The sequence below is a fragment of the Bufo gargarizans genome, chromosome 6, assembly GCF_014858855.1.
Source record: "Bufo gargarizans isolate SCDJY-AF-19 chromosome 6, ASM1485885v1, whole genome shotgun sequence".
NCBI lineage: Eukaryota > Metazoa > Chordata > Amphibia > Anura > Bufonidae > Bufo > Bufo gargarizans.
In genome coordinates, this window is record NC_058085.1 from 148,612,321 (window position 1) to 148,900,678 (window position 288,358).

The 288,358-nt window shown below is 43.1% G+C and overlaps 2 protein-coding genes across 4 annotated transcripts; both read left to right on the forward strand.

The window, feature by feature from the left end:
• Window positions 1-40,336: 40,336 nt before the first annotated feature.
• SPOCK2 (SPARC (osteonectin), cwcv and kazal like domains proteoglycan 2) lies at window positions 40,337-208,848 on the forward strand. Of its 3 annotated transcripts, none has more exons than XM_044296495.1 (11): window positions 40,337-40,579; window positions 122,794-122,802; window positions 156,768-156,813; window positions 161,054-161,168; window positions 167,586-167,700; window positions 169,614-169,740; window positions 184,960-185,082; window positions 187,288-187,506; window positions 188,873-188,935; window positions 196,875-197,012; window positions 202,199-208,848. In XM_044296495.1, the coding sequence occupies exons 1-11, from the start codon at window positions 40,412-40,414 to the stop codon at window positions 202,342-202,344; spliced, it is 1,269 nt and encodes a 422-aa protein (XP_044152430.1). In that variant the 5' UTR covers window positions 40,337-40,411; the 3' UTR covers window positions 202,345-208,848. The 3 variants fall into 3 exon arrangements, with proteins under 3 accessions (XP_044152430.1, XP_044152431.1, XP_044152432.1); XM_044296496.1 differs by having other exon boundaries at window positions 184,963-185,082; XM_044296497.1 differs by lacking the exon at window positions 122,794-122,802.
• On the forward strand, window positions 143,809-144,285 carry LOC122940119 (60S ribosomal protein L30). The gene has a single exon (XM_044296498.1). It carries the CDS (start codon window positions 143,865-143,867, stop codon window positions 144,213-144,215), a length of 351 nt encoding a protein of 116 aa, XP_044152433.1. The 5' UTR covers window positions 143,809-143,864; the 3' UTR covers window positions 144,216-144,285.
• Window positions 208,849-288,358: the final 79,510 nt, after the last annotated feature.

Genomic DNA, 288,358 nt, shown 5'->3' on the forward strand with positions numbered 1-288,358 from the left:
TACTAAAGAACTGGCTACATTTCGGTAGCAAGCGATTATTTGTATCACTAATATTTCACACCGAATTATTACATCTATACGCCAGAGGATCGACTATAAGCCGACCAGCATAATCGACAACAAGCGATTATTCCAAGAGATTATACATTTTGTACTGGAAAAATATATATATTACTATCAGTGAACAGTACACATTTCGAAAATACTGAATATCTGAATTTTTGGTTTTAACTATTCGTATATTGGGATCTTATTCATGTTTATTTTATTCATGTCGATTTTAGTATTCTAACCTCATCACCAGCACTCTTTGCCAAATTCATATCAATGTGCAATATTATACCCTTTGTCGAATTTTAGAACATTGTCGAATTTTCAGATTTCTTATATGTATTAAATTACTTAATTTAAGGGATATTTTATACTTGCAAATTATGGGGGACACTGAGGGCACTATATATGGGGGCATTTTATACTGGTACATTATGGGGGGCACTAGGAGGAAGGGGGAGAGGAGCACTATGGGGGTATTTATTGGGGTCACTATTTAGGGGTATTTTATACTGGCAAATTATGGGGGCACTATGGGGACATTAGCTTAACTGGGGGCATTACAAGGTGGTATTTTTTGCACTGTCACATTATAATGAGAATTATTTCTTCTGGGGGGCATTATGGTGGGCTTTATTGCTTCCCCATGGTATGAACTCCCTAGCAGCAGCACCATCCTCTCCCTGCTCTGCTATCCCTCTGCCCCTTCTCCAAAATCCTTATTATTAAATCTTTCTCATTAGGATAAAACACAACATCAGCTCCACCAAGCCCCCTAGCCAAAGTGTTGAAGTGGTGTCCGAGATCCTCAAGGGCCAAGCCAAGTAATTGTAAGTTTTCACGTGAAATATGTTTGTTATACACATATAGCATACACTGTGCCACACAATATACAGTATACCGCTACACTGTAGCACCATTGTTTTGTGGCGGCGGACAGAAAATAATCTGGAAGTGCCCCTCCCGAGACTAGGATCTGCCACTGCCCGGTAAGCGATTTGACTGCTAGCACCAGCCCCCCCCCCCCCCCCCCTGTTACCGATCGGTCGGCAGGCTCAGTGAAAGGCGTGAAGGGACATCAGTGGCGCCACAGCGGAAGGGCAGAGCTTGATGGACTTACCCTACATGACTCGTCCGCATAGGTCAGAACACGATGACCACATGAAGAAGCGGTCACCAGAAGAAATTGAACAGGATTTGGTGTCTCGGTCAGCCAGCCAGCCCTAGCAACGCCACTGAACTGACCCATACTAAAGGATCAGCTGTTATAGTTCTATAGCAAATACTCCAATCTAATAGACAGGAGAAGACGGAAAAATGCAGGAAATAACCTTGTATTTGTAGGAGGTAATTCTGTATTTGGTGTTTTGTTTGAGTCTTGGCTGTTGCTCATTTTCCCTCCTTGAATTCTCGGAAGAATGTGGGGGAAGGACTGCAAGATCCTGCTACTGGAGATAAGCATAGATAAGCTGGGTTCTACCTCCCTGCTCTGTATCAGCTGAGGATGCTCAGGTCACATTTTTACTACAAAAACAAGTGGAGAAATTACAGCTGCCCTCAGGTGTCATAAATCAGTTTTTATCACATTGTCTGCAACTATTGTGTTAATTGTATTCCAGCTGGATTGTGATCGGAGCAGCCCACTGCAAATGGTCCTAAACACTGAAAAGTCGTGCTTGAAGGAGAATCCTGCCCTTGTATATAAATAGTTAAAATATACATTGGGTGCAGTATGTACCCTGTTTTATGAGGGGTACATACTCAGCTGAGCACAGACCACCCAACTTCACATATGCAATTACACTTAATGCTCAGTTTGGCCAAACATGTATTTTCTTGAGTGGGGAAAGAGGAGAAAGCAGCTGGTAGACATCTTTTATCTTTTTGGAGATGTAAGGATCATCCATTGAAATTAAAACATCTGATCCTTCTCTCACCCAACATCATCTCTTGGTGGGTTTGGCCAACAATAGTCGGATGTGTGTGTGGGCTTTTACTATCACAAACAGCACTCACCACTCATGTCAGTAAATGTGACTGTGGCCCTTCTCATCAGTGTTTTCTGAATATGTAGATACAATCAGTGGCATACTAACGGGGGGGCGGTCTGCCCCGGTTGCCTGTTCTCAAGGGGATGCCAGAAGCAATGAGCACTTCCATCAATACAGATGGAAGCGCTCATTGCTGGAGCACAGGGAGCTGTGGTCCTGTCACTCACCGCTCAGCTCCCAGCTCTCCTTCAGGCGGCCGGCGCTCTGAATGGTGAAACAGGAAGACTTCTCCCCACTCCACCATTCAGCCTGCAGACACAGATCGCGCTGCCAGCCTGTGTGGGTGGAGCCTGCAGCCCGAAAATCTGCATAATCTCTGCCCACACAGTGCTGCAGAGCGATCTGTGCCTGAAGGGAAGAGAGGTATGTGAGCTTCAGGAGCTGGACAAGGTGAGATCCGTTCAGGGCTCTCACAAGCGGTCTAAAACTGATCAATTTTGCCCTAATGCATTCTGAAGGGAAAAGGATCTGCTCAGAATGCATCAGTTTGCCTCCGCTCTGGAGGCGGACACCAAAACGCTGCTTGCAGTGTTTTGCCGTCCGCCTGATGCAGCTGAGCCAAACGGATCTGTCCTGGCACACAATATAAGTCAATGGGGATGGATCCATTCATGATGGATGCATGGGGTTGTATTATTGTAACGGAAGCGTTTTTGCAAATCCATGATGGATCCGCAAAAAACGCTAGTGTGAAAGTAGCTTTACTGTGTTTTATTTAATTTTTTTTAATACAGAAGGGGCACAGAGAACTTTGTTACTATGGAGGGGGCACAGAGGACTATATTACTATGGAGGGGGCACAGAGGGCATTACTACTATTGAGGGGGCATAGAGGGAATTACTAATGTGAAGGAGGCACAATGGGCATTTCTACTATGGAGGGGGTCACAGACCCAAAGGGCATTGCTACAATGAAGGGGGCACAGAAGGCATTATTACTGTGAAGGGGGCACAGTGGGCATTATTACTGTTAAGGGGCACAATGGAGATTTCGACTATGGAGGGGGCACAGTGGGAATTATTACTATAAAGGGGGCACAATGGGGATTTTTATGAAGGGGACACAATGGGGATTTTTACTATGAAGGGGCACAATGGGCATTACTACTATTAAGGTGGCACAATGGACATTATTACTGTGAAGGGGGCACAATGGGCATTATTACTATAAAGGGGCACAATGGGGATTATTAGTATGAAGGCGACACAATGGGGATTATTACTGTGAAGGGGGCACAATGGGTATTATTACTGTGAAGGGGGCACAAAGAGGGCATTACAACTGTTAAAGGGGCACAGAGGGTATAACGGCTGTGAGGGGGGCACAATGTGGGCAGGGCCGTCTTTAACGCGGGGAAAAAGGGGCAGCTTCCCCGGGCCCAGTTGCTCCTGGGGGGCCCAAGGCAGCTGTAGCGTGGGGGGACGATGCCCTGGGCGCAAAATTCCAGGGGGCGCTAGCAGGGTAACAAGTGGAACCATTATGGAAGCGCTCATCTCCATAGTCACCTGTATCGCCGTCCTCAGCAATACAGATAGATGTGCTGCGGCGGGGCAGAGGAGGGAGAGGCGTCTCCCTTCCCCGTTACTCTGATAGTTTGCAGCCACTAGGCCTGCAGCCTATCAGAGGCTGGTGCAGGCGGCCACGATGATGTTATCGCGCCGCCTGAGCCGTACAACGCGGGACACAGGCCGGAAGAGGCTTGCATTGCATTGCTGCCAGCCTGATGGAGGTAAGTATAAGTGTTTATTTTTTTATATGGTACTACTTACTGGCATATGATTGGGGGACATCTATGGGGGCATTTGTTACTGGCACATGATTGGAGGGCATCTATGGGACACTCTTTACTGGCACATCATTGGGGGGCATCTATGGGGGCACCTGTTACTGGCACATGATTAGGGGGCTTCTATGGGGACACCTGTTACTAGCACATGATTGGAGGGTATCTATGGGGTAATTGTTACTGGCACATGATTGGGGGGCATCTACGGGGGTATCGACTGAGGCCACAAAGAAGGTGTATTTTATATAGGGGAAGGGGGGAGAGGAACACTATGGGGGCTTCTATTGAGGCCACAAAGAAGGGGTATTTTATATGGGGGGCTTTGTATAGGGGCATTTTATACTGGGGCACATTATGGTGGGTACTATGGGGAAGGGGGGAGATGAGTACTATAGGCTCATCTATGGGGGGCACAAAGAAGGGGGTATTTTATACTTGCAAATTATGGGGGAAACTGAGGGCATCTACTGGGGCACTATATATGGGGCATTTTATACTGGTACATTATGGGGGCACTAGGAAGAAGGGGGAGAGAAGCACTATGGGGGCATTATATAGGGGTATTTTATACTGGCACATTATGGGGCACTATGGGGACAGATGGGGAAGATGAATACTAGTATGGGCACTATGGGAGCATTATTACTTCTGGGGCACAGTGGGGACATGTTGGGAACACTGTAGGAGCACTATTACTACTATGTGTGCTCTAGCAGAGAATTATTCCTATTGGTGGGTCTTCTGGGAGCATTTTTACTGTGGGGGCACCTTGGCACAGTATCAGCTTACCACAATTATTTTTGGGGGACGTTATGTTTACACTATTAGTGTCAGGAGCACTATTTGCTGGGTGCAGTTATTTTAGGGCACTGTGTGCCAATAATTATTGATGGGCACTATCTGCATGGTATTACTATTATCAGGGGGTTTATCTGTTTCTGCAGTATAGTATTGGGGAGCACAGCGGTACAGTATTGTGGGTGGTAGGATGATTTATCCAGAAGATGGGAGGATGATGGAAAAGTAGTAAACTAAGATTTTGTTTGCCAAACTGCACAAACGAGAAATGGTGGTCTGGTCTGAAGGTCTGAAAGGAGAAGATGAGGAAAGAGAACATCTACATCAAAAAGACGTCACTGGATGTAATAGGCATGTGGCGCTGCATGTAGGGGTGGATGGAGGGGTTAGTAGTTCAGTACTATCTGAAGATTGTAAAAAAAAAGTAATCTGCAAAATATTATATATTTGTGTCAGAAGTTGTGCTTTTTTCATTTTTAGAATAATGACACAGCCATTTTATTTGATACTTTTGTGCTGATTCTTTTTTCTTTTTCTCTCTATTCTTTTTTAAGTGCCAAACACCCTAGGCACGCCTCTGGATACAATTGAATTAGACAATTTCCATCCTGTGCCCCTGAAGGCATCAGTCAGAAGAACAAGACCTCTGGTTATTCAAAGACTGAAATATTAGCAAAATTTGTAAATCAAAATTTTCACTTTTCTTATAAACAATACATGCAAATGAGCCTCTAGGAGCAATGGGGTTGTTGCCATTACACCTAGAGGCAGTGGCGTACCGCCCATAGAGGCAGACCACGCCACTGCTATGGGGCCCGCGGCACTGGGGGGCCCGTAGCGCAGATGAGGCCCCGCCCACTCATGACCTGTAGCCGGCTATGCGGCTGCTTTTCTCCCCAGGGCCCCCCCGCCCCCCCACCCCCCCATGTTTAGCTGAATCGCCTCCCAGAGGCGCGGCTAAGGCCCTAGACACCCGCCCCCCTCCTCAGCGCGGTCTGCAAACACCCGATCCTCCTCTCGTCGGCGTCCCAAATCCCGCGCAGGCGCAGTGCCGGCGATTGCCTGCGCCTGCGCTCTGATAATACGGCTGAGGGCAACAGCTTCAACATCGTCACTGGGCATGCGCCGAGCCCAGTGACGATGTTGAAGCTGTTGCCCTCAGCCGTATTATCAGCGCGCAGGCGCAGGCAATCGCCGGCACTGCGCCTGCGCGGGATTTGGGACGCCGACGAGAGGAGGATCGGGTGTTTGCAGACCGCGGCGCTGAGGAGGGGGGCGGGTGTTGAGGACTTAGCCGCGCCTCTGGGAGGCGATTCAGCTAAACATGGAGGCGTTAGAGTTTTCATATTTAGGCGGGCACGGCACTTCAGAGGGGCACCGTGGAGAAAGAAAACCGCCCCTCTGGGCTCCAGTCCTTACAGCGTCATTTGCTTATCCTAAGAATCGATTTTTAGAAGAAAGGACAAGACTGACATGGAAAAGAAGAACACAGATGGAAAAAAGGTACTTTATTAAACATGGATCCATGAGTACCTTTTTTCCATCTGTCTTGTTCCTTTGATTGTGAGTCTTGTCATTTCTTCAAAAAATCGATTCTTATGATATGTAAATGACGCTGTAAGGAGCCCAGAGGGGTGTTATTCTTTCTCCACGGTGCCCAGGAACGCCCCTCTGAAGTGCCGTGCCCGGCTAAATTTGAAAACTAATAACGCCTCCAAGTTCATCTAAATCGCCTCCCAAATCCGATCCTCCTCTCGCTGGCATCCCAAATCCCGCGCAGGCGCAGTGCCGGTGATTGCCTGCGCTATGATAAGATGACTGACGGCACTACGCCTGCGCGGGATTTGGGATGCCGGCGAGAGGAGGATCGGGGTGTTTGCCGCAGAGCGGCACTTAGCCGTTCCTCTGGGAGGCGATTTAGATGAACTTGGAGGCGTTATTAGTTTTCAAACTTAGGCGGGCACGGCACTTCAGAGGGGCGTTCCTGGGCACAGTGGAGAAAGAATAACGCCCCTCTGGGCTCCTTACAGCTTCATTTGCATATCATAAGAATCGATTTTTTGAAGAAATTACAAGACTCGCAATCAAAAGAACAAGACAGATGGAAAACAGGTACTCTGTTAAACATGGATTCACGAAAAAAAAATTGGGGGTAAATTGCTAGTGACAGATTCCCTTTAAGGCCTCATGCACACGACCGTTGTGTGCATCCGTGGCCGTTGTGCCGTTTTCCGTTTTTTTTCACGGACCCATTGACTTTCAATGGGTCCGTGGAAAAATCGGAAAATGCACCGTTTGGCAGCCGCATCCGTGAGCCGTGTTTCCTGGCCGTGAAAAAAATATGACCTGTCCTATTTTTTTCACGGCCAACGGTTCACGGGCCCATTCAAGTCAATGGGTCCGTGAAAGAACACGGATGCACACAAGATTGGCATCCGTGTCCGTGATCCGTGGCCGTAGGTTTTAGTTTCATACAGACGGATCCGAAGATCCGTCTGCATAAAAGCTTTTTCTGATCTAAGTTTTCACTTCGTGAAAACTCATTTCCGACAGTATATTCTAACACAGAAGCGTTCCCATGGTGATGGGGACGCTTCTAGTTAGAATACACTGCAAACTTTGTACAAGACTGCCCCCTGCTGCCTGGCAGCACCCGATCTCTTACAGGGGGATATGATAGTACAATTAACCCCATCATATCCCCCTGTAAGAGATCAGGGCTGCCAGGCAGCAGGGGGCAGACCCCCCCCCCCCCCTCCCCAGTTTGAATATCATTGTGCGGCCCCCCCCCCCCCTCCCCTGTTGTTAACTCGTTGGTGGCCAGTGTGCGCACCCCCCTCCCTCCCTCCCTCTATTCTTTTAATACATTGGGGCCAGTGTGCGCGCCCCCCCCCAACCCCCCCCCCTCCCTCCCTCTATTGTTTTAATACATTGGGGCCAGTGTGCGCACGCCCCCCCAACCCCCCCTCCCTCCCTCCCTCTATTGTTTTAATACATTGGGGCCAGTGTGCGCACCCCCCCAACCCCCCCCCCCCCTCCCTCCCTCTATTGTAATCATCATCGGTGGCAGCGGAGTAGAAGATTTTCATACTTACCTGCTTCTTGCTGCTGCGATGTCTGCGTCCGGCCGGGAGCTCCTCCTACTGGTAAGTGACAGGTCTGTGCGGCGCATTGCTGTCACTTACCAGTAGGAGGAGCTCCCGGCCGGACGCAGACATCGCAGCAGCCAGCAGCCAGGTAAGTATGAAAATCTTCTACTCCGCTGCCACCGATGATGATTACAATGGGGGGAGGGAGGGGGGTGGGGGGGTGCGCACACTGGCCCCAATGTATTAAAACAATAGAGAGAGGGAGGGAGGGGGGCGCGCGCACACTGGCCCCAATGTATTAAAACAATAGAGGGAGGGAGGGGGGGGGGGTTGGGGGGGCGCGCGCACACTGGCCCCAATGTATTAAAATAATAGAGGGGGGGTTGGGGGGCGCGCGCACACTGGCCCCAATGTATTAAAACAATAGAGGGAGGGAGGGAGGGGGGTGCGCACACTGGCCACCAACGAGTTAACAACAGGGGAGGGGGGGCCCACTGGCCATCAATGAGTTAAAAACAGGGGGGGGGGGGTCTGCCCCCTGCTGCCTGGCAGCACCTGCCAGGCAGCAGGGGGCAGTCATGTACACAGTTTTTTTGTATATTCTAACCTGAAGCGTCTCCATCACCATGGGAACGCCTCTGTGTTAGAATATACTGTCGGAAATGAGTTTCACGATGTAGCTCATATCCGACAGTATATTCTAACATAGAGGCGTTCCCATGGTGATGGGGACGCTACAAGTTAAAATATACCATCGGATTGGAGAAAACTCCAATCCGATGGTATAACAGAACTCCAGACTTTACATTGAAAGTCAATGGGGACGGATCCGTTTGAAATGGCACCATATTGTGTCAACATCAAACGGATCCGTCCCCATTGACTTGCATTGTAATTCAGGACGGATCCGTTTGGCTCCGCACGGCCAGGCGGACACCAAAATGACTTTTTTTTCATGTCCGTGGATCCTCCAAAAATCAAGGAAGACCCACGGACGGAAAAACGGTCACGGATCACGGACCCACGGACCCCGTTTTTGCGGGCCGTGAAAAAAAACTGTCGTGTGCATGAGGCCTAAGGCTACTTTCACACTTGCGTTCAGAGCGGATCCGTCTGGTGTCTGCACAGACGGATCCGCACCTATAATGCAAACGCTTAGATCCGTTCAGAACGGATCCGTTTGCATTAACATGAACAAAAAAAAAAACATATTTTTTTTTTGTTCATGATAGTGCAAACGGATCCGTTTTGACTTTACATTGAAAGTCAATGGGGGACGGATCCGTTTGAAAATTGAGCCATACTGTGTCAACTTCAAACGGATCCGTCCCCATTGACTTACATTGTAAGTCTGGACGGATCAGTTTGCCTCCGCACGGCCAGGCGGACACCCGAACGCTGCAAGCAGCGTTCAGGTGTCCGCCTGCTGAGTGGAGCGGAGGACAGATGGAGCCATACTGATGCATTCTGAGCGGATCCGCATCCACTCAGAATGCATTAGGGCTGGACGGATCCGTTCGGTGCCGCTTGTGAGAACCTTCAAACGGAACTCACAAGCGGAGACCCGAACGCAAGTGTGAAAGTAGCCTAACATGGCACCCCAAATAAGGAGACCTGCAGGCTGCAGCAGATATCCCATGTGACAGGTCACCCCCAGGAAACCCCTAACAGTTTCTGTAGGTCATGTATAGATTTATTTAATGGGGGTGTGGCATGGGAGGAGCAAAGTCAGGAAGTGGGAGGGGCCATGGTGGGTAGTGGGCGGGGTTAAGGGGCCCAATTCAGATTTTTGCTATGGGGCCCAGTGATTCCTATGTACGCCTCTGCCTAGAGGGTCTGTTCTCTCTGCAACTGCAGAGCCCTCTGCACTTTCATTGACAGGGCCAGGCAGGGAAAACGTCATCATGCTTGGCCCTGTCAATCAAAGTGGAGATGGCGCAGCAGTTGCAGAAAAAGCCCCCGTTACTTCTAGAGGGTAATTTGCATATATTAAAACATGATTTTTCTCAGCAATGCAGGCACATATGAACATGGGACTAACACATGTCTTCAGCTGCCAAGCGCACATGTAATAGTTCAGCCAGTTTATAGGTACAAATCTGCTGACAGATGCCCTTTAATTAACAATACGCCCCCCTCACCTATACTAGGTAAAAATGATTTCCTAAATCTTTCTGTACTACATAGAAACTGCTCAGATCTATCACTAAAAGAACATCTCTGCTCAATCAAGACCCAACGATTCCTATTCTTTATAATTACATCAAACTTTTTTTTTAATATCCTATGCCGTACAACATTCTCTGCTTTACTGCTCTTATTCCAGTATTTATTACCACTGCGAAAAAAGTACACTCACCATAATAGTTTGGTAAAATATCTCCCCACAAACATTAAAGGACCTCAAGTGTCTAATAAAATTCAATCTACTCGTCCCCTTTTTACAGATCAACATGTGCCTTCCAGTTTAAAGGGAACCTGTCACCAGTTTTATGGTGTCCTAACTAAGGGCAACCTAAATAAGTGACTGATTCTCTTAGCAAAATGCTGGGTCCCTTTCTTTAATTGACCCAGTCAATCTGCCAACATCTTGTATTGAAAAGCTCAAGCTGATAATGTTGAGTCCTGAATATTCATGAGCTCTTGACTCTCCCCGCCCACCTGCTGCTGATTGACAGTTATTTTCCATATGAATCAGCAGCAGGTGGGCAGGGGAGTGGCTATAGCTCTGAATTAAATATACGCTGGACTCAATGACATCACGCTGGACTCAAATCAGCTCATTAGCATGCAGCATCTTTGTGTGTATATTATGAGATAACCATCTGTCACACCAGTAAGTGAATACATCTAAGGCACTTTTTAGTAGTTAGTGATTGTATATAATTAGTTAGATTATAATCAAATATCCACATGACAGGTTCCCTTTAACTTTTTATCCACCCCCAGATATTTATAAGTCTCCGCAACCTCCAAACTTTGACACCGTCAATCACTATGTGGATAACCTCACTTTTTTCTGTCCAAACTTAACCAACATCTCATTCATTTTGGATACATTAATAACCAATCTGTTTGTTGTGCACCATTTGACATAATCATCCACATCCCTCCTATATTCCAACTCACAACCGCCCTTTATCCTCCCAACTATAACGGAGCTGTCCGAAAACTTTTATAAATGACTGCGTTCCCATTATATTGAAAATATGCTGTGTATAGAGAAAACAAAAATAGAGACAGCACTGTTCCCTTTGGCACACCAATCCTACTCTACTGGTTATCCGACACACGCACTCCCCAGCGAACAAACCAAAGTCTGTTAACTAAATAATCTGAAGTCCATCTTCTCAACTAATGAAACCCCAAATTTCTAAAGTTTCCAATTCAATAGCTTTAGTTGAAGGCACTAGCAAAGTTAAAAATGGTAATCCTAATCAAATTTCCCCTTCCCTCCAAATAAGTTAAAATCCTATTCACCAAATATAATACTGCATTCTCCAAAGTCTGAAGGGGATCAACACAAGGGCAAATTATTTGTGATAACCTTTCCAATATGTATCGCCTTCATAAGCTGTGAAATTATAAGGCCATTGAACAATAATCATTATAGTTCACCGGTCTAGCTACCTTGGGAACAGGGACCACACATGATGCCTTCCACACCATTGGAACAGTAGACATCCTCAGACTCCAGTTATACCCCATTTAGCAGTTCCATACACAAAACTCTCGGTCAAATCCCATCCAGATCAGCGAATTTACCTACCTTAACTCCTGTCAATGGGGTTCATAGGCATGAGCAAGGTTTGAGGCACAAAACGTACACAGAATCAGTCAGTTCTCTCATAATGAATCGGCATAGATGCCAATAGTTTATGCCCTTACTCTCTTCTTTTTAAATTTTAAATAGATTTCCCTTCTATTTTCTAAAGAAATTATCATAATACACAAATGGACAGATTTACAAATCCTATTTAACTCCTAGAGTCATGGAGGATTTTTCATTTTTGCTTTTTCATTTTTGATTCCTGCCTTCGCGGAGCCATAACTTTTTTCATTTTCCATTCATACATGCATATCAGGGCTTGTTTTTGTACTTTCTAATGGTGCCACTTAATGTTGCATACGATGTAGTGGGAAACGGGAAAATTCCAAATGGGGTGGAATTGGAAAAAAATTCAATTCCACCACAGTATTATGGGTTTTGTCTCTAAGGCATTCTCTGTGTGGTAAAACCGACCTGTTACCTTCATTCTCCAGGTCAGAGTGATTACAATGATACTATATTTATATAGTTTTTCTTGTGTTTTAACACTGAAAAAAAAAACTTTGAAAAAAAAGTTTGCTTTTCTTTTCATCATCATATTCTGATCTCCACAACTTATTATATCTATAAAGCTGTGTGGGGGCTCATTTCTTGCAGGTTGATCTTTAGTTTTTATTGATACCAACTTGGGGGGGAGGGGTGATCAAATTTTAGGAATGAAGCAATGAAAATATGGTAAAATTGTCATTTAATTTTTTTTTTCCATTATGCCATTCGTCATATATTTTTATATTTTAATAGTTCAGGCATTTTAGGACGCCTATGATCTTTATGTTTTTTTATAGTTTATTTTTATATTTATTTTTATTTTAATTCTAGGGAAAAAGGGGTGATTTAAATATTTATATATATATTTTAAATTTGTAAACAAAATTTAAAACTAGGAGCAGCTCAGCCCTATTCGGGTGAATAGGACTGAGTGCGATACCGAGCACAGCCACTATACAAAGTATGGCGCTGTGCTTGGTAAGCTGTGAGAAGTTAGCAGCACACACAGGAGCGTTGGTGCCTTCTCAAAACAGCTGATCGGCGTGGGGTCAGATACTGAAGACCTATTTAAAGGATAGGTCATCAGTAAATAAAGTCTCGTAAAACCCTTTAAAATGTCTGCGATCAGCATTATCGATGGTCATGGACATTAGCCTAGGGCCTCTCCTGTTTGAAACACCAGAGTCCTGGCGGCTATAGTGCCCGCTGCGCTCACGAGCAGGTGACACATTTAAAGCCCCTCCTTCTGCCGTACATGTACAGCTCTTAGACTCAAGGGGTTAAAATGTAAACATAGGCAATCTAAAGATCACAGTGGCTGGATGATAAATTAGTGCACAACATTTTTTTTTAACTTCATACCACCTACTTACTTTACGACAGAATATTGTGACAAAAGTTTGACCCAAAATGCTACGTCTTACGCCACACCATCTTTCTCTTTAAGCAATGCCCCTTTCCCACTAAGCAATGCCCCCTAGGTATGCAAGGAACAGTAGATAATTATTTTCGCTATACTTGTTTCATAAATATGTCTAAAACAAGATACACTATGTCGTGCTCAAAATGTGCCAAATGTTTCAATTTATGCCAGAATTCAGACACGGCTACAATAGCAAATATGGGCCACAGTGTTGGTTTAGTTAGGCGTTTATTTGAAATGAAAGTTACAGTACGTAATGACCAGCCTTGAAATATTTTCTCTGTACAAACTATGATATTATGTTGGCTTCTAAGATATCTGATTCAGCATTGACCCCAGCTACCTGCTAGCTCCTTCCAGTCTGTCAGGCTATACTTTAATAAGTGATATTATACTACCATGATATTTATATTATACTGTTTTTCACTCATTCTACTGCTCAGACACATTTGTACTTCTCAGATTTTGATACTGTTGATGACTGTATACTACTTTCAGTAATGAACATCGACCCCCATCGCCAGTGTTTAAAGCCCGTGTCCATCTGTTTAACTATTTTGATTTTACTTCTCCATTGCATCTAAAATTTAAAAGAAATTAAGCAACTTATTAAATACTAGACATAAAGCCCGTTACAATAACTGGCACTAAAATAGTAGTGCATAAATATTAGTAGGAACAGTCTATATTAAATGGCAAGGGGGCTTGACCACACCGACTGGTGTCTGAGACTGGTGGCCGAGACTGACGGCTGTGGCTGAGACTGCTGGCACTGACTGGTGGCTGTGGCTGAGACTGCTGGCACTGACTGGTGGCTGAGACTGCTGGCTGTGGCTGAGATTACTGGCTGCGGCTGAGACTGCTGGCACTAAATGCTGGCTGTGGCTGAGACTGCTAACTGCGGCTGGTGGCTGAGACTGCTGGCACTGACTGGTGGCTGTGGCTGAAACTGCTGGCTGCGGATGAGACTGCTGGCACTGACTGGTGGCTGTGGCAGAGACTGCTGGCTGCGGCTTGTGGCTCAGACTGCTGGCACTGAGTGCTGGCTGTAGCTCAGAATGCTGGCACTGATTGGTGGCTGAGACTAGCGGCTGTGGCTGAGACTGCTGGCACTGACTGGTGGCTGTAGCTAGTGGCTTAGAATTGTGGCTTCGGCTGAGATTGCTGGCTGTGGCTTGTGGCTGAGATTGCTGGCACTGAGTGCTGGCAGTGGCTGAGACTGCGGCTGGTGGCTGAGACTGCTGGCAATGACTGGTGACTGTGGCTGAGACTGCTGGCTGCGACTGAGACTGCTGGCACTGATTGGTGGCTGAGACTGCTGGCTACGGCTTGTGGCTGAGACTGCTGGCACTGAGTGCTGGCTGTGGCTGAGACTGCTGGCACTGAGTGCTGGCTGTAGCTTAGACTGCTGGCACTGACTGGTGGCTGTGGCTGAGACTGGTGGCTGTGGCTGGTGGCACTGACTGATGGTTGAGATGGCTGGCACTGACTGATGTCTGACACTGCTGGCACTGTGACTGGTGGCTGTACGACTGGCACTGACTGCTGGTGCTGAGACTGCTGGTAGCGACTGGTGGGTCAGACTGCTGACAGGGGCTCCTTTCTATATGGCTGATAGTGCTGTGACTGACGAACAGAAATGGCGGCTGGGACTGACGAACAGAAATGGTGGTGCTCCGACCTGCTTGGCGGCGCGCAGGTGTGGGCGGTGCAGGCGGCATGTGGAGCGCCGCGTCCTAATTTGTCGGGGCGCTGGTGTTAGCAGTGCTGGGGGCGTGTTATTATTAGGGTTATTTCTGCAGTATAGAAATCTTTTGCTAGAGGTAGTTGTGCTTTGTGTGTGTGTGTGTGTACAGTAGTGGCCAAAAGTCTTGAGAATGACACAAATATTAGTTTTCACAAAGTTTGCTGCTAAACTGCTTTTAGATCTTTGTTTCAGTTTTTTCTGTGATGTAGTGAAATATAATTACACGCACTTCATACATTTCAAAGGCTTTTATCGACAATTACATGACATTTATGCAAAGAGTCAGTATTTGCATTTTCAGGACCTCTGCAATTCGACTGGGCATGCTCTAAATCAACTTCTGGGCCAATTCCTGACTGATAGCAACCCATTCTTTCATAATCACTTCTTGGGGTTTGTCAGAATTAATGGGTTTTTGTTTCTCCAACGGCCTCTTGAGGATTGACCACAAGTTCTCAATGGGATTAAGATCTGGGGAGTTTCCAGGCCATGGACCCAAAATGTCAACGTTTTGGTCCCCGAGCCACTTAGTTATCACTTTTGCCTTATGGCACGGTGCTCCATCGTGCTGGAAAATGCATTGTTCTTCACCAAACTGTTGTTGGATTGTTGGAAGAAGTTGCTGTTGGAGGGTGTTTTGGTACCATTCTTTATTCGTGTTTTTGGGCAAAATTGTGAGTGAGCCCACTCCCTTGGATGAGAAGCAACCCCACACATGAATGGTCTCAGGATGCTTTACTGTTGGCATGACACAGGACTGATGGTAGCGCTTTTCTCCGGACAAGCCTTTTTCCTGATGCCCCAAACAATCTGAAAGAGGCTTCATCGGAGAATATGACTTTGCCCCAGTCCTCAGCAGTCCATTCAACATATTTTCTGCATTGCACTTAGATGCCTAGAATCTCCCACTTCACTACCTCATTTTCTTGGACCAATCCCCAAAACACGCTAAATTACAAACATGTAGCATCATCACTAAGTATGCTTTGGACATGAGGAAGGACTCTACATGGAAACAGCACCTATTAACTAATTATCTCACCCTAATGCAGGTTCGAGATGTACTTTGCCACTCCTCGACCCAGTTCTGGGAAACCATATCGGACAGAGCCAAAGCTATTACCACTCCGGTTTTAGCGTTATGCCCAGATAATGATGTTCCAACTTTCGAAGATCTGGGAAAACACCCTACGGTAGCATGCCTGTCAGACTTCCAAAAAGCACATTTTATTCACTCTATGAAGTCCCACCTTAAAAGTCTTAGTGTACCTTTAGAAAAATCAGTTTTTGAAAAAATGGCTCTGCAATTAAAAGACTCAAAGGGTAAGATATCTAAATTATATAGCCTGCTATTGGCCCTATCGCGCCCGGACAAGTTTCCTTTCATAACAAAATGGGAGAGCGAGTTAAGTATTCAGTTTTCAGCAAAGGAAATACATAGTGTTTTGAAGGCTCCTCATGGGGTGTCCAGGTGTGTCAAACTACAAGAGAATAGTTATAAGGTACTTACTCAATGGTACTTTACGCCACAAAGAATTAACCGCATGTTCCCTGAATGCAGCCCAAACTGTTGGAGATGTGAACAGGAAGTAGGCACTCACAGCCATTTATGGTGGAAGTGCACTAAGATTTCTTCCTACTGGCAAAAAATATGTAAAGTCTTGTCTGAGATCTGTAGGATGCCATTTCCGGCCACTCCGAAGGTGTGTCTCTTTGGGGTGTTCGGGGATCTCAGGTGCCCTAGAGATACGCAAAAGTTGAGTCAGATTTTACTGGCAGCTTCCAGAATACTCATTGCAGTTTACTGGAAAAAGACTGAGATACCCCCAATAAAACAGTGGATCAATAGATGCGATCAACTGTACCGCCTTGAGCAGATAGCTCACTGGGAAGCCCGAACACCACACAGATTTGAGGCGATATGGAAACCTTGGAAAAACTATAGAGGTTTTTCGATCTGAATTGCATAGCTTTAGGGTTCTCGTGAACATCAAAGGTATCATTGCATTAATTATTTGGAACAAGTCCTACCTTTTGGCAACATTAGGGATGCGTCCCCCCCCCCCCATCCCTTTCCTTCCCTCGGAGCTTCCTATGTTTACCTTCCTCTTTTTGTTTGTTATTATGTGATCTGCTTTTTCTCATACGATTGTACTATTTCAGATGCATTCTTGTATTAGCGCCCTTGTAGGGCAAGTAAAGATTGTACATCCTTACTGTTGTAAAACCAATAAAAATAATTTTAAAACAAAACAACATATTTTCTGCAGAAGATCAATCTGTCCCTGATGTTTTTTTGGGAGAAAAGTAGCTTCTTTGGTGCCCTTCTTGACACCAGGCGATCTTCCAAAAGTCTTCGCCTCACTGTGCGTGCAGATGCGCTCACACCTGGCTGCTGCCATTCCTGAGCAAGCTCTGCACTAGTGGCACTCCGATCCCGCAGCTGAATCTTCTTTAGGAGACGATCCTGGCGGTTGCTGGACTTTCTTGGACGCCCTGAAGCCTTCTTAACAAGAATTGAACCTCTTTCCTTGAAGTTCTTGATGATCCTATAAATTGTTGATTGAGGTGCAATCTTAGTAGCCACAATATCCTTGCCTGTGAAGCCATTTTTATGCAATGGCTGCACGCATTTCTTTGCAGGTCACCATGGTTAACAATGGAAGAACAATGATTTCAAGCATCACCCTCCTTTTAACAGGTCAAGTCTGCCATTTTAACCCAATCAGCCTGACATAATGATCTCCAGCCTTGCTCGTCAACATTCTCACCTGAGTTAACAAGACGATTACTGAAATGATCTCAGCAGGTCCTTTAATGACAGCAATGAAATGCAGTGGAAAGTTTTTTTGGGATTAAGTTAATTTTCATGGCAAAGAAGGACTATGCAATTCATCTGATCACTCTTCATAACATTCTGGAGTATATGCAAATTGCTATTATAAAAACTTAAGCAGCAACTTTTCCAATTTATGTAATTCTCAAAACTTTTGGCCACGACTGTATATATATATATATATATACAGTACAGACCAAAAGTTTGGACACACCTTCTCCTTCAAAGAGTTTTCTTTATTTTCGTGACTATGAAAATTGTATATTCACACTGAAGGCATCAAAACTATGAATTAACACATGTGGAATTATATACATAACAAAAAAGTGTGAAACAACTGAAAATATGTAATATTCTAGGTTCTTCAAAGTATCCACCTTTTGCTTTGATTACTGCTTTGCACACTCTTGGCATTCTCTTGATGAGCTTCAAGAAGTAGTCACCTGAAATGGTTTTCACTTCACAGGTGTGCCCTGTCAGGTTTAATTAGTGGGAATTTTTTGCCTTATAAATGGGGTTGGGACCATCAGTTGCGTTGTGGAGAAGTCAGGTGGATACACAGCTGATAGTCCTACTGAATAGACTGTTAGAATTTGTATTATGGCAAGAAAAAAGCAGCTAAGTAAAGAAAAACGAGTGGTCATCATTACTTTAAGAAATGAAGGTCAGTCAGTCCGAAAAAATTGGGAAAACTTTAAAAGTGTCCCCAAGTGCAGTCACAAAAACCATCAAGCACTACAAAGAAACTGGCTCACATGTGGACCGCCCCAGGAAAGGAAGACCAAGAGTCACCTCTGCTGCAGAGGATAAGTTCATCCGAGACACCAGCCTCAGAAATCACAGGTTAACAGCAGCTCAGATTAGAGACCAGGTCAATGCCACACAGAGTTCTAGCAGCAGACACATCTCTAGAACAACTGTTATGTGCCTTCATGGTAGAATATCTGCTAGGAAACCACTGCTAAGGACAGGCAACAAGCAGAAGAGACTTGTTTGGGCTAAAGAACACAAGGAATGGACATTAGACCAGTGAAAATCTGTGCTTTGGTCTGATGAGTCCAAATTTGAGATCTTTGGTTCCAACCACCGTGTCTTTGTGCGACGCAGAAAAGGTGAACGGATGGACTCTACATGCCTGGTTCCCACCGTGAAGCATGGAGGAGGAGGTGTGATGGTGTGGGGGTGCTTTGCTGGTGACACTGTTGGGGATTTATTCAAAATTGAAGGCATACTGAACCAGCATGGCTACCACAGCATCTTGCAGCGGCATGCTATTCCATCCGGTTTGCGTTTAGTTGGACCATCATTTATTTTTCAACAGGTCAATGACCCCAAACACACCTCCAGGCTGTGTAAGGGCTATTTGACCATGAAGGAGAGTGATGGGGTGCTGCGCCAGATGACCTGGCCTCCACAGTCACCGGACATGAACCCAATCGAGATGGTTTGGGGCGAGCTGGACCGCAGAGTGAAGGCAAAAGGGCCAACAAGTGCAAAGCATCTCTGGGAACTCCTTCAAGACTGTTGGAAGACCATTTCAGGTGACTACCTCTTGAAGCTCATTAAGAGAATGCCAAGAGTGCGCAAAGCAGTAATCAAAGCAAAAGGTGGCTACTTTGAAGAACCTAGAATATGACATATTTTCAGTTGTTTCACACTTTTTTGTTATGTATATAATTCCACATGTGTTAATTCATAGTTTTGATGCCTTCAGTGTGAATGTACAATTTTTATAGTCATGAAAATAAAGAAAACTCTAAATGAGAAGGTGTGTCCAAACTTTTGGTCTGTACTGTATATACTGTATATTACTCTTTTTATGAGGCAAGGTAATAAAAAATGGCTGTTCTGACAGTTTTTATTATTATTTTTTTTTACAATGTTTACTTGACAGAGTAGATAATGTGATATTTCTAAAGAGCATTTTTGAAATTTTATTTTGGATTTACACAATAAAAATAGCTTTAAAAAAATGTTTTTGTGTTTCTATTTTCTGAAAGGCATATTTTTTTATTTTTTGGGAGATTGTCTTAGGTAGGGCCTAATTTTTTGCTGGAAGAGATGATGGTTTGATTGGTACCATTTTGGCGCACATATGAATTTTTGATCGTTTGGTATTAGGCCCTTGCACACAGGCATCACAGATTTTGCCCGGATGCGTTGCGGGTGCATTGCGGGAAACCCGTGCGAGTGCGCACACAATTTCAGTCAGTTTTGTCTCCGATTGCATTGCGTTGTTTAGTTTTTTTCTAAGCGAGTGCAAAGCGTTTTAATGCGTTTTGCACGGACGTGATAAAAACTGAATGTGGTACCCAGACCCGAACCCGGACTTCTTCACTGAAGGTGTTCTGTAGATTTTATTATTTTTCATTATAACATGGTTATAATGGAAAATAGCATTCTTTATTACAGAATGCTAATTAAAATTTCCCTTGAGGGTTGAAAAAATAATTAAAAAAATTACTCACTTCATCCACTTGATTAAGCAGCCGTTATCGTCTTCTTTCTTCTTCTTGCAGGACCTGCAAAAGGACCAGTGCTGACGTCATCGCGCTCACCATGTGATGAGCCTGGTGACGTCTGCGCAGGTCCTGCTGAATGAAGACAGTCAGCGCAGGTCCTTCCTGGGGTTCCGTTCGGTGGGACCGATGGATCGCGGACTGGCATACGGTCGGTGCCCGTGCATTGGGGACTGCAATTTGCGGTCCACAGCACGGGCAAGGAGTGGCAACAATCGTGTGAACGAGCCCTAAAGGAAATGTGTCACCAAAAATGTTATCTGCCAGTTAAAACCAGATAGTAACACATATACTTTTTTCTAATCTGTTTTTATCTGATTGTAGATTTTTGTAATTTTATTTCCTGAACATAACTATGGGGGCGGCCATCTTGCCTGAGCTGTTCTTAACAGCATTTACACAGCTTTTTAAAAAAATGCTTTACAGCAGCCACCATGGGTAATAGACACAATGGTCAGGAGGGGACCTCATTGACTTCTATGGGAGATCTGTAAAGAATAAATCAAGGCAATTGGACTTCCTGTAGATTTCTTGAAAAATGGAAGAGTCTTCTAGGCCCGCTGTGTGACCTGGGCAGAGGTCATTGTACAAGGGAAGATTAGATAAGATCTCACAGTCACCTATTGTGAATGGAGGATCCTGTCCTATCTATGCAAAGCTCTTTTGTTTCACATATATATATATGAAGCAGTATAAATTATGTTTTAGCACTTGTAAAATGTTTTTATGCTCCATGTTTCATCTATATAAGCAAACATTTATCCGAATTATGTTTTTTTTCAATATATTATCTTCTCTTCTATATACAAATATTGGGACCACATATTTATATAGATTTTCTATTTATTTTTATGTATATTATGGATGAAAACATTAATCATTTTTTCAAAATATATTCTGATTTTTTGCGGATATATTCCAAATAACTACATGCCATTTTCTACATGTAAGGCTTCATCCTCCCCCCCTTTTTTTTTTTATATGACAATTGCCTTTATACTTGAAAAAGGGGCCATACACCCCAAAACACGTCGTCAATAAATGATCAATACTTCATCTGTGCCTCAGGTCGTGTAGAGAGGTGGCACATATCATACTGCTGCTCATTCCTGTGCAATTCTTCTCCCAACTTGGCCACTGGGGTTCCAGATAGCATTGACTACACCGACCCTCCACCGCTATGAGGCCTACACTGGAGTTGTGCCCAGTCACGCATAACAAATACATGTGAGCAGACTACATACCCTACCAGGGTCCTTTCACCTGTAAATACTTACCCTATGAGCTCCTTCTCCTCTCTCTCGTTCTCTGCTGTTATCTATACACAGAGGTGATATCATTACAGGCAGGATTAGAATGAGTTATCTGCAGTAAAGTAATCTATACAGACCAAGAAGTGGGGCCAATTATTAGACATAGTGGCTAGTAGAGATGAGCAAATCGAATCCCACGAAGTGGAATTAGATCCGAATTTCTGGATAAATTCAATTCGCCTTGAAACCGAATTTCCTCGTGCTTCGTGGTAACAAATCAATTTAACCTGAAATAGAGTAAAAAACAAAAAAATTCTTACTTACCTCTTCCATTTGCTCGCGACGGGCCACAAGCCACCATCTTGATTGAAGATCTCAGCCGAAATCCTGTGCGTTGTTAAGTATGACGTCACCACACCAGTCGGCGTGATAAAGTAATCTCGCACCAAACGAGATTTCGCGCTAGATCTTAAAGCAAGATTGTGGTGCCCATTGCGAGCAAATGGAGGGGGTAGGTTTGATTTATTTATTTTTTTATGTAAATTTTACACTCAGATGCCATTATCATGTATGAACGCGGCATCTGAGGCGTACAATGACGGGAGCGGCGCTATTACAGCTCCCTCTCATTAAACCCACTAAAATGCTCTTCATGACGAAGTAAATTATCACGAAGTGAATTCTTTTATAAATTCGCTGAATCAAACTTTTCATAAATTCGCTCATCTCTAGTGGCTAGTGCAAAAACTGCAGGATTTTTTGTTTGTTTAAATAGAAAAAGTGACATGGAAAATTAAAAATAACATCAAAAATTATTTAACAATATGTTAAACATAAAAAGTGATTTTAACAGCAGGTCATTTTCTGATGACACATTCCCTATACAGTTGCAAGAAAAAGTATGTGAACCCTTTAGAATGATATGGATTTCTGCACAAATCGGTCATAAAATGTGATATGATCTTCATCTAAGTCACAACAATAGACAATCACAGTCTGCTTAACCTAATAACACACAAATACAGGGAGTGCAGAATTATTAGGCAAGTTGTATTTTTGAGGATTCATTTTATTATTGAACAACAACCATGTTCTCAATGAACCCAAAAAACTCATTAATATCAAAGCTGAATATTTTTGGAAGTAGTTTTTAGTTTGTTTTTAGTTTTAGCTATTTTAGGGGGATATCTGTGTGTGCAGGTGACTATTGCTGTACATAATTATTAGGCAACTTAACAAAAAACAAATATATACCCATTTCAATTATTTATTTTTACCAGTGAAACCAATATAACATCTCAACATTCACAAATATACATTTCTGACATTCAAAAACAAAACAAAAACAAATCAGTGACCAATATAGCCACCTTTCTTTGCAAGGACACTCAAAAGCCTGCCATCCATGGATTCTGTCAGTGTTTTGATCTGTTCACCATCAACATTGCGTGCAGCAGCAACCACAGCCTCCCAGACACTGTTCAGAGAGGTGTACTGTTTTCCCTCCTTGTAAATCTCACATTTGATGATGGATCACAGGTTCTCAATGGGGTTCAGATCAGGTGAACAAGTAGGCCATGTCATTAGATTTTCTTCTTTTATACCCTTTCTTGCCAGCCACGCTGTGGAGTACTTGGACGCGTGTGATGGAGCATTGTCCTGCATGAAAATCATGTTTTTCTTGAAGGATGCAGACTTCTTCCTGTACCACTGCTTGAAGAAGGTGTCTTCCAGAAACTGGCAGTAGGACTGGGAGTTGAGCTTGACTCCATCCTCAACCCGAAAAGGCGCCACAAGCTCATCTTTGATGATACCAGCCCAAACCAGTACTCCACCTCCACCTTGCTGGCGTCTGAGTCGGACTGGAGCTCTCTGCCCTTTACCAATCCAGCCACGGGACCATCCATCTGGCCCATCAAGACTCACTCTCATTTCATCAGTCCATAAAACCTTAGAAAAATCAGTCTTGAGATATTTCTTGGCCCAGTCTTGACGTTTCAGCTTGTGTGTCTTGTTCAGTGGTGGTCGTCTTTCAGCCTTTCTTACCTTGGCCATGTCTCTGAGTATTGCACACCTTGTGCTTTTGGGCACTCCAGTGATGTTGCAGCTCTGAAATATGGCCAAACTGGTGGCAAGTGGCATCTTGGCAGCTGCACGCTTGACTTTTCTCAGTTCATGGGTAGTTATTTTGCGCCTTGGTTTTTCCACGCACTTCTTGCGACCCTGTTGACTATTTTGAATGAAACGCTTGATTGTTCGATGATCACGCTTCAGAAGCTTTGCAATTTTAAGAGTGCTGCATCCCTCTGCAAGATATCTCACTATTTTTGACTTTTCTGAGCCTGTCAAGTCCTTCTTTTGACCCATTTTGCCAAAGGAAAGGAAGTTGCCTAATAATTATGCACACCTGATATAGGGTGTTGATGTCATTAGACCACACCCCTTCTCATTACAGAGATGCACATCACCTAATATGCTTAATTGGTAGTAGGCTTTCGAGCCTATACAGCTTGGAGTAAGACAACATGCATAAAGAGGATGATGTGGTCAAAATACTCATTTGCCTAATAATTCTGCACTCCCTGTAATTAAATGTTACCATGTTTTTATTGAAAAGAGAGCTCATATTACCAAAAATATATAAATTTTATTGTCATATGTTAAAATAACAAAAAGGAGAAAAATAGATAAATACATAAGATGCCGTAAAGCAAGGTGATGAGGGCGGAGAAAAAGCAGAGCGCCACTCTGGGAGGAAAAGTACACACGGAAAGAAACATAAAGAAATCAAAGTACAGTCATGTCTAACATGGGAAAGAAGAATCCTGGGTACAGTGCCCAACCCATGGAATGAATATATAGATGGTAAAATGCAATATCAGGTAGAGCAAGGTCAGCTCCTGCATCCCCACTGGAAACAATTGCAGAAGTAAGTGGCATAAAGGGCAAAGTGTAAGTAGACACAAATGACCACACAACCAGCGGGGGGCAGGGGGGACCAGAGCTCACCTGAAAGAACCGTGTGCAAAGAGACCCAGGGTGGCGCTACCCCAACGCGCCACCCTGACGAAGGCACGCCGAAACGCGCGTTGGGGTAGCGCCACCCTGGGTCTCTTTGCACACGGTTCTTTCAGGTGAGCTCTGGTCCCCCCTGCCCCCCGCTGGTTGTGTGGTCATTTGTGTCTACTTACACTTTGCCCTTTATGCCACTTACTTCTGCAATTGTTTCCAGTGGGGATGCAGGAGCTGACCTTGCTCTACCTGATATTGCATTTTACCATCTATATATTCATTCCATGGGTTGGGCACTGTACCCAGGATTCTTCTTTCCCATGTTAGACATGACTGTACTTTGATTTCTTTATGTTTCTTTCCGTGTGTACTTTTCCTCCCAGGGTGGCGCTCTGCTTTTTCTCCGCCCTCATCACCTTGCTTTACGGCATCTTATGTATTTATCTATTTTTCTCCTTTTTGTTATTTTAACATATGACAATAAAATTTATATATTTTTGGTAATATGAGCTCTCTTTTCATTTGTTTCTGCTATTTCACTCGGGAGCTTTTACCGAGTTATACTTTAGGTGTATCCCCTGTGGCTACCAAGGGTGGGCATTGTTCCTTACCCGCCCTGGGGATATCCTGGGTCATTTTTGTTTACATGTTTTTATTGAACACCATGTAAACATTCACAGTGCAGGTGGAAAAAGTATGTGAACCCTTGGATTTAATAACTGGTTGAACCTCCTTTGGCAGCAATAACTTCAACCAAACGTTTCCTGTAGTTGCAGATCAGACGTGCACAACGGTCAGGAGTAATTCTTGACCATTCCTCTTTACAGAACTGTTTCAGTTCAGCAATATTCTTGGGATGTCTGGTGTGAATCGCTTTCTTGAGGTCATGCCACAGCATCTCAATCTGGTTAAGGTCAGGACTCTGACTGGGCCACTCCAGAAGGCGTATTTTCTTCTGTTTAAGCCATTCTGTTGTTGATTTACTTCAATGCTTTGGGTCGTTGTCGTGTTGCAACATCCATCTTCTGTTGAGCTTCATCCTTCGATGATGGCAATCAGTCCAGGCCCTGAACCAGCAAAGCAGCCCCAAACCATGATGCCCCCACCACCATACTTCACAGTTGGGATGAGGTTTTGATGTTGGTGTGCTGTGCTTCTTTTTCTCCACACATAGTGTTGTGTGTTTCTTCCAAACAACTCAACTTTGGTTTCATCTGTTCACAGAATATTTTGCCAGTACTACTGTGGAACATCCAGGTGCTATTGTGCAAACTGTAAACGTGCAGCAATGGGGTTTTTTGGACAGCAGTGGCTTCCTCTGTGGTGTCCTCCCATGAAATCCATTCTTGTTTCGTGTTTTACGTATCATAGATTCGCTACCAGGGATGTTAGCATATGCCAGAGACTTTAGCTGACAATAGTATTCTTCTTCACCTTATTGAGCAGTCTGCGCTGTGCTCTTGCAGTCATCTTTACAGGACGGCCACTCCTAGGGAGAGTAGCAGCAGTGCTGAACTTTCTCCATTTATTGACAATTTGTCTTACAGTGGACTGATGAACAGCAAGGCTTTTGGATATACTTTTATACCCCTTTCCAGCTTTATGCAAGTCAACAATTCTTAATCATAGGTCTTCTGAGAGCTCTTTTGTGCGAGGCATCATTCACATCAGGCAATGCTTCTTGTGAAAAGCAAACCCAGAACTGGTGTGTGTTTTTTATAGGGCAGGGCAGCTGTAACCAACACCTCCAATCTCATCTCATTGATTGGACTCCAGTTGGCTGACACCTCACTCTAATTAGCTCTTGGAGATGTCATTAGTCTAGGGGTTCACATACTTTTTCCACCTGCACTGTGAATGTTTACATGGTGTGTTCAATAAAAACACGGTAACATTTAATTCTTTGTGTGTTATTTGTTTAAAGAGGACCTTTCACCGATTATGACACTGTGAACTAAGTATACAGACATGTAGAGCGGCGCCCGGGGATCTCACTGCACTTACTATTATCCCTGGGGGCCGCTCCGTTCTCCCGTTATTCTCTCCGGTATCTCCAGCCACTAAGATAGTAGGCGGAGATTTCAGTCATTAAGTTATGGTAGGCGGAGTCTGCCCTTGTTCTGCTCTAGCGCTGGCCAATCGCAGCGCAGAGCTCACAGTCTGGGAGGTTATTTTCTCCCAGGCTGTGAGCTCTGCAATGCGATTGGCCAGCGCTACAGAAGAATAAGGGCAGACTCCGCCTACTATAACTTTGTGACCGGAGATACTGGAGGGCATAGCAGGAGAACGGAGCGGCGCCCAGGGATAATAGTAAGTGCAGTGAGATCCCCGGGCGCCGCTCTCCATGTCTGTATTCTTAGTTCACAGTGTCAATCGGTGAAAGGTCCTCTTTAAGCAGACTGTGATTGTCTATTGTTGTGACTTAGATGAAGATCTGATCACATTTTATGACCAATTTGTACAGAAATCCATATCATTCCAAAGGGTTCACATACTTTTCTTGCAACTGTAAGTGATTATGAGGTCAGGAGATCAGAGTCAGGAGCTACACATGAGCTGTCAGACACATCAAAGTCTGCCGACTGATTATTAACCCTATATCTCAGAAATGGCAGAAGATTTTTAATAAAGGCTAATAGAAAAATTATTTTTTAGCCCAAAAATGTGTCAAATGCAATCATAAACAATGCCCCAAAGGTGTACATAGCCTTTAAATCACTGTCAGTGACTGGCACTTTTTTTTTTTAGCAGGCCATATAGTTAGGATTTACCATATCATTCCTCCTTGCATATGGGACTGCTTGCAATACTTTTGCATTGACCTAAAATTATTTGTATTTATTTATTTGGGAGTGGTGGGGGAATCACAATGATCTAAAACATCTTACTGCAAAATGAACGCCCTTTGTTGCAAAAATAGATACTGTTTTTACCCCCAAATACTTGAATTGGGACAATTAGCAACTAGGGATGAGCGAACCCGAACTGTATAGTTCGGGTTCGTACCGAATTTTGGGGTGTCCGTGACACGGACCCGAACCCGGACATTTTCGTAAAAGTCCGGGTTCGGGTTCGGTGTTCGTCGCTTTCTTCGCGCTTTTGTGACGCTTTCTTGGCGCTTTTTGAAAGGCTGCAAAGCAGCCAATCAACAAGCGTCATACTACTTGCCCCAAGAGGCCATCACAGCCATGCCTACTATTGGCATGGCTGTGATTGGCCAGAGCACCATGTGACCCAGCCTCTATTTAAGCTGGAGTCACATAGCGCCGCCCGTCACTCTGCTCTGATTAGCGTAGGGAGAGGTTGCGGCTGCGACAGTAGGGCGAGATTAGGCAGATTAACTCCTCCAAAGGACTTGATTAACTGATCGATCTGCAGCTGTGGATCATTGAGCTGCTGATCCTCAATTGCTCACTGTTTTTAGGCTGCACAGACCGTTTGTCAGTCTCATTTTTCTGGGGTGATCGGCGGCCATTTTGTGTCTTGTGGTGCGCCAGCACAAGCTGCGACCAAGTGCATTTAACCCTCAATGGTGTGGTTGTTTTTTGGCTAAAGCCTACATCAGGGTGAAGCTGTGACACCAAGTGCATTTAACCAGCAATAGTCTGTTCATTTTTTGGCCATATACAAAATCAGGGGCAAGCTGCGCCTGTCACCAAGTGCATTTAACCCTCAATGGTGTGGTTGTTTTTTGGCTAAAGCCTACATCAGGGTGAAGCTGTCACACCAAGTGCATTTAACCAGCAATAGTCTGTTCATTTTTTGGCCATATACAAAATCAGGGGCAAGCTGCGCCTGTCACCAAGTGCATTTAACCCTCAATGGTGTGGTTGTTTTTTGGCTAAAGCCTACATCAGGGTGAAGCTGTCACACCAAGTGCATTTAACCAGCAATAGTCTGTTCATTTTTTGGCCATATACAAAATCAGGGGCAAGCTGCGCCTGTCACCAAGTGCATTTAACCCTCAATGGTGTGGTTGTTTTTTGGCTAAAGCCTACATCAGGGTGAAGCTGTCACACCAAGTGCATTTAACCAGCAATAGTCTGTTCATTTTTTGGCCATATCCCAGTCTAATTCTGTCACTAAATCCATACCGGTCACCCAGCGCCTAAATACTAGGCCTCAAATTTATATCCAGCTAAATCTGTCCCTAGTGCTGTAGCTGGGCGAGTTATTTAGTGTCCGTTCAAGCACATTTCTTGTTCTGGGTTGAAATACAATTCCCAATTTAGCAATTTCATAATTTAGTGGTTCCTGCTATATCAGAGCTCTTTGAAATCTATCCCAAAAAGGGTATATAATATTGAAGGTGCACATAGGGTCATTCAGAGTAACTTCACACACACCCGCTACTGTGTATTTCCAAGTCTAATTCTGTCACTAAATCCATACCGGTGACCCAGCGCCTAAATACTAGGCCTCAAATTTAATTCCCTCTAAATCTCTCGTTACCCACCGCTGTACTGTTGTTGCTGGGCAAGATATTTAGTGTCCGTCAAAGCACATTTTTTGTTCTGGGTTGAAGTACAATTCCCAATTTAGCAATTTCATAATTTAGTGGTTTCTGCTATATCAGAGCTATTTGAAATCTATCCCAAAAAGGGTATATAATATTGAAGGTGCACATAGGGTCATTCAGAATAACTTCACACACACCCGCTACTGTGTATTTCCAAGTCTAATTCTGTCACTAAACCCATACCTGTCACCCAGCGCCTAAATACTAGGCCTCAAATTTAAATCCCTCTAAATCTCTCGTTACCGTTGTCCTGTTGTAGCTGGGAAAGTTATTTAGTGCCCGTCAAAGCACATTTTTTGTTCTGGGTTGAAGTACAATTCCCAATTTAGCAATTTCATAATTTAGTGGTTCCTGCTATATCAGAGCTATTTGAAATCTATCCCAAAAAGGGTATATAATATTGAAGGTGCACATAGGGTCATTCAGAATAACTTCACACACACCCGCTACTGTGTATTTCCAAGTCTAATTCTGTCACTAAATCCATACCGGTGACCCAGCGCCTAAATACTAGGCCTCAAATTTAATTCCCTCTAAATCTCTCGTTACCCACCGCTGTACTGTTGTTGCTGGGCAAGATATTTAGTGTCCGTCAAAGCACATTTTTTGTTCTGGGTTGAAGTACAATTCCCAATTTAGCAATTTCATAATTTAGTGGTTTCTGCTATATCAGAGCTATTTGAAATCTATCCCTAAAAGGGTATATAATATTGAAGGTGCACATAGGGTCATTCAGAATAACTTCACACACACCCGCTACTGTGTATTTCCAAGTCTAATTCTGTCACTAAACCCATACCTGTCACCCAGCGCCTAAATACTAGGCCTCAAATTTATATCCAGCTAAATCTGTCCCTAGTGCTGTAGCTGGGCGAGTTATTTAGTGTCCGTTCAAGCACATTTCTTGTTCTGGGTTGAAATACAATTCCCAATTTAGCAATTTCATAATTTAGTGGTTCCTGCTATATCAGAGCTCTTTGAAATCTATCCCAAAAAGGGTATATAATATTGAAGGTGCACATAGGGTCATTCAGAGTAACTTCACACACACCCGCTACTGTGTATTTCCAAGTCTAATTCTGTCACTAAATCCATACCGGTGACCCAGCGCCTAAATACTAGGCCTCAAATTTAATTCCCTCTAAATCTCTCGTTACCCACCGCTGTACTGTTGTTGCTGGGCAAGATATTTAGTGTCCGTCAAAGCACATTTTTTGTTCTGGGTTGAAGTACAATTCCCAATTTAGCAATTTCATAATTTAGTGGTTTCTGCTATATCAGAGCTATTTGAAATCTATCCCAAAAAGGGTATATAATATTGAAGGTGCACATAGGGTCATTCAGAATAACTTCACACACACCCGCTACTGTGTATTTCCAAGTCTAATTCTGTCACTAAACCCATACCTGTCACCCAGCGCCTAAATACTAGGCCTCAAATTTAAATCCCTCTAAATCTCTCGTTACCGTTGTCCTGTTGTAGCTGGGAAAGTTATTTAGTGCCCGTCAAAGCACATTTTTTGTTCTGGGTTGAAGTACAATTCCCAATTTAGCAATTTCATAATTTAGTGGTTCCTGCTATATCAGAGCTATTTGAAATCTATCCCAAAAAGGGTATATAATATTGAAGGTGCACATAGGGTCATTCAGAATAACTTCACACACACCCGCTACTGTGTATTTCCAAGTCTAATTCTGTCACTAAATCCATACCGGTGACCCAGCGCCTAAATACTAGGCCTCAAATTTAATTCCCTCTAAATCTCTCGTTACCCACCGTTGTACTGTTGTTGCTGGGCAAGATATTTAGTGTCCGTCAAAGCACATTTTTTGTTCTGGGTTGAAGTACAATTCCCAATTTAGCAATTTCATAATTTAGTGGTTTCTGCTATATCAGAGCTATTTGAAATCTATCCCTAAAAGGGTATATAATATTCAAGGTGCACATTGGGTCATTCAGAATAACTTCACACACACCCGCTACTGTGTATTTCCAAGTCTAATTCTGTCACTAAATCCATACCGGTGACCCAGCGCCTAAATACTAGGCCTCAAATTTAATTCCCTTTAAATCTCTCGTTACCCACCGCTGTACTGTTGTTGCTGGGCAAGATATTTAGTGTCCGTCAAAGCACATTTTTTGTTCTGGGTTGAAGTACAATTCCCAATTTAGCAATTTCATAATTTAGTGGTTTCTGCTATATCAGAGCTATTTGAAATCTATCCCTAAAAGGGTATATAATATTGAAGGTGCACATAGGGTCATTCAGAATAACTTCACACACACCCGCTACTGTGTATTTCCAAGTCTAATTCTGTCACTAAATCCATACCGGTGACCCAGCGCCTAAATACTAGGCCTCAAATTTAATTCCCTCTAAATCTCTCGTTACCCACCGTTGTACTGTTGTTGCTGGGCAAGATATTTAGTGTCCGTCAAAGCACATTTTTTGTTCTGGGTTGAAGTACAATTCCCAATTTAGCAATTTCATAATTTAGTGGTTTCTGCTATATCAGAGCTATTTGAAATCTATCCCTAAAAGGGTATATAATATTCAAGGTGCACATTGGGTCATTCAGAATAACTTCACACACACACGCTTCTGTGCATTTCCAAGTCTAATTCTGTCACTAAATCCATACCGGTCACCCAGCGCCTAAATACTAGGCCTCAAATTTATATCCCGCTGAATTTGAATACAATACATTGGGCCAAATAATATATTTGTTGTTGTGGTGAACCATAACAATGAGAAAAACATCTAGTAAGGGACGCGGACGTGGACATGGTCGTGGTGGTGTTAGTGGACCCTCTGGTGCTGGGAGAGGACGTGGCCGTTCTGCCACATCCACACGTCCTAGTGTACCAACTACCTCAGGTCCCAGTAGCCGCCAGAATTTACAGCGATATATGGTGGGGCCCAATGCCGTTCTAAGGATGGTAAGGCCTGAGCAGGTACAGGCATTAGTCAATTGGGTGGCCGACAGTGGATCCAGCACGTTCACATTATCTCCCACCCAGTCTTCTGCAGAAAGCGCACAGATGGCGCCTGAAAACCAACCCCATCAGTCTGTCACATCACCCCCATGCATACCAGGGAAACTGTCTCAGCCTCAAGTTATGCAGCAGTCTCTTATGCTGTTTGAAGACTCCGCTGGCAGGGTTTCCCAAGGGCATCCACCTAGCCCTTCCCCAGCGGTGAAAGACATAGAATGCACTGACGCACAACCACTTATGTTTCCTGATGATGAGGACATGGGAATACCACCTCAGCATGTCTCTGATGATGACGAAACACAGGTGCCAACTGCTGCGTCTTTCTGCAGTGTGCAGACTGAACAGGAGGTCAGGGATCAAGACTGGGTGGAAGACGATGCAGGGGACGATGAGGTCCTAGACCCCACATGGAATGAAGGTCGTGCCACTGACTTTCACAGTTCGGAGGAAGAGGCAGTGGTGAGACCGAGCCAACAGCGTAGCAAAAGAGGGAGCAGTGGGCAAAAGCAGAACACCCGCCGCCAAGAGACTCCGCCTGCTACTGACCGCCGCCATCTGGGACCGAGCACCCCAAAGGCAGCTTCAAGGAGTTCCCTGGCATGGCACTTCTTCAAACAATGTGCTGACGACAAGACCCGAGTGGTTTGCACGCTGTGCCATCAGAGCCTGAAGCGAGGCATTAACGTTCTGAACCTGAGCACAACCTGCATGACCAGGCACCTGCATGCAAAGCATGAACTGCAGTGGAGTAAACACCTTAAAACCAAGGAAGTCACTCAGGCTCCCCCTGCTACCTCTTCTGCTGCTGCCGCCTCGGCCTATTCTGCTGCTGCCGCCTCGGCCTCTTCCTCCGCCTCTGGAGGAACGTTGGCACCTGCCGCCCAGCAAACAGGGGATGTACCACCAACACCACCACCACCACCTCCGTCACCAAGCGTCTCAACCATGTCACACGCCAGCGTTCAGCTCTCCATCTCACAAACATTTGATAGAAAGCGTAAATTCCCACCTAGCCACCCTCGATCCCTGGCCCTGAATGCCAGCATTTCTAAACTACTGGCCTATGAAATGCTGTCATTTAGGCTGGTGGACACAGACAGCTTCAAACAGCTCATGTCGCTTGCTGTCCCACAGTATGTTGTTCCCAGCCGGCACTACTTCTCCAAGAGAGCCGTGCCTTCCCTGCACAACCAAGTATCCGATAAAATCAAGTGTGCACTGCGCAACGCCATCTGTAGCAAGGTCCACCTAACCACAGATACGTGGACCAGTAAGCACGGCCAGGGACGCTATATCTCCCTAACTGCACACTGGGTAAATGTAGTGGCAGCTGGGCCCCAGGCGGAGAGCTGTTTGGCGCACGTCCTTCCGCCGCCAAGGATCGCAGGGCAACATTCTTTGCCTCCTGTTGCCACCTCCTCCTTCTCGGCTTCCTCCTCCTCTTCTTCCACCTGCTCATCCAGTCAGCCACACACCTTCACCACCAACTTCAGCACAGCCCGGGGTAAACGTCAGCAGGCCATTCTGAAACTCATATGTTTGGGGGACAGGCCCCACACCGCACAGGAGTTGTGGCGGGGTATAGAACAACAGACCGACGAGTGGTTGCTGCCGGTGAGCCTCAAGCCCGGCCTGGTGGTGTGTGATAATGGGCGAAATCTCGTTGCAGCTCTGGGACTAGCCAATTTGACGCACATCCCTTGCTTGGCGCATGTGCTGAATTTGGTGGTGCAGAAGTTCATTCACAACTACCCCGACATGTCAGAGCTGCTGCATAAAGTGCGGGCCGTCTGTTCGCGCTTCCGGCGTTCACATCCTGCTGCTGCTCGCCTGTCTGCGCTACAGCGTAACTTCGGCCTTCCCGCTCACCGCCTCATATGCGACGTGCCCACCAGGTGGAACTCCACCTTGCACATGCTGGACAGACTGTGCGAGCAGCAGCAGGCCATAGTGGAGTTTCAGCTGCAGCACGCACGGGTCAGTCGCACTACAGAACAGCACCACTTCACCACCAATGACTGGGCCTCCATGCGAGACCTGTGTGCCCTGTTGCGCTGTTTCGAGTACTCCACCAACATGGCCAGTGGCGATGACACCGTTATCAGCGTTACAATACCACTTCTATGTCTCCTTGAGAAAACACTTAGGGCGATGATGGAAGAGGAGGTGGCCCAGGAGGAGGAGGAGGAGGAGGAGGAAGAGGGGTCATTTTTAGCACTTTCAGGCCAGTCTCTTCGAAGTGACTCAGAGGGAGGTTTTTGGCAACAGCAGAGGCCAGGTACAAATGTGGCCAGCCAGGGCCCACTACTGGAGGACGAGGAGGACGAGGATGAGGAGGAGGTGGAGGAGGATGAGGATGAAGCATGGTCACAGCGGGGTGGCACCCAACGCAGCTCGGGTCCATCACTGGTGCGTGGCTGGGGGGAAAGGCAGGACGATGACGATACGCCTCCCACAGAGGACAGCTTGTCCTTATCCCTGGGCAGCCTGGCACACATGAGCGACTACATGCTGCAGTGCCTGCGCAACGACAGCAGAGTTGCCCACATTTTAACCTGTGCGGACTACTGGGTTGCCACCCTGCTGGATCCACGCTACAAAGACAATGTGCCCACCTTACTTCCTGCACTGGAGCGTGATAGGAAGATGCGCGAGTACAAGCGCACGTTGGTAGACACGCTACTGAGAGCATTCCCAAATGTCACAGGGGAACAAGTGGAAGCCCAAGGCCAAGGCAGAGGAGGAGCAAGAGGTCGCCAAGGCAGCTGTGTCACGGCCAGCTCCTCTGAGGGCAGGGTTAGCATGGCAGAGATGTGGAAAACTTTTGTCAACACGCCACAGCTAACTGCACCACCACCTGATACGCAACGTGTTAGCAGGAGGCAACATTTCACTAACATGGTGGAACAGTACGTGTGCACACCCCTCCACGTACTGACTGATGGTTCGGCCCCATTCAACTTCTGGGTCTCTAAATTGTCCACGTGGCCAGAGCTAGCCTTTTATGCCTTGGAGGTGCTGGCCTGCCCGGCAGCCAGCGTTTTGTCTGAACGTGTATTCAGCACGGCAGGGGGCGTCATTACAGACAAACGCAGCCGCCTGTCTACAGCCAATGTGGACAAGCTGACGTTCATAAAAATGAACCAGGCATGGATCCCACAGGACCTGTCCGTCCCTTGTCCAGATTAGACATTAACTACCTCCCCATAACCATATATTATTGGACTCCAGGGCACTTCCTCATTCAATCCTATTTTTATTTTCATTTTACCATCATATTGCGAGGCTACCCAAAGTTGAATGAACCTCTCCTCTGCCTGTGTGCTAGGCCTAAATATATGCCAATGGACTGTTGCAGTGGTGGGTGACGTGAAGCCTCATTCTCTGCTATGACATGCAGACTGATTCTCTGCTGACATGAAGCCAGATCCTCTGTTACGGGAGCTCTCTCCTCTGCCTGGGTGCTGGGCCTAAATTTATGACAATTGACTGTTGCAGTGGTGGGTGACGTGAAGCCTGATTCTCTGCTATGATATGAAGACTGATTCTCTGCTGACATGAAGCCAGATTGTCTGTTACGGGACCTTTCTCCTCTGCCTGGGTTCTGGGCCTAAATTTATGAAAATTGACTGTTGCAGTGGTGGGTGACGTGAAGCCTGATTCTCTGCTATGATATGAAGACTGATTCTCTGCTGACATGAAGCCAGATTGTCTGTTACGGGACCTTTCTCCTCTGCCTGGGTTCTGGGCCTAAATTTATGAAAATTGACTCTTACAGTGGTGGGTGACGTGAAGCCTGATTCTCTGCTATGATATGAAGACTGATTCTCTGCTGACATGAAGCCAGATTCTCTGTTACGGGACCTCTCTCCTCTGCCTGGGTGCTGGGCCTAAATTTATGACAATGGACTGTTGCAGTGGTGGCTGACGTGAAGCCTGATTCTCTGCTATGACATGCAGACTGATTCTCTGCTGTCATGAAGCCAGATTGTCTGTTACGGGACCTCTCTGCTCTGCCTGTGTGCTAGGCCTAAATATATGCCAATGGACTGTTGCAGTGGTGGCTGACGTGAAGCCTCATTCTCTGCTATGACATGCAGACTGATTCTCTGCTGTCATGAAGCCAGATTGTCTGTTACGGGACCTCTCTGCTCTGCCTGTGTGCTAGGCCTAAATATATGCCAATGGACTGTTGCAGTGGTGGGTGACGTGAAGCCTCATTCTCTGCTATGACATGCAGACTGATTCTCTGCTGACATGAAGCCAGATTGTCTGTTACGGGACCTCTCTGCTCTGCCTGTGTGCTAGGCCTAAATATATGCCAATGGACTGTTGCAGTGGTGGGTGACGTGAAGCCTCATTCTCTGCTATGACATGCAGACTGATTCTCTGCTGACATGAAGCCAGATCCTCTGTTACGGGAGCTCTCTCCTCTGCCTGGGTGCTGGGCCTAAATTTATGACAATTGACTGTTGCAGTGGTGGGTGACGTGAAGCCTGATTCTCTGCTATGATATGAAGACTGATTCTCTGCTGACATGAAGCCAGATTGTCTGTTACGGGACCTTTCTCCTCTGCCTGGGTTCTGGGCCTAAATTTATGAAAATTGACTCTTACAGTGGTGGGTGACGTGAAGCCTGATTCTCTGCTATGATATGAAGACTGATTCTCTGCTGACATGAAGCCAGATTCTCTGTTACGGGACCTCTCTCCTCTGCCTGGGTGCTGGGTAGTGTTGAGCGCGAATATTCGAAAAGCAAATTTTTTTCGCGAATATCGCAACTTCGCGATTTCGCGAATATTTCGAATATAGTGCTATATATTCGTAAAAACGAATATTCGTTTTTTGTTTCCCCCCCCCCCCCCCACAAAATTACAGTACACATATAATTGATTGTTTCCCAAAGGTCCAACAGCTCAGATCTTACTCACATTGCCTAGAAAGTGATTGAGGCGCGAATCTTCGTAAGGCGATTTTATTAGCGCACATGCGAATATCGGCACGTCCCAGAACAGAGGCAAAGGGCTTTGCATTCATACATTAGTGAATTGAGTTGCGAATCTTCGTAAGGCGATTTTATTAGCGCACATGCGAATATCTACACTTGTCCCAGAACAGAGGCAAAGGGCTTTGCATTCATACATTAGTGATTGAATTGAGCTGCGAATCTTCGTAAGGCGATTTTATTAACGCAAATGCAAATATCTACACTTGTCCCCAGAACAGAGAGGCAAAGGCCTGTGCATTCATATAGTATAGCACCATATTCGCGAATACGTAGAACTTCGTAAAATTCGATTTACGAATATTCGTATTTTTTATTTTACTTTCCACCTTACAGATTACATTGATCTGTACTCTGTCAACTACTGTCATCACCCCCCACTGTATCTCGATTGATTCCCAAAAGTCTCACATTCCCTAGAAAGTGATTGAGGTGCGAATCTTCGTAAGGCGATTTTATTAGCGCACATGCGAATATCTACACTTGTCCCAGAACAGAGGCAAAGGGCATTGCATTCATACATTAGTGATTGAATTGAGTTGCGAATCTTCGTAAGGCGATTTCATTAGCGCACATGTGAATTTTGCATAGCATATGTATTATGCGATAATTCGAATTATCGCATATGCGAAATAATAACGAATTTGAATAATCGCGAATATTTTACGAATATTCTTTCGAATATTCACAAAATTTCGCGAATTCGAATATGGGACATGCCGCTCAACACTAGTGCTGGGCCTAAATTTATGACAATGGACTGTTGCAGTGGTGGGTGACGTGAAGCCTGATTCTCTGCTATGACATGCAGACTGATTCTCTGCTGACATGAAGCCAGATTGTCTGTTACGGGACCTCTCTCCTCTGCCTGGGTGCTGGGCCTAAATATATGCCAATGGACTGTTGCAGTGGTGGCTGACGTGAAGCCTCATTCTCTGCTATGACATGCAGACTAATTCTCTGCTGACATGAAGACAGATTCTCTGTTACGGGACCTCTCTCCTCTGCCTGGGTGCCGGGGCCTAAATATCTGAGAATGGACTGTTCCAGTGGTGGCTGACGTGAAGCCTCATTCTCTGCTATGACATGCAGACTAATTCTCTGCTGACATGAAGACAGATTCTCTGTTACGGGACCTCCCTCCTCTGCCTGGGTGCTGGGCCTAAATATATGCCAATGGACTGTTGCAGTGGTGGCTGACGTGAAGCCTCATTCTCTGCTATGACATGCAGACTAATTCTCTGCTGACATGAAGACAGATTCTCTGTTACGGGACCTCCCTCCTCTGCCTGGGTGCTGGGCCTAAATATATGCCAATGGACTGTTGCAGTGGTGGCTGACGTGAAGCCTCATTCTCTGCTATGACATGCAGACTGATTCTCTGCTGACATGAAGCCAGATTCTCTGTTACGGGACCTCTCTCCTCTGCCTGTGTGTGTGCTGGGCCTAAATATATGCCAATGGACTGTTGCAGTGGTGGCTGACGTGAAGCCTCATTCTCTGCTATGACATGCAGACTGATTCTCTGCTGACATGAAGCCAGATTCTCTGTTACGGGACCTCTCTCCTCTGCCTGTGTGTGTGCTGGGCCTAAATATATGCCAATGGACTGTTGCAGTGGTGGCTGACGTGAAGCCTCATTCTCTGCTATGACATGCAGACTAATTCTCTGCTGACATGAAGACAGATTCTCTGTTACGGGACCTCCCTCCTCTGCCTGGGTGCTGGGCCTAAATATATGCCAATGGACTGTTGCAGTGGTGGCTGACGTGAAGCCTCATTCTCTGCTATGACATGCAGACTGATTCTCTGCTGACATGAAGCCAGATTCTCTGTTACGGGACCTCTCTCCTCTGCCTGTGTGTGTGCTGGGCCTAAATATATGCCAATGGACTGTTGCAGTGGTGGCTGACGTGAAGCCTCATTCTCTGCTATGACATGCAGACTGATTCTCTGCTGACATGAAGCCAGATTCTCTGTTACGGGACCTCTCTCCTCTGCCTGTGTGTGTGCTGGGCCTAAATATATGCCAATGGACTGTTGCAGTGGTGGCTGACGTGAAGCCTCATTCTCTGCTATGACATGCAGACTAATTCTCTGCTGACATGAAGACAGATTCTCTGTTACGGGACCTCCCTCCTCTGCCTGGGTGCTGGGCCTAAATATATGCCAATGGACTGTTGCAGTGGTGGCTGACGTGAAGCCTCATTCTCTGCTATGACATGCAGACTGATTCTCTGCTGACATGAAGCCAGATTCTCTGTTACGGGACCTCTCTCCTCTGCCTGTGTGTGTGCTGGGCCTAAATATATGCCAATGGACTGTTGCAGTGGTGGCTGACGTGAAGCCTCATTCTCTGCTATGACATGCAGACTGATTCTCTGCTGACATGAAGCCAGATTCTCTGTTACGGGACCTCTCTCCTCTGCCTGTGTGTGTGCTGGGCCTAAATATATGCCAATGGACTGTTGCAGTGGTGGCTGACGTGAAGCCTCATTCTCTGCTATGACATGCAGACTAATTCTCTGCTGACATGAAGACAGATTCTCTGTTACGGGACCTCCCTCCTCTGCCTGGGTGCTGGGCCTAAATATATGCCAATGGACTGTTGCAGTGGTGGCTGACGTGAAGCCTCATTCTCTGCTATGACATGCAGACTAATTCTCTGCTGACATGAAGACAGATTCTCTGTTACGGGACCTCTCTCCTCTGCCTGGGTGCCGGGGCCTAAATATCTGAGAATGGACTGTTCCAGTGGTGGGTGACGGGAAGCCAGATTCTCTGCTATGGAACCTCTCTCCAATTGATTTTGGTTAATTTTTATTTATTTAATTTTTATTTTAATTCATTTCCCTATCCACATTTGTTTGCAGGGGATTTACCTACATGTTGCTGCCTTTTGCAGCCCTCTAGCTCTTTCCTGGGCTGTTTTACAGCCTTTTTAGTGCCGAAAAGTTCGGGTCCCCATTGACTTCAATGGGGTTCGGGTTCGGGACGAAGTTCGGATCGGGTTCGGATCCCGAACCCGAACATTTCCGGGATGTTCGGCCGAACTTCTCGAACCCGAACATCCAGGTGTTCGCTCAACTCTATTAGCAACCCAACAAATGATGTTTAGTGTGTTTCCAACTGATTCCTGGATGATGCACCTACTATACATCATTGTGTATGATTATGTGCAGGCTTATGTATGTATAGCTGGATGTGGCATACAAGTGAAGGAAAGCTGTGGGATGTGTAGATGAGGCAGTAAAGCCAGTGAGGTGGTGATCTGTAGCTGGTGTTAATAAAACAATGTCACCCAGCAGCTTTCTCTCCCATCCTGCCACTACAGAGCAGGTGTAGACCCCCGCCCATCCCCCCTCCTTCCTGTGATGCTGCTGCAGCGCAGACTCTGTGCTCCCTCCATCCATCCATCCATCTAGTACAGTTCCTCTCCAGACTGTGCCTCTGCTGTCTGCTGTGGCTCAAGTCTCCAAGCACATCTCTGCCTGCAGCCTGCCAGGATGAGAAACCCCTGCCTCTTCCTGCTGCCCCTGCTCCTGCCCTTAGTCTGCACCCAGGGAGACGGCAAGGAGCTGGAGAACCCCGGCAATTTCATGGAAGATGAGCAATGGCTGTCCTCCATCAACCAGTACAGTGGCAAGATCAAGCACTGGAACCGCTTCAGAGACGTGAGTCCTGGGGAGGGGGCAGGGGATGCTGAAAGGTTAAATGGAGGTAATTGCAGGAAGGATGGAGGGGGCAGGTGCTGCTGGGCCACTTACAGCTAGAGAGGAGCTCCACTATTCACATTGTGCAGTACTGGCTGCGATTCCCTGCATTGATTACATGTGGCTGCAGTGCTGGGCTATAGGGGGTGGCTATATGCACAAGGGGTGCACCGAATGGCTACTATCCTGGAATGATGCTGATGTAGAGAGAGGGTTAATTGGTTAAATCTGTGGGGTGTGAGACTGTGGATCAACATACCTAGGGGTAGGTACTGGTAGATAGTGTAGTAGAGAGTGTGTATGCAGTGTGCTGCTGAAGGAGATGTGGAGCAGGGGGCATTGATTACATAGCTGGAGAGCAGAAAAGGCTGAGCACAGGAGAAATCATTAGCTCTAATGGAAGAGACTGTGGTGTAAGGGTGGGGGGCCTGGGGTCAGTCTGGAGTGGGACCCCAGTTATGGGCTGGTGCTGGTAATACAAAGCTATCTATCTATCTATCTATCTATCTATCTATCTATCTATCTATCAATCTATTAATCTATGTATTATCTATCTTTCTGTCTAATCTATTATTTATCTATCTAATGCATTATCTCTCAATCAATCAATCAATCAATCAATCAATCATCTATCTATACCTGTCTTATCTATCTACCTTTCTATTATCTATCTGTCTATCTATTATCTATATAATTTACTATCTATCCATCTATCTATATCTGTTCTATCTATCTATCTATCTATCTATCTATCTATCTATCTATCATCTATCTATATCTGTCTTATCTATCTACCTTTATATTATCTATCTATCTATCCATCTATCTATATCTGTTCTATCTATCTACCTTTATATTATCTATCCATATATCTATATCTGTTCTATCTATCTATCTATCTATCTATCTATCTATCTATCTATCTATCATCTATCTATATCTGTCTTATCTATCTACCTTTATATTATCTATCTATCTATCTATCTATCTATCTATCTATCTATCTATATCTGTTCTATCTATCTATGTATCTATCTATTTATCTATCTATTTATCTATCTATGTATCTATCTATCTATCTATCTATCTATCTATCTATCTATCTATCATCTATCTATATCTATCTACCTTTATATTATCTAGCTCTCTAATCTATTTTCTATATAATTTATTAACTATCTATCTATCTTTCTATCTATCCATTATCTATTTGTCTAATCTATCTATCTATCTATCTATCTATCTATCTATCTATCTATCTATCTATCAATCATCTATCTCCATAGATAAATAGATATGTATGCCACAATATGTAAATGTTCCTTTAGATAGAGCTATGAAAAGATAAAGGTCTTTACATTTGGCAGACATACAGAGTGGATAGGTGTATGTGTAACCTCCGACTGGTGGGGGTTGTGGTAAAGCTAATATGTATAGAATAATAAACCCAATAAATAAATAAATACAATCTTATTGTTACTTATTTTTATTCTTGATTGTAAACATGAATTGTAACATAGGTAAAGCAAGTTAATGTCTGCAGCCAGAGAGAGGTAATAAATGAGTGCAGGCGGGATATGATGCCAAACTTAATAGAAAAATGGCAAAAAAATTGTTACAAGAACTTCAAAGGTTCATATTTGATGTGATGTGGATATGGGTTGTGTAAGGTAAGGGAGGGCTGAATACATCAGGCTGTGGTCTAGTGCAGATGGGTGTTGTCAACATAAACCTGATGGATGGAAGATAAGTGGTTTAGTAGCATTTGATGGAAGAGTGAGGTGGTGCAGATGAAAGGAAGTGCAGTGTTGTTAGTAGAATCTGTATAGCCGGAGGATATGAGGTAATATGACCTGCTATAGCCCTGTTCTTTAGCCAAGAGTCGGAAGTATAAGCTGAAGAAGGTGAAGGTGCAGTCTTTGAGCTCTATAATGCTGTAATATATTATAATTAGAGTGTAAAATAATGCAAGGCATTTGGGATTAAAAAAAAAATGAAAATAGGGTCTGGTGGTCATGTTTTACTAGAGATCAGCTAATTGATTCTAATGAATCGCTTCGTCTCATTATAAAGAGTTCTTTACCTGCGAGGGGCCGTCCCCACAGGTGAAGAAGCGCTCACCTGCCTGTTGATTGACAGGGCCAGGCATTTTGCCCAGGCTTTACAATCTTGCGCCTGTGCTACTGTTCCAAGTAGCGGCACAAGCGTGGAGACTCTGCTGCTCCTTAATCAGAAGCAGATCCTCTAATGCTTGTGCCGCTACTCAGAGCAGGACTGTCAGGGATGGGCACGATGTCGCCCCTATCAATCAATGGGTGGGCACTTCTTCTGCTGTGGGGACAGCCTCTCACAGGTGAAAAATCCTTGATAATAAGATGAATAGATTAAGGGACACTTATAGGGGACCTGTCACATTGGACATGATGTCTGAGCTGCAGGCAGCATGTTATAGAGCAGGAGGAGCTGAACAGATTGATATAGATTTGCTTGGAAAATGATTCAGTATAGCTTATAATTTATATATTTATATCCGTGCTCATTCTGTGCCTTGACGTCAAGGAGGCGGAGCTATCAGTGACTGACAGCTATCTCTGTATACACAGTCATAGAGGGAAGGCTGTCAGTCACTGATAGCTCCGCCTCCTGGACTTCATAGCCCAGAAGGAGCAGGAATATAAATGGTTGAAATACAATTTATACTAAATCTTTTCCCATAAAACTATACATCAATCTACACAGCTCCTCCTGCTCTATAACATGTTGCCTGCAGCTTTAACACCAGGTTCAATATGACAGGTTCCATTTAAGTTGTTTTTTTATACTTATTGTTCAGTTGAATACAAACTATTAGTCTCTGTTACCAGCCACTAACGCTAGGTGAAGTTGGCTGTAATTTTCCCCTTAAAGGGGTTGTCTTACTTCAGTAAGTGGCATTTATCATGTAGAGAAAGTTAATACAAACCACCTACTAATGTATTGTTATTACCCATATTCCTTCCTTTGCTGGCTGGATGCATTTTTCTAACACATTATACACTGCTTGTTTCCATGGTTACAGACCACCCTACAATCCATCAGTGGTGGTCATGTTTGCACACTATAGGAAAAAGCGTCAGCCTCTCTGGTGGCCGGGACCATTGGAGCACTCATAGGCTGGTGCTTTTTCCTATATTGTGCAAGCACGACCACTATTGGTGGATTGCAGGGTGGCCATAACCATGGAAGCGAGCAGTGTATAATGTGATGGAAAAATTAATCTAGCCAGCAAAGGAGGCAATATGGACAATCACAATACATTGGTAAGTGACTTGTATTAACTTTCTCTACATGATAAATGCCACTTACTGAAGTGAGACAACCCCTTTAAGGACCACGCTCAAGAATATGTTTGCCTCAGTGATCACTACTTTTTCTCACATATCTGCAGTTTTGAGATTCTCCAGAAAATGGACATACTTATACATAAATATCAGCAGCTATAGGTATAGATTTCACTTTGTACTTTGGGTTTATTGGTCCTTTTTGTACTTTAATGCTGGCACAGTAATGATAATTCATTAATTCAGTGAGTGGTCATTAGGGAGAGATTAGGACCCTTGTATGGTAGCTCTGGAACACATGAAGAATATTAAAGCGGTTTTCTGAGAATTTTTTACTGATGACCTATTCTTAGCATAGTCCACAAAGCAAAAATAAAAAAATGGAGACAGCACGTCCAATATGTGAAATTTATTCCAAGTGCTTAATAAATTCCACATATTGGACGTGCTGTCTCCATTTTTTTATTTGTGGACTAATCAATGTATATGGGGGAGCCTACCACTTCCCCCGGAGACATGCACCCCCCACTCATGCTCTAGGAGTGCTGTTCACTTGGCTTTATCTATCCTTAGGATAGGTCATCAATATGTGATTGGTGGGGGTCTGAAAGCCGTGCCCCCCGCCAATCAGCTGTTCGAGAAGGCAGCAGTGCTTTTCCTAGGCCAGTGACGTCACATTCATCATTCACATGGCCTTGGAGCAGCTCAGCCCCATTCAAGCTGAGCTGCAATAATAAGCAGAGGCACCATACAACGTACGGTGCTGTGCCTCGTAAGCTATGAGAAGGCCAAGGCGCTCACAGCTGACCTACAGGGGTCCCGGGTGATAAGTCATCAGAATCTGATCTTGAGGAGAGGTCATCAGTAAAAAAAAATCTCTGAAAATCCTTTTAATTACTGTACATTACCCCAAAAAGTGGTGTTATGTGTTGTTATTGGTCATACAAGTTGAACATTCCCTACCCAGCTACCATCACTGGCCTATAGCAAGATTCCCAAGAGTTACTTTTCAATATTCCATGTAGTCTATAAAATGTTGACTTTCACTAGTGTCGATTCCATTGCCTGAATGTTATCTCCGCATACACCTCCATATAATTAGCAGTGCTATAGAACAGCATATGCGTCTGTGAACGGATAATGAAAGGACTAACTGACTGGCCGTCTCACAACGTTGGATAAGAATGCGTTGCGGAAAGCTGCTGACCTCCTTCTCTGCAAAGGGGTTAATGAGTAAAACTAACACTCCATTCAGTAAACATCACTAATGAGAGAACAGGAAAAGAAGCAGATTTGTTAGTACAGGAATCTAAAAGAGGTCAAACAGCAGGTTGACTATGAAGCAATGCCTCCTGGAGACCATTGCACGTCTAGGCTGAATGTTGTGTCTACTCTTATTTGGCCGGTTTGTCATTTAGATCTTCTACTTCTTCGTGTAGGATCAAATGTATCACCAGAAGGTGCAGATTTCAATGTAGATCCTGTACATAGACTTCTCATTTGTGTTATTGACAGCCTCTTGGAATGTATAATGCTTGCATGTACTCTCAGGAGACATTTGATTTCAGTCTAAACAGCTGGCGCCGCATCATCACATATCATTATAATATTACATTGTTTCTCATCATTTCCTACTTTGATGTGTGCAGATTAAAATAAAATAGAGCCAGGAGTACTAGCGGTGCCATTGCTGATCATGCTGATGTCTTATCTTGCTGTGTATCAGTTAATGTAGACATTGGACCATTACTCCGAACCCTGCCCCCACACCTATTAGCCTAATGGTTTATTGGCTATCGCCTGTGTCTGCCTGGCTTTGTAAATAAGGCTACTTTCCTGGCCGTAGACTGGAGTTTCATGGATGGTGCTGTGGGGGAGTATTTGTGTCCGCAAATGATACTCCCACACATCAGCAGAGCTGGGAAGATGCTTGTTAGTGGAAAAAACCTCTGCATATTGTATGAGGGGCTTCAGCTGTTTAAATAAGCCATAAATTGGGCCTTCTGTTTCTTCCCTCTGCAATTCCAGGACTGCAGTAAAGCTGATCAGCCCCTCCCTACGATACATCTCTGCACACTTCACTGTATAATAAAGGAGATTGCCTTCTGCCTACTTTATTGAGCTGTACAATTAAAAGAATGGTCAATAAATCTGGAGGAGGAGTTTCTGCATGCTGTGCCGGTAATGCAGATCTTACTTCAGTTTTATTCCTCCTGTAATTTATACAGTAGAGTAAGGGCTCATGCAAATAAACATATTTTTTGTCCGTGTCCGTTATGGTCTTTTTGCGGCAACCATTCATTTCAATGGAGCAGCAAAAACAAAAACAGAAATGACATTCGGTATCTGTATGTCTGCAAGTTCGTTCCTCAAAGAAACTTGTCCTATTCTTGTCCGTTTTGCAAGACAGGACAGGCATTATTACCATGGATCTGCAACAAAAAAAAAAGGATGTAACACGGATGTCACGCGGATGATGTCCATTTTTTTACGCGGGTCCACGTTTTTTGCAGACCGCAAAATACAGTCGTGTGCATGAGCCCTAACACTGAATCCTCATCTCATGTATCATTTGTAACGCACTTCATGATGGAACGATATACAGTGATGAAAGGCAGAGGCTGTAAGACTGTGTTACTATTAAATCGCTGTCCATCAAAGCCGAAAAACATCCAAAAGTGCAACTTTCAAATGATATGTCATCACTATCCATGTATGTATACATTTTCAGCCAAAAACTACCACAACCCAACAAATAGCAATTAATATGTATGGGGATGGCTCTCTTGTAGTGATAGTTCATGGTACATTATCAAGTTTTCATCTTATTTATCACTATGTTAAAGTGGGAGGTCTCTGTTGCAGTAATGTGCTCAGCTTTCTTTCGGGACACTGGATGAAGCTGCTCACTTTGCCTCTACCACAGCACAGAGTAGGAAGTCACAGCTAGTTCAGAATGACTGGGAGCTGAATTATTAAACATATCCTACTTTCTGTATGTTTTTTTTTTTTCAGATTAATCTAATATTGATAATGGCAAGTTAAAGGGATTGACAAAAGTTGATTAAAAAAATTTAGACAAGGACTCCAATTGCATTAAAGAAAGCATAGATGATTTGTTCTTTTTTATTCTAAAGTTTGTATAATTGCTGTGCTTCTGTGCACAATCATAACTGTAAAGGAATAGGTATTTTTTGGGCTTCCCAAATGTCTTTTTCAGCCTAATTATTCCTCTTTATGGCTACACAGCTAGATGCATTTCTCCCACACGCAGGGGACGTCTCCCTTCTGTGGAATCTGCCAGCACTGTACTGCTGTGAGACTCTTTCCCTTACTTCCCACTATGTTTCTTTTTAACTCTGAAACTCACAGAACATATAAGGAGGGGGAAGTCACACTTACAGAAAGGCAGGAGGCTCCTGTGGATTCAGAAGCAGTGTAGAAGTAGGTTTTTTAAAACCAGGCTCAGTATCTCAGCTTTTTTGTGACATGCCCTCACTTGTAGACTGGAAATTAGTTGGAAGTGAGGCGAAGTCAGCTTTTTTTAGGTAGATGCAGGCATATTTTTTAAATGAAGTGATTTAGAAATTTTCTACTTACATAATTCTTTATTAAATAAGAACTCCCCCAAATTTTTCATTCTTTGACCTGATAAAGGGTGCATGTTGTAATCTGTAGCTCCCTTCTAATTTTTAGCGGTGTCATGTGACCATCTCTCTGATCTCCAACTGACACAGGACAGGAAGTCAATTCCTTTGCTATTTATTCCTATGAGACTGAGAGTGAGGCTCCCATAGGAATACATAGAGAAACTGACTCCCTGTCCACACATAAGCTGTGTTATTTGGAAAGTCACTGGTAAGAATATTACCTTCACTACAGATTACTGTATTTTTTACCCTATAAGACACACCGGCCCATAAGACGCACCTGTTTTAGAGTAAGACAAAAATAAGGTGTTTCATTACACCTCAGGTCAGACCACCATTCAGACCCCCAATGTTAATCAGACCTCAGCTGACAGCCCCAATTAGACCCCCAATGTTAATAAGACCCCAATAAGACCTCAGATCAGACCCCCATGCCTCATATCATTCCTCCATGCCTCATATCAGCCCCCAGCCATATATGTAATCAGCCCCCAGCCATATATGTAATCAGCCCCCAGTCATATATGTAATCAGCCCCCAGCCATATGTAATCAGCCCCCTACCATATGTAATCAGCCCCCAGCCATATGTAATCAGCCCCAGTCATATATATAATCAGCCCCCAGTCTCATATATAATCAGCCATTGTTAACCAGCCCCCAGCCATTGTTCAGCAGCCCCCAGCCATTATTCAGCAGCCCCCAGACACAGATCATAAATAAATAAACCACTTACCTCTCCTGCTCCTGGACGCCACCGCTCCTCTCCTCCAGCGCGATCCTCTTCCTCCTGCTGTCGGCTGTGCTGTGAACTGGCGCGCACAGCGTGAGGTCACAGAGCACCCTCATGCTGTGCGCAGCCACTGCACAGCCGACAGGACCAGGAAGCGGTGAGTACAGAGCCTTCACCACTTCCTGGTCCTCCGGTACTAATGAGCGCTTCCATAATGGAAGTGCTCATTAGTATTCGCCCCATAAGATGCAGGGGAATTTTTACCCCAGTTTGGGGGGGGGGGGAAAAGTGCGTCTTATGGGGCAAAAAATACGGTACAACATGTACCTTTCTAGCAGGTCAGAAAATAAAAAAATTTGCGGGAGTTCTTCTTTAAATTAAATGAAATTGTGTGAAAGTACAGTGACTATTTAAAATAACAAAATATGTAATTCTCCCCCTTCAATTTAACTTTTTGAGTGTTTTAAATTGTTAACATTTTGAGAATTGATCTGGTAAAATATAATTTTTTTGTCAGAAAAGGGGCAGAATGGATTAGAAAGTTAAAGAAGCATTACTCGCTTACCTCTAATCCCCCAACACTGCTATGTGATGCTTTTTGGGTCTCCATTGGGTTCTGCTTCTTGGTTCTGTCCTGACACACAGAACATGGCAGGGGATATCCACTTATCCAGTCACTGAGTATATTATAATTATATTACTCTGCTTAAACGGACATTAAAACAGACAGAAAATTGATGCACACATGGATGCAGAATAGGCATGAAAAATTGACAGTTATGCCCCCATTATCTTAGATGAGACAACCCCTTTAAGGGCCCTTTACACAGGCCGAGAATTCACCAGATGATCGCTAACAAGCAATTCTCTGCCGGTGTAAAGGTTCTGCCGATTACCTGATGAACGATTGAAACGCTCATCAGTCGGGTAATTGGATTGTTTGTATAGGCACCTAAATCATTATTTGCTGGTAGCAGATTGAGCTGTTTAAACTCTCTCTGTTGCCGGCAAACAATGATTCTTTATGGGGACGAGCGGTTGCATTAGCAATATCTCCTCCCCGTATTGTGGAGGGGATCTCTGCATGTAAATGCGCCAATCTCCTTCACTGACGAGAAGGCGCTGCCTGGAAGGAACGCTTCCTTCCCAACAATCAACTGCTGAATTGTCCTTTCTAAAAGGACCTTTAACCTTTTATATTCTAATTTAATGACTAATCCCTAGTTCTCTATCATTTGCATATTTTTTTTTATAGTTGTTCTAGGGGTTGTTAAAGGGGTTGTCCACGATTTGAAAAAAAGGTCTTGATTTTTCTTCCAAAACCTCCCCTCACATGTTCATATCTTGTATCTGGTTTTGCAGTTCAGCCCCATCCATTTCAAGAGGACGAGTTGCAGTAGTACACACGGTCAATGGACAGACATGGGGCTGTTGTTGAGAAAACGCAACCCCTTTTCTTCAGTCCTGGACAAACCCTTTAAATAATTTTTTCATATTTTTTCAATAATTTTCCATAGCTATGAAAAACTTTCCTCACAGTTTTTCATTCTTGAAGTGTATCCAATTTTTGTTAGCTGGTGGCTCAGTACACATTAGATTTCATTTGCACACAAGAGTTTAAAACCGTCTGCACTGCAATGCTTCAGCAATTTGTTCATAGAGCGTGAAAAGGGTGGGTAGTCAATAACACGCAAAAAGAAATGCATTATCTGGTCAATGGAATTTATATTTCTATAACTGTAGAGCTCTTCACTTGGTGTTCAGATAATGGGATATGGATTTACTGGCTAGTTGTATGGTAATATGTGCAGGTCATGCATTGATTTGGATATGCTACTTCACTTTAAATGTAGCCCGAGGTATGTTTATTCACAGGATGACATTCATGTATATGCTGCAGAATGTTGTTGGAAATGATAAAATTTCATATGGAAAGCCATGGAAATGCAATAAATTGAACAGGGCCACATTAAAGGTGTTCCACAAAAATATTGTACAGTTTTCAAACCAGCACCTGGATCTGAATACTTCTGTAATTGCATGTAGTTAAAAATGTTTCATACCCACTGAGGTATTCAATAAAATGTATCTGTATAGCGCCACCTGCTGTTTGTTCTTTTTCATCCTTCAGCTGTCTTCTGAGCTGTGATAGGGAGATCTGAGACACGCCTCCTGAGCTGCAGCAGAAAAGACACTCCCCTGAGCTTCCAGCCTGATATAACTCTAGCAGAGCAATGAATGGGGAGATCTCTGGTCCATTGTGAGGTCCAGAACTGGTTCTATCATTTAGAAAGAGACTGTTATGTACTATATGATGTTTGATTTACGTTTTTTACATTAGTCATGGCATTACCCTTGTAAGCATAGGCTGTCTATTCTGAACTTTAGCTAGACTTTCCTTCACCTGGGGTACAGATGCATTTTGTGGACAGCATAGAGACTCTGTGTTTAGTGCTAACGTTGAATCTGAAAAAGGGCAGCATCTGAATGGAGTTTGTATAGTCTCGCTGTGTTTGCATGGGCTTCCTCTTTTCACCCCAAAGACATACTGAATCATCAGTCTAATGTGTATGGAGAGCTCATGGTTCTCCCCCAACATCACTTGAAGGATTGGGCAAAGTGAATATTTTTGACTAATTGTTTTGTTGTCCCAGGAAATAAACCACCAACAGAAGAAACTAGCAGCTGCTTTCTCCTCTCTCCCTTTACAACACATACACAATCGGCGGAACTGAACATGTATGCAGTGTCAGACTGGGGATCCTTTGGCCTACCAGAGGAAATTATTCTTGGGGCCCAACCTCAGTATCATCAATAAAGTCTAATAGGTTTTGAATCAACTAAATAGACCCTAGTGGCAAGTGATTATCCCCGAAGGCAGCTCAGAATGGGCTTTTTCTCCTGGACCTTTGGGGCCAACTACTGCATCAGAGCCTGGGCCCAACGAAGGATCCTCTGGCACTCTAGTGGGCCAGTCTGACCCTGCATGTATGTTTATGTGGATGTCAGGAGACATAGCTGTCTGTGAAATGATCATTCAGATGACAGGTATTGGATGAGTATAGCCAGCTTAAGCCCCCAAGCACATACCTCACCAGCCCTCCCCTATTTAAAACCCTATGGCTATTCTTCTGAAAGGATGTGATTTGGTAATCATATTAGAGAGAACTGCAACTAGCCATTCCTTATTAAAGTAGGAAAGGAACAGAAGATATATGTATTTAAGATAAGTGTCTAATGCATGTGAAAGGACCTTTAAGCAGTCAAGAACTTAGGATAGAAAGGAAGAAAGATAAGGACCAGAGATAAACTTTTGTGTCTTCAGAAGATAAGTAATATGAGAAACTGTATACATCATGGACTTAACCAAGAATCTAAGTTCAGTAAAAGAAAATGAGTGGCCCAAAGAAAGACCCTGAAGGCACATTTGATAGCTGGGGTAGTGAGATAGTGTGTGGGATACTATTCTCTAATATTATCAAGTGATTGACAATATTGAGGATAAATCTAGGAGATGGATCATCAAGTAGTCCATTAATTTTTATCTTTTTGTTATACCACTAAAAATCCAGTTTGGCTCCCACAGTGGAACCACCAATAGTGACTACTGGCCACTACTGTGAGCAGTTTCAGAAGGGTGGTTAGGTCATAAACCAAGCCTTTTTTGTGATCAATTAGGGAGTAAGGCTAGTTTCATACATTTTTTATGTGGATCTATCTGTGATAATCAGTCAAATAAAGGAAAACCGCCTATGTGTGCACACACTCTAAGATATGTAGTTATAAATCGAATGCTATTAGTTTGAAGCTAGCTAATTTGTGAATGCATCTAAGTTTAGTTTCAAGCAAGTAGTCCAAGCAGCTGTTCAGTGACACAGTCTCCCCTCATGCTTCATTCTCAGCAGGCACTGATAATTTAATCTGCACGGATGGTGAGTCTGGGATCTTGACTTCAAATCATTTCTCTATGCCAAATTGCATGTGACACTCTTTTAAAGTTTACTGTCATTGAGATAGTCCCATATGCATGCATCAAGCATAAAGCTCTCAACCATCTCTAAGATGTAGGTCTGAGGCCTATAAATTAAAACTGCTGCATCTGCACTTTTGTGCTTCTCAATGATTTTTCTGTTGGGTCCTGTCTCATATGTTTTACTGCGTTAGTACTTTTCTTTAGTAGTTTTAATGCAGCACTTAAAACATAAAAATGTATTGTGTTTTTTATATGTTGATTTTTTATTTTTTTTACCTGTTACAGTAAGTCCAGAATTTAGTTTAAAACAGTTCTACCTGTGCTAGGCATTCACCATAAACCAGTGCTTAACTATATTTTCTCTAAAACAGCACAAAACTATCAGATAGTTTAAAGGTCTTTCTGTGAATTTAAAGGGGTTGTCTAACACCTAGAATGCCCCCCAAAATGTCCAGGCACCTTATATAGGTTATACTTACCCGACACCTGAGTTGCTCCTGATGCCCGCATGCTAAGGAGGATTGACCCTGTTGCGGCCTGCTATTGGCTGAACTCCCCCCCCCCCATGTATTGATCCACTCGATGGGGGAGATGCAGCGCCGGCCGTGCGGGCATCAGTAGTGACATAGGTGCCAGGGGGTAAGTATAACCTGTATGAGATGCCAGGGAATTATGGGGGGCATTATAGGTGTTGGATAACCCCTTTAAAGGAGTCATCCCACAAAATAATATTCTATAGTTTTCGAACCAGCACCTGGATCTGAATTTTGTAATTGCATGTAATTAAAAATTTTGTATAGCCACTGAGTTATTTACTGAACTCTATCTGCTTAGCTCCACCTGCTGTTTGCTCTTTTTCTAATTTCTCTGTCCACTTCGGTGAGGTGAATGCACATGCTCAGTTCTATCCTTTAACTGCCATCTAAGGCTGCAGTAAACGATTATTTTAGCAATCAAGTATTCTACCGATTATTTTTCTGATTAATCGAGTACTCTAATAAGAAAAAATAATTTAGTAGACTGTTTTCCTTTATAAAAACTCATCAGACCCCCTGCCATCAGTCCCCAACACCCTTCCCTCCCCCGTGTGTGATCAGCCCAAGTGCATCAGTTCCCCCCAGTGCCATCAGCTCCACTATCCCCCAGTGCCATCAGCTCACCCCCACCCCAGTGCCATCAGCTCTCCCCCACCCCAGTGCCATCAGCTCTCCCCCACCCCAGTGGCTTCAGCTCTCCCCCCCCCAGTGCCATCAGCTCCACTATCCCCCAGTGCCATCAGCTCTCCCCCACCCCAGTGCCATCAGCTCTCCCCCACCCCAGTGGCTTCAGCTCTCCCCCACCCAGTGCCATCAGCTCCACTCCCCCAGTGCTTTCAGCTCTCCCCACCCAGTGCCATCAGATCAACATATCAACAGTTTAGATTAGTGTGGGTCTGAGTGCTGAGACCCCCACGATCCCTAGAACGAGGGGAGAGAAGCACCCACATATATCGCTCTCTCTCTATTCACTGCTGAGGAAGAAATCAAGATGGGCCTATAGACTTCTATGGAGCCTGTATACTTCCAGTAAATGTAGAGTTCCCATTTAAAGTAAATTAAAAGTGTTCAGACTCTTTAAAAAAAAAAAAAAAGTGCCTTGGTTCACTGAACCCTGTTTTGGAGCACTTGTTGCAGGGATTCGGACAACCCCATTAAGCTGATAGGATCAGACTACTGTTTAGATTGCTGTACAGTCTATTTCTAGGTGTTTGTTATTAGTGAAGCTTTTGGGGTTAGATCCCGCTGATGTTGTTAGAGTCAGACTAGATCTAGACATGTCTGATCCTGTTTCCGCAGGCAGATAAGTGGCAAACCGGATGTTTGGCAGCCATTTATCCCTCTTTGTATACTGAACTAAAGAGGCATGAATGTTCTTCTGACAACCACCACTGTGCACACAGGCAGCTTGTGGGTTGCGTGAAAATCGCAGCATGCTCTATATTGTGCGTTTTTCACGCAACGCAGGCCCCATAGAAGTGAATGGGGCTGCGTGAAAATCATGCGATTTTTGCGCATGGTTGCTAGGATTAAAGTCTATTCACTGTATTATTTTCCCTTATAACATGGTTATAAGGGAAAATAATAGCATTCTTTAATACAGAATGCTTAGTACAAGGTCAATCCACCAACTGCAGAAGACAGGACATGCCTCCTGAGACAGAGCACACCTCTGGCAAAGCAATTAGAGCAATGAATAGGGAGATCTCAGGATCCATGTGAGGTACAGAGATGGTTCTGGCTTTGCTAGAAAGAGATTGCCATGTACTATATAATGTTTGATTTTCATTTTTTCCATTTATCATGGGATACCCTTTTACTATTTATGGCCTGTCCTGAGGATAGGTCCCCAACATTGGCCTGGCTGCAATACCAAGCAAAGCCGCTATACAATGTAAGATGCAGCACTCGGCACGCTGTGAGGAGGCTGCAGTGCTCATTGGAGATCTGTGACCTATTCAAACAGCTGATCCACAGGTAGAACCCATGATCGGATATTGATGACCTATCCTGAGGGTAGACCATCAATACTGAACTCCTGGAAAACCCCTTTAATTGAATGAGAGTACTAAATCATGCTACCCACAGTTAGGGAATTAAGACCATGCTGACAGGTTCCCTTTAATATAATGTATATTTCATGTTATACAATGTGATTATCAACTTCTTTCATCCAGATCTAGAAGATTCCATTTATAATGGTATTATACTCTGTTATCCAAAGCCATTTCTTTTCTGTGGTGGAGCTGGAATTTATAGCACGCTCATCATAAACTATAGAGCTGCAGAATACAGACTGCCTTCAGGCTGTTGGTCTATTGATGAGTCTAATAAGGCAGACACAGGAGTCAGAAGTGCCGCACACTTGTGGATGTAGGGAGTCATTTCAGGAATAATATATTAGAATAACTGTATAGGCTTAGCTGGAATATTCCTTAAAGTCATCAACAAACTAAATGAACTGTATATCCAGCAGCACCGCTCAATATGTAGCTTTTAGGTTAGCTTTAAAGCTGTTTGATCAGTGCTGCTCAACCAAGGTTCCCCAGACTTATTCCATTTTATGTAACTATCTCTCAGAGTTTGAATTGCAAATGATTCGACCCTGTCGTGCAGACATGCAAATAGGGTTTCCTGCCATCAAATCTCCATAAAACTATTAGCAAAATATCACAATTTCCGCTTTAAATAGAGTTTGCGGAAACTAATTGAGGTCTAATGAGTTTAGAAATCTTGAAACTGAATGCTTGAATAGATTACTCACTCAGTAAGTGAGGCTCATGCTGTTGCAGGTTGTGGACTGAAGAAGTATGGGAATTCCTTGTAGAATATTCACTTCAAGAATTAGACGTTTCCCTTTGATTTATAAAGTTACCATATTCTAGTAGGTAAAACTTTCTCTTGAAAAGGAAACTTTTCTCTGCATAAAGACCTGTTCCCTCTCTATCAATTAGACTAATTCTTATCTTTTCCTCTTCTTTTGAAAAAATATGGTAAGCATGCCTGCTAGCAGCAACCATATCTGGTACAATATAGGATGGAAGATATTTAGGTGCCATGACATCATAAGAATTTTCTTTTAGATGAATGTGATTATTGGTCAAACATGACGTTTCAGTTTAATACGAGAACTGTGTTTTTATATGTTGGGGGAGCAGACATTGTGTTTGTACCTGGGCCCTAAGGCCCGAGGTTGTCCAACAACCACTATGCACATAAGGGAATGAACATTGCTTGTGGCAACACTTTGTACTATTCCTTTTCTGTGACATCACAGTTTGTATTGTCTTTCCAATGACATCACTGGCTCGTTTTCCCTGTATTGTGACTTTACAGTGTTACTTTCCCATTGCTGTGACATCACTGTGTGCAATATATGACTTCACTGTGTGATCATCCCTGTACTGTGACATCCCTGAGTCAATTTTCCCTATATTGTAAAAAAATAAAAAATAAATAACCAGCGCTGGTCTGCACCGCTCCGCATTCCCGGATGCTTCTGGTCCCCACAGGAAGTGGCTTGGTCACATGAGCACTGTGACCTCAGCAGTCAAATTTGCTTGAATAGAACTTTACTAGAATGTGACTAGCAGTGACATACTGTTCAAGCAGATGTGACCACTGAGGCCTAAGCCACAGCGGTCATGAGACCAAGCCTCTTCCTGGTTCTATGGATACCAGAAGCTGCCAGGAACGGAGTAGTGATGTGGGAGTGGTGGGACCGCTGACAACTGAGTGCTTTTTAAAAAAAATAGGGCACAGGTTAGGACTATTGGAGTTGTCAGCTCTTAGGCAAGCCCTTTAAATTAATGTTGTACTGAATTAATACCGCCTTCAGATCACTGCTGTTCTTAGAACTTTGCAGAACTTTTAGATCCATTATTTTCCACAAAAAAGTCTAAGTTGACAGGAGAACTTACAGTTCGACTTAGTAAGTGGATATGAATAGATTCCTAAAGTGTTGCAATGTAAAGTGCATGTGCCAATTCCTTTCCCGGGGTTTGTATATACTGGTATGTATGCCTACTAAAGAGAACCTGTCATCAGAAACCTACATTTCTAAACTTGCCCCTGTTAGAGTTGCTTGTTTTACAAAGAGGGGAAAAATGAAGTTATAAAGGGGTTTTGCACTTTGTTTAAACTGATGATTTATCCTCTGGATAGATCATCAGCATCTGATCGGCGGGGGGTCCGAAGTGAACAGAGCTTAGCCCCGCCCAGGCAAGTTGATACTAGTCGTGACGTCACTGGGCCGGCGGTAAACAGTAAGAAGGCGGCGGCGGTGCTGGAGCGCCGCTGCCTTCTCAAACAGCTGATCGGTGGGGGTCCCGGGTGTCGGACCCCCGTAGATCAGATGCTGATGATCTTTCCAGAGGATAGATCATCAGTTTAAACAATGTACAGAACCCCTTTAAATCACTCTGTGCCACTCGAAAACAGTCAGCTGAGCAATGCTGCAGTGGTGACTAGTCAAGGTATCCTCACTGTTAGCATGACCAATTATGGTGTCTTGATTGACGTCCCACGTGCTCTGTGTAGTCACCACTAGCTATACTGAGTGAGACATCAATCAAGGCTGAGTGGATGTGCCCACAGCGAGGGTACTGTGATTAGTCACCACTGCAGCATCTGCCAGGTGACTGTTGGTGAGCAGCACGTGGTGGTTTTATAACTTTGCGTTTTCTGTCAGATGCTCAGCTTCAATAGGGGCATCTCTACAAAAGTACTTACAAGAACATTTGCATTATGCCAGTGGTTTAACAACCAAAACTCTGCTGACAGGTTCCCTTTAATAAGATCACCTTAAAGGCATTATTTTCCTGATCTTTTGTTATGAGATAAATTGACTATCCCATTTTTGAACCCTCACTAAGGCCACATTAACATGACACACTCAAATTTTTGCCATCTGGTTGTTATTAATGGCCGTTTTGCATCCATTTTTAAAAATGACCTTTAAAAATGGATGATTTTTATTTTATTTAAATCCCAACCCCTGCAGTATACTGATGTTACTGTTCTTAAAGGGAATGTGTCATCAGAAAATGACCTGCTGTTTAAAATCACTTTTTTATGTTTAACATATTTATAAATAATTTTTTCTGAGTTTTCATTTTTTATGTCACTTTTTATATTTAAACTAAAACAAAAAATCCTGCGGTTTTCATACTGGCCACAATGCCTAATAATTGGCGCCACTTCTTGGTCCGTACAGATCACTTTACTGCAGTTACCTGCTTATCTGTCATTCTAATCTTGCCTGTAATGGTATCACCTCTGTGTATAGATAAGTCAGGATCCACCATTCACACTAGGTGATAGTCAAAGCTTATCTAGTCTTCCCTTGTACAATGACCTCTGCACAGGTCACAGAGCCTAGAAAACTCTCCCATAGAAGTCAATGAGGTTCCCTCCTGACCATTGTGTCTATGGCCGATGGGGCTGCTATAAGGCAATTTTCTTAATGCTTTCTAAATGCTGTTAAGAACAGCTCAGGCAAGATGGCCGCCCCCTAATCATATTCAGGAAATAGAATAAAAAAGCTACAATCAGAAAATAAAGACAGATTAGTATTGAGATGTGTTACTATCTGGCAGATGAAATTCTTGGTGACCCATTTCCTCCAAATATCCTTGTACCCCATATTCAAGATAAGGCCTTCCAGAAATATTTTTTGGGACCGATTCTAATGAATCAGTTGGCATAGTCAATTTGGGTACAAATAAATTCTACCCAAATCAAAAGTGCTCGTATTTCCCTGAAAAGTCATGTATGACATTCTGGGGTCTCCTAGGACTGTATCCAACAGCCTTCAAGCGATTTAACGTCAAGACAGCGTTAGCACTGTATAGTGACAATGACATATGTGGCTATGGGTAAAAGCATAGTAGCTGGGGTGGTAACAAACAGCCTGTTTAATAACACACTGCACTCTCTGATTTTATTTTTAAATTAAAACATTGCACTCTAGTTTTCCATTTTTGATGGTCAGATGTCTTATCTGTCTTCTGACCTGTTAAATGGTGGCCGCCGTTTGAGAGATTCTTTCACATCTAATCACAAAACATTTGGATTCGGTTGGAATCGTAAAAAAAAAAAAAAAAAAAAAAGAAATATCGAGATTAATTTGATTTGTATCAAATCGACCCGCTCATCTCTATTCAATAGGTATTTCTGGGAAAAACTGTGTAGTCGTTTAATTTCATAAAAAGCTGTGATTTTTTTGTGCCTAGGTTATATCAGAAATTTGTAGTGTATCAATGGGCTTCTTGTAAAGTCTATTTGTATGTATTGAATATTACATCTGGGGATGTCAGACTGACATCATCCACATGGACTGATCTTTTTATGGTGAAATGTCTTTGTTTTATTAAGATGTTCTTATAAAATGTAATGTGTATCAATCATAGAAAGAGCAATGAAATGTTAGGTTTGGCTGTCCTCTTTATCTCCTCCAGATTTCTTATTTTATCTAAACATAGAAAGAATATCCTAAAAATGCACATATTTTTATTTATATCTTGGCAGGAACTGACTTTTCCTTATGAAAAATCCCCAAGGCAGTAGACTTTACATCAGAATGTTTGATTGAAGCTGTTACTAGATCCACCATAATGTTTACTTAAACTCCACAAATAATACTTTCCATGGATTTGTTCATTCTGTTGTCTTCTACAACTCTGCTTTAAGAATATACAGTAAAAATATCTTTACATCGCATCCGTAAATTGACATGCGTCTCATTATCAGACTTTCTGGACTATTGGACATCCCTTAAAGGTGCCATCATTTAAAGGGGACTATTCTGTGCTCTTATAGTTAAAGGTGTTCGCTAGTGTTGGTTGAGCACCAAAGTGCTCGAGTAGAACATCTCGGGTGGAAATCAATGGGAGAACCCGAGCATTAAACCACTGACTGATTAAACCTACTCTGAAGAGGGGAGGGTGTCTGGATGCATCTTGGACTCCCAGGTCGCTGCAGGGAACGATGTTGTCCGAGTAGTATGCCACTTTTACAGACTGACAATAATACATACAAAACCAAAGATGAAATCGATTTTAGAGGAAAAATTGTTAGGAAACATTCTTTCCTGTATATTTACTTGTATATAAAATGCAAGTGCTGCCAAAAATTACAAGTAAGAGGCATTCCGATACAACCTGTATATCACATAAAGGAGGGCCTCATTCACATTGTGGTACAATTGTTCAGGTAGTGGGACTCCTACACTCATGAAGCCTATGCATTAAGTGAAAGGGCTGCCAAAAATTACAAGGAACCGGCACTCCAATACACCCTTTATTACACATAAAGGAGGGCATCATACACACCCTTGAAAAATTGTTGAAAATGATTGATAGCCTGCTGGTGACCCTCAAAAACTATTTGAGCAATGGCATGCTGATCTGACCATCTAAAACATTAGGAGCGAGGGCCTGCTGCTAAGCTGACCCTCTAAAACATTAGGGACGAGAGCCTGCTGCTGATCTGACCATCTATTGAACTTCCATGGGTACTACCTTCTGTAGCGGAGGCAACCATCTCCTGCTCCTCCTCCTCATCATCCAAAGCGTCCGCCTTAATTGTGAGCAGCGAGCGTTTGAGTAGACACAGAAGTGGGATGGTTACACTGATAATAGCGTTATCGCCGATCACCATCTGTTGATTGCTCAAAGTTACATAAAACCTCACAGAGGTCCGACATCCAGGCCCACTCGTTGCTTGTGAAAAGCGGAAGCTGACTGGAAAGGCGACGACCATGTTGCAGCTGGTATTCCACTACTGCTCTCTGCTGCTCACAGAGCCTGGCCAACATGTGGAACGTGGAGTTCCAGTGTGTGCTCACGTCGCACAACAGTCGGTGAGATGGCAATTGCAAGCGCTGCTGCAGTATTGCCAGACTGGCGGAAGCTGTCGATGACTTGAGGAAATGAGCATACATGCTGCGCACCTTCACTAGTAGCTCAGGCAAATTAGGGTAGGTTTTGAGAAACCGCTGAACCACTAGGTTGAACACGTGGGCTAGGCATAGTATGTGTGTGAGCTTGCCAAGCTCCATAGCCGCCACCAAGTTGCGGCCATTATCAGACACAACCATGCCTGGTTGTAGGTTGAGTGGTGAGAGCCACAGCTCAGTCTGGTCCCTTATCCCCTGCCACAGCTCTGCGCCGGTGTGCTGTTTGTCACCTAAGCATATCAGTTTAAGCACAGCCTGTTGCCGTTTCCACACTGCAGTGCTACACTGCTTCCAGCTACTTAATGATGTCTGACTGGTGCTGCAAAATGATAATTCAGAGGTGGAAGTGGAGGAGGAGGCGGAGAAGGGGGGGTTGCAGCCACTAATGTAGGTGGTGGCGGAAACCCTGATGGTAGTAGGGCCCGCAATTCTTGGCGTTGGTAGCAACTTGCTCCCGGCCTCCACAACGTTTACCCAGTGTGCCGTCACAGAAATGTAGTGTCCCTGGCCAAAAGCACTTGTCCATGTGTCAGTCGTTAAGTGGACCTTCCCAATAACTGCGTTGGTCAGTGCACGGGTGATGTTATGGGACACATGTTGGTGTAAGGTTGGGACTGCACACCGTGAAAAATATTGGCGGCTAGGGACAGAGTAACGCGGGGCGGCCACCGCCATCAGGCTCAGTGTCCACAAGCCTAAATGGCAACATTTCCAGGGCCAGCAATTTGGAAAGGTGCGCATTTAGTGTTGTGGCCTGTGGGTGGGTGGCTGGGTATTTGCACTTTCGTTCAAATGCCTGGGGTATAGACATCTGTACGCTGTGCTGGGACACAGAAGTGGATGTGCTAGCTGATGGTGCTTGCGAAAGTCCAGGTGCATGGCAGGAGGCATCCGGGCCTGCGTCTTGGACAGGGAATTGGCCAGCATGTAACACAGGGGAAGAGGAGGCAGTGGTGTGACCCGCAGACACTGATTGTGAACCGAGGTGTTCAGACCAGCTATTAGGGTGCTTTGATGCCATGTGGTGGATCATGCTGGTGGTGGTGAGGTAGCTAGTGTTCATGCCCCTGCTCATTTGGTACAGCACAGGTTGCCAATGACAATTCTTTTATCGTCCGCACTTTCCTCAAAAAAGCACCAGACTGCGGACTGCCTACCCCTTGGCAGGGAGATTGTCGCAAGGGGGTGCTCCGGGGAACAGTTGTGGGCCTGTTTGGTGTGGCCCGCCTTCTCCCTTTTGCCACACCACTGCCTCTTCCCGCTTGTTGCAGTGCTGCGAATCCCTCCTCCTCTGTACTGCTGTCCTCGCTCAGCTTGCCACCTTCTCAGGTTGGGTCAGAGACTTCATCATCCAGCACCTGCTCTTCCACTTCCTCACTCTGGTTATCCTCCTGACTTGTTGACCTAACCACAACCTCAGTTATTGACAACTGTGTCTTGTCCTCATCATCAACCTCTTGAGACATTAATTGCGGTTGACTTATTGACAACTGTGTCTCATCATCATCATCCACCTCGTGAAACACTAATTGCCGTTCCCCGCCGTCATCTTCTTGTGAATCAGGGCACAGTATCTCTTCATGTCCCTCTTCAAGCGGGCCTGTCGAGAGGCCCAAATCAAAGAATGGTGATGAAAAGTGATGAAAAGTGCTCCTCGGAATATCCGAGTGTGGGATCACTTGTTTGCCAAGACCCTCCATGGTGGGAGAAAGAAGTATTAGGGTGAATATTCTATTGACCAGACTCTTGGCTACTGAGACTGGACTTTGTGGAAGACAGGGTGGTGCTTAACCGACTGGAAGCATTATCTGCTGCAATCCAACTGACCACCTGGTCTCACTGGTCTGACTTCGACAGTGGTGTCCTGCGCCGCCCTGCAAACTGAGACATGAAGCTAGGTATCGTGGATGAGTGTGTTTCTTGTGCTCTGGCAGCAGGCACAGTTTCACCACGCCCAGGGCCACGGCCTCTGCGTGCACCATCAGCAGCACTGCCACTTCCCCGTCCCTTACTGCTTGCCTTATTAAATGGTATATATGCTTGCATCTGGGACATTGATGACATATTGGTAGGATATGCCACCAATGTCACATAGTTGTGGGTCCTACCTCGTGAACCCGCTCCTCTGTAGAGTACAGGGCCCCAAAAGTTTTGAAAATAGCAAGCAAGGGAACTCAGCTATTTTTGCAAGTATCATAGCGATGATTGGAGCGTGCACCACACAGGCACGGCCACCTCTCTATTCACCACTATGGGACAGCAGGATATAGTCTAGCCAGTGCTGGAATATTTTTGGAACTTCCTGCTGTTTAGTTCAGGAGTGTCGTTCTATTGATGGGAGCGGGTTCCAGACATGGGATCTGCACCTATCTGACATTGTTGGCATATAGTAGGGAGATAGGAATACCCCTTTTAAAGATAACCTGTCACCACTCCTGACATGTTTGTTTTAGTAACTAAGAAACAGAGTTCTTACAGCTTACTCAATTGCTGAAAGTAGCAAAAAGATCCTCAGTGAAGTGAAAGGCAGCCTCGATCACTACTCTGACTTCAGGTATTTTAGAAATCGACCATAGATCGGATATAGATCCAGCGCCTCAAAATAAAACTTAACTTTTACTAGAAAACATTAAAACCGCATGGCATCCCTACACATACATGTTTTGTGCTTGTAGCGCTTAATCATAGCTATAATTCTGTTCCACATAAAAATTACCATTTTTAAATATTTATTGTTATAAAGTTTAAGGATAAAGGTCCAGCTGAGTGTTACCATTTGGGGTTGTGTCCCTGCACATTCTATCCAATCAGTACTGCTAGTGTTAGACTATGCAGGGACACACCCCTAACTGGTAGCACCCATCTGCACCTTTTTCCATAAATTTCTAGAAGAAATAAAGGCACAACACAGCGTCATAAGAGTAAATGCTCCAGAATTGTTATTACATGGGGAATACAAGTAGGTACTAAAGGGTGCTAAAGCAAATATTTTTTATTGCTTGGGGTCTGGTAATAAAAGGTTAGCTTTGTGCATCTACTAAATGCTCCTTTACTTAATAGAAATTTATTTTCTGGCTACTGTTGATCAATGTGTATGTAAGTTGACTATATGGCACTTACCATTATAGCTTATGAAATATAGAAAATGGTGCAGAATATTAACAAAGGCTATATGAGTAAGTGCCATACGGTCATCTTACATACACATTGATCAATAGGAACCAGAAAGTCACCACCCCTTTAAAGGAGTTGTTTGGGTTCAGAGCTGAACCCAGACATAACCCCATTTTCACGCTGGCAGCTCCCTTGATATGAGCATTAGAGCATTTCATGCTCCGGTGCTTTCCTTTTCCTTAAACTGAATCGCGCAGGGTAAAGGCTTTTTTAGGAGATCCGGTGATATACCGGGTCTTACTATGGGTATGCTAGGCGGACACTTCCACCTTGCAGTAAGCCCGGTGACGTCACCAGCACTTGTGGGCTGGCTTTAGCGCTTCCCTAGCCTGTAAAACGGCTAGGGCAGCGCTAAAGCCCGCCCATCAAAGCTGTTGATGTCACTGGCAACACTGCTAGGAGGAAGCCTCCACCTAGCTTTCCCCATGGAGAGCCTGGTACATCACTGGATCTTCTAAATAAAAAGCCATGAAATATTCCGATGCTCATATGAGGGGGTCCAGAGGGGTGAAATTGGGGATATGTCCGCATTCAGCTCTGAACCCGGACAACCCCTTTAAGTCCATTAATGTTCTTCTTTAAATAGAATACTATTATTTGTATTCATATTATGGATAGGTATATTTTTTCTATGCTGCAATGATTGGGTACTCAGAAGAGACAAGTCTAGAGGACAGTATCCATTTAATATATGAGGAGCTATTCACTGGTCATTTTCTGTACTGGAGAGATAGAGATACTAATAGAGAAAAATTGCCTGTCAGATCATATTTCCGTCTTGGAACCCTCACTGTATTGTGTCCATAGAAGGTTCTGTCCAATACAATTCCTAATGTATTGACAGTTCTTTAGAAGTTGCTTGTCAGAGAACTTAGCTAAGTGCTTTGGGATGTTTTACTGGTTCAAAATAACAGTTTTGGAAGAGCTGACGTGACATACAAATGCCTTCAGATTAAGTTTTCAGTTCCATTGTTTTGTCAGAGCCTGGGCCACCTGGAAGACAATGTGTCTATCTAATACGCTCAAAATTACATATTATTGCAATATATCTGCAATAGAAATTATAATTTTTTTTAAAATGTAGATTACATTTTTCTCTTTGGTAGCGCCCCCTGCTGTTTATTCTTCTGGTCCACCTTCTCCTCTTTTCAGTGGTGGACTAACGTGCTCACTAGCTTAGCTGATCCCTTCTCCTCCCCTCAGTACTGGTGTAGTGATCTCATAGAGAAGCAGATAAAGCAGATACCTTTCATTCATTCATCACAAATTCTAAGTTCATAGACATATATACTGTAGCTGTATCTGTCTCTAGACAGTGGAGAAGGAAGTTTTGGGGGCATTACATAACACATGTATCTTTGGAGCTATATGCAATAGGCTATTTTTCTGTGCAGGGAAGGAATGGGTTAACAAGAGTTAATAGCCGGGCATCTTAAAATATGCAGGTGCTTGATGTTTTGCTACCCACCCACACATTTTTAATTTTTGGGATACCCGTTCTAATACAGATCTGAGTATTATAAAAACATATATCATGCTCAGAGCTTCTCCATGCTGCACTGATAGTTATAAAGATACTAGTTCAAGTTGACCTGAGCTTATTGTTCCTGTCCCTAACAAGGCTGTATATACTCTGGAGAGTGGGGTGCCCCTCAAACAGTGGCTTACCTATAATGGAGGCAGACCGCACAACTGCTATTGGCAAGAGGGATCCTGGCACAAAACTCCTTCTTAAGTTTTTAAAATAAATTCACAAAAGTTTTATAAGTAGCAGCCACCACTAGGGGGAGCTCAGTACAGAGAGGTTTTTAAGGCTTACATTAAGTTCAATGGTAAGTATACACATTCCTATGCACTGCGCTCCCTGTAGAGGTGGAGGAAATGAAGGGATATATGAAGGGAACTGGAGGATATAGAACCACATGGCGGAAATTTACCAGTGTAATTCTTGCAGTGGGCTGGGATATATATATATTGTGCTATATTGTATTAAGAAAAGGAGTACTGTACAACGTATAGCATACATGAGAAAGACAGGTCCACCTTATAGACCTAGTTCCCAAATTTGATGGATCATTATCGCCTGCATTACGCTGGTGCCTTTTCTTATCCTAAAGTTTACCAATTTTTTATGGTTTGTTCTTCTTTGGCGCTTATCAAAGCCCCTCTCTAGTTTGTGGGGAGTCTTTCTCATCTGCGATATACGCTTAGGTCCTGCTAGTGTAATGTAGTACCTTATACACAAGATCTCTGTCTTTACCTTTATACAATGTTGAAGCATTGTACATCACTGGTATGCATACCATTGTCTGTAATTCGTTTACATGTTAAAAATCAATAAAAAGATTTAAAAAAGAAAAAAAAAAGAAAAGGAGATACATTTATGAGGCACCTGTTTCATATTTGTAGCCTACATCAGGTAAAGTGAGTGAGGAGGAACATGATTTCTTATTAAAAATGTCTTCCACTTAATAAAAAATAAATCATACAGGTCAATGGGGTAGGGGCATACTAAGTTTTGCTATGGGGTCCTATGAGATAGCACTGAGGTCTTCTCTCAGCTTTCCCTAGGCCATGTGATGTCACGTTCATCAGTTACATGTCCTAGGCACAGCTCAGCCCTATTGAAGTAAATGGGGCTGAGCTCAATACCAAGTACAGCCGCTATACAATGTACAGCGCTGTGCCTAGTAAGTTGAGTGAAGGCCGTGGCACTACTGTGAGCGCCGGTGCCTTCTCAAACAGCTGATCGGTGGGGGTCTCAGGTGTCAAATCCCCACCGATCAGATAATGATGACCTAGCCAGAGGTCATTAATAAAAAAGACCCCAGAAGACCCATTTAATTACTTTCTTTACTGCTATTAAATGTGATAAAAGTATTATGTTTCTGTGTGTATTGGAAGAATATTACATTGGAAAGCTTTTATGGTGACAGGTCACTAGTAGTTTATATGATGACCACAGTGTTACAAAAGCCTACTTCACCCTTATAAAACATGGTGGTATCTTTTAAAGGGGCTATCCAAGACTAACAAATGTTCCCCCATACCTGGCTACCCACTACCTTTGCCACTCCTGGTCCCTGCACCACCGCAGCTGCTTTTCCCCGTGCGCACATGAAAATATCCGGTGTCGGGGGGAGCGGGTGGTGATGGTTATAATGGAAAATAATAGCATTCTTAATATAGAATGCTTACTAAAATGTCAATTGAGGGGTTAAAAAAAAAAAACTCACCTTATTCACTTGATCGCGTAGCCGACATCGTCTTCTCTCTTCTTCTTTCAGGACCTGAAAAGGACCTGCGCTGATGTCACCACGCTCACCAAGTGGTGAGCACGATTACATCATCAAAGGTCCTTTTGCAGGTCCTGAAATAAGAAGAAAGAAGACGATGGCGGCTGCGCGATCAAGTGAATAAGGTGAGTTATTTATTTTTTAGCCCCTCAATTGACATTTTTGTAAGTATTCTGTATTAAGAATGCTATTATTTTCCCTTATAACCATGTTATAAGGGAAAATAATACAGTGAATTTACTTTAATGGGGTCCGGAGTTGCTCATCCCTATCATCTCCTAGCAACCATGCGTGAAAATTGCACCACATCTGCACTTGCTTGCGATTTTCACGCAGCCCCATTCATTTCTATGCCTGCATTGCGTGAAAAAACACAGAATATAGAACACAACGCAAGTCATGCGTGAAAACCACCGCTCATCTGCACAGCCCCATTGAAGTGAATGGGTCCAGATTCAGTGCAGGTGCAATGCGTTCACCTCACGCATGGCACCCGCGTGGAAAACTCGCCCGTGTGAAAGGGGCCTTAGTCTTGGACAACCCCTTAACATTATTTTGTTGATTAGCTGTTGAATGTTTTATAATAGGCCCTAAATTATCTGTGTAGAAAGTTCGACAAGCAGCAATTAGACATTGGCAATTTTCTCTTTCATCAACTGGGGGCTTCAGATGCTTTTTGATGGGTTACTGTCGCATGATTTGGTAAAGCAATTCAAGGAGCATTTTACAGTCTAAATAATCTAGGAAAAAAGCTGGTAATAAATGTTGTAAATTGTACTTGGCATGTGTCTATAGATTTCTTTCTCAATTATAGAGCTGATGTTTCTGGTAGATACCGAGATGTGCCTAGAAAACCAGATAACAGCATAAAGATGTCAATATATATCTTTTTATGTATTATTTCTCATGTCACTATATCTATACAAAAAAAAAAAACTGTTGCATTTTTCACATTACTTACCGACACTTCCTGTTTCGTAGAGATCACTTTTCAGCAGTCTCTTTATCATCACATGGTAGGGTAGCACCTCTTTTATAAGGGGTAGATAACCCAATAACCCACACTGACTCCTCTCTGCCTATGTCACAGAGCATGCCCACGCCATTCTTCTGTGTACCACGGTGAGTTGTTTTTTCAGCATCCCACTCAAATTGCCTACTAAAGGAATATATGACCCATGCCATGACACATAGCGCTCCTAATCACACATAACAGGAGGGTAGCGTAGCGCCCCAGTTTCTTACTTTCAAAAGAGATTGCATCTCTGTACAAATCTTCATCACATATATTCAAAAGGAGAAAAAAACCAAAATGGATTTAACACCTTCTCTCCAAAGGCCCCAGAGTAGCTGCATGGTATATACTGTACACTATTGCTCTCATCATCATTAACAATAGGATACTGCTTATCTCCTTGTCACAGAGCATGCGCCCAACGCTCTCCGACAGAGGTCAATTAGTCAGTTTTCCTTCATTTTTTTTTGTCCAGGTGCCTGTAGTAAAAATAATTGGGGTCATTTATCAGACTGGTGTAAAGCAGAACTGGCTTAGTTGCCCATAGCAACCAATCAGATTCCACTTTTCATTTCTGACAGCTCCTTTGGAAAATGAAAGGTGGAATCTGATTGGTTGCTATGGGCAACTAAGCCAGTTCTACTTTACACCAGTTTGATAAATGACCCCAAAAATCTCTACTATCTACATTAAGTGCTTTTCACAACCCAAGCAAAAGGGCTGATCCTATAATCATTTTATGGGGTTTTCCAGGAGTAGACTATTGATGACCTATCCTCAGGATTTGATTGGCAGGGGAATCGCCACCGGTCAGCTCTTTGAAGAGGCCAAGGTAATCCACTGAGCACTGTGGCCTCCTCACAGGACTGTACATTGTATAGCAGCTGTGCTTGGTATTGCATCCAGACCCATTCTGAGCTGCAAAATAGACCACGTGACTGATGAACGTGACGTCACTAACTTAGGACTGCTGCAGCCTCCTCAAACAGCTGATCGGCGGGGGTGCCGGGAGTCCGACCCCCACAGATTAGCGGCTGTGCTCGGTATTGCAGCTTAGCCCCATTCACTTCAGTGGGGCTGAGCTGCGCCTAGGCCACGTGACTGATGAACATGACGTCACTGGCCTAGAGCTGCGGCCTCTTCAAACAGCTGATCGGCGAAGGTGCTGGGAGTCCGACCCACACAGATCAGATATTGATGACCTTTCCTAAGGATAGGTTATCAATTCTCTGCGCCTTGAAAATCCCTTTAAAGAAAAACTGAATAATCAAGAAAATGAACAAATTTATCATAGTGCTTTAGTTGTAATCAGGGACTGAGAAATGGATATTGTCATTTTAATATGCTAGAAATAGGACAATCAAAAACATGAAATACAGGCAGTGTTAATAGTTTGTAATAATTAGTTTTGTATTGCTGGTGCTATTTAACTCCATTATATAGAATATAAATAACTGGTACCGAACATGGCTTGGCGGAGAAAACTGTAGGTGGATTTCTGCCATTCACAAAACAGTAATTTTGACTGTACAATAGAATGACAGCAAATACTGCGAATAGTGAAGAGAACAAAGAATAACTGAACAGATCAAAACGCATTGTACAAAAATCTATATTAGATGGTATCTACAAATCAACAAGTAGTCTATAATTATGGACAATTTGTGTGTGTACTTTGAAAGACATCACTGTCAATGGTCGCCTGGATAACTGCACTGGGGTATAGGGAACCGGCATCTCATTCTTTTCAAAATAAAAATTATTTTGAGGTGCACTTTACAAGGAAATTGCGCTTGTACTGATATTTGGTTGATAGAAATGCTATGAGGAATTATCTTGCTGTATTTGAAATAGTTTTATCTGAATGCCTAAAGTTACTTCTGGCTGTGATATTATATGGTGAGATGTTTAGTATTGAACCAACTCTAGTCTATGGACAACAAGTGCAACGCTCAAACCTGGAGGCCATCGAAATAAACTGTAGTATGTAAGTATAAAAGTGAGGGGGGGCAAAATAATATAGAAGTACAACTGTGTGTTATTTTCTAATATGAGTAATTACAATGTTTCACGCCCCCTAAGGGTGCAGGCACACAGCCAGGTTTTATGATACAGTTTTGGAAGCCAAAATCAGGAGTGGATCATAAAAGGAGAGAAAGTATAAAAGACAGATATGATTTCTCCTCTTTTTTTGAATTCACCTTTGCCTCCAAAACAACATCAGGAAACCTGAACGTGTAAGCAGTTCCCTTAGACATTGCAAAATCTTATGTATGTATTAGTTGTAGTGCAGCCAAGGGGGTTTGTGTAGCCTGCATACTTTGAGTATTTTTCTCCTCTGTGAATCTGTACCTTCTTGAGTGAGTGGGCATTCTTTCCCTGGTGATGCCAGAGATGTACAGTGTGCTGTGAGCCAATCATATACCTTTCTATCATGCAGTCTCACAGATAGGCTGATGCATAGAGACTGTAAAATGATGCCACTCCTCCCTCTTACCCTCTCATAGCATACCTTCTTTCCTCACCCTGTCCTAACGTTCTAGTAGTTACACTTTATAATCTAGACTGAACTTATGTGCATAATAGCATTAGGCACTTTATATTGCATGTCAACATTATTTAGGTAAATTCTGATTGTTTTCTTGGCTAGTGAGTGAATATGTGGACATTTAAGCTTGTCTACAATCAGGCATGTGTATGGTCCATGGTAGCAGCAAAATATGGTACTGTCATGAGTGAAAGGAAAATAAAGGGTTGCGCGATGGCCAATAATAAAGCCAGTGGATGCCTTTTGGCACATTTTTTTTATTTTTATTATTGTACTGTACTTATGGGCAAAATTTTTATTTTTCTAAGTCTGATGGACCCAGCAATATGCCACCAATATCTCTGGTGAGACAACCTTTTTAAGGAGCAATTAGGGACAAGGTAAAAAGTAATGAGAAAAAAAGTGATGCCTCATAGGGTAATACTGAACAACTGACTGCTGAATGGAAGACTTTGTGCTATGATATAGACACAACACTATACACTATGGCTATCTTAAAACGATTTTTCTGTTTTACGAGATACCCATTATGGCTGAGGAGTGTCCTTGAATCCGTATAGCACACAGGTGAGCTGGACTTAGAGTCGGACTGGCCCACCATAGTACCAGAGGATCCTCCAGTGGGTCCAGGCTCTAATACCATAGTGGGTCACAAAGGTCCAGGATAAAAAAATTATCTGTCTGCCTTTGGAGCCAGTCTCTTTCTACAAGGGTTTATTCCTTTGACTGAAAACCTATTGCACTTTATTGATTAAGTTGGGGCCTATCAGAGGCTGAAATTGTTTTTTTTCATGCTTAGAGTTGAATGAGATTAGTCCTATTTGATTTAAAGTGGGCATATGCTTGTCTTCCAATGCTGTTAGCCCTCATAATAAGTTCCTCTGGTGGTCCTAAGGTGAAGAGGTCTGTCACTATTAATCATGAAGGTTCTTAACAATATGTCATTAAGTCTTGGGTAGTTGCCTATTTCATTTTCTAGCTTGCCATCAGTGTAATCAAAACTATCTAATATAATAGAAAAATTGGAAATACATTTGGTTAAATTAAACAGGGCATGTGATGCATATAGAAGCCATGGCCATAATTCTCCAAATAATGCATTGCAGTGGATCTTCCTGTAATGTTATGTAGGTGGCTCACTATACTGTACATTGCACCAGCTTCTGCTAGAAGTTTTGAGCTACATTTTATTGCAGTGATTCAATGATGTTGTAATATACCTAATATATTGTGAGTCTTCTAAATGGACAACTACAAATATTTGTCACAATGCATAAAGGGCCTTTGAGACCACATTATTCTGGCTTTATGGGCATACTTGATGGTAACATACACAAAGTGAGATTTCTATTTGTACACCCTAGTGAACCTATTGTAAGCTTACAGGCCAATTACAGTATGAATTAGACTATATAGTATATCCTTGCAGTAGCAGAACCCAGCTATCTCTGGTTCTCCAGGTTAGGCATTTCAAACATAAAAAGCTCATATACTCCATGACTGGTATATATGCGGGGCCACGGAACGGAGCAACGGATGCGGACAGCACACAGAGTGTTGAAATTAATGGTTCTGCATACGGACTGTATGCGGAACGCAGAAAACAGCCCGTATACGGAACGCAAAATACGTTCGTGTGAACGAGCCCTTAGAAAGATTTTTTTCTAACAATAACAACACCTAGGTGGTATGAAAAGTGACCCTATTAGAGTGATCTACGGCTGGACAGGAAGCCATTGACTCCGTTTCCCCATCGCAATATTCAACTGTGTTGCCATTCCGAGAACATCTGGGGCCCTAGCAGTGGATGTTTTGGCCTAGTGATGCTCCAGATACAGGCACAATATCCTGGCTCAAAATAAACAATATATCTGCCCCACTGTGTTCTGTTTGTTAGCTATTTAACAGCTCTGACTAATTTAATTTACTAACTTTTTGGCCATAACTTTTTGAATTGTCAGCCATAGATTACTAATAAGCTTTGTAGCATATAAAGTGGTTTACCAACTCTTCCTATTCACAGAATAGGTAGGTGTCCTGCTTTTTGAATGAGGTCTGTACAGAGCAGATAGGTGGGGGTCCAACATTAATTTTTTTACTAGGTACCTTTAGTAGTGACTGTTCCTGGTATTATCAGCTCATTCCATTCATGACTGCACTGTACAAGATACGGCCACTACTAAAAGTATGGTCATTGTGCCAAAGTATTGTGCCACATATGAGAGGGACATGGCCGCTTTAATCAGCCAAAGGGTAGGGAGTGCTGAGAGTCAGATAGGATAAGAAAATGGCAAATACTTCAATTATTTACACCTGTCTCCCACTATGGGGTCATTTATTAAAGTACTTGCAACTATTATTGTCGTAAAAAATAGTTGCAAGTCCCTTTATTTACCGGCTGTGTGATAATGTCTTATTATTGATATTATTAACGAACAAAAAATCCCGCAGGAGGTTACCACGCTAATTTTTGATAAACAGAAAATATTTAAATGGTCTCTTGGACCTGAAGCGTGTGTCTGCAACCTCTCTGATGATATAACTTAAACTAAATCTTATAATAATTCTTTATTGAAATCCTTAGATTACACAAATGTATAATATACACTTAGGGACAAACATTTAAAACTATCAGGTCTGGGTAGATTCCAAGGCGAATGAATCTGCTGCTGATGCGTGTTTCACATGTGCATTCATATCCTCCCCGAAGGGGAAGGGGACCGCACTCTGATACTTTAATGATAGGTATGTCTGAATCTACCCTACCTGCCTAAAAGCTATAGACCTGCTTCCCTACATGTTTCGCCGAGCTATTCGGCTTCTTCAGGGGAAAACAGCACAGGTCCCCTGAATAGCTCGGCGAAACATGTAGGGAAGCAGGTCTATAGCTTTTAGGCAGGTAGGGTAGATTCAAACATACCTATCATTAAAGTATCAGAGTGCGGTCCCCTTCCCCTTCGGGGAGGATATGAATGCACATGTGAAACACGCATCAGCAGCAGATTCATTCGCCTTGGAATCTACCCAGACCTGATAGTTTTAAATGTTTGTCCCTAAGTGTATATTATACATTTGTGTAATCTAAGGATTTCAATAAAGAATTATTATAAGATTTAGTTTAAGTTATATCATCAGAGAGGTTGCAGACACACGCTTCAGGTCCAAGAGACCATTTAAATGTCTTATTATTGTCTTATTCCCGGTTTTACGTTATGTTTGGCAGTTGGGTGTTTTGGGGCAATGCCGGGGCTGGGACTTCTTTCCTGACAAATTTACTAGCATGTCTGCAAACAGGTGGAAATATTGTTGAAAAACTACCGCTGGATTGTTTTTTCTCTCCAGGCGCATGGACTATCTTAGATTCACCTAATATTTGACAAGATGCACGCCTCACCATAAATTAGTTTAATCTTATGGCAGCCGTCGTAAAAAGCCGGTCTTAGTATATTACCCCCTATGTATGTTAAAAGAGAGCCCAAATTATCACAGAAATTGAATGCGTAATGCTTTTTGCTCACCCTACTTTTTTCCAAGACAGACATATGGCTTTTAGTTTCCTAGCACACTGCATGAAATCTTTTACATTTGTAGAGAATTACAATATCCAGGATTAACGGGTTTAGGCGAACGAGTCAAGCTAGATTTTAAATATGAGTGGAATAGAGGATTGGTATTATTTCATTAAGTGAATGCACTTTTAGTAAGCGCTAGGTATGGATAAAAAGCACTCAGTAGACAGCTGTTATTATTACCAGGGTGTTTTTTCTCAGTTTTTTTCTTGGCAGAGCCGAGCAATATAATACATTCTGTATGTCCAAAGAACGGCTTTCATCTGCTAGCAAATAACAGAATATCATGGATATGTTATGAGACGTGGATATGTTATGCAATAGATTCCCATAAAAAGTATGTTGCCATTGAACGGTGGAGCTAACAGTCTAGCAGGGAAGCAGGTGGAGGCAGTTTGTGCTGATTCTTTAATTTTAAGCAATTTAATTAATTCACTGGCAATGACAGAATCCTCCAAACTACAGCTGGAGATATTCTCCTAGGAGGGATAAATGTGTTATACTGAAAATGACTGAGTGTTTCCTACTAGACTTAGGCAACTGGCGAGATAACAAAAGGGAAAAAGTAAACCTCATTGCGTGAAGTGAAAACGTGTGATAACACATCATAAAAGGTTACGTTATTTATCATGTACAGGGCGATCACTACTGTGGAATGGGGCCTCTTAGTATTGTATCTATATACTATATGGAACCCAGAAATGACAAATGACTTACAGTGTATTTCCATCTGTGAGCATCATTTCTTAGACTATATTAAGATCCAACAGTTTGTGATGATCAGGTTCATATTACATTTTTATTCCAGAGGAATTCTGTGGGAAATAAAACCTGTTATTTACATCCAACATAGCCATGTATAACATTTTTTTCGAAGAATAGTCTAATGTTTCTCCCAGGAGCGGATTGGAAACTTAAAGTGGCCCTGAAAAAATAAATAAAAGTGGCCCCACATTGTAGACAGGCCAAAACAAGTAGGTGGGGACAACTGAAGTAGACGTGGCTTGCAATACTGTAGTGCAGCGCAGAATACCGCACCAGCAGAACCAAATACTACAAGACAGCACAAAGTACTGCCTCCCTCACTAAGTATTGAACTCTATCACCATCATGAAGACAGTTATACAGTTGAGTTTAGGAGGGCACCTTCGGCCGTTGAGCATCAGATCATTATGTACCTGGCCTGCGTCCATCAGGAGGGCTTAAGTGGCCCTCTGGGCATCAGCTCACCGGGAAATTTCCCTGTAGGATCTATGGCCAATCCGCCCCTGGTTTCTCCAGTTCTCCTTCTAAACCTTCCCCTGAAGTCTTATAGCTTCATTCCACTCCTCACCATGTGGTCTCATGCTTGCTGCCCCACCTCCCTGCCGAGACGATGCATCAACCACACATCATTAGTGTGTGTATCTTCATTCCCTCACTTCTTGACAGCCAGCACTCTTCTACTCTCAGCACTGTATGGGCCTACATGCCTCTGGTCACATGATTGACACAAATCAGTTGGGTCAGTGACATGACCACAAAGAAAAACCCTTCTGAACATGTCCAAAGTAGTAGCTAATTTGCCAGAAATAGGCAAACAACTAAAAATTTATTTTATTGTACAAATAAATGGGTAAGGAGCAGAGTAGCAACACAACCGTGGATCAGAGCAGCATTTTTAAGTATCAGGGGATGGAATGTGGGCAGGAAGAAGACGTAGTGGACCGGATGAGGATAGAAATGAGGAGGACTAAAAATTAAGCAAGAGATGGATATGAAGGAAGCTGGTGTCAGTATTTAGCTACACCAAAGTGTTTCATTTTTAATGAAATTTGCAGGGATGGAGTTGCAGAACTCCAAATGCTCACCTTCAAAAAGACATAGAATCATAATACACTCCCAACCTATGACTTTGTGAAGGCAAGCAGGGGATTTAGAGCTTGTATTGCTAGTCCTCCATCAGACATGCTAATGAGGTGAGTTGCTGGGAGCCCCTGCAATAAGGCCAGTTTCACCTAAGCATGTGTGATCTGGGAAACAAGATCCCTATGATGGCCACATTTCAGACACCGACCATGGCTCGACTGACCTGTACTGCAGGTCTACTGATGCTGTTAGTACAGAACAGTAGATCTATAGTTGGGCTGGGGTTCACAGCATCATAGGGCTCTATGATGCAGTGAGTTTTGGACAATTGAGCTGCGAACACTCCAGGAATTGGGCCGTCACACAGACCGTATTTCCTGGACTGCACACACTTATGTAAAACTAGCCTAAGTTTGATGACTGTTGAGAACTGCAAGGGCAATGCTCACTGACTGGGCACCATTAAATATATATGGGTGTTTATAGTTTACTCTGCATGGTCTATTACTCTCCTGACCTATGGTAGATTTGGCTCTTGGCATTAACTAATTGTGGCTTGTTAGACCTACATGTATTAGTGTATGGCCACATGTTAAGTTTTCCTGATGCAGTTTCGGAAGCCAAAATCAGGAGTGGATCATAAAAGAAGAGAAAGTGTAAAGGACAGATTTGACTTATTTTGAATTCACTCCTGGTTGTGACTTTCACAACTGCTTGCGGAAACCTGACTATGTGGCCGTACCCTTTAGTAATAAAGGCCCAAATAGAGTATGTCACACCGTGTTGTCTATTTTAAAAAACACTATAAAGCTGCCTGTACATGTTCAGATTTTAATCATGTTTTCTGATGCAGTTTTGAAGTGTGGACATAAAGGTAGAAATAGCATAAAGCACAGAGTCTACTTCTATTTTTTCAATCTACACATGTTTTAGCTTCAAAAGTGCATTAGAAAATCTGTTTAAAATCTGAACGTGTACAGGCCGCCTTAACCACCTCCTTGTTTATGGACTCATATAAAACAAGTGACTGTGCATATTTGATTTATGACTGTAGATCCTCCATAAGAGATCAAAGGTTCAATTTTGTGGTGAGCTAAATTATATAACTAGTGTTTTAGGGATGTATTTATGATCCTGATTCTGTGCAAGCAGGGCTTGAATTTTTAGTTAACCACCCATGGACAAGGATGTATGACGGTGACCTCCTTATGACTGAATGTGTCATCAAACTTCAGTTTGTCCTCAGCTCTGTGTGTTATGTGCAGTATGCAAGTGATACTGAGAAGGAGCGTAACTATAATTCATAGCACTCCATAGAAACATAACATGGGGACCCCCACCAACTAATGTAAGAAAATTAAAACAGCAGCATAAGTAGCAAGGTAAGTGTAATAGCACAATATATCTTAAAAACATGCATTATAGCCAAAAGCTGCCATATTGCTATTCCTCACAAAAAGGTACCATGTTCTAGTACCTGACTGGGCCTCATGGCAAGTGCTATGGCTATAGTAACTCCCATGATGCCCTATTCTGCATCACTTTTTTGTTTCTTTTGATTGATGTTCTATTTTTGATATTTAGTAATAGATCTGAAAATGTTACGAACTTTAGCCAGACCAATTATAATTGAGTATTAAAAATACACAAGTTTCTAAGATTTTCTTCATAATCTAACTTGAATTGCCTAGGATTATTGTCTTTCTTAACTTGAATTTGTAATATATAGGAATAGGATCTAAAGGAGTTGGACACTTTGGAGGTCATTTATTAAGACCCGCTTTTAGACGCCAGTCTTAATACCCTTTTGGCTGGTGGTGGATGTGCCGAATTTATGTACATTCACCGGCCTCTACATAATGTCAACGTAACCACCGTCTGTCTAAATCTATGCCAACTCCCTTGCTGGCATAGATTTAGTCCATTTTCTACAACTAAAACAGGCTTAGAAAATGATAAATGAGATGGGCCTCCCATTCCACTCCCTTCCCTGCTCAGGTAATGTCCCCTTTTTTAGACCTGGCGTGAGCGGGGAAAAGTCATATATACGCCAAAAAGTGGTGTATATCTGTTAGTAAATGACCCCCTTTATATTAACAAGTGGCTTATTGTGTGCCATCCAGTACTTTTGGAAAAATATTGAGTAATTACAGGTTCACCGCCTATGTGCCTGCTGAGCAGCGCCACCCCATGTTTTGTACAGCCTGCACCCTGGTTTGCAATAGGGTTGATGATGTAGGTGCATGTGACCAGACCTGTCCATCAGCGGCCTCCATTGAATAACTACATATAGCATGGAAAACTAATGCATGCCCTAGTGCCATGAGCATTTTTATTCAATGGATGTTACTGATGGACAGGATTTGTCACATGCCCCTCCATCAGTGGCTATATTGAGGATCACAGCTCAGTGCAATGATGGAAAGCAAATTGTAATGAACAAAAGAGCGGCCCTGCTCAGTGGGATACATCGGCTATGAATCTGTAATAATTATATATTGGTAGCATTGTATACTGTTTCCAGCACATTTGAAAAAGTAATATTAATGTGACTGACCCCTTTATAGTTGTATTTGATTTTACAATTCTCGTTGCAGAGGTTATCTGACCTTGAAAAAATAAAAACAGCAGTTAAAACAAAATTAAAGTAACATAAAATTAATTAAAATTAATAAATAAAATTAAAAACAAAGCAATATTCGCCTATTCATATTTTTTTTAAAAAAAGGGATGGATCAGATCACTATCTTGGCAGCGGGAGCAACAATGCACACACCAGCTCAGTGTTCTATATAATGAATGGAGCTGTGTAGCTCCAGCACCAAGTTCCAGAACTGGAACTACTGTTGAATGGCTGCTGGGGGTGCTAGGTGTCTAATGAGGATAGCCCATCAGTTGTAAAGGATTGGACAACCCCCTTAAATTTTGGATAACCCCTTAAACCATGCTCCAATATTTACCTGTTTAGCCAGTTGACTAATAGGAACTTTATCCCTTTAGTACATAAAAGTGCAATCAGATTATTAAATAATTCCCTGTGCCAGTCATTTGTGTAGTGGTCACTAGTTCATAAAATGAAAAAATTAAGCCGACGCATACCTCACCAGTATATGGCAAGCTGGCAAGCAGACACATTTTGGGCCCTTCCTAGTACATAAGCCAAACAGTGTAAAACATGATGGGATCAGAACCTTAGAGGCCATTATTATGCAATTTTGTAAGTTATTTAAATCCACATAATGTGGGAAAAAACATTCTGCACAGCTTTTATTATATCCAAAATCAGATTTTCCAGGAGAAATGGGTTTTAGTAACTGAGATAATATGTCTTTTCTGCAGATCCTCCTGCACTACCTGACCTGTCTATTTTCTTTGTATAGGAAGAAATATACCCAATGAATTCTCATTTTTTATCCCGTCTCCCTCTCTCAGAAAAACACCTGCCCACCGGCTGTGGCTGCTGCAGTATTAGTAAGCATGAGACAGGATGGGTGGTTATTGATTGTAATGAAAATGCCGCTTCAGACAGAGATAATTCATTGTTGTATTCTTAGCACAGGACTCTGGCTGCAGTACATGCTTATAATTTGTCTTTCCCCAGATGGATGGACCTAGCGACAGTATTGTAAAGAGCCAATGAGATTGTGTGCTTAAAGGCACAGGGGACAATTGTGCTCGAATCCACAGAAACCATGTTTTGCAATCATTCCTTAACTACAAGCATTGTAGCATTAATAAAATAACACTTCAGGTGATTTCACCACAGCTTCAACAGTTTGTAAATTTATTTATCCAAGTAAAGCTTAATATGGAGTAAGACCCCTCCCCCAATGCCACTAAAAGAGCTCTGACCTCCTCAAAAATATATATATTAATGCACAAGACCATTGAAAGTGGTCTGTGGTATCTAACACCAAGACGTTAACCATAAGTATTGAGGTAGAAACTCTTTGACACCTTCCTAAAACCATTCCTGAGCAATTATTTTAGTGGGGCAGGAGAAAAGAGTCTGCAGCCATTAGGGAATATTTATGAAGAGATGTTCTTGGTAGGTTTTGTGCAAGTGGTTGTTGGAGTTCATAAATTGGTCCACTAGGTTAGTGATGTTAATAAATAACATCCACATGAATGCCAGTACCCAAGGTTTCCCATCAGGACATTGCTCGGAGCATGATGCTGCCTCTGTTGGCTGCCTTCTTCCCATGATACTGTAGATCCTAATGCCATCTCTTTTCCAGTTAAGAAATGCAAACATACCCAGCCATCTACATAATGCTAGACATCTTCCATTGCTCCATGGTCCAGTTCCAGTGCTCACATGCCTATGGTAGATACTTATGGCAGTAGACAGGAATTGGTATGGGTGATCTACCAGTCCGCCAGTGAGCAGTTCCATATGTAACAAGCTTTGGTGCATTTTTTTGTTATTACACCTTTTCATCATAGGCAGCAGTAACCTTTTCAGGCTACAGTAGACAGGCTAGCCTCTGCTCCCCACATGGATCAGTGAACAAACATTGGGTGCCGATGAACTTGTCGCAGGTTCACTGGTTGTCCTTACTTGGGCCACTTTTGGTAGGTGTTAGCCACTGTACTGGGGACATCCCTCTTGGCCTGCTGTTTTGTAGATGCTATAACCCTTTTGTTCATCACAATGTGGACCATGTCAAAGTTACCAAGATTTTTACACTTGCCCATTCTTCCTGCTTCCAACACATCATTTCAAGAAATATTCATTCACTTACTGCCTAACATATTACATAAAGAGAAAGATGGACCTTGATGCTGGCACTCCTGTGACAGCCCCAGGGCCAGACTGAGAACTTAAAGTGGCCCTGGAAAAAATTACTAATAGTGGCCCCGTTTTGTAGTCAGGTCTAAATTGATGGAAGGCAGGGCCAGCAATACCATATTGTAGGACATTATACCACCCCAACATATACTACAGTTCATCACAAAATACTGCCAGCAGCACAAAATACATCCCCAAAAACTTCCATTGGCCAGCCGTGAGGAGGGCCTAGGTGGCCACCTTGGCATCAGCCCATCGGGAGATTTCCCTGTAAGGTCCATGGCCAATCCGCCCCTGGACAGCCCCAACACCAAAGTTCATCTTTTTTTTCATGTAACTTGATCCAGTTTCCATGGATCTGCTACTACAGCGTGGAGGGAGAGAACCTAGGCTGCAGCCCGGAGCACCCGGCTCACAGCGGGGACCTTGAGCATAATGCTGACTAAAGGCTGATTAAGGGTCCATTCACACATCCATAGTGTATTGCGGATCCGCAAAGTGCGGATCTGCAATACACCCGGCCGGCACCCCCATAGAATTGCCTATTCTTGTCCGCAATTGCAGACAAGAATAGGACATGTTCTATTTTTTTCGGGAGCCGTGGACGGGAAGATCCATGCCACGCTCCGGAAATGCAGATGCGGACAGCACACTGTGTGCTGTCCACATCTCTTCCGGCCCCATAGAGTATGAATGGGTCTGGATTCATTCCGCAACATTGGGGAACTGATCCGGAACCATTCTACGGACATGTGAATGGACCCTTACACTGGCTGATTTTTCGGTCAATGATCGAGCGTTCGCGTGTAATTCTGACACCGATTGCCTGAAGAATGAGCAAACGCTGGTTCATCGGGCAATTCTGATTTTTAATCATGCTTAAAAATCTGTGCTTGCTGGCGCATGCTGTCTACTACCACTATACAGTATGGGGACAAGCGAAGGCATTGCAATCACACCTCCCAATGCTGCGGATGAGATCGCTGCCTGTAATAAAAATAGATTAGAAAAAAAGATGTGTTACTTTCTGTTTTTAACTGGCAGATAAAATTGGTGAACATTATTATGGGGGCGGCCATCTTACCTGAGCTGTTCTTAACAGCATTTACACAGCATAAAAAAATTGCATTACGCCAGCATAAAAAAATTGCTTTACGTCAGCCCCATGGGCCATAGATACAATGGACAGGAGGGGACCCTATTGATTTCTATGGGAAAGTTTTCTAGGCATGTTCTGTGACCTGTGCAGAGGTAATTGTACAAGGGAAGAATAGTAATAAAATATAAATAGTGATATATAATTTTATACAGGTTATTTTCTTTAATAGTATGTATTCCCCTTACATTTTGAACTAAATCCAAGATACTGTCAGTCGCCATGATATTTGACTCCTCTTTTAATAAAATATATTCATATTTAATGAGGAGCACTTTTCATTAAGGCTCATACAGAACTAAAAAACGAACATTTCCCATCTACCTGAGCAAGTGGCAGGACAGTGTGCACTAACCTTCAAAGCGACTTGGTTTTAATGTGAAATCTTCATCCAGCCGTCAAAAAAAAACATGAATCAAACATGATGAAATGCTCTGAAATTCATTGATCTGAGGAACGAGATGAGTAGTAAGAACAAATTCCGAACAAACACAGTAAACTTTGATTTTCTGGCTGACATTTTTATTTGGATCGCTGCCCAAGACTAGACATCAAGGTCAGAAAAAAGGAAAATGCATTTAATTGCTTGATATCACCAGACACTGTCACCAGAGAAGATTGGAGTAAAAAAAAAAAAAAAGATTTATTTTTTATTTCCTCTCACTCTTCAGCGAATGAATTGCATCTTGATGTACCTAGCTAATGTTATTTCCCGAAATTTAACATGACATTTAGCATATTAAAGAAAAAGGAACCTGTAACCGACTATCTTGACTGACTGGAATATTCATCAACCTACTTTGCAGGGGCATAACAGTAATTTATAGGCCCCATAGCCAAACAACATGGGGCCCCAACCACCTAGTGTAAGAAAATAAAAACAACTGCATAAGTAGCAATATTTTAAGATATGTATAATAGCACCATATATCAGAAAACCTCCATTATAGGAAAAAGCCACCAGATTGTTATTCCCACAAAAAGGTAAAATGTTCTTGCAACCTCTATCCTCCGAAGCAATTGCTATGACTGCTATGGCTATAGCCATGCCCTGCTAATGTGGTATTTACCAAGGCAAGATGGCAACGTTTTGGATTTAGTCTTCAGCATTGGCACAGTCTTTGTTACATGCATGCCCACATATTTTGTAAGTCAGTCTGCAAATTAGTATTGAAGGCCCAATCAAGATTTGTTGACTTGTTCCTGTAAGGTGAAGTTTAGAGGAGCTAGCATGTCTAGTTCCTGTAGATAAAAGATGATATAACTTCTGTATGAATGTGTTGGTCAGTGGCAAATGCAAAATTCTTGAAGGGGGCCTTCATTGACATGGGCACAGACACTTTCATAAACATGTGGATGCACTGATGGTTAGTATATGCAAGCCTATACAAAAGGTTGCTGTCATGTACTTACCAGTCTGTGCTCCAATGGCAAGTCCAGCCTTTCTGTTGCAGAGTAGCTGGGTTTGTTCCATTGTTGTGTGGCATCCAACCCCAATGACAGTCGAGCTGGTTGGCTTCTCAGAGACACTGGGCCATTGTCACATTAGCATTTGTACATTTTGGAACTACTGGATCTTGAGTATTTCTGATATTACTTTCTGATATTGACCCTGACTGTTATTTGACTCTGTGTTTCTGAGTATCTGATCAGTGGGGGTCCAACACCAAGAATCTCCTCCAATCAGTAGTTTGAGAAGGCACCAGCACTCCTGTAAACTCTGCTTACTTCTCTGTACTCATCAAACACAGCACCATACATTGTACGGCAGCTGTGCTTGGTGTCGCGCTCAGTTCCATTCACTTCTATGAGGCTGAGCTGCACCTAGGCCATATGACTGACAAACGTGTGCCGCTGCCTTCTCAAACAGCCGAGCGGCGGGGGTCCCGGGTGGTGATTCCTCTGCCAACTCCATCACAACTCCATCTATTCAAACCACTTCCATAAACCTCTGGCATTGGCGTATTTCACGGGAAAACAAAAGGATTGGGCCAAAATATTCATTTTGCCCCTTTCCTTCTCTCCTCCAACATCATTAGCTCCCACTACACATTAGACTGTTGGCCGACAATACACTAATGTGTGTGGAGACCATTACAACATGTCACAAGAGTGTGATGAGAAGGAGGGGGAGAAATGGATGACCTCCAGGTACACAATGAGATTTCTCTATATATTTCTCAGTTTTAAGTATAATATGCAACTTTTACTTAGGCACCTTCTATAGCTATACCCGTACTGCACTCCTGTACAATATATGGGAGAATTCTCAATATTAGTCCCAAGTTTTCTATACACTTTTTGTTGGGTAATCATCATTTGGTGTTTCCATTGGCATGATCTTCAGGTTTTTGCAATTTTTTAACAGCTTGTTTAGTGTAAGACCGGCACCACATCCTGCTTCATAACACTTTCTACATAATTCACAGTTTTTTGGCATGGAAACAAATTGGGTGCTAAAATGTACAATTTCCTGAATGCTGTACATTATAAAAATTACATTTGAAATTTACGAGCGAATATGTTTGCATTCTCTTCAGTAAATGTTCAGATTTTTCGGAATTGAAACACTGGTCCATTTTGATTTATTTAGTATGTAAATATAAATGATTCATTTGTGTGAGGACACATGCACACGACATTTTTTTTTTGCGGTCCGCAAAAAGGGGTTCCGTTGTTCCGTGATCCGTGTCCGTTTTTGTTTCCGTGTAACTTCCTTTATTTTTGGAGGATCTCCAGACATGAAGGAAAGTAAAAAAAAATCTAAGTCAAGTTTGCCATGCAAATGATAGGAAAAAAACGGACATGGACGCGGATGACAATCTTGTGTGCCTCCGCGTTTTTTCACGGACCCATTGGCTTGAATGGGTCTGCGAACTGTTTTCCGTGAAAAAAATAGGACAGGTTATATTTTTTTGACGGACTGAAACCACAGATCACGGACACGGATGACAAACAGTGCATTACCCAAGTTTTCAACGGACCCATTTAAAGTCAATGAGTCCGCAGAAAATCACGAAAAATGGAACAATGGACACGGAATGAAACAACGGTCGTGTGCATGAGGCCTTAGGAAGCTACCGTAGATCAGAATGAAAGCTACATTTTTGGGTTATCAATAGAGATCTGCAAATTGATTCAACTTGAATTAAATTAATTACGAAATTCCCAAAAGAGTCTAATTTTGGAGAATATGAAACGTTTGTAATTTGTCTTGCACGAATCAATCAAAATGACGCCCATCATTGTACAGATTAGAAGACGGCATCTGCCTCCAAAAAGAGACAATTTTTAACTGTTTTTTTAATTAAAAATAAATTAGACAGTGCAGTATTATTATTAAACAGACAGTTTAATTCTGTATTGGTGTTAAAATGCTTGAAAGGAGTCGGATACAGTCCTAGGAGACCTTAGATTGACATACACGACTTTTCAGGGCAGTTGGGGCACTTTTCATTCGGGTTGAATTTAGTCGCGCTGAATCGAATCTGACAACTGATTTGACCAAATTGGACCCAAAATGAAATTTGGAAAATTTCTCTAAATAACAATGTTAATCTAGAACATTTCTAGTTTGTTTTGCTTTGTAGGGAATTGTGAGTTAATAGAGTACAGATACTGTATACTTGTACTATGTAAACTTTTATTAAAATAGTAGCCACTTACTGTAATTCATGCCAAATGATATTTTTACTTTTATGAGATTGCGTCCTACATATGATGAAAAAACCTTGTTCAAAAGATGAAGAATTTGCTTCTCAAGAATAGCCAGTGACTAGATACTGTATACAGGTTTAATGTATATTGTATGTTCAATATATTATTTGTTCAAAATCCATCTATGACATATAGTAAAGGGCAGAAGTGTATATTGTGGCATATTCCAACATGTGTAGATGTAGGAAACTAGTCATTGTCGCGTAATACATTTGTTCTGATTGCAATGGTCTATTCTCAGAATAGGTCATCAACGTCTGATTAGCACCCTGCCGATTAGCAGTTTGAAGAGGCTGCATCGTTCTGGTGAGTTCCATGCCTCTTCCATAGTTCGTTGAGGTCATGTTCATCAGTCACATGGTCTGTGTGCAACTCAGTCCCATTCAAATGAATGGGCCAGAGCTGTAATACCAAGTACAGCCACTACAATGTACGGTGTTGTGCTTGGTATGCTTTGAGGAGGCACACAATGCTCATCAGAGTGCCACAGCCTCTTCAAACAGCTGATCAATGGCAGCACTGGGTGTCGGACTCCCACCCAGAGGCAGATTGGCTATAGACCTTACAAGGAAATTTCCTGGTGGGCCGATGCCCAGAGAGCCGCCCAAGAACTCCTCTCTGCCACAACCCATATGTCCTCCTGAATTCAACTACTCTGGCCCACATCTCACCTTTTTAAGCCCCCTGCTCCATATCTTAATCAGAGAGAACAGGAGGAGGAGGACAGAAAATGGCAAGTATTGATGGCCACCTCAGTGGAACAGCTTTTGGCACAATATATGGCACTGCTCTGCGGTAAATGGTTCTGGTGAGATGGTATTTTGCTCTATGGTATAGCTGACCCAACCTATTTGTGTTGCCCCGCCTTCTGTCAATTTGGATTCTCCTACAATGTGGGGCCACTTTTAGGATTTTTTTCCAGTGCTACTTTCCCAGTCTTCCCCAGCCCCTACCAATCAGATATTGATGACCTATCCTGAAGATAGGTTAGGTCATGAATATTCTGCTCCTGGAAAACCCCCTTAAGCATGTTTAATTATGTCCTATTTGTCAGAGTCATGTACAGTACAGTATCTAATTTTCCAAAGTATTTAAGTAGAATATGGATAATTTTGTTTATTAGCCACTACATGATACCCAATGTACTGGAAGTTGAGTGTCATTTATGTCTACTGTAAGTGTGTACTGCTCATTTATGACACATAAACACGCTTTAAGGAAGAAAACATTGTCTGTACGGCATAATTAATGTAAAGTGCAATCCACGTATGTCAGTCTCTGATTGTCAAGTACTGTTTTATGTCATGTTTCTTTCATGTCTCATAGCAGCCAAATTTGGGAATGCAGATCCATCAATTAACTGTAAATTATCTAATCACGACTGCATGGAAACACAAAGGCTTGAATTTGAAAATATTAACTGGGGCACGCTGCATTTCCTGCATATTGATTATGTTTTCTCACAGTACCTTTCTTAAGAGTCCTTGGAGAATAGTTGTTGGAATTATGTTCCTGAATTCATGCTGAGATATATCTAAAACGTTAGTGATTCTGTACATCGTTGATTATTAGCAAAGTGGTAGATGTCAGCGGCAGATTATCTAGTGCATGAAGGCCATAATAAATAGCTCAAAGAGTAAAGGGCCCTATTACATACTAACCAAAACTGCAGGTGGGAAAGTAGGGACAAGTAGATCCTGCCTTTGGAAATGACACCAAATGTGTGGGAACAACCATTTATCAGCGGGGCTTACACAAGACCTTACTGTTTTGTCTCAGGACAGTCTTCACTTCAATGTCTCTTAAAATTAGGGACAGTCAATTCAAATTTGGGACTGTTAGTAACTACGCTATTAGACTGCCTGATGGTCAAGTGCCAATTGACGATAAACACGTCCGTTGGCACTCGTTTTCATCAGCCTATTATACCGGCTGATGCAGAATGAATAGGGGAAGAATGATCGCTACTGCAGTCTTTCCTCCCTTATTTAGTTCTATTGATTATCAACAGCACAGCTCCCATTACACATGAACTTGGCTGCCACTAATCAAGCATATTTTATTATGATAAAGGTTGCCCATCAACATGATTAGTTGGCCAATTATCAGGAATGAGCGTTTCTATGAATGCTTGATCCCAATAATTGGCCTAAAAATAGGTTAGTCTAATAGGGCCTTTAGTCACATATGCAGAATTCAAGGAAAAAAATCAACCAAAACAGAGCAAGCCAAGTAGAAAACAAATACTTACTATTCTCAAGATTTCAGCTCATTGTAAGTTCACATCAGGCTCATTGAGAGTTAGAGGTCCCTTGTTAGGGGCCAAGCAACTGTGTCTTTCTGACATGATCTGAATAGTTTTTAAAGAGGACCATTCATCGGTCCAAACATTGTAAGATAATTATGAGGCTGTGTAGCGCAGTGCCCTGGGATCTCACTGGGAGAAGGAATGCCCAGGGAGAAACAGGGCAGACTCCGCCTAGTATAACCAATTCAGCGAAAATACCGGAGGACATAGCGGGAGAACGGAGCGGCGCCCTGGAATAATAGTAAGTGCAGCTCTACACAGCCTGATAATTATCTTACAATGTTTTGACCGATGAAAGGTCCTCTTTAAGGGTCTGTATAAGAATCAAAAATATGTCTTCTTTCTCAAAAAAACAGTGCCATATCCAATTCAGTGGAGCTGCAACAAAAGAATACATTAACAGCCGTTACACTGTGTTTTTTTTTTTTTTTGTCCTGTGCAATCCCTTAAAAGGGGTCTGCCGTGATTGATGTAAAAAAGTGAAAATCAGACGTCATACAGTACATGACAATACCTTTCTAACAAACCTAAAACCAGCCCTGTACCTCACAAGGTTCCAGAGATCTCCACATGCACTGATCCAATTGCTCTGCTAGATTCTCTTCAGCCTGGCAGCTCAGGGGGCACATCCTTTCTGCTGTAGCTCTCTCCCTGTAACTGCCCCAGCTTCTAACAGAACATATGGCCGGTGGCAGTTGAACACTTAAACTGAGCACGTGCGGCCACCTCAGTTAGACCTCAGTTAGACGGATAAAAAATAAAGAACAAGGAGCAGGTGACACGACACAGATACATTTTATTGAATAGCTCACTGGATATAAATTTTGAATTACATTCAGATACAAAAGCCTTCAGATCCAGAGGCTGCTTTGAAAAATTTTGAATATGTTTCATGACACAACCCCCTTGATATCTATTCACTGACAGCCAACAAAAATCTCATGCAGTTCGTTTGGTTAATTAGGTGGCGTTTTTTAATCTTTCTGCCTTCTTTCCAAAAAAAGCATCATGCTGTATTGCTTGGCGTTTTTACATAACATTCTCTAAAAGGGAAAAATGCCATGAAGAAAACACTATTGGGCAAATACACTTGGGCAGATTTACTAATAGTGTCATACAATACGAATAAATTCACTATTTTGGGGCATGGATCTTTATAAATTTGGAGTAACTCCTGCATCAGATGTATGCAAACAATTTGACTGTGCTCCAAAAATTTGCCTGTGTGGGAAAAAGCTGTCTAACCTGAGTTTACACCACCTATAAGTTGACATAGTTGACATGGTTTTGGTGCACAGATGGTCAAAATGCATCAAGAATCTGGCACATTTTCAATAGTAAATCTGCCCCATTGTTTGCAAAATATGCCACAAAAGACATGGCAAAAAATGCATATCATCCCCATTGAAGTGAATTGAGCTGAGCTGCGGTACCAAGCAAATGAATGGTGCTGCGCTTTGTGAGCTTAGAGAAGGCTGCGGCGCTACTGTAAGCAACTGTGCCTTTGTAACGAGGGGCAGGCAGCGCATGCTTCCTTCGCAGCACCGCTGGCAACCTGCGCAAGGAGAGGGGCAAAGATGTAGTCTGCGTCCTCGTCTCCATAGCAGCAGGGAAGCCGAGCGCCGATAATCGATGCTCGGCTAAGTTGGGCTGCTGTGAGTCACGTGACTTCGGCCACATCATGTGACTCACCAGCCAGGCCTATTTAAACAGGCAGCCTACTGGCCACAGGTTGCCTGTGATTAAGGTCTTTATGCACAAACCGTCCTAGGTAAGGGGGCGCAACTGGACGGCAGTCAGTACCAGGAGATCACGACAAGCAACAGGGGATGAGCAGAAGAGAGGTCAAACGAGCAGAGCCGAGGTCAGGATACAGAAAAACAATGCCAGGAATACAGGAGCTCCTGTATTCCTTGCATTGTTTTTCTGTATCCTGACCTCGGCTCTGCTCGTTTGACCTCTCTTCTGCTCATCCCCTGTTGCTTGTCGTGATCTCCTGGTACTGACTGCCGTCCAGTTGCGCCCCCTTACCTAGGACGGGTTGTGCAAGTAGGTAGGGGCAGAGGTGTGGGTGGCATTTAGGGGTGCACGCTTCCTACCCCCGTCCGTGACTGTCAGACCTCCATTGATCAGATACTGATGACCTATCTAGAGGATTGGTCATCAGTTCAAATATCTTGGAAAAAGGCAATACAAGTTATTAGAAATGTCTAGTTCCCTAACTTCACCCCTCAACTATTTTTGTAGGTCTAATAGTCATGTACTTAGCAAAAAAGCTGTACCTCCAAACAAGCCCTGCTCAGTGTCTGATTCAGGGGCCTGCCACCATCTCTAATAGGTAGCTGCATTACTTGTCATTGCAGCTCCATTCCAAGCCTTGGTTCGCCAGGTTTTATATGTCTGTGAAGGACAGCTACATTAGCTCGTAATCACAGATGAGCCCCTGACATTTACAGTACAGAATCTATCAACCATTCTGCTTCAAGAGACATTTCCTCTTGCTTTTTGCTTTAAGTTTATTTTTTCTCTGTACCCAGCCTTCCTACATTAGACCCTTGCTTACGGTCAGGGGAAGGCAAAAGCCAAAATACATTCTGCCTTTGTTCTGCTGACTTTTTTCTGTTTGGATGCAGTGGACCTGCTTGCTTTTTAGCCCCATGGATTGCAGCGACATCAGTCTGGACACAGCATCAAGAAAGTTCAGGGTCTTCTCCCATTGTAAACAATAGAAGGCAGCTTCAACGCTGTAGCTGGTGGCTTGTTGGCATGACTATGGCACCAAATTCTGCTGACCAAGGACCCTGTGTGGACACGGCCTTAGCCTGGAATCACACATGCAGTTTTTGGTGCAGTTTGTGGTACAGTTTTGATGTCAAAGAGTTTTGAGACAAAGCTAGAAGTAAATTCAGGAGGAATGAGCAATATAAAAAAATACATATTTATTTTGGTTGCATCTACTTCCAGTCTTTGCTGAAAAAACTGCATCAAAACTGCATGTGTGTTTCCTGCCTTAGAGAAGCAATAAGAAATTAAAGCTACTGTAAATACTTAAATGTTGCAGTGTTTCAGTTTTAAAGAATCACTATACTTTCATACAATGTAATTTTATAAATAATTCTGTAGCTAGTAAATTATAAAAATATGCCTGCATCCACCTGAAAAAAAAAAGCTGTAAAGTCATGGCCACTGGGGGTTTCACTTCTACCTAATTTGCTTTCCACTGCCTGTTGTCAGGCAATATCCTTCCCTGGTAATACTCAGAAGACAGCAGAGAGGAAGAAGGGGAATGTCACAACTAGCTGAGACCCTGAGCCTGATAAAACAACTGCATCTACACTGCTTCTGAAGCTAACAGAAGCGTTTAGCTTTTCTGTAAGTGTGATCCCTTACTCATCTGTTCTGTGAGCTCCAGAGCTGAAAACAAGCATAGTGAGGACTAAGAGGAAGGTTGTCACAGCAGTACAGTGCTGGAGTGGCCCCCAGCTTGTGGGAGAAATGCATCTAGCTGTGCCGCTGAAGAGTGGAATAATTAGCCTGAAAACACATTAAGGAAGCCCAAAAAAATCTATTCCTTAAAAGTTATGATTGTACAAAAAAAAAGCACAGCCATTATGCAAACCTTTTGTGAAAACTTGGGTGAAATATTATTAGCAGTAAGGAAAATGTGTGTGTGTATACATAGTTACATAGTTACATAGTTAATACGGTTGAAAAATGACACATGTCCATCAATTTCAACCAAGGGATTGGTGAGGACTCGAATCCCAGAAGGAATTGACTCAAATTTCTCCACGTTTTCATAAGCATTAATGTTGTTTACTTTTAAGAATTCATCTAAACCCTTTTTAAAACTGTCCACTGTTCCTGCTGTGATCACGTCCTGAGAAAGCCTATTCTACAGCTTCACAGTTCTTCACAGTCCTCCAATTGGAGGCAGTTCCCCCTTGTCTTTTGAGGGCATTTGACAAGGTTTTTTACCATATTTTTTGTATGGCCTATTTATATATATTTTTATAGGTTAATCATGTCCCCCCTTAGACGTCTCTTCCCAAGACTAAATAAATTCAATTATTTTAATCTTTCTTCATAACTAAGACCCTCTATGCCCCTTATCATTTTAGTCGGTCTTCTCTGTACTTTTTCCAGTGGTATTCTGTCCTTTCTATGGACTGGTGCCCAGAACTGAACTGCATATTCCATATGAGGCCACACCAACGCTTTGTAAAGTGGTAGTATTACATCCCTGCCCCGCGAGTCCATGCCTTGTTTAATGCATGACAATAGCCTGGTGGCCTTAGAAGCAGCTGATTGACATTTTATGCTGTAATTTAATCTACCATCCACAAGGACACCCAAATCCATGCTCTATAAGTGACTCTCCCAGTGCTACATCACCTAGGACATATGAAGCACAGAGATTATTACTACCAAGATGCATAACTTTACATTTGTCCAGATTGAACCTCATTTGCCAAGTTGATGCCCAATCACTCAAAGTGTTCAAGTCAGCTTGTAGTTTATGGACTTCTTCCATAGACTGTACAGATCTACACAGCTTAGTATCATCTGCAAAAATAGACATGGTGCTATTAATCTCGTCCTCGATATCATTGATAAATAAATTAAATAATAGAGATTGGCGCAAGGGCACCATGTTTGCCTTGCGCCAATGACTTGGCACTGTGCCATTACCTAGAGAATCTTTAAAAATTATAAACAGGGGCACAGCAATGAATTGAGCTCTTTAAGCACTCTTGGGTGTAATCCATCTGGACCCGGAGCCTTGTTCACATTTACCCTATTTAACTTGTCTTGGACATATCTACATATCTACAGTTAGCCAATTGAGTACCGTATTTTTCACCCTATAAGAGGCACCTGCCCATAAGACGAACCTAGGTTTTTGAGGAGGAAAAGAGGAAAAAAATAATTTAACCAAAAGATGTGCTTTTGGTGGGGTTTGAACTAATGGTGGTCTGTGGATGACACTGTTATGGAGGGGGATCTGTGGATGGCACTGTTAAGGGGTATCTGTGTATGACACTGTTATGGGGGGGGTCTGTGGATGATGTAAATAGAGACCCCCCAATACAGGGGGTGGAGGCCGGCAACTTGTGTTGGAATCGCGGCTGGGCCCAGTGCATTCACTGTTCTCTATTACAGCGGGCCCCGCTCACAGCAGTATTTATTAAGTGAAGTCATGGGTAAAGCTTTGTTAAGGTATAGTAATCCTCTGCAGCAGTAGCGCACGTAGTACTCACTATGAAACTCCCGTAGCAGGCAGGGTGGCTGGCAGCGTAATGTCACTCACTCCATAACGCACCTGCTCCGCCTGCTTCATTCATAAAGTGGGAGGAGCATGTGCGTGAGGAAGTGAGTGACCAGCCAGCCTGCCTGCTACGGGAGTTTCGTAGTGAGTACTACGTGCGCTACTATTGCAGAGGATTGCTATACCTTAACAATGCTTTACCCATGACTTCCCTTAATAAATACTGCTGTGAGCGGGGCCCGGTGTAATAGAGAACAGTGATTGCATCGGGCCCTACTGCGATTCCAACACAATTTGCCCCTCCAGCTTCCTACCTCCCTGCTGATACATCGCAGGCCGCGCTGTGCAGCATCGCGGCCGGCGATGTATCAGTGCAAAGTAAAAATGGCAGCATTCGCCCCATAAGACGCACTGCCATTTCCCCCCCACTTTTAGGGGGAAAAAGTGCGTCTTATAGGGCAAAAAATACGGTATATTACTGGATGTACTAACAGCCCCAGCACCACAGATATCAGCTCCTTTCTCTTGTTTTGTATATACAGAGCTAAAAAAAACATTTAGTAACTCTGCCTTTTCCTTATCTTCAGTGACTACCCCCCCCCCCCCCCTTTACCATTATTTAGTGGACCTACCTGCTCAGACCTAGGTTTTTTAGCATTTATATATTTAAATCATTTTTGGGGATTTGTTTTGCTCTCTTTTGCTACCTGCTGTTCATTTAGTATTTTTGCTAATTTTATCTCCTATTTACAGATTTTATTAAGCCCTTTGTATTCTTCAAATGCTACAGTTAACCCCTCAGATTTGTATTTTTTATACAAAACAAACATAGCTGGGGGGGGGGGAACAAGCACAGTATATACAGTATATTATGAGGATAGGATATGCATGCTTATATAATTCCTTGTTCCCAGATATCTTACAGTCTAGCTATTTAAAACGCAGCCAGAATGTCAGTTGTAATAGGTTTCCTGTCCTCTCTAGTAAAGTGTGACAGTGCATCTCATAGGCCCTCCACACAAAATGCCAGCACCAGTCAGACCTGAAAAATTACATCAGCTCCAGGTACCTGGCATTCTCCCAGGCTGCGCTGTCCTGTGCGGCATTAATCCAGCGCACTGTGAACTTTTATGATGCTAAGATTGTAATAGCCCTTGCAGCAGTTTAGATTGTTTGTTATGTCATGCTCACCTAGCCATCCCAAATTAAATCTGCTAACTTGAGTGATATGGGCAGGCTGAGGCGCTCATCTGTTCAGAAAACCGCTGGCGTTTGGAGAATCCTCTGAGGACAATTCTGACGTGCAAAAGACAAAACGTATTATATTTTGCCCTTTTATTGACTCCCTGTATTCCACCTTGTTCACGTTACATCAGCTGACTGAATACATGTGCTAATGTAGAGAGTTGCTGTATGCCTTTCCATACCAATAATGTGCAAAATAAAATTAGTGCCTTTCAGTATTATTATTAAAATGATTATCTGGTACTTTTAAATTGATGGCCTAAGCTTAGGATAAGCCATCAGTATTAGAATGGGGGCTGGCCACTCATGCGCGGTTGCTTTCCCTTTACTTTGGGGACCCTTTTCTAGAGATAGGAGTAGGTACTAGATCTGTGCCTATCTGACATCTTTGACATATCCTAGCAATACGTCTTAAACGTTGAGATAAGACAACCCTTTAACACCTCTGACTTGAGATGTTACCCCACTTTCTATGCCAACCCTTTACCGAAGTAAAATTGTGACAATTTTAGCAATTTTCTAAACGTGGGAATGTTTTTCTGCAAGTAAACTATTTTGCAACTTTTTGAAGCAAGGCTGTGATCAACTAACCACAATATTTTTGTCTTTTTGAAAGAAATGAAAGAAAATGAACATTCAGCCAGAATAAGGATGACATCAAAGACACTCTCTGTGAAATGTAGACATTAACCTTTACAGGGAAACCACTGAGTTAACTTTAATTTATGGAGTTGAAAGCCAAGAGCAGAAAGTTATTAAAATCTTATCATTTGCTTTAGAAGAGGCGTCTGGCATTTTGGGTATATTTAGCTTCTTTGCCAGACTGAGCACAATTTCAATAAAATTTATTAGGAGCCGTTCTATGGCCCGTCAGTTGTTATGGGGAAATTACAGATATTGGAATTGTTGGCTGTGCTCGTGGCAGACTGTGATCTCCGAGGGCTTGTAAACCACAATGGGCAGAGACTGCCCCAGGCAAAGCTGCAGGCACATTCAATGTCTGTGCCAGGGTCAGGAAAGAGTCTGGCACACAGTATTGAGTTGCTTAATGCATCATCTGTCTTCTAAGAAAGGTTAATGAAAAAGAGATACCAACCTAGGATAAAATAAGGGAGTAGAGACCTGGATCTTATAGTGCAGTATTACAAAGCCATATTGCAGCACATTTACAAAATATAATTTACATTGGTTATTGAATACTAGGCCTGATAAGGGTTAAACTATGTATGTGTTGAAAGGATCCCCAAGGGCCCTATGACATTGGCAGTATATTGAGCCAATTATAATTGTGATGCCGATTACCCAAAAAATCAAAAGCTAGTCCGTCAGGTGATGTGATTGTTTATGTGCCATATATAATCGTTTGTCAAAAGGACATTACCCCTTGTAAAGAGGCACATGCTGACAACCAATAATGGATATGTATGGGGACAAACAATCCCAGTAGCGATCATTCATCCATTAGGGCATGGCTATGAATAGTGGCTGCAGTCTAGCTGCATGGTAGTCTAAGGTACAAAGGAAGTTACAGTCTCATCAGTCACGTGCTCCTGCACTGCTCAGTACCCATGCTTTACTCTGCAGCTCTGCCTCTTCAGATTGGCTGCTCTGTATAAGCATAGGCCCTGCACAAATTCACAGTCTATGCTCGTTGAGATGATTTCCCTTACAGACAGGATAGACTAATTATAAACTACAAGCTACTAGCCCACCAATGTGAAAAAGATTATCTGGTGACACACATTTAGTGATCATTTTATTACAGTATATACATGTGAGATCATAAATTAGATGAGTCCATGATTGATGCTTCCAAAACCCTAACTCCCACATCATTCCTAAAGGGGATTTCCAAACCTGTAAACCACCCAATGCTCAGGCCCCACATACAGTCAATACTTACCTGGTCCCCAACGCCCGTATCCCTCCAAGGCCGTTGCTGCCTCTCCCCGTTGTGCTGATCACAGCATCCAGCGATGGGGGGTGCAGCCAATAGCAGGCCGCAATGGTGACCCGCTCCACTTGAGTCATGAGGACGACGTCACCACCACGGCCTGCTATTGGCTGCACCCCCCATCAATGGATGTTGTGATCTGCACAACGGAGAGACGCAATGACGGCTGTGGAGGGATACGGTTATTGGGGACCAGGTAAAGTTGTGGGGAGGGGGGTGTACAGCTTTGGATAACCCCTGTAACCTGCAAAAAAAAAAATCACACATCTTGTCCTTGTTTTTGTTTTCCTTTCCCAACATTAGGCCTAGTTCACACTTCAGTGATTTGGTCAGTGATTTCCATCAGTGATTGTAAGCCAAAACCATGAGTGGAGGCTACGTAGTGATAATATATAATGGAAATATCTGGACCTATTCTGTGTTTTCACCCACGCCTAGTTTTGGCTCATAGTCACTGATGGAAATCACTGATCAAATCACTAAAGTGTGAACTCAGCCTTTAGTTTGTGTCATGGCTCCCCTGGAAGCTGCTGCCTCCCTTCCCTGGAATAAAAGGTAGGCATCTGCAGTATGAAGGTGTCGGTGAATTTTTCACCCTCTGGCTCCCCCTACTGGTCATAGTAATTATTGCCGACTCCCCTGGCTTTGATTTATGGATTGGACTTGTGACTACGGTTTTGGTTTCTGGTGTTCTGGTATTGTATTTGATCTCCCGATTCTGACTCTTTGGAGTGTTTTTTTTTTTTCTTTTGCCTCAGGCGTATTTGTACTGTGTTGACTGTCTGGCTTTTGACCTTTTTTCCGTATGACTACTCTCATTGTGTTTTTTGTCTGTCCCCGTTTGTGTGCTGCCCTTCACATATTGCAGTATAGGGACTGTCGTCTAATTGTGGGTCACTGCCTAGGGTGATCATGCAATTAAATAGGGATAGTGGGTCCGGGCAGTTCAGAGCTGCACTATCCCTGCGTGTGACCGTAGTCGCTAGCCTGACAGTATGTCATTGACACAAGGGCAACAAACAAGTCAACTATTGAAACAAGAGAAATGAGGACCCTGCTCACAAGAACTTGCAATCTATGAGGAGGTAGGGGTGACACTAAAGGTAAAATAGTATTTGTTTTGTGCAGTGATCCAGACATCTTAACAAAGTAGGGGAGTAGATATAAAGCTGCATATATCTGTAGTTCTTCTGAGTGCATGGGTGTGGTGGATACAGTTGGATAATGGATCAGGCTCTGAAGAATGAGGTTGAAAGGGAAGGGGGGGGGGTGAATGAAGTAGAGTTGGATAAGGAGATGTAATAGGCCACCCTAAAATCATGTGTTTTAGGGAGGAACTAAAACTGTGGATATTGGGAATTAACCTATTTGCTTGGGGTAGGGCATTCCAGAAACCTGGTGCAGCTTGAGATGGAAGTGAGAGGTTTAGATTATGGTGGATCTCAGTCTTAAATCATTGGCAGAATGGAGACCATGATTAGGGTGGTAGACAGAAATGAGAGAGGGAGGTGGTGGTACTGTGGAGAGCTTTGTGGGTGAGAACAAGCAGTTTAAATTGAATCCTGTGCTGTATGAAAAACCAGTGCAATGACTGGCACAGGGCGGAGGCATCGGAGTACCGGTTAGACCGATAGATAGAGCCTGGCTGCTGCATGCATGATAGACTGCAGAGGGGAGAGTCTAGTGAGGGGGAGACCAATTAGTAATGACTGACAGTAATGAAGTCTCGAATGGATCAGGGCAACAATGAAAGGTTTTGTTGTTTCCATGGTAAGAAAAGGCTGAATTCTGGAGATGTCTTTAAGGTGCAGGCCATATAAGAGGGCGAATGATTGATTAATGGGAGCAAAAGAAAAATCAGTGTTGAACATGAGACCGAATCTGCGAATGTGCTGCCTAGGCATTATGGTAGTGCTATACACTGAGAGGGAATGTCAACTTTAGGTATTTACATCTAATTTGTAAGGTCAGGTTTAAACATCCCTACCTGCCACTGTTTTAGAAGCCAGGCAGTATTTGGAATGACACAGAACAATGAGACCCTGTCCCCTTTAAATAAAGTGAATAGGCCACCTTCATGAAGTGATCTTTTCTTGTGATTTCTTAGGCATTGATTTAGTGGTGAGGTAGAGAAGAAGTTTGGGCTATGTTAGAGGTGACTTTGTAGTAGTGCTAAGAGTTATCTTTTTATGTTCTTGTCAGCATTAAAACTTTTGAGCATAAGAGCTGTCATAAGAATATACAGCCAGTTCTGTATTCTTACCCGGACATGTTGACACTATCAAATACCTTTTGTGAGTGATGGGTAGCTTTAATAACCTTGTTCCTGCTAAGTCATCGCTGCAACCGAGCATGAATTAAAATATGCAGTATTAGATAAGCAATGAGCTGTTCTAGTCTAAAAGCTTGTTCCATTTTACATTTTACTCTAGGTGTCCACATTTATGCACATGTCTTTTGTGCTTTCTCTTTTGTATGAGCTTCAGCAAAGCTGAATTGCTTATTGGGAGTTTAGGGAAGAGGGACAAAGTGAACTGGATATAAAAGATCTATGGGGGTGATTTATCAAAACTGGTGTAAGGGAAAACTGGCTTAGTTGCCGTAGCGACCAATCAGAACCCACCTTTCATTTTGCCAAGGAGCTCTGAAAAACGAAAGGTGGAATCTCTCGGTATTAGCTGGAATCTGAAAACCTACACAAAGTTGAAAAAAATAGGTGGGTCCAAAATTTTGAAAACTAGGGATATTAAAATGTTGGTAAGAAGTATGCCTGTTGACCTGGCTTCCATGGTTGGCTACAAGAACCATGCCTCCTGCAGCCACTCTTTTGACTCAAGAAACTACTCAGGGCCAGGCACAGGGGTATGGTTATGGCACCTACCTTAGCCAGTCTACCTTAGTACTGAATTATTGTATGATTGTTGATCTAATCACTACTTGGAACCAGGGAAGATTTCTTCCCCCTTATGGTAGATTGGTTCATAATTTTAGGTGTTTTTGCCATGTTTTGGGGGAAAGAAGGGAGGGGAAGTAGGTAAAATAGATCCAATAGATGCCTCCTTCCTTTCCTCAATGTGTAAGATGTGGGGGAGGTTGTTTTGATGGCTTGGTGTTGACGCTAGCCACATCCTCATTTGTGTACTGTTTACCTCTATGAATGAGTGACCATGCTACTAGTCATATGATTCAGGGGGTTAACGTCTTCCCAATTCTGTACAAAGTCAGAGCTACAGCTCTACTCATAACTTACAGGAAACGTGTCATCAAAAATGTTATCTGCCAGTTAAAACCAGATAAAAATGCATATTTTTTCTAATCTTGCCATCTTGTCTAAACTGTTCTTAACAGAATTTAGAAAGCATTAACAAAATTGTTTTACTGCATCCTCATGGTCCATAGACACAATGGTCAGGAGAGGACCTTATTGATTTCTATCGGAGAGTTTTCTAGGCATGGAGTGTGTGACCTGTGCAGAGGTCATTGTACAAGGAAAGAATAGATAAGGTCTGACAGTCACCTATTGTGAATGGTGGATCCTGTCTTATCTATACACATGCATCCTCATGGTCCATAGACACAATGGTCAGGAGAGGACCTTATTGATTTCTATCGGAGAGTTTTCTAGGCATGGAGTGTGTGACCTGTGCAGAGGTCATTGTACAAGGAAAGAATAGATAAGGTCTGACAGTCACCTATTGTGAATGGTGGATCCTGTCTTATCTATACACAGAGGTGATATCATTACAGGCAGGATTGGAATGACAGATAAGCAGGTACCTGCTGTAAAGTGATCTGTACAGACCAGGAAGTGGCCCTTATTATTAGCCTCAAGGCTGTATTACACTGCCCGATGTGACACGATTGTCCGGAGGTAAGTGTTCCCTCCCGGAAATTGCATGCTCGTTAGCAGGGGAGACCACTGCTATTACATGCAGCGATCTCCTACACAGCATAGAGAGGAGTGATCGATATGCCATCACTCGTCCCCAAGCTGTATAGTGGTTTGCTGGCGGCATGTCGTTATTAGACACCACGATTTGCTACTTGCATGTCAAAAGATTTGGATTGCCCGATGATTGAGCGTTTGCTTCTTCATTGGGTAATCAGCAGCAGTATTCCACTGCAAGATGATCGCTAATGAGCATTCATATAAAAGCTTGTTAGCGATCATCTGCCGAAAAATCGACAGCTGTAATACAGGCTTCAGTGTCCTGTGCGAAAACTGCTGGATTTTATGTCTTTTGTTTAAATACAGATATTGACATGGAAAATTAAAAATAACATAGCCATAAATTATTTAAAAATATGTTTAAAACATATAAAAATATGTTTAAACAATGGGTACATTTCTGATGACGCATCCCCTTTAAAGTAGACCTATCTTCTTAAGGTGGCCTCCAAGCATGTCCTCTCCACTCCTCTGGCTAAACTTGTTGGACATATGTTTTTTTGGTTGTTTTTTTTTTCACTGTAATTAGTAGTAAACTGTAAAACCGGGGCTGAACTTATCAAATGCTTCCTTTAGGTTTCAGCCACAGCTAAACTATGATTTTTTCACTGATGATGACATTACTAGTTATTGATGCTACAGGAAAAAGAGTATGAACAGAACTACATTCTTAGAAATGAAAACTGTTGAACAGAAATTCAACATATTCTTCAGTAGTTGCCTGACTGTAGGATATATAGCAACTCTCTGCACACCAAGAAAAGATTCTCCCAAGATGCCAACATTTAAGATGTTCACGGTTGTATAACTCTGCAGCTCTGGAATACCGCAGGAGTCTCTTGGAAATGAAAGCCATGGTAAATTGTTATTTTAAAAGTTGCTCTTTCTTCTTGTGTGATGGCATTTCTAAAAAGTCCCTTTAAACGTTAATTGGATCATCTACTCGGTTGGCATAATTTCTGCCCAATTATTAACTCTTCCTATTCCTATCATAGACACAATTAACCAAAAAACAGCTCAATTTCATGGTGCAGCAATGTACAAAGACTCTTTAGAGAATAGTATGGGAGAAACATGAGAAAATAAAGTTACAGATGTGAATCCAATTTTACGGGAAATCCAAATGCTTTGTTAAAAGAAAAGAAATAGCTTTTGAAGATCAGTGATTCTGAAAATTGACTTTTTGTGTTGAAAAATGACTCCCTAATCTTTGTAAGCCATGTAGATAATTTATTTCTAAGTTTTATATTCTGTCGCTTTAAAAATAGAGAGGTCTATATCAATGTGGTGTTGATATCCTGTATGGAATTTACGTCAGATCTAGCCATGTGTAATTAGATGCGTTCCTTCTCACAGTCCTCGGTGAGCCATCTCCATGGTTACTTCATTTACTGTATGCTAATGATGGAATCTGTATACACTTTTATGCATTGCTTATACAGTACTATATGGTTTGTTTTCATTTTAATATCGTGTTGCAGGTTTTGTATTATTACAAGTCTGTTTTGAATTAAAGCCTAACAGCCAAAGAAATTGGGAAATCTACCCTCTCTCGTTTACTTTTATGTTACAGGCGAATAAAATGTAATATATGGGTGCTTTTTCATAATTTTAACTTCTAGATGTGTTAAAAATTAACTCACCATTTCTATGGTAGCAGGGAGGACTTTATAAATTATGCCATTCACAGCCTATTTTTTTGGCGATATGAAAGTTTGTCATACACAAGGCATGATGCCTTGTGTATGCCAAACTTTCATATCGTCAAAAAATATTGTCATGATGGTTGTAACAGGTAACCACAGGATCTATTGCTAAATCTTAAATGACATGAAATAACTAACTGTACCTCACCTTTGACATGTGGCTGGGCCACATAGCAAATGCTGTACCTGCTACCTTGGCAGTTATGCCCATGGTAGGGTGGCATATTGTTCCTACTAGAAATATTGCAAGAAAAAGATTCTGCATTGTTGAAGACATAAAAAGCAATTCATATTAGAGGTTATTCCATCACAATGTCTTATGACCTATCAAAAATGGACTCGTCCGACTACTAGGACCTCACACTGTCCTCAGAGCAGGGTGGTTATTGTCTATTTGCAATAGGAAAGGTGGAGGTCTGACCACTGTGACCCTGACTGATCCCAGGAATAGAAGAAATGATCCTTCATTCTTGTACTCACTGGCTAGTTCTGTGGAGTGGTCAGACTCCCAACTATCAGATATTCAAGAATATTAATGTAATTTAAATGATGATAGGCAAACCCTTTTATATTGTCTGTGACTTATGCCTCTTTTGTAAAGCAGTAAACCTAGGTTGTTCTTCTTCAGGGTCAATTCTATAAATTTTTCAAAGTTTTATGTACATTCTAAAATGTTCATTGGATCCAAGGGCAAAACAATGTTTGAATGAGGTTCCATGACCGTAAGCTGATCATGGTGGCCCCAGTGATCAGCTGTGCTCTACAGGGATGTGTGGCATCAAGTGTTCGATTTTCCTGCAGCACCACTGCAGGAGAAATAAAGCATTGCACAGTCCACTGTAAATTCAGTGGGCTATTTGTGTAATACAGTCTGCCAAAGCGAGAAAGACTTATTGTAATCACTTTCTGCACTGTAAGCTAAAAGAGAGTCCTGAACAGGAGATCTGCTGTATTTAATTCAGAATTCCCTTGTAGAGCATTTGAAATTGGTTTTCTTAACCAGGCAACCCAATGATAGTTTAAAATAGAGAACTTTAATTTTTCACTGTTACTGGATGTTTTCTTACCTAATATTTGACAACATAAACGCCTGATAAACAACTGCATCTGAGCCGACTCAGTGAATCTGCTCTGATTGCTTTGTTTGAATCATCCTAAAGGGAAATCTTATTGAATTTTCATGTCTCAATGGTCCATGAGAGTTGAATAGTTGAAGAGCTCTCATTCTGGGAATTACACACAAACATAGCTTTCCTATAAAGTCCCATTTGATTCTTCGGTAATATACATCACAAGGTAAATTGAAGTCATAACACACACTTAAAATGACACTAAAGCTGGTGCAGCGAGCCCCTGAGGAGCCAGTGCCGAAGATGGGAGTACTGGTGGTCCTGATGCGATGTATGACGGTGTACTCCCTCAGGCCGCTGCAGTGAATAGGTGTGAAGGAAACAGGCAGACATAGGAGAACGTCAAATGGCTTTCTTTACTAAGTGCAAAGGATAACTTGCTATACATCCAGCAATATTAAGTCCAACGTGCAGTCTATGTCACCAGATGATGAGGTATGGTGGCTGGTTACATGACAATTGATTAAAAAAGTCTCTCTCGCCTCATTCCCCTTCACTACAGCTATAGATTGCTACCCTAGGCTGTAGGTGTCCACTTTGTATTGCAGGCTTTTCAGGTTTGCCTGTCTTGAACTGTGGTGATGGGTGTCATAACTCATTCTCCCTCACCTTACAGCAAAGTCTGTAAAGCTGAGGTAGCTTGTCACTCTGCTGTCTGAAATACCATAGCTTGATGGGTTATTACTGCCCTTGGACCTTTCCGTCTGTCTGGAGCAGTGTTCCTCACAGACGAGCGAATACTGTTCCTAGGACCCCATAGAACAGTAGCCGGTGGAAGTGCTCCCTATCTCCTCACTAGCCTAGCTAGCTCTCCCTCCTAACAGGTAGTAGGAACAACCCACAAATATCAAGAGTGGTTAGCTCCATTACACCATCTGCTGGTGTAACAGTGCATGACATACCAATCTGCTGGATTTCAACTTGCCCAATCCTTTTGTACTCTGGATATCAGCTCAGCCAGAGGTCTGTGACAGTAGGTCTCCACAGTCAGAACACAAGCATGCTTGGCTGAATGTTCATATGAAAACATAAAATCCTGCAGTTTTTGCACTGGCCACTAAGCCTAATAATAGCTGCCACTTCTTGGTTGATACAGATTACTTACTGCAGTTACCTGCTTTTCTGTCATTCAGATTCTGACTGTAATGATATCACCTCTGTATACAGATAAGACAGGATCCACCATTCACAATAGGTGACTGTCAGACCTTATCTATTCTTTCCTTGTGCGATGACCTCTGCACAGTTCACACTCCATGCCTTGAAAACCCTACCATAGAAGTCAATGAGGTCCTCTAGACCATTGTGTCTATGGCCCACTAGGCTGCCATAAAGCAATTTTCTTTAACAAATATTTTTCTAATCTCTTTGTGCCAGCTTTAGCTGGCAGAAAAAAATTGGTGACACATTTCCTTTAAAAAGCTTGAAATTGGTTGGATACCATTCTAGTGAATCTCAGAGTCTCATACATGACTTTTCAGGGTAATTGGGGCACTTTCAATTCAGGTTGAATTTATTCGAACTGAGTTCAATCTGTTGATTTTGATCCAAAACTAATTTTGGGAAATTCGCTCATCTCTACTTAAAAAAATAAAAATAAATCTACATCATCTTATGCAGCTCCAGTAATTTTTATTCAGCATTTAGTCTAATTTATATTTTCCAAGAAATATGTTTTATCCATATTTAGCAAACATGATCTGAAGAAATATCTAAATCTCCTTCTCTGGTCGATTGAGGGTGGGGAACCCAGTTAACTAAATTATATAGTTTTTTCAACCTGGAGTTATTGATCACCAACATCAGATCGGTGGGGATCTGGCACTTGGCACCCCCACCCATCAGCTGCCACTGACAGAAACCAAATAGTGGACAGAAGCAGAAGGCTCCATCCACTGTATAGTGGCCGTGCCAGCATACGGCAGCTCAGCTCCTTAGACTACTTAGCGTTTTCGGCAGGGTTCAGCAAAAACGCTTCCATTACTGATAATACAACCATCTGCATCCGTTATGAACAGATTCGGTTGTATTATGTTTAACATACCCAAGACCGATCCGTCATGAACTCCATTAAAAGTCAATGGGGGACGGATCCGTTTTCTATTGTGTCAGATTGTGTCAGAGAAAATGGATCCGTCCCCATTGACTTGCATTGTGGGTCATGACGTATCCTTCTTGCTCCGCATCCCAGGACGGAAAGCAAACTGCAGCATGCCACGGTTTGCTCTCTAGTATGAGAACAGAACGGAATGCATTTTGGTGCACTCCGTTCAGTTCAGTTTTGTCCCCATTGACAATGAATGTGGACAAAACGGAAGCGTTTTTTTCCGGTGTTGATATCTCAATACCGGAAAATGTTAACGCTAGTGTGAAAGTAGCCTTAGCTCCCTCTAGTGGCAACTATTAATATCCTGAGTTTTATAATGTATAATGTGGATGTGAAGTGAAAAAGAACATTTACTGCAAACATATCTTAAGAAATGATTCTTCTCAGAATTGTGAATCTATTGTCTTTATAATAAAGATGACACATTTATACATCTTGTTCATTGTTAGAAATAACATTTCATCTAGTACATGTTGAGAGAGGTTTATTATATGGGCTTTTATGTCTGGACTGTTTGTGCTGCATTTGTATTATTTGTATTGTAATTCCAATTTTATAGAAGATAAAGCATCTCTGGCATTTGTGTTGGAAAGCTAACAATATAATCCACCATGTTCCTATTCAGTTGCTGATTGAATAAACTCTTTCAGAATACACATGTAGCATGCCTACATTCAATGTGAGCAAGTACTGTAATTGCAGGAGGGAATTTGAAAGAGCGCTATTCCATCTAATCCTTATCCTTTCATTACTTCACTGCTCAGTCTGTTGCATGCAGATTTAATTGGACATGTATCTGCCAACTGTTTAATCATCATGGTTTGGTGTTTAAAAAGGGTCAGCCTATATTTTGTTGTTGCCACGTATTTTAATGTGTCTTGGAACGCCTGATTTCTAACTCGTTGCTTACCTGGAGCCAGGTTTAGTTAGATCCTGTCTGAGTGATGGGATTTATTTGGGTAGCTATTTGTACAGCAAGTAGGGCTTGTGAAGTCTTGGATGTATTCATGAATACTTACTGCTGTTTTTATGACTTAAAGGGGTATTCCGCCTTTGGATCTCTTTTAAAGTAAACCCTGTAGAGTGTAATACCTAAGGAAAAAATCATACTCATCTGCTCCCTGCTGCTCTAGTCCTGTGTCCTGGCCCCTGGCTTATTTACTTCCGATTTGGGTATGGCTTCATGCACACGACCGTGTTTCGGGTCCGCATCCGAGCCGCAGTTTCTGCAGCTCGGGTGCGGACCCATTCACTTCAATGGGGCAAAAGATGCCGACAGCACTCCATATCCTTTACTCCGTTCCATGGCCCCGCAAAAAAAAAATATCATGTCCTATTCTTGTCCGTTTAGCGGACAACAATAGGCATTTCTACAATGGGCTGCCCGCTTCCGTTTTTTGTGGATCCGCCTTTTGCAGACTGCAAAAAACGGAACGGTCTTGTGCATGTAGCCTATGAGTGGGGTCCCATGCTGCGCGGCAGGCAATGGCTAGCCTTAGTAGTGACGTGTTCCCAAGCAGCATGGGGACAAATCACTGCCAATGCCAGTCATTGGCTGCAGCAGATGACCCTGTCTGTGACCCCACTGGGGACTGGTACATCAGCGGACTGAGTCAGGGAAGCAGATGAGCTTGATTCTGTCCTTAGGGAGCACACGCTTGGTTTTACTATAAAGGGGACCCAATCCTGCAAAACCCCATTTAAGAGAGAGAATCTCTATAGTAGACTTGTTTTTTCTGTTATTGTTTTTGCTGTTTCCTAAGCGATTACAGTGCAGTTATTTAACAGTATTGTACATGCAGACTATTGAGCGGTCCTGTATGTTTGCTGTCAGTGAATGTGACTACCTTGTTTACATGAAGCAGCCGAAAAATGAGCTAAATACAGCAGCGGCATACATTTCTCTACTGACAGATTGTTACAATGTATCAGTGCACATGAAGTTATGACTCTGAGCTCCAAGATCTTGTTAAAAGCAAAGAATTCAAACACGGTATTGGACCTCATTTATCAAAACTATCTAAAATGAAAACTACGTTTATTACTCAAAGCAACCAGGCGGAGCTCAACTTTTACTCCATAAATTGCTCTGGTAAAATTGACGAAATAGGTGAAAGCTGTGCTATGATTCGTTGATATAAGGGTGGAATGAATCGAGCTTTGCATTATAGATCTGAATTTGATTTGTTAAAAAAAAACGTAATTTGTAATGCTGTTTCAGTGTACAGCATTAAAATGTATGTGCTCTGTGTAGAAAAACTGATCTGCCGAAGTTGCACGAGAATTCGGTAAATGACTTCGGAATTCCTATGCACATTTTAAACATGGAATCCATAGTCAGTTTTGGTACCAAGGTACCCGCCAGTACTGAAGCCAACTTTGGGCCTATATTTATTTTTACATTTTTTATTTTTCCTCCCCATGTTTCAGTAGCTATAACTTTTTCTATTTTTCCATTCACATAGCCCTATGAGGGATTCTTTTTTGCAGGACAACCTGCATTTTTAAATGCAACCACTTAATTTACCATGTCTTGTATTGACAACAGGAAATAAAATCTTGCAGGGTAAAATTGAAAACAAAAACACAATTCCGCTAAGGTTTTTGGGGTTTAGGCATAACAGCGTTTGCTGTGCTCTACAAATGACACAACGTTGTTATTCTGTGGTATGATACCAAACTTAAATAGTTTATATTTTAATTACTTAAAAAAAAAAAAAAAAAAAAAAAAAAAATTTTTTTAGCATCGCCAGATTCAGGCAGCCACAAATTGTTTATATTTTGATCTACAGAGCAACATAAGGGCTTTTTTTTGCATAACGAACTATAGTTTTTATTGGTACCAGTTTTGTGGTATTTATGACTTTTTGATCACTGTTACTCCATTTTTTTTTTCACTGCACAGGAATTAAAAAAATATATTTTATTGGTTCAGACATTTTCAGAAGCGGCAATGCATAATAATTTTTTTAATTCCTTATATATTTTTATATGTAAAGTTGGGAAAGGGGGTGATTTAAACTTTAACATTTTTTTTTTTTACTTTTTATTTATTAACTATTAGCTCCCTTTTCATCTCATGTCCTATTCACCCTAATAGAGATCTATTAGGGTGAATAGGATTTTTACACTGTCCCTGCTGCCCTGTGCCTTGTGCACACAGCAGCAGGGAACTTACCATGGCAGCCATGGGAGGCTTTAGCAGCGTCAAGGCTGCCATGGTAGCCAATTTGAGCCCCGCAATTTCATTGTGTGGGCTCCAAATGGAAAGCAAAGGTAGCCGTATCCCTCTGCCTAACTCCACAGATGCCACGATCAGGGTTGATTTCGGCATCTGAAGGGCCAAATGATGGGGTTCAGCGGGATCGCCATTCCCTTTCATTATGGCCGGGTTCTGGCTGTCGGATACATGTACGGCATTATGTGTTAAGGGGTTTAAGGGATTTTTTTTTTTTTATTATTATTGTTCTATCCTTAGGATAGGTCATCAATATCTTATTGATGGGAGTTCAACTCCCAGCACTCCCACTGTTCAGCTATTTGAATAGGCTGCAGTGCTCCAGTAAGCGTTGTGGCCTCTTCCTAGGCCTGTGATATCACCTTCATCAGTCACATGGCCAATGCGCAGCTCAGTCCCATTTAAGTGAATAGGCCTGGGCTGCAATGCCAAGCACAATTGGGGTCCATTGTACAGTGCCGTGCTTGGTATGCTGTAAGGAAGATGCAGCACATAATATAGAGCTTCACAGTGCTGATGCAGGCAGAGACCGGAGTTTACATAGGGCTCTTGCTCTGTGCTCTGCATTCTTACACAGGCCATCCTGCAGTGTCAGGAGGACGGATTCCATGTCCAGGAATCTGACAGCAGCCATTTTAACTCCTCCACTGATTATCCCCTAGACAAAATGAGCCATTATAAATAATAAAAGGAATTCTATAGTTTATTTATAATAAGATGTAATTTCATTTTTATCTTTCCTGGAGAACCCCTATTGTAATTTTTTTTGTAATTCCCTGTGGTTAATCTTTATACCCGGATTCAAATCTGGATTTTTCTTTTAGCCTATGAAAATTGATTGTTAAATCTTCTTCTTTCTTTTATTCACTATAATATATGAAAATTATTGCTATAAATTACAGCTCAGTCTCCACTTCCTAAGTAAATACAAGTGATGGTATAGAACATGATAACATATTCCAGTTTCTTTGCAGATATTATCATTTGAACGCAGCTCTGGTAAATAAATGTATTGGCTCCTTGTTATTTGCACTATGCAGACATTTCCCAGAGTCCCTTGAGGCAGCGAAGCATTGTTCCCGGCAACGACTCCTGCTGGGCTTCTGTAGGTCATTAATGTCTTTCTGCCTCTATCTCGTCTACCAGAAGGACATGCTAGATAGAATACTGTCCTTTACTGTCAGAATATTCCTTGTGGCATTTTCCATTTTTGTAGGCGCAGTTATTTTATGTGTATGTTTTTTCCTCTTCACCTCTGTAATAGCCACTTGCACAATTTTCATCCTCTATAATATTTGCTCAGCTGTTCAAGCAAAGATTTAAATTAGTTTTGTGAACTGCTGTCAATGACACATAGGAGTAAAATGTGAAGCAAATAAAAAATAATAATTGCATAATTCTAATTTTATTGAGTGAGACTTCATTACTCCCTGTGTGTCTATCGGTGCATGCCGGGAGTGCGCTTGCGTTTTGCTGTCATGGAGGAAGAGTAATTAGGGTTTGCTACAAGGCAGACAGGTATAAATTAAATCCATTAGAATTCTCTAACATTCCTACATCATGTTACAGAAATTTTTATTGATAGAGGTACAGCAATAGTGTATTTCAATTATATACTTTCTTAAAGAAATTTGGTAAGTCAATAGTATATATTTTTGCAAGTTTGCAATTAGATGGGATTTGTGGAAAAAAGAAGGCCATCGATATCAGATCGATGGGGGTCCAATTCCTGGCACCGCCACATTCAGCTGTTTGAAACTGTCATGGCACCTGGGCAAGCCCCAAGGCCTCTTCGTTACCAGAAGCAATGCCATACACTATGTAGCATATGTGCATAGTATTACACCTACAGTACTTCTAATCCATTTACTTCAATGGAAGCTATGCTCCTTCCACTACACACAATGGATGGAGCTGTAGTTCCTAAGCTGGAGTTACTGCAGAACAGCTGATTGGCGGGTGGTAGGGTGTCGGACTCCCGTCTATCAAATATTGATGACTGATCCTGACAATAGACCACTAATAAAGTAAGAGTTTCATAAATGCCCATTGCTTAGTTGAATAAAAACACCTGGATGGCCACCTAAACTTTTTTGAATAAAATTCCATGGACAGAGGAGGAACTCTTTGGAGAACGTTTGCCCCACTTTGGAAAGCACCTGAATTACCACAATATTGACTGGGGGTCAGGGAACTGGATTTCTGCTATCAGCTGCAATAGGCATATTGTTGATGTGTAGGTAACAGTTAAAGGAGTTGTCGGAGTCTAAGATTTTTTTTTACAGAGGGTAAAAAAAAAAAAAACTCAGCTCAGGACACTTGCTCAGAGTGTCCCAGTTCTAGCTCTACATCTCCTGCCCCTTCCCTACATGGAAGACATAATGTTGACACATGTGAACACTGCAGCAATTGACTGACCTCAGCGGTGCACTACAGTGGTCACGTGTTGTCAACATAATTCCTATAGCCAAGTAAACAAAGCTCTGCCGGAAGAACTGAAGCAGTGGCACTGGATGTACTTGGCATTGTAAGTAATGCTACATTCATTATTATAACCCACTCCCTAGCATTGTCTTTTTTGCTGAAACTGGACAAGCTCTTTAAAGAAAGTGAGGCATGGCATATAATTCAGTCATCGTGCTACCTCAATTTTTTTAGAAGAACTGTTTCACTCCATGGAAAGGACCACAGCTGATATTAATCTCCTCCTCTATTAGAATATAGTGATATATATTCGTTTTTAGAACATTTGTCATTTTTTCCATCTGAACACATGATACCTCTCTGCTTCTTGCTTGTGGGCCAATGAGTCATTGGCCCACAAGCAACTTAAGAAGGGAAGAATCATGACTTCAGATGGAAAAAAATGACAAATATTCTAAAAAATGAATATATAGCACTATATTCAATATAGTGCTATATATTAGTTTTTTAGAATATTCATATTTTTTTTTTCCATCTGAAGTGAACACATGATTCCTTCCTGCTTCTTGCTTGTGGGCCAATGATGTCATTGGTCCACAAGCAAGAAGCAGGGAGGAATCATGTGTTCAGATTAAAAAAAATTATGAATATTCATCATTATGAATATAAAGCACTATATTCTAAATATTCGCGAAGTGCTGATATTCAAGATTAAAATTCGCTATTCGAATATTCGCACTCAACACTATATGAAAATACAGGAGATGGTCCATGGTTAATAATTGCTATTTTCTAAATTCGTTCTTACCCTTACCTAGCCTGCCGAATGTATGCCAGCCACATGTAAGGAACAGACTACAAAGGGTTTGTTTGTGGTCTGTTAGCATGGAGACACACAGGTCTAATTAGAAGCCGTAGACATGGAATAGTAGGACATTTTATGTCAGGACTGTTTAGAAAGATGCTACTTTTTATTTTATTTGCTTTGGAACAATATTCTGGAATAGTTGCAGGAAAATCAAGCTAATGTTGCTAATTTACCTTTATGAACCTACATAGAGGTTTGGGTCGAAAAATTGGATCCTTTTGTTTAAGTGACCAACAATGATTCAGTTGATCAAGGTAAACCTATCGGCCATGCTTCTGTTTATACTATTACATTATTTGGTGTTCTTCCAGAACATTGTAAAGATGACTTAAGTTGTCCGAGACCCCTGATATTGGGGGATTAGCCTCCTGTTTGTTGTGTATGTGGTGTCCCAACTCTTCAACATGCCCAAACCTTCATTCCTACAGGAGATAAGCTATTGCTTGAGGAGTTTGGAAGTTAACAGGCTGAACTGGATGGACGAATGTCTTTTTTCAGCCTTATAAACTATGTTACTATGTTATTACCCTCAACTCATTGAAAATACATGCACATTTAGCCAAGCCACACACACGTAAAAGTCTATGGCTGAGGTGGGAGGAGTAGCTGTCAGAAGAACTAGTGTACAGTCAATGTCTATCTATGGTGTATGAATATAGAGGCTTTCCAACTTGTGTCAGAATCATCAGGACCTAATGGAGATTGTTGTTTGTAACCCTCCATTTGCTCTTCTATAGGGATGAGCGAACTCGAACTGTATAGTTCGGGTTCGTACCGAATTTTGGGGTGTCCGTGACACGGACCCGAACCCGGACATTTTCGTAAAAGTCTGGGTTCGGGTTCGGTGTTCGTCGCTTTCTTGGCGCTTTTGTGACGCTTTCTTTGCGCTTTTTGAAAGGCTGCAAAGCAGCCAATCAACAAGCGTCATACTACTTGCCCCAAGAGGCCGTCACAGCCATGCCTACTATTGGCATGGCTGTGATTGGCCAGAGCACCATGTGACCCAGCCTCTATTTAAGCTGGAGTCACATAGCGCCGCCCGTCACTCTGCTCTGATTAGCGTAGGGAGAGGTTGCGGCTGCAACAGTAGGGCGAGATTAGGCAGATTAACTCCTCCAAAGGACTTGATTAATCTGCAGCTGTGCATCATTGAGCTGCTGAAATTCAATTGCTCACTGTTTTTAGGCTGCCCAGACCGTTTGTCAGTCACTTTTTTCTGGGGTGATCGGCGGCCATTTTGTGTCTTGTGGTGCGCCAGCACAAGCTGCGACCAAGTGCATTTAACCCTCAATGGTGTGGTTGTTTTTTGGCTAAAGCCTACATCAGGGTGAAGCTGTCACACCAAGTGCATTTAACCCGCAATAGTCTGTTTATTTTTTGGCCATATACTACATCAGGGGCAAGCTGCGCCTGTCACCAAGTGCATTTAACCCTCAATGGTGTGGTTGTTTTTTGGCTAAAGCCTACATCAGGGTGAAGCTGTCACACCAAGTGCATTTAACCAGCAATAGTCTGTTTATTTTTTGGCCATATACTACATCAGGGGCAAGCTGCGCCTGTCACCAAGTGCATTTAACCCTCAATGGTGTGGTTGTTTTTTGGCTAAAGCCTACATCAGGGTGAAGCTGTCACACCAAGTGCATTTAACCAGCAATAGTCTGTTTATTTTTTGGCCATATACTACATCAGGGGCAAGCTGCGCCCGTCACCAAGTGCATTTAACCCTCAGTAGTGTGGTTGGTCAAGCTGTCACACCAAGTGCATTTAACCAGCAATAGTCTGTTCATTTTTTGGCCATATACTACATCAGGGGCAAGCTGCGCCTGTCACCAAGTGCATTTAACCCTCAGTAGTGTGGTTGGTCAAGCTGTCACACCAAGTGCATTTAACCAGCAATAGTGTGGTTATTTTTTGGCCATATCACAGTCTAATTCTGTCAGTAAATCCATACCGGTCACCCAGCGCCTAAATACTAGGCCTCAAATTTATATCCCGCTAAATCTGTCGTTACCGCTGTACTGTTCTGGCTGGGCAAGTTATTTAGTGTCCGTCAAAGCACATTTTTTGTTCTGGGTTGAAATACAATTCCCAATTTAGCAATTTCATAATTTAGTGGTTTCTGCTGTATCAGAGCTATTTGAAATCTATCCCTAAAAGGGTATATAATATTCAAGGTGCACATAGGGTCATTCAGAATAACTTCACACACACGCTACTGTGCATTTCCAAGTTTAATTCTGTCAGTAAATCCATACCGGTCACCCAGCGCCTAAATACTAGGCCTCAAATTTATATCCCGCTAAATCTGTCGTTACCGCTGTACTGTTCTGGCTGGGCAAGTTATTTATTGTCCGTCAAAGCACATTTTTTGTTCTGGGTTGAAATACAATTCCCAATTTAGCAATTTCATAATTTAGTGGTTTCTGCTGTATCAGAGCTATTTGAAATCTATCCCTAAAAGGGTATATAATATTCAAGGTGCACATAGGGTCATTCAGAATAACTTCACACACACGCTACTGTGCATTTCCAAGTTTAATACTGTCAGTAAATCCATACCGGTCACCCAGCGCCTAAATACTAGGCCTCAAATTTATATCCCGCTAAATCTGTCGTTACCGCTGTACTGTTCTGGCTGGGCAAGTTATTTAGTGTCCGTCAAAGCACATTTTTTGTTCTGGGTTGAAATACAATTCCCAATTTAGCAATTTCATAATTTAGTGGTTTCTGCTGTATCAGAGCTATTTGAAATCTATCCCTAAAAGGGTATATAATATTCAAGGTGCACATAGGGTCATTCAGAATAACTTCACACACACGCTACTGTGCATTTCCAAGTTTAATTCTGTCAGTAAATCCATACCGGTCACCCAGCGCCTAAATACTAGGCCTCAAATTTATATCCCGCTAAATCTGTCGTTACCGCTGTACTGTTCTGGCTGGGCAAGTTATTTAGTGTCCGTCAAAGCACATTTTTTGTTCTGGGTTGAAATACAATTCCCAATTTAGCAATTTCATAATTTAGTGGTTTCTGCTGTATCAGAGCTATTTGAAATCTATCCCTAAAAGGGTATATAATATTCAAGGTGCACATAGGGTCATTCAGAATAACTTCACACACACGCTACTGTGCATTTCCAAGTTTAATACTGTCAGTAAATCCATACCGGTCACCCAGCGCCTAAATACTAGGCCTCAAATTTATATTCAGCTGAATTTGAATACAATACATTGGGCCAAATAATATTTTTTTGTTGTGGTGAACGATAACAATGAGGAAAACATCTATTAAGGGACGCGGACGTGGACATGGTCGTGGTGGTGTTAGTGGACCCTCTGGTGCTGGGAGAGGACGTGGCCGTTCTGCCACATCCACACGTCCTAGTGTACCAACTACCTCAGGTCCCAGTAGCCGCCAGAATTTACAGCGATATATGGTGGGGCCCAATGCCGTTCTAAGGATGGTAAGGCCTGAGCAGGTACAGGCATTAGTCAATTGGGTGGCCGACAGTGGATCCAGCACGTTCACATTATCTCCCACCCAGTCTTCTGCAGAAAGCGCACAGATGGCGCCTGAAAACCAACCCCATCAGTCTGTCACATCACCCCCATGCATATCAGGGAAACTGTCTGAGCCTCAAGTTATGCAGCAGTCTCTTATGCTGTTTGAAGACTCTGCTGGCAGGGTTTCCCAAGGGCATCCACCTAGCCCTTCCCCAGCGGTGGAAGACATAGACTGCACTGACGCACAACCACTTATGTTTCCTGATGATGAGGACATGGGAATACCACCTCAGCATGTCTCTGATGATGACGAAACATAGGTGCCAACTGCTGCGTCTTTCTGCAGTGTGCAGACTGAACAGGAGGTCAGGGATCAAGACTGGGTGGAAGACGATGCAGGGGACGATGAGGTCCTAGACCCAACATGGAATGAAGGTCGTGCCACTGACTTTCACAGTTCGGAGGAAGAGGCAGTGGTGAGACCGAGCCAACAGCGTAGCAAAAGAGGGAGCAGTGGGCAAAAGCAGAACACCCGCCGCCAAGAGAATCCGCCTGCTACTGACCGCCGCCATCTGGGACCGAGCACCCCAAAGGCAGCTTCAAGGAGTTCCCTGGCATGGCACTTCTTCAAACAATGTGCTGACGACAAGACCCGAGTGGTTTGCACGCTGTGCCATCAGAGCCTGAAGCGAGGCATTAACGTTCTGAACCTTAGCACAACCTGCATGACCAGGCACCTGCATGCAAAGCATGAACTGCAGTGGAGTAAACACCTTAAAAACAAGGAAGTCGCTCAGGCTCCCCCTGCTACCTTTTCTGCTGCTGCCGCCTCGGCCTCTTCTGCTGCTGCCGCCTCGGCCTCTTCTGCTGCTGCCGCCTCGGCCTCTTCCTCCGCCTCTGGAGGAACGTTGGCACCTGCTGCCCAGCAAACAGGGGATGTACCACCAACACCACCACCACCTCCGTCACCAAGCGTCTCAACCATGTCACACGGCAGCGTTCAGCTGTCCATCTCACAAACATTTGAGAGAAAGTGTAAATTCCCACCTAGCCACCCTCGATCCCTGGCCCTGAATGCCAGCATTTCTAAACTACTGGCCTATGAAATGCTGTCATTTAGGCTGGTGGACACAGACAGCTTCAAACAGCTCATGTCGCTTGCTGTCCCACAGTATGTTGTTCCCAGCCGCCACTACTTCTCCAAGAGAGCCTTGCCTTCCCTGCACAACCAAGTATCCGATAAAATCAAGTGTGCACTGCGCAACGCCATCTGTAGCAAGGTCCACCTAACCACAGATACGTGGACCAGTAAGCACGGCCAGGGACGCTATATCTCCCTAACTGCACACTGGGTAAATGTAGTGGCAGCTGGGCCCCAGGCGGAGAGCTGTTTGGCGCACGTCCTTCCGTCCGCCAAGGATCGCAGGGCAACATTCTTTGCCTCCTGTTGCCACCTCCTCCTTCTCGGCTTCCTCCTCCTCTTCTTCCACCTGCTCATCCAGTCAGCCACACACCTTCACCACCAACTTCAGCACAGCCCGGGGTAAACGTCAGCAGGCCATTCTGAAACTCATATGTTTGGGGGACAGGCCCCACACCGCACAGGAGTTGTGGCGGGGTATAGAACAACAGACCGACGAGTGGTTGCTGCCGGTGAGCCTCAAGCCCGGCCTGGTGGTGTGCGATAATGGGCGAAATCTCGTTGCAGCTCTGGGACTAGCCAGTTTGACGCACATCCCTTGCCTGGCGCATGTGCTGAATTTGGTGGTGCAGAAGTTCATTTACAACTACCCCGACATGTCAGAGCTGCTGCATAAAGTGCGGGCCGTCTGTTCGCGCTTCCGGCGTTCACATCCTGCCGCTGCTCGCCTGTCTGCGCTACAGCGTAACTTCGGCCTTCTCGCTCACCGCCTCATATGCGACGTGCCCACCAGGTGGAACTCCACCTTGCACATGCTGCACAGACTGTGCGAGCAGCAGCAGGCCATAGTGGAGTTTCAGCTGCAGCACGCACGGGTCAGTCGCACTGCGGAACAGCACCACTTCACCACCAATGACTGGGCCTCCATGCGAGACCTGTGTGCCCTGTTGCGCTGTTTCGAGTACTCCACCAACATGGCCAGTGGTGCTGATGCCGTTATCAGCGTCACAATACCACTTCTATGTCTCCTTGAGAAAACACTTAGGGCGATGATGGAAGAGGAGGTGGCCCAGTAGGAGGAGGAGGAAGAGGGGTCATTTTTAGCACTTTCAGGCCAGTCTCTTCGAAGTGACTTAGAGGGAGGTTTTTTGCAACAGCAGAGGCCAGGTACAAATGTGGCCAGCCAGGGCCCACTACTGGAGGACGAGGATGAGGAGGAGGTGGAGGAGGATGAGGATGAAGCATGGTCACAGCGGGGTGGCACCCAACGCAGCTCGGGCCCATCACTGGTGCGTGGCTGGGGGGAAAGGCAGGACGATGACGATACGCCTCCCACAGAGGACAGCTTGTCCTTACCCCTGGGCAGCCTGGCACACATGAGCGACTACATGCTGCAGTGCCTGCGCAACGACAGCAGAGTTGCCCACATTTTAACGTGTGCGGACTACTGGGTTGCCACCCTGCTGGATCCACGCTACAAAGACAATGTGCCCACCTTACTTCCTGCACTGGAGCGTGATCCTCTGAGGGTAGGGTTAGCATGGCAGAGATGTGGAAAACTTTTGTCAACACGCCACAGCTAACTGCACCACCACCTGATACGCAACGTGTTAGCAGGAGGCAACATTTCACTAACATGGTGGAACAGTACTTGTGCACACACCTCCACGTACTGACTGATGGTTCGGCCCCATTCAACTTCTGGGTCTCTAAATTGTCCACGTGGCCAGAGCTAGCCTTTTATGCCTTGGAGGTGCTGGCCTGCCCGGCGGCCAGCGTTTTGTCTGAACGTGTATTCAGCACGGCAGGGGGCGTCATTACAGACAAACGCAGCCGCCTGTCTACAGCCAATGTGGACAAGCTGACGTTCATAAAAATGAACCAGGCATGGATCCCACAGGACCTGTCCGTCCCTTGTCCAGATTAGACATTAACTACCTCCCCTTAACCATATATTATTGTACTCCAGGGCACTTCCTCATTCAATCCTATTTTTATTTTCATTTTACCATTATATTGCGAGGCTACCCAAAGTTGAATGAACCTCTCCTCTGTCTGGGTGCCGGGGCCTAAATATATGCCAATGGACTGTTCCAATGTTGGGTGACGTGAAGCCTGATTCTCTGCTATTATATGAAGACTGATTCTCTGCTGACATGAAGCCAGATTGTCTGTTACGGGACCTCTCTCCTCTGCCTGGGTGCTGGGCCTAAATTTATGACAATGGACTGTTGCAGTGGTGGCTGACGTGAAGCCTGATTCTCTGCTATGACATGAAGACTGATTCTCTGCTGACATGAAGCCAGATTGTCTGTTACGGGACCTCTCTCCTCTGCCTGGGTGCTTGGCCTAAATTTATGACAATGGACTGTTGCAGTGGTGGCTGACGTGAAGCCTGATTCTCTGCTATGACATGCAGACTGATTCTCTGCAGACATGAAGACAGATTGTCTGTTACGGGACCTCTCTCCTCTGCCTGGGTGCTGGGCCTAAATTTATGACAATGGACTGTTGCAGTGGTGGCTGACGTGAAGCCTGATTCTCTGCTATGACATGCAGACTGATTCTCCGCTGACATGAAGCCAGTTTCTCTGTTACGGGACCTCTCTCCTCTGCCTGGGTGCCGGGGCCTAAATATCTGAGAATGGACTGTTCCAGTGGTGGGTGACGTGAAGCCAGATTCTCTGCTATGGGACCTCTCTCCAATTGATTTTGGTTAATTTTTATTTATTTAATTTTTATTTTAATTCATTTCCCTATCCACATTTGTTTGCAGGGGATTTACCTACATGTTGCTGCCTTTTGCAGCCCTCTAGCCCTTTCCTGGGCTGTTTTACAGCCTTTTTAGTACCGAAAAGTTCGGGTCCCCATTGACTTCAATGGGGTTCGGGTTCGGGACGAAGTTCGGATCGGATTCGGATCCCGAACCCGAACATTTCCGGGAAGTTCGGCCGAACTTCTCGAACCCGAACATTTCCGGGAAGTTCGGCCGAACTTCTCGAACCCGAACATTCAGGTGTTCGCTCAACTCTACTCTTCTACCAATCCACTCAGGAAAAATTGTAATACCTACAACCTTGGTAAAAATCAGTTTTGGAGACCACTGGGATCATGTTTGGGAATTAAGGGTGTATACCACAAAACATATGACACCCATACCAAGACATGGGATAGTGTGGTTTGCCGAATATCATAGTTGAAACTCACATCAGAAAAAAGTAACAAAAAACTTTTTTTAGCTGTATTTAGGATAATGATAATGATGAATGGAAGACTGTCTGTTATTACATTCATTACACATTGATGTTTATGCTGATTACTATGTAGTATAGTCATCAGCCTGCCTGAGCTACTTCCTCTTTTATGTATTTAGGAAAATTCAGCATTTCCCATTAGTATACTACAGTACCATCTGCTTGGAAAGCAAGAAAGATATGTTGTAGTATTAAATAGGAAAACAGTAAACTGTCAGGTTATTTCCCTCCAATGTACTTTCACAGATTATCCCATAATAGCTCCTGTGCATAGCATTTCATAAATCAGGACAATTTCTGTGCATCACAAGTTTTTAATTACATCTGCCTGGGTGAGAGCAGACTCTTTAGCTGAAGAGTCAAAGTTCCCCCTCGTTTTCTGCCACCATCAGAATTGAAGCAAAGCCATTGGTGTGATCTGTGCTTCTGCAGAGCATCTGGACACAATGTGGGAAATGTCGATAAGGGCTTAATGCATCAACTTGAATAACCACAGGCATTTTGTATGCAGAGCAGTAGGATACGAAGCTGTGGTCACAATTTGCAGACCAAAAAAAAAAAGTCAATGCTGTATAAAATTAACATATTCCCATTTCACAAGGTGAAAAGCAAGGAATATTAACTCATCTGAATGCTAATATTGTAATAGGTGGCACGGAGACCACCTGTGTCTGTGCAGGATCTTTCTTTGTCTCATTGAAATCCCTTGGCTGGAAGCCTTAAGGCATTGGAAGGTTCCATGTTTTAAAGGCAAAAACATACTATAAGTTCACATCGGCATTGTTCAGATCTCGTTACAGCTTCTGTTTAAAATACTAGAGCAAAAAAGTCCTGCATGCAGAACTTCTTTCTCTGCTTAAACTCCGGAAACCAAATGGAACTCATTATATTCAATGGGTTCTGCTTGGCACTGTTTGAGACAGCCGTGTGCCAAATCTCATACATCTGGTATTTTCATAGTTCTACTCTTAAATTACGGTAATTTAAATGCTGTCTTGGTTTAAAGGGGTTATCCCATGAGTAATGTAAAAATGAAAATCAGACATCATATAGTACATGACTGTCTATAACAAACTTAGAACCAGCCCTGTACCTCACATGGATTCAGAGATTTCCACATTCATTGCTGCAATTGCTCTGTTTGACTTATTTCAAGATGGCAGCTCAGCGGACATGTCCTTTCTGCTTCAGTTGGTGGCAGTTGATGGATGGAACTGAGCATGTGAGTCAACCACAGTAAGCTGGACAGAGAATTTAGAAAAAGGGCAAACAGCAGGTGGCGCTGTACAGGTAGATTTCAGTGAATAACTTAGTGGCTATACTACATTTTTAATTACATGCAAATACAAAAGTATTCAGATCCAGGTGCTGATTTGAAAAACGTAGAATATTTTTCGTGGGAAAACCCCTTTAAGGAAATTTGTGTCTAAATATTGGGCCACATTTATCACAGTATCTGTGCCAGTTCAGGCATAACCCTACACCGATTGTTGTAAATTTGTCATAGTCTATTACTATTAACACAGAAAATTGTATACTTTTTGTTATAAATCTATGTCCACTCATAAAAGGCATTTTCTGATTTTCAAGTAGTCGAAAAAATGTGCCAAATTTATTAAGAGGGCTTTCAATAAATGTAGTGTAATGGTAAAAGTAACATTCTTTTGAAGCTTGGTGTATGAAATGCCAGTCTTAATAAATGTGGGCCATGAAGTGCTCTAGATGGTGGACTTTGTGATTGGTCATGCCCAGAAAAGAAGGGGGAGCCTGATAATTAGTAAACAACATCAATAGTGTACAATGCTTTGTTTCTTAGATTTGTTAGTAGCGCGTGTCATATACGAGTAACATGAGATCTTCCAAAAGAGGAGCTACATTCATAACATAGTCCAGTGATGGGGAACGGACAATGGTTGCTCCTGATCATTGTAAATATGCTGCCGATCACCTGATAAACAAGCAAATGTTCATTTGTTGGGGGATAACATTTTTTATGTGGCACTAAAAATCAATGTGCCTCCTGCTTACACAGTAAAAATGAAAACTGTATGCAGATGACCAATCATATTACATATTACTCTTGAAGATTGCCACATGTAAATGTCACTTAAAGAGCGCTTATCAAAATGCTGTATCGTCAGCCGGCCCTTGTTAACAGGCAGAAATCTTACCTTGTAAAACAACCTGTAGGCATGATTTATATAGCATGTGATCAACAACATAAAGGTGTTTTCCATTCTCCTGATATTGATGACCTATCCTCAGGATAGGTCATCAATATCTGATTGCTGATGGTCTGACAACCTGCACTTCCACTGATCAGCTGCTCCCTGCAGCCTTCGGTGCCAGAACTGGCTCTTGAAAACACAACTCCATCCAAGTGTAGAAGCGGTGCTGGGTTACTGAAGTGAATGGGATCTGAGCTGCAGTAACCCAGTACGGCCACTACACTTTGAAGGGAGCTGTACTTCCAGCTCCATTCAAAAGCTAGTTCCTGCATCGGAGGCTGCAGGGAAAACCTAATCAAGGGGGGTCCAGAGTGTTGAGGCCCCAATGATCAGATATTGATGACCTATCCTGAAAATAGGTCATCAATACACAGGAGCCTGGAACACCCCTTTAAGAAATAATTAATTTACTAATAAGTTACTTAGTAAACTTTATTAGTCTGCATGATAATGCCCTCTATGGGTTAAGATAGGGCAGTGAATTTATAATACTGTATTCACCCTTTCATATAACAACCTAACACCGATTTTTCTTTCTTTTCATGCTTCTGTACTATCTGCATGAAGGAGGTGGAGGTTAGTACTAATTGTGAATTGTTTGTCATTTTTATTTTTTTTATTAAGCTTCCTTCTTAATTTTGTATCTTTACTTTTAAAGCTTTTTATTGATAAATTGAACTCCTAAGGCTGTGGTTTTATGTTTGCTGTAATAGATCTATAATTCTTTGTTAGTAGTTATAGGATATATTTGTACCTAGCAAACTCACATGGAATACCCAAGCAAGAAATGCAATATGGCTGAATGTGACCTATTAAGCAGGTGTAATACGCTACACCTGAATGAATGGTTCATAATCTGGTATTCTTGAAGATTTGAACCCTGCATGCGTAGAGAAATACATCATTTACTACTTTTTGCTGTTCCAAATTATCAGTGATGATCCTATGACCTCCATTGTGTTGGGCAGCATTGCAGGAGATTGATGACTATTTTATGTTAGCTGTAATGACTTCAATTTGCTAGAAACTGGATAACCTCTTGAATGTGTTAAAATATTCACTATTATATGTCATGCTTATGTGATCGTGCATTTATTTGTCCCATTACATGACTACGGCGCTGTCTGTTCAGCACCACACAGTCACTGCCTGAATACATCCAATATTATGTGCCATATATTTGCGCTGTGGATGAATGGTTTTTATCAGCAGCAATAAATATGGTAATTTATCAATATACCTAGTATTGTCTTCACTGCAGTTTAATATTTCATATAGAAAGTGAGATAATCTGCTTGAAATTCAAATGAGATTAAATGTCATAACCAAAGGTTGCATTTTATTGTAATATTACACTGCGCTGTTTGCTGATTTTTATCCTTGTATTTCTATTCACATGCATTGTGCATTCACCTTTTGAAAGCAATTCTTGGGATTTTCATTTTGATGCATTGATTGAAGACATTATTCACATAGTTTATGTTACATTTACAGGTTTATTATTATGCCCAATCCTTAGGATAGGCCGTCAATACCAGATTGTTGGCAGCCCCACCAATCAGCTGTATGAGGGGACCAGATGAGCAATGCTACATCTTCACTGTTCACAGTGCCATACATTTTATAGTGGCTGTTTGTGGTACTGCAGCATACTGCACCTGTTTGTGAATGGGGCACAGCTGTGTCTAGTACCACACATCAGGGTTGCCAACCGCCCAGAAATTTATGAACAGTCCGTTAAAAATGTGTGACTTTTTTCCTGTGTCCATGAAAAAAAATAGACATGCCTCTGATTTTTTGGGGATTGGTGGTACTTGACTAGATTATTTTGGTGGTAATTATCATTGTACAGCTCACAGTAAATACTGCTAATAGTTTCTTTTCAGTATATTGAGCTATAGACATGTATTATTTACAATCTTTAACATGCATTATGGTTTTCAAATTTGTTTGTAAAAATATAGACTGTCCATGATTAAGTTGTCCATAAAAAAGAGAAATTCTGGTTGGCAACCCTGCCACTACAGAATTTACACCACTGTGGCTGATAATGAATAGTTCACTATGCTCACCCGAGTGTTTTGGTCCCTTTAAAAAGGGCCACAGGGTTCTAAGAATAGACCATCAATATTAAAGTCCCTAACAACTGCTTTAAACTCATGGAATGGATACAAGTATCTTTATACTACACAATACCTTTGGTTACATCATTGAGATTTTAGAGATTTTTTCTACAGGCCTTTCTACATCAATGTAGGTTCCTAGGTCATCGAATTCAGTATAGCTGGGGTTATTGGTGGAAGCCCTCTAAGTCCCCAAATTGATGGAGGCCCCAGAGCATTTACCCTTTGTAAATGACCTAAAATATATCCCTGTGTATGAGAGATTTTTTGTCTAGGAACAGTTTTTAGTCATTTAGTTGCTATTTTTAGTGAAATGCTCAAAAATCACCTTTGCTTGAAATGGATTTGTTTTTGGAAAACAGCCACAAGAAATTTAGAAGTCACCCTCTGTGATTAACAGCATCAGCATTTGTATTTGGAAACCACTTTAGTAATGGAATTTATATTAGTGCCTCTATGCCACAAAAAGGCATCTCAATATTAGATTTTACCTAAGGTATAATAAAGACAGCCATAGATTGGCTGCGCTTGTGATAGCTGATGTAGTAGTAGCCAAAGATGTATGTTGTCAATGTCCATCCAAGAAAAGAAGATATTATTAAAAATCATAATTTCTCCAAGCGACAAATAATTTAAAATCTTTGAACGATGACAGTAGAATTACATAGACCAAATGACATGGCCATGGCTGCTACTGCAAAAGCCGATAGAAGGCTCTGGGATTTATCTTTTATCCATGTCCCACAAGAATGATACTGATAGAATACTACTGCAGCTGGAAGAGATAAGAGTTGAAAACCAATATTCTAGCAGAATACCAATGGAATCTTTAAAGTTTGTCTGGTGGTATATCATTTGCAGTGGAATCGGCAGTAGTACATTTATACAGTTTTTGTATAAAGAAAAACATTTGCCAGATATTTACCTAAAATAAATGCCACTCTCTTATACAGAATGAGTCTTTTCAGCTTTTTCCTAGCATCTTCTCATCAACTTGATGTCACATTTGTACTTGGATTCATGGCCGTTTCAAGCCTTTCTGCATCAAAAAAATGACAAAAAAATGAAATGCCTCTCCCTCCATGCCAAATTCTCAATCCAACCCCTCTGTCCAGCACTACTGTTAAATACATACAGTTGCAAGAAAAAGTATGTGAATCCTTTGGCATGATATGGATTTCTGCACAAGTTGGTCATAAAATGTGATCTGATCTTCATCTAAGTCACAACAATAGACAATCACAGTCTGATTAACCTAATACCACACAAAGAATTAAATGTTACCATGTTTTATTGAACACACCATGTAAACATTCACAGTGCAGGTGGAAAAAGTATGTGAACCTCTAGACTAATGACATCTCCAAGAGCAAATTAGAGTGAGGTGTCAGCCAACTGGAGTCCAATCAATGAGATGAGATTGGAGGTGATGGTTACAGCTGCCCTGCCCTTTAAAAAGCACACACACCAGATCTGGGTTTGCTTTTCACAAGAAGCATTGCCTGATGTGAATGATGCCTCACACAAAAGAGCTCTCAGAAGACCTACGATTAAGAATTGTTGACTTGCATAATGCTGTAAAGGGTTATAAAAGTATCTCCAAAAGCCTTGCTGTTCATCAGTCCACGGTAAGACAAATTGTCCTGTAAAGATGACTGCAAGAGCACAGCGCAGACTGCTCAATGAGGTGAAGAAGAATCCTAGAGTGTCAGCTAAAGACTTACAAAGATCTCTGTTAGTGAATCTACGATACGTGAAATACTAAACAAAAATGGATTTCATGGGAGGATACCACAGAGGAAGCCATTGCTGTCCAAAAAAAAACATTGCGCACGTTTACAGTTTGCACAAGAGCACCTGCATGTTCCACAGCAGTACTGGCAAAATATTCTGTGGACAGATGAAACCAAAGTTGAGTTGTTTTGAAGAAACACACAACACTATGTGTGGAGAAAAAGAGGCACAGCACACCAACATCAAAGCCTCATCCCAACTGTCAAGTATGGTTTATCAAGACATTTTTCAGGAGAACCTAAGGCCATCTGTCCACCAGCTGAAGCTCAACAGAAGATGGGTGTTGCAACAGGACAACAACCCAAAGCATAGAAGTAAATCAACAACAGAATAGCTTAAACAGAAGAAAATATGCCTTCTGGAGTGGCCCAGTCAGAGTCCTGACCTTAACCCGATTGAGATGCTGTGGCATGACCTCAAGAAAGCGATTTACACCAGACATCCCAAGAATATTGCTTAACTGAAACAGTTCTGTAAAGAGGAATGGTCAATAATTACTCCTGACCATTGTGCATGTCTGATCTGCAACTACAGGAAACATTTGGTTGAAGTTATTGCTGCCAAAGGAGGTTCAACCAGTTATTAAATCCAAGGGTTCACATACTTTTTCTACCTGCACTGTGAATGTTTACATTGTGTGGTCAATAAAAACTTGGTAACATTTAATTCTTCGTGTGTTATTAGTTTAAGCAGACTGTGGTTGTCTATTGTTGTGACTTAGATGAAGATCAGATCACATTTTATGACCAATTTGTGCAGATATCATCTTTTACATCCAGCGATGTCTCCTCTGATATAGACATTCTCCTTCCTCATCTTCTTCATTTGGAGATCAGACTACCTTGATGACTTCTTTCATCCGCATCTCGCCTCCACTGAGTTTGACACACAGACATCTTAAGCTCCTCACTTTTCCATAATTTCCCTTCCCTGGTGCCCCAGAATTCTCATCCTGCTGCTACCCCCAATACTGTGCCCGCTGTGCGTCCCAATCCTCTGAATACAATAGTACAGATATAACCGTGCCACAAAGATTGCCCCCCATAGTAAGTGCTCCCAAACTACCACCAATAGTAATTGTGCCCCCTACAGTACCCCCTACAGCAACCCTATTAGTAGTAATTCCTTCCATATTGTACCTAATGATAATGCCCCCACAGTAGCCCACAGTAGCAATAAACCCCCTGTAGTGTCCCCAGGAGTTATAGTAGCCCCAGTATTTGTAAAGCACCAATGCAGTGCGCCCTGTATTATAATGCCCCCTGTAGTGCCAGTTCATAAAATACACCTCCATGTAGTGTCCATAATGGCCCTTGTATTATAATGTCCCTCCTGAAGTACCTGCTCCATTTTAATTCCCCCTGTATTATAATGCCCCCTGTAGTGGTCTGGACTGTTTTATAAAGACCCCCCCCCCCCCCCTGTAGTACAACCCCCCTTCCTGTACAGCTTGTATGTATAATCCTCTCACCCACCATGTAGTGCCTCCTGTATTATAATGCCCCATTGTAGTGCCCCCGGTAGAAAAAATGCCCCCTGTCATGCTAGCATGCATATGCTCTCACCCCTATAGCATAATGCCCCCCTGAAATGGTAGTATATATAATGGCCCCTCTGTAGTGGTAGTATTTATTATGGCCCCATATCATATAGAGTGACCCCTCTTTATTGGTAGTACATAATGTATAATGGCCCCTTTGTAGTGGTAGTGTATATGATGTGTATATATATATATATATATATATATATATACACACAGTACAGACCAAATGTTTGGACACACCTTCTCATTCAAAGAGTTTTCTATGAAAATTGTAGATTCACACTGAAGGCATCAAAACTATGAATTAACACATGTGGAATTATATACATAACAAAAAAGTGTGAAACAACTGAACATATGTCATATTCTAGGTTCTTCAAAGTAGCCACCTTTTGCTTTGATTACTGCTTTGCACACTCTTGGCATTCTCTTGATGAGCTTCAAGAGGTAGTCACCTGAAATGGTCTTCCAACAGTCTTGAAGGAGTTCCCAGAGATGCTTAGCACTTGTTGGCCCTTTTGCCTTCACTCTGCGGTCCAGATCACCCCAAACCATCTTGATTGGGTTCAGGTCTGGTAACTGTGGAGGCCAGGTCATCTGGTGCAGCACCCTTTCACTCTCCTTCATGGTCAAATAGCCCTTACACAGTCGGAAGGTGTGTTTGGGGTCATTGTCCTGTTGGAAAATACATGATGGTCCAACTAAACGCAAACCAGATGGAATAGTATGCCACTGCAAGATGCTGTGGTAGCCATGCTGGTTCAGTATGCCTTCAATTTTGAATAAATCCCCGACAGTGTCACCAGCAAAGCACCCCCACACCATCACACCTCCTCCTCCATGCTTCACGGTGGGAACCAGGCATGTAGAGTCCTTCCGTTCACCTTTTCTGCGTCGCACAAAGACACGGTGGTTGGAACCAAAGATCTCAAATTTGGACTCATCAGACCAAAGCACAGATTTCCACTGGTCTAATGTCCATTCCTTGTGTTCTTTAGCCCAAACAAGTCTCTTCTGCTTGTTGCCTGTCCTTAGCAGTGGTTTCCTAGCAGATATTCTACCATGAAGGCCTGATTCACACAGTATGCTCTTAACAGTTGTTCTAGAGATGTGTCTGCTGCTAGAACTCTGTGTGGCATTGACCTGGTTTATAATCTGAGCTGCTGTTAACCTGCGATTTCTGAGGCTGGTGACTCGGATGAACTTATCCTCCGCAGCAGAAGTGACTCTTGGTCTTCCTTTCCTGGGGCGGTCCGCATGTGAGCCAGTTTCTTTGTAGCGCTTGATGGTTTTTGTGACTGCACTTGGGGACACTTTAAAAGTTTTCCCAATTTTTCAGACTGACTGACCTTCATTTCTTAAAGTAATGATGGCCACTCGTTTTTCTTTACTTAGCTGCTTTTTTCTTGCCATAATACTAATTCTAACAGTCTATTCTGTAGGACTATCAGCTCTGTATCCACCTGACTTCTCCACAAGGCAACTGATGGTCCCAACTCCATTTATAAGGCAAGAAATCCCACTTATTAAACCTGACAGGGCACACCTGTGAAGTGAAAACCATTTCAGGTGACTACTTCTTGAAGCTCATCAAGAGAATGCCAAGAGTGTGCAAAGCAGTAATCAAAGCAAAAGGTGGCTACTTTGAAGAACCTAGAATATGACATCATTTCAGTTTTCACACTTTTTTTGTTATGTATATAATTCCACATGTGTTAATTCATAGTTTTGATGCCTTCAGTGTGAATCTACAATTTTCATAGTCATGAAAATAAAGAAAACTCTTTGAATGAGAAGGTCTATCCAAATTTTTGGTCTGTACTGTATATATATGATGCTCTCCCCTGCCCCCCTACCCCACCCATGCGCAGTGCCCTCCGGTAGTGCCATAGTGCCAGCATATATATATATATTTATAAAAAATATTCACCTGTGTTCTGCCGTCTGCCTCTTTCTGCCTGTGGCCTGATTTGCTGCATCCCAGCGTTCAAGTTCGCAATGACCTCACTGTGCACTCCTGATGTGATCGCAAATAACCTGCGTTGTGACGTTATCAAGTCATCCTCTGAGATACTCATCTTGCCCCATGGCAGAAGCATCCCTTCTTGGATTAAATAGCATTTCTATACTTCTGAAAGTCTTACTCTATATGTGTAATTACATTCACATCAGAGCTACGCCAATCAGCTCATTAATTCCCTTGGTGAACTGGTAAATTAGTCTGATTCAGCAAGGACAGAAAGATATGAACCTCTGTTATGTGAAGGATTTGAAAATGGACCTTACAATATTGAGAACACCAATTTTTGTCAAGGTGGTAAAAGGTTTATTCAGTTTACTAACTGTCAAATGCAAAGCTGTGTGCAAGAGACTTGATAGTGACATACAAAATTCCCTGCGGCGTTCTAAGTATGCATGGATGGTGCTCTATCTTGTGCCTCATGTCAGATATGGAGCTTACCAATTACCACCAATAAAGCCTCCGTGTACCTCTGTATGAAATCAGAGGCATACAGATGTAAAGTAGGGTCCAATGCCGGTGGCAGAAAGACACAAATAATTTTGTACAAAATGCATTTGCCAAGAATCTCACATTTATAATGTGGCATTAGTACCTTTTCTATATTGAGTATAGCATGCTTGTATTTACTTCCTTATATGTGATTGCAAAGTGCTGTGCATTGTTTTGCTACTCTATAGCTGCCCTGTTATGTTTCTGTACCATTTGATGATTTGTATGAGGCCTTAATTATAACTAGGGTTACGTTCAGGGGTAGTTGGACTAGGGCGTAGAGGTCTATTAGAACAGTATGTGTGTGTGTGGAGGGGGGGTGGGGCTGAAGTAAAAATATAAATAAAAATTGTATAGAAATTTGCAAGTTTTTTAGTCTTAAGTCACTTGAGTGGGTGGGGCTAAGCAGTGGGGTATGGCCTCCCACATGTGAGAGATTTACTATTATTGATACTAGAGATAAGCGAAGTTTTCAAAAATTCTATTTGGTTGCTTCAATACAAAGTAATTCATCATGAAGCTCATTAAATCAGGTCTATCCTGGCCTGCAATTAAACTTTAGGCAAAATGTATCCTGGTGTGCAGCAACATGCATAGCTAGTCATTTCTGGTAGCGGAACAGTTACTGTGCATCTGAATGACAGGCAGGTCAAAATATGAACACCAACATTCCTAGCTTACCCCTAGCTAAACAAAAATAAAGCATACAGTATCCTTCAGTAAAAAACAAAACAAAAACAAAAACGCTGTGCGCCCCAGCGCGTGTCCCATCGACTCTTTAGTGGAACAAAATAAAGAAATGGAGGCAGCCCCAATAAAGTAGTGGGGGGAAAAAAGGTTCTTTTAATCCATGTTATGGCAGTGCAAACACATGCATTTGAATCCCTTTTGTTAGATGTAGAATGACTGTGCGACTCACTATTAGGCTTAGTTCACACTTCACTTATTTGGTCAGTAATTGTCAGCCCAAACCCACAGAACAGTTGCAGATCTACTCATGATACCTAATTCGAGAGTAGGCTTGGCTCCTAAATTTGCCTCACAATAAGTAATGCAAATAACTAACCAAATAAGTGTAAACTCAGCCTTACAGGTCAATGTTAGCGTCAGCTCGAATTTATCGGAGTGGACTTAACTGTGCAGTGGTCCAAAATTCAAGGAGTGGCCCCCATGACAATGCGGAGGGTGTCAGCAGTAAGGCTGTGTTCACATCACAGTTTATTTTTTGGTTCTTCTGATCTGTCAGAAGAACAGGCCAAAAAAGCTTATCCTGTAGTTTGAGCATCCGTCTTCACACCATCAGTATTTGTATTTATATTTTATCCAGTAGGTCCTGCAGGTGAATTTCGAGGTGCTCGTGTCCTAGGATCGGCATCCCATGAAGTAACAGCAATAAAGAGCCGGCACTCAGTTCTAGGTATACTTAATGATTCTGTTTATTGTCACATATCTCTGTGACTCGTTTCGACACTCGCAAATGTCTTTATCAAACAGTCAGACTGTTTGATAAAGACATCTGCGAGTGTTGAAACGCGTCACAGAGATATGTGACAATAAACAGAATCAATAAGTATATCTGGAAGTGAGTGCCGGCCCTTTATTGCTGTTGCCATCAGTATTTGGTCATTATTTGATCAGTATTAGTATCACATGGCAAGTATTTGGTCAGTTTTTCGCTTCAGTATTTGATCAGTATTGGTAAGACAAATACAGGAGTGGGTCCAAAACAGCGATAACATATGATGGAAATATTTCAATGTTCTCTGCTTTTGGCTTCCAAATCATGATCAAATTCTGATGCACAATACTGACCATATGACAGATAGAGGCCTTTTGGATGCTCAAACGACAGGACCAGTTTTTTTTTTTTTTGGGTTCTTCTGACGGATCAAAAGAACGTAAAAATAAACAGTGATGTCAACATGTCCAAACAGGGACACTAGTGGCCCTGTAAGAGAGTGGTAAGGGTGAGGAGTCACAATAGTAGCCCCGGAACAGACTGGCGAGAGTGGCAACAGCATGAAGAGTCACAATAGTGGCCCCGGAACAGAGGGAGAGAGTTGGCAACAACAGTGGCAGTAACAGTACGAGATTGTTGCAGATGACGGTAGGGGCAGATGGCAGTTGAGGCAGCAGCCGTGTGGCATCAGATGGGTGACAGCATCAGAATAGTGGCAGCCGGACGTGGGCAGAAGTATCGGGCCATTTGTCACAATGTTTTTATGTGGCAGCAGGCTCAGTCAGATTATTACTGCCAGAACGGTCTAGTCTGTTGTATTAGGCACCGGTGTCTGGAAATCCTGGTTGATCCAGGCCTGACTCATCTTCAAAACGGTTATTCTCTAAAAATTTTGTGTTGAAAGGTGTGTTCTCTTTGGGGTAACTATGCCACCTGCCGCACTACACACCCGCCTTGATGCGACACTACTGGCCGGGCAGGAAAACTTGCTTGGCTGCCTAGTAGTCCAGGGGATCTTGGCTATGGGTGACAGAGTGCAGTCCAAGTATGCCACCACCTCATGGTTCAGGTTCTGATCCATGTCCTGCCGCTGCTGGTTGGTTTCTTCAGTAGGTGGATGAAGAAAAGTGCTCATCAGAGACTCAAGACTTAAGTTGCTGCTGATGGAGCTGGTGCTGCTCCTGCCCCCCCCTCCAGCATTCATGACAGTGGAGCGTGAGCTCAGAGGGTCCCCCCAGTTAGACCGTTGTGAGGATGGGCAAAGTGGTGCATAGGCAGCGACTGAAAAAATGTCTCGATAGTAGTTGAGTTTTTCATCCCTTTCAGAAGGTTTAAAAAAGGACCCCATTTTGGACCAATAACAAGGTTCTAACATTGTGGAGAGCCAATAGTGAGCCCGCTTCCGAATGGTGATAATGGGGCTGTCACTATGCAAGCAGCTCAGTCTGCATCTTGCCATTTGTGCAAGGGACTCGGAGGGACTCCCTACCTCCATCTCCACTGCATACTGCATGGTCTGTTGGGGTCATCTGCATTGTCCTTGTTGTCTCTCTCTAGCTCCTCATGCTGCTCCTGCTTCTCTCCTGTTGTTTGGGCAGATAGACCACCTAGTTCTGTATAGAATTCCTGGGTGTTTATGTCTTCCTCCTCCTCCTCCACTCAGGGGTCAGGTGGCCATGAGATGTAGGTGCCACATCTTCTATCCCTTCACCAGTTAGATTTATCAGCATCCCCTCCAAAATGTAAAGGTGTGGAATGACATCATTCATCTTATACGACAGGTGTCATGCATGAGCTACCGGTGTCTATTGTCAAAGTTACATGGGGGAGTAGTCCTGTCTGTTTGTATCATCAAGAAATCGGTTACAGGTTTTCTCTTCTCATACAGTCGGTCTAACATGTGGAGGGTGGAGTTCCAATGCATGGAAACATCCCATATGAGGAGAAGTAGGGGAGTACAATTCTTCCTTTGCATCTCAAGGATGATGTGAAGGAGTGGAATGACATTATTCATCTCGTAGTCCTAGCGACAAATGGGGCATAGTCCTGTCCGTCTGCATCATCAAAAAATCAGTTACAGGTTTCCACTGCTCATACAGTCATTCAAACATATGGAGGGTGGAGCTCAAACGCTTGGAAACATCCTAGATAGGGCAAAGTAGGGGAGCACCATTCTGCCTTTGCATCTTAATGGGGGCGTGTTTTGCATGGTAAGAGTGGCTCAAGTGCATGCACAGTTTCCTTGACATTTTCAAGACATCTTGCAGTTGGGTGGAAGACTCCAGGAACTGGGTCAAAACCAGTTTGAAGACGTAAGCCATGCAGGCTGCATGGATCAGCTCTCCCTGAGGCAGCGCAGACAGAATGTTCTTCCAGTTATTAATGACCATGGTTCTTATTTCCAGCTTGTGAGGAGACTCGATTTCTTGGTTGATGACGTGGAGCAGTTCCTCCCCTGTGTGACTTTATTCTCCCAAGCTGACCAAGTGCAGAACCGCATGACAACGCCGTGCTTTGCATAAGTGGTATGCTGGAGGACCACCCTGAACTGTGCTTACAGTGGATGCTGAGAACAAAGTGGAGGATGAGGGGCAGAGGAGGACATTGGAGCAGAAATCCTAAGATTACAATGTGGAGGCGGCATTGCCATCACCTGTTTAAGTTGCTGGTCGGCCTGGGCCAAAACCACATTTACCCAGTGGGCTGTAAAGGACATACAGTTGTGTTCAAAATAATAGCAGTATGTTTAAAAAAGTGAATAAAGCTCAAAATTCTTCTAATAGCTTCTATTTCCATACACACAAATGCATTGGGAACACTGCCCCATCTATTCTAAATCAAAATATGATGAAAAATATATCAAATTTGTGTTGTTCCTCAAAATAATTGAAGAAAAGTGAATATTAGACTGTTCAAAAAAATAGCAGTGTTTGTATTCTTTTTTACAAACTCAAACATTCACTATATAAACTGAAAAATGTTTGAAAATTTTGCTTTCCTTTGAATCACTTAACTAATATTTAGTTGTATGACCACTGTTTCTGAGAACTGCTGTACATCTGTGTTGCATGGAGTCAACCAACTTCTGGCACCTGTGATCAGGTATTCCAGCCCAGGATGATTGGACTTCATTCCACAGTTCTTCTCTATTTCTTGGTTTTGCCTCAGAAACAGCATTTTTGAAGTCACAAGTTTTCTATTGGATTAAGATCCGGGGATTGGGCTGGCTACTCCATAACGTCAATCCTGTTGGTCTGGAACCAAGATATTTTACATTTACTGGTGTGTTTGGTGTAATTGTCTTGTTGGAACACCCATTTCAAGGGATTTCCTCTTTAGCATAAGGCAGCATGACCTCTTCAGGTATTCTGATGTATTCAAACTGATCTATGATCCCTGGTATGCTATAAATAGGCCCAACACCGTAGTATGAGAAACATCCCTATATCATGATGCTTGCGGCACCATGCTTCTCTGTCATCACAGTGTACTGTGGCTTGAATTCAGTGGGGGTCGTCTGACAAACTGTCTCCGGCCACTAGACCCAAAAAGAACAATCTTACTTTCATCAGTCCACAAAATGTTGCGCCATTTCTCTTTAGGCCAGTCAATGTGCTCTTTGGCAAATTAAAACCTCCTCAGCGCATGTCTTTTTTTCAACAGTAGGACTTTGCAGGGGGCTTCTTGCAGATAGCTTGGGTTCACATAGTGTCTTATAATTGTGACAGTAACTTTAGACCTTCTTTGATCTTCCTGGAGCTGATTGTTGGCTGAGTCCTTGCCATTTTGGCTATTCTTCTATCCATTCGAATGGTAGTTTTTCGCTTTCTTCCACGTCTTTCAGGTTTTGGTTGCCATTTTAAAGCATTTGCGATCATTTTAGCTGAGCAGCCTATCGTTTTCTGCACTTCTTTATATGTTTCCCCGTCTCCAATCAACTTTTTAATCAAGGTACACTGTTCTTCTGAACAATGTTTGGAACGACCCATTTTCCTCAGAATTTCTGATTGAAATGCACTGTAACCAGCATGTACAACATTTGCTGCCTTCCTTCCTAAATAAGGGCAATCATTGCCACCTGTTTTTCAAAGAATGAATGACCTTACTAATTGAACTCCACACAGCTATTATTTTGAACATGCCACTTTCAATAAGTGATTGAATTACAGAGAATCAGCAGCATGCATGGCATGACTGTTGGGTCTGTTGGATTTCTATTACTCTACTACACCTGCTAGTAAATTATTTGCCATGTAGAAATATAATTTCTACCAAAAACAGTGATTGATCAGGTAAGTGATGTCTGACTGCTATTATTTTGAACACAACTGTATATTGTCCTTGGCCATAGTTGCAGCTCCACATCTCAGCGCTGGAATGAAATGTACAAGATAGCGACAGGCACAAGGACTGGCCCGCCTTCTGCTGAACATATGTATGCGGGGCTGGTACAGCTTTTTTTTTACAGAAGTAATGATGCCTGTAATGTTCAGCGTCCAAGGGAGGGACTGTAGTACCAGCAACTTGGCCAGGTGCACGTTTATCTTCTGCGCCATTGGATGAGTGCACGCATACTGTTTATACTCTTTGCAATCGCCTCGGTGATCGATTGCTGGCAAAACACGAGACAACAGGTTCCTTCTGCTGCGGTTATGGAGCCCTAACTGCTGGAGAAGGTCTGCGAGCTGCTGAGAAATGCAGTGGTTGCTGCATCAGGCTGTACTGCTACATTAGTACCACAATTTTCCCATGGTGATGCGCCATGTATTGATGCAGGGCCGTGGTGCCAAAATTAGCAACCTGGCCGCGCTTCACCTTCTGCCCACATATCCTGCTTACTACCACAATAATGTCCTCCATTAACTTGATAAAAAATTCCCACATGGTCAAGTATAGCATTTTTACCCCAACACTCCGTGACTGCCTGCTGCTGCCTTTATGAACCTGTGCACTGCTAGTTGTTTCCTGGCAGGTAGGCTCCTGAGTAGCAGATGGTCTACCACGGTGTGTTTGGGTCCATTTATACCACTGCATCCACCCTGCTGTCTCATTAACATGTTGGCACCATGCTGCTGTCTCACGGGCCTGCTGCCACCCTCACACCCTGATGATGATGATACCCCCTCTTCAGCCGGCTCGCACATGTGATTGGTTACATCATCATCCACTAATGTCTGTTCTTCATTTATGTCACCCTCACCAGTCTTATGGTCACATCCCTGACCTCTCGCAACACATGCTCCCACCCGACTATCATCATTGGTAGTTGCACATCTAAGGGAGGATGCAGCAGACCTCTCCTCCAAGTATGTGCTGGCCTGTAGCTGCTGACTGTCCTCACTAAGCTCGTCCTGGCTGAAAAGTGGAGCAGAGCCGGCAGTATATATATAACTTCCCGAGCAGAAGGAGCAGCAAAAGAAAGAGGCAATGCCATCTGGCTGTGCGTATCTGTTGTCACCTGAGATGATGTTAAAGTGTGAGTCAACCATTCCAGTACATCTACACTGTTGGCCAAAACACGACCGCTGGATAACAGTGACAGCTCTGGCCTGTTGCTGCTGCAGCTGCAACCACCACCCCTTCTTCTACTGTTACTTGTGTCGGCTACAGAATTATTTTTGCCATTGCCCTTTCCTTTTGAGGGCCCAGGCAATTGTCTGTTGGCCATAGTGTACAGTAACTGAATCAGTAGTCCAACAGATGAAGTATGAATGGCGCAACAAATAGACTAGATAAGATGTTCCAAAATCTGGATGGACATGCATTGGAGTCAGCCAGCAAGATATTGTGCAAGTTTATGGCGGAGAGAGAGAGAGAGACGTTATTGCAGTGAGAAGGAACATTGCTAATGTACCCTTCTACACTCTGAGACGGTTTGGTCAACCGTAACTTAATTGTGTACCCCTCAGCCTGGCATTACAGAAACATCTACTTAGAGCCTCAATTGCTTGCTTACGGTTCTGCAGAGAGACTTTTAGAGAGACAGTAGATGTGATGTCATTTAATGAGATGCACTCAATCAACAGTGGACTATATAAAGTATTAGTATTTTTCATCTTTGTGTTATCTACAGAACAAAATATGGACGCAGCCATGTGTATGTCCATGCATTTTAACATGGGCTTACACAGCTGTGCCCTATTGTCTTTATGGGGAAAAGGTTTTGGCCAGGTTCTCGAAAACTGCTTCATTGCAAAATTGCAAAAAAACATTATTTAGACATATTTATCCAACAGTCCTACAATGTAATAAAGTCAAAGTCATTTTTATAATATAATGAAAGTTAATATGTGTAGTAGTAGAGTAGATCAAAATATATGTCTAAACATAAAACACTCAATTTGAGCGCAGGATTTTACAAGACATTGTAAACTCATACATGGCAACAATCATAAGTGCAACGCATCCACCATAGTCTACAAAATATCCAAATCTAATTCAGCTTGTTCTCATGGATCCCTAGAGAGCAAGTGAGTAATACTTTATGGATGAACAGGTTGACATTGTAACAGCTGCTTTGTGGCCAATCAATAACCTATCAAGCCAGAAAAGCTATGATCTTACTGGTGTTTAAGTATGTTGCTACAGAAATAACAAGCTTGAGCAAGTGGTAAAACACTGTGTGAAATGCGCCTGCAAAGAACAATGAGAGCCGGTCCTCTACACCGATGTTATTTCTTAATATTAAATATGAGCAAACTGGTTCATACCAATCTACTCTCAGTCCAAACTTTGCTATTTTTCAGATGGCAGACGAACCCGAACCTTTTCAGGTTCGTTTTGGACGAACCCACTTAAACATAACGTAGTGCCATTTTACTGCATATGGCGGCAGGAAAAATCCTATGTACCCAAAAATGGTACCAATAAAAACCTCAACACTTTCTGCAAAATACGAGCCTCTACACAAGATGATCGGCAGAAAAATAAAAAACATATGGCGTTCAGAAAACCAATCCAGCACAATCTGCCTTCCAAAAACCGTATGGCATTCCTTTCCTTCTGCGCCCTGCCGTGTGCCAGTACAGCAGTTTACGACCACATGTGGGGTGTTTATGTAAACCGTGGAATCAGGGTAATAAATATTGAGTTGTTTGGCTGTTAACCCTCAATGTGTTAAAGAAAAAAAAATTATAAAATGGAAAATCTGCCCAAAAAGTGAAATTTTGAAATTTCATCTCCATTTTCCTTTAATTCTTGTGGAACGCCTAAAGGGTTAACAAAGTATGTAAAATACGTTTTGAGTAACTTGAGGGGTGTAGTTTATACAATGGGGTCATTTATGGGGGTTTCCACTATGTAAGCCCCACAAAATGACTTCAGACCTGAACTGGTCCTTAAAAAGTGGGTTTTGGAAATTTTCTTAAAAATTGTAAGAATTGCTTCTAAACTTCTAAGCCTTTTAACGTCTTAAAAAAATAAAATGACATTTCCAAAATGATGCCAACATAAAGTAGACATATGGGGAATGTTAAGTAATACATATTTTATTAGGTATGACTTTCTGTTTTAGAAGCAGAGAAATTGAAATTTGGAAAATTGAGAATTTTTCCAAATTTTTGGTAAATTTGGGATTTTTTCATAAATAAAGGTGAAATATATTGACTCAAATATATGACTATCATGAAGTACAATGTGTCATTATATCAATACACAGAGTAGTGCAACAATTTGCCTGTGATTATGTTGAAGCTAATTGGCCTGGGCAAGAGTAGCCACACCAGCAAGCAGTTGCTAAAGTACATCCAGCAGCAAAAATCATGCTGGCAGTCACCCTCCCGACTCCAACTGGGCAAGGTGTTCAGCGACGATGGGCGCAACATCCTGGCTGCCCTGAACCTGGTTAAAATAGCACATGTTCCTTGCATGGTGCACGCCATCAACCTAGTGGTGCAATCCTTTCTAAATAAGTACACTGACTTATGCAAGGTGGTGGAGAATTCTGTGAGACTGTCCAATCATTTCAGGCATTCTTATGTGACGAAGAACACTCTCCTGGACAGAATGGCCTGCTGCTACGCAACTTAATCCTCGACATGCCAACTCGCTGGAATTCAACTTTGCACAAGCTCGAGCATCTGTACGAGCAGCGGAAAGCCGTGAAGGATTTTGTCATGCACCAGACAGCCTAAGCAACAGGGAGCATGTGGTACTTCAAGATCAGGCAGTGCTAAAGGGTGCTAAAGCCCTTCTAAGAGGCCACAAAGTTTATCAGCAGGGACAACTGCGGCATGAAATATGTGATCCCCCTCATATTTATCTTAGAACATGCAGTAGGGGATGAAGAGCAGCATCTTGCTGTTTGCCTTGCTGTTGGGAACACACAAAGGGAATCGGCCTTGGAGGAGAAGTAGGATGAGAAGCTGCCACTGCAAGAGGAGGAGGTGGAGGAGCAAGACGGCATTGATGACGATGGCAGCTTCCCGGACACCTAATCGTCTCAGTAGGGGGCAGAGCCAGAAAGAACTGGCTCCTTGGGAACGCTGGCCAGAATGGCAAACTGTATGCTCACTTGCTTACGCAGTGACAAGCGTATCATTGACATCAAGCAGTCTGATGATTACTGGATAGCCTTGTTTTATTACTTTTGCTATCAAAGAAAAATGGGTGAATGTTTTCCTCCCACAAAAAGGGAAGACAAATTAAGTTATTACCAGAAAACACTGTGTGTGCAGCTTGCGGCAACTTACAGCGTGCAGATGCCTACCAACATCGTGTCTGAAAGAGGGGCCCCTCTCTGCCCGCCCTGCAGAGTCACCCACCTCCCGCAGCGACGAGCAGCAGCCATTTCAGTCTCCTCAACATGATGAAGCAGTTTTTCCATGTGCCACACCAGGCTAAAACAGACAGCTCCTGCCTCAATGCCCAGGTTCAGAACTACCTAAACTCTGGCCAGTCTCTGGCACATACCCTGTTCCCTGACCCTATGGATTTCTGGGCAGATAGACTGGAACAGTAGCCCGAAATGGCACATCATGCCTTCTTTCTTTTTTGTTGCCCAGCCTCCAGTGTGATCTTGGACAGGTTTTTCAGCACAGCGGGATGCGTGGTGACACCCAAAGAGAGCTATCCTCCACCAATATCCAAAACATTACTTTTGTCAAGATGAACCAAGCCTGGATTCGGGAAGATGTTACCACTCCTCTGGCTGAGGCCCATGTATAGATATGGCTTTGTTGGTGGTGCCCCACTGTTGCTGCCTGCCTCCAACATGCCACCGCTGCCATCATGCCACCGCTGTGACCTGTTGACCATCATCTTCCATAAGGCTGCGACTGCTGCCTCCATCATGCCACCGCCACCATCATGCGACTGCTGTGACTTGCCAACTATCATCTTCCATGAGGCTGCTGCCTCCATCATGCCACTGCCACCAACATGCAACTGCTTCGACCTGCCAACCATCATGTTCTCCACGGCTGCTGCCACCTCTATCATACCGCTGCTGCGACCTGCCTATCATCTTGTTCTTTACGGCTGATGCTGCTGCATATATACAGTGCATTCAGAAAGTCTTCAAACCCTTTCACTTTTTTGACATTTTGTACTGTTGCGGCCCTAAAATTTCTCCAAAAAAGTTCCCTGATCAAACTGCACTCAATACCTCATAAAATGAGAAAGGGAACACTGAACTTTAGATTATTATTTTTTTGCAAATTTATTAAAAAGGAAAAACTTTTTTTTTTATTGGCATACAAATTCAAATCCTTTCCTGTGACACTTGAAATTTAGCTCTGGAAGCCTCCCATTTCTCTTGACAATCTTTAAGATACACCGTGATTGGAATCCACCCCCCCCCCCCTCCCCCCCACTGGTTACCACCCCTCTGTACCCTTACTGCAGACTGCTAGCAACTCATTAATAACTTCTAGTAGAAATAATAAAGAAATAACACAACATAGAGACATAAGAATAGATGTTCCAGAACTGTTATTACATGGGGAATGTATAAAGCTATTAAAACAGACATGTCAGGAGTGGTGAAAGGTCCTCCTTAAACATTCTGTTTCCACCTTCTCATTATGAGGTATTGAGTGCAGAATGATGAGGAAAACTTAAATTTTTATAATAATTTTAGCTGCAACATAACAAAACGTGAAAAAGTTAAAGGGTCTGAAGACTTTTCAAATGCACTAACTATATATACTGTGTATATATATATATATATATATATATATATATATACACAGCATTTTTCACCCTATAAGACGAACCTAGGTTTTAGAGGGGGACAATAAGAAACTCAGGTCAGACCACTAATCAGACCCCCAGTGTTAATCAGACCCGAACAAGACCTCAGATCAGACCCCCAATCAGACCTCAGATAAGAGCCTCATGGCTCATCAGTCCCTAGCAGTCTCATATCAGCCCCCAGCAGTCCCCATTGCCTCATATTAGCCCCCAGCAGCCCCAATTGCCTCATATCAGCCCCCAGCAGCCCCATATTGCCCCACATGAGCCCCCAGCAGCCCCATATTGCCTCAGTATCTCCAGATTGCCCCAGATCAGACCCCAGCATCTCCATATTGCCCCATATCAGCCTCCAGCATCTCCATATTGCCCCCAGCATCTCTAGATTGCCCCCATATCAGCCTCCAGCATCTCCATATTGCCCGCAGCATCTCTATATTGCCCCATATCAGCCTCCAGCATGTCCATATTGCCTCCAGCATGTCCATTTTGCCCCATATCAGCCTCCATCATGTCCATATTGCCCCCATATCAGCCTCCAGCATGTCTATATATTTTAGAGATGAGTGACACAGTTCTAACTAATCAATTTGTCTCATCATTCCTGTCCCCGCAGGTGATAAAGATACCAATAGTGTCTGCATAGATTAATCTCATATATATATATATATATATATATATATATTTAACACAGGGTCTACCATTCACAATAGGAGACAGCACAGCTATCCCCCTCCTCCTCCTGACCTCTGTACAGGTCACAGAGCATGAGAGCATGACTGGGAAACTCTTTTCCTATGACCTATGGTGGCTACTGTAAAACTCATCCCTAAATGCTGTTAACAACAGCTCAGGCAATATGGCTGCACCCATAATCATGTTCAGGAACTAGAATACAAATCTATCATAAAATAAAAATAGAGTAGAAAAAAAGTTTATGGGTCACTACCTGGCATTAACTGGCAGAATAAATAATAAGTGACACTTCCCTTTAAAGGGGTATTCCAGTTTTTATTTATTTTATTTATTTATATAATAGGAAATCATATAATTTTCTAATACAATATAATATACCTTTCTTATATCAGGTAGTTAACCCCTGCATACAGTAGAATGGTATAGCCCATATATCAGTCCTGTGCATATTCGTGTGAAATAGTACTAGTGGTGTAATCATTATTTTTATTGTGGTTATTCCAGTAACTGCATTACTGTGTATGGTTACATGGCTGCCTGCCTGTAGGTTATTTGTAAAATGACCAATTGTCTGTAGGTGATTTGTAAAATGGCTGCCTTTCTCTAAATGATGTTGCATTGTGGTTAATAAAGTTTATTGTAAACAAACAAACACAACACACAGATCTGTTTCTACACAGAAACTGATACACATGATGAGATAGTGCAGGCAGTAATACTGTATATACCGTATATGTTCTGCTCATCACTACTGTTCACCTGTTAAATACCTGGGCAGTTAACTGAAAGCCAGGTCACATGATATGCATTTTAGAGGAATAAATAAGTAATGAATAAAACTGGAATACTGTGGAAAGCGTTTCTAAGTTGTGTGTGGTTCTTTCTCTGACCTTTCAGAGTCAGTTAGGAAGTTGGTATTGATGGTTAGAGCTGAGATACAAACCGGATTCCAAAAAAGTGGGGACACTATACAAATCGTGAATAAAAACTGAATGCAATGATGTGGAGGTGCCAACTTCTAATATTTTATTCAGAATAGAACATAAATCACGGAACAAAAGTTTAAACTGAGAAAATGTACCATTTTAAGAGAAAAATATGTTAAATCAGAATTTCATGGTGTCAACAAATCCCCAAAAAGTTGGGGCAAGGCCATTTTCACCACTGTGTGGCATCTCCCCTTCTTCTTACAACACTCATCAACAGACGTCTGGGGACCGAGGAGACCAGTTTCTCAAGTTTAGAAATAGGAATGCTCCTTTCTCGGTCCCCGGCCATCTTGGAGCTAGGCCTCTGGTCCCGGATCCCCGCGCAGCAATCATGGTGGCCGCCAAGAAGACGAAAAAGTCCCTGGAGTCTATTAACTCAAGGCTTCAGCTTGTGATGAAAAGCGGCAAGTATGTCCTTGGGTACAAGCAGACTCTGAAGAGGATCCGGGAGGGCAAGGCCAAACTTGTCATTCTTGCCAACAACTGCCCGGCTCTGAGAAAATCAGAGATTGAATACTATGCCATGTTGGCCAAGACCGGAGTCCACCACTACAGTGGCAACAACATTGAGCTTGGCACAGCCTGCGGTAAATACTACAGAGTGTGCACACTGGCTATCATTGATCCAGGTGACTCTGATATCATTAGAAGCATGCCTGAACAGCAGCCCAGTGAGAAGTAAATTTGTACACCAAACTGTTAATAAATGACTCGTTTCCCAAAAAAAAAAAAAAAAAGAAAAAAAAAAGAAATAGGAATGCTCTCCCATTCTTGTCTAATACAGGCCTCTAACTGTTCAATCGTCTTGGGCCTTCTTTGTTGCACCTTCCTCTTTATGATGCGCCAAATGTTCTCTATAGGTGAAAGATCTGGACTGCAGACTGGCCATTTCAGTACCCGGATCCTTCTCCTATGCAGCCATGATGTTGTGATTGATGCAGAATGTGGTCTGGCATTATCTTGTTGAAAAATGCAGGGTCTTCCCTGAACGAGATGACGTCTGGATGGGAGCATATGTTGTTCTAGAACCTGAATATATTTTATTGCATTGATGATACCTTTCCAGACATGCAAGCTGCCCATGCCACACGCACTCATGCAACCCCATACCATCAGAGATGAAGGCTTCTGAACTGAGCGTTGATAACAACTTGGGTTGTCCTTGTCCTCTTTGGTCCGGATGACATGGCGTCCCAGATTTCCAAAAAGAACTTCGAATCGTGACTCGTCTGACCACAGAACAGTCTTCCATTTTGCCACACTCCATTTTAAATGATCCCTGGCCCAGTGAAAACGCCTGAGCTTGTGGATCTTGCTTAGAAATGGCTTCTTCTTTGCACTGTAGAGTTTCAGCTGGCAACGGCGGATGGCACGGTGGATTGTGTTCACTGACAATGGTTTCTGGAAGTATTCCTGAGCCCATTCTGTGATTTCCTTTACAGTAGCATTCCTGTTTGTGTTGCAGTGTCGTTTAAGGGCCCGGAGATCACGGGCATCCAGTATGGTTTTACGGCCTTGACCCTTACGCACAGAGATTGTTCCAGATTCTCTGAATCTTCGGATGATCTTATGCACAGTTGATGATGATAGATGCAAAGTCTTTACAATTTTTCGCTGGGTAACACCTTTCTTATATTGCTCCACTATTTTTCTGCGCAACATTGTGGGAATTGGTGATCCTCTACCCATCTTGGCTTCTGAGAGACACTGCCACTCTGAGAAGCTCTTTTTATACCCAATCATGTTGCCAATTGACCTAATTAGTGTTAATTGGTCTTCCAGCTCTTTGTTATGCTCAAATTTACTTTTTCCAGCCTCTTATTGCTACTTGTCCCAACTTTTGGGGGATTTGTTGACACCGTGAAAATTTTAATCAACGTATTTTGCCTTTAAAATGATACATTTGCTCGGATTAAACGTTTGCTCTGTCATCTACGTTCTATTACAAATAAAATATTGACATTTGCCATCTCCACATCATTGCATTCAGTTTTTATTCACAATTTGTTTAGTGTCCCAACTTTTTTGGAATCCGGTTTGTAGTTGTTTTTATGTTGAGCCATTATTGCTTTACAGTTGTGCAGAGCAGCACTGGCAGGACAGAGTTTGACATTCCTTGCATTACAATCAGGAACATAGCTAAGGGCTTATGGGCCCTAGTGAAAGTGTTCAGCTTGGGTCCCCCTTCCCTCAGTGCTTTGTGGCAAGGAGCAGGGGTGCACCTAGCCTTTCTACTGCCTGAGGCAAAAAATGAAATGGCACCCATCCATGCCAAATTCTCAACCTAACCCCTTTCCTCCAACTCTACTGTTAAAAACATACTTGGAAAACATTATATACAGTGCTAAAAACATAGTGATACAGCGCCACATACCTTTTACATCCAGTGATGTCTCCTGTGATCTAGATGTTCTCTTTCCTCATCTTCTCCATTCAGACCAGACCTCAATGATTCATTTATTTCAGCCATCTCTTGTCCCTGCAGAGTTTGACAAACAGGCATCTTAGTTTCCTACTTTTCTATCATCCTCCCACCTTCCCAACACCCCATCCTGCCACCCCCTACTACTGTGCCCGCTGTGCTCCCCAATGCTATATTGCAGAAAAAGTCCATCTGAAAATGCTAGTACCACTCAGATAGTAATCCTTCAATAATTATTGGCACATAGTGCCCCAAAAATAGCTGCACCCAGCAAGTAGTGCCCCTGACACTAATAGTGTCACAAGCATAATGTCCCCCAAAAATAATTGTGCTAAGCTGATAGTGTGCCAGGTTGCCCCCCACATTAACAATCCCACCAATAGAAATAATTATCTGCTAGAGTGCACTTAGTGTTAACAGTGCCCCCAATAGTAATAATTTCCCCAAAGTGCCCATACTAGTAATCATGTTCCCCATAGTCCTGCAGTAGTAGTAAATCAGAACCCCAGATCAGACCCCCATATGAAACCTCAGATCTGAACCCCATATCATATACTCAGATGAGAGCCCCATCACACCTCCACACCTCTGATCGGACCCCCATAAGACCACCATGGCAGACCCCCTTTAGACCTTCATGTCAAACCCCTTATCAGACCTCAGATCAGACCCCCATTAGACCACCATGTGAGACCTTAATGTTAGAACATGTCAGACCATAATGAAAGAGCTCACTAGCATTCGGTTTATAAGATGCACTGCATCTAAAAAAGTAAAAAAAAAATACAGCCATTGGTGGTATGCCACTGGCAAGGGGGGCCCTGTGGTTTAGGGGCCCGGTCACAATTGTGACCCCTATAGCTACACCACTGATTTCAGTATATCTAATGTTATAATTTATTAATCTTATTGATGGATGTATTGGTAGTTTTTATAATGCTATATGGACTTGTGTTTTTTGGATTTTCTTTTATTGTATTACATTTTAACACTTGATTGTCAGTTTACTATTAGGTTTTGGATTTGATATACTGTTTTCAATGGGTGAGACTGAAATGCTTAAACTTGCTAATTAGGAATTGGCTCCACATCCTTTTTTCTATGTAATGGCATAGTCATGAACTAATAGATCTCTTAATACACATGGAAGTGCGAAGTCAGTAATTTACACATCTATGATAAATCTAATAGATTGTTTTATGTTATTCCATATGACAATTTCACTTCCAGTTGCCGAGTTCTGGTGTCATGTTGTTGTGATATTTCTATGTAGATATTTTGTAATATTTTTCTGCTGTTGTTGATCTCATCTGCTTTTGCTGCTATTCATCATGGTGTTGAGTATTCTTTATTGAGCCTCTGACATTTATTGAAAGTCATGTCTTTACTGAGGGACATAAACCAGCAGAGGTTGGAATAGATGCCCAATCAAAAAGCTGGTTTATAAGGTAGATAGCTACAGTAAATAACTTGGGATAAAAGCAAACATTTCATAACATGCTGACATTGTTTTCATTCTTCCCACATGTAACATTTATTGAAGTCAAGGCATTCTTTCCTGTGGAGATTTCATTTTAATTTGTTGTGGTAACTGGCTTTTACAATGTCACAGGGTGGATTGATGGTGGGGCGTTGCTCTGTAATTCAAGGTTACCCATGATGCAGTAAACACATGCATACCCAATATGACCATAATTCACTTCTATTTAGAGGTCAGTTTCCATAAAGGGTACAGATTTCAGCATAACTAATATGGTCTATGGACTGTTCTGAAAGATGAAGCCTGTTTATTGTGAAAGTAGAGCTCGAGATTATACTCCAGCCTTAAAGGCTATGTACACCTTTGGGGGAAATTCTTTTCATCATTGCATTGTACTTATTTTGAACTAAAATATATATTTTGTCAATAAAAATATATTTTTATTAAAAAATATGGAATCCTTTTTTTATGTACATAGCTTAGATGCTGTAGTAGCAGCCTGTGGATTTTCTGTCTTTTCCGTCATCTGGGGAACAGGTGGACTACTTATCTCTGCTATCTGACCTTATAAACACTCATTACAGCTCAGTTCTTTTCTTACTGATAAGAATGTGGCTTAAAAAGTGTTTATTACCTCTTAGTAGTTTATTCTGCCTCTCATCTCCCTACATGTGCTGTCTAAAAGACAAACCTTTTGTTCCTCCATGAATGGGCACCCAGGGCAGTAGCGAGTTTTGCAAAGTGGTATGACCAAAGTGTTAGGTCTGCCATACACATTCAGTTGCTGTTGACCAAATGATCACATATCTCTCCAGACTTCTCCCTAGCTTCCCCATATACATACACATTTAGCTTGGCTCAACATGTATGTGTAATAAATGAGGGGAGACTTATGATAGTGGCTGATCTCCAGGAATTACAAAATGATTAGGTGAAAATATTCATTTCATCCGATCCTTCTCTCCCCCCACATCATCTGAAAGGGAAAAAACGTAAATGATTTAAAAAATGGTGAATGTTTTCTTTTACCTCTCTAAGTATTTCTAGGTAAGAAATAGCATTAGTAAATATTTATATAGATAGATGAACACCTAGGCAATGCTGGGTATATATGCTAGTCATTATTTACTTTTAAGTGCCATTATTTTCAGGGCTCAAAAAGGGTCCCACAAAAAATATCCTCCAGTTTTCAAACCACCACCTGAATCAGAATAATTATATAATTGCATGTAATAAAAATGTTTGCATATCCACTGAGTTATTCAATAAAATATATCTGTATAGCACCACCTGCTGTTAGTTTTTTCCCCTATTTATTTGTCCGGCTCACTTAGAAGGTTGCACATGCTCAGTTTTATCTTCCAACTCCCTCTTGAGTTGTGATAGGGAGAGAGATGCAGCAGAATGGACACCCCCTGAGCTGCAGCAGAAAATACACTCTCCTTGAGCTGCCATCTTGATATAAATCTAGCAGAGCAATGAATGAGAAGATCGCAGAATCCGTGTGAGGTACAGGGCTGGTTCTAGCTTTGTTAGAAATAGGTTGTCATGTACTATATGATGTCTGATTTTTATTTTTTACATTATTCATGGGATAACCCACTTTAGCATTGACATGAACTTTAACATTAACAAACTGGTAGAGAGGAGGAGAGGACCCTGCCCTTTACAATTTACAAGATAAGGGGGAAGGAGACAGTAGGTAAGGGTAGAAGCTGCTCATATGGCTTTCCTGAAGAGATGAGTTTTATGTTGTTTTTGAAAGTTTAAATGTTGGGAGATGATTCAATGTTTTGGAGGTACTGAGTTTCACAGTAAAGCTAATGATAATTGTGTGAGGAGCAGACAAGAGGAGAGCAAAAGAAGGAGGTCTTCTGAGGATTGGAGAGTACATGTGAGAAAGTATTTAGGGATAGCAGGTGAGAAATGTAAAAAGGTCATATACACTCACCTAAAGAATTATTAGGAACACCTGTTCTATTTCTCATTAATGCGATTATCTAGTCAACCAATCACATGGCAGTTGCTTAAATGCATGTAGGGTTGTGGTCCTGGTCAAGACAATCTCCTGAACTCCAAACTGAATGTCAGAATGGCAAAGAAAGGTGCAATTTTGAGCGTGGCATGGTTGTTGATGCCAGACGGGCCTGTCTGAGAATTTCACAGTCTGCTCAGTTACTGGTATTTTCACGCACAACCATTTCTAGGGTTTACAAAGAATGGTGTGAAAAGGGAAAAACATCCAGTATGCGTCAGTCCTGTGGGCGAAAATGCCTTGTTGATGCTAGAGGTCAGAGGAGAATGGGCCAACTGATTCAAGCTGATAGAAGAGCAATGTTGACTGAAATAACCACTCATTACAACCGAGGTATGCAGCAAAGCATTTGTGAAGCCACAACATGCACAACCTTGAGGCGGATGGGCTATAACAGCAGAAGACCCCACCGGGTACCACTCATCTCCACTACAAATAGGAAAAAGAGGCTACCATTTGCACGAGCTCACCAAAATTGGACTGTTGAAGACTGGAAAAATGTTGCCTGGTCTAATGAGTCTCGATTTCTGTTGAGACATTCAAATGGTAGAGTCCGAATTTGGCGTAAACAAAATGAGAACATCATGCCTTGTTACCACTGTGCAGGCTGGTGGTGGTGGTGTAATGGTGTGGGGGATGTTTTCTGGGCCACTTTAGGCCCCTTAGTGCCAATTAGCCATCGTTTAAATGCCACGGGCTACCTGAACATTGTTTATGACCATGTCCATCCCTTCATGACCATCATGTACCCATCCTCTGATGGCTACTTCCAGCAGGATAATGCACCATGTCACAAAGCTCAAATCATTTCAAATTGGTTTCTTGAACATGACAATGAGTTCACTGTACTAAAATGGCCCCCACAGTCACCAGATCTCAACCCAATAGAGCATCTTTGGGATGTGGTGGAACAGGAGCTTCGTGCCCTGGATGTGCATCCCTCAAATCTCCATTAACTGCAAAATGCTATCCTATCAATATGGGCCAACATTTCTAAAGAATGCTATCAGCACCTTGTTGAATCAATGCCACGTAGAATTAAGGCAGTTCTGAAGGCAAAAGGGGATCCAACACCGTATTAGTATGGTGTTCCTAATAATTCTTTAGTTGAGTGTATAATGGATGACCTTGGATGTTATTGTTAGTATTTTGAACTGTATTTGCTGGGCAATGGGGAGCCAGTGAAGGGATTTGTCACGGATGAAGTTAGCAGATAGCTGGAACATATAAATAAACGAGCGACTGGCTTGATCTCAAACTAAGGAGCTTATAGGTGAGCCCTATAAAACCCTAAGAGCTCTCCCTGACTGCTATACACATGCAAGGGTCTGTATGGTAGACGATTGCATGCCCGCATACCTAATACTGTGTGACACCTGAAAACCCTATAATAGTGAGGGGACACGACCACCTGCTCCCTGCACTTAATACGGACGGAGTCAGGGTCACCTAGAATCAAGCCAGCAAGGAAACATAATAAAGTAAATGACTTATCTGAACAAACAGCAGAAGCAGCCTCCAGCAGTGAACACCTCATCCAGGAAGTAGTATAAACCGTAAAGTGAGGCAGTATGGGAGGGATTATAAAGGGAGATTAGGCAGCTTGGCGCCTGGGATGAGATTAATAGGGCAGTCGTTCTCCCGGTGAGGGCACAACTCCTGGACACCACTCTCGGAAAACACATCCGAAAATTCAGAGAGAAAAGATGGCACAGTCTTGGTAGAAACCTCTGAAAGAGACGCCGTGAGGCAATTCTCTCTGCAAAACTCACTCCAACATAAAAGATGTTAACGGAACAGCAACCAAACAACAATAGAGGATTTTATTTCCCATCTCAACTTCAATAACTAGGGCATCTCATTCACAGGGGCATATGATAGTAAGAAAATAGAATCCCTGACCTAGAGAGTTTCATTCAAAATAACAAAATTAAAACACGCACCTTTTTCAAAAAGGTTGATAGCAACAGCTATCTGGATTTTGGTAGTACACACTATAGAAAATGGAAGTCGAATGTTCTGTTTACTCAATTCAAACGACTTAGGCGAAATTGTACACTTGACACAGACTTCATGGAACAATGTGACACTCTCACCTCCAGGTTTAATCAGAAGGGGTACCCAAGAAACATCATCATGGGCGCTAGAGAAAAAGTGGCCGGACTCACCCAATTAGAATGTCTCGCTCCAGCACAAAAACAAAGGGGAAATACTGATATTAGTTCCTGTTGTTACAATTTTGTCACAACATATAATCAGAATCATAGTGCTATAAAAGCTGCCTTGGGGAAACATTGGCATATCCTAAAAAGGGATCCTGTACTCAGCCAGATCATTCCAGGGCCTTACTTATAGAAGGGCAAAAAACTTAATAAAGGGCAAAAATATTCTGGCACCTAGCAAATTAAGATCGGCCACAAACTCTGCTAATGACCAGGGTAACAGAGCGCCCCTAAAGGCAGCTATAAATGTGGTCACCAAAGATGCCTGTGCTGTACCATTATTCACCAAAGATCATCCTTCCATAGCCGAACTACTGGTGAATCCTTCCTAATTTCACACCATCTTAATTGTAATTCTACGCATGTTATATACCTACTTGAGTGCCCGTGTTATTTGCAATACGTAGGTCGCACTGTCCAGACATTGCGCAACAGATTCAATAAACATCGATCTAATATTAAGAAGAAATATCTGAAACATAACGTGTCTAGACATGCGGCCGAACATTATGAGGGTAGCTCTGTTGGTTTTTCTGTGACACCAATTGAACAAATCCAGATTCGTCTCCAAAAAGACATCCAGTACATCAGACGTCGCGACTCGCGAGATGTATTGGATTTATAAACTAAATAGCCTAAATCCCTACGGTCTCAATGAGGCTTTTGAAATTAACTTATAAAGTCAAAATACCGAATACCCTGGATTCCCCATTGCACCCACGATTGGAAACAACTATACATTAGGAGTGGGGCATTCCTTATCTCCTATGTTCCCACTCATATACGCTACATTCCCTATTATCATCTCTTATATACAACAACTCAAAATGATATAAAATGTCCCTGTGTGTGCCCTCCTATAGGCCACTCCTTTCTACAAAATAGTAGGGGTGCAAAGTAAGGAACTAAAATTGACAACCTTTATTTTATAACTTAGTTTTAACCCATATTGTCAATGCTATTGTAATCTTATGCAGTTAATGTTTTATTTTTCTTAAAGGGGTTCTGCACTTTCATTTCACTGATGATCTATCCTCTGGATAGATCATCAGCTTCTGATCGGCGGGGGTCCGACACCCGGGACCCCCGCCGATCAGCTGTTTGAGAAGGCAGCTGCGCTCCAGGAGCGCCGCTGCCTTCTCACTGTTTACCGCCGGGCCGCCCGCCCACTGACGTCACGACTTGTATCAACTAGAGTGGGCGCGGCTAAACTCCATTCAAGTGAACAGAGCTTAGCCGCGCCCACTCTAGTTGATACAAGTCGTGACGTCAGAGGGCGGGCGGCCCGGCGGTAAACAGTGAGAAGGCCGCGGCGCTGCTGGAGCGCCGCTGCCTTCTCAAACAGCTGATCGGCGGGGGTCCCGGGTGTCGGACCCCCGCCGATCAGAAGCTGATGATCTATCCAGAGGATAGATCATCAGTGAAATGAAAGTGCAGAACCCCTTTAATGTTCTATTTAGTACTAACATATGATTCGTAGCATTTTATGCCAGTTGGGTACTCATATATCTATCGATATATCTGCAATAATAAGCTAAGTTTTAAGACCATCATGTTAGAGCCACTTCAGAGCCCGATCTTTCTGATCCGGGGTCCGCCACCATATCGACGTCCCCGCTCCTAAGACAACGAGTCACGTGACCGTGATTGTGCGATCACGTGACCACCGCAGTACCCGCAGGCGCATTCACCCACCAACACCGCCAGTGTCTGATTAACAACTGCGCGTGCATCAACCCACGGACGGCAGCTCATAGTGGCTGGCTTCTCTCCCCGCCCTCTAACACTCGAGGGTGCCAGCCACTGGAGGATTTCCTCTTCCTGCCCTCCAGCCTTCCTCATTAACATTCAGCTCACGTGACCACTCACCTTGCGATCACGTGACAAACGTGTATATGTACATAAAAAATGTCAAGTGCTTGTCGCTTTTGATGTATTTCATTGCTTATAATGCTTTTTTTTAAGCAAGGATGTATGTGATCATTTATATATGAATAGCTGAACCTACTCCACACTTGCATTAGTGATTTTACTCACAGGATTGGCCCTCAGGTGCGTCTTTTTTTTTTTTGTCTTTCATCTATAAATACACACCTATGTATTGTATTTACTGTATTATTGTGAAACCTGATGAAGGGGAAGTATTAATCCCCGAAACGCGTTGTTTTAATTAAAAAGAAGAATTTATCTATTAAGTGGTCTATGAGTGGTCATATCTATTAAGTGGTCTATGGGGTTTATCTATGGGTGGTCATAACCCCTGGAAACAAGCAGTGCATAATGTGATGGAAAAATGAGGCGGCAAAGGAAGCAATATTGACAATCACAATACCTTAGTAAGTGCCTTTTATTAACTTTCTCTGCATGATAAATGCTATTTGCTGAAGTGAGACAACTTTTTTAAATACTGTAGATCTTTCATTCAAGAATTTCCATTAGATCTACCACAGGAGTAAATATATTTTGTAGTTAATATGTGATATCTGCTTTTCAATGTATCCACCATAGATTTTTCAGTAACTAGATTTTTTTTAGCTGATATTTCTAATTGAGAAAGCCATTCAGACGGCTAGCCACACATCTTCAACACAAATTCAGCAACCCAGTTGTCTTGACTTATCACTACTGATAAGCTGATGCTCACTATGACAGGTTTACATGGCCCGATGGCAGGCTTACAGCGCTAGTTCCCAAATAACAGTCCATGTAAAGGTTTTGCAGATCACCTGTTGAACGAGCAAAACGCTTGTTAAGTGCAGGAAATAATCTTTCTTGCGGACACCTCAATCATCGTTTCTGGGCAGCAGAATATGTAGCAGGACAAGAGATAGCAGTAACCATCATTTGTCCTTATACAATGGAGGTGATTGCCGCATGTAAATGCAGCTCTTCATCTCCACTGATGAGCAGGTAGTTATCAGGAAGGAGAACTTCCTTCACAATAATTGTCTGCTCCTCGGTACAATAGTCTAGCCATCTTTTCCAAAGTTAGGTGGCTTGTGGTATCTTAGGATCCTGGGTATACATCAGTGACCATCATCTCTTTACAAGGTACGGTATGCAGTCATGCAAAATAGGTTTTATACTACTATAGTGGAGACAATATGTGGATAATCCAAGTACCTACAAACAGCGGCATAGCTATAGGGGGTGCAGAGGTAGCAGTGGCTACCGGGCCCAGGAGCCTGAGGGGGTCCAAAGGCCCTTGTGCTGCAAGAAGTCATTGGTATTATAGAAAGTGCATACTGGTCAATTTACACCTCTGGCTGGAGAGAAGGGGTTAGTCAAAAATTGGCATGGGGGTGCTGTTTAAATATTTGCTTTAGGCAGCATGAAAGCTATATGCTTCTCTGCTCCTGGCCACAAAGCACTGAAGGAAGGGGGGACCCGAGCTGAACCCTTGCATCAGGGCCCATGAGCCTTTAGCTACAAAGGCTCTGCTTTATTTTCCTTGATGACTTCTCATAGACCCACCTGCAGTAGGTAGGTCACTACCAGGTGATACAAGATTAAGTTCCCTAAAATTTTATATGGTACAGTATTTTTTCTTTTAATTTTATTGATTTTTAACTGTAAATGTTAGCTCTCCACATTATGGTGTGTTGCATTTTATAGGACAATCATTTAAAAAGATTGAAACAAAAAAAAAAATTCTTGCATTGTTCGATGATACCTGCCAGAAATTTCTACATTTCTTATTTCTTAAAAATAACAAGTGCAAGCTGGTGAAGACCTCAACTGTAACTATTCAGTAAAGTAGTGGAGTAGAGAACAGCAAGGCACTGGAGGGTCAGCTATCTCTTATATATGTACTGTGTACGTCAAATTATGCCGTACTGACTTGTTCTGTATAAGCCCTGAGCAGTTAGTCATAGCTTTATAAAGAAAATAAAAACTAATGTGCCCGGGCACCAGAAGAAATCTTGCTGTATCTGCTAAATAGAAATGCTGAATGTCAGAAGCACTCTGTTCTACTCAGTTATGATTTATGTATGTTATGGATGCTTTGGGGCAGGTCAGCCAACAGACTGAAATAATTTACCAGAACGGGAACTTCATTGCAACGTTTGTAGATCAGCACAATTACCTCAGCCCCAGATAATGGTTCACAGAAATCAAGAGTACCATTAACATTCTTATGGGAATAAAGATGTTTGGGAGCATGTCTCTTAACCTGCGGGTAATATAATTTACATTGTATTTTTATAGTTCTGTAGCTTATAATACTTGCCTAGAGGTTGCAATTGAGGTTTGCATGAGCTAGTTAGCAGGGAGGCAATAGGTTAAGATGATTGTGTGTAGTCTACAAAACTGCATCATTGAGTGAAGTCACTGGACTGTTTGTTTAATATGTCATTTACGAACCTAGTGCAGTACTGTGCTCCAAGGGAGCCATTAAGGTTTGTGACTTTAGCATATTTCATTCCTCATGTCGAATGATGTGATGATATATTGAAATGATATCATCGTCCAAATAGTTATGGGGGTATTCATTCCATCCAAGAGATAGATTCACAAGACATAAGTTGGTTGCATATATGCTATCCTCTCCATGAAGGAAATGGCCAAATACAAGCCTACAGCATGCTGGAGCTCATTTTTGTGTCCTGCCTTTCGGATGCTTTTATTGCTCCCCTGATAGTACCAGCTAAAGAATGCAAATACAATGACATGTCATACTTTAATATCTGTCTGCTTCTGTGTGCAGTGCTAGCCATAAAGCTCCCAAATACAGTATCAGACACATGCTACCTATATACAGTCCACACCTATGTACAGTGCAGACATATGTCCCCATAGGGTCCAAATTGTGCAGTCATGCACAATGCGGCCTAATGCCCCACATATACTCTGTTGCTACATACCCCATGTATACTGCAGCCTAATAACACCTATACATCAACAAGGTTCCTACATAGATTCTTTAGAGAGAGGGAGGGGAGATAATTATTACAGCTTGCCCATGCTTCGTGAAAAGATGGATTGTAGCCTGTGTCACAAGTTACCTTCCAATGATCTATGATAATTCATTTGAAATCACTGAATTCTTTTCTGTATCATGTTCTTTCTCACAGGATGACTACATCAAGAGTTGGGAAGACAACCAACCAGGAGATGAAGGTAACATCAATATTTTACTATTGCAGGCTTTATTGTAAGTAAATATAGTGGGTACTAAAGCTTGCAATACCCAATACTCATAAATACTACCAGTTGCCATGGCTTCAATTCATTTTTCTATGAAAGCTTGTTGATTCTCAACTGGAAGATGTATGGATACTTTAAGTCCCCATGGATTTCAATTTTCCATCAAAAACATAGCTCCAGATTGAGATACAGATAACCACCAGAGTAACTTACAGCATGACATACCTTTCCACAAGCAGAGAATCGCAATGAAAGCAGTATTTCAGCTTATGACTGTAGCAATATTAATTGAGCAACCTAAGGGTTACTGTTAGGCCAGATATTCAGAAACAAGCATCAATCAACTACAACAGCATATAAGTCGGCGCTTATTGTCCTCATTTTGATGGGTCAATTATCTTTAAAAAGGGGACAAATGATCGCTAATAGGATCGTTCATTCCCATACAGTTTTCACCTGGTTGGAAGCACACCCCCTTGTAATAATTTATATTATTTATTACAGTTCAGTATTATCCACCTAATTTTAGCCTTCACAGAAAAGAATAGAGAAAGCAAATCATATTAAGTTATAGAAGGGAATATAAAAGATAGGCATTATATATATATATAAAAAAAAGCTAATTATCAATACAGAAAATAAATGGTTCAGGCCCAGAGAAAGATTTGTAGCACAGAGAGATGGTGAGCCTAAGTAAACTGCATTCAATTGCTGAGCCCGCACCAAACAAACAAAGCTCTGGGAGCCTTCTCCACGTTCAGTTTATTTTGGATCAGCCTGTTTTAGAAGATTACTGACAAGATTCTGTGTATACAATGAGTTAATAAAAGTAACCCTGCTCGCATTTATTGTTGTAAAGTTCTCTTCACATTTAATCCAATGTTATATTTAAGCTGCTTGTTGAGTTTAAAGTGGCTTTACACACAACAGAGTTATCATTTTTATGAAATGACCACTTATAAATAAGTATAACTACATTGCGAAATATGTCATACTTATGTTACGCGGCAATATTTATAATGGTAGTCAATGTTGTCGCACTGTGACATGTGACATGCTGCGACTGAGACACGACAGTCGCAGATAAATCCAACTTGGATGGATTTTTGAGACTGTCAAATGACTATAAAAAACATTGTGCGATTTTTCTGCGACAAGAAGTCGCGCGACACATGTAGCTGTGTGGCCCTAGCCTAAAATTGACACTGGTAATTAGATCAATTTCAGAAATATTTTCATACCATTGCTGAAATCCTGAAATATAGTTCTTACCCTGGCCATTAGAGCACACAGAATAAGCTGAGATATCCTGTTTATTACAGCTCAGTTTCCAGCTTTGTTGTGTAGACTGGGATGCAATCAGCAGAGTAATTTCATTAGTTTTAGCCTGTAGGGGATTTAGTGACAGATGTCAGCATTATTGTACTGCTGAAAGTCCCGAGATGGCAGTATAATGGCATTATACACTTAGAAAATTTTCTGTATGTAGCTCTTCTGTGCCTCCCTTGTGTCCAAGATAAGGTTAGTGCATCTCTTCTGGGAGACTGCATTAATGTACTGATAGTTTTCTGTTCATTTATTACCGCCACTGTGAATCATCCAAATCGAGCTGGACTGTCTATACCCACAATGATAGAAGGATGTTTGTGTCTTCAAAATGGCTGCCCCAGGGAAGTTTCTAAAAACAATAAGATAGTTCACTGCTATTTTGCCCCTTTGGCAGCCAGGACAGATTTTGAACTTTTGATATGTACAAATAAAACCTAAATTACAAAATAAAGAAATTATATTAACCTCCCATAGCTATATATTTCTGATAGCAGACATCTGGCACATTGTAAAAATTCAACACTTTCCATACACAGGCATTTATCTACATGTAGTTTTGCGAGAATGTATAACTTTTCCCAAAATTGCATAGAAGTTGATAAAAGTGGTGAAAAGTGTGACCCAACCAGAATGTTTTACACACCACACTTCTAAAAACAAAAGTTTGGCATCTTCTGAGTTTATGCATACCACTTTGGCCCAGTATCTGCATGCACCTAACTTAAAAATCTTAAAGGGGTTAGTCAGTTTACATGGCATGCTGCACATATGCTGGGAACAGATTTTTACACAAGTCTCCTGACCTGCATGCCGGCACTGTGCTGGGAACATGGCAGCTGATGGGAGATCCCATCCATCAGTGGCACTCCATTCGCTAATACCGGGGACAGACAGTGCACATGTGCAGCTAGTCATGTAAACTGACCAATCCCTTTAAAACCTCCAGAACTGGAAAGACCAAAATTCTAAATTTAATCTGGAAATTACAAAAAATAACAACCTATAAACTAAAGGAATTACACACTTAAAAAATTGTGCCCTTTCCAAATCGATATATATTTCCTGAAAGCAGAAAAATAACTAATGACTGCGGTTGCCTTGACAGACTGTGACAGTCAGTCCATGATCACCATGAGGTGTATGCCTCATCATAAATTAGGCACAGCATTTGGCAGTCTGTGCACCTGTACTGATATCTATGCCAGCCCCTGGCTAGCGTAGACTTCAGTGTTCTTTTATGCCAGAAAACTGGCGTCAAAGATGATGGGCTGCTGGCGTTGCTGTCTCCCCTCCCTCTCTATGCCCTCTTTTAGGAAAGTGGCGAAGCCAGTGGTGGGATGCCACTGGCACAAACCTTTTTGTGCAAGTGATGTTGAAAAAGTATTTTTCACAACAGTTTTATGGTGTAACTTAATGATAAATCTGCCCCTGTGCATAAAACTCACATCCAGGCAGAGGTGTGAAAGCTTATATGTACCACAGGTGTATACATCAACAAGAGTGTCTAGGCCAACCAATTGTTGCATGCAAATATTGGGAATTATATTGGTATATAATCTTTCATCCCCCATACAAACTGTAATCCTAAATACCTGTAATGCTAAATTCCTAAATCTAATATAATGTGTTAACTAAGTTCGCTTTCTAACAGGCATACTGCAGGTGCTTTATTGTGGACAGGATAGGGATAGTGTAAAATATATATATTTTTGTTGCTTAGCTGTGTAACACTATGATCCAGATACTGGTAAAGGTCTAGGTCCTGACATCGATAAATAGCCCTATTATTCGCAGAAGAATAGATAGATGAGCAAGTGCTCATCTTCTCACTCATTTCTGAAAAAGACCCCCATATCTAATAATAGCAGAGCAAGTATGCTCTCGTATTGATATGTGGGGAGTGGGATAACATGCAGAGAAGTCGATGCTACACTTCCCCCTGCTGTGATGTGCAGTTACAGAAGAATAGGAGGATCTATGACTATTCCTCTCCCTGCTGCCTCTCAGCACACCCTCAACTGGCTTCCCCTTTCCTCTACACTGTCTGAGATCATAGCCAGCTGAAGGTTGTGGCTACTTCAACCAGTTCTGTCTCAGGCTGTATAGCACATAGAAATATGATATATAGTTTTAAAGTTGGGACTCTAAGTATTTAAACAGGACCAGTATTTTCATGCTAGCTGTGCTACAGCCAGAACGAGTACATTTGGAAAAGAAACTGGGTTGGACGTGAGAGCTGCATGTATATGCTTTCTCACACTTTACCTTGGCTGTACAGTATCTCGGAATGTATCTAGAAACACAATCCTGGTCTTGTTTCAAATATTCTGGCTCATAACTCTAGCTGCTATACAACCTGAGATACAGCCATTAGTAGTAAGGACATCTTTCATACCTCTTTAGCTACTAAAGTGCCACCCTGCAAGGAAAAGAGTTATCCACATTATATATATTCTACATGCTTGCATTTATTTAATTAAACTAAAATGAAACTCGTGATATATTTTCTTTACGTATACATTTTTGGGGGTTAGCCGAGATTAGCTTTTTGAAGAAAATTATCAATTTAGCTGCACTTTTAGAACAATCTTTAGTCTCTTGGGGTAAAAGTTATTACTTCAGTGCAATGATGAGATCCAATAAAGCCCTTATATTTTATATATTTTCTGAATTTCTTTAAATATACATATAAATGTATTACATATATACTGTATTGTGCAATTTATATAGGTGGAGGTTATCTTGGGATTTACGTTGATCCCATATTTTAGTAAGAACTTGCGGATTTATGCTTTAAAGAAGGGATTATTCTACATTAATATTTATGAAGTCCTTTCTTGATATTACTTTTATGCCATTAGCATTACTTTTCTCCTCATTCCAGGACTGGACACCACAAAGGACCCTTGCCAGAAAGTGAAGTGCAGTCGACATAAGGTTTGCATAGCCCATGGATATCAGAAAGCTATGTGTATAAGTCGGAAGAAGTTGGAACACAGGTGAGTATAAAAGAGTTCAAACATGTTCATACATACAAAAGTTAATACGTGGACTTCCAATATTTACAGTAGGTATTTTTTTCAGGCATGATTACTCATTACAAAAATATTTCCCAAAATTGACTGGAATGTATTGTTGGCTGATTAGCCTTTACTTACTACACTAATGAAACTAGGAAATCAGTAAAAGCCATCTCAGCTATACAAATCAGCATGTCTAATATTTCACATCATATTTTACTCACTCAGGAGGCTGAGGTCTTTTGCCTTCATAGATACATCATTGGTGGGTATCTACCTCTGAAATCAGCACCTATCATGAGAAACAGGTCTCTGACCACTCTCCTGCAAATGAAAGTGGCTAACCATCGGGGCAGATTGGGAACTTAAGCTGGCCCTGGAAAAAAATGTACACGTGGCCCCATGTTGTATGTAGGTCCAAATTGACAGAAGGCAGGCCAAAACAAATAGTCAGGGACAACATAATTAGTCGGGGCTTGCAATACCATAGTGCAGCACAGAATACCGCCCCAGCAAAACCAAATACCACAGGGCAGCACAAAATCCTGCCGCCCCAACCACAGTATTCAACTGTATCACCATTATGAGGATGGTAATACAGTTGAGTTCAGGAGGGCACCTATGGCATCAGGGCATTCTGTACCTGGCACGTGGCCATCAAGAGGGCTTGAGTGGCCCTCTGGGCATTCACCCACTGGGAAAATTCCCTGTAGGTTCTATGGCCAATCCACCCCTGCTTACCATAACTATATATGGAGGGGGTTAGTAGCTGTTTACATGAAGAAGACCTGTTAGCACTTCTGTCCTGTCCATTTTAGTAAATACTTATTCCTTATGAAATAACAATTCTGCAGCATCTGTTATTATAACTCTTGTGTTTATGCCATTCCCTCATGAAAATGAGTTAATAGTGACAACTGGGTGTTACCATACCCATCTCCAAAAGTGTATGTCCTTTCACAGACTGACACTGGCAGCACTGATGGAGCAGTGTGATGGACACAATCGCGACTAGTAACACCCAGTTGTTAATTTATCCATAAATTACAGTAGGAATTACAGAGATACAATACAAAGCAGAGTTATAAGAAAAGATGCTCAGAATTATTATATTGTGGGAAATGCATGTATTTACTAAACTGGGAGGAGTGACGGTCCTCTTTAAAGTCTACTTCCATGAGACCTGCTACGTAGCATTCTGAATTCTGACAGCTAGATCTTATTATTGGCCTAAAACTGTTCCAGTTAACACTTAAAGAGGACCTTTCACTAGTATACAAACTAAAAACTAACTCTATGAGCTGGCTATGAGCTGTGCGCTGCGATTGGCCAGCACTGCAGCAAGGGACACGCCTCCTACAAAAAATCAGTCCAGTACAACTGACGGAGCTGAGACACCGGAGCCTATACCGGGCGAACGGAGCGGCGCCCAGGCATACTAGTAAGTGCAGGGGGACCCCTGTGTGCCGCTCTGCCCACAGGTATAGTTAGTTTTTAGTTTGTATACTAGTGAAAGGTTCTCTTTAACGACTGCAGAATGGGTGTTATGCTGGACTTACACAGCCCAATTTTCGGGCTGATTATCGAGAACGCTTGTTCCAGATAATCAGCCCATGTAAAGGTGTCGCAGTGCACCAGATGAATCAGCAAGATGAAATGGTCTTTAAAGTGGGGCAACAGTTTTTAGAATCCATGAAATAATTTATTGGAAGTTAATATAAATTTTTATATGGCCCAGATTCCGGCAGTGTACATCCTAATGTATCTGCAAACTAGAATTCCCAGATTTCTGGAGTAATGCACACCATTATTTTAACTATATCAATGCAAAGAAAGTTCCTCTCCAGTGTAATTTTCACTTTTTCCCCATTTTTTTTTACTTTTATCTGGAGAACTAGTCTCTTCTCTTTCTGTGGGTGGGTAGTAGCTCCTCACATGTGAGGTGTGCATTGCAATCAGCTCTTGTTAACCTCTTTACACACAGCCCCAGTGATTTTAGTATTAAATGGAACTATAGTATGCAGTGCCCTCCCCCAATTTCCTTCTCCACTGTCTAAAGAGAGATATGGTGATATATTTTTATGAATTGAGAAGTAGGGATGCATGATTGAAAGGTGTCTGGGCCATTTCAGTATGAAATCATTATGCTGGCACTGACAGGAGGAAGGGATCAGGGAAACTACTGAGCAGGTTGATCCACTTAATATACATAAAAAATGGTGCAATCTTTTTATTGTATGTATGTTGCAAGAATATTTTATTAATACTTTTCGTGGGTTTAATTGTCAAGGCTTAATTGTCCTTTAATATTCAAAAAGTTAAAACATATTAATTTTTACAATTAATAGCCTTAAAGGGAATATGTCATAACAATTCTGGACTACAATCTGCAGTAATACATGAGTAATAAGGAGTCTAACCCCCTGCTGTCAGCACTAAAAGCAGAGTTGAAATACACAGTTTGAATTGCTGTGTTATTCCTAATATAATGGAGAGGACTCCATGTGTGCATACACAGCAGACCTGAAAATGTATTTCTATGCAGTTCTAAGTGCTGACAGCAGGAGAAAGGGGGGCATTAGGAACATAAAATTCTAGATCTAGACTCCTTATCTGCAGTACTACTCATGCATTACTGTACATAATAGTCCAAGATAGTGGTGACAGATTACCTTTAAAGGAGTTCTCTGTGATTTTTATATTGATGGTCTAGTCTCAGGGTAGGCCATCAGTAACAGATTGGTGGGTGTCTGACACTTTCGCCAGTCAGCTGTTTGGGAGTATCTCTGATGATGTAAATACAGTGCCTTGAAAAAGTATTTTTACTCCTTAACTTTTCTACATTTTGTCATGTTACACCCACAGAGTTAAATGTATTTTATTGGGATTTTATTTGATAGACCAAAACAGAGTAGCAAATACTGTATATGTGAAGTGAAAAAAATGATACATGGTTTTCAAAATTTTTTATAAATAAAAATCTGGAAAATGGGGTGTGCATTTGTAATCAGTCCCCTGTACTCTTATACCCCTAAATAAAATCCAGTGTGACCAGTTGCCTTAAGAAGTTACCTAATTAGTAAATAGAGTCCACCTGTATTATCAGTATAGCTACAGCTGTTCTGTGTACAAGACATGGTCTCCCACCTAAACTGACAACCCAGGCGAGGATATCACTAATTAGAGAAGCAGCCAAGAGGCCCATGGTCACTCTTGAGGAGCTGCAGAGATCCACAGCTCAGGTAGTAGAATCTGTCCACAGGACAACTATTAGTCATGTAGTCCACAAATCTGGCCTAAGAGTGGCAAGAAAAAAGTCATTTTTGAAAGCAAGCCATAAGAAGTCCTGTTTGCAATTTGCAAGCCATGTAACGGAGCTTAAACATGTGGACAGACCAAATTTGAACTTTTTGGCCTAAATGCAACACACTATGGGGACATTAATCAAACTGGTGTAAAGTAGAATTGACTTGGTTGCTATTGATAACTAAGTCAGTTCTACTTTACACCAGTTTGATAAATGACCCCCTTTGTTACTAACACTGCACATCACCCTAAACGCACCATCCCCACTGTGAAACATGGTCGTGGCAGCATCATGCTGTGGGGATGCTTTTCTTCATCAGGGACATGGAAGCTAGATACAAGTAATGAGAAGATGGATGGAACTAAATACAGGACTGTCCTGGAGGAAAACCTGTTAGAGGGCAGGACAAAGACCTTAAACATAAAGCCAGAGCTACAATGGACTGGTTTAGATCAAAGGATATTCATGTTTTAGAATAGCCCAGTCAAAGTCCAAACCTAAATCCCATTGAGAATCTGTGGCAAGGCTTGCAAATTGCAGTTCACAGACACTCTCCATCCAATCTGACTGAGCTTGAGCTATTTTGCAAAGAAGAGTGGACAAAAATGTCTGCCTCTAGATGTGCAAAGCTGGTAGAGACATATCCCAAATGACTTGCATCTGTAATTTCAGCTAAAGGTATTGACTCGGGGGGCTGGATACTAATGCATACCACAGTTTCCAGATTTTTATTTATTAAAAAGTTTGAAAACTACATTTAATTTATTTTTCTTCACATATACTTGCTACTTTGTGTTGGTCTATCACATAAAATCCTAATAAAATACATTTAAAGGGGTTATCCCATGACTAATGTAAAAAAATGAAAATCAAACATCTTATAGTACAGTCGTGGCCAAAAGTTTTGAGAATTACATAAATATAGAAAATTGGAAAAGTTGCTGCTTAAGTTTGTATAATAGCAATTTGCATATACTCTAGAATGTTATGAAGAGTGATCAGATGAATTGCATAGTCCTTCTTTGCCATGAAAATTAACTTAATCCCCCAAAAACTTTTCCACTGCATTTCATTGCTGTCATTAAAGGACCTGCTGAGATCATTTCAGTAATCGTCTTGTTAACTCAGGTGAGAATGTTGACGAGCACAAGGCTGGAGATCATTATGTCAGGCTGATTGGGTTAAAATGGCAGACTTGACCTGTTAAAAGGAGGGTGATGCTTGAAATCATTGTTCTTCCATTGTTAACCATGGTGACCTGCAAAGAAACGCGTGCAGCCATTGCATAAAAATGGCTTCACAGGCAAGGATATTGTGGCTACTAAGATTGCACCTCAATCAACAATTTATAGGATCATCAAGAACTTCAAGGAAAGGTTCTATTCTTGTTAAGAAGGCTTCAGGGCGTCCAAGAAAGTCCAGAAAGCGCCAGGATCGTCTCCTAAAGAGGATTCAGCTGCGGGATCGGAGTGCCACCAGTGCAGAGCTTGCTCAGGATTGGCAGCTGGTAGGTAGGAGCGCATCTGCACGCACAGTGAGGCGAAGACTTTTGGAAGATGGCCTGGTGTCAAGAAGGGCAGCAAAGAAGCCACTTCTCTCCAAAAAAAACATCAGAGACAGATTGATCTTTTGCAGAAAATATGGTGAATGGACTGCTGAGGACTGTGGCAAAGTCATATTCTCCGATGAAGCCTCTTTCCGATTGTTTGGGGCATCAGGAAAAAGGCTTGTCCGGAGAAGAAAAGGTGAGCGCTACTATCAGTCCTGTGTTGTGCCAACAGTAAAGCATCCTGAGACCATTCATGTGTGGGGTTGCTTCTCATCCGAGGGAGTGGGCTCACTCACAATTTTGCCCCCAAACACAGCCATGAATAAAGAATGGTACCAAAACACCCTCCAACAGCAACTTCTTCCAACAATCCAACAACAGTTTGGTGAAGAACAATGCATTTTCCAGCACGATGGAGCACCGTGCCATAAGGCAAAAGTGATAACTTAGTGGCTCGGGTAGAAAAACGTTGACATTTTGGGTCCATGGCCTGGAAACTCCCCAGATCTTAATCCCATTGAGAACTTGTAGTCAATCCTCAAGAGGCGGGTGGACGAACAAAAACCCACTAATTCTGACAAACCCCAAGAAGTGATTATGAAAGAATGGGTTGCTATCAATCAGGAATTGGCCGAGAAGCTGATTGAGAGCATGCCCAGTCGAATTGCAGAGGTCCTGAAAAAGAAGGGCCAACACTGCAAATACTGACTCTTTGCATAAATGTCATGTAATTGTCGATAAAAGCCTTTGAAACGTATGAAGTGCGTGCAATTATATTTCACTACATCACAGAAACAACTGAAACAAAGATCTAAAAGCAGTTTAGCAGCAAACTTTGTGAAAACTAATATTTGTGTCATTCTCAAAACTTTTGGCCACGACTGTACATGACAATCTCTTTCTAACACAGCTATATCCAGCCCTGTACCTCACATGGATCCAGATATTTCCTCCATCATTGATCTGCTAGATTTATATCAAGCTGGCAGCTCAAGGGGAGAGTCTCTTCTGCTGCCGCTAAGGTGGCATGTCCATTCTCTCCCTGTCACAGCTCAGGAGGTAGTTGTAGGATGAAGCTGAGCATGTGCTGCCATCTCAGTGAGCAGGACAAAGAAATAAGAAAAGAAACAAACAGCAGGTGGCGCAATACAGATACATTTTATTGAATAACTTAGTGGCTGTGCAAAATTTTTAATTAAATGCACGTATAAACACTTTTTCAAGGCACTGTAGGTGCGATAAATACAGAAATTCATCCATTACGTAGTGGATGGAGCTAGTTACTGCAGAGCTATTCCTATTCACTTCAATAGGAGCAACACTGCAGTAACCAGCCCTATCCACTACACAGTGGAGGAAGTTTTGTAGTTCTAGGGTTGGAGCTAATCATGAACAGCTGAATGGAGGTGGTACAGGCTATTGGAGACTCATTGATCTGATATTGATGGCCTATCAATTTAAATTCTCTTAATTTCAAACTCTATTTTCTGTGTATAATAGACATTTAATTTTGGCTTTCTGTTTTCATTTTCTTCTTCAGAATTAAACAGCCCAACATTAAACTGCATGGGAACAAAGATAACCTCTGCAAACCATGCCATGTAACTCAGCCAGCGTCCGTCTGTGGTTCTGATGGACACACATACAGCTCTGTGGTGAGGAGTAATTGCAGTTCTAAAGTGATGAAGTCTCCATAATAGCTTGTACTAAATCAATGAATAAATAAAGGTCATATGGGACTTTTGATCCATAGGGTATTAACTTGGCAGGTCATGTAGGTTGTAGAATTTTACTGTTGAATTAAGAACAATGAAACAATTTGTACAAAAAGAGACACTTTTAGTCCTACCCTGATAGTTTTGAAAAGTGTCTAGACAAAGGGTCATGGCTAAAAGAATGTAAAAACTGAAGACGCCTTCATTTTTGATGAAAAATATGTGTGTGTGTGACCACAGAGGATCCCTCCTGCTAAAGCCTGCCCCTGAGCCCTTTTCTTACCACTTTCGAAAAATGTTGAAAAGCTCAAAATGTAGCAAATTATGGCTCATATATGGCATGTGCCATCATTTGCGACTTTTTAATGCCACAAAAGTGGCATTAAAGGTTTTTTTCGGGATTTTAATATTGATTACCTATCCGCATTAATAAATTACCTCCAATGTGTGTATGCTCATAACAGCTATAATCAATTAGGGCAAAAGTAGTGTAAATTTTTTTTTTTATATCATATACTTGTCTTACCTAGAATATGTGCTTGCTTTAAGGGGTTGTGCAAGAATTGGAGAGGGAGGTTTGGAACCTCCCCCACACTTGGCCGGAAAGATTATTTTCGTTATTTGACTTATATAACACTAACATATTCCCCAGTGCTTTACAGACATTAGCATCATTCTGTCCCCAGTGGAGCTCACAATCTAATTTCCCTATCAGTATGCCTTTGGACCGTGGAAGGAAACCGGAGTACCCCCACACAAACACTGGGAGAACATACAAACCCCATGAAGATGTTGCCCTTGGTCGTATTCGATGCCAGGACCCCAGCGCTGCAAAGCACCTCTAGGCCTGCAATGCTCCGCTGGGCACCCTCGATGTCAACATCTGGCGGAGACTAGATCCCTTTGAGTCATGTGACCACTTGTTATGCTGTAACAGTCAGTGATTGGCTGTGGCAATGTCAAACCGGATGTTGACACTGAGGCAGCCCAGCGGAGCATCGCAGCCCTGGTGAGAAGGAGTGGGGAGCCAGTGCCAGGAAGCAGGTAAGTAGTGTGTGCGTGTGAGGTGGAGTGGGGGTTGCCAAAACCCCTTCATTCTTGCACACACCCTTTAAATGACCTTATTACCTTGCTTTTTTAATACAGGTGTTCAAGTTATGCTTGGAGAAGGCATTTAGATAGCATGCAGGGGTTCACCCACCATATATATTAGTAGGGTTCAGAGAATGGGGTGCTCTCCTGCAGTTCAACGTGAAGAGGTAGAAGCACGTGTTTGCCCACTCTCCATTATAATCTATCGATATACAGACAGATATGACTATACATTTGCTCCCAACCATGAATAGACCCTCCTCAGATAAGCATTTATAGCTTATCCTATTAATAGGCGATACATGCTATGATTGGGAAAGTCCCTTAATATACACAGAAAATATATACCTGGGTGCAAATTATTAATGTGATATCCCTATGCATTCCTAAGCATTCTAAATTAATGCAATGCCATGGCAACATTTTCCACAAATCATTATGCATGCTAAATATGTAAATGATTATTGCCACCATTAAAATATTCATATAGCATTGTTGCTTGCAACTAATAGCTTAGAATTCATGTACTGCCAAACATACTGGTCCTTGTAGGGTTCTTTCTCTACATAACTACAATTGTCAGCAGTGGAGTGATGGTACTGTACAGTCTGGACCTTCTGGGAATGGTATTGAAATGTGTATTTCCAATTACTGGTTCAAAAGCAAGTCCGGTTGTTTGAAATAGCTGCCGGCATGTTCACACATTTCTCTGCAGGGACTGGCATTGCAACCCTCTGATCATGACTTCTCTCTTTTATTAGTGTAAACTGGAGCAGCAGGCATGCCTTAGCAGCAAACAGCTGACTGTCAGATGCCAAGGCTCATGCCCGTGCCCAACAGAAAACACTCCTACGACGACCACCACCACTGTGGATACCAGCAAACAAGGTGAAGCGTTTCTGCTACTAAACATTTGTTAAAATCTAACGGTTTAAAACAAAAAAAAAAAAAAAGCAGTGTATCCACAAAGCACTGAAAATAGCATAGGTTTCTTTCACACTTCGGTGAATCGCAGACATGTACTGTCTGTGGTCTCCACTGATCAGGCACGCATCCATTGACTTGAACCTGAATCTGTCACCAGCAGCCTCCCTATCATATTGTTTCCATAGACACATAGCTGTGGTTCACCTGATAAAAACATAGTTTTTTCTTTTTTGATCTGAGCCTCCGTTCCCGAGTTATGATACTTTTTCTTAATATGCAGATTAGGCATTCGGTACAGTAAGGATGTCACCTTTGCTCTTGCACCCAAACTCCGTTCCTTTCTGTGGCCAGACCTTATCCCGTTGCTTTGCCACTGCCTGACCCTGTCAATCAAAGCAGCCAGGGAGGGGCTGTTCACAGAAAGGAGTGGAGCTTGGGTGCAACAAGAGCAATGGCAATGCCCAAAGGCCTAAATTTATCATAACTCGGGAACGGAGCTTCAAGCCTCAGATCAACAAAAGATTAACAGTGTTTTAATCAGGTGAAACATAGCTATATGTCTATGCAAATAGATGGATAGGGAGGTGGCTGGTGACAGATTCACTTTAATGTGTGTATTCATACATCAGGGTTTTCCATAGAGCGTGGGTCCAAGGTGAAACCACAGAAGCATGCCCTATTTTGTCTGAGAATACAAATCCCTCAATCACATTATAGTCCATAGGTTTGTGAAAACCATGGACGAAACATGGGTGCCATACATGTTTGGTCTGTGGTTTTCACTGACCATTGGTAGGAGATACTCTGGAAATGAATTTTCAGCCTAGCAGTATCTGAAGAATGTGCATTAAACACAAAGGGCAAAAAATGGACACATGGGCCAAATACTATTCCTTCACGGATGTCATCAACGTCACGAATGTGTTAAATAGGCCTTTGTCTTTAGCACACCACTGTGTCTTTTCAATGAGCGGCAGTACTCTCTGAGCTGCACCTAAGGTACAACATCTAACCAGTAATCTGATCTGTACCGAAAAGGGGCAAGAACCATGAAACTGTTGTCTCTGGTTTGAATGGTATGAGAAAGAAATCCTTTTTCCTAGGGAGTAGTGTTGGTCGAGCACCAAAGTGCTTGGGTTCTCGGGTGCTCGAGTAGAACACCTCGGGATGCTCGGGTGCTCTACCGAGCACCCGAGCACAATGAAAGTCAATGGGAGAACCCGAGCATTAAACCAGGCACTCCCTGCTCTGAAGAGGGGAGGGTGTCTGGTTCATAGGAAAAGGTCAGAAATTGATGGAAACACCACTGAAATGGTTCAGAAACAGCATGGGGAGGATGTCTGGATGCATCTTGGACTCCCAGGTCGCTGCTGGGAACGATGTTGTCCGTGTAGTACGCCACTTTTACAGACTGACAATAATAAGCACCAAACTGAAGATAAAATCGTTTTTTGAGGAAAAATAGTTAGGAAACATTCTTTCCTGTATATTTACTTGTATATAAAGTGCAAGTGTTGCCAAAAATTACAAGGAAGAGGCACTCCGATACAACCTGTATATCACATAAAGGAGGGCCTCATTCACATTGTGTTACAATTGTTCAGGTACTTGGACTCCTACACTCATAAAGTCTATGCACTAAGGGAAAGGGCTGCCAAAAATTACAAGGAACCAGCACTCCAATACACTCCTTATTACACATAAAGGACGGCATCATACACAGCCTTGAAAAATTATGATTGAAGGCCTGCTGGTGACCATCTAAAAAATGTTGTGGGTAAAGGCCTGCTGCCGAGCTGACCATCTAAAACATTATGGGCGAGGGCCTGCTGCCAGGAAGACCATCTTAAATATTTTGTGAGCGAGGGCCTGCGGGATATTTAGGTTGCAGAAACGTTATACAGGAAGTATAGCGCAAGTAATATCACTGTCACCACTAGCTAATTAATAATTACACTTAATGAATGTCACTGATATTTAGGATGCACAAACGTTATACAGGAGGGATAGTGCAAGGAATGTCGCTGTCACCACCGCCTAATAAAAAATTCACTGAATGAATGTCACTGATATTTCGGATACGCAAACGTTATACAGGAGATGTAGCGCAGGTAATGTAACTGTCCGCAGCAGACACCGTCTACAGAAAAAGTACACTGGATGTCACAGATATTTTTAGGCTGCGCACACGTTACACAGGAGATGTAGCGCAGATAATGTCCCTTTCTGCAGCGGTCAAACAATTGCAAGCTATTTAGCGCTAAAAATATATATTGCTGCCAGATACAACTATAGCCCTTAAAAGGACCTTTGGGTCTCTAACAAGTTTTAGCAATTTAGTGCAAATTGCACTAAAAATATATCTTTCTGCCACACACAATAGTCCTTGAAAGGACTTTTGGGTCTCTAACAAGTTTTAGCAATTCAGCGCAGGTTGCGCTAAAAAATATATTGCTGCCACACACAACAATAGTCCTTAAAAGGACTTTTGGGTCTATAACAAGTATAAAAACTAAAATATTCTATTTCACTCCATACACTATCTCTCCCTTCTGCTCTCCAGCTCTCCCTGACTAAGACTGAGCAGAACACGTGTCATCAGGTGCTATATAGCACCCGATGAGGCGTTCCGTCCAGCCAATCACTGTAATGCCAGTAGCCAACATGGCTATGGCATTACAGTGAATGGCAGTACTTACCGACACGTTTATTGGCTGCGTAGCAGGCAATAAATGTGCGGGGAGGAGACTCGAGCAACCGCAGTGTTCGGCTGAACACCGCGATGTGCTGAGCATCGCGATGCTCGAGTAAAATTTGTATTTGGCCGAGCATGCTCGCCCAACACTACTAGGGAGCATTGCCTGAAAACGAGTCTCCATACACCAGTTACATCTCTTGAATCAGTATCTCAAACAGTAGAAGACAAAATATAAAATAAGGCTCTTGCACACTTGGCAAGTGAGGTACTACAAATGGAGAACACCACAGGCCAAAGCTAATGATGGATTATACTATTTCAGCCAATAGTAGGAGTGTTATAAAACACATACAAAAATAATTTGAATTGGAATACATTCTTATAGAGAGATTGGTAGAAAGTTGTCTAGGCCAGGAAAAAGCAACCTCCAGCACTCTAACTGTTCTGAAACTACAACTCCCAGAATCCTCTTTTCACTTCTATGTGAGTTACAAAAATAACCAAGCAATTGTGCATTGTAGTGTCACAGCAGCTGGAGTGCCGAAGGTTGCTGATCCTTGGTCTAGGTTAAATATAAGAAGGTTACAGTAATTTAGATGGGAAAGAACTAGAGCTGTGAATATTTGTGGCAATAGATACTGATGAATAAAAGCAAATACTTTAGGCTCCTTACGAAAGGTGCCCGTATGTGTTACAGTACTGAAGTGAATATGGTGTCAGATAACTCTCTTGCCTGATCTGTTGAATTACAAAGTGAGGTCTAGTAGATTTAACAAGGTGACAGGTTAGTTCAAGGCCCTTTTATGTTAGTATCATTGCCGTGCAACATTGGGGACAACCAGGACAGCATCTGCATGAAAGTTATATCTGATCGTGATGATTGATCAAAATTGACTTGTAAAATGAGTGTAAGTATGGGAAATGGAAAAAAGTTTGTGAATAAGGCCTTATGCACACAACCGTTGTGTGCATCCGCGTCCGTTCAGTCATTTTTCACAGTTTAGCGGAGGTCCCATTCATTTCTATGGAGCTGTGAAAAAAAACTGATAGTCCTCCGTTTTTTCTCCGCATCCATGATCCGTGAATCCAGTCCGTCAAAAAAATATAACCTGTCCTATTCTTGTCAGTGGAAAATGGAGGACGGACCCATTCAAGTCAATGGGTCCGTCAAAAAAAAATGATGCCCAACTGGTATGTCATCCGTGTCCGCGTCCGTGTCCGCTTTTTTCTACAAGACCTTGGTGCAATAAAATTACACTTTTAAATCGGACACGGACCACTGAAGCCAAATCACTGACAGTGAAAAAACACTGTCGTGTGCATGAGGCCTAACTGTGATGATGTGAACTCATGTAAGTGAATCAGCATTGCAGAATTGACTAATATATGAAAGCAATTTGGGTTTTATTCTGAAAAGGGTTATCTCTGATCAGGCAACCATTCTCAATTACAAGTATGAACAAATAAAAGTTTTATACACCCTACAAATGATGACATCATACAATCTTCAGGATGATGACTGAGAGATCTAGATAACTGTTTTGTTCTCCTTATAATCTGGCTCTGACAGGAGCAATTATAACCATGGCCTCCTAAAGTTAATTTTTGTGTGTGTATAGCAGTAATATGATCTAATATATTCACATCATATTTGTCTTTGAAGATAAATATATAGATAGAGATTGGCTATTGTATAAAATAAGCAGTCTCCTATTCAGACTTTTTAGATGAGACCATATTAAAATATAAGTATGGAATTGAATATAGTATATATAGGATCAGTCGTGATATTAATGGGGTTCTCTGAAACTGAGGACCAATGGTTCTGGGGTCCCAAGTAGGGATGAGCGAACTCGAACTGTATAGTTCGGGTTCGTACCGAATTTTGGGGTGTCCGTGACACGGACCCGAACCCGGACATTTTCGTAAAAGTCCGGGTTCGGGTTCGGTGTTCGTCGCTTTCTTCGCGCTTTTGTGAGCGCTTTCTTGGCGCTTTTTGAAAGGCTGCAAAGCAGCCAATCAACAAGCGTCATACTACTTGCCCCAAGAGGCCATCACAGCCATGCCTACTATTGGCATGGCTGTGATTGGCCAGAGCACCATGTGACCCAGCCTCTATTTAAGCTGGAGTCACATAGCGCCGCCCGTCACTCTGCTCTGATTAGCGTAGGGAGAGGTTGCGGCTGCGACAGTAGGGCGAGATTAGGCAGATTAACTCCTCCAAAGGACTTGATTAACTGATCGATCTGCAGCTGTGGATCATTGAGCTGCTGATCCTCAATTGCTCACTGTTTTTAGGCTGCACAGACCGTTTGTCAGTCACATTTTTCTGGGGTGATCGGCGGCCATTTTGTGTCTTGTGGTGCGCCAGCACAAGCTGCGACCAAGTGCATTTAACCCTCAATGGTGTGGTTGTTTTTTGGCTAAAGCCTACATCAGGGTGAAGCTGTCACACCAAGTGCATTTAACCAGCAATAGTCTGTTCATTTTTTGGCCATATACAAAATCAGGGGCAAGCTGCGCCTGTCACCAAGTGCATTTAACCCTCAATGGTGTGGTTGTTTTTTGGCTAAAGCCTACATCAGGGTGAAGCTGTCACACCAAGTGCATTTAACCAGCAATAGTCTGTTCATTTTTTGGCCATATACTAAATCAGGGGCAAGCTGCGCCTGTCACCAAGTGCATTTAACCCTCAATGGTGTGGTTGTTTTTTGGCTAAAGCCTACATCAGGGTGAAGCTGTCACACCAAGTGCATTTAACCAGCAATAGTCTGTTTATTTTTTGGCCATATCCCAGTCTAATTCTGTCACTAAATCCATACCGGTCACCCAGCGCCTAAATACTAGGCCTCAAATTTATATCCAGCTAAATCTGTCCCTAGTGCTGTAGCTGGGCGAGTTATTTAGTGTCCGTTCAAGCACATTTCTTGTTCTGGGTTGAAATACAATTCCCAATTTAGCAATTTCATAATTTAGTGGTTTCTGCTATATCAGAGCTATTTGAAATCTATCCCTAAAAGGGTATATAATATTCAAGGTGCACATTGGGTCATTCAGAATAACTTCACACACACCCGCTACTGTGTATTTCCAAGTCTAATTCTGGCACTAAACCCATACCTGTCACCCAGCGCCTAAATACTAGGCCTCAAATTTATATCCCGCTAAATCTGTCCTTAGTGCTGTAGCTGGGCGAGTTATTTAGTGTCCGTTCAAGCACATTTCTTGTTCTGGGTTGAAATACAATTCCCAATTTAGCAATTTCATAATTTAGTGGTTTCTGCTATATCAGAGCTATTTGAAATCTATCCCTAAAAGGGTATATAATATTCAAGGTGCACATTGGGTCATTCAGAATAACTTCACACACACCCGCTACTGTGTATTTCCAAGTCTAATTCTGGCACTAAACCCATACCTGTCACCCAGCGCCTAAATACTAGGCCTCAAATTTATATCCCGCTAAATCTGTCCTTAGTGCTGTAGCTGGGCGAGTTATTTAGTGTCCGTTCAAGCACATTTCTTGTTCTGGGTTGAAATACAATTCCCAATTTAGCAATTTCATAATTTAGTGGTTTCTGCTATATCAGAGCTATTTGAAATCTATCCCTAAAAGGGTATATAATATTCAAGGTGCACATTGGGTCATTCAGAATAACTTCACACACACCCGCTACTGTGTATTTCCAAGTCTAATTCTGGCACTAAACCCATACCTGTCACCCAGCGCCTAAATACTAGGCCTCAAATTTATATCCCGCTAAATCTGTCCTTAGTGCTGTAGCTGGGCGAGTTATTTAGTGTCCGTTCAAGCACATTTCTTGTTCTGGGTTGAAATACAATTCCCAATTTAGCAATTTCATAATTTAGTGGTTTCTGCTATATCAGAGCTATTTGAAATCTATCCCTAAAAGGGTATATAATATTCAAGGTGCACATTGGGTCATTCAGAATAACTTCACACACACCCGCTACTGTGTATTTCCAAGTCTAATTCTGGCACTAAACCCATACCTGTCACCCAGCGCCTAAATACTAGGCCTCAAATTTATATCCCGCTAAATCTGTCCTTAGTGCTGTAGCTGGGCGAGTTATTTAGTGTCCGTTCAAGCACATTTCTTGTTCTGGGTTGAAATACAATTCCCAATTTAGCAATTTCATAATTTAGTGGTTTCTGCTATATCAGAGCTATTTGAAATCTATCCCTAAAAGGGTATATAATATTCAAGGTGCACATTGGGTCATTCAGAATAACTTCACACACACCCGCTACTGTGTATTTCCAAGTCTAATTCTGGCACTAAACCCATACCTGTCACCCAGCGCCTAAATACTAGGCCTCAAATTTATATCCCGCTAAATCTGTCCTTAGTGCTGTAGCTGGGCGAGTTATTTAGTGTCCGTTCAAGCACATTTCTTGTTCTGGGTTGAAATACAATTCCCAATTTAGCAATTTCATAATTTAGTGGTTTCTGCTATATCAGAGCTATTTGAAATCTATCCCTAAAAGGGTATATAATATTCAAGGTGCACATAGGGTCATTCAGAATAACTTCACACACACGCTTCTGTGCATTTCCAAGTCTAATTCTGTCACTAAATCCATACCGGTCACCCAGCGCCTAAATACTAGGCCTCAAATTTATATCCAGCTAAATCTGTCCCTAGTGCTGTAGCTGGGCGAGTTATTTAGTGTCCGTTCAAGCACATTTCTTGTTCTGGGTTGAAATACAATTCCCAATTTAGCAATTTCATAATTTAGTGGTTTCTGCTATATCAGAGCTATTTGAAATCTATCCCTAAAAGGGTATATAATATTCAAGGTGCACATAGGGTCATTCAGAATAACTTCACACACCCGCTACTGTGCATTTCCAAATCTAATTCTGTCACTAAACCCATACCTGTCACCCAGCGCCTAAATACTAGGCCTCAAATTTATATCCCGCTAAATCTCTCGTTACCGCTGTCCTGTTGTGGCTGGGAAAGTTATTTAGTGTCCGTCAAAGCACATTTTTTGTTCTGGGTTGAAATACAATTCCCAATTTAGCAATTTCATAATTTAGTGGTTTCTGCTATATCAGAGCTATTTGAAATCTATCCCTAAAAGGGTAGATCATATTGAAGGTGCACATAGGGTCATTCAGAATAACTTCACACACACGCTTCTGTGCATTTCCAAGTCTAATTCTGTCACTAAATCCATACCGGTCACCCAGCGCCTAAATACTAGGCCTCAAATTTATATCCCGCTGAATTTGAATACAATACATTGGGCCAAATAATATATTTGTTGTTGTGGTGAACCATAACAATGAGAAAAACATCTAGTAAGGGACGCGGACGTGGACATGGTCGTGGTGGTGTTAGTGGACCCTCTGGTGCTGGGAGAGGACGTGGCCGTTCTGCCACATCCACACGTCCTAGTGTACCAACTACCTCAGGTCCCAGTAGCCGCCAGAATTTACAGCGATATATGGTGGGGCCCAATGCCGTTCTAAGGATGGTAAGGCCTGAGCAGGTACAGGCATTAGTCAATTGGGTGGCCGACAGTGGATCCAGCACGTTCACATTATCTCCCACCCAGTCTTCTGCAGAAAGCACACAGATGGCGCCTGAAAACCAACCCCATCAGTCTGTCACATCACCCCCATGCATACCAGGGAAACTGTCTCAGCCTCAAGTTATGCAGCAGTCTCTTATGCTGTTTGAAGACTCCGCTGGCAGGGTTTCCCAAGGGCATCCACCTAGCCCTTCCCCAGCGGTGAAAGACATAGAATGCACTGACGCACAACCACTTATGTTTCCTGATGATGAGGACATGGGAATACCACCTCAGCATGTCTCTGATGATGACGAAACACAGGTGCCAACTGCTGCGTCTTTCTGCAGTGTGCAGACTGAACAGGAGGTCAGGGATCAAGACTGGGTGGAAGACGATGCAGGGGACGATGAGGTCCTAGACCCCACATGGAATGAAGGTCGTGCCACTGACTTTCACAGTTCGGAGGAAGAGGCAGTGGTGAGACCGAGCCAACAGCGTAGCAAAAGAGGGAGCAGTGGGCAAAAGCAGAACACCCGCCGCCAAGAGACTCCGCCTGCTACTGACCGCCGCCATCTGGGACCGAGCACCCCAAAGGCAGCTTCAAGGAGTTCCCTGGCATGGCACTTCTTCAAACAATGTGCTGACGACAAGACCCGAGTGGTTTGCACGCTGTGCCATCAGAGCCTGAAGCGAGGCATTAACGTTCTGAACCTGAGCACAACCTGCATGACCAGGCACCTGCATGCAAAGCATGAACTGCAGTGGAGTAAACACCTTAAAACCAAGGAAGTCACTCAGGCTCCCCCTGCTACCTCTTCTGCTGCTGCCGCCTCGGCCTATTCTGCTGCTGCCGCCTCGGCCTCTTCCTCCGCCTCTGGAGGAACGTTGGCACCTGCCGCCCAGCAAACAGGGGATGTACCACCAACACCACCTCCGTCACCAAGCGTCTCAACCATGTCACACGCCAGCGTTCAGCTCTCCATCTCACAAACATTTGATAGAAAGCGTAAATTCCCACCTAGCCACCCTCGATCCCTGGCCCTGAATGCCAGCATTTCTAAACTACTGGCCTATGAAATGCTGTCATTTAGGCTGGTGGACACAGACAGCTTCAAACAGCTCATGTCGCTTGCTGTCCCACAGTATGTTGTTCCCAGCCGGCACTACTTCTCCAAGAGAGCCGTGCCTTCCCTGCACAACCAAGTATCCGATAAAATCAAGTGTGCACTGCGCAACGCCATCTGTGGCAAGGTCCACCTAACCACAGATACGTGGACCAGTAAGCACGGCCAGGGACGCTATATCTCCCTAACTGCACACTGGGTAAATGTAGTGGCAGCTGGGCCCCAGGCGGAGAGCTGTTTGGCGCACGTCCTTCCGCCGCCAAGGATCGCAGGGCAACATTCTTTGCCTCCTGTTGCCACCTCCTCCTTCTCGGCTTCCTCCTCCTCTTCTTCCACCTGCTCATCCAGTCAGCCACACACCTTCACCACCAACTTCAGCACAGCCCGGGGTAAACGTCAGCAGGCCATTCTGAAACTCATATGTTTGGGGGACAGGCCCCACACCGCACAGGAGTTGTGGCGGGGTATAGAACAACAGACCGACGAGTGGTTGCTGCCGGTGAGCCTCAAGCCCGGCCTGGTGGTGTGTGATAATGGGCAAAATCTCGTTGCAGCTCTGGGACTAGCCAATTTGACGCACATCCCTTGCTTGGCGCATGTGCTGAATTTGGTGGTGCAGAAGTTCATTCACAACTACCCCGACATGTCAGAGCTGCTGCATAAAGTGCGGGCCGTCTGTTCGCGCTTCCGGCGTTCACATCCTGCTGCTGCTCGCCTGTCTGCGCTACAGCGTAACTTCGGCCTTCCCGCTCACCGCCTCATATGCGACGTGCCCACCAGGTGGAACTCCACCTTGCACATGCTGGACAGACTGTGCGAGCAGCAGCAGGCCATAGTGGAGTTTCAGCTGCAGCACGCACGGGTCAGTCGCACTACAGAACAGCACCACTTCACCACCAATGACTGGGCCTCCATGCGAGACCTGTGTGCCCTGTTGCGCTGTTTCGAGTACTCCACCAACATGGCCAGTGGCGATGACACCGTTATCAGCGTTACAATACCACTTCTATGTCTCCTTGAGAAAACACTTAGGGCGATGATGGAAGAGGAGGTGGCCCAGGAGGAGGAGGAGGAGGAGGAAGAGGGGTCATTTTTAGCACTTTCAGGCCAGTCTCTTCGAAGTGACTCAGAGGGAGGTTTTTGGCAACAGCAGAGGCCAGGTACAAATGTGGCCAGCCAGGGCCCACTACTGGAGGACGAGGAGGACGAGGATGAGGAGGAGGTGGAGGAGGATGAGGATGAAGCATGGTCACAGCGGGGTGGCACCCAACGCAGCTCGGGTCCATCACTGGTGCGTGGCTGGGGGGAAAGGCAGGACGATGACGATACGCCTCCCACAGAGGACAGCTTGTCCTTATCCCTGGGCAGCCTGGCACACATGAGCGACTACATGCTGCAGTGCCTGCGCAACGACAGCAGAGTTGCCCACATTTTAACCTGTGCGGACTACTGGGTTGCCACCCTGCTGGATCCACGCTACAAAGACAATGTGCCCACCTTACTTCCTGCACTGGAGCGTGATAGGAAGATGCGCGAGTACAAGCGCACGTTGGTAGACGCGCTACTGAGAGCATTCCCAAATGTCACAGGGGAACAAGTGGAAGCCCAAGGCCAAGGCAGAGGAGGAGCAAGAGGTCGCCAAGGCAGCTGTGTCACGGCCAGCTCCTCTGAGGGCAGGGTTAGCATGGCAGAGATGTGGAAAACTTTTGTCAACACGCCACAGCTAACTGCACCACCACCTGATACGCAACGTGTTAGCAGGAGGCAACATTTCACTAACATGGTGGAACAGTACGTGTGCACACCCCTCCACGTACTGACTGATGGTTCGGCCCCATTCAACTTCTGGGTCTCTAAATTGTCCACGTGGCCAGAGCTAGCCTTTTATGCCTTGGAGGTGCTGGCCTGCCCGGCAGCCAGCGTTTTGTCTGAACGTGTATTCAGCACGGCAGGGGGCGTCATTACAGACAAACGCAGCCGCCTGTCTACAGCCAATGTGGACAAGCTGACGTTCATAAAAATGAACCAGGCATGGATCCCACAGGACCTGTCCGTCCCTTGTCCAGATTAGACATTAACTACCTCCCCATAACCATATATTATTGGACTCCAGGGCACTTCCTCATTCAATCCTATTTTTATTTTCATTTTACCATTATATTGCGATGCTACCCAAAGTTGAATGAACCTCTCCTCTGCCTGTGTGCTAGGCCTAAATATATGCCAATGGACTGTTGCAGTGGTGGCTGACATGAAGCCTGATTCTCTGCTATGACATGCAGACTAATTCTCTGCTGACATGAAGCCAGATTGTCTGTTACGGGACCTCTCTCCTCTGCCTGGGTGCTGGGCCTAAATTTATGACAATGGACTGTTGCAGTGGTGGCTGACGTGAAGCCTCATTCTCTGCTATGACATGCAGACTGATTCTCTGCTGACATGAAGCCAGATTGTCTGTTACGGGACCTCTCTCCTCTGCCTGTGTGCTAGGCCTAAATATATGCCAATGGACTGTTGCAGTGGTGGCTGACGTGAAGCCTGATTCTCTGCTATGACATGCAGACTGATTCTCTGCTGACATGAAGCCAGATCCTCTGTTACGGGACCTCTCTCCTCTGCCTGTGTGTGTGCTGGGCCTAAATATATGCCAATGGACTGTTGCAGTGGTGGCTGACGTGAAGCCTCATTCTCTGCTATGACATGCAGACTAATTCTCTGCTGACATGAAGACAGATTCTCTGTTACGGGACCTCCCTCCTCTGCCTGGGTGCTGGGCCTAAATATATGCCAATGGACTGTTGCAGTGGTGGGTGACGTGAAGCCTCATTCTCTGCTATGACATGCAGACTAATTCTCTGCTGACATGAAGCCAGATTGTCTGTTACGGGACCTCTCTCCTCTGCCTGTGTGTGTGCTGGGCCTAAATATATGCCAATGGACTGTTGCAGTGGTGGCTGACGTGAAGCCTCATTCTCTGCTATGACATGCAGACTAATTCTCTGCTGACATGAAGACAGATTCTCTGTTACGGGACCTCTCTCCTCTGCCTGTGTGTGTGCTGGGCCTAAATATATGCCAATGGACTGTTGCAGTGGTGGCTGACGTGAAGCCTCATTCTCTGCTATGACATGCAGACTAATTCTCTGCTGACATGAAGACAGATTCTCTGTTACGGGACCTCCCTCCTCTGCCTGGGTGCTGGGCCTAAATATATGCCAATGGACTGTTGCAGTGGTGGGTGACGTGAAGCCTGATTCTCTGCTATGACATGCAGACTAATTCTCTGCTGACATGAAGACAGATTCTCTGTTACGGGACCTCTCTCCTCTGCCTGTGTGTGTGCTGGGCCTAAATATATGCCAATGGACTGTTGCAGTGGTGGCTGACGTGAAGCCTCATTCTCTGCTATGACATGCAGACTAATTCTCTGCTGACATGAAGACAGATTCTCTGTTACGGGACCTCCCTCCTCTGCCTGGGTGCTGGGCCTAAATATATGCCAATGGACTGTTGCAGTGGTGGCTGACGTGAAGCCTCATTCTCTGCTATGACATGCAGACTGATTCTCTGCTGACATGAAGCCAGATCGTCTGTTACGGGACCTCTCTGCTCTGCCTGTGTGCTAGGCCTAAATATATGCCAATGGACTGTTGCAGTGGTGGGTGACGTGAAGCCTCATTCTCTGCTATGACATGCAGACTGATTCTCTGCTGTCATGAAGCCAGATTGTCTGTTACGGGACCTCTCTGCTCTGCCTGGGTGCTAGGCCTAAATATATGCCAATGGACTGTTGCAGTGGTGGGTGACGTGAAGCCTCATTCTCTGCTATGACATGCAGACTAATTCTCTGCTGACATGAAGACAGATTCTCTGTTACGGGACCTCCCTCCTCTGCCTGGGTGCTGGGCCTAAATATATGCCAATGGACTGTTGCAGTGGTGGGTGACGTGAAGCCTCATTCTCTGCTATGACATGCAGACTAATTCTCTGCTGACATGAAGCCAGATTGTCTGTTACGGGACCTCTCTCCTCTGCCTGTGTGTGTGCTGGGCCTAAATATATGCCAATGGACTGTTGCAGTGGTGGCTGACGTGAAGCCTCATTCTCTGCTATGACATGCAGACTAATTCTCTGCTGACATGAAGACAGATTCTCTGTTACGGGACCTCTCTCCTCTGCCTGGGTGCCGGGGCCTAAATATCTGAGAATGGACTGTTCCAGTGGTGGGTGACGGGAAGCCAGATTCTCTGCTATGGAACCTCTCTCCAATTGATTTTGGTTAATTTTTATTTATTTAATTTTTAATTTAATTCATTTCCCTATCCACATTTGTTTGCAGGGGATTTACCTACATGTTGCTGCCTTTTGCAGCCCTCTAGCTCTTTCCTGGGCTGTTTTACAGCCTTTTTAGTGCCGAAAAGTTCGGGTCCCCATTGACTTCAATGGGGTTCGGGTTCGGGACGAAGTTCGGATCGGGTTCGGATCCCGAACCCGAACATTTCCGGGATGTTCGGCCGAACTTCTCGAACCCGAACATCCAGGTGTTCGCTCAACTCTAGTCCCAAGCATAGTGCTAAATGACACACCTGTTCAAGGCATTCCAGGTCCAGCAACCTGTCTCCGACACTTCTGATCCGTGCTGGACTGGAAGTGTGACATGCCGTAGACATATATCGCTGGCCAATCAGTGGCCTTAGTGGTGATTTGTGTAGGAGTGGCATGTCACAACAGTGACATGCATGTAGACAGCATGGCACACTTCCGGTCCAGTGTGGACTGGAAGTGCAGGGGATGGGAGCTTGGCACTAGAGCCACCCAGAATGCTCTGAACAGGTGTGCACCAAGATGTTATCAACAGATCCTTTAAGCCTTGTAACTTGTAAGGTGGAGCCTATATGGATCTGATTGAGATCTAGGGAATTTGGAGCCAAATCAACACCTCAAACTCTTTGTGATGTTCTTCAAAGCATTCCTAAACAATTCTGTAGTGTGGCACGGTGCATTATTCACTGAAAAAAGCCACTGTCATTATGGAATACCTCTGACATGAGGGGGTGTACATGGTCCATACAATGTTTAGGTAGGTGGTATATGTCACAGTAGGATTCACACATGAATGGTAGATTCCAATGTTTCTCAGCAGAACATTGCCTCAAATTTTCTTTCAATAGTAAATCCTGGTGTCATCTTTCCTAGATAGGAGACTCAAACACATCCAGTTTTTGACATGATGTAAAATAAAACATAATTAATCAAACCAGGCCATCTGTAGTCAAGGTTTGGTGCTCATGTGTCCATAACTGGCCCTTTCTTCAGTGGATAGGGGTCATTCTGGGCACTCTGACCAGCCTGGGCTGTGCAGGTTGTTCTGACACCTTTCTATCATAGCCAGCATCACTTTATCAATAATTTGTCCACAGTAGCACTTCTGTGGGATTGGACCAGACATCTAGCATTCAATCCCCACTTGCATCAGTGAGCTTTGGGCACCCAGGAGCTTGTTACCTGTTTATTGGTTGGCCTTCCTCGGGTCACTGTGGGTAGTAACTAACCACTGAATATGGAAAACAGCCTACAAAACCTGCTATCTTCTGTGACCCAGTTTCTAGCCATTATAATTTGTCTGTAGTAGAAGTATCTCAGATCCTTACACTTGACTGTGTTTCCTACTTCCAACACACCGAGTTGTCGAAAAATAATCCATGTTATTAATTACACCTTCACTTCACTTTTTATGTTATCACTGATTGGTGTATATATAATCATGTTCAGAAGGTGCCCTTCTTAATGTTTATATTTTTTGCCTCCTTCAGCAGAAACATGCACTGGTCAAGATTTAGCAGATCTTGGAGACCGTTTAAGGGATTGGTTCCAGCTGCTTCATGAGAACTCAAAGCAGAATAACACAGCAAATCCTGGAGTAAAGCAAGTCAATGGTACTGTAATTATTCTAGGGTCATCACCAATGTTTTCTTCCAAGGCTAACTTCACACATGCGGCAAAGTTATCTGGCAGGCTGGTCTGGCAGAGAACAGCCTGCCAGTGTTCTGACTCGTGCACAGCTGGATAGTGCCGCATGTACGCCAGACCCTATTGACTATTATAGGGTCTGGCATCTGACAAAAATAATTGCTGCAAGCAGTGTTTTTTGTTGGGGGACTGGCCCGATCTCATTGGGGGTCCGTCAGGCATTAAGCGCTATCTCTCTACACCAAGTCTGGATAACACCAGCAGGCTATTTTCTGCCGGAACAGTCTGCCAGATAGTCGGCATGTCACTTAGATAATACTAAGCAATAATCAGGATTCATTTCACACTAGGTATTGAATCTTCAGCGCCTAGATCGCGCCACCCCTTCTTTGCTGAATTTATATTAGATTGGTTGTCATAAGGGAGGGGGACATATAAGAGATACAAGATCAGCCTAGGATCCTTGCATTTCATTGGTGAGGAGGAGAGTGGATGAGACCAGCCTAGGAGCTTTCAATTTGATTAGGAGAATTAGATAAGACCGGACCAGGAGCTTTGGATTTGATGGGAGAAAGAAAGAAAGGACACTAGGTCAGGTTTGATTGTGGGGAAAAGGGAAAGGGGTTATGAAACCAACCCTAAAGATTTGATTGTGGATGATAGATTGATTAATTTCTGTTTTAGTACATGCTCTTCAGTGCTATGACAGAGTAATGCAATTTATATTCATCTAACTGATTGTAAAATTGCAACACATATACATTGGGGCTTTATAATGGTGCATTACTATGACTATACGATCTACACTTTGGTCTTTGTCAAATGAAAGATATATAAATGGTCTTTCTTTCATTTAAGAAGCCAGAATAAATAGTTCCAATAGGAATTAATGAATATGTAACAATAAATGCGGGTGTCAATTAAACGATTCAGAGGAAGCATCTGGCCTTAGTTATAGAAGCAGTTTGAATGAAACTCGGGCCAATAATTTATTGGATCCTTTCGCATTCCAAGAGTGCGTGATCAGTTCTTTGAAGAAATGATTCACTGCTTAATTAGCAGTTCGTTAGTAAAGCAAAACATTTTAGAAGTTAATTATCAGAATATCCTGGCATGAGACAGCGACAATAGTGCCACCGAGTGATGTTGACAAACAGTTTGACATGGTCCTGACCATAGAACATAAGCACACAAGGAGTCCATCTAACACAGCATTTCACAGATGTTACACAATTGAGGCTAGACTGGAATATTTGGTTAAACCCAAGAAAAATGCTAATCTTCTACAGATTGAGGCCATAGCCTTAATAAATTGGACAATGCATTCTCTGTTGTCTAATTCATATTCTCCTTTGTTCCTTCATACCTTCTGCACAAGATAAGTTGTGTGGAGAATAAATACCTCTCTTTATTTCATAATATGTTTTAATACCTTATTATGGCTTTAAACCTGAATGGGCATTATGGTGCCAGTGGCTAAATCCTCAGTGAACTTTGTCATATTATGAAACAATTTTGCCTATACAATCACATGACAATACAAAACAAATTCCTATGCATTATCGCTCTGGATAATGAATTTATAACTCTTGGTGACAATGGAGCTGACTCTAGTTCCTATGGCTTACCTTGAAATTACTTGATGATTCTTAGAACGTATTTACTATTGTGTGAGCTCTAACTTCATATTGTTTATATCACATTAAACTGGGAAGACACCGATGGTAATAGAGATTAACTGTTATAAGTCCCGGACATATGGGATAGATCCAACTAGATGTGTCACTGAATCTCATCAATATCATACCAGTCAACCAATGTCCATATGTCCTATTTGGGCATATAGATATCATAGAAGGATGTCCCAGTTCCTGGGTCGGCCATTCATTGGAATAGTCTGTATGTGATACTACATACTGGACCTCCCCCAGGAGGTGGAAGCAGCTGAGCAGCCTAGTGGTCTTTAGAGAAGGTTTTATCTTCATGAGAATGGTTATTTCTAAATACACCAATGTTGTCCAGTTATGAAAATGACTTTCAATCATATTTTTCTTTGTGACTGGAATTTTATTACAGTATATAACTCAAACATGTGGATGATACAGTCTAATATTGGTGTTAGAATTTAGACATTTTCTAGCAGTTATTAACTGAGGCTGTTCTTTATGCAGTGTTAGACAAAACCCTGGTGGCCAGTTGCAAAGACTCAATAGGCTGGATGTTCTCGAAGCTGGACTCCAACAATGACCTCTTTCTGGACCAAACAGAGCTGTCAGCCATCAACCTTGACAAGTATGAGATCTGTATCCGGCCCTTCTTCAACTCCTGTGATACTTACAAGGATGGGCGGGTATCCACTGCTGAGTGGTGCTTCTGTTTTTGGAGAGAGAGTAAGCAAGAAATTTAAAGAGACTTTATCACATTAGAGCAAACCACATTGAAATGGAACAGTTATGTAGCTTGGAGTAAAAAAAACAACAACGTAGGATGTGCACAGATCTGTAAATGTTTCATGTGTTGGGCCTTAGGCCTTCCTCAAAGACCAGTTGTCCAATTCAGCATTCATTCACTTATTCATCTGTGTGTGTTTTAGAGCTACAGTCAGCCTAATCTAAACCCTGACCATATTAATATAGCTCAATTCACAGAGATGACTTTGAGGCAAAGCATTAGATCAAAATTGTAAGCAAATATGTTGTATAGACAAATTATAAAGCCCAAATTGTTCAATATACAGGGGAAATAATAGAGGTTACTATTACACTAGCTTGAAGCTTCACCTTAGTTTGGTAAGTGTAATTCTTATTAGTTCTAGTAACCTGTGCAGACTACTTACAGGACAACTATGCAATGATGAGAACATAGAACATAGAAACTGTTTGAACCCAGGACCTCTGTGCTAGTAGTTAACAGTGTAAACCAATGAACCCAGGGGAGTAGCTATAGGGGGTGCAGATGCAGCAGTCGCTACCAGGCCAAGGAGCCTGAGGGGGCCCAAAGACCTTTGTGCAGCATAAGAAAACACTAGTATTATAGAAAGGGCTCCTGTCCCTGGCCACAAAGCACTAAGGAAAGGGGGCCCAAGCTGAACTCTTGCACCAGGGTACATGAGCCTTTAGCTGCGCCCCTGACTGAGCTATTGTACCTCCCATAAGTAGTGCAGAAGGTCCTCCTTTCTAGCAAACAGTGGAGGCCTAAGCAGCTGGACCTCCACATATCTAACAATTATTACCTATCTGGTATATCATCATGTGAAAATATGGCAGCATGCATGCCTTCATAAGAATGAATTTACATTTTATTTAGGATCTCTATTATGCAGATGTCAAATGCAGGGATGTTCACAAGCACAAAGAAAAGTCAATTCTCATCCTCAACTAATCCAAATTAGTATAGCATGATACCTATTATAATCCATGCCTGGTATTCTAATTTTTAATAAGCTGTCATAATGAACAAAGACTGTACTTGTACATGGTTAGACAATTATATGGAAGGACAGTTAAGACTAGGTTCACCATATCATGGGATGCAGCGGGATCTGGTGGGTATCCAGCATAAATGCTGGCTTTCCGCTGGAAAAATACTACTACTAATACTGTTAAAGACATTATGCACATAACTGTTGTATCTTTTGAAGAAATGTCATCACGTCATGGTCCTGAGAATTGAATTTTGGACCATGGAATTAACCTTCAACTTATCACTACCATTATCTGTCCCTGAGTTAATAGTGTCAGTGTTGTTCTTTTGTAGAGCCTCCATGTCTTGTTGAACTTGAAAAAGTACAGATTCAAGAAGCAGCAAAGAAGAAGCCTGGTAAGCTTTGTATGTTATGAGCATGAACCTCCATCACTGCTTGTCTTTGTGCTGTGGTTGCCTAGAATGCATCAGCCACTCTTGCAAAAGGGGACAACACATTTGGCCTGGCACCTGAGGGTTGTGATAATCATTTAAACACTGTTATTAGATCATGCGTGTTATTTTTCATTGTATGATGGCCTTGTGTGGTGCCACCACCAAGGCACTATACGGTACATTATTTTGACAGTGTATGATGGTGACAACACAGTTTGGCATTGTTATTTAGGTAACTGGAAGTATTATTTTGGCAACGTATTATATGGCACTTATAATTTGACCTGTCTGTTGGTTCTCTAACCCCCCATGAAAAGCTGCTATTGCTGAGGGAAGCCATGTCTAGCAATACATTTGCAGTAGATATAGGTGCTAGCAGAGGCATAACAGGGCATCATTTTTGCCTATTAAGTTATGGGACTTTCCTTGTGCTGTAAATGCTCTTTACAGTTGCAGTCTTCTGAACCGTTATTATAAATGTTTCATATGTAAACCTGGGTTAGAGCTTGGCTTTGTTGATGGACCCTGTATGGCTCCATCTGGTGCCATATGTATGAAGATATTCTCCCCTAGAAGCAAAAGGAAATACAACTTTACTTACACCATCTGAGCATGCCATGTATAGAGTGAAACCAAAAAATGACACTGTATCTCCTGTACTCTTGTGGCAACTCTTTTATGGCTCCACAGAAAATAAAGCTGTAATACAGCAGTGTGCATGAGCCCTTAGAGACAAGTCAAGTTTGAACATGTTGTAATGTTGCTTACAATTAGCCGAAAGAGGATCTGCAACCTCTCCTGTCATGTCTGTTTTTATACATCTCCCTGATAAACATTTTGGAGCATATATGCTTATGGCTCTATGTTGTACCACTCCTTTATTTCTCCTGCTAGAAGTTATGAATGAATTGGTAGCAGTTTGCAATGAAGGTCCAGATGGGTGTTACCAGTTGGGGGGGTGTCCCTGTCACTGTGTCTGACACTGGAAGCACTGATTGGATAGCGTCATACTGTGCAGTGCCATACCCCAACTAGAAATACCCACCTAGACCTTTATTGCACACTATTGCTATACATTATTAATATTAACCCCTTAATGACCCTAGACAGATTTATCTGTCATGGGTAAACAGGGCATATATGGAGCTGGCTCAGGAGGTGATCCCACTCCATACTCAGTTTATTATACAGCTGGCACCTGCAATGACAAGGGTTAGCGATAACTCCTGAGCCTGGTCATTTCATTCTTCAATGTGACTATGGCATCTAGGTGGTTAGACAGATAGAGGGGGCTCTCTCTGTTCTCCAATCAGAGCCTATGTGGCAAAATCACAAGGCTCTAATTGGTTGCTATGACAGACTGGAGCCTTGCGAAGGCTCCCAGGGCTGTCATAGTGGGATGCCTGAATAGTCATGCCTGAGGCATAATCTGACAGGCAGCCAGTGAAAATCCCATAGACTACAATAGTATTCTACTATAGTCAATGATACAAGTGATCAGAAGATTGCATGTACAAGTCACCTAAGGGGACAAAAATTACAGCATTGTTTTGTGAATTCAAAAGATTTGAGAATAAAAAAGCTTTGTGCATCATGCCTGTCTCTGAGATCACTCAGGAATGTGGTCTTATCAGCACAATGGGGGATGGATACTAACTAACTATCTCTAACCCACTACATTACAAGGAAACCTTTATTATACAGAATATTAAAGGTAACATAAAAAAGAGATAATTAAAGGGGACAAAAACAATCAGTATTTAAAAGTACCCTTACAATACATTCCACCCTTGGTTTTTTCACTTTTATTAATTTTCAACAAGCAACATAAGGACCTATTCTACATCTGCCAAAGCAAAATAAACTTTGTTAATTCCAGAATCTAATTTAATTGTTTCTATGTTTCAAGTAATACTATTCAATGCAATGTGTAATAACACTTTAAACCAATATATATATATATATATATATATATATATATAAATTTTACAAGTAATAGAGATCCTCGACTTCCTTCTTCAACACATTAAATAAACAATATAAATTAATAACCTTTGAAGGTTTAGCACTGGATAACATTGTACTATACATTACAGTTCTTTCTAGTTATGTTTCATTTGCATGTTCATATCACATTGTGGTGTGAAACCAAAACATACAAGTGTAATTCATGGGTATCTTTTTCAATGCAACTCTTGTAGATAACAAAACCATTAAAATCACATTTATTCATTAACCTTCTGAGATACCTAATGTTGTTTTGTGGTTTACTAATGTGTTGTATTGTGTATTCTGCATTTAATACCCTTTGGCATTTTGGTTTGCAGAAGTAGCCAGCTTTTCTTTATGTTGAAATAAATAGACTTTTTTTTTTCATGAAGGAACACAGGACTTCTTGTCTTTCATGGGGGTGTCTTGTAACTTCGGGTACTTTCAAACTTGCGGCAGAAGAATCCGGCAGGCAGTTCCATCGCAAAACGTATGCCAACTGATTGCATTTTAAGACTGGATACTGATCCGTCTTGCAAATGCATTGCAAGAATGGATCCATCTGTCCGTTTGTCAAACGGACAAATGGATCCGTTTAGATTTTTTTTCATGCATGCGCAGACCGGAAGGGCGGATCCGGCATTTTGAATGCCGGATCTGGCACTAATACATTCCTATGGAAAAAAATGCATCCAGGCAAGTGTTTAGTTTTTTTGGCCGGAGATAAATCCGTACCATGCTGCAGTTTTATCTCCATCCTGATCAGTCAAAAAGACTGAACTGAAGACATCCTTTCAGAATGCATGGTGATAAAACTGATCAGTTATTTTCCAGTATAGAGTCCCTAGGACGGAACTCTATGCTGGAAAAGAAAAACGCAAGTGTGAAAGTAGCCTAAGCGATGGGCACAAGGGCTGTCTTTGTGTCTGTGACATCCACCATATCCTCCTTCCTTCTAGGTCATCTAAGTCCACTCCTTCCGATTGGATGGTGCAATCCTCCCTCTTTTAGTCAGTCTACTTTCAAATGTTTATGACAGATCTTTGGTGTTAGGCTACTTTCACACTGGCGGCAGGATGGATCCGACAGGCTGTTCACCCTGTCGGATCTGTCCTGCCGCTATTTCGCCGTGCCGCCGGACTGCCGCTCCATCCCCATTGACTATAATGGGGACGGGACGGAGCTCTAGCGCAGCATGGCAGTGCACGGTGAGAGGACGCCAGACTAAAAGTACTGCATGTCCGACTGTTTAGTCTGGCGGCCTCTCGTCGTGCACTACCGTGATGAGCCGAGCTCCGCTCCCGTCCCCATTATAGTCAATGGGGACGGAACGGCAGTCCGGCGGCACAGCGAAATAGTGGCAGGACAGATCTGACACGGTGAACAGCAAGTCGATCCGTCCTGCCACTAGTGTGAAAGTACCCTTTTCAGAACATTTAACATGTCACAGTCAACATACAACTCAAACATAGAAACAAAAAATCTGATAATACAAACATGAACACATAAGAAACATTTCATTGAATTCAATAAAAAAAATGTTAAGCTCAATCAAAAATTTTGGCACCAATAAAAAAACAAAAATCTCCCAATAAAAAAATAAAAATCCCTAATGTGCATTATAAAAAAAAAAAAATAATAATATGGTACTCCATACACATTCACATTTCCATTTATTAATTTCTTGCTGGAGCATTACTTATTCGTATCCACACACAGCTCATAACCACGACCTTATACACGAAGTACAGACTGCACACACAGCACTGCTGAGCGTCCAGCAGCACACCTATTCTATACAACTGCAACTTAAAGTCACACCCATTCACATTCCACTGAATGATTTATGACTCAGCTACACAGCCTTCCTCATCTGATATTCCTGAAACTATACAGTCACACAGCTTTTCTGGAAACAGATACACACACCACACGCAGAATTACTGATAATCTCTATTGCTGTTCTGTCATTACTTGCCAACACCTTATGGTATTCAATCTGTAATATATCAAAATCTTATAACAAGACAGCATACAAGTTCTAATAATAATTTTTTTTTGTTAAAACCAAATTATTTTATATGACTGAATTGGTGGTGTACATATAATAATTTTTCTTTAAGGTTGGGTTCCCACATTACAATTAGCTGCTTGGAAAAGAAGATTATTAAATAATCTTCACTTGTTTGTGCCTTGTGAAAGCTATTGCATATCACTTACTAAACACATCCTACATTTTAACAATCTTACACTCTATTTGTCTTCTGATAACCCCTCCCCCTCCCTTCTTCATAGTCACGTTTGCATTGTGTAGAATCCAAAATCCATTACCTAAGGAATGTTTGTGCCTAGGAAACTATAAGTCTGTTAACAAGTATTCTGTTAATGCTGGGGGATAGGATCAGCTCATTGCAGCAGTCAGCCGCCCTTTCCTAATTCTTATCTCTCAAGTATTCATCCAACTTTCCTGAGACTTCAACAAAGAGAGAAAAGCATAGCTATACAATCAGACTAGAAGGGGGTGGGGCCATAAAATACCACTATCCAGGGGTCTATGTCACCTAAACAAAGAACAGTCCACACATATCCACCTATTCTTCAAGAAAGCCATCTGTACACAATTCTTCTTTAACAGTTTTTAACTTAATACATACTGTAATATTTCTCAAACTTCAACAGTCTAATAGTTTTTGAAACCAGAACAGAGATATATTTCTAACACCTTCACTTTCATATTCTTAATGCTAGCCACAGATTTATTAGCACACACTAGGTACAATACTTACTCATTATTAATTGACAAACAGCCTCCAATGTATCACACTTATTGTCCTTTACTGCTTATATTTGTTACAAAACAATATCTCATTTCTAATGCTATGGCCAAAGGTATTTCCTACTTGGACACACACACACACACACACACACACACATAGCATTAGGGTAACAAAACAAAATCTAAACAGTTCATTTCTGAATATTTAACACAAGTGCCGTTCTGGTTATTGTAGACACTTGGGCACTTTTCTCTCCTGCCAGTGCCATAAATTAACACCTTGACACTGTTCTGTTTTCCAAGTCTGATCTCTGATGTCCACAGTCTACAAGCTCTTACTACATAAAGTATTTTCACTAAAATCTGCTCAGTTCTACAACTTCCAAAAGAACCGTTCTAGATGCTACCAAGCCTACTACACCCCCACTCACAGCTTGTAGGCGATTTGCACAGCTTGTAGGTGATTGTATAGTGCAACCACTAATTATCTGCCTGCAGATTATTAGATTTCTGCGAATGCCCGGGTTCCCATTCAGAGTGGCAGGACCAAACTACCCTCTCTATGTAACACCCTAGCAACAATAAGCATATCTATTTGCTCAAATTCCACTTCTGACACCAAGTGTTGCGTGAATTCAGAAGATTTGAGAATGAATAAGCTTACACAGGCTAAGTGAATAAATGTATTTATTAAGTGTGATTAAATATAAGATGAAACAAATAAATCATATACAGAATAACAAAAAGTAAATAATCATCATTAGCCTACATATGCAATATGGTATAGGACTCCGATCAGACATGACCAGGGTGTACAAGAGATAGGGCAAATAAATACTTACATCCTACCTAGGATGAAGTTCCAAATGGAGCCCCCCCTAGATGTCGGTGCAGACCACATTTATTCCCACCAGCCCCTCCTCCAGTGTGCTTCACGCATGTCTTTGAGATCCCTTAGGAATGTGGTCTTATCAGTGCAATGGGGGATGGATACTAACTATCTCTAATGCACTACATTAGAAGAAAAACTTTATTATACAGAAAATTAAAGGTAATATAAGAGACAGAATTGAAGGGAGCAGAATTAAAGGCAATAGAACAAATCAGTACTTAAAAATACCCTTACAACCTAATATATAAAGCTGAGTGTATGTGTATGTCCGCTAAAGGAATCCAACCATTGCATTTACAATCATGAAATTTGGCACACAGGTACATCAGGTGTCTGGCAAGGTTTTAGACCAGCTTTCTAGAATGTACCGTTCCCGAGATATTTCCAAAAAATGCATTAGCCAATAGAAGCTTGGTCACATGACCCTTATCAGCCAATAGAAGCTCGCAGGTCCTCCAGCCTCCACATACAGTTTTACTCCAGGTTACCATAACAACCCAGACATTTATCTTCACTGCTGTAGGAGAGCTTTAAGGGAAATCTGTCACCAGGATAATTGCTATTGAAGTAAAGCTATGGCCTAATAGCAATTAGTACCTTATTTCCAGATGTGCCTTTGTTCCAGCAATAGAAGTTTTTATCCTCTGAAAATCCAGTTTATTTGGTATGCAAATGAGCTAGTAAAGTGTGCAGAGGGGCGCAAAGGAGCCCAGACATGCCCCCTGCCACAATGTGTTCACCCTCAAAAGACTTAAAACCCCTAATCCGGTTAGGCCACACACCCTCCCACTCCTTAGCAAATGGGGATTGAAAAAATGCAGGTAAAAATAAACTTCTGTCAGCTGCAGGGGTTGGAGGGAGGGTGACTTTCTCCCTGCAGCTTACACTCAGACTTCACAGTGCTGCTGTCTTAGAGTGAGCTGTTCAAAAGGACACGCCCCCGATTTGGTTAAGCTACGGCCCCTCCCACTTCTCAGCCGACAGATTGAAAAAATGAAGTTAAAAATCAACTTCTAGGTCCTGCTAAGCCATGCCCAGAACTATTTAGGCCATGCCCACCCACTCCTGAGCCAACGGGGATTGAAAAAATTAAGGTAAAAATCAACTTCTGTCAGCTGCAGGGGTGGGAGGGAGGGTGACTTTCTCCCTGCAGCTCACACTCAGACAGTAATGTGCTGCTGTTTTAGAGTGAGCTGTTCAAAAGGACACACCCCTGATCCAGCAAAGGCCACTGTTAAGGGAGCGGGCCCCTGTGGAGGTCACTGTTAAGGGGGTAGTATGCTGTGAAAGTCACTGTTAAAGGGGGAGGCTGCTGTAAAGGTCAAAGTTAAGGGGGGGGCTGCTGTGGAGGTCCAATTTTAAGGGACGGGGCACTGTGGGGGGGGGGCAGTGTTAACGGGTGGGGGCTGTGGAGGATACTGTGCTGTAGATGTCTCTGTTGTAGTGGATAGTGTTGATATATTTTAACGACACACACAAACATTAAATTAAATAGATTAAATATAACGAGCGAAGCCGGGTCCTTCAGCTAGTACAAGCATAAAAAGAAAAAATGTTCTTAAAATGTTCTTAAAAAACACAGAATTTTGCATATAAAAATAAAGAAACAATAATAAAATAAACATAATTGGTATTGGTATTTTTGCAGCGTATTAAATGTTATAATGGAAAAAAATAATAAAGATGCGCGGTTTGTCTTTTGGTCACATTGCCCCTCCAAAATTTATACTGTATAAATTTGGTTATTGCTGTAGTTGTACTGACCCACAGCGCAGTGAACTCTGTAAAAAACAAAAACTAATAAACATGACTAATTGTTTTTGCATTTCCCAATATAAAGCTATGATAAATTGAATGGTGCCATTAAAGTATATAACTTGGCCCACAAAAAAGAAGCCATCATATGATGTTTGAATAAAAAATAAAAAATGTAAAAAGTTATGGATAAAAAAATGTTGGGCCATTAATGGGTTAATGCTATTCATTCCAAACTTCTAGCAGAAATAATAAAGGAATGGCATGTTATTGAGGCATAAGAATAGATGCTCCAGAATTTTCATTACGTGGGGATGGAAGTCGTTATTGAAACAGACATGTCTGTAGAGGTGACAAGTCTTTTTTAATGATCAAAAATTGCCCACCTTTCATGACAGATGACTTTTTGGAACCTGCATGACACACAGAAATTAAGATTTGTAACACAATATAAGATTGGTATTACAGTTATGATGTCTGTGTTGTAGGAGTTTTCATTCCCAGCTGTGATGAAGATGGATACTACAGGAAGATGCAGTGCGATCAGGCCAGTGGGGAGTGTTGGTGTGTGGATCAGCATGGCTCGGAGCTAACAGGCACCAGAATACATGGGAACCCAGACTGTGGTAGGTTTCACTAACCCCTAATAACGTGATGGCAGGAGAGACCAACAATGCAAACGAACGTTTATATAAAGGTGCATCTCAATAAATAGTCAATCAATCAATCATCAAAAAGTTAATTTATTTCAGTAATTCAGTTCAAAAAGGGAAACTTCTATATTACATAGATTCATTACACACAGAGTGATCTATTTCAAGTGTTTATTTCTTTTAATGTTCATGATTATGGTTACAGCTAATGAAAACCCAAAAGTCAGTATCTCAGAAAATTAGAATATTACCGTATATAAGACCAAATTCTATATATATATATATATATATATATATATATATATTTATTTTATATATATATAAAGAATTTTACATATAGAATTTTAATGCAGAAATGTTGGCCTACTTAAAAGTATCTACAGTATATGCACTCAATACTTAAATACTTAGGACTGCTTCCATGCGTCATGACATGAATCAACGACTTACACAAAACACGCCTGTTTTTACATTGATCACATCGCAGGAAGATCACACAATATACCTGTACATTACCTCAATTAAATAATGAAAAATAATTTGTTTTCATAAATGGTTTTACAAGTGTTGCATGATCGTTTTCAGTACATTTAGTTGCCACATACATTTACACTACATGATTATCGTCCAGCATGAATCATTAGCATTTGAATAACAATTATCTGCTAATCTGAATGCTCCTTATTAGGGTCTGGCTACAAACTTGTTGCCTGTTTCCACTGACAACCATCATACATATCAGTGGAGTTCTAGGATATAGTATAAGCTTTAACTCAAGATCAGTATAAGATCATAGTAACATAGTACATAAGGCCGAAAAAAGACATTTGTCCATCCAGTTCGGCCTGTTATCCTGCAAGTTGATCCAGAGGAAGGCAAAAAAAACCTGTGAGATAGAAGCCAATTTTCCTCACTTTAGGGGAATAGAAATTCCTTCCCGACTCCAATCAGGCAATCAGAATAAATCCCTGGATCAACGATCTCTCTCTAGTAGCTATAGCCTGTAATATTATTACACTCCAGAAATACATCCAGGCCCCTCTTGAATTCCTTTATTGTACTCACCATCACCACCTCCTCAGGCAGAGAGAGTTCCATAGTCTCACTGCTCTTACCGTAAAGAATCCTTTTCTATGTTTGTGTACAAACCTTCTTTCCTCCAGACGCAGAGGATGTCCCCTCGTCACAGTCACCGTCCTGGGAATGAATAGATGATGGGATAGATCTCTGTACTGACCCCTGATATATTTATACATATTAATTAGATCTCCTCTCAGTCGTCTTTTTTCTAAAGTGAATAACCCTAATTTTGATCATCTTTCAGGGTACTGTAGTTGCCCCATTCCAGTTATTACTTTAGTTGCCCTCCTCTGGACCCTCTCCAGCTCTGCTATGTCTGCCTTGTTTACAGGAGCCCAGAACTGTACACAGTACTCCATGTGTGGTCTGACTAGCGATTTGTAAAGTGGTAGGACTATGTTCTCATCACGGGCATCTATGCCCCTTTTGATGCAACCCATTATCTTATTGGCCTTGGCAGCAGCTGCCTGACACTGTTTTTTGCAGCTTAGTTTGCTGTTTATTAAAATTCCTAGATCTTTTTCCATGTCAGTGTTACTGAGTGTTTTACCATTTAATAAGTACGGGTGACTTGCATTATTCCTTCCCATGTGCATAACTTTACATTTGTCAGTGTTAAACCTCATCTGCCACTTATCTACCCAAGCCTCCAATCTATCCAGATCGCTCTGTAGTAGTATACTGTCCTCATCAGTGTTAATTACTTTACACAGTTTAGTGTCATCTGCGAAAATTGATATTTTACTATGCAAGCCTTCTACAAGATCATTAATAAATATATTGAAGAGAATAGGGCCCAATACTGACCCCTGAGGTACTCCACTAGTGACAGTGACCCAATCTGAGTATTTACCATTAATAACCACCCTCTGTTTTCTATCATTGAGCCAGTTACTTACCCACTTACAGACGTTTTCTCCCAGTCCGAGCAATCTCATTTTATATACTAACCGTTTATGTGGTACAGTGTCAAATGCTTTGGAGAAGTCCAGATACACGACATCCATTGATTCGCCGCTATCAAGTCTAGAACTTACCTCCTCATAGAAACGGATTAAATTTGTTTGACATGATCGATCCCTCACAAAGCCATGCTGATATGGCGTTATTTGCTTATTTCCGTTAAGATGCTCTAACATAGCATCTCTCAGAAAACCTTCAAACAGTTTACCCACAACAGATGTTAAACTTACCGGCCTATAGTTTCCAGGCTCTGTTTTTGGACCCTTTTTGAATATTGGCACCACATTTGCCATGCGCCAGTCCTGTGGGACATTCCCTGTCGATATAGAATCTGCAAATATCAGAAATAAGGGTCTGGCTATGACATTACTTAATTCCCTTAGGATACGGGGGTGTATGCCATCCGGTCCTGGCGATTTGTCTATTTTAATCTTTTTAAGTCGCTGTTGTACTTCTTCCTGGGTCAGACAGGACACTTTTAATGGGGAATTTATTTCAACATTCGGCATGTCATCTGACAATTTATTTTCCTCAGTGAATACATTGGAGAAAAAAATATTTAACAGCTTTGCTTTCTCCTCGTCGCTCTCTGCGACTACCCCCTCATTACTCTTTAACGGGCCGACACCTTCAGATTTATACTTTTTAGCATTTATATAATTGAAGAACATTTTAGGGTTAGTTTTACTCTCTTTGGCAACTAATCTCTTGGTCTCTAGTTTGGCCGCTTTTATTAGTTTTTTACATGTTCTATTTTTTTCCTTATAGTTTTTTAGTGCTTCCGTGCTACCTTCCTGTTTTAGTGTTTTATATGCTTTCTTTTTGTCATTTATTGCTTTCTTTACAGTTCTGTTTATCCACATTGGTTTCTTTTTGTTCCTTAACCTTTTATTCCCATACGGTATGTACCTCTCACACTGAGATTTTAGGATGCTTTTAAAGATATCCCATTTTGTGGCTGTATTTTTATTTGTGAGGACTTTATCCCATTTAGTTAGGCCTATGGCCTCTCTTAGTTGGCTAAATTTAGCTTTTTTGAAGTTTGGTATTTTTGTTCCTCCCTGTAGAAACGCTCTTTTGAATGATAATTAGAAGGTTATTACTTTGTGGTCACTATTTCCCAGGTGTCCCCCAACCTGCACGTCTGTTGTTCTGTCAGGCCTATTGGTTAATACTAAGTCCAGTATGGCCGTCCCTCTAGTCGGGTCCTGAACCAGTTGGGAGAGGTAATTGTCTTTGGTTATTGCCAAGAACCTGTTTCCTTTATGAGATATACAAGTTTCAGTTTCCCAGTCTATATCTGGGTAGTTGAAGTCCCCCATAATAACCACCTCATTATGATTTACCGCCTTGTCTATCTTGTTTAGTAGTAGATTTTCTGTGGACTCTGGTATATTAGGTGGTTTATAGGAAACTCCTATTAGTAATTTATTATTGTTTTTAGCGCCATAGGAAATGTATATACAAGGTTACCCTCCTTTTTATGCAACTTACATCTAAATCTGTAGAACGGTGTTCAAAGGTGAGAATGTCTTATAACTGTTTCCCAACATCTGCCGTATATATTAAGTGCTTAATGTTGACTGCAGTATCTAAGTAATGGAAATACTATGGAGATGAGGAGGATGAGAGACTTCAGTGCCAGGCATGAGTTGTCTCCAAGCACGTTTTTCCAGCTCACCATATCTTTTCCCATGCACGGAACAGACCGGACCAGTCCTCACTTGAAACACGAAGAAAAAGAGACGTTTCAGCATTCAGGATAAAACCTAGATGTTTTCTTTATTCATAATGGTGACAATTCACATACATGGACAGCTTCTCCCTCCACCGCTAGGTTGACATGTTTCGGACTTTTTAGTCCTTACTCTTAACCAGGTTACGAGTAAGGACTAACAAGTCCGAAACATGTCAACCTAGCGGTGGAGGGAGAAGCTGTCCATGTATGTGAATTGTGACCATTCTGAATAAAGAAAAAATCTAGGTTTTATCCTAAATGCTGGAACTTCTCTTTTTCTTCGTGTTTCAAATGAGTTGTCTCCATTGCCTGGCCCCTTCAGTCAAAGCTTTGGGGGCGTGGACCTTAAGTCAAATGAGAGAAGCGTCTGAGTGCAATATGTCTTATCAGTGAGAAATGTCTAGATTTCATGTTATCAGTTGTTTATCTCAGAAAGCCATCAAGATGCAAACTTCCTAGTCTTCTGTATGACTTGAAGGGGAGTAAGGCATTTATCTTGTAGCAACCACCATAGGGATCATACTGTTAGTACATTGAACTCAAGGATACAAGAGTACACATTAAAATCCCAAACTCCCTCTAGTGGTGACTGGAAATGACAGAATTGTATCATTTAAGAAATTAATCAACCCAGAATTTTGAAGCTATTGTAATTGTGTTTTCACCCTATAAGACGCATCTGCCCATAAGGCGCACCTATTATGGAAAATTATGGAGAAGGAAAATAAGAAAATAAATATTTTTCATCAAACAGATCAGACTCCCAATGTTAATCAATCCTCAGATCAGACTCCCAATGTTAATCAATCCTCAGCTCAGACTCCCAATGTTAATCAGACCCCAGCTCAGACCCCAAATGTTAATCAGACCTCAGCTTAGACCAGTAATGTTAATTAGACTCCCAAATCAGATCAGACAAGAAAAATATCAACTTAACTCTCCTGTTCCAGGTGCCCGGTTCTTCTTCTGAGATCCAACTCTCTTCATGCCACTCTGCACTGTGACCTGACATTCCATGGCATCAGGACACAGAGCATGCCTACGTTCTCATACTGTGCTCAGGTCGCAGCACAGTATGTGGCGCTGGCAGACGAAGGCCAGGAAGCTGTGAGTACAGAGCCAGCACATGCAGCACTGCATTCACCTCTCCCCGGTCCTACTGTACGAATGAACGCCACAGTAATAGAAGCCCTGATTAGTATTCGCCCCATAAGACAAACTGACATTTTTCTCCCACTTTGGGGTGGAAAAAATACATCTTATAGGGCGAAACATACGGTAATTACATTTTTTTTAAAAATGGTGGTGGACATTAACTTAAAACGTAACAACTCATTTCTATCATGAGACCAAACTGTTGTCCCCTCTTTGATACCAGATGACGTTGTTGGATTCTCTGGAGATTTCGGTAGTGGTGTTGGCTGGGAAGATGAAGAAGAGAAAGAGACAGAAGATGCTGGTGAGGAAGCAGAAGAAGAAGAGGGCGAGACAGGCGAGGCAGATGACGGAGGATACATTTGGTAGACCCTGAACAGCACATCCCTATATGGGCCATGCCACCAAGTTTGGAAGACTGCAGTAAATAGTTATCAGATGCCACAGCGATCAGGAAACACAGCTGAATGTACATTATAATTCAACAGAAATTGTGTGTGTGAGCATGCAAGTGTGCCTGTTGACTGACTGCTTTGAAATTGCAGCTCATTTCCCTCCCATATTCTAAGTGAGCTGGTCTACGGCAGACAAAAGAAACACGTTTATTCATTTTCCTTTAAAAATATGGCTTTGTTGGCATATAATCTAACATTGGATTATCCCATTTGTTATCTCCAGAATCAAGCACACATGTCTGACACTCTTTGTCCTTGGGTTTAGAGCTAGTTTTTAGCCACAAGACAGACATACATTATACAGTGTTTCTGTAGTTGATGATGGTGGAAAGAAAGTACTAATATGTAGGTAGGACCATAAGAACTATTCTCTAGCTTGACGTCTTCACTGGGGTTTCAAACATTTGCTTTATATGATACATTAAAGAGTTATTGCAATCTCAGACATTTATGGCATATCCATGAGATATGCCATAATTGTGCTATAAATGCTGTACCTCTGGGACTTGCATATATCTCTAGAATCGGGCTCCCCAACGTTGTCCATCTTGTATACAGCGGCCAGAGGTGGTCAGGACTATGGAAACAGTTGAGTGTGCTGTGGTATGCTGTTTCCATAAATCTCATAGAAGCAAATATAAGTACAGAAACAGCATATCCCAGCAAGCTACATGGTTTTCCTAACTTGTGAGATACAGAAACAGTAAGCTTGGTTGCTTATGAAGTCCCAACCACCTATGGCCACCACATCTAGGCCAGGATAGCCCTGTTTTAGATAGATGCAGGTCCCAGAGGTGGGATTCACATCTAGCAGACATTTATGGCATATCCTGTGTATTTGCAATTGATATCTGAGGTGGGAATAATCATTTAATATAAAACTCGTGCTTGCTGATAATTCCATGCGAAATGTCTTCTTCCTCCCCATAATAGTAATGTCACAATTATGACATTCTGATTTGGATGGGAAGTAACATGATTTGTAGACCTCGAGTCACAGTTGGTTTGAAGTCTACCATTAGAGTTCACTTACCTGAATAGTCACATTAATCTACTGTTTTCATTATTATGTTCAGCATGTCATCACCATTACTGAATGAATCAATTAGAATTTGCTTCCTAAATTAATTTATCCTTTGACAACAGAAATACCTATTAACATATTTAGTAGAATACATCTTTATGAAACTTGCAAACAGAAATATATTGCTCATCATATACCTGTAAATAGTACAAATATGTAAAAAATTAATTAAAGAAAGTACTATTTTTCCACCTACATCTACAACAGTAAAAAGGGGCTATTTTGCGATCATCGCATTATTGCAATTATGTGTTATGCTACTTGTAGGCACCATAAAAGAACAGTTTGACCAGTCGCACTCCTCTCCTGTTGAAGGTGCAACAAATGTTATTGTCACGACAGAGGGGAGGGATAAGTGCTGCCCTAAACTCCACCCCACCTCTGTCCCTGCCTACTTGCACGGCCCGTCCTAACCGACGGCGTACAAATTGGCGGCATTCCCTCGCTTAGATACGTGCAGGGGCCTAAGAAAATAAGAGGAATACCGTAATAGAGTCAGGAAAGCCAAAGCAAGGAGGTCACGCAGGTACACAGGGAGGAATACAATTACGAGGTCAAAACACAATCCGGAGTCAGAAGCCAAGAGGTCCCGTCAAATCCAGGGAAGTCACAAGGTCAAGGTCAAAAACAGAGCCTAGGTCCAAGAACACAGAAATGCACAATAGGAAACTGCTGGTAATGGTAGCAAGACCAATTACAGGCAACCTGTGGCCAGCAGCTTTCCTGTTTAAATAGGTCTTTCTGATGGGTCATGTGACGTGGCCAGCATCACATGACCTATCCCCCGCAATTCAGAACAGCTGAGCGCCGACTCATCAATATTGACGCTCAGTTCCCCATGTGCTTATTGCCTAGGGGATGGAGGATGCCGGCCACGCCGTGGAAGCGTGTGCGGCCGGGTCCTTCCCGCCTCTGGTTGCCATGTCCTCACTCCTCTTCACTAGCTGGATGCCGGCGGCGCTGGATGCCGGCTCCCCGTTACAGTTGTACAACATTTTTTTAAAAATTGGCATTATGTAAAATTGGAGACACAGTATGGGCCTAAAGTGCTCTATGGAAGCCAAATTATGGATCCATATTGGCCTTTGAATCCAACATGTTCTGCAAATCTGTAGAGAAAACATCATATTGCAAACAGTAAGTGGAGCAATCCAAAACCACCAATAAGACTGTTACTCTGATTTCACAAACGACCACGGGGGTGGAGCCACTCCTCTGAAGAGTCACACTGGCCTGTCCTCTCTGGGCTTGATTGATGTCCCACAGACTTGGCACGTCATCAAGGGCGTAGCTAAAGGCTCATGAGCCCTGGTGCAAGAGTTCAGCTTGGGCCCCCCTTCCCTCAGTGCTTTGAGGAAAGAGACATAGGCCTCCTGTTGCCTAAGGCAAAAATTGAAACAGAACCCCCCATGCCAACTTCTTGACCTAACACCTTCCCTCCAGCCAACTTGAACATTCTGGGCCCCAGTGCAAAATCTTTAATAGAGCCCTCCCAGCATGCACTTTCTATAATACCAGCAACTGCCACCTCTGCAACCCTTATAGCTACACCCCTGTACTTCATCATAAGGCAGCTCCGGCAGCAACTGCATGCGCAGTAAATTGGCATTGGTTTCATGTGTGCAGTGTGCACAGACTAGAGGTGACATACCCGGCTTGTGGGACCTCAGTCTGGGGACCTGATGTGCGAGACTCTGCAGCCCTTACAGGTAATTTTTCTATGTTATACTGGATTGGTCAGAATATAGAAGGACATCATTGTTAACCCTTTACCACCATGGGTAACAGGTTGGTGGTGGGTTGGGGGATTAAATTCTCCTGACCAATTACATTTAAAATGAGGGAGGCTGAGTGGCAAAACCAGACACAACCCAAGGAAAAGAGTGGCGCTATTCTGGATAAAACTTACCCATTTTCTGGTGCTGGACTAACCTTTTCCCATGTGTCATTAATATTTATCAGTTACTTATTACTAGACATTTCCTTGACATGCGAGGTTTGGGGTTTGACATGTAAAACAACCCTAGTAAAACCAAATTATAGTAAGGCAACAAAAATAGACAAATGTTTTTGATCAATACATCAGAATATCAAATATTTAGCAGTGAGGTTTTATTCCTGGCTGCTCCACATTGGCATGCTCATTAATTTACATATTACTAGAGAGTGGGAAGGACATCTCTTACAGAGATTCACATCAGAACAGAAGGAGTTATTTATCAGTCTTCAAAGTGCAGCGATGCTGTAAGGATAAGCATACATTAATTGATTTCTATGGGACTTCCGTACTTTATAACCACCCCCGTGGCTTAGCAGCTTGTTAACAAAAGAATCCATTTAGTCTTGTGACTTTTCATCCTGCCGGCTACATATTTCAGAGTCCTGGCAGACAAGTGTATTGAGCCCTTTTAAAAGTTGCTTTATAATGTTCATTCTGCCTCTAAGCATACTCTGCCATTGGGACTCTCACCCTCAGCCCCAAATTCATACCAAATTAAATAGAATATTTTTAAGAATTATGCATTAATGACACTTCATAACTAATGGCCTTCATGACAAATCTCCTTTAGTTAGGGTCCTCACATTTAAAATGTAAGTATTGTACAACTGAAGTAGTGGTATCTTACCTTAAAAGGGTTTTCGAAGATCTTTTTACTGATGGTCTATCCTCTGGATAGGTCATCAGTATCTGATGGGTGGGGGTCCGACACCTAGGATCCCCCCAATCAGCTGTTTGAGAAGGCACCGGCGCTCACAGTAGTGCCACAGCCTTCTCCCTGCTCAATAAGCGCAGCGCCATTTGATAGCGGGTATCCTTAGTATCGCACTGCAGCCAAATTCACTTTTATGGGGCTGAGCTGCGCCTAAGCCATGTGACCAATAAATGCGACATCAAATGGCCTAGGGAAATCTGTGAAGATAGATGATCATTAAAAAGATCTCAGAAAACCCCTTTAATGACCCTCTAGTTAACAAAAAAAGTTTAACAAGCAAAGAATAATGCCTACAATGTTACAATACTTAGTGGCCTCCTCTTTAATATTTCTGCCACAGTTCCTCTGATTCTCAGTACGGTCTTAATTTTGGTAAATTAGCCACCAACATCTTAGACCACTGTATAGACACTATGGCAGTCATTTATGATTTGATTTACGCCCTTTTTTGAGTAATTAGGTCATAGATTTTGCAACAAAATCTATGACTTTACTTCGCTCACGCCACTTTTGGCTGAAAAAAAGGGCATGCCTTGGGCGGGCCGACCTGTCTCATCCATCAGTTTACACCAGTCTACACCAGTTAAAAGCATTCTGCACAGGCGCTAACAGCAGGGGCCAAAGTTATGTAGTAGCCTGCGCCTCAACATAACTTAAGACCGGCGTATAACTCGTTGGTATTAATAAATGTGCTCATATGTTTTTCTAGCCTGAGACACTTCCACCCTGCTAAATTGATTAACAAAGAGCAGAGGGAGTGTCTTAGACTACCCAAAAATTGTGTATAAAGCAGTCTGAGAAGCTAGTAGTTATTCTTTTGAAATGAAGAAGTGGACTGGACCCACACCACGAAGATTAAAACAGAGGACAGCAGATTGTTTAATTACGCATGTCTTGTGAAATTTTTATTTTGGTCAAGATGGTCGCTTTATTGAGTTGTATAAAATTAGACAAACTTGACTGCTTTCTCTCAGAAACAGCACCACTCTTGTGAATAAGATGTCTCCAATATTGCAATGTAGCATCGTTAACTTGAATAGGGCTGAGCTGCAATACCATACACAGCACACCCACAAGAGAGGTTTCTAAAACCACTTTAAATGCAGGGTAGACCTATTGTCATTAATTGAATAAAGTTAAAGCATATGTGTAACAAATACAATACAATTGTATCACATGAAGCAGCTTGGTTCATTTGAGTACAATTCCATTCTCACCCAGTTGGTTTGGCCTTTAGAATTATATGAGAGATTGTGAGAGTATTATTACTATTACATACATGAACAGAATTGCAGAATGTGAATAATGATGAAAATGGATGCTGTGGAACAGAGTGGGAACAGTTTTAAGTTTACCAGTCATTTATCATACAATTGATGTGGACTGGGCATCAATAAGTTCCCACAATAAGGAATAAAGTACAGGAGGCTCTTCTTCAAGGAACTGTGTTTTTTCAGTAGGCTACTTTACATATATTTCATGTGCACTGGAATGAGAAATCATTCAAGGATTGTAGCTATGCTGATAAAAAAGAGTAAGTGAAGGAAGCAGCATCCTGGACAAACATCCAGTATGCACTATTGTCCACAAAAGACAAGAACTAGGAGAAGTTTCCAAATGGAATATTAGGAAGGGGTTCTCAAAATGAATTAAGAAATGAAGATTGCAGTCTGAAACTCAGTGTAATTTTTTCAAGGTACATGTAACCACAGACATAAATCTTTACTCTAGGTCAGAGGAGTCCTTAGTCTTTAAGTAAGCCTGAGTCCCTTCTTTAACCCTTCTGCTACTTGGCATATTACTTTCGCTTTCATTAATCACACTCCCTGAATGCATGTACTCTTCAAATACACAATCTTACATGATATTGGGAAATTGAAGACTAACTCAACATACAGCATTTCATCAGCAGATATACCTAGACATGGGACTGTCACTTCCATTAATAAGTTCTGGCTGAGTTCTGTGTGGGACACTGAATGAGTGCACTGGTTTTTAAGGCTCCCCATCCATACAACCACCTGAACGAGATTTTAGGGTGTTGTGGTATACAAACAATGTCTAAAATAGGTCTCATGTGTGCTTGATCCTTATTTTTATGTGCTGACCTGTTGACATAGAAGGTATGTCTATGAGGGTTGCAGAACAATTGCATGCATGTATCCGTACAAGCCTTTAAGATACTTAATTGTGTATTTTGAAGGTGTCAATCTTTTTCTTTTATTTTGTGCTTAAAAACTAAAGTCCTGAAAGATTCAAATAAACAAATACCGCTTTAGTCTAAAAATGCGTCTTACCATGTGCAATACTTTCAAAAGTTAGAATAAAAACCATGTGTACAGTAGGTACTAGGACTTCAGTTTGTATATTTATAAGTGCTGACATTGTATCTCTCAGTAATTTTAGATGTAAAAAAAAAAAAAGTGTTAGAATGTATATGTACTAATAGGGCGCCAAGTTCAAATGTTTAAGGATTCTTGCTCGCCGATAAAATTCATCACTGTTCAGGCGACCCTCACAGTGTCTTTAACTGCCTATTACCTATGATTCAGTGAAACTGATATACACTAGCAAAACTCAAAACATATTTTTAAAAAATAAATAAAAAATAATTTGAAAACTTCTGTGTCTTCCTGTTGCCTTGAAAATGACATGTTGCTCAGATCTTAAAGCATATGCACCAATAAAATGGAATCGGTGTTAGGGCTCATTCACACTTCTGTGTTACGGATTGTATTAATTCGGGTTTTATTCATTGAATGTACTGTACCAATACATGTGAATGGCTTTATTCACATTTCTATTTGTTTTTAATACACAGCACGTTCCAACACATCGGTATTGGTATCCTTTTTTGCCTATCGACGTTGATGGGCTTAATTTAAAAATGCATGTTCTGTATTAGAATAAGTGTTGTTTTTTTTGCATCCGTATTTTAGAAACATTACAAAAACAGCAAAAAGTATCATTTTAATCCTTTAAGAAAATAACAAATATGGATGAAAAAAGACAACTTATAGCAACATACGGAACAAAAATTTGCTGTAGTCATATGATGAGAAGAGTGCTCAGAACCTCATTCTAGTGATTGGTGTGGCCTACTGCGATAGTTTTTTTTATCATAGTAATAAATGCCAATGATGGGAAAACCTCTTAAAGGCGTTTCTTGACCTCTTCTCTGGTGAGATTATTATTATCCGATCGGTGGGGGAAGGACACCTGGCACCCCCAACAATCAGCTGTTCCCTGCAGTTACTGGTCTCAGACAGAGCCAGAATGATAGCCAGAAGCTCGCTTGAATGGGAGTTGAGCTGCATTAACATGGCACAGCCACTACACCAGAGTTGTGCTGCAGAGAACAACTAATCAGTGAGGGTGTCAGACCCTAATCAGTTTTGATGACCTATTCCTGAGGACAGGCCATCAATATCTGGAGTGTTGTAAACCTCTTTAGGCCCCTTTCACACAAGCATGAAGGATTAGGTCCGGATGCGTCCAGAGTGCGTTCAGTGAAACTGTCACCACTTTGCAAGCAAGTTCAGTCAGTTTTGTCTGCGTGAGTGCAATGCATTTTGATGTGTTTTTCACGCGCGTAATAAAAAACGGAAGGTTTACAAACAACGTCTCCTAGCAACCATCAGTGAAAAACGCATTCCATCCGCACTTGCATCCGGATGCAATGCGTTTTTCACTGAAGCCCCATTCACTTCTATGGGGCAAGGGCTGCGTGAACAATGCAGAATATAGAACATTCTGTGTTTTTCGCGCAACATAGAACTGATGCGTTAAAAAAAAAAAAGCTCATGTACAAAGCCCCATTGAAATGAATGGGTCAGGATTCAGTGCGGGTGCTATGCTTTCACGTCACGCATTGCACCCCCGGTGAAAACTCGCTCAGGTGAAAGGGGCCTTAAGGTGAAGGTCCTTTTTGAGTTCTGTACCAAATAATTAGTATATCTTTATAGCCATGTAAATATCAGTATAAATATCATTATCCTATAATACTAGTGCATATCTAAATGGTCACTTTACTTTTTAACAAGTATTGCATAAATCAGTAGTATAGATGAATATTAGAGCTGAGCGAATTTTTCAAAATTTTGATTCGGCCAGTTCCCCGAATTTTTTAATTTGCTTCGATCCGAATTTATTTGCGGTGAATCGCGTAAAAAAACGGCTATTTCCTGGCTGCAAAGAGCCGTTATAGTGGTGTAAAACACTGTGCCTTGCAATAACACGCATAGGGAGTCTGCTGTGATAGTGAAATAATACTGTGAGTCCGTATGACATGCAGATGACAGGTGTCACTCTTAGAATCACTGTGCACTTCACTTATTTGGGCAGTCACGGGGCCACCAGACCAAATAACTCAAGTATGAACTCAGCCATACAGGTCGATGTTAGCGTCAAGAAGAAGCACACTACTTTTACACCATCGTCAGCTGAAATCACATAGATGTCAACAGAACCTGTTTTATTAAACGCTTATACAAGTAGAGCCCCCCAACAGAGTGGAAAGGGTGTCAGCAGTAAGTTTGTGTTGACGTCACTGATTATTTTGCCCTTCCTCTGATCTGTCAGAACAATAACCCACAAAAAACAGATCCTGTCTGTGCTAATGCCCCCAAAAAAACAGGAGTGGATCCAAAACAGAGAGAGAACTGCTGTAAAACACCCCAAAAAACTCTGTAATTTTCTCACTTCAACACACAACGGCTAAATAAGCCCTTTTGTTTTTTACCACTAATACACAACAAAAAGGGCTGTAATTTTCTCACTTCACCACACAACGGCAAATTATTTTTTGTACTACTAATACACGCCAAAAAGGGCTTTATAACATATAACTGCACCGCTGATTGGCAAATAGGCCCTTATTTTTTCCACTTATACACGCCACAAAAGGCTTTAGAACATATAACTGCACCCCTGACCGGCAAATATATTTTTTCTTTTTCCACTAATACACACCACAAAAGGCTTTAGAACATATAACTGCACCGCTGAACTGCAAATATATTCTCTCTTTTTCCACTAATACACGCCACAAAAGGCTTTAGAACATATAACTGCACTGCTGAACAGCAAATATATTTTTATTTTGCCATTAATACACGCCACAAAAGGATTTATAACATATAACTGCACTGCTGAATGGCAAATATATTTTTATTTTGCCACTAAGGCTAGGGCTAAACAACGACATTTGTCGCCTGACATTGATGTCGCAGCAATGTCGCGCAACAATTTTTATAATGATAGTCTATGGCAAAAAAAACATCCAAAATGGATTTTTCGGCGACTGTCGCGTCGCAGTCTCAGCATGTCGCATGTTGCAGTGCAACACCATAGAATACCATTATAAAACTTTTTGCGTGACATTGGTGCAACATCAATGTCGCGCTGCAGTTGTGGCCTATGTATCGCATGACTTATTGTTGCACGACACATGTAGTCGTTTAGCCCTAGCCTAATAAACGCCACAAAATGCTTTAAAACCGATAACTGCACCGCTGAACGGCAAATATATTTTTCTTTTTCCACTAATAAAACCGATAACCGCACTCCTGAACGGCAAATATATTTTTTATTTTTCCACTAATACATGCCACAAAAGGCTTTAGAACAGATAACTGCACCACTGATCGGCAAATATATTTTTTCTTTTTCCACTAATAAATGCCACAAAAGGCTTTAGAACAGATAACTGCACGACTGATCGGCAAATATATTTTTTCTTTTTCCACTAATACATGTCACAAAAGATTTACAACATATACCTGCACTGCTGAACAGCAAATATATTTTTATTTTGCCACTAAGGCTAGGGCTACACGAGGACGTTTGTCACGCAAAATTTTTATAATGATAATCTATGGCATAAAAACATCCAAAATAGATTTTTCTGCGACAGTCGCGTCGCAGTTGCAGCATGTTGCATGTCGCAGTGCTACACCATAGAATATCCATAGAAAATGTTATGCTGTAGTTGTGCCCTATGTATGTTTTTTCTTTTTCCACTAATACACGCCGCAAAAGGCTTTAGAACAGATAACTGCATCGCTGAGAGGAAAAATATATATTTTTCTTTTTCCACTAATACAAGCCAAAAAATGCTTTAGGACATATAACTGCACTGCACAAGGGCAAATAAGACAGAAACATTTCCTTGTGATAAACCCTGTTAATGCCTGTTACAAACAGCACTTGCACCCTAATAAGAACGGTTTGCTGGAATTGCAGAACTGTATAATGGCAATTTGGATCTCCAGTCAGTGCAGCAAGGTGTAATAGGATTGTTCCTATTACCAATGCTGTAACCTCCCCTACTGAACCTTGTTCAACATAAATGCAGTGGAATGATTCCTCCCTATTAGTGTTGATCGAGCACCAAAGTGCTCGGGTGCTCTGGCCGAACATATCGGGATGCTTGGGTGCTCTACCGAGCACCCGAGTATAATGGAAGTCAATGGGAGAACCCGAGCATTAAACAAGGCACCCCCTGCTCTGAAGAGATGAGGGTGCCTGGCTCATAGGGAAAGTTCAGAAATTGATGGAAACACCACCGAAATGGTTTGGGAACAGCATGAGGAGGATGTCTGGATGCATCTTGGACTCCCAGGTCGCTGCTGGGAACGATGTCCGATTAGTACGCCACTTTTACAGACTGACAATAATACGCAGAAAACCGAAGATAAAATCGATTTTAGAGGAAAAATTGTTAGGAAACATTCTTTCCTGTATATTTACTTGCATATAAAGTGCAAGTGCTGCCAAAAATAACAAGTAAGAGGCACTCCGATACAACCTGTATATCACATAAAGGGCTTATTCACATTGTGGTCCAATTGTTCCTGTAGTGGGACTCTTACACTCATAAATTACAAGGAACCGGCACGCCAATACACCCTTTGTTACACATAAAGGAGGGCATCATAAGCAGCCTTGAAAAATTATGATTGATGGCCTGCTAATGACCATCAAAAACATTTGGAGCAAGGACCTGCTGATTTGACCATCTAAAACATTATGGGCGAGGGCCTGCTGCCGCTTTGGTGACTCTAGATAATCTGGGGCCGATCACACGCTCCGTGTGATGGCGACGATCCATTTGGATATCTGCCCTATCAACTTTTGCTGTTATTTTCAGCTTAAACCATGGTGACCACGGGTAACGGTGAATCAGTGTTCAATTCCGGAGAGGGAGCCTGAGAAACGGCTACGTCTACCACATCCAAGCAAGGCAGCATGCGCGCAAATTACCTATTAGGTATAATTAGGTGCGGGCCTGCAGGTGAGATGACGCTGTAAAAGATTTTAGGTGCGGGCCTGCAGGTGAGCTGACCCTGTAAAATATTTGAGGTGCGGGCCTGTTGTTGAGCTGACTCTGTAAAAGATTTTAGGTGCGGTCCTGCAGGTGACCTGACCATGTAAAAGATTGTAGGTGAGGGCCTGATGGTGAGCTGACCCTCTAAAAGGTGATAGGTGAGGGCCTGAAGGCGAGCTTACCCTCTAAAAACTTATATATGAGGGCCTTCAGTTGAGCTGACCCTGTAAAAGATTGTAGGTGAAGCCTACTGGTGAGCTGACCCTCTAAAAAATTATATGCGAGGGCCTACTGGTGGGCTACCCTGTAAAACATTGTAGGTGAGGGCCTGCTGATGAGCTGACCCTCTAAAAAATTATATACGAGGGCCTGCAGCTGAGCTGACCCTGTAAAACTTTAGATGTGAAGGGCAGATATGCTAGGGCATTATATCCGACGAATAAGCATGTTGATATGGTGGAAGAGGAGATGGAGGATGAGAAAAGGAAGATTCAACCATATAACCTTGTTTGTGGTGGAAGGGGTGCATGGGAATACAGTGTATTCAGTACATTATTAACAACACATTTAAAGTGCCTTTATGTTCAGCCGCTTTCCTCTAGTGGAGTCAAGAAGTCATGGTCATTCCAGGCCTTGTTAATTTTTATAAGAGTCAACCTGTCAGCATTTTCAGTTGACAAGCGGATACGCTTATCTGTTATAATGCCACCAGCAGCACTAAATACACGCTCAGACAAAACGCTGGAGGCAGGGCAGGCCCGCACCTCCAAGGCATAGAGCGCCAGTTCGTGCCTTGGACACTCAGTAGTTGTGAGGCACTGAGGGATTATTGAGGACGCTGACATGGTCTGCTATGTACTCCACCATCTTCCAAAAATTTTCCCTCCTTGTGACACTAGGCCACGCATCAGGGTCAGGGTGCTGGCAGGGTGTCATGAAACTGTCCCAGGCTTTGGAGAGTGTTGCCCTGCCTCTGTTGGAACTGCTGTGTGTTCTCCTTGTCTCCCCTCCTCGGTTGGCCAAAGAACTACGGACTCTGCCGCCAGCGTTGTCAGATGGAAATTTTTGAAGCAATTTTTCAACAAGGATCTTCTGGTATTGCACCGTTTTGCTTGTCCTCTCCACCAGAGGAATGAGAGATAAGAAGTTCTCTTTGTAGCAGTGGTCGAGAAGGGTGAACAACCAGTAATCCGTGTTGTCTAAAATGCATATAACGCACAGGTCACGGGAAAGGCAGCCTAACATGACGTCAGCCATGTGTACCAGAGTACCAACAGGCAAGACTTTGCTGTCGTCATCAGGAGGATCACTCTCAATCTCCTCATCCTCTTCTTCCTCTTATGCCCACCCACGCAGAACAGGTGGAATTAAACCTCCATGGGTACTACCCTCTGTAGCAGAGGCAACCGTCTCCTGCTCCTCCTCCTCCTCCTCTTCATCGTCCAATTCGCATTGAGAAGACGAACTGAGGGTGGTCTGGCTATCATCCTGTGTAATGTCTTCCCTGATTTCCACCTCTTCCACATGCAAAGCGTCGTCCTTAATTGCGAGCAGCGTTTGAGTAGACACAGAAGTGGGATGGTTACGCTGAAAATAGCGTTATCGCCGCTCACCATCTGTGTTGATTCCACAAAGTTTTTTAAAACCTCACAGAGGTCAGACATCCATGCCCACTCTTTGCTTGTGATTGTGAATAGCGGAAGCTGACTAGAAAGGCGACGACCATGTTGCAGATGGTATTCCACTACTGCCCTCTGCTGCTCACAAAGCCTGGCCAACATGTGGAATGTCGAGTTCCAGCGCGTGCCCACGTCGCACAACAGCCGGTGAGCTGGCAATTTCAAGCGCTGCTGCAGCATTGACAGACTGGCTAAAGCTGTTGATGACTTGTGGAAATGTGCACACATGCGGCGCACCTTCACCAGTAGCTCAGGCAAATTGGGGTAGGTTTTGAGAAACCGCTGAACCAATAAGTTTTAGACGTGGGCTAGGCATGGTATGTGTGTGAGCTTGCCGTGCTCCAAAGCCGCCACAAAGTTACGGCCGTTATCAGACAAAACCATGCCTGGTTCTAGGTTGAGTGGTGAGAGCCACAGCTCAGTCTGGTCTCTTATCCCCTGCCACAGCTGCGGCGGTGTGCTGTTTGTCCCCTAAGCATATCAGCTCCAGCACGGCCTGTGGCTTCCCCACTGCAGTGCTACACTGCTTCCAGCTACCGACTGATGACTGACTGGTGGTGCACACGGATAATTCAGAGGTGGAAGTGAAGGAGGAGGAGAAGTGGTGGCGGAGACCCTGATGGAATTTGGGCCCGCAATGCTTGGCGTTGGTTACACCTGTGCCATCCCAGGGTATGACTCACTCCCAGCCTCCATAACATTCACCCAGTGTGCTGTCAGGGTAGTGGACACCATCTATTGAAAAAGTACACTATATGTCACAGACATTTTTTGAATGCACACACTTTACACAGGATATGTGACGCAGCAAATGTCCTTGCCCGCAGTGGACACCATCTACGGAAAAAGTACACTAGATGTCAGATATTTTTGGGATGCGCACACTTTACACTGGAGATGTGGTGCAGCTAATGTCACTGTCCGCAGCAGACACCGTCTACCGAAAAAGGACACTGTATGTCACAGATAAATTTTTTCAGCACACACGTTACACTGCAGATGTGGCACTGGTTATGTCACTGTCAGAGGCGGACAGCGTCTATTGAAAAAGGACACTGTATGTCACAGATATTTTTGGGATGCGCTCACTTTACACAGGAGATGTGGCGCTGCTAATGTCACTTTCCGCAGCGGACACCATCTACGGAAAAAGTATACTGGATGTCAGATATTTTTGGGATGCGCACATTTGCATGCGCGATTTACACTGGGATGTGGTGCAGCTAATGTCACTGTCTGCAGTGGACACCGTCTGCGGAAAAAGCACACTGGATGTCAGATATTTTTGGGATGCGCACAATTTACACTGGGATGTGGCGCAGCTAATGTCACTGTCTGCAGTGGACACCGTCTGCGGAAAAAGTACACTGTATGTAACAGATATTTTTTGGGATGCGCATACTTTACACCGGAGATGTGGTGCAGCTAATGTTGCGGTCTGCAGCAGCCTAACTATTGTGCGCTATTTAGCGCAGGATACACTAAAAATAGATATTGCTGCCACACACAATAGTCCTTAGAAGAACTTTTGGGTCTGTAAAGTTTTAGCAATTTAACGCAGGTTGCGCTAAAAATATAGATTGCTGCTGCCACACAATAGTCCTTAAAAGGACTTTTGGGTCTCTGAAAAGTTTTCGTGGTAAAAAATTTTTAAATCACTCCCTACACTGTCTGTCTCTTCTTCAGCACAGCACTCCCTGACTAAGAATGAGCCGAACATGCGTCATCGCACCCGATGATGCGTCTCGGCTAGCCAATCACTGTAATCCAGCAGCCAACATGGCTACGGCATTACAGTGAGGGCAGTACTTACCTGCACGTTTATTTGCATGCTCGATCTTTACTACTGCCTATCCTTTCCCTACACCTTGAATAATCTTTTCCTACACTTGTAAATCGTTTTTTAGCACAATTAAGTTTTTTTCTAGCACTGTCCCTAGCACCTGCTGACTTCTCTCCCTGCACTAAGTACACTGGAAAATGGCAGAACCCAAGATGACTAATGCTATATATAGGGCTGTGACATCACAGGGCTAGCTGGCTTCTGATTGGCTGCATGCATGGCATTATGGGTGATCCCTTCTTCCCAGAGTTCTTTTCTCCATGTCCTCACACGTGCAGCAGCCATTTTAGGTAAAAATGCGATTTTTTTTTTACCACGTTCCACTTCGTCAGCTTCGATTCGCTCCTCTCTAATGAATATAATAAACTTTGTAATATATTTCAGAGAAAAAATGTTTTGTTTCTTACCCATTCACTTGTCACCATGAAAGGCAGTGCAATCTGTAGGCAGTGTGTTGCAGAGCAGGAGGAGCTGAGAAAATTGATATATAGTTTTGTGGGAAAAGATTCAGTTAAACTTGTATTTTACACATTTAAATCTCAGCTTTCTTTCTGAGTTCAGCTGTACCCAATCAACAGATGCTCATTCATAGGGTGATCCTCATTCATAGGGTGATCATATATTTTGGCCGGCATCCAAAATCATAGCTTCTGGGCAGCAGAACGTCCTGGGTAAACAGCGATCTGCTGCATGTCTAGAAAGGCTGTCCAAGTTTATGTCATCTGTAGGATTAGTATGTCTGCCCCCCTGTGTTTTTGACTTTTTGCAGCTTGCCAGTTCTGCAAATGTGATGTGACTCACATAACACTCCTGCGCACACACACTTTTTCTTCCTTGCTTGACTTATTGATGACATTTTCTAAGTACTAGTAACTGATATTGACACTTTCATCTAGACATCACAATTCATATGATTGCCGGTTTGAATTGCTCTTGAAATCAATCAAGGTGACTCAAATACAGGAGCAGATAAAGTGTGTATAAGGTTGATGGAAGATCTGAGCACTTCTTTGGCTAACTGATTTTTTTTCCAAACTCAAGAGATGTCTACGACAGTAAGAGTGTTATTGGATAAATCACAGAAGACTATTGTATTTGCTGGATTGAGTTACAGTCACCGGCACCACAGAGTTAGGAAACATGGGACGACTGCTAAAAGCTATTGAGACTAATGTTACAGTTCTACAATACAATGCTAGTTCTATCCCTTGACTTTCAATCAGGTTGGCTTCAAACAAAACATGATCATCATAAGTAAAGAAACTTTGGTGACAACCATTTTGTTCAATTGACCATTGTCGAAGAATTACATTTTTACAATGAGTAGGGTTATCGACTGGTACAACTAAATGTTCAGTCCAGACCAAAGGTGTAACTTGAAGCTTCGGAGCCCACAGAAAAATATATCATAGATTTACTTATATTGGGTAGAGGAACCCTTTTCAACGCTCTCAGGCTCAAGGCTTCAGTTATGAATGCATTTCCCACACAAGCTATATTTACTCCACTGGTTGTATAATCACTTTTTAAAAAGAGAAAATATTGAACATGAATGAATATAACAATATGGGATATATACAAGCAACTAAAGAGCTCTGTCCATAAGCAATAATGGAGAAGATTTCTAAATCATAATATTAAGAAATAATATAAACTTGGGTAAAAATGCACTATTTCTGTAGAACAAAGCAGAAACACCAGTACAGAGCAGGTTCAAGACAGAATTCTGGTGCATTTCAATGAGTATATATTCCCCAACGACCACTCATGGAGTTCTAATACTATTAACCAACCATCCCAGCATACCACTCAACTTCATGAATGGTCTAAGAGGGACACTAACACCTCATTGTGTGAAAGATCAAATCACTGGTTGAGGCAGGTCATGGCTACAGCCAATGATTTGTTGAGCACCATTCACAGTCATTCCCTGCTGAGTGAAGACAGTAGCAAGAAATGGGAATGCATCGGGAACCCTTGCACCATTAGAGCTGCAAGGGCAGAGGACTGGTCAGGTGAGTAATTTCTGTCATGTTTTTACAGTATGTGCAGCCCTTGGGACAGCTTTTTTCTTGTGCTGGAATACCACTTTAAATATGGGAACAGCAATCATCTGATTATAGATATTTTACAGTCCAAATCTCAGAAAAAAACTATATATGTTAAGGTCTAATATATAGGTTGGAACCCAACAGCTTTCTGGAGAAGTTTAGTAAGTCTATTAATGCACATTTATTTGCCAGACCCAAAAAGAGGGACTGTCCCTCCAAAAGAGGAACAGTTGGGAGGCATGTATTCCTTTAAGAATATACAGTAGAAATTATAATAAATGTATACAAAATTATAATAAACAACAGGAGACACTTCCTAATCATTGATCAATTGAAAAACTAAGGTGTGTCCTGTAATTAGCATCATAGGTGTCTTCAAAGTCTGCCTATTTAAAGGGTGAAAATAGTCACTGTGCTGTTTGGTAACATGGTGTGTACCACACTGATCATAGACTAAAGAAAGCTAAGGAGAGAGTTGTCTCAAGAAATTAGAAAGAAAATTATAGACAAACGTTAAAGGTAAAGGCTATAATACCATCTCTAAACAGCTTGATGTTCCTGTAACTACAGTATGAGTTTTACAGGACTCTAGCCAAACTCCCTACATGTGGATGCAAGAGGAATGAGAGGAAGAGCACCACAGCTATATGTACAACCTAATCAAAGTTGCCTGTAAATAGGCGGGGCAAAAGTGCCCAAAAATGCATTATTTGTGCAGGGTCTGCTCTCCTGAATGTAGATGCCCAATGGCATAGACAGGTTTAGAGTAGGTTCCTCCCTGACTGAGACCAAGACCACCTTGTCACTGGTTGGCGGGCACAAAAGTGTTTTGATCAAAATATATTGGCTAAGAATCTACGATTTTATCATATAAGAAATAGGGCTTAGTCTATATATTATATTTGCATCTACTGTGTTAGTGCATTATTTTCAGTGATCTTCTTATATAACTGTAGCCATGTACATCCTTATAGTTGTCACATAGTGCAGGATGTTTTTTTAATCTTTTTCAGTGTTTTTTTTTGTAACCACAATGTTTTATAACCACACATTTATAGAAGCAATGCATACAAACAAGCTGTCTTGTGAAGATTTCTGATTCCACTTTGTAGTACTGCAAATTTAAGTTTGAAATGTTATGGGCATGGATATTGTTATATGCACAATATTTTTATGCAACATCCAGTATTTTCAGGAAGCAACTTATTAATGTTCTTTTTAATACAATAAAATCTAGTGAATTTTAGATCAGTAAATAAAAAGGATTATCTCAAGTAAGTAGATTAGATTTTAATCCTGGGATTTCTTTTCCCAAAACTGAATCATTTTTTAACACTGTCCAGAAGAAGGGACAGTACCAATTTTAATTGTGTGGGTTCTGCCCCCCATTTAAGAATAGAAGTAAAGAAAATAAGCAAATGAGAATTTCGACGATACATTCGAATAAAATAAATAAAGATTTCAAAATCAAGGGACAAATCACGTGTGACAGCTTGGGTGTTGTCTACATGCTGGAGTGCCTGTGTGGCCCCCAGTATGTGGGACGCACTATGAGAAAACGTAAAGTTCGCATACAGGAACATATAAGGAATATCAAAAAAGGCCTGGAAACACATGGAGTTTCCATGCACTTTAAGAATGTCCACCATAAGAATCCTAGAGGACTTATTTTTCGCTGGAATGGAAGTAGTAAACGGAGACTGGCGAGCAGGTGATGTGGTTGCAAAGATAGATTGTTGAGAAGTAAAATGGATATATTTAGATACGTTCCAGCCACAGGAACTCAATGTGGAGTTTGACCTGAAGCCATGCCTGGTTGAATAGGGGCGATTCAGAACTTCTCGGCTACATACGATGTGTGAGAGGTTGGAGATGCAACCGCTGGCCAATCAGGACTGCTCGTTGAGCACCACATGAGGTTTCCCTGCATCAGAGGACGGACTTGAGAAGATTTATGAATAGGATCCCCCATGAATGAATAGAGATAGATAAAGAAAGAAATATGTAAAAAATAGAAGGGATAGGATGGATAAGTGTATATATTTTTATTGTGGACTGTGGGGTGACATTCTGCTGGTTATATGAGTTTTATTTGATTTATAGGCAAAAAGGGGGAGGGGAAGGATAAGGATATTTAAAGACTTGCATGAAAGTCTGTAGGGCACGCCCCTGATGAAACTTGGAGCGAAACCCGGTGCGGGCAGGATCGCTAGAATGGTGTTTATCTTGTTTTGCCTGTATTTTACATGTGCTTGTGAGTACAATAAAATAATTTTAGTATTTAGTATTAGTATTTGAAACAGTGCTTCACTATTGGAGCGATTTAAATATTCCATAGAGTTACGGTGAAGAAAAAGAGAAAAAGAAGAAAGAAAATACGAGGTGTTTCGATTACCTGATGTGCCTACATTATTACCTGCGCTCGTGAGTATAATAATATGAGCGTTTGTGAGCATTGAGTCACAGTGTTTCACTATTAGTGCAATTTTTGATATTCCACAGGAATATCTGATGGAAAAGGATACCTGTGGGACCTGATGTTTTGCCTATATACACTGAAGTGGATGATTTGAGCTTAAAGAGGTTTTCTCCTGATGGGATAGGGAACGTGCGGTCCTACAGAACGCATTGACTGAATTGTGAATTGCCCCCTTCACCTTTGGGACCTGCAGTGGCAAATTTTTAAGGCAATGTACTGCAGTTTTAAAGTTTGATTTTATTTCATATATAGTGTTCAGATAAAAAATATTTTCAACATCCATTACTCCCTATAAATAAAAGCATATCATGGTAGAAACAGCATCCGTTATATGACTAAAATAGGAATAATGTGGTGCACAGGAGTGACACACAAACCAAATAGAGGTGCACATGGTTTAAGAGTAGAGTTGAGCGAACACCTGGATGTTCGGGTTCGAGAAGTTCGGCCGAACTTCCCGGAAATGTTCGGGTTCGGGATCCGAACCCGATCCGAACTTCGTCCCGAACCCGAACCCCATTGAAGTCAATGGGGACCCGAACTTTTCGGTACTAAAAAGGCTGTAAAACAGCCCAGGAAAGGGCTAGAGGGCTGCAAAAGGCAGCAACATGTAGGTAAATCCCCTGCAAACAAATGTGGATAGGGAAATGAATAAAAATAAAAATTAAATAAATAAAAATTAACCAAAATCAATTGGAGAGAGGTCCCATAGCAGAGAATCTGGCTTCACGTCACCCACCACTGGAACAGTCCATTCTCAGATATTTAGGCCCCGGCACCCAGGCAGAGGAGAGAGGTCCCGTAACAGAGAATCTGTCTTCATGTCAGCAGAGAATCAGTCTGCATGTCATAGCAGAGAATCAGGCTTCACGTCAGCCACCAATGCAACAGTCCATTGTCATAAATTTAGGCCCAGCACCCAGGCAGAGGAGAGAGGTCCCGTAACAGACAATCTGGCTTCATGTCAGCAGAGAATCAGTCTTCATATCATAGCAGAGAATCAGGCTTCACGTCACCCACCACTGTAAGAGTCCATTTTCATAAATTTAGGCCCAGCACCCAGGCAGAGGAGAGAGGTCCCGTAACAGACAATCTGGCTTCATGTCAGCAGAGAATCAGTCTGCATGTCATAGCAGAGAATCAGGCTTCACGTCAGCCACCACTGCAACAGTCCATTGTCATAAATTTAGGCCCAGCACCCAGGCAGAGGAGAGAGGTCCCGTAACAGACAATCTGGCTTCATGTCAGCAGAGAATCAGTCTTCATATCATAGCAGAGAATCAGGCTTCACGTCACCCACCACTGTAAGAGTCCATTTTCATAAATTTAGGCCCAGCACCCAGGCAGAGGAGAGAGGTCCCGTAACAGACAATCTGGCTTCATGTCAGCAGAGAATCAGTCTTCATATCATAGCAGAGAATCAGGCTTCACATCACCCACCACTGTAAGAGTCCATTTTCATAAATTTAGGCCCAGCACCCAGGCAGAGGAGAGAGGTCCCGTAACAGACAATCTGGCTTCATGTCAGCAGAGAATCAGTCTTCATATCATAGCAGAGAATCAGGCTTCACGTCAGCCACCAATGCAACAGTCCATTGTCAGATATTTAGGCCCAGCACCCAGGCAGAGGAGAGAGGTCCCGTAACAGACAATCAGGCTTCACGTCAGCCACCAGTGCAACAGTCCATTGGCATATATTTAGGCCCAGCACCCAGGCAGAGGAGAGAGGTCCCGTAACAGAGAATCTGGCTTCATGTCAGCAGAGAATCAGTCTTCATATCATAGCAGAGAATCAGGCTTCACGTCACCCAACATTGGAACAGTCCATTGGCATATATTTAGGCCCAGCACCCAGGCAGAGGAGAGAGGTCCCGTAACAGACAATCTGGCTTCATGTCAGCAGAGAATCAGTCTGCATGTCATAGCAGAGAATCAGGCTTCACGTCAGCCACCACTGCAACAGTCCATTGTCATAAATTTAGGCCCAGCACCCAGGCAGAGGAGAGAGGTCCCGTAACAGACAATCTGGCTTCATGTCAGCAGAGAATCAGTCTTCATATCATAGCAGAGAATCAGGCTTCACGTCACCCACCACTGTAAGAGTCCATTTTCATAAATTTAGGCCCAGCACCCAGGCAGAGGAGAGAGGTCCCGTAACAGACAATCTGGCTTCATGTCAGCAGAGAATCAGTCTTCATATCATAGCAGAGAATCAGGCTTCACATCACCCACCACTGTAAGAGTCCATTTTCATAAATTTAGGCCCAGCACCCAGGCAGAGGAGAGAGGTCCCGTAACAGACAATCTGGCTTCATGTCAGCAGAGAATCAGTCTTCATATCATAGCAGAGAATCAGGCTTCACGTCAGCCACCAATGCAACAGTCCATTGTCAGATATTTAGGCCCAGCACCCAGGCAGAGGAGAGAGGTCCCGTAACAGACAATCAGGCTTCACGTCAGCCACCAGTGCAACAGTCCATTGGCATATATTTAGGCCCAGCACCCAGGCAGAGGAGAGAGGTCCCGTAACAGAGAATCTGGCTTCATGTCAGCAGAGAATCAGTCTGCATGTCATAGCAGAGAATCAGGCTTCACGTCAGCCACCACTGCAACAGTCCATTGTCATAAATTTAGGCCCAGCACCCAGGCAGAGGAGAGAGGTCCCGTAACAGACAATCTGGCTTCATGTCAGCAGAGAATCAGTCTTCATATCATAGCAGAGAATCAGGCTTCACGTCACCCAACATTGGAACAGTCCATTGGCATATATTTAGGCCCCGGCACCCAGACAGAGGAGAGGTTCATTCAAATTTGGGTAGCCTCGCAATATAATGGTAAAATGAAAATAAAAATAGGATTGAATGAGGAAGTGCCCTGGAGTACAATAATATCTGGTTAAGGGGAGGTAGTTAATGTCTAATCTGGACAAGGGACGGACAGGTCCTGTGGGATCCATGCCTGGTTCATTTTTATGAACGTCAGCTTGTCCACATTGGCTGTAGACAGGCGGCTGCGTTTGTCTGTAATGACACCCCCTGCCGTGCTGAATACACGTTCAGACAAAACGCTGGCCGCTGGGCAGGCCAGCACCTCCAAGGCATAAAAGGCTAGTTCTGGCCACGTGGACAATTTAGAGACCCAGTAGTTGAATGGGGCCGAACCATCAGTCAGTACGTGGAGGGGTGTGCACACGTACTGTTCCACCATGTTAGTGAAATGTTGCCTCCTGCTAACACGTTGCGTATCAGGTGGTGGTGCAGTTAGCTGTGGCGTGTTGACAAAACTTTTCCACATCTCTGGAATGCTAACCCTGCCCTCAGAGGAGCTGGCCGTGACACAGCTGCCTTGGTGACCTCTTGCTCCTCCTCTGCCTTGGCCTTGGGCTTCCACTTGTTCCCCTGTGACATTTGGGAATTCTCTCAGTAGCGCGTCTACCAACGTGCGCTTGTACTCGCGCATATTCCTATCACGCTCCAGTGCAGGAAGTAAGGTGGGCACATTGTCTTTGTAGCGTGGATCCAGCAGGGTGGCAACCCAGTAGTCCGCACACGTTAAAATGTGGGCAACTCTGTGGGAGGCGTATCATCATCGTCCTGCCTTTCCCCCCAGCCACGCACCAGTGATGGACCCGAGCTGCGTTGGGTGCCACCCCGCTGTGACCATGCTTCATCCTCATCCTCCTCCACCTCCTCCTCATCCTCGTCCTCCTCGTCCTCCAGTAGTGGGCCCTGGCTGGCCACATTTGTACCTGGCCTCTGCTGTTGCCAAAAACCTCCCTCTGAGTCACTTCGAAGAGACTGGCCTGAAAGTGCTAAAAATGACCCCTCTTCCTCCTCCTCCTCCTCCTGGGCCACCTCCTCTTCCATCATCGCCCTAAGTGTTTTCTCAAGGAGACATAGAAGTGGTATTGTAACGCTGATAACGGCGTCATCGCCACTGGCCATGTTGGTGGAGTACTCGAAACAGCGCAACAGGGCACACAGGTCTCGCATGGAGGCCCAGTCATTGGTGGTGAAGTGGTGCTGTTCTGTAGTGCGACTGACCCGTGCGTGCTGCAGCTGAAACTCCACTATGGCCTGCTGCTGCTCGCACAGTCTGTCCAGCATGTGCAAGGTGGAGTTCCACCTGGTGGGCACGTCGCATATGAGGCGGTGAGCGGGAAGGCCGAAGTTACGCTGTAGCGCAGACAGGCGAGCAGCAGCAGGATGTGAACGCCGGAAGCGCGAACAGATGGCCCGCACTTTATGCAGCAGCTCTGACATGTCGGGGTAGTTGTGAATGAACTTCTGCACCACCAAATTCAGCACATGCGCCAAGCAAGGGATGTGCGTCAAACTGGCTAGTCCCAGAGCTGCAACGAGATTTCGCCCATTATCACACACCACCAGGCCGGGCTTGAGGCTCACCGGCAGCAACCACTCGTCGGTCTGTTGTTCTATACCCTGCCACAACTCCTGCGCGGTGTGGGGCCTGTCCCCCAAACATATGAGTTTCAGAATTGCCTGCTGACGTTTACCCCGGGCTGTGCTGAAGTTGGTGGTGAAGGTGTGTGGCTGACTAGATGAGCAGGTGGAAGAAGAGGAGGAGGAAGTCGAGTAGGAGGAGGTGGCAACAGGAGGCAAAGAATGTTGCCCTGCGATCCTTGGCGGCGGAAGGACGTGCGCCAAACAGCTCTCCGCCTGGGGCCCAGCTGCCACTACATTTACCCAGTGTGCAGTTAGGGAGATATAGCGTCCCTGGCCGTGCTTACTGGTCCACGTATCTGTGGTTAGGTGGACCTTGCCACAGATGGCGTTGCGCAGTGCACACTTGATTTTATCGGATACTTGGTTGTGCAGGGAAGGCACGGCTCTCTTGGAGAAGTAGTGGCGGCTGGGAACAACATACTGTGGGACAGCAAGCGACATGAGCTGTTTGAAGCTGTCTGTGTCCACCAGCCTAAATGACAGCATTTCATAGGCCAGTAGTTTAGAAATGCTGGCATTCAGGGCCAGGGATCGAGGGTGGCTAGGTGGGAATTTACGCTTTCTCTCAAATGTTTGTGAGATGGAGAGCTGAACGCTGCCGTGTGACATGGTTGAGATGCTTGGTGACGGAGGTGGTGGTGGTGTTGGTGGTACATCCCCTGTTTGCTGGGCGGCAGGTGCCAACGTTCCTCCAGAGGAAGAGGCCGAGGCGGCAGCAGCAGAAGAGGTAGCAGGGGGAGCCTGAGTGACTTCCTTGGTTTTAAGGTGTTTACTCCACTGCAGTTCATGCTTTGCATGCAGGTGCCTGGTCATGCAGGTTGTGCTCAGGTTCAGAACGTTAATGCCTCGCTTCAGGCTCTGATGGCACAGCGTGCAAACCACTCGGGTCTTGTCGTCAGCACATTGTTTGAAGAAGTGCCATGCCAGGGAACTCCTTGAAGCTGCCTTTGGGGTGCTCGGTCCCAGATGGCGGCGGTCAGTAGCAGGCGGAGTCTCTTGGCGGCGGGTGTTCTGCTTTTGCCCACTGCTCCCTCTTTTGCTATGCTGTTGGCTCGGTCTCACCACTGCCTCTTCTTCCGAACTGTGAAAGTCAGTGGCACGACCTTCATTCCATGTGGGGTCTAGGACCTCATCGTCCCCTGCATCGTCTTCCACCCAGTCTTGATCCCTGACCTCCTGTTCAGTCTGCACACTGCAGAAAGACGCAGCAGTTGGCACCTGTGTTTTGTCATCATCAGAGACATGCTGAGGTGGTATTCCCATGTCCTCATCATCAGGAAACATAAGTGGCTGTGCGTCAGTGCATTCTATGTCTTTCACCGCTGGGGAAGGGCTAGGTGGATGCCCTTGGGAAACCCTGCCAGCGGAGTCTTCAAACAGCATAAGAGACTGCTGCATAACTTGAGGCTCAGACAGTTTCCCTGGTATGCATGGGAGTGATGTGACAGACTGATGGGCTTGGTTTTCAGGCGCCATCTGTGCGCTTTCTGCAGAAGACTGGGTGGGAGATAATGTGAACGTGCTGGATCCACTGTCGGCCACCCAATTGACTAATGCCTGTACCTGCTCAGGCCTTACCATCCTTAGAACGGCATTGGGCCCCACCATATATCGCTGTAAATTCTGGCGGCTACTGGGACCTGAGGTAGTTGGTACACTAGGACGTGTGGATGTGGCAGAACGGCCACGTCCTCTCCCAGCACCAGAGGGTCCACTAACACCACCACGACCATGTCCACGTCCGCGTCCCTTACTAGATGTTTTCCTCATTGTTATCGTTCACCACAACAACAAAAATATTATTTGGCCCAATGTATTGTATTCAAATTCAGCTGAATATAAATTTGAGGCCTAGTATTTAGGCGCTGGGTGACCGGTATAGATTTACTGACAGAATTAGACTTGGAAATGCACAGTAGCGTGTGTGTGAAGTTATTCTGAATGACCCTATGTGCACCTTGAATATTATATACCCTTTTAGGGATAGATTTCAAATAGCTCTGATATAGCAGAAACCACTAAATTAGGAAATTGCTAAATTGGGAATTGTTTTTCAACCCAGAACAAAAAATGTGCTTTGACGGACACTAAATAACTTGCCCAGCCAGAACAGTACAGCGGTAATGACAGATTTAGCGGGATATAAAATTGAGGCCTAGTATTTAGGCGCTGGGTGACCGGTATGGATTTACTAACAGAATTAGACTTGGAAATGCACAGTAGCGTGTGTGTGAAGTTATTCTGAATGACCCTATGTGCACCTTGAATATTATATACCCTTTTAGGGATAGATTTCAAATAGCTCTGATACAGCAGAAACCACTAAATTAGGAAATTGCTAAATTGGGAATTGTATTTCAACCCAGAACAAAAAATGTGCTTTGACGGACACTAAATAACTTGCCCAGCCAGAACAGTACAGCGGTAACGACAGATTTAGCGGGATATAAATTTGAGGCCTAGTATTTAGGCGCTGGGTGACCGGTATGGATTTACTGACAGAATTAGACTGGGATATGGCCAAAAAATAACCACACTATTGCTGGTTAAATGCACTTGGTGTGACAGCTTGACCAACCACACTACTGAGGGTTAAATGCACTTGGTGACGGGCGCAGCTTGCCCCTGATGTAGTATATGGCCAAAAAATAAACAGACTATTGCTGGTTAAATGCACTTGGTGTGACAGCTTCACCCTGATGTAGGCTTTAGCCAAAAAACAACCACACCATTGAGGGTTAAATGCACTTGGTGACAGGCGCAGCTTGCCCCTGATGTAGTATATGGCCAAAAAATGAACAGACTATTGCTGGTTAAATGCACTTGGTGTGACAGCTTGACCAACCACACTACTGAGGGTTAAATGCACTTGGTGACGGGCGCAGCTTGCCCCTGATGTAGTATATGGCCAAAAAATAAACAGACTATTGCTGGTTAAATGCACTTGGTGTGACAGCTTCACCCTGATGTAGGCTTTAGCCAAAAAACAACCACACCATTGAGGGTTAAATGCACTTGGTGACAGACGCAGCTTGCCCCTGATGTAGTATATGGCCAAAAAATAAACAGACTATTGCTGGTTAAATGCACTTGGTGTGACAGCTTCACCCTGATGTAGGCTTTAGCCAAAAAACAACCACACCATTGAGGGTTAAATGCACTTGGTGACAGGCGCAGCTTGCCCCTGATGTAGTATATGGCCAAAAAATAAACAGACTATTGCTGGTTAAATGCACTTGGTGTGACAGCTTCACCCTGATGTAGGCTTTAGCCAAAAAACAACCACACCATTGAGGGTTAAATGCACTTGGTGACAGGCGCAGCTTGCCCCTGATGTAGTATATGGCCAAAAAATAAACAGACTATTGCTGGTTAAATGCACTTGGTGTGACAGCTTCACCCTGATGTAGGCTTTAGCCAAAAAACAACCACACCATTGAGGGTTAAATGCACTTGGTCGCAGCTTGTGCTCGCGCACCACAAGACACAAAATGGCCGCCGATCACCCCAGAAAAAAGTGACTGACAAACGGTCTGGGCAGCCTAAAAACAGTGAGCAAATGAATTTCAGCAGCTCAATGATGCACAGCTGCAGATCGATCGATTAATCAAGTCCTTTGGAGGAGTTAATCTGCCTAATCTCGCCCTACTGTCGCAGCCGCAACCTCTCCCTACGCTAATCAGAGCAGAGTGACGGGCGGCGCTATGTGACTCCAGCTTAAATAGAGGCTGGGTCACATGGTGCTCTGGCCAATCACAGCCATGCCAATAGTAGGCATGGCTGTTACGGCCTCTTGGGGTAGTAGTATGACGCTTGTTGATTGGCTGCTTTGCAGCCTTTCAAAAAGCGCCAAGAAAGCGTCACAAAAGCGCCAAGAAAGCGACGAACACCGAACCCGAACCCGGACTTTTACGAAAATGTCCGGGTTCGGGTCCGTGTCACGGACACCCCAAAATTCGGTACGAACCCGAACTATACAGTTCGGGTTCGCTCATCCCTATTTAAGAGGAATCACCCTTCCTCTCAGAGTAAGTGGCAAATGGAAACATATAAAACCAGGCACACTCAATATATAGGGATCATATAGAATGGATATAAAATGAAGATTTATTACACAGATATTGATTTAATAATTAGTCAAATCTTAAAACTATATCATAAGTTCATCAATGGTTAATATAGCTTATAAAAATATATAAATAATATATAAATAATAAATAATATATATAAATAGTACAGGAGGATGATAGTGTCCATGTATAGTACAACTGTACTAGGAACGATCTCCCAAAGTCAACCTATACACTCCACTTCCAATAATGCTATATATCGGCATCAAAATTGTGCTGCTATTGTCAAAATAAATATGAGTGGTATGGACAGTCTCAATCAAAATGCATGTGTAACATCCCAGAGCGGGGGTACCAAGGTAGGAGACACTGTTGACACTACCATATCTGCTATACAGAGATATTATCTTCCTCTGGCATTCCTCACCTGGTACGCGAGTTATAACATATTAAAGGGCCCTGCTACAGTACCTGCGCAAGCTGCAATTGGCGTCACAAACTACTCATAGACTTTCATACACATATCCTGACCCACTGCATTCTACTAGTGTCCTGCTCATTGCATCAAAGTGGCATCACGAACAGGATCGGATTGAATTGTGTGCCTACCCCTGTCCAACAGAACTGGATCCAATAGTGTGCTTCACCAGGATTTACCTTTGTGCCTTACTGCATGTACTTATTGCTGAGGAGTGTGGACTTGCATCAATTGCAGCACAGTGGCAGCGCAGGGGTTAAGCAGCTATCCCAGATATCTCCACCCAGCAGAGGGGAGGGAACCAAACAGCCTGCCTCCACAGAGAAAGCATCCCTACAGCAGCAGGAACAAAAGTGTTGAATACAAGTTCCTAGGAGGACAAAGAGATCGCTGCCCATACAGGAAGCAGTAAGTAAAGCAGCGGCAATTTTAAGAAAGGGAAAAACAGCATTGTCTTAATTGAATGTGGGAGAATCGTCTGCTATTAAGACTGAGTCAGTACAATTGTGCAAATAACCTTGCTAAAGACTGTTAATAGTTGTTATCTGTCTGCCAGAGCACCATAGGTCCCGAAATTGAGCAGTTGCAGAGACTCTTAAAGGGGCCACGCACCAATTCTGCTGCAGCCACCCATAGCAACCTGCATTTAAAATTGCATTGTAGCCAGTACTAATCCATCTAATCTGGTACTGGGCATCAAGGGACATGTATGACAACGAAGATAGCACCCACTTTGACTGCAGCAACTCACCAGCAGCAGCGGCAGCCACCTGCATTATGCCTCTCACTATGCCATACTATTTTGGGGCACCCTGGCGCCCAAGTTACTCAGGAGAACCCCATTCACTCAGGAAATTCTGTGATAAAATGCTAGCCACGTTTAAGCTATATCCTGTATCACAGGATCAGAAAGTGGAAATCCTGATTGGCCAATAACAGGGAGCTGCGCTCCGGGAGGTCAAATCCTGGCCCCAGTCAGAGCGGAAAACCGCTGAGCAGATCGTAGTACCACCTTTGAGACTAGGACCACCTCTGAACTTAAAATGCACTTCTTTGGAAAGTGGCAGCAGCCAAAGGAGACCTTGAGAAACTTTGCCCTGTCCCTGCAGGAAGCACTGCGAGCCATTATTCAAATTGATTCCCATGAAACTGAGAGACAAGATCAAACCCTCAGGGAACAGTTTATTGAAGGTGCCCTTGATAAACCCCTCAAACGTCAGCTGAAGATGCTTTCAGCTCAGCACCCAGATGCCCCTTTCTTGGACTTTAAGGAACTTGCTATTGGCACTCTAGGGGAAAGTCACCAAGCTGAACCTCCTGAAAACAAGAAGGCAGGGCCCGCACTACGGCCTGCTACTCACAGCCAAATAGCTGAGCACGGAGCTCAGGCACCCGTTCCAGATACTGTAACAGCTTTGACCGCTCAAGTCTCCCTCTTAGCTGAGAATATGGAGAGGATGAGGAAATAGCTAGAGCGACTAGAACAGCAACCCAAGGTGGGGAAAGGAACTTTTGCAAACAGAGATCGCCCGCAAGAATATCGACGTCAGCTAGTCAGTAGATTGCCAGACCCCGGGTATCGAAACATCAGGGAACCACGATGCCTGCATTGTCAGAAGTATGGACACACTGCAAAGGACTGCCGTCAGTTAAACGGGTAACCCCTGAGGTCAAGGACTGCCCCTTGGGAGGAAGAATACTAGGTCCCAAAGATCCAGCCTTTATGCCAAGGTACCATCCGAAAAAAGTACCCCAACCATGGGATAATTACTTATTCAAGTAATGACCAAGCCTTTGGCAATACAATAAATACATAACCTACATAGACAAATGCCAGACCGCTGGTACTCATGAAATTCTTTATTACAAAAAACATTATAATTTAATTACATACATGATTAAAAGGATCGGTGCAGGAGATAAAAAGCAACATCACTGGCGGAAACGTACAGTGGACACTAGTCCCTATTCTTTCAAAATGATTGTTCACAAAATGCATATATGGAAATTCATTAGAAGCAGGAAATAGGACAATTACCCATACTGTGTCTCCTCCAGGATGGCACCAACCCCAACGCGCGTTTAGGCGTACCTTCGTCTGGGGGTCTTTTAATCATGTATGTAATTAAATTATAATGTTTTTTGTAATAAAGAATTTAATGAATACCAGCGGTCTGGCATTTTTTTATGCCAAGGTATGTGGGCGCCCGCCCCATGGTGGAAGTTGACATCAACGGATTGAAGTTTTCTGCTTTAATTGATACCGGATCTTAAGTGACTACCATCCGCCAAGCAGCATTTGACACATGCCGAAACGGAGCCCAACTGATACAACCTCCTGAATTTTGGCTCCAGATCATGGCTACCAATGGCAAACCCGTGCCTATACTAGGTTATTGGGAACCTACCTTACAGATTGAAGATACTGAACTCTCATGTCAAGGAGTAATTGTGATTCAGGTCCCAGATGATGACAATTGCCCTGTGGTCCTGGGAATAAATGTACTCAGCAATTGCTATCCTGAAGTGCTGAAAGCCTTGAAGAAAACCCTGCTGGCTACACCTCATGAAACTCAATGGGTTATACACCAGACCATTCGAGTGCTATCCGCCCAACAAAAGTTCAGCAATCAACGGGGTGAAATCTGCCATGTCCGCATCAAGGATGCTTATCCTATCAAACTCCAGCCTGGAGCAGAGACCCTGATATGGTGCAAGGCTTGCATCGGTATCCAAAGTCAAGATTATCAGGCCCTTGTTGAACCAATCCATCTTCAAGATCACCCCCTCGTCCTAGCCGCTAGGAGCGTGGTCACCGTGTCCCAAGGAAAGGTACCTATATGCTTAGTCAATCTGGGTGATGAGGCTGTGAAATTAAAAAAGCACTATCCAGTGGCCTGCCTATACCACATCCGCCCACAGGATATCCTGGATTATCCCACTGCTGTGGCTCAACAATCACTCCAAACAGTGGAGGAAGCCAAAGACCCGCCAGAACAGCCCTGGTGGGCCGAACTACACATCAGGGATACCACAACCTCTGCCGAGCAACTCAACAGTGTGCTGGACTTAGTCAAACAACACCATCAAGTCTTCAGCAAACATTCTCTGGACTATGGACAGACTTGCTTAATACAGCACACCATTCCAACCGGCAATCATCCTCCAATCAAAGAGAGATACCGACCAATCCGTCCTGCCATGTATCAGCAAGTGAAGAAGATGGTTCAGGATATGAAGACAGCTAATGTAATCCCGGATAGTCACAGCCCCTGGGCTGCCCCCTTAGTCCTGGTAAAGAAGAAGGATGGAACCATCCGTTTTTGTGTGGACTACAACATTACAACATTATGTGGACTACAACATTACGCACATGCGTACCCCCTGCCACAAATTGAAGAATCCCTGGCAGCTCTGGGATTCGCTGCCTACTTTTCAACTCTGGATCTAACCAGTGGCTATTGGCAAGTTCCCATGGCATCAGAAGATAAAGAAAAAACAGCTTTTGCCACCCCAATGGGTCTGTTTGAGTTCAACAACATGCCATTCGGGCTATGCAACGCCCCTGGGACATTTCAGAGACTCAAAAACTTTGAGACTGTGTTGTTGTACCTGGATGATGTGATCATCTACTCTAAGACCTACGAGGAACATTTACAGCACCTGGCGGAAGTGTTCCAGACTTTGACTCAACATGGACTGAAAGTGAAACCTTCAAAGTGTCACTTACTGAAGCCCCAAGTGAAATATCTGGGACATGTTGTGAGTGCAGAAGGCGAGAGACCGGACCCTGACAAAATAGCAGCAGTACAGAGCTGTCCGGCTCCCAAAACTCAAAGAGGTCAAGAGCTTCCTCGGATTTGCAAGTTACTATCGTAGATTTTTCCCACACTTTGCTCAGATTGCGGAACCTATCCCGGAGCTTGTGAAAGATTTCCCCAAAGGATGTCAGAATTCCAAGATACCAGTGGAGTGGAATGAAGAGAGAGAAGCTGCTTTCCAACTGTTGAAAGAAAAACTTACAGAACCTCCAGTTCTGGGTTAACCTGACTACAGCCTACCATTTTGCCTCTATACTGATGCAAGTAAGAAAGGTTTGGGAGCTGTACTATCTCAGACGCAAGCTGGAACTGAAAGAGTCATCGCCTATGCCAGCAGATCTTTACGAAAGCCAGAGCGGAATGACCATAACTACAGTTCGTTCAAACTGGAGTTCCTAGCCTTGGTCTGGGCTGTCACTGAGAAATTCAAGGACTACCTAGCTGCTACACCTTTCACAGTCTACACCGACAATAATCCACTAGCTCACTTGAACACTGCATGTCTGGGAGCTCTACAACAAAGATCGGCCTCTAGACTGGCCAACTTCAATTTTACCATTAAGTACCGTACTGGGAAATCCAATGACAATGCCGATGCTTTGTCTAGACTACCTTCCCAGAAAGAATCAGTTTCTACTGACGATCAGTGGGAAGATGTGGAGATGCCAATATTCTACTCCCGATTTGCCCCACAGGAGGCCCTACACACTAGGCGCCCGATCTCTCAAGTCACGTGTTTTCCACAGACCTGTGACCCCTCACCTCCAGTTGAGAAAGAGCTCTGGATTAAACTACAATCAGAGAGCAGAGCCATTGGAGAACTGTTGGATTATTTTTACAGTGGGCGCATACCGGAGAGAATCCGACGGCGGAGAGCTGACTCAGAGCTAGTTCGCCTCTGGCGACAACGGAAACTACTCTTCCTACAAAGAGACCTACTCCTCAGGAGAATGCTTGATCCAGTCACCTGTGAGCGCCTCCACCAGATAGTGGTGCCTCGAAGAGATGCCAAGATGGTGATGGACATGTACCATAACAGGTCTGGTCACTTTGGAATCCAAAACACGGAAGCCACCATCAGACAACGTTTCTACTGGATCGGCATGAGAAGTGATATTGAAACCTGGTGTCGAAAGTGTCCCACCTGTGCAGTGGCAAAAGGGGAAAGACTTGATCAGCGAGCCCCCCTTCATCCAATAGTAATCAGGTCCTCTTGAAATTGTGGCAATCAACCACGTGAAACTGGAACCCAGCAGATCTGGGTATGTCTATGCGATGACCATCAAAGACCACTATGCCAAGTTTGTTGTGGCTGTACCTGTAAAGGACTTAACTGCAAAAACTACAGCTGCTGCCATGTGGAAGAGCTTCATTCTGCCGTATAGGTGTCCTGACAAAATTGTCACTGATCAGGGATCTGCGTTCGAGTCTCAGTTCTTCTATGAACTTTGTGCCTTGCACCACTGCAAAAAACTGAGAACTACTGCATACCACCCTCAGTGAAACGGACTGTGCGAAAAAATTAATCAGACACTGATCAACATGCTCAAGGCTGTGCCGCCTCACAAGAGGTCTGATTGGCCGTTACTCCTCCCTGAATTAGTGTACATGTACAACAATACAACCCATTGTTCAACTGGGTACACTCCATACTATCTCATGTTCCGGAGACATGGCCGTCTACCTGCAGATCTTGCCCTTGACGTCCCTGTGCCGGACGCTGAACCACTCCTTCCCCAATCGGAGTGGGTCAAAGAGCATCAGAAGCACTTGGAGGACGCTAAAGAAATAGTGGACTCTAAAATAGAGAAGGCTCAACAAAAACAAAAACAGGACTTTGATATGCATGCCCATGCTGAGCCCTTACAACCTGGAGACCAGGTCTGGCTAAAAAACAATCACCGTCTAAGCAAACTGGATAGTCGCTGAGAGCGTGAGCCATATACAATAGTGGCCATTCCCTCAACAGAGGTCTACCAAATCCAGAGAGAGGATAAAGGTACTCAGCGAGTCCATCGTAACAGACTCAAGAAATGCCTACAGGAACCTGTTCAAGAACAGCCAGAAGAAGAGGATACATTACCTGAGCTGCCATTGTCTTCAGAAAGTAAGACTCAACCAGAGTTGCATTCCATGCTTGACCCCCTTCAGTGGTTACTCGAGCCTCAAATTCGAGTCCTGATGCCAGTTGCTGAAATTACTCCAAGTCAGACAAGTCAGACAGCTGATCCTCCTGCACAAGTGCAAGACTCTACTTCTACCACGGAAGAAGCAGAAGAACCGTCCCTGCGGAGATCCCAACGGACAAATAGAGGTAAACCACCTGCCGTTATCAGGAATTCTCTGAGATGGACCTTTAGTTACAGAGACAATAGGAGCCAAGCCATGGACATATTTTGACTGGTAAGACACATTGCCTACTGTTTATTGTTGACATTTTGGCCCTTTTTCATCTCACCTTTTTGTGCATGGACTTAATGGACTCCATCTATCAGCCAAACCATACTTCATACTGGATTACAAATTATTTTTTATTTTTGTGTTTTTTTTCCTACTTGATACAAGTTATGCAACGTTATAAGCTTGCACCCAAAGAAAGGACTCAAACGTGTACCTGAGCTCTTTGTGACTTATACTGTTTAAATATTGCACTAATTGTGCTTACATGTTTACAGGTTGGGCAACGTTCAAGTATTTGTGTCCATTGTATGGACTCTTTTACAGATGCCGCAATGTGAATTTATGCACGGTTTTGTGAAACTGCACTAACTTTTGCCTTTAGCCAGAGCAGTAGCACTTTACTTTTGTGTGCCTTGCCTTACAGCTCTGTTCTCTTTACACGGACTGCCTATCTGAAAGCTTAATACTAATGGCCTACACCTGGAGTCATATATCCCAGGGTTGGACCAAGTGGTAAGTCCCAGGTAGGTCCAGCAAGGGTAACCCCACTGCTTCGGGAGAAGTCCTAGACTGCTCCTTCCCGCTTGTTAAATGTTCAGGATTGTTCCTAACCTGAGGTGTCTAATTTCCAGGAGAGCAACGGGATTATACTACCCTCCTCCTGTGACATTGCCAGAAGTGCATGGAGACGATAAGTACCTCCCCTTCTGAGCCTTTGCCTAAGGTATGGGTCCTAAAACCTTAGAGCCACAATTTAGCTACCCCATAGTCACCATAGTGATCGTGCTATAAGCCAAATTTCTCAGACTTTGGTGCAGGTAAGGGAATACAGGATAGAGCCACCCTTCCGTTTGCCAGTATATTTCATTACACCATGGTGGGCGTACAAAGTAAGGACACCCCCATGCTTTCTTTGGTGTTAACAGCGCTTAGAACATAAAAAGTCAGTCAGTAATGTTTGCTTAGTGCAGTATTTAGGTTACCTGGTTATACCAAGAGAAGGAAACTGTGTGTTGGACACCTTACTCTAGCGGGCAGGAACCTCAGGATAGCCATTTCATGTTTGTCTATGTATGTCATTATATGTATTTCAGGCAGCCCTTTGTATTAATTTGGGTACCCCCAGAGCTCATTCCTCTTATCCCAAGCACAAGCCGAGGACATTTTCAAAGTAAGGGGAAATGTAACATCCCAGAGCGGGGTTACTAAACGCTTTTACCCCACTACAATCTGCTAAGAGCATTAATATTGTCAGCTGATGTGATTTCCTCATGTCATTCACTACTGTGCAGTTGAAACCATTTTAAATGTTATATTTTCCTTTGTAATGTTTTGGGTTTACCAGCAGGTGGCGGCATCGTTGGTAGGCATAGTTTCAATGTTATGGCCATTCGGAATGGAACATTCCAGTTCTGTTCTGTTCCTCCCTGCTTAAGGGAAGTGGAGTTTTCTACGCCCTGCGTCAAGGGAGGGAAAAACCAGTTAGAGCCAGTTTTTTCCAGCTCTCCCTGCAAGAGGAAGGCTGTGTTAGTAGGAGCTCCCAGAAACAGGGATCCCAAGACAGGATTGAGCCTCGGCTGAGGCAAAGATCACTCTTCCCAGCCTGAGCCATCAGCCTCAGCTGGTTGACAAGAAAAGCAGCCATCTCCAGCCTCCAGGAAGAAGCATCCCCTGTGAGCCAAGCTGTAAGTACATATCCAGAGTCCAGGAGAAGCCAAATTCCTCCTCAGCTAGTCAGGCCCATTACTAAGCAGAAGACAGACAGAGCAGAAGATAAATACCTGCCAGCTTCTCCAGGCACATAGTATAGAAACAGAAGAGATACTGATCCCTGCCATACATTGCCTATACCTGCTGGGACCCAAGACTATTGCTGTAACTTGTATGGATTTAAAGCTGCCATTCAGTAAAGACAAGTTGGATCATATTACCTGTTTGGATCTTATTTACTGCTACCAAAGTTCCTCAATTACTCCTATTAACAAGACTCAATTTATTGCAAGTGAGCCAGGATCCAGGAGTCCAGCCATACCAAGGTAGGAGACACTGTTGACACTACCATATCTGCTATACAGAGACATTATCCCCCTCTGGCATTCCTCACCTGGTACGTGAGTTATAACATCTTAAAGGGCCCTGCTACAGTACCTGAGCAAGCTGCAATTGGCGTCACAAACTACTCATAGACTTTCATACACATATCCTGACCCACTGCATTGTACTAGTGTCCTGCTCATTGCACATGCTCCAAATATATTGGTAAAATGTACTTGCGGTAAGTATAGTTAAGCGGCGTCCTGCTGTACTTGCAAGTCAGCGGCGTCCCGCTGCACTGTACTGACTATTGCTCCTCTCCAATGTAAGTTCTTGTTATCCTGTTTGGAAAAGTGCTTACCGTGCTAGTTGTATACCCTACTTGTCGCTCTGAACACCTCTCTTGTGTAGAAGGAGACCGGTGTCCTGCAAGTTCTATTCGTCCAACTTCTGTGCTGGTGGTTGTTTGCACGTGTAAACGGCCGCTGAACCTTGTAGCGGTGCAGTAACCTACCACTCTTCGCGCACTGGATGGTTTCTTGTGGGTATAATATCACACGGACAATGCGTATCCAATAGTGTTCCAATATTTCTGGGGGATACCTGACCAAACGCTTTTCGGGGTTCTAAATGACCCCTTCCTCAGTGGTTCTCAGTCCCCCATAAAATCGCCCCTTATATATGGTATTTTGGGCTTCTCAAAGACCCGATATGAATTTGTTTTCAATGGATGGGTTTTGTTCCATTTTTTGCATTTTATCACCAATACATATTTTTATCTTTATTATGCGCCCTATGTACCATCTAAATGAATATTTCAGGCCACTAAAATCATACAATAATACAATAAATATCATCATTAAATATAATAAAATACTCAAAAAAAATCTAAAAATATAGCAAACATACATTCCAGCAATCTTTAATACACATACTATTCTATACGTTCTCCTATCAAAAGTCCCTACTTCCTTTGAACCACAAAATGCTATGAGACCCCTGCGATATCTATGCGGTTTTGATGCGGTTTCTCATATCCCTCAATGTTTTCTATTTTTATTTATCTTCAATTTCATTATTGTATGCTGAGGTATGTAGTCAGTCCCAATAGTACTCTTTCTTTATAGTGCACTAGTCCATACATCAATTATTTATTATACTGAGGGCTGTATTATGGTATTATGTTTGGAATTTGTGAAGAGTTGTATCTGAAGGCAGAGGAATGAACTGTAATGGCTGAGGTAGAAGAAAGAATGAAAGAGTGAGCCAGAAAGTGACCCAATGACGTGGACGGACGCCCGCCGCCAAGGGAGCAACCCCCCCAGATAAAATATACCGGGTGGGGTTACACCCTCGACAGAGGGCGCCCATCGAAATCACAGAAAACCAAAAAGCTCAAACTCTGCATTTAATCCTCCTGGGAGCAATGTATTTATGTTTCAAAAGGATTTCTTTATTCAAAAGAATAAGAGTCATAGATGTAAAGCAGCATATACAGAGTATACAGACAGCACACTTTATATGAAGCAGCTTGTACAATTGGCAATTACATCACAATGTTAAAAAACATCAAAAGAAAAAAAGAAAACTGTCAAAGGGAGATCATATAAAGAAGACAAGGTTAGCAAACTAGGTGTTTCTGGTGCTTCTCATACAGTAGAAAGCCCACAATTCCATGCATCTAAATAAGGTCTCATAAGTAGGGATGAGCGAACTCGAACTGTATAGTTCGGGTTCGTACCGAATTTTGGGGTGTCCGTGACACGGACCCGAACCCGGACATTTTCGTAAAAGTCCGGGTTCGGGTTCGGTGTTCGTCGCTTTCTTCGCGCTTTTGTGACGCTTTCTTGGCGCTTTTTGAAAGGCTGCAAAGCAGCCAATCAACAAGCGTCATACTACTTGCCCCAAGAGGCCATCACAGCCATGCCTACTATTGGCATGGCTGTGATTGGCCAGAGCACCATGTGACCCAGCCTCTATTTAAGCTGGAGTCACATAGCGCCGCCCGTCACTCTGCTCTGATTAGCGTAGGGAGAGGTTGCGGCTGCGACAGTAGGGCGAGATTAGGCAGATTAACTCCTCCAAAGGACTTGATTAACTGATCGATCTGCAGCTGTGGATCATTGAGCTGCTGATCCTCAATTGCTCACTGTTTTTAGGCTGCACAGACCGTTTGTCAGTCTCATTTTTCTGGGGTGATCGGCGGCCATTTTGTGTCTTGTGGTGCGCCAGCACAAGCTGCGACCAAGTGCATTTAACCCTCAATGGTGTGGTTGTTTTTTGGCTAAAGCCTACATCAGGGTGAAGCTGTCACACCAAGTGCATTTAACCAGCAATAGTCTGTTCATTTTTTGGCCATATACAAAATCAGGGGCAAGCTGCGCCTGTCACCAAGTGCATTTAACCCTCAATGGTGTGGTTGTTTTTTGGCTAAAGCCTACATCAGGGTGAAGCTGTCACACCAAGTGCATTTAACCAGCAATAGTCTGTTCATTTTTTGGCCATATACAAAATCAGGGGCAAGCTGCGCCTGTCACCAAGTGCATTTAACCCTCAATGGTGTGGTTGTTTTTTGGCTAAAGCCTACATCAGGGTGAAGCTGTCACACCAAGTGCATTTAACCAGCAATAGTCTGTTCATTTTTTGGCCATATACAAAATCAGGGGCAAGCTGCGCCTGTCACCAAGTGCATTTAACCCTCAATGGTGTGGTTGTTTTTTGGCTAAAGCCTACATCAGGGTGAAGCTGTCACACCAAGTGCATTTAACCAGCAATAGTCTGTTCATTTTTTGGCCATATCCCAGTCTAATTCTGTCACTAAATCCATACCGGTCACCCAGCGCCTAAATACTAGGCCTCAAATTTATATCCAGCTAAATCTGTCCCTAGTGCTGTAGCTGGGCGAGTTATTTAGTGTCCGTTCAAGCACATTTCTTGTTCTGGGTTGAAATACAATTCCCAATTTAGCAATTTCATAATTTAGTGGTTCCTGCTATATCAGAGCTCTTTGAAATCTATCCCAAAAAGGGTATATAATATTGAAGGTGCACATAGGGTCATTCAGAGTAACTTCACACACACCCGCTACTGTGTATTTCCAAGTCTAATTCTGTCACTAAATCCATACCGGTGACCCAGCGCCTAAATACTAGGCCTCAAATTTAATTCCCTCTAAATCTCTCGTTACCCACCGCTGTACTGTTGTTGCTGGGCAAGATATTTAGTGTCCGTCAAAGCACATTTTTGTTCTGGGTTGAAGTACAATTCCCAATTTAGCAATTTCATAATTTAGTGGTTTCTGCTATATCAGAGCTATTTGAAATCTATCCCAAAAAGGGTATATAATATTGAAGGTGCACATAGGGTCATTCAGAATAACTTCACACACACCCGCTACTGTGTATTTCCAAGTCTAATTCTGTCACTAAACCCATACCTGTCACCCAGCGCCTAAATACTAGGCCTCAAATTTAAATCCCTCTAAATCTCTCGTTACCGTTGTCCTGTTGTAGCTGGGAAAGTTATTTAGTGCCCGTCAAAGCACATTTTTTGTTCTGGGTTGAAGTACAATTCCCAATTTAGCAATTTCATAATTTAGTGGTTTCTGCTATATCAGAGCTATTTGAAATCTATCCCTAAAAGGGTATATAATATTGAAGGTGCACATAGGGTCATTCAGAATAACTTCACACACACGCTTCTGTGCATTTCCAAGTCTAATTCTGTCACTAAATCCATACCGGTGACCCAGCGCCTAAATACTAGGCCTCAAATTTAAATCCCTCTAAATCTCTCGTTACCCACCGCTGTACTGTTGTTGCTGGGCAAGATATTTAGTGTCCGTCAAAGCACATTTTTTGTTCTGGGTTGAAGTACAATTCCCAATTTAGCAATTTCATAATTTAGTGGTTCCTGCTATATCAGAGCTATTTGAAATCTATCCCAAAAAGGGTATATAATATTGAAGGTGCACATTGGGTCATTCAGAATAACTTCACACACACCCGCTACTGTGTATTTTCAAGTCTAATTCTGTCACTAAACCCATACCTGTCACCCAGCGCCTAAATACTAGGCCTCAAATTTAAATCCCTCTAAATCTCTCGTTACCCACCGCTGTACTGTTGTTGCTGGGCAAGATATTTAGTGTCCGTCAAAGCACATTTTTTGTTCTGGGTTGAAGTACAATTCCCAATTTAGCAATTTCATAATTTAGTGGTTCCTGCTATATCAGAGCTATTTGAAATCTATCCCAAAAAGGGTATATAATATTGAAGGTGCACATTGGGTCATTCAGAATAACTTCACACACACCCGCTACTGTGTATTTTCAAGTCTAATTCTGTCACTAAACCCATACCTGTCACCCAGCGCCTAAATACTAGGCCTCAAATTTAAATCCCTCTAAATCTCTCGTTACCCACCGCTGTACTGTTGTTGCTGGGCAAGATATTTAGTGTCCGTCAAAGCACATTTTTTGTTCTGGGTTGAAGTACAATTCCCAATTTAGCAATTTCATAATTTAGTGGTTTCTGCTATATCAGAGCTATTTGAAATCTATCCCTAAAAGGGTATATAATATTGAAGGTGCACATAGGGTCATTCAGAATAACTTCACACACACGCTTCTGTGCATTTCCAAGTCTAATTCTGTCACTAAATCCATACCGGTGACCCAGCGCCTAAATACTAGGCCTCAAATTTAAATCCCTCTAAATCTCTCGTTACCCACCGCTGTACTGTTGTTGCTGGGCAAGATATTTAGTGTCCGTCAAAGCACATTTTTTGTTCTGGGTTGAAGTACAATTCCCAATTTAGCAATTTCATAATTTAGTGGTTTCTGCTATATCAGAGCTATTTGAAATCTATCCCTAAAAGGGTATATAATATTGAAGGTGCACATAGGGTCATTCAGAATAACTTCACACACACGCTTCTGTGCATTTCCAAGTCTAATTCTGTCACTAAATCCATACCGGTCACCCAGCGCCTAAATACTAGGCCTCAAATTTATATCCCGCTGAATTTGAATACAATACATTGGGCCAAATAATATATTTGTTGTTGTGGTGAACCATAACAATGAGAAAAAACATCTAGTAAGGGACGCGGACGTGGACATGGTCGTGGTGGTGTTAGTGGACCCTCTGGTGCTGGGAGAGGACGTGGCCGTTCTGCCACATCCACACGTCCTAGTGTACCAACTACCTCAGGTCCCAGTAGCCGCCAGAATTTACAGCGATATATGGTGGGGCCCAATGCCGTTCTAAGGATGGTAAGGCCTGAGCAGGTACAGGCATTAGTCAATTGGGTGGCCGACAGTGGATCCAGCACGTTCACATTATCTCCCACCCAGTCTTCTGCAGAAAGCGCACAGATGGCGCCTGAAAACCAACCCCATCAGTCTGTCACATCACCCCCATGCATACCAGGGAAACTGTCTCAGCCTCAAGTTATGCAGCAGTCTCTTATGCTGTTTGAAGACTCCGCTGGCAGGGTTTCCCAAGGGCATCCACCTAGCCCTTCCCCAGCGGTGAAAGACATAGAATGCACTGACGCACAACCACTTATGTTTCCTGATGATGAGGACATGGGAATACCACCTCAGCATGTCTCTGATGATGACGAAACACAGGTGCCAACTGCTGCGTCTTTCTGCAGTGTGCAGACTGAACAGGAGGTCAGGGATCAAGACTGGGTGGAAGACGATGCAGGGGACGATGAGGTCCTAGACCCCACATGGAATGAAGGTCGTGCCACTGACTTTCACAGTTCGGAGGAAGAGGCAGTGGTGAGACCGAGCCAACAGCGTAGCAAAAGAGGGAGCAGTGGGCAAAAGCAGAACACCCGCCGCCAAGAGACTCCGCCTGCTACTGACCGCCGCCATCTGGGACCGAGCACCCCAAAGGCAGCTTCAAGGAGTTCCCTGGCATGGCACTTCTTCAAACAATGTGCTGACGACAAGACCCGAGTGGTTTGCACGCTGTGCCATCAGAGCCTGAAGCGAGGCATTAACGTTCTGAACCTGAGCACAACCTGCATGACCAGGCACCTGCATGCAAAGCATGAACTGCAGTGGAGTAAACACCTTAAAACCAAGGAAGTCACTCAGGCTCCCCCTGCTACCTCTTCTGCTGCTGCCGCCTCGGCCTATTCTGCTGCTGCCGCCTCGGCCTCTTCCTCCGCCTCTGGAGGAACGTTGGCACCTGCCGCCCAGCAAACAGGGGATGTACCACCAACACCACCACCACCACCTCCGTCACCAAGCGTCTCAACCATGTCACACGCCAGCGTTCAGCTCTCCATCTCACAAACATTTGATAGAAAGCGTAAATTCCCACCTAGCCACCCTCGATCCCTGGCCCTGAATGCCAGCATTTCTAAACTACTGGCCTATGAAATGCTGTCATTTAGGCTGGTGGACACAGACAGCTTCAAACAGCTCATGTCGCTTGCTGTCCCACAGTATGTTGTTCCCAGCCGGCACTACTTCTCCAAGAGAGCCGTGCCTTCCCTGCACAACCAAGTATCCGATAAAATCAAGTGTGCACTGCGCAACGCCATCTGTAGCAAGGTCCACCTAACCACAGATACGTGGACCAGTAAGCACGGCCAGGGACGCTATATCTCCCTAACTGCACACTGGGTAAATGTAGTGGCAGCTGGGCCCCAGGCGGAGAGCTGTTTGGCGCACGTCCTGCCGCCGCCAAGGATCGCAGGGCAACATTCTTTGCCTCCTGTTGCCACCTCCTCCTTCTCGGCTTCCTCCTCCTCTTCTTCCACCTGCTCATCCAGTCAGCCACACACCTTCACCACCAACTTCAGCACAGCCCGGGGTAAACGTCAGCAGGCCATTCTGAAACTCATATGTTTGGGGGACAGGCCCCACACCGCACAGGAGTTGTGGCGGGGTATTGAACAACAGACCGACGAGTGGTTGCTGCCGGTGAGCCTCAAGCCCGGCCTGGTGGTGTGTGATAATGGGCGAAATCTCGTTGCAGCTCTGGGACTAGCCAATTTGACGCACATCCCTTGCTTGGCGCATGTGCTGAATTTGGTGGTGCAGAAGTTCATTCACAACTACCCCGACATGTCAGAGCTGCTGCATAAAGTGCGGGCCGTCTGTTCGCGCTTCCGGCGTTCACATCCTGCCGCTGCTCGCCTGTCTGCGCTACAGCGTAACTTCGGCCTTCCCGCTCACCGCCTCATATGCGACGTGCCCACCAGGTGGAACTCCACCTTGCACATGCTGGACAGACTGTGCGAGCAGCAGCAGGCCATAGTGGAGTTTCAGCTGCAGCACGCACGGGTCAGTCGCACTACAGAACAGCACCACTTCACCACCAATGACTGGGCCTCCATGCGAGACCTGTGTGCCCTGTTGCGCTGTTTCGAGTACTCCACCAACATGGCCAGTGGCGATGACACCGTTATCAGCGTTACAATACCACTTCTATGTCTCCTTGAGAAAACACTTAGGGCGATGATGGAACAGGAGGTGGCCCAGGAGGAGGAGGAGGAGGATGAGGAAGAGGGGTCATTTTTAGCACTTTCAGGCCAGTCTCTTCGAAGTGACTCAGAGGGAGGTTTTTTGCAACAGCAGAGGCCAGGTACAAATGTGGCCAGCCAGGGCCCACTACTGGAGGACGAGGAGGACGAGGATGAGGAGGAGGTGGAGGAGGATGAGGATGAAGCATGGTCACAGCGGGGTGGCACCCAACGCAGCTCGGGTCCATCACTGGTGCGTGGCTGGGGGGAAAGGCAGGACGATGACGATACGCCTCCCACAGAGGACAGCTTGTCCTTACCCCTGGGCAGCCTGGCACACATGAGCGACTACATGCTGCAGTGCCTGCGCAACGACAGCAGAGTTGCCCACATTTTAACCTGTGCGGACTACTGGGTTGCCACCCTGCTGGATCCACGCTACAAAGACAATGTGCCCACCTTACTTCCTGCACTGGAGCGTGATAGGAAGATGCGCGAGTACAAGCGCACGTTGGTAGACGCGCTACTGAGAGCATTCCCAAATGTCACAGGGGAACAAGTGGAAGCCCAAGGCCAAGGCAGAGGAGGAGCAAGAGGTCGCCAAGGCAGCTGTGTCACGGCCAGCTCCTCTGAGGGCAGGGTTAGCATGGCAGAGATGTGGAAAACTTTTGTCAACACGCCACAGCTAACTGCACCACCACCTGATACGCAACGTGTTAGCAGGAGGCAACATTTCACTAACATGGTGGAACAGTACGTGTGCACACCCCTCCACGTACTGACTGATGGTTCGGCCCCATTCAACTTCTGGGTCTCTAAATTGTCCACGTGGCCAGAGCTAGCCTTTTATGCCTTGGAGGTGCTGGCCTGCCCGGCAGCCAGCGTTTTGTCTGAACGTGTATTCAGCACGGCAGGGGGCGTCATTACAGACAAACGCAGCCGCCTGTCTACAGCCAATGTGGACAAGCTGACGTTCATAAAAATGAACCAGGCATGGATCCCACAGGACCTGTCCGTCCCTTGTCCAGATTAGACATTAACTACCTCCCCATAACCATATATTATTGGACTCCAGGGCACTTCCTCATTCAATCCTATTTTTATTTTCATTTTACCATTATATTGCGATGCTACCCAAAGTTGAATGAACCTCTCCTCTGCCTGTGTGCTAGGCCTAAATATATGCCAATGGACTGTTGCAGTGGTGGCTGACATGAAGCCTGATTCTCTGCTATGACATGCAGACTAATTCTCTGCTGACATGAAGCCAGATTGTCTGTTACGGGACCTCTCTCCTCTGCCTGGGTGCTGGGCCTAAATTTATGACCATGGACTGTTGCAGTGGTGGCTGACGTGAAGCCTGATTCTCTGCTATGACATGCAGACTGATTCTCTGCTGACATGAAGCCAGATCGTCTGTTACGGGACCTCTCTGCTCTGCCTGTGTGCTAGGCCTAAATATATGCCAATGGACTGTTGCAGTGGTGGGTGACGTGAAGCCTCATTCTCTGCTATGACATGCAGACTGATTCTCTGCTGACATGAAGCCAGATTGTCTGTTACGGGACCTCTCTGCTCTGCCTGTGTGCTAGGCCTAAATATATGCCAATGGACTGTTGCAGTGGTGGGTGACGTGAAGCCTCATTCTCTGCTATGACATGCAGACTGATTCTCTGCTGACATGAAGCCAGATTCTCTGTTACGGGACCTCTCTCCTCTGCCTGTGTGTGTGCTGGGCCTAAATATATGCCAATGGACTGTTGCAGTGGTGGCTGACGTGAAGCCTCATTCTCTGCTATGACATGCAGACTAATTCTCTGCTGACATGAAGACAGATTCTCTGTTACGGGACCTCCCTCCTCTGCCTGGGTGCTGGGCCTAAATATATGCCAATGGACTGTTGCAGTGGTGGCTGACGTGAAGCCTCATTCTCTGCTATGACATGCAGACTGATTCTCTGCTGACATGAAGCCAGATTCTCTGTTACGGGACCTCTCTCCTCTGCCTGTGTGTGTGCTGGGCCTAAATATATGCCAATGGACTGTTGCAGTGGTGGCTGACGTGAAGCCTCATTCTCTGCTATGACATGCAGACTGATTCTCTGCTGACATGAAGCCAGATTCTCTGTTACGGGACCTCTCTCCTCTGCCTGTGTGTGTGCTGGGCCTAAATATATGCCAATGGACTGTTGCAGTGGTGGCTGACGTGAAGCCTCATTCTCTGCTATGACATGCAGACTAATTCTCTGCTGTCATGAAGCCAGATCGTCTGTTACGGGACCTCTCTGCTCTGCCTGTGTGCTAGGCCTAAATATATGCCAATGGACTGTTGCAGTGGTGGGTGACGTGAAGCCTCATTCTCTGCTATGACATGCAGACTGATTCTCTGCTGACATGAAGCCAGATTGTCTGTTACGGGACCTCTCTGCTCTGCCTGTGTGCTAGGCCTAAATATATGCCAATGGACTGTTGCAGTGGTGGGTGACGTGAAGCCTCATTCTCTGCTATGACATGCAGACTGATTCTCTGCTGACATGAAGCCAGATTCTCTGTTACGGGACCTCTCTCCTCTGCCTGTGTGTGTGCTGGGCCTAAATATATGCCAATGGACTGTTGCAGTGGTGGCTGACGTGAAGCCTCATTCTCTGCTATGACATGCAGACTAATTCTCTGCTGACATGAAGACAGATTCTCTGTTACGGGACCTCCCTCCTCTGCCTGGGTGCTGGGCCTAAATATATGCCAATGGACTGTTGCAGTGGTGGCTGACGTGAAGCCTCATTCTCTGCTATGACATGCAGACTGATTCTCTGCTGACATGAAGCCAGATTCTCTGTTACGGGACCTCTCTCCTCTGCCTGTGTGTGTGCTGGGCCTAAATATATGCCAATGGACTGTTGCAGTGGTGGCTGACGTGAAGCCTCATTCTCTGCTATGACATGCAGACTGATTCTCTGCTGACATGAAGCCAGATTCTCTGTTACGGGACCTCTCTCCTCTGCCTGTGTGTGTGCTGGGCCTAAATATATGCCAATGGACTGTTGCAGTGGTGGCTGACGTGAAGCCTCATTCTCTGCTATGACATGCAGACTAATTCTCTGCTGACATGAAGACAGATTCTCTGTTACGGGACCTCCCTCCTCTGCCTGGGTGCTGGGCCTAAATATATGCCAATGGACTGTTGCAGTGGTGGCTGACGTGAAGCCTCATTCTCTGCTATGACATGCAGACTAATTCTCTGCTGACATGAAGACAGATTCTCTGTTACGGGACCTCTCTCCTCTGCCTGGGTGCCGGGGCCTAAATATCTGAGAATGGACTGTTCCAGTGGTGGGTGACGGGAAGCCAGATTCTCTGCTATGGAACCTCTCTCCAATTGATTTTGGTTAATTTTTATTTATTTAATTTTTATTTTAATTCATTTCCCTATCCACATTTGTTTGCAGGGGATTTACCTACATGTTGCTGCCTTTTGCAGCCCTCTAGCTCTTTCCTGGGCTGTTTTACAGCCTTTTTAGTGCCGAAAAGTTCGGGTCCCCATTGACTTCAATGGGGTTCGGGTTCGGGACGAAGTTCGGATCGGGTTCGGATCCCGAACCCGAACATTTCCGGGATGTTCGGCCGAACTTCTCGAACCCGAACATCCAGGTGTTCGCTCAACTCTACTCATAAGGTCTCCAGCACCTACAATGTCATACAGAGTCGAAGATCCACCGAGTAGGAGGAGAACATCAAAGGTTCCCAGAGCTTTTCAAATGACTCGTACGTGTCCTGGCGAAAAGCTGTAAGTCTCTCGTAGAGTAAGATCTTGTTGATTCTATCAACCACTGCCTGAAAACGTAGCTTTGCGATCTCCATTTATAGGCAATATGGATCCTAGCAGCTAACAGCATGTGCTGGGATAATTTAAATTTGGAGAATGTTAACCAAGAAGGTTTGTCTCCAAGGAGACACAGAGCAGGTGACAGTGGGTAGGTACAGTCCAGCACAGAAGAGATCAGACTACAAATCTTGATCCAGAATTGCTGTACCAATGGACATAACCACCAGGTATGAAAAACCGTACCATCCACCTCACATCCCCTGAAGCATAAGGGAGAGACTTCTGGGTAGATACGATGTAATCTATAGGGGGGAGAAATGTATTGAATTCATATATACATTGAGTTTCCAATCTAGACATTTTTCCCTATATGGTTGCCCCCTCTCCAATACCTATTAACTCTATCGATAGCTGCAAATCTGATGCCCATTGGATTTTTATTATGAACTTTTTTTGGAAGTGGTTGGAGAATGTGTGTGTTTCTAGGCCTTTTCTGATGTTGTTGAAATGTTCCGAAATACGTTTTTTTAAGGTCCTCTTTGTCCTTCCCACATATTGTTTGCCACATGGGCATTCTATGATATTAATAACATCTTCAGAGTTACAGGATAGGAATTCCTTTATTTTGTGTTTATGTTTGTTCACAGTTGAAGTGATTTCACTTGTCCTCCGTGGGAATAAGGTAATTTTACAATTCCCACATTGGCCACATCTATAGAATCCTTCCATGTTCGCCCAATTTTGTACTGAACCCACAATTTTCCTCTTCTTTTTGATTGTTGGTGCTACCATATTACCCAAATTTGATGCTTTGGTAAAAGTGATTTGGGGCTTAATTGGGATAATGGATTCTATTAATTTATCTTTTCTTATCAAATGCCAATGCTTATATATTATCTTTTGAATTTTTTTATATTCATTATTGAACGGTAAGATTATGCGGAAATCCTCTTTCTTCCCTTCTTTATCCGCTATATTATCTTTAAAGAAATCCTCCCTTTTCATTTTTTTCACTTTATCCAATGCTCCATTTAAAAATTCTGTGAGATAGTCTTTTTCCATAAATGCCTTTTTCATTCTATCAGCTTCTTTCTCAAACTGGTCATTTGACGTGCAGTTGCGTTTAATTCTACAGAATTGGCCCTGAGGTATGTTAATGAGCCAACTCGGCAGATGACAACTGCTATATAAAATATAGCTGTTTCTAGTAGACGGTTTAGTAAATGTACAACTTTTTAATTGCTTCTCCTCCACATATATTCTTAAGTCTAAAAATTCTAAACTCTCTTTATTCGTGGTATGTGTGAATTTCAAGTTCAAGTTATTTAAATTAATCTCTCTTAAAAAATTATCCAAACTTTCTTTACCTGATCGCCAAATGAACAGTATGTCGTCGATATAACCATTCCAAAGCACAAGGTCCGCCCCCAGTCGGGAAATAATAACCTGTTCCTTCCAATCGGCCATAAATAAATTCGCATAACTGGGGGCGAACCTGGTGCCCATAGCTGTCCCCTGGGTCTGCAGATAAAAGTCATCACTAAAATTAAAATAATTGTGTGTTAATATGAAATCTATACTATTGACTAAAAACACTATTTGTCCAGGCTCCAACCTTCCATCTTTTTGTAATTAGGTGTTAACCGCCTGTTTACCATGTTTGTGGTTAATAATTGTGTACAGAGATTGTACATCTAAAGTACCCATCCACCAGTCTTTCTCAAATTTTACATTTTCTATAATTTTGATCCTCTGGGTGGTGACTTGTATATGAGGGGATTTCTTTAACCCTTGGTTGCAATAGAATGTCTATGTATTGGGACAGGTTACACGTTACGGAATCTATCCCCGAAACAATAGGGCGTCCTGGAGGGTTATCTTTGTGAATCTTCGGTATACAGTAAAATACTGGAATTCGTGGATGTTTATTCAATAATTCTGAGTTGCATCTTCCATTAATTTTTTATAGGTATTTATATCAAACAGTTGTCGTATACATTCTGCATTATATCTTTCTTCTGCATCCTGTATTAATATTGACCCGCCCTTATCGGTGCTACGAATTATAATGTTATTGTCTTTCTGCAGTTGTTTTAAAGTGATGATCTCTTCTTTTGTTAAATTTTGTCGTCTATATTTAGTTTTCTCTTGAATTTTACGTAAATCATTTTCTACGCACTCTTTAAATGTTGCCATCTCCTGACTGATCTCATTCTTTCTTCTACATCAGCCATTACAGTTCATTCCTCTGCCTTCAGATACAACTCTTCACAAATTCCAAACATAATACCATAATACAGCCCTCAGTATAATAAATAATTGATATATGGACTAGTGCACTATAAAGAAAGAGTACTATTGGGACTGACTACATACCTCAGCATACAATAATGAAACTAAAGATAAATAAAAATAGAAAACATTAAAGGATATAAGAAAACGCATCAAAACCACATGGATATCGCAGGGGTCTCATAGCATTTTGTGGTTCAAAGGAACTAGGGACTTTTGATAGGAGAACATATAGAATAGTATGTGTATGAAAGATTGCTGGAATGTATGTTTGCTATATTTTTAGAATTTTTTTAGAGTATTTTATTATATTTAATGGCGATATTTATTGTATTATTGTATTATTTTAGTGGCCTGAATATTCATTAAAATGGTACATAGGGCGCATAGTAATGATAAAAATGTATTGGTGATAAAATGCAAAAAATGGAACAAAACCCATCCATTGAAAACAAATTCATATCGGGTCTTTGAGAAGCCCAAAATACCCTATATAAGGGGCGATTTTATGGGGGACTGAGAACCACTGAGGAAGGGGTCATTTAGAACCCCGAAACGCGTTTGGTCAAGGATCCCCCAGAAATATTGGAACACTATTGGATACGTATTGTCCGTGTGATATTATACCCCCAAGAAACTGTCCAGTGCGCGAGGAGTGAAAGTTACTGCACCGCTACAAGGTTCAACGGCCGTTTACACGTGCAAACAATCACCAGCACACAAGTCGGACGAATAGAACTTGCAGGACACCGGTCTCCTTCTACACAAGAGAGGTGTTCAAAGCGACAAGTGGGGTATACAACTAGCACGGTAAGTACTTTTCCAAACAGGATAACAAGAACTTACATTGGAGAGGAGCAATAGTCAGTACAGTGCAGCGGGACGCCACTGACTTGCAAGTACAGCGGGACGCCGCTTAACTATACTTACCGCAAGTACATTTTACCAATATATTTGGAGCATGCATTTTGATTGAGACTGTCCATACCACTGATATTTATTTTGACAATAGCAGCACAATTTTGAAGCCGACATATAGCATTATTGGAAGTGGAGTGTATAGGTTGACTTTGGGAGATCGTTCCTAGTACAGTTGTACTATACAGGAATACTGTACCATCATTGCATGGACACTATCATCGTCCTGTACTATTTATATATAATTTATTATTTATATATTATTTATATATTTTTATAAGCTATATTAGCCATTGATGAACTTATGATATAGTTTTAAGATTTTACTAATTATTAATTCAATATCTGTATAATAAATCTTCATTTTATATCCATTCTATATGATCCCTATATATTGAGTGTGCCTGGTTTTATATTTTATTCCATTAGCATCCTTTATATAATTTTCTAAATCAGAAGGGTAGATACCTAGGAAAAACACATCATAGCATTTGATTGGTTGCAGATTACTCACATTGAATAATATTTAACCCTCGTGGTTTGTAATGACTACAGAGTGTAGATTCATTTCAATTCTTTTTTTACTTAATTCACCTACGGTCTCTAGTTAAAGAGGTACACTCCCTTAATATCCAAGATAACACAACAAAAACGGAGTGCGAACACACCAATATCGAGTAATAAAAGATCCAATTTATTCATATATCAATAAAAGATTAACATGATTTACAGTACATAAGTATAGATAAGCAGGGACTAAACACAGTCTTACATGGCCCTGCCAGCAGCCCTATCACAGTAATAATAAAAGATATACCCCTGTGATCTACGACACATGGACACAGAAATCCTAATAGATGTGATCAAACAAAAGGGTTTGCACAGCCATTATCATCTTCTTTCTTCTTCTTGCAGGACCTGCAAAAGGACTTATGCTGACATCATAGATAAAAGGTTCTTCTATCTTCATTCAGCAGGACCTGCACTGATGTCAACGCACTCACCATTCGCAGGTCCTTTTGCAGATCCTGCAAGAAGAAAGAAGACGATAATGGCTGCGTGATCAAGTGGATAAGGGGAGTAATTTTTTAAAATTATTTTTTAACCCTCAATGGACATTTCGCTTAGCATTCTGTATTAAAGAATGCTATTATTTTCCATAATAACCATGTTATAATGGAAAATAATAAATGGACTTTAACGGGGTCCCAGGGCTCCTCTCTATTTATTAACATCATCTCCTTAGCAGCCTTCTGTGAAAATCGCATTGCATCCGCACTTGCTTGCGGATGCAATGCAATTTTCATGCAGCCCCATTCACTTCTATGGGGCCTGTGTAGCGTGAAAAACGCAGAATATAGAACATGCTGCTATTTCCACGCAACACACAAGTGATGCGTGAAAAACATTGCTCATGTACACAGCCCAATTTAAAACAAATGGGTCAGGATTCACTGCGGATGCAATGCGTTCAAGTCACGCATTGCACCCGCGCTGAAAACTCAGCTGTGTGAAAGGGGTCTTAGACTGCTTTCACACATCAGTGTTTGATCAGTGATTTCCATTAGTGACCAAGACCAGGTGCGGGTCCAAAACACAGAACAGGTGCAGATTTTTCCCTTATACCTTATCTCTCTGTAGCCTTCACTCTTAGTTTTTGCTAACAATCACTAATGGAAATCACTGATCAAACACTGACTGTGTGAAAGAGCAGCCCATACATTTCAGATAACCGTATATATATTTGAGATAGTCGTCCAGTCGTCCATGGAACCATCTGTATGAACGATCCCACCAACTAACCTGGCCGACCATGGAATCAAAAAAAATGACTTCCTGGTATTTGAGCACAATGTCAAGTGATTGGCTGAATTTACATTTAATTTCAGCCAATGTTTAGTTTTCTAACACAGTGGATTACATTTTTGGCAGACAACCATCGCAAACCATAGTTCACACATGTTTTTCAAATGACAGTCGGACTAAAATCGTCCATGCCAGCCAACTTTAATATCATTGGTATGGCTTTAAATTTAATCATTCATGGGATCATGTCTCTCATGCCCACTGCATTATAAATGTCATAACATGCTGGTTTACGTATGTGCATGTGCTTCCGGTAAATGACAATTTTTTTATTTCTTATTTCAGCATAACAAGCAAATTAATGTCTGTCGTTCAACCTCTGCCCTGGTTCATATTAGCTAATGATTGTGAACGATCGTTCTAATAATGACGTATAAAGTGCCCTTGAGTTACATTAGATGGAGAACTAAAAGCAATCAATAGCTGGGTTATTGATGTTAGCTATTAGTTAGGAGCTTCTACAATCTAGAAAATCCAAAGTGAAATTGAAAAAAAGGCCCTATTAAGCACCACCTTTCATCCAGTGTAGGATGTGGGAGAAAAAGTGGATTTATTTGATAGGATTTCCACTAACACAATCCTCTAGACACAGCAGTCCCGACATTGACATTGCAGAAAGTTCTGAAATCAAGTTCGATTCAGGTACATTAACCACGCTGGGCAGAGGTTTTAGGACTTGAAGAAAACCACAGGAACACCTTGGTGGGGAAGAAGATGAATTGGAAGAGCCATGTGCGAGTAAGCTTTTACATTGTACTGTATGTCGGCATTAAAACCGCAGGGAGTTGACTTCTTTCAGGAACAGAGATTGATCAAAAAAATATATTTCTGATATCTTGTAAAGAGAAGAACTTAGAGAAAGAAGTGAATATGATCTGATCTAACCTCTGCCAGACTCAACTCTTAATCTTATAGGGTATGTTCCTAGTGTGACACAGTAAGGGGTTGTGTCTGGCAAGGCAGGTATTTTCCTCCCTGCATATGCGGCTGGGCTGATTTCCAGCCAGGTCAGGTCAAATGTCTGACCAGAGTTTAAGTGCCAATCCGGGTTTTGGCAGCACCTGGCTGTCCTTAAATAGGCAGCTGGGCTCAGCAGAGATGTCTCTGTTTTTGGGATCTGAGGCTTTGTGCCGTGCTGGAGGGCCGAGAGCCGCACGCTGGGGAAACAGACCCCCTAAAGCCTGCTGTGGACTACTGGAGGCAGAACTGCAAGGTGACTTGTGTTATATGAATTTTCCATTGTGTGTGAATTAACAAGACTGCAAAGTTCCGTGCTGTTTTGTGCAATTGCCTCAAGTGTGAATAAACACTGAGGTTTTGAGTTAAGAACTTGTATTTTGCCTCTGTACTGCGCCCGCTTACCCTATCTGCCAGAGCAAAACCCCATAATTGGTCAAGAATGTGGGCAAGAGCAGATATTTTTTGGTTACTGCATTTTTCAGGCAAGGTTGTATGTCGTACATTAAACCAGCTGTATTACAACCAGTGCCCCACGAAAAAATGGAGGCTGTTGTGAAGGCTAATCTGCAGCAGCGAGAGATAAACCTGCAGCAATGCGAGGCTAGTAAGCAGCAGCAGAAGACTAACCGGTTGCTGCTACAACACATGATGGCTTTGCAGACAGCAGGAGCAACCCCGAGCGTCCACAATGCCCGGAAAGTAGTCTGTGCCACGATTCCTAAGATGACCCCCGCAGACGACATCGAAACCTAGCTAGCGATGTATGAGAAAGTGGCCAACAGGAAAAAGCTACCCCTTGACCAGTGGGCTGAGGTCGTCGCTCCATTTCTGGCATCCGAGCGGGTATATTTCCGGACTATCAAGCGTCCGACTACCAAAAAGTAAAGGGTGAGATTTAGGCAAGCCTGGGGGTGAATGTGTTGGTCCGGGCCCAGTGGGTACATCAGTGGGTATTTAAGCCTGCTGAGCCTGCGAGGACCCAGTATTATGATTTACTCCACCTCTTGCAAAAGTGGCTGCACCTGATGTGCTGAGTCCCATGGCTATGCTGGAGAGACTATTGGCTGATATGTTCTGGAGGGCTCTGCCACCCCCTCTTCAGAACTGGATGAGCCAGGTGTCTCCTGGCAACGCCCTAGAAATGATGGACCTGGTGGAGTGCTACGAGGCTATTAAGACTGTTACAGGTTTTTTTTGGGAGGGGGGCAGTCAAACCCCGTAAATCTCCATCCCAGATCCGGCGACTTGTACCAACCAAACCCTCTACGGAACTGGCTCTGATAATCTGCTGGTGGTGTCAGGAGCCGGGCCATGTAAGAGATGACTGTCCCCATCAGGTGGAACTGATGGATACTAACTATGGCTACCGTCAGTCGCTATATGCCAGGAAGCTGTGTGCAGCAGGTACCCCAAAAACTCTAAACCACCTGTGCCAGGTGGAGGTAGGAGACACTCTAGAGGAGGCTTTGCTGCACTCAGGGAGTCTGGTGTCCCTAGTAAGGGCTCCCCTGGTACGGTCAGTGGAGTATACTGTCCGGAAAGTCGTGGTCATGTGCATCCATGGAGCCTTAAAAGACTAACCCACCGCCCTTGTGTATCTAATCACAGGGGCTAGCAGATGGACTTACGATGTGGAAGTTGCCCCAAATTTACACTACGAACTTAGAATAGGGAGAGACTTCTCAGGCTTCCCGGCATTGTGGCCTGCTATGAGAGTTACTGGTTGGCCCGGCTCAGGGGGTAGGCCAGAACCATGGGAACCCGAGCCCGAAGGGCCAGTGGTAGAGGTGACCCCTACTTCGGTGGAAGAGGGGGAGACAACCCCGCTAAGTGTGATGGTGGAAGACGTGGAGGACTTGCTGCCAGGTCCTGAATTGGCAGACCTCAATGTCTCCGATGATAATTTTGGTACCGCCCAATGTCGGGACCCAACCCTATCCTGCGCCTGGGAAAATATGTTAATAGTAGATGGTGAACCACAACAACTTGGGGCAGAGTCAGTGTTTCCCCATTTTGTGGTTCATCAGGATATGTTGTATTGGATAAACCAACTACGGGGTGAGCCTATTGAACAGTTGTTGGTCCTCAAGGCTTATCGCAAGCTTGTGTTAGATCTAGCCCACCAACACCTTTTTGGGGGTCACCTGGGGCTGCAGAAAACTCAGGATCATATTCTACAGCGGTTTTACTGGCCCAGCATATTCAAAGAAATTGAAGAGTTTTGTAAGTCTTACCAGACCTGCCAGATAACTACCCCCCAACCACATTTCCATAGTCCAATAGTACCTCTCCCGATTATCGAAGTACAGTTTGACCAAATAGCTATGGACCTCATAGACCCAGTACCGAAGTCCGTCAAAGGACATCAACACATCCTAGTCATTCTAGACTATTCCACTTGGTACTCGGAGTTGGTGCCACTGCGACATACCTCGGCCAAATTCATAGCTAAGGAGTCAATGGAGATGTTTTCCCAAGTAGGACTACCTAAAGAGGTTCTGACCGACCAAGAGACCCCTTTTATGTCCAAGGTGATAAGGGAACTCTGTAAGTTGCTGCACATAAAACAATTACAGACATCCGTTTACCATCCGCAAATTTATGGTCTGGTTGAACGGTTCAACCAAACATTGAAAAATATGTTGAAAAGGATAGTGTCTAAAGATGGGAAGGACTGGGACCTCCTTGCAAGATCGGATAGAGACAGTGTTGCCTCTTGTTAGGGAGCATATGGAGGCAGATCAGCGAGCCCAGAGTCGGGTCTATAATCGGCAGGCTCGGGTCCGGATCTTTAACCCGGGTGATCTTTTTTTTTTTCCTGGTGCCGACCGTGGACAGTAAGTTCCTGGCTAGGTGGCAGAGGCCCTACAAGGTGCTTGAGAAATTGAAGATGTAAACTGCAAGGTACATCAGCCAGGGCAGCGAAAGCCTGAGCAGGTTTGCCATGTGAATTTACTCAAACAGTGGAAAGATAGGGAAACCTGTACAGAAGACAGCCCGCAGCCGGGTTTTCTAGGAGAAGAGGTACAGACTCCTCTGTCTGATGCAAGAGAGACGGCTGCCACAGTAAAAAATGCTGACAGCCTCTCCTCTAAACAGACTGAGGAGAACAGGGAGTTCATTAGCCAGAACACGGATGTGTTCTCAGACCTCCCTGGATGCACTTCCATAATCCAGCATGACAATGTCACTGAGCCTTAGGCAAAAGTCTGAGTAAAACTACACCGGGTGCCCGAGGCTCGGCAACAATCCATATCGGAGAAGGTGCAGCTAATGTTGCAGCTAGACGTCATTGAGGGGTCAAAAAGTGAGTGGGCCAGTCCTATAGTATTGATACCCAAGCTGGACCGGACGCTGCGGTTTTGTAACGACTTTCAAAAACTTAACGAGGTTTCCAAATTTGATGGGTATCCCATGCCCCGGGTGGAGCTCATCGAGAGGTTAGGATAAGCCTGGTATTTTTCTGTTTTGGACCTCACGAAAGGTTACTGGCAGGTGCCCTTAACAGAGGCTGCCAAAGAGAAAACTGCCTTCATCACGCCTTCATCACGAGGGGCTGTATTAATATAAGGTCTTACCCTTTGGTCTGCATGGCACCCCCACCACTTTTCAGCGACTATTGGACATTGTGCTTCGTCCACATCGTCGGTACGCTTCTGCTTACCTGGACGAAATTGTCATCCACAGTACCGACTGGGAAAGTCACCAACCCAAAGTACAGGCTATAGTGGACTCCCTTTGGAAAGATGCCCTAACCGCTAACCCAAAATCATGTGCGATAAGGTTAAAAGAGACTAAATACCTGGGGTATGTCATTGGGCGCAGAGTCATTAAACCCCCAGGAATAACTTTATTTAGGCAAATAAAGCAATTCCTGGGAATGGTGGGCTATTACATGAGGTTTGTTCGCCACTTTGACAGGGCTCTTGAAAGGATGAAAATCAGTGATGGTTTGCTAGGATGATCGGGCGGAAGAGGCTTTTGCCGCTTTTAAGTCAGCCCTGTGTGGGTCATCGGTTTTGGTGACGCTCGACTTCAAGAGGGAGTTTGTGATACAAATGGATGCCTCCGAAGTAGGCCTAGGTGCTGTACTGTCTCAGGAAGTCAACGGGGAGGAGCATCTCATCTTCCTAAGCCGCAAGCTCACCCCAGCCGAAACCAGGTACAGTATAGTGGAGAGAGAGTGCCTGGCTATCAAGTGGGCACTCGAGTCTCTCCACTACTATTTGTTGGGGAGAAAGTTACCCTTTCAAGTGGATGAGCCAGGCCAAAGAAAGGAATGCCTGGGTCACCAGATGTTTTTTGTCTCTGCAGAACTTTAAGTTATCAGTAGAAAACAGAGCAGGCCGGTTGCAGGGAAACGCAGATGCCCTGTCCCGGGTGCATTGTCTGGCATGAGGCCACCCCTTCAGGGTTGAACAAAGGGTATGTGACGCAGTGAGAGGTTGTGTCTGGCCAGGCAGGTATTTTCCTCTCAGCATGTGCGGCTGGGCTGATTTCCAACCAGGTGAGGTCAAATACCGGACCGAAGTTTAAGTGTGGGTCTGGGTTTTGGCAGCAACTGGCTATCCTTAAATAGGCAGCTGGGCTCAACAGAGATGTCTCTGTTTTTGGGATCTGCCGTGCTGGAGGGCTGAGAGCCGCACGCTGGGGAACAGGCCCCCTAAAGCCTACTGTGGACTACTGGAGGCAGAACTGCCAGCAAGGTAACTTGTGTTATATGAACTTTCCATTGTGTGTAAATTAACACCAAGACTGCAAAGTTCCGTGCTGTTTTGTGCAATTGCCTCGAGTGTGAAAAAACACTGACGTTTTGAGTTAAGAACTTGTATTTTGCCTCTGTACTGTGCCCACTTACCCTATCTACCAGAGCGAAACCCCACACTAGCTACACAACTTCTCTATGTACTGTCTTACATACTACAGAATTCTTAGGGGAAGGGGGCGGGATACAGATACAGGGCAAAATGTATAATTGTGCGGGTAGATGTTTATGTTTCTAATCTAAATAGTCTACAAAATATAGATGACTAAACATATGTCTTATTGTTTCTATGGTTTTGGTTTAATGTTGCTAGGTCTATGTGTAAGAAACCACATTTTTGCTATTTCATATATTAATATAATAAATTAACCCCTTAATATAATCTCGAACAACCCCTACAGGGTCTCACTCGTTGCTGGAGGAGATGGAATAGAGATAGGCCCCTAGACTTTCTATTGAGCCAGTCTCATTTCCTCTCCTGCATTGAGGAGAGCACAATATGAGAGTACTCCTTCCCTATTCAAAAGATCAATTGGGGTCTCAGCACTCAGACCCCAAACTTTTGATATGTCTCTATGAGAAATAAATATGTCTTCTTCTGACCAGTTTGATGTTCATTTACTTTCTTTTGCGGGGATGAATGGTTTTGCCATATGCCGGTTTGGGAAGGTAAACCTTGGCTGCATAGCGGAATGCTGTTAGTTTAGTCATTCCAAATCAGGTGACTAGTTCCCTTTAAAGGGCCAATGACCATTATTCACCACAGGCAGAGAGCACCCTAAATATATATTTTATCAAAAGGTTATTGCTGATCCTTCTCATGGTTCAATTTAATAATATGGACCATGGTCCAAAATTATTGTACTCTTTTGGGAGTTATGTTACTTTTAGATATCCTCTGCATGTAGTGACTAGCACACGACCCAGGAACGGCCTTAAGTTGGTTAGCCTTCTATTTACTACCATCTATTGATGTCCCTACACAGGTTATGTTATGTAGTGTGCACAATCATATAGTGTCCAAATAACATTAGCGTAGATTACCAAATACTTATCCAAAAACTTAGAGGACTACATCTGGCTACAGATATTGATGGCCTGTTGTCAGGATAGGTCATCAATATCAGATCGGCAGAGGTCTGAATCCTAGCACCCCTGCGATTAAGTTATTTGGATGGGTCACAGCGCTGTAACCTGGACAACCCCTTTAAGAACATATAAAAAGCGGCTTTATTTTGTGCTAGTAAAAATCCATCAAGAGCAGTATAGACCTGTGTGACAGAGATGTATAGTGGTGTGTGTAATATACGCACATTTATATTCCTGTCTATACACCTTATCTCCTGATGGATTTTGCAGGCATGAAATAAAACCGCTTGTTCTATCTTCTTAAGTTGCTAAACAGATCTTCTCTTTCCTCTGGTGCATGTTCTGCAGAGCCATAACAGCATCCATGCACTGAAGAAAATATGTCACTGCCAGCTCTGTGAGAAGATCTGGCAGACGTTCTTCTCTACCTGTTGCATGATGTTCTTTGTTTTGGTTTCACTTTCTCATCTCTTTTCCTTCTCCCAGCTGTCATCTATTTGCACTGATTGTCTCCCTTTATATTCCCTCCCATACTGCCTCACTTTGCGGTTTATACTTCTTCCTGGATTGTGTTCACTGCTGGAGGCTGCTTCTCCTGATTCCTCAGATAAGTCTGTTTCCTTTATTTGTATTTCCTTCCTGGCTTGATTGTAGGTGACCCTGACTGATGGCACTGCGTCAAGGAGGGCTGAGCCAAGCGCCCTGCATCGCGAATGTGTTCAATCTTGTTGTAAAGCAGTTCCTTAAGTCTTCACCCCATCTGCAAGACATCCTGAAAATGTCCAGGAAACTGCATGCACTTCAGCCACTCGTACACCACAAAGCACACCCTCCTTGAGCTGCAGCGGCAGAACGGCGTTCCCCAACATAGTCTGATATGCAACGTTTCCACCCGTTGGAATTCCACCCTCCATATGTTGGACCGATTATATGAACAGAGAAAGGCCATAAATGATTGATTGATATTACAGGCGGACAGAGGTACTCCCCTGTGTAACTTCGATGTTAGCCAGTGGCAGCTCATGCGTGACACCTGCCGTTTGCTGGGGCCCTTTGAGGAGGCCACTATATTTGTCAGTCGCCAGGACTACGGGATGAACAATGTCATTCCACTGATTCATGTCCTGGAAAAGATGCTGGAAAATCTGGCTGGTCAGGGGACTGGAGACGTGGTGCACTATATCTCATGGCCACATGAGCCCTGTGGTGGCTGAACTGTAAGAGGAGGAGGAGGACATTGGAGCACAAGCAATGTGTAGAGAAATGGGTGGTTTTTCTACACAGTTGACAGGAGGGGAGGAAGAGGAGGCAGAGGACCCAGACACACCGTGGCAGTATGCAGGGGAGATATAGACAGGGAGTCCCTCCGAGTCACTTGTGCAAATGGAAAGATGCATCTGGATTAGTCAGTGTGCAATTTAAGCTAGACATACAGCCATCATTTTCTGGGGTTTTAAAAACACACTTTTTTTTCTCCAAAAAACTGTATTTTCCTGATCTGCAATTGTTAAATTCAAGTTTAATATATACAGCTTTCATATTCTGTTACCAAAAAAACACTTTTTGGGCAATATTCAACATCTGGATTAGTCAGTGTGCAATTTAAGTTAGAAATACACCCATCATTTTCTGTGGTTTTAAAAACACACTTTTTATTGCCAAAAAACACTATTTTCAGGCCTTGCAGCATCAGCATGTGTGAAATTACAGGCTTATATACTGCTGTCAAATTCAGTTCTTAAATAGAGTTGAGCGGAAACCTGGATGTTCGGGTTCGGCAGGATCGGCCGAACTTGAAAAAAAAGTTCGGGACCCGAACTTGACCCCGAACCCGAACCCGAACCCCATTGAAGTCGATGGGGACCCGAACTTTTGTGGACTAAAATGGCTCTAAAATAGTCCTGGAAAGGGCTAGAGGGCTGCAAAAGGCATCAAAATGTGCTTAAGAGCATGACAACTGTTCTGCAAACAAATGTGGATAGGGAAATGACTTAAAATAACATAAAATACAGAAAAATTTAAAATAACAATCTGGATCTAGGAGTAGGAGGTTGGCGGTGTAGGTTGACGTGGCGGTGTAGGTGGAAGCGGCGGTGAAGGAGGAATAGGTAGCCAACACTGATTTGTGTTATTTTTTATTTTTAAATTAGGGTATCCCCCAAAATATTGGGACATATAACAAAATAAAACTAAGAATAAGTGCACTTGAAAACAAGAATGGATGGTTGAGGCTGGTATAAATGTCTATTCTGCACAAGGTACGGACAAGTCCTGTGGGATCCATGCCTAGTTCATTTTAATAAACGTGAGCTTGTTCACATTGGCTGTGGCCTGTGATAATGCTCTCTGTCGTGCTAAACACACGTTCACACTATACACTGGCTGCAGGGCGGGTCAGCACCTCCAAGGCTGACAAAGCTTTTCCACATTTGGGCCATGCTAACCCTGCCTTCTCAGGTGCTGGCGGTGCCCCAGCTGTGTTGCGACCTCTTCCTCCTCCTCTGCCTTCGCCTTGTGCTTCCACTGTGCCCCCGCTGTTAGGAGGGAATGCTATCATCAGCGTGCGCTTGTAGTCGCGCATCTTCCGATCAATAACAGATGTTTTCACTAAATTTAGTTCCCTGTCAACAATGCAGTGCAGGGGTTCATTCACGGCAAAATGGTGTTCATGTCACCCAGCAATAGAACAGAGGATTTTGAGAGATTTAGGCCCCTGTCAGCAATGCAGAGCAGGGTTCATTCACGGCAAAAGGGGGTTCATGTCACCCAGCAATGCAACAGAGGATTTTGAGAGATTTAGGCCCCTGTCAGCAATGCAGAGCAGGGGTTCATTCACACAAAAGGGGGGTTCATGTCACCCAGCAATAGAACAGAGGATTTTGAGAGATTTAGGCCCCTGTCAGCAATGCAGAGCAGGGGTTCATTCATGACAAAAGGGGGTTCATGTCACCCAGCAATACAACAGAGGATTTTGAGAGATTTAGGCCCCTGTCAGCAATGCAGAGCAGGGGTTCATTCATGGCAAAAGGGGGTTCATGTCACCCAGCAATACAACAGAGGATTTTGAGAGATTTAGGCCCCTGTCAGCAATGCAGAGCAGGAAATCATTCATGACAAAAGGGGGTTCATGTCACCCAGCAATACAACAGATGATTTTGAGAGATTTAGGCCCCTGTCACCCAGGCACAGCAGGGGTTTGTATACACCAAAAATGGTAAAATGTCACCCGACAATTGAAAATAAGATTTTTTTCAATTTAGGGCACTAAAATTGGCTTTTTTTATTTATTAAAATGGCTCTAAAATAGTCCCTGAAAAGGCTAGAGGGATGTAAAAGGCAGTAAAATGTGCTTAAGAGCATGGCAACTGCTCTGCAAACAAATGTGGATAGGGAAATAACTTTAAATGAAATAAAATAACAAAAAATTACAAATTATTAACCTGCAACTCAGAGAGGGAGGTGGATATGGAGTCGGAGGTTGAGGAGGCGGTGAATGTGGTGTTGTAGGTGGAGGCAGCAATGGAGGAGGAACAGGTAGCCAACAATGTTTTTTTTTTTTTTTTTTTTTATTGGGGTAGGTAGCCCCCAAAATATTGGGACAAATAAAAATAAAATAAAACAAAGAATCATTGCACTTGACTTGAGTACAAGAATGTATGTTTGATGGTGGTATAAATGTCTATTCTGCACAAGGTACAGACAAGTCCTGAGCGATCCAAGCCTGGTTCATTTTAATGAATGTGAGCTTTTCCACGTTGGCTGTGGACAGGCGGCTGCGTCTGTCTGTAATGACGCCTCTTGCCGTGCTAAATACACGTTCAGAGAGTACACTGGCTGCAGGGCAGGCCAGCACCTCCAAGGCATACAGGGCAAACTCTGGCCATGTGGACAATTTGGAGACCCAGAAATTGAATGGGGCAGAACCATCAGTCAGTACGTGTAGTCGTGTGCACAGGTACTGTTCCACCATGTTGTTCAAATGCTGCCTCCTGCTAACACGCTCCATATCAGCAGTTGGGGCCGGTTGTTGCGGCGAGGTGACAAAGCTTTTCCACATGTCGGCCATGCTAACCCTGCCTTCTGAGGTGCTGGCGCTGACACAGCTGCCTTGGTGACCTCTTCCTCCTCCCCTTCCTTCGCCTTGTGCTTCTACTTGTCCCCCGGCTTCAGTCGGAAATGCTTTCAGGAGCGCGTCTACCAGCGTGCGCCTGTTGTCGCGCATCTTCCGATCACGCTCCAGTGAGGGAATTAAGAACGGCACATTGTCTTTGTAACGGGGATCCAGCAGGGTGGCCACCCAGTAGTCAGCACACGTTAAAATGTGGGCAACTCTACAGTCGTTGCGCAGGCACTGCAGCATGTAGTCGCTCATGTGTGCCAGGCTGCCCAGAGGTAAGGACAAGCTGTCCTCTGTGGGAGGCATATTGTCTGCGTCCTCCGTATCCCCCCAGCCACGCACCAGTGATGGGCCCGAGCTGCGTTGGATACCACCCCGCTGTGAACATGCTTCTTCCCCATCCTCCTCATCCTCCTCCTCCAGTAGTGGGCCCTGGCTGGCCAAGTTTGTACCTGGCCTCTGCTGTTGCAAAAATCCTCTTTCTGAGCCACTTCTAAAAGACTGGCCTGAAAGTGTTAGAGATGACCCCTCTTCCTCCTCCTCGTCCTGGGCCACATCCTCTTCCATCATCGCCCTAAGTGTTTTCTCAAGGAGACATAGAAGTGGTATTGTAACGCTGATAATAGCGTCATCACCACTGGTGGAGTACTCGAAACAGCGCAACAGGGCACACAGGTCTCGCATGGAGGCCCAGTCATTGGTGGTGAAGTGGTGCTGTTCCGCAGTGCGACTCACCCTTGCGTGCTGCAGCTGAAACTCCACTATGGCCTGCTGCTACTCGCACAGTCTCTCCAGCATGTGAAAGGTGGAGTTCCACCTGGTGGGCACGTCGCATATGAGGCGGTGAGCGGGAAGGTCGAAGTTACGCTGTAGAGCAGATAGCCGAGCAGGATGAGAATGCCGGAAGCGCGCACAGACGACCCGCACTTTATGCAGCAGCTCAGACATGTCGGGGTAGTTGTGAATGAATTTCTGCACCACCAAATTCAGCACATACGCCAGGCAAGGGATGTGCGTTGAACCGGCTAGTTCCAGAGCTGCAACGAGATTTTGCCCATTATCGCACACCACCAGACCGGGCTTGAGGCCCACTTGCAGCAACCACTCGTCGGTCTAATGTTCTATACCCCGCCACAACTTCTGCGCGGTGTGGGGCCTGTCCCCCAAACACATCAGTTTCAGAATGGCCTGCTGACGTTTACCCCTGGCTGTGCTGAAGTTGGTGGTGAAGGTCTGTCGCTGACCGGATGAGGAGGTGGTAGAGGAGGAGGAGGAAGCAAGTAGGAAGAGGAGGCAACAGGAGGCAAAGAATTATGCCCTGCGATCCTTGGCGGCGGAAGGACGTGCGCCAAACAGCTCTCCACCTGGGGCCCAGCCACCACTACATTTACCCAGTGTGCAGTTAGGGAGATATAGCGTCTCTGGCCGTGCTTACTGGTCCACGTATCTGTGGTTAGGTGGACCTTGCCACAGATGGCGCCACGCAGTGCCCACTTGATTTTATCCGATATTTGGTTGTGCAGGGAGGGCACGGCTCTCCTGGAGAAGTAGTGGCGGCTGGGAACGATGTACTGTGGGACAGCAAGCGACATGAGCTGTTTGAAGCTGTCCATCTTCACCAGCCTGAATGACAGCATTTCAAAGGCCAGCAGTTTAGAAATGCTGGCATTCAGGGCAAGGGATTGAGGGTGGCTAGGTGGGAATTTACGCTTTCTCTCAAAGGTTTGTGAGATGGAGAGCTGAACGCTTCGGTGTGACATGGTGGAGATGCTTGGTGACGGAGGTGGTGTTGTTGGTGGCACATCCTCTGTTTGCTGGGCAGCAGGTGCCAACGTTCCTCCAGAAGCGGAGGAAGAGGCAGAGGCAGCAGCAGAAGAGGGAGCAGAAGCCCTTTCTTGGTTTTGAAAGTGCTTACTCCACTGCAGCCCATGTCTCGCATGTAGATGCCTGGTCATGCAGGTTGTGCTAAGGTTCAGAATGTAAATCCCTCGCTTCAGGCTCTGATTGCACAGCGTGCAAACCACTCACGTCTTGTCGTCAGCACATTGTGTGAAGAAGTGCCATGCGAGGGAACTCCTTGAAGCTGCCTTTGGTGTGCTCGGTCCCTGTTGACAGTGGCCAGTAGCAGGCGAACTGTTTTGGCGACAGCTCCTCTGCTTTTGCACCCTGCTCAGCTTTTACTACACTGTTGGCTCGGTTTCACCACTCCCTTTTCCTCTGAACTCTGAAAGTCAGTGGCATGACCTTCATTCCATGTGGGGTCTAGGACCTCATCGTCCCCTGCATCGTCTTCCACCCAGTCTTCCTCCCTGACCTCCTTTTTGGTCTGCACACTGCAGAAAGACACAGCAGTTTGCACCTGTGTTTCGTCGTCATCAGAGACGTGCTGAGGTGGTATTCCCATGTCCTCATCAGGAAACATAAGTGGTTGTGCGTCAGTGCATTCTATGTCTGAGGAATGGCTATGTGGATGCCCTTGGGAAACCCTGCCAGCAGAGTCTTCAAACAGCATAAGAGAATGCTGCATGACTTGAGGCTCAGACAGGTTCCCCGATATGCACGGGGGTGATATGACAGACTGATGGGCATGGGTTTCAAGGGCCACCTGTGCGCTTTCTGCAGAAGACTGGGTGGGAGATAATGTGACCGTGCTGGATCCACTGTCGGCCACCCAATTGACTAGTGCCTGTACTTGCTCAGGCTTTACTATCCTTAGAACGGCATTAGGCCCGACCAAATATCGCTGTAGATTCTGGCGGCTACAGGGACCTGAGGTAGTAGGTTCAGTAGGACATGTAGCTGTGGCAGAATGGCCACGTCCTCTCCCTGCACCAGAGGCTCCACCAACACCACCACCATGACCATGACCGCGTCCCTTATTAGATGTTTGCCTCATAGTTAGCGTTCACAAAGCAAAGTAAGAAGTGGTTAGTTAAGTATGTTAAAAATAATTAACCGCCAATATAAACCCAGATGTAGGGTATTGCACTCAATTATTTTTTTTAACTCTATATGACAGCGGTATTTGTGGCCTAAATGTGACACTCACTTATTCACGTCTTATCCCAGATGTGCAGGATATTAGAGGGTTTTTCACCCTAACCAAAAAGCTGTATTTCTGTCCTAAATGTGACACTGACTTATGCTTGTGTAATCACAGATGTGCAGTATATTAAAGGCTTTTTCCACCCCAGTAACCAAAAAGCTGTATTTCTGTCCTAAATGTGACAGTGACTTATGCACGTGTAATCACAGCTGTGCAGTATATTAGAGGTTTTTTTTACCCCAGTAACAAAAAAGCTGTATTTCTGTCCCAATTGTGACAGTGCATGTGTAATCCCAGATGTGCAGTATATGAGAGGGATTTTTCACCCTAGTTTTCCAAAGCCGTATTTATGGCCTAAATGTGACAGTCACTTATTGCATGTCTTATCCCAGATATGCAGTATATGAGAGGGGTTTTTCACCCCAGTAACCAAAAAGCTGTATTTCTGTCCTAAATGTGACAGCGACTTATGCATGTGTAATCCCAGATGTGCAGTATATTAGAGGGGTTTTTCACCCCAGTAAATAAAAAAAATGTATTTCTGTCCTAAATGTGACAGTGTCTTATGCATGTGTAATCACAGATGTGCAGTATATTAGTGGCTTTTTTTCACCCCAGTATGCCAAAGCCATATTTATGGCTTAAATGTGACAGTGACCTTTGCATGTGTAATCACAGATGTGCAGTATATTAGAGGTTTTTTTTTTTTACCCCAGTATGCCAAAGCCATATTTATGGCTTAAATGTGACAGTGACTTTTGCATGTGTAATCACAGATGTGCAGTATATTAGAGGGCTTTTTCACCCTAGCCAAAAAGCTGTATTTCTGTCCTAAATGTGACAGTGACTTATGCACATGTAATCACAGATGTGCAGTATATCAGAGGGTTTTTTCACCCCAGTAACCAAAAAGCTGTATTTCTGTCCTATATGTGACAGTGACTGGCATGTGTAATCACAGATGTGCAGTATATTTGAGGCTTTTTTCACCCCAGTATGCCAAAGCTGTATTTATGGCCTAAATGTGACAGTGACTGGCATGTGTAATCACAGATGTGCAGTATATTAGAGGGGTTTTTCACTCTAGTATGCCAAAGCTGTATTTCTATCCTAAATGTGACAGTGACTTATGCACGTGTAATCACAGATATGCAGTATATTAGTGTTTTTTCACCCTTACCAAAAAGCTGTATTTCTGTCCTAAATGTGACAGTGACTTATGCACGTGTAATCACAGATGTGCAGTATATCAGAGGGTTTTTTCACCCCAGTAACCAAAAAGCTGTATTTCTGTCCTATATGTGACAGTGACTGGCATGTGTAATCACAGATGTGCAGTATATTTGAGGCTTTTTTCACCCCAGTATGCCAAAGCTGTATTTATGGCCTAAATGTGACAGTGACTGGCATGTGTAATCACAGATGTGCAGTATATTAGAGGGGTTTTTCACTCTAGTATGCCAAAGCTGTATTTCTATCCTAAATGTGACAGTGACTTATGCACGTGTAATCACAGATGTGCAGTATATTAGAGGGTTTTTTCATCCCAGTAACAACAAAACTGTATTTCTGTCCTAAATGTGACAGTGACTTATGCATGTGTAATCACAGATGTGCAGTATATCAGAGGGTTTTTTCACCCCAGTAACCAAAAAGCTGTATTTCTGTCCTAAATGTGACAGTGACTTATGCACATGTATTCACAGATGTGCAGTATATTTGAGGCTTTTTTCACCCCAGTAACCAAAAAGCTGTATTTCTGTCCTAAATGTGACAGTGACTTATGCACGTGTAATCACAGATGTGCAGTATATTTGAGGCTTTTTTCACCCCAGTATGCCAAAGCTGTATTTATGGCCTAAATGTGACAGTGACTGGCATGCATAATCACAGATTTGCAGTATATTAGAGGGTTTTTTCACCCTAACTAAAAAGCTGTAGTTCTGTCCTAAATCTGACAGTGACTCATGCAAGTGTAATCACAGATATGCAGTATATTAGAGGCTTTTTTCACCCCAGTATGCCAAAGCTGTATTTCTGTCCTAAATGTGACAGTGACTTATCCACGCGTAATCACAGATGTGCAGTATATTAGAGGGGTTTTTAACCCCAGTAACCAAAAAGCTGTATTTCTATCCTAAATGTGACAGTGACTTATGCACGTGTAATCCCAGATTTGCAGTATATTAGAGGGTTTTTTCACCCTAACCCAGTGATAGGCAAACTGCGGGTTTCTAGCTGTTGCAGAACTACTACTCCCAGCATGCAAAGACTGCCTACAGCTTTCAGCCTACAGCAGACTATGGTGGGAGTTTTAGTTTTGCAACAGCTGGAGAGCCAAAGTTTGCCTATCACTGCCCTTACCAAAAAGCTGTATTTCTGTCCTAAGGCTAGGTCTACACGACGACATTTGTTGCGCGACAAAAAGTCGCGCGACAGATAGGGCGCAACATTTGTCGCGCAACATTTTGTTGCACTAATGTCACGCGACAATTTTTATAATGGCAGTCTATGGTGTCGCACTGCAACATGTGACATGCTGCGACTGCGACGCGACCGTCGCAGAAAAATCCATCTCAAATGTCGCGTCGCAGTCGCAGCATGTCGCATGTTGCAGTGCGACACCATAGACTGCCATTATTAAAATTGTCGTGCGACATTAGTCCAACAAAATGTCGCGCGACAAATGTCGTCGTGTAGACCTAGCCTAAATGTGACAGTCACTTATGCATGTGTATTCCCAGATGTGCAGTATATTTGAGGGTTTTTTCACCCTAACCAAAAAGCTGTATTTCTGTCCTAAATGTGACAGTCTCTTATGCTTGTCTAATCCCTGATGTGCAGTATATTAGAGGGTTTTTTCACCCCAGTATGCTAAACCTGTATTTCTGGACTTGCAGCTAGCCTATGCTGGTGCACTATCGTTGCATAAAATGGCTGCCGATCATGTATTGATATTGACTAACTGAAGAAAAAAAAATTGTTTTCAGCAGTAGTTGGCTCAGGGCAGGCTTAAAAAAAATTGTGCACTGCACCCACAAAACACTTTTTCTGTAGATCGCTGAGTACATAAACCATTTCTTGATAAGATCGCTCCCTGATCTCTCCCTCACAGCAGCTGCAGCCTCTCCCTACACTAATCCGAGCAGAGTGACGGGTGGTGCTATGTGACTCCAGCTTAAAGAGAGGCTGGGTCACATGCTGCAGTTGGCCAATCACAGCCATGCCAATAGTAGGCATGGCTGTGATGGCCTTTTGGGGCAAGTAGTATGACGCTTATTGATTGGCTGCTTTGCAGCCTTTCAAAAAGCGCCATAAAAATCGCCGAACACCGAACCCGTTCGGGGATGGGTGCCGAAAACCCTACAGTTCGGTAAGAACTAGAACTTTACAGTTCGGGTTCGCTCAACTCTATTGTTAAACAAACACTCGTTTGGGCAAAAAATTTTTAGTTGGCAGCCTTTGATGCAGATGTCATTGTGAGATACACCCTTAATACATTTGGGTTAGATTCTGAGATTTTAAATACCGCCATTTGGTGTACCAATCTTTAATTCAGGCCTACTGTGGGTCAGGCCGTGTGAGATACACCCTGTATATACAGGGCTTATATTCTTTCATTAATAAAACACCCTTTTTGGGTCAAAATGCACAATATTTTAGGCCTTGCAGCATAAGCACGTTTGAAATTCCTGGGTTATATACTGCTGCCATATTGAAATATTAAACAAACACCCGTTTGGGAAAAAAATGTTTATTTGGCAGCCTTTGCTGCATTTGTCATTGTGAGATACACCCTTAATACATTTGGGTTAGATTCAGAGATTTGAAATACCGCCATTTGGTGCACCAATATTTAATTCAGGCCTACAGTGGTTCAGGCCGTGTGAGATACACCCTTTACATACAGGGGTTTGATTCAGGCATTTGAAATACAGCCATTTTGGGCAAAAAAATCTTTAATTCGGGCCTACAGTGGGTCAGGTCGTGTGATATACACCCTTTACATACAGGGGTTTGATTCAGGCATTTGAAATACAGCCATTTTGGGCAAATAAATCTTTAATTTAGGCCTAGTCTGGTTCAGGCCGTGTGAGATACACTCTTTACATACTGTCGTTCTAGTCTACTATTAATAAAACACCCATTTAGGGTAAGATCCTACATTCGAAAAATATGAGGAGAGCGTAAAATAAGGGACGTGGCCCAGGTCGTGGTGCTGATGGTGGAGCTCCTGTTGCAGAAGGAGGACGTGGTCGATCTATGCCAGCTACACGCACAAGTGAAACCCCTTCCTCAGGTGCGAGTAGGCGACAGAACCTGCAGCGGTATTTGGTAGGGTCTAATGCGGCTCTACGAATGGTGAGGCCTGAACAAGTACAGGCGAAAGTAGATTGGGTTGCTGACAGTGGATCCAATTCCTTCACATTGTCTCCCACCCAGTCTCCTGCTGAAAGACCACAGTTGGCACCTGCAGCCGATGTCCATCAGTCTTTCACCTCACCCCCTTGCAAATCAGCCAAGCAGTCTGAGCCCCAAGTCATGCAGCAGTCTCTTCTGCGTTTTGATGACTCTGTTAGCAGGGTTTCCCAGGGCCATCCACCTAGCCCTGCCCAAGAAGTGGAAGAGATTGAGTGCACTGATTCCCAACCACTTATCTTTCGAGATGAGTACATGGGAGGACCATCGCAGCACATCTCGGATGATGACAAAACACAGGTGCCAACTGCTGGGGCTTTCGAAAGTGTGCAGACCGACAAGGAAGGCAGGGGTGAAGACTGGGTGGAAGATGATGTGGAGGACGATGAGGTCCTCGACCCCACATGGAATCAAGGTCATGAGAGTGACCTATGCAGTTCGGAGGAAGAGGCGGTGGTCGCACAGAGCCACCAGCACAGCAGAAGAGGGAGCAAGGTGCAAAAGCCAAGCGGCCATCCTATAGACAGTACGCCTGCTACTGCCCACCGCAGCAAGGGACCAAAGCCAGCTCCAAGGAGTTCTATGGTGTGGCAGTTCTTCAGACAATGTGCTGACAACAAGACACGAGTGATTTGCACGCTGTGCAATCAGAGCCTGAAGCGAGGCATAAACTTTCTCAACCTGAGCACAACCTGCATGACCAGGCATTTAAGTGCAAAGCACGAGTTGCAGTGGAGTAGACACCTCAAAAACCAAGAAAGGTCTCTGGCTCCTCCTGCTTCCTCTTCTGCTGCAGTCTCGGCCTCTTCATCCACCTCTGGAGTGACAATGCCACCTGCCACGCCGCAAACAGAGGATCTGCCAGCAACACCAACACCTGGGTCACCAAGCATCTCCACAATGTCCTACGGAAGCGTTCAGCTCTCCATCTCCCAAATGCTGGAGAGGAAGAGGAAGTGGCCCCCCTACCCACCCGCGATCCCTAGCCCTGAATGACAGCATTTCTAAATTACTGGTCTTTAAAATGCTGTCATTCCGTCTGGTGAAGGCCTTATGGCGGTGGCTGCCCCACAGTACGTCGCGCCCAGCCGCCACTACTTTTCCAGGCGAGCCATCCCTTCCCTGCACAACCAAGTAGGGAGAAAAAATCAGGTGTGCACTGCACAACTCCATCTGTGGCAAGGTGTACCTGACTACGGATACGTGGACCAGTAAGCACGGTCAGGGAAGTTATATCTCCATAACAGCACACTGGGTAAATGCAGTGGTGGCTGGGCCTGAGGCGAAAGCAGTTTGGCGCATTTCCTTCCACCACCGAGGATTGCAGGGTGCTTCAGTTTTCCTCCTGTTGCTTCCTTCTCCTACTCTGCTTCCTCACCCTCTACCAGCTCCTCATCCGGTCAGCGTAACACCTTCACCAACAACTTCAGCACAGCCAGGGGTAAACGACAGCAGGCAGTTTTAAAACGTAAACAAACCCCACACCGCGCAGGAGCTGTGGACGGGCCTTGAACAACAGACCGATGAGTGGTTTGTGCCAGTCAGCCTCAAGCCCGGCCTGGTGGTGTGCGATAATGGGCGAAATCTCGTAGCAGCTCTGGGACTAGCCAGATTGACGCACATCCCTTGCCTGGAACATGTGCTGAATTTGGTGGTGCAGAGATTCCTTTAAAATTTCCCCTATATTTAAGAGCTGCTGCATAAAGTGCGGGCCGTCTGTGCGCGCTTTCGGCGTTCTCACCCTGCTGCTGCTCGCCTGTCAGCGCTGCAGCGCAACTTCGGCCTTCCCGCTCACCGCCTCATATGCGACGTGCCCACAAGGTGGAAATCCACCTTGCACATGCTGGCCAGACTGTGCGAGCAGCAGCAAGCGATAGTGGAGTTTCGCTGAAGCACGCACGGGTGAGTCGCTCGGCAGAACAGCACCACTTCACCACCAATGACTGGGCCTCCATGTGAGACCTGTGTTCCTTGGTGCGCTGTTTCGAGAACTCCACCAACATGGCCAGTGCCAATAACGCCGTTCTCATCGTTACTATCCCACTTCTATGCCTCCTTGAAAAAACGCTCCTGGCGATGATGGAAGAGGATGTGGCACAGAAGGAGGAGGAAGAGGGATCATTTCGTAGGGTTTCCGGCCAGTCATTCCCAAGTGGCTCCGAGGGTGGGTTCCTGCACCCACAAACCCAAGGTACACAATTGTCCAGCCAGGGCACAGTTCTGGAGGATGACGAGGTGGAGGATCAGGAGGAGGAGATGGAGAAGGAAGAACCATGTTCACAGCAGGGTCGCACCCAGGCCAGCTCATGGCCATCACTGGTGCGTGGATAGGGGAATACAGAGGACACAGCGATACACCTTCCACAGAGGACAGCTTTTCGTTGCCTCTGGGCAGCCTGGCACACATGAGCGATTACATGCTGCAGTGTCTCCGCAACGACCGCCAAGTTGCCCACATTCTAATTTGTGCCGATTACTGGGTGGCCACGCTGCTGGATCCCCGTTACAAGGACAACGTACCATCCTTAATTTCGTCACTGGAGCGTGATCGTAAGATGCGCGAGTACAAGCGCACGCTGGTAGACGCGCTGCTGGTGGCATTCCCACCTGACAGCGGGGGCACAGTGGAAGCACAAGGCAAAGGCAGAGGACGAGGAAGAGGTCGCCAACACAGCTGGGGCACCTCCAGCACCTCAGAAGGCAGGGTTAGCATGGTCGAAATGTGGAAAAGCTTTGTCAGCACGCCACAACAACCAGCACCACCAGCTGATATGGAATGTTTTAGCAGAAGGCAGCATTTCACCAACATGGTGGAACAGTATGTGTGCACACGCCTACACGTACTGAATGACGGGTCTGCCCCCTTCAACTTCTGGGTCTCCAAATTGGGCACATGGCCTGAGCTTGCCCTTTATGCCTTGGAGGTGCTGGCCTGCCCTGCAGCCAATGTATTATGCAGCCAGTGTATTATCTGAACGTGTGTTTAGCACGGAAGGGGGTGTCATCGCAGACAAGCGCAGCCGCCTGTCCACAGCCAATGTGGACAAGCTCGCGTTCATTAAAATGAACCAGCCATGGATCCCTTAGGACTTGTCCGTACCTTGTGCAGAATAGACATGTATACCGGCACTAACCAGCCATTGTTATACTGCAGCGCAATTGCTCATTCTTGTATTTTGGAAATTTCACACTCTTTTAGAGTGTACCCTAATAAAAAATTAAAAAATTAAAACCAAAAACCTGTGTTGGCTACCTCGTCCTACTCCACCGCCGCTTCCACCTACCCCGCTACGTCCACCGCCTCCTCAAACTCCTACGCCATATGGAACTCCACCTCATAAATTATTAATATTTATTTATTTATACTTATTTTATATCATTTCACTACTTAGTTACATTTTCGGATGAAATTCACCAATTTTTGGGTGTATAGTACCACTGCTATACCTAGTAGGCCGGTAAAAAAAAAAAAATTTAATTTCCATTTTAAGGTGAAATTCACCAATTTTTGGGTGTGATGTACCACTGCTATACCTAGTAGGCCGGTAAAAATATAAATAAAATTGTCATTTAATTTTTCAGGTGAAATTCACCAATTTTTGGGTGTGATGTACCACTGCTATACCAAGTAGGCCGGTAAAAAAAAAAAAATGTCATTTACATTTTTGGGTGAAATTTACAAATTTTTGGGTGTATAGTACCACTGCTATACCTAGTAGGCCGGTTAAAAAAATAAAAATTGTCATTTACATTTTCAGGGGGAATTCACCAATTTTTGATTGTGATGTACCACTGCTATACCTAGTAGGCCAGTTAACAAAAAAAAAAAGGTTAAACAATAAAAAAAATGTCTGTTACATTTTTGGGTGAAATTCACCAGTTTTTGGGTGTGATGTACCGCTACTATACCTAGTAGTCTGGTTAAAAAAAAAAAAAAAAATTGTCAGTTACATTTTCTGGTGAAATTCAGCAATTTTTTTAACATTTGTCAGTTACATTTTAGGGTCAAATTCACAAATTTTTGGGTGTAATATCCCCTCCTCTACCTAGTTGACAGCTTAATAAATTTCAATCATTTTTATTTTACATTTTCGGGTGACAATAAACAATTGTTTTCTGTCATAGACCCCTGCTCTACCAGGTTAATAAATTTCTGTAATTTTTCTGTTACATTCTTGGGTTGACATTATAGAATTTTGGACGTGAATAAACCCATGCTCTGCAAAGGTGACAGGGAATAATAATAATTTCTGAAATGCATCTTTAATTGATGCGCGCCACCTCCTTTGATTTAATGCTTAAACTTAAACAAGTTGGTCCATATTTGCACTTCAATAATTTGTCCCACATTTCCGCTATACTCTTTTGACGAACATTTGCACCTCAATAGCTTTTCCCACCTTTCCGCTTGACTCTGTTGGCCCACATTTGGGCTTCTGTAATTTGTCCCACATTTGCGCCTCAATAGCTTTCCCAAATTTTTAAAATAAAGTTATCTCCCTTAAATTTGGTCTCTTTTTCTCACGCTCCCTCTCCGGCCTGGAACCCTGATTCCCCACCACCCGTGATCACCATGGTAGGCGCATAAAAGAACATCAAAAGTTGATAGAGCAGGTATCAAATTGGATTGTGAACATCACGCAGACGTGCAACATTGTGGGGCAGTAAGTATGCACACGCCTACACGAACTAACTGACAGGGGTCAGCCCCTGCAACTTCTGGGTCTCCAAATTGGGCCTGAACTTGCCCTTTACGCCTTGGAGGTGCTGGCCTGCCCTGCAGCAAGTGTACTGTCTAAACGTGTGTTTAGCACGACTGGATGGTTATATTTCCCAATGTTTTGGGGTGTACCCTAATTAAAAAAAATAAAAATAAATTTCCAACCAAAAAGCAGTGTAGGCTACCTCCTCCTCCTCTACCGCCACATCCACCACCTCTTCAACCTTCTACTCCATATGGACCTGGTCCTCCTAGATCAAGATTATTATTATTTTTTTACATATTTTATGTTATTTTAAGTAATTTCCCTATGCACATTTGTTTGCAGAGCACTTGCCATGTTCTTAACCACATGATGACGACATTTGCAGCCCTCTAGCCCTTTCCATGACATTTTTACAGCCATTTTAGTGCTCAAAAGTTCGGGTCCCCATTGACTTCAATGGGGTTCGGGTTCGGGGTCAAGTTCTGGTCAAGTTCGGCTCCCGAACTCAAACTTTTTTGTTCAGCTGAACCCGTCAAACCCGAACATCCAGGTGTCCGCTCAACTCTATTACTGACCAAATGCTAACCGAGTGAAGGCGGATGCTCCACAGACAGGATCAGTTTTTTGGGGGTTATTGTTCTGACGATCAGAGGAAGGGCAAAATAATTAGTGATGTCAACACAAACTTACTGCTGACACCATTTCCACACTGTCTGGGGGGCTCTACTTGTATAAGCGTTTAATGGAACAGGTTCTGTAGACATCTATGTGGAATCAGCTGACGACGATGTAAAAGGAGTGTGCTCTTTCATGCTACAGTAGTATCTTGGGCCTCTGCACGGTTCTTTATACCTGGCACTAACATCGACCTGTAAGTTCACACTTGAGTTATTTGGTCAGTTTTGGCCCCGTAACTGCCCAAATAAGCGAAGTGTGCAGTTATTCTAAGAGCGACGCCTGTCATGTGCGTGTCAGACTGACTCACAGTATTGTTTCACTACCACAGCAGACTCCCTAGGCGTGTTAGACCACTATACAGGCTCTCTGCAGCCAGGAAATAGCTGTTTTTTTAACTCGATTTGCAGCGAATAAATCCAGATCGAATCAAATTCCTTTTGGAAAATTCGGTGAACCAGCCAAATTGAATTTTTGAGAAATTCGCTCATCTCTAGTCTATATCCTTATAACTGACTGATTTGTCTTAACTGTTTACTGCATTGCCAACCCCATGTAAACCCTGCCAGGCTCCAGCTGTACGTTGAGAGCTGTAAATATGCTCAGTGAAATGTGGTAAACTGGCAGGAAAAAATCAGCAAGTCACAGTTTCTGCTTCCCCGCGGCACTGACAGCTTGTCAGATCCTGAAATCTCTGTACTCTTGACATGAGCACTAATTCTTGGTGGTGTTCGGCTGTTACTTGCCACTTAAAGACTAAATAGCAACACCCAAAGAAAAGGGCAAAGTCAACTTGCCCCGAGGACAATGCATTCTACTGCAGAAAAAGGTTGCCTACAAATAGAAATTATTGTGTTAAACTGGAATATTGTCATATGCATTTCTAATTACTTTATAGTGATGACATTAGTGATAGTATTTCAGTCATTTGTCAGTTCCAGTTATAATAATGCATAACCTACTCTGCTAATTAATAATTATTGTCTAGACCAGACATAATGGGTCAGACTGATTAATTTATATATTCCAATACATTGAACGTACTCTAGAGATGGTGAATGGATGTTTTTCTGAATGACTTTGTTCTTTGAAGTTTTCCTGTCGTTTTTAGTGATCTTGTGGAGCTCATTGCTCCATGGGTTAGAGCTGTTTTGTTGGCACGAGGGGAATCTACACAATATTTGGAAGGTGATTTTAATGATCAGTAGATCTATCTTAGATGTGTCTAGAGGTCAACTGGGTTTCTTGGCCCTCATCAAGACGTCAGTACCCTGGTCAGCCCTGCTGAGGGACAAGAACCCCTAAATATTGTGGTCAGAAATGTTAATATAAATATGCCTTTTATATTGTCCCCTGTGGGACTAAAGGTGAAATTCGAGTCGGCGATGGAGGCTGAGTTCAGAAAGCACTTGAGGCTGAGTTTAGAAGGGACTTGATTTGATTGCTGCATGCTTAAATTTTATTACTGTTTTTGCATTTGAATAAATAATGTACCTTTACAGGGCTAGTTAACCAGCTAGCAGTTACTGTCCACTTGCTTGTCTTTCTCCTAAACAGATATATATCAACCCAGATTTACTAATATGTCTACGCCAAAAAGGTGTCTTAAAAGTGGTGCAAATCGGCACATGTAGGGTTTCTACGCATTTTTCAGACATGCTTAATAACACGTGCCATTTTACACCAGAATTAGTAAGAACGTAAGCCAAACAGTAGTTGGTATAAAGCCATGGAAAAGTGTCTATCTGTACACCAGATTTATAATCTATCATGAACCACTGTTTAATCCTCTGCCATCTTTAGAATCAGTAGATCTAGGCCATGTTATGGCGGACGCTTAATGGAATTAGCATTTAATTGCCAACTTTGCTCATGGATCAGAAGAAAGAGGTTATTCCAGGTTGATTCATGAACTACAATAATTGTTTATAGACTTTACTGACTATGGAGGGAATAAACACTTCTTCATATTGTTTGCTGCACCCCAGGAGTTTAACGTGGATAGACTCAGCACTAGTAGCAGAAGTTTACACCCACTTATTGTCCAAACATGAAGAACTGAAATCAGCTTCCCTGATTGCAGAAAATGTTTACTACAATGAGATGAATATTTTAGAGGCAGAAAATAGGCAGTGAGGTGGAAGCCTTCTAGGTGGCTTCCTCTGTAGGTGGCCTTTGAGCAGTTGGCATCTGCAGCCGATACTGTCAAATTATGAACATTTCTAGAAGTTTTCAAATCTATCATTCTCACATCAAATATACTTCAAATATACTTATTGAATACTTATTTCTAAGTATGTAGATTGGTGTCTGCTCATAACCATTCAGCTGTTCTAAACTGACAAAGGAATATTACAGAGGGTATACTGCAGATTATAGCAAGTCCAAGGAATGCTTGGCATCATTTACCATCACCACAGGCTCCTCTGCTAATGTCACCAGTTGCTAGGAGATGTGAGCACAGGGTCACAGAAGAAGTAAGTTAGATGCTTTGCTTTTTACTATTCTATCCTTGTTAATTCTCCAAGTGGAAATTTTAAAAGACACTTTGGAAAGAGACTGATCACTTGCATCTCAAAAAGGTTTGTGTTATCAGTGCTACTAATAGCTTTAACATTGTAATTAGTATAGCATTATTACAGTATTATTACTACTGTAGTATAAGTAGACCTTCAAGACATAGGTATTACATGAGTTGTATCGGATTATAAAAACATGATAACATTCAATGTAATCCTGCCTATGATGATTATGAGGCTCAGTGGCCAGAGTGAAAAAAAGGTAAGTTCTCTTTATTTATTTTTTAAATGTGACATGGAAAATAATAAAATAAAAAATAAACATCGCAAAAAAAACACGTAGAAAATAAGTTTTAGGCTAAATTCACATGACTGACGTTTTCCGAAAATTTTTTACTCAATAGGGCTATCCACATGGCCGTTTTTTTAACAGCCAGTGAAAAGTGGCAGTCAAAAAATAGAACATGTTTTATTTTCTGATGAAACACAGGAAAAACACAGACCATGCTACCAGATAATGTCAAGGCTTTTAAATAAAGACCAATTGAAAAAATTATAGAAAAATGAGGCACTTGCGATCTACATATTACAGGTTTGGGGCTTTTTATGCAAGCCTTGAACCTGTGATATTTTATCCTCCTGGCATAACTGTACAGAACAGCTTCAGGGCTGCAGCTCATGCCCTGGAGCTGGTCAATAGGAAAAATGAGGTGGCCGGGTGCGTGAGCTATTACAAGAATACATACAAGGTGGCTGGGGAGGGGAGCTAAGGCAGGAATACCTACAAGGTGAACGGGGATGGGAGCAAATGCACATACACTGACCTCTATGTAAGCTCGTTCCCGCAATTCCCGGCCACCAGAAAGGCCAGATATTTATGTCCTAGTGTGCAAGCACAACCACCGCAAGTGCATTCCAGCGGTGGTCGTAACTTCTAGAGACGAGCAGGGTCTAAAAGAAGCTATGATGAAAGAAAACAGGGAAGATAAGCCATATAAAAAAAAGAAGTATATTAGTGACTGAAAAAAAAAACATATATACACAATAACTATGACTTGAGGTGAGACAACACCTTTAAGAGAGAAATGTTAAAAAAAAAACTGTCTTAAAATTATTAAAATGCCCTACAGTATTTGTAGGGCATTTTCTAATTTCCTATTGGTCGCATGTAACATCTGGCTACAATGTTTGCACCAAAATAAAGAAATCATGTCAAAACATACAGCAATAAAAAAAAAAAAAAAGTTTGGTGGAGATTCATCATTCCCCAACCCCACTTTTCTGGTATAAAAAGTAAAAAAAAAAAAAAACAGTTTGAGACTTTTAAATGCCATTGTACCTGAATCTAGGCACAAGTGGCATTTCTACACTTTCCAAAAAGGGGGCATGTGAGAAGTGCGAAGTGGGCAAGGAAACCAGAAATTTTTTCATAATTGACACCAATTTTCTGGCATAAATGATGACCGAAATCTGTACTACCAGCTGGTCTAAAGTGTAAAAAGGCCCCCCTGTAGTAATAAGGCCCCTTAAAGTGCCCACTGTAGAGCCCATATTTGTAACTGCTCGCCTGTATTGCCCCAAAACTGACAGGAAAAAAAAAATCCCTAAGTGCAGCTCCATGCTTTAATCTGCTAAACAAGCCACTGTCCTCTCCTGGCTGTGGCCCAAGTTCCCCACGTCCCAGGGCAGGCGGTGGCTATGAAGTCATTGTTCCTCCTGTGTTCTGACGGGATGACATCATTGTGACTGCTTGAGACTCGGCGCAAGTTGTCGTGATGAAGTCATTGTTCCTCCTGTGTTCTGACGGGATGACATCATTGTGACTGCTTGAGACTCGGCGCAAGTTGTCGTGATGAAGTCATCACTTTACTGCTTGCATTGCCTCAGAGGCATCAGGTCTACTGGTCTGTGAGCGTGAACGGCGGGGCTGGGAACCATTGTTTTCTGTTCCCCACTGCGTTATTCAACTGCATCACTGTTGATGATGGTCATGTCATTTTTTAAACACACATTAGAAAACTAAACGTTCTCAGTTTTTCTTCGCTTTTTGTTATTTTGTTCTGTGTATTTCTATGCATAGGTACAATTGTTTATTTCATCCTCGGTCTCTGTGGAAAAACTGCATCAAACACAGAGAGAACATCAGACTTGTGTAGTATCCAGGGCAACGACAATCAAGCTTCATGAATACATATCGGTACAGGGACGGCTGCAAGAGAAAGGCTGAAGTAAATAAACTAACGGTCACATGAGGGAAGAAATCCCATTGAAGTGCTTTATTCTCATTCCTAATGCAATGAGTAATCATTAGCAACAATTTGACTATAGAGGTAAACAACAATATTAATGAGTACTAACTAAAGATGAGCGGATTTCCGCTTATGAAGTTCGTTCACAATTCGTTTGGTGGTAAAAGGTGAATTGCGTTATGGATTCCGTTACCAGGGACCATAACGCAATTCTATGACGGAATGCATAATGGAATATCTTTAGAGGCATTCCGTTATTCATTCCGTTATAATAGAAGTCTATGGGCAGCAAAACAAATCCGTCCCGTTTCCGTTATGCAGGGGAGTCAGAAAACAGATCCGTCCATATTGACTTGCATTGTGGGTCATGGCTTGCTCCGCATCCCAGGACGGAAAGCAAACCTGAGCATCCTGTATTTTGCTCTCTGGTATGAGAATGGAACGGAATGCATTTTGGAGCATTCCATTTTGTTCAGTTACGTTTTGTCCCCATTGATAATGAACGGGGACAAAACGGAAGGCTGTGAACAGCCTGTCGGATCCGTGCTGCTGCTAGTGCATGCGCGCCCCAGGACTACCGCTCCGGCCCCATTGACTATACAGGGAGTGCAGAATTATTAGGCAAATGAGTATTTTGACCACATCATCCTCTTTATGCATGTTGTCTTACTCCAAGCTGTATAGGCTCGAAAGCCTACTACCAATTAAGCATATTAGGTGATGTGCATCTCTGTAATGAGAAGGGGTGTGGTCTAATGACATCAACACCCTATATCAGGTGTGCATAATTAGTAGGCAACTTCCTTTCCTTTGGCAAAATGGGTCAAAAGAAGGACTTGACAGGCTCAGAAAAGTCAAAAATAGTGAGATATCTTGCAGAGGGATGCAGCACTCTTAAAATTGCAAAGCTTCTGAAGCGTGATCATCGAACAATCAAGCGTTTCATTCAAAATAGTCAACAGGGTCGCAAGAAGCGTGTGGAAAAACCAAGGCGCAAAATAACTGCCCATGAACTGAGAAAAGTCAAGCGTGCAGCTGCCAAGATGCCACTTGCCACCAGTTTGGCCATATTTCAGAGCTGCAACATCACTGGAGTGCCCAAAAGCACAAGGTGTGCAATACTCAGAGACATGGCCAAGGTAAGAAAGGCTGAAAGACGACCACCACTGAACAAGACACACAAGCTGAAACGTCAAGACTGGGCCAAGAAATATCTCAAGACTGATTTTTCTAAGGTTTTATGGACTGATGAAATGAGAGTGAGTCTTGATGGGCCAGATGGATGGTCCCGTGGCTGGATTGGTAAAGGGCAGAGAGCTCCAGTCCGACTCAGACGCCAGCAAGGTGGAAGTGGAGTACTGGTTTGGGCTGGTATCATCAAAGATGAGCTTGTGGGGCCTTTTCAGGTTGAGGATGGAGTCAAGCTCAACTCCCAGTCCTACTGCCAGTTTCTAGACGACACCTTCTTCAAGCAGTGGTACAGGAAGAAGTCTGCATCCTTCAAGAAAAACATGATTTTCATGCAGGACAATGCTCCATCACACGCGTCCAAGTACTCCACAGCGTGGCTGGCAAGAAAGGGTATAAAAGAAGAAAATCTAATGACATGGCCTCCTTGTTCACCCGATCTGAACCCCATTGAGAACCTGTGGTCCATCATCAAATGTGAGATTTACAAGGAGGGAAAACAGTACACCTCTCTGAACAGTGTCTGGGAGGCTGTGGTTGCTGCTGCACGCAATGTTGATGGTGAACAGATCAAAACACTGACAGAATCCATGGATGGCAGGCTTTTGAGTGTCCTTGCAAAGAAAGGTTGCTATATTGGTCACTGATTTGTTTTTGTTTTGTTTTTGAATGTCAGAAATGTATATTTGTGAATGTTGAGATGTTATATTGGTTTCACTGGTAAAAATAAATAATTGAAATGGGTATATATTTGTTTTTTGTTAAGTTGCCTAATAATTATGCACAGTAATAGTCACCTGCACACACAGATATCCCCCTAAAATAGCTAAAACTAAAAACAAACTAAAAACTACTTCCAAAAATATTCAGCTTTGATATTAATGAGTTTTTTGGGTTCATTGAGAACATGGTTGTTGTTCAATAATAAAATTAATCCTCAAAAATACAACTTGCCTAATAATTCTGCACTCCCTGTATTGGGGGCGGGCCGGAGTTCCGGCGGCAGCATGGAAAACATGCCAAGAGGCAGTCAGAGTAAAACTACGATAGTTTTTTTCCGCCATTGAGACCCTATGATGGATCTCAATACCAGAAAATAGTGCATGTCACATTTTAACCCCTTAAGGACACATGACGTACCGGTACGGCATGTTTCCCGAGTCCTTAAGGACACATGACGTACCGGTACGTCATGGCTTTAAATAGCGATGCCGGCGCCGCGGGGGTTAATTGGAACGGGATGCCGGCTGAAATCATTCAGCCGGCATCCTGTAACAATGCAGGGGGGGTCATTTGACCCCCCCGCATCGACGATCGCAGAAAACCGCAGGTCAATTCAGACCTGCGGTTTGCTGCGCTTTTTGCAGTTTCTGATCCCCGCGGTCCCTGACCGCGGGGATCAGAAACTTTAGAGTGCCTAAAATCAATATAGTACACCCCCCCCCTGCACCCCTGCATGATTTGATGGCGGCGGGTGGTGCAGGGGGGGTGTCGCAGGCGGTGGGGGCGTTGCGGGAGGCGGGCGGTGCGGCAGGCAGGATCGCGATCCCCCGCCCGCCTCCTATTGCGTAATCGTTGGTGTACAGTGGGTATACCAGGGTGCCAGCACATTGCTGGCACCCTGGTATAAACGGCTGACATCGTTGATGCGATGTCAGCCGTTTAACCCTTTCCATACAGCGGTCCGTACGGACCGCTGTATGGAAAAGGTTAACAGTAAGAGGGAGCTCCCTCCCTCTCCGATCGGGGGGCTGCTGTGCCTTTGCAGCCCCCCGATGGAGAGGGAGAGAGCCCCCAGAGAGCCCCCCGAAGCCCCGTCCTCACCCTTCCCCGTCTGCGAAGTTCTGACCATAACTGAGCAGATGGGGAAGGTTCCCATGGCAACAGGACGCCTGCTCAGGCGTCCTGCTGTCCATGGTGCTGAACAGATCTGTGCTGAAAGCATAGATCTGTTCAGTGTAAGTAAAATACAGTACAGAAACCTATAGGGGTTCTGTACTGTATTTTACAGACATCAGACCCACTGGATCTTCAAGAACCAAGTGGGTCTGGGTCAAAAAATAAAAAGAATAAGTGAAAAAAGTTAAGATAAAAAAAAAAAACATTTATCACTGAATAAAAATTAAAAAAATAAAATAAACTACACATATTAGGTATCGCCGCGTCCGTAACGACCTGATCTATAAAACGGCCATGTTACTTTCCCCGCACAGTGAACGCCATAAAAATAAGAAAAAAATAACTATGAGAAAATTGAAATTTTGCCCACCTTACTTCCCAAAAAAGGTAATAAAAGTGATCAAAAAAGTCGCATGTATGCGAAAATAGTACCAATCAAACCGTCATCTCATCCCGCAAATAATGAGACCCTACTCAAGATAATCGCCCAAAAACTGAAAAAACTATGGCTCTTAGACTATGAAAACACTAAAACATCATTTTTTTTGTTTCAAAAATAAAATCATTGTGTAAAACCTACATAAATAAAGATAAAGTATACATATTAGGTATTGACGCGTCCGTATCGACCGGCTCTATATAAATATCACATGACCTAACCCCTCAGGTGACCACCGTAAAAAAAAAGAAAAAAAAACGGTGTAAAAAAAGCTATTTTTTGCCATCTTACGTCACAAAAAGTGTAATAGCAAGCGATAAAAAAGTCATATGCACCCCAAAATAGTGCCAATCAAACTGTCATCTCATCCCGCAAAAAATTAGACCCTACTCAAGATAATCGCCCAAAAACTGAAAAAACTATGGCTCTCAGACTATGGAGACACTAAACAATTTTTTGGTTTTAAAAATGAAGTTATTGTATAAAACTTACATAAATAAAAAAAAATTGTATACATATTAGGAATCGCTGCGTCCGTGACAACCTGCTCTATAAAATTACCACATGATCTAACCTGTCAGATGAATGTTGTAAATAACAAAAAAAAAAACGTGCCAAAAAAGCTATTTCTTGTTACCTTGCCGCACAAAAAGTGTAATATAGAGCAACCAAAAATCATATCTACCCTGAACTAGTACCAACAATACTGCCACCCTATTCCGTACTTTCTAAAATGGGGTCACTTTTTTGGAGTTTCTACTCCTAGGGGTGCATCAGGGGGGCTTCAAATGGGACATGGTGTCAAAAAACCAGTCCAGCAAAATCTGCCTTCCAAAAACCGTATGGCATTCCTTTCCTTCTGCGCCCTGCCGTGTGCCCGTACAGCAGTTTACGACCACATATGGGGTGTTTCTGTAAACTACAGAATCAGGGCCATAAATAATGAGTTTCGTTTGGCTGTTAACCCTTGCTTTGTAACTGGAAAAAAAATATTAAAATGGAAAATCTGCCAAAAAAGTGAAATT

Coding starts and splice junctions, on each gene's coding strand:
- SPOCK2 (XM_044296495.1), top strand. CDS start 40,412: ATGAGAAACCCCTGCCTCTTCCTGCTGCCCCTGCTCCTGCCCTTAGTC. Junction 185,083..187,287: donor TGGAGTAAAGCAAGTCAATG/GTACTGTAATTA, acceptor TTCTTTATGCAG/TGTTAGACAAAACCCTGGTG. Junction 188,936..196,874: donor AGCAGCAAAGAAGAAGCCTG/GTAAGCTTTGTA, acceptor TCTGTGTTGTAG/GAGTTTTCATTCCCAGCTGT.
- LOC122940119 (XM_044296498.1), top strand. CDS start 143,865: ATGGTGGCCGCCAAGAAGACGAAAAAGTCCCTGGAGTCTATTAACTCA.